This window comes from Triturus cristatus, chromosome 3_1 (genome assembly GCF_964204655.1).
Source record: "Triturus cristatus chromosome 3_1, aTriCri1.1, whole genome shotgun sequence".
Lineage (NCBI taxonomy): Eukaryota > Metazoa > Chordata > Amphibia > Caudata > Salamandridae > Triturus > Triturus cristatus.
Genome location: NC_140583.1, coordinates 505,633,509 through 505,921,866, shown reverse-complemented (window position 1 = coordinate 505,921,866; position 288,358 = coordinate 505,633,509). Strand labels below are relative to the sequence as shown.

General features: G+C 46.3%; 2 protein-coding genes across 2 annotated transcripts; one reads left to right on the top strand and one right to left on the bottom strand.

Annotated features, from left to right (window-relative positions):
- Positions 1-94,478: 94,478 nt before the first annotated feature.
- On the bottom strand, positions 94,479-95,543 carry XRCC4 (X-ray repair cross complementing 4). Its single transcript, XM_085644390.1, has one exon. It carries the CDS (start codon positions 95,541-95,543, stop codon positions 94,530-94,532), a length of 1,014 nt encoding a protein of 337 aa, XP_085500516.1. The 3' UTR covers positions 94,479-94,529.
- Positions 95,544-95,825: 282 nt separating this feature from the next.
- HDDC3 (HD domain containing 3) lies at positions 95,826-215,281 on the top strand. Its single transcript, XM_085644392.1, has 4 exons — positions 95,826-95,964; positions 183,147-183,202; positions 214,261-214,501; positions 215,051-215,281. The coding sequence occupies exons 1-4, from the start codon at positions 95,853-95,855 to the stop codon at positions 215,179-215,181; spliced, it is 540 nt and encodes a 179-aa protein (XP_085500518.1). The 5' UTR covers positions 95,826-95,852; the 3' UTR covers positions 215,182-215,281.
- The last annotated feature ends 73,077 nt before the right edge of the window (positions 215,282-288,358 follow it).

Genomic DNA, 288,358 nt, shown 5'->3' with positions numbered 1-288,358 from the left:
TTTCTTAGGAATTGCAACCTCTAAATACTTTAAGGAAACCACAATTCTTGTTGGGATTCCTTAATATTTTGCAGAACATACATTCCTGATTATGCACAGCGCATTAAACCACTTTGAGTTAATACATCCTGCTTTTTCCAGTTCACATTGGACATCAGAACACAAACACTCAGTTCTTTACAATCGGACTTACTTGTAACACCTCACTTACATACAAGTGTAAATAATACGAACCTAGTCATCTGGGTATTACCGGGTGCACATGAATTTACCTATAACATTTTTAACGAAGGTAAAACAGTGCCGATGGTATATAAATTGCATTTATGTGTGCAGAAGTGTATTTTGCTTACAATGAGAAAATTCTGACTGCTGTGCAGATGGCAATTCTTAACCCCTTCAGTGCCCATGACGAGCTGGACTCGTCATGGGCTGCGGTGGCGCTGTGCCCATGACGAGTCCAGCTCGTCATGAACTCCGCCCGCTAATAAAAAGCGCGGCACTGGGCGGGGAAAGGGGCGGGCATGCAAGGGGTTAAAGAGTGTCCTCTTGCAAATGGGAAACACATCATTGTTGTTACTCTCGTGCCAGCCTTAGGGGCTGTCACAAAAGCAAGCGTTCCTTCCTAACACCAAAGCCCTCCATCCTAGATAGATGCAATGGGCAACATCCTTAACAGCTGTTGATTTAGGCTTCGTCTTTGACCTGTCTTTACAGAAACAAGAATTTCTTCAGTATGAGCATGCATACCCCATACCCACCTCAGTCTTATCACTGGTACAATATAAATATATTGTTTATACTTATGGTTCAGCCCAGCCTGCTATAGATTATAAACAACAATATTCAATGGCATGTGCTACGGTTATGTTGGATGGGAACTTCCTACCACTAAAAACATGCACTCGGTCCTTAGGGGACCGCACTGCGCAGTTGGTTAAGCTTTGCTTCTTGCACTAGAACATACGGATCCTGAATTCCCCACACTTTTCGTGTGTGATTTGTTTTACTGTGTACAGTCTGTTAATGAAAAATTACATTATTGGCGGCAGAATGGAGTCAAAGATTCTAAAGGCAGCACAAGTATAGAAACGGTTTGGTTTACGGTGGCAGACCTCAAAGAAAGGTTGCCATGGGCTCATGTTATTCATGCCTTGAGTTATCAGCGTGTGGAGCACACGTTGTAGGGAATTCTCTGGCTGATGAAGGGGCCAAATCTGCAGTTGCAACTGCTACAGTTGCTGCAATTACTCATTCTAAAAGAAGAATAGATTCTGATATCTTGGCTGCCTTTAATGCTAACAATGACGGGATCCCTTTACCAAAGGGCTTTCCTTCTTAAATACACATGTCACTTAAGTGAACACATCATTCCTTTTGTAACTATTTGAGGAGTTGGAGATCGTTTTATTCCCAACCAAGACCACAGACTAGCTTTAGTGATAGCTGCGCACAAAGATGTTGCTATTGCACATGCCGGTGTGGCGGCCACAATTTCGGTGCTACAGCAAGTTTCTCGATGGCACGGCTTATATCAACAGGCCAAACAATATTTCCAGTACTATGGCATTTGTCAACAAATCAAAGCTTTCACCGTGGCGCGTCCGTTGTAGACCCGCCTGTTAATTTCCAACAAGTTTTTCAGCTGCATTTGTTTGGACCATTGTGGTCCATTGATTTCAGATACTGCATTTTAATTTATCCTAGTCGCAGTTGATTCTTGTTTCAGGTTCCTCTGGGTTCAGCACAAAATTCGGCTGACGCTCGCACTGCAAGTCCTTATCAGGACATGTGCATGCAGTACATTACACTCTGACCAGGGCCCAGCTTTCGCTGCTAAAGTGTACCTGGACACTATGGCATCCCTGGTTGTACAGGGGCTTTATTCTTCTCCATAGCGGCCTGAGGGCAGCTCTATCATGGAGAGGATGAACCGTGACATTAAGCAGTCTTTAATAGCCAGAGTATTAGGCATAGGGTGAAGTTGGATCCACCACCTATATGGGGTGCTGGCAGCACGTAACAATCTCCTTAAAAGATCTGTGGGTGGCTAGACCGCATACCAGATACATTTTGATGCTAAAATGGACTTTCCCGACCTTGATGGTCAAGACATTGTGGCGTAAATGATTGTTGTGCTGTCTTCCAGGATCTATAAAACTTCTGTGGTACCCAATCAAACAAGCAGTTGAAGACGTCTGCCTCTGCAAAAATCAAGGAGAAACCAAAATCTTCCGGCTGGCTTCCAAAAGTTGGGGATCTCATGTGAGAGAAGGTGGCGGTGAAAAATGAGTTGGGCCCATCACACCGACCACCGGTGCCAGTCCTTGGCATTCAAGGAACGAGAACTGTAATCTTGCCACCGCTACCTAGTTCTAAGGACATTCGATTTCTCTCTATTGATCAAATCAAGAAACCTCATGTGACTGATTCTCAACAGACCACGAGGAGTCCTTGGTAGTTCCCCATCTCCTTTCGCTACCAGACAGGCACTGCCTCTACAGCTAGTGAGTACCACGAAAGCTGTTAATTCCTAGTTGCAGGGGGCTAAGAAAGCACCACAGCTAATTCCTGTATACGCTACAAATACCAGCAACACGACTGAAGTGAGTACTGTTCGTATTTTATTTATTTATAAAGTTTTGTATATATCGTGAACGTGACCCTAGAGGGTATCAGAGCGCTTTACCTGAAGAGAATACGATTAGCAATTGGTCTGATCAACAGGCAAACATATGCGTGAGAGCCGAACATATCATAAATTAAAAATAGGATAACAGTGGTTGGACTGGAATAAAGCCAGTACTAGGAAGGACAATCTACATACGAGTTTGGTATCTATGCCTTTTCAATGTCACCGATATATTGACTTAGGGTAAGAACTTAGTCAGTAGATAAGATTTGGCTTCTCTTTTAAAGGCGGAGGTAGAGGAAATTAGGTGAAGGTCTGGTGGTAAAGAGTTCCATATCTTGGGTGCAATAGCCGAGAATGCTCTAGCCCCCATTTTCTTTTTGTGGGTTCGTTGGGGTTTCAGAAGCAAGGTGAGCGCACTTAATGAGGATCTGCTGCCCCCTGCTTTTTCTAGCTTCTGGGCCAGGTAACGGAGGGTGTTGAAGTGTAACTCTTTGTGCATCATGCAAGCAATTCTCAGTATGGTAGCCAGTTTAAGGTTTTTAGGGCTGGTGAGATGTGCGCATTTCTTTTAGCTCCTACGACAAGTCTTGCTGCTGAATTGAGGGAGGCTCTTAGAGGGGGCAGTTTGTATATAGGTAGGCCACATAGTTTGGCACTATCATAATCTAGTCTGGGTAATACTAGTGCTTGGACCGCTTGTTTTAGATCTTCGTGTGGTAGGTTGGGTTAAAGTTTCCCGCAGAATGCTCAGTTGGTAGTTTGCTCTTTGGTGGCTGCACTAATGTGATCCTGCATATTTAGGTGTTTGTCTAATATACCTAAGGATCAGGCAGAGTCTATGATGTGGGGCGAGCTTTTGAGGGCTGTAAAATGATTCAACCACAGATCAATCTTGGGGTTGTTATTCGACGGAGAGATGAGAAGAAATTCAGTTTTATCAGTGCTGAGTTTGAGGTGGTTAACCGTGAGCCGGAGGTGTGTATTTTGTAGGATGGAATTGAGGGATATAATGTCATCTGGAGAGGCGAATTTGAGATATAGCGGAGTGATCCGCGTACATATGGTAGTGGATTTTAGAGGATTTTAGGAAGTTTGCTAGTGGTTCCAGGAATAGGTTAAAGAGAATGGGGGAGAGAGAGGATTCTTGAGGAACACCAAGAGTTATCGCGTGGGACTTAGAGAGAGATTGATTCATTGTGACTCTTTAGGATCTGTTTTGGAGGAATGAAGAGAACCATTGTAATACAACCCCTGATAAGCCTGTTCTTTGCTCCAGTAGGTTGTCGTGTTTGACTGTGTCAAAGGTAGCAGATAAATCAAGCAATATTAGAAGGCATGATTCGTTACGATCCTGCATTTTTAGTATGTCATCTACAATATGAGTAAGGTCAGATTCTGTGCTGTTATCTTGACGGAAGCCTGATTGGTGTTTATCGAGTAGTTGAAAGTTTTCTATGTGTGTACACATTGAGCCGAAAGTTGTCAGGATCAGAGCAGTCTGCCATAGTTTTTTTAAAGATGGGTGTTACTTGACTGATTTTTAGGCAGTCTGGGATAATGCCTTGATGTAGTGAGGCATTTACAATCTTTGACTATAGTGAGAGAATACAGGGTTTGATCTCTTTTAATATGCTGGGAGGTAGAGGGTCTGTTAAGTGGTTAGATGGGTTTAAAGAAGAAAGAATGTTGTACATTTCCTGTTCGCTGATTGTAGAGAAGGTGTTCAAGTGGCATTTTTTTGGGAGGGGGCCAGGGTGGTTCCTTCCCTTCCGTAAATTGGGAGTTGTATGAAAAGCTGACTGGGGCAGCCAGTAGTAGTTCCTTCGTTAGTTGAAGTTCGTTATCTATCTTTGTTGTTTTATCCTTGAAGAAGGTGGTCAGTTCTTCGCAATTTGGCAGGGTGCTGGATCCGGAGTCTAACGGGATTGGTGTTTTGCGTGACTGCTGTTTGACTATTTCAAATAGTTTTTTGGACCTATTTCTGGCTTAGTTGAGTTCAGATAAAATTAGCTTTCACTTGTCTTATTCGTCTATTGTATGTGTTCCTCATTGATCTTAAGTGTTTTAGCGATTCCACAGATGAGGAGTATCTCCATGCTCTTTCTGCTGTTCTTAGATTTTGCCTTTCTGTGTTCAAGTTATCATTGAAACATGGCTTTGAGTTTTTATTGGAAATGTTTTTCTGTTGTACGGGCGCGATGGATTCCATGACTTCCCGTATAGACGTATTGTAGTAGTCTGTGAGGTCATTGAAATCCTCCATGTTGGTCTGTGGGATCAAGGTGTTGCATAGAGTGGTTAGTTCATTGTGGTTTATATTACAAAGAATCCATTTCCAATGTTTGATTTTCTTCGGTTGGCCATTCTTTGGAATCTCCTTTAAGTTGATAAGGAAGGTGATGCGATCATGGTCTGTCCAATCACATGGGGTAAAAGACTCTAAGGAGATAGTGTCCCACTTAGAGCTGATTAGGTCCAAAGTCTCACCCATGTTGTGTGTAGGTCTGTTGCAAATTTGGGACATCTCATGGTTTAATAGGAAGGATTTTTAAGCTATTCACTGAGGGGTCATTCAGGTAATTCCAGTGCAGCTTAAAATCAACCAGGAAGATCTGAGGTCCTTGAAGATTATCATTTATTGTGAAGATTTCCATGATGTGTTCGATAAACAAAGGGTTATCGCCGGGAGGGTGATAGAAGGCATGTAAATTACAAATGGATTTGCTGTTGCAAGAGATATTGATGCTAAGATATTCAATGTTACAGCTATTGTTTCCAATTGGCGTAGTGAAACAGTATTGTGGTAGATGCATGCTATTCCACAACCCGTTTTCTCTGGTCTGTCTAGTCTAATTATTTTGTGGCTAGGTGGGACTAGTAGTTCTATGATGGGATGAGATGAGTTGTTTAACCATGTCTCCTTGAGGATAACTATATCAAACTTATGTGAGAGAATGAGGTCAAAGATATCTGCTGCGTGTTTATTTGCTGATCTATAGTTGAGGAGCATGCCCTTTAGCTGTTTATTATTATGATGAGAGGCCATTTTTGATAAAGTGCCTAGCTTAAAGTTGTTCTTGTTTATTCCTCTGTGATTCGGTTCTCTGAATGGGTTTGCTTGAATGGATTGGATTTGATTTCGATCAGCCTTGCTCGTATTTATTCCGGACTTATAATAAAGGAGGAGTTTGTGGATCTCATTGTTTGATAGATCTTGATTTGATCTCTCTGGTTGAGAAGCATCGTTGGGGGAAGGTGTAGTTTATGATCCAGGGTTGGCTTTGTGAGTGGCCTTGAGTGGGGTGATGGTCTGCATGGGTGGCAGTTTTGGTTATCGTGGAGCTTTTTGACCAGCGAGAGGGCCAAAGATTGGTTGTGATGGATGTAAGTCTCTGCATATCCTCTTTAAGATGTTTTAGGCATCGATCAATTTCATTGAGTCTCATTACCCACTACTCCTGTTTAAGGGTAGCGGTGGGTTACGTAGAGCGGTCCGATAATGGTGTGTTGTAGTAAGGGGTGCCCAGTTGAGAGTGGGAGTCATTGTTAGCTGAGCATTTTTGTTGTGTATATGTGTGAGGCTGATTGGACGAGATGGGAGGAAGCGTAGTTCTGGAGGTAGTGAAAAAGTTAGGTGATCTAGATGATCTAAGGTTGATTTGTTGTGGGGCTGTGGGTTTGTGGACATTATTGTTCCCTGTAAGGGAAGGGTCAATGAGGGCGTGATTGGAGAGCCCTCAGCAGTGCAATCTGGTGAGGTAAGAGGGGGTGAGTGGGGGGGAATGAAGTTCCAAGAAGTCAGGGTCTAAGCTAGTCTTGATATGGGGGGGGTGAGTGGGAGTGTTGGTTCCAATATTCCTAGGAGAGATCTCAATCTTTGATTGGGAGGATGGTTCTGGAGGGAGGGTTGTGACATCGAGGGTGGGTCGGCAGTCCCCTGTGACCGGACTTGAGTTGATTGAGATGGCAATAGCCATGTGCGTTAAGGAGGATGAGGCTGTTCCATCATGCATGATAGGGCGATTTTGGGTGGGAATATTGGGCCTGTTGTACACCTCTTTATTTAGAATGTAGAATATTTTGTCTGTTACGGTTAGATTTTCATTCGAAGACTGAATTAGTATAATCCCTTTATTGTAAATGGATATGGTAGCATTTGCATTGCCAAGGGGAGAGGGAGATACCGCTAATCTAAGTCCGTGAGGTGTTTTTCTGGTGTCTGTGATGCTTAACATGGAGAGTAGAGCATTTCTCCATTGGGCTCTTTTTTGTGTATGGAATATAAGGTCATTAGTTCTTGTTCCCTTGGTGATACTAAAATAAGGGTCTATGATAAGCGTTTCTGGATGCGCTTTGAGTAATTGGTGTTTGAGTTTTTTCGAAGTGCTTTTGGAGAGATTTTTTGAGGGGTATTTGGTAGAATATGCATGATTTGTTCCAGTTTTAAGTCCATTCTTAAAACCCTTCCTGGGGTTTTGAGAGTTCTAGGATGACGCTTCTGACATCCCTTATGATGACGAAGGTTAATGCCGGAATACATGAGCAGTACTGAACATAGTAATTGTGCTAATAACTCTGTTAGTGGTAATTTAGAGTTGTGGGGAATATAGAGTTCTTCTTGTCAAGAGCTTGTTTCCATCGTTCCCAGGTGTTTAGTTCCCAACTGGAAGGTCTGCTAATGATTGATGTGCCATTTCAAGATGTCTGCCCGTATTGCAGGGTATTTTTGAATTGGTATATGAAGCAGTCCTCTTTTAGTTTCTAGTATATTTTTTCAGTTCCCACCTCCGGGGGGGCGCCATCTTGTGTGGGTTGAGTGATTCTTAGAGTTGGCAAACTAAAATGGTGGGAAGATTTATTTGCTAGTTGTAACCCTCGGGCAATTGGCATGAGCAGTCCTGCATCCTTCATTCTCTGTTACCCACTGCCTTCTCCTTCAATCCCTTCTTCATTTTCTCTCTTCCCTTCCCAAACTTCACTTCCATGTGCATCGGAAGCTCCCTCCTCGAGGTAACTAACTCTTCACCGGCTCAAACACTGCCAGACCGGGAAACCTCACTGTTGTCCCGAGGCCCAATGCGTCAGTGCGGCGGAGTAGCGTGTGGCCGTGAGACTCTGGGGCAGGGAGATTGAGAGAGAAAGATTCCGCGGTGTGGTGGGGAAGTTAGAGTAGGTGCTCCCCCCTTTTTTTTTTCACGACCCACCAGCCAGCGGCTTTCGCTGGAGGCAGTCCTCCTACAGTTTTGCCTGTTCCAAGCTCCGCGAAGCAAGGGCGGGAAGACAAAGCACTCACCCGTTTCTTCCCCGGTGATCACTTGGGTGCGGGCTCAAAGCACCAAGTAGGCAAACACTGTCTGCCAACGGGCTCCCCTGTGTAGTTGGGACCCGTGTGCTGTGATCGCTGTAAGAGGCATTCGCCCGACTCTGGCACCTCGCCATGCAGTGGCTCCAAAGATCACGGAGGTGCTCCCTCCTTCCTACCAATCTGTCTGTGACGCTGTTGTGCTGGATCCATTATGGCCTGACACGCTGCGGGTCCCGGCACCAGTTCTCCGGATTGCACCGAGCAGTTGGGTGCGGAGTACAACCGACAGTCGGACCGCTGTGCGACCGGGTTGCAATGGTCTCACCCAGACCTTACGAAGACCATGCAGGCCCTCCGTTCCTCTAGCCTCCAGACAGACAGATGGAGCCTTTGACGAACAAGTAAGTCGGATCTTCCGTTATCATCACAATTTGTTCCTTTCAAGTTAGAAGCTAAAAGCAGCAGGATGGCTGTTAGGGCATGAGTGGGGATATTCACTGAAAAGTGATCCCAGGCCCGGGAGCTTCTTTCTGTAGGACCAGTTCTGCGTCCATCTTGTGTACGTGCTACTGCTTTTTATGCAGCTGATGTCATTTATACAGATCCACCCTTTTTAGATCCACCTCTTCTGGATTTTTCCTGTTCTGTTGCGGTACCTGACGCACCGGTTTTCCAACAAACTGTTGCTGGGTTATGATGTGGGTCGAGATGATTTTTCTTCAGAATATTTTGACAATTCTTCCGTTTTAGACACTCCTGCACAGATCTGGGTTTTCATTTCATGGCTGAAATACAATTATTGGTCCCACCTTGTATATATGATTGGATAACACTATCCTTGGCTTTTTTTATTCCTGTGAATTGGATTTTTTGACAGTTTTCTTTCTTGCTGATTAGTGACTACTATCTTCCAGTATGCTCTGCTACAGAACTACTTGATGGTGTATTGGCCCCCCACTCATCTTCACATAAGGTAAAAAGATACTTGTCGCTCGTGAACATTTCAGATGTTCCAGTAACTGATGGAATTGTTTGGGATAAGTTCCCTTTAATGTATATTCAGTCCTATGGAGATTCTACAGTTGCCATATATATTTAGGGTTTCTTTGGGTGATGTAATTGTGCCTGGGTTACATTCTGATGATGGGAATGTTGAAACGGTAAAATCCATGCTCTCGGAGCTGGAATCCTACACCTTTTTTGAATCTGAGCATCTGTTCTTAAATTCTGTAAATTACTGTGAAATGTTCTGTTATCGTTCTAGACATTATTTCTTACACCTAGCTAGTGTTAAACGCACCATTCTTAATTACACACAGTGGGAATATTGCTCCACTCCTCCACAATGGAGCTCCAAAACATATAGGGGTAAATTCACATATTTTTCTGGATATAATACATCAGACCCGCCATCATATTATTTCAAATTAGTCCCTACACTACCAAAGAAATATATGCTTACACAAACTGAGCTAATATACACAGACTCAATTGTCACCCAATAAGCTGTGAATGATTATAGGAAAGACACAATTGACCTGAAGTCCATTTGTGGTACCAAACCATGGCAAGTTCAGTGGGTGGAAACAGTGTTCTGAGCCTGTTTCATTCCAACACAAATGATTTTTCTGATGACACCGTTGAGCAGATCGTGTGTCTAGGATTCGCGAAAATTAAAGACATGAATGCTCCAAATATTCTCTCTCTAGCTTTTTTTAAATTTTTGTTTTATATAAATGGCAACACTTAATATATTATAGTGAGGAACAGCTCAATAGTATGTTTCAAAATGGTACATTCAATTCCACACTTTCAGGTCCTCGTGGGTGGTTATTGTGGGCGGTAGTCACACATGGTTGCCGTGCTCGTTTTTTTAAAATTCCACACTGGGGTTTAAGGCAAGCGAACCTGACCCCCAAAATTCAAACTCACTACATTCAGGTATTGTTATCACCTATTCGGTAGGAAAATTGTGGCAGCAATGGTTGGAATGTTCCACACTGTCTGCAGTAAAACAACATCTTTCCCTCCTGTTCGAAGACATGGGCTTATCAGACTTCCTGTCAGGTCCTAAGTCTCCACGTTAAATAACGTTTATTAATACTACACATTATGAAATTTGGAAATTGACGCAAATGGAAGCTGACGCACATTTAAGACAAATTGATCAAGATAATTTGGATAAAGTGCTTACGGTAGTTGATAATAGTGTCAATATGCTTTCTTCTCGCATTTACAATTGAATAACATTGTGTCATCTGTAATTGATATCATGCAAAGTGACATGTCTACATTGTACCATGAGCAATGTAAGCTTAGATATATCAAGACGTTTAGCTGGACACTTCAAACTCTTAAGAATGTGTGCGTTCCTTGGCTTTATCTTAATTCCAGCTGCCTATTACTGCCTTTGAACCTGACACCTAAACAACAACTGATGGCTAAGAAAGATGCCACATGCCCGATGTTACATCTCTAGAAGTTAAAACGGCTCCAATTCACAATAAGAGAAACACCTTCTGCTCTGTGGTTAATACATGGCATAATATTTTTGCTAATTTCAACAGTTCAGTTCACAGCTTGCATTAAACATTTCCCTGTCAGTAGATATGAACCCCTAGGAGGTGGCTTAATTCATTCATGAATCGTTGTGAAAGTGCCAACAAGGAGACTTTCCTTACTGGAAAGGAATGTGACTTCTGTCGGACATTCACTAGTTTGTAAACATGTGACCATACATTGAACTTGTAATATGTCGATAGCAAATTTGGCCCGTTATCCAGAAAGAACAGCCCCTGTAATACTTCTACTAATTACATTCCCTTCAAATGGAAGTTATTAAATGTTAAGTGATCAGGGCTGTAGCGGAATGAAGGCTGGGATCCCATATGTTTTATCGGTTTCTCAGATAGTGACTTGCTGTAACAATGTCCTTTACCCTCCCGCGCAAGGGGGTATGGATAGCTAGTTGTAGCGTCCCATTCCTACTTTGAAGGCAGATTTCAACAAGCTAAGCAGACTCAAAGCACTATTGTTTCAAAACGAAGTAGCTCTAACATCGGCTTGAGAATCATTTGAGTTAAAAGTCACAAGGACATCCAGTGAGATACAGTCCTAGTTAAACGCTAACCTCCCATTACATTTCAGCAAATTAGTTCATTGGTTTTTTTGCATCGAATACTATCAACCTTGCACACTTTTTTGAAGTTATCAGTTCTGGCCTAGTCAGGTTTTTCCAGAAAATTGTGGGAGTAATTCCGTGTTTTATTTATTCCCTTTTTTTCAGTGGGTTTGCAGGCTTCCTGCTGCTGTTCTTCCTCATTTGAGTTGTTTTGGTACCATTTTTGCTCCTCCGCAATGGATGTTCTGTTTGCAAGCCCCCTGGAACTACTACCGCTCCAGCTGGGCCGTGAGCACATGCTCTGATTCTTTGGAATCCTCTTGCTCCAGAAACTGGACCTTTGGTCATTGTCATTCCGACCTGCCTGGTTTACCTGCGTGCATCCTGTGTTTCAGTGCCTCTGGTGCCCCTTTGAGATGGCACTACATATTTGCCTGGCTCTGCCGATTCCTGCACCCATGGACATAGACTTGTTGATTAGTCCCTTAGCGACCCATTTTTAAAGTTGTCCCTAGGGTCTACAGTTTTCTTCGGAATGCGAGCTATGAGCCACTTATTTCGATGGAAACAAGTTTTTCAGCGCATGGATCACTAACGTCTGACTCTAAAAACACGAATGCGGGTAACCCAGATACTTTCTCACCCTCCGCTGAGGTTAAGGATCATGTTTGTTCTCTGGAAATAGTAGACTGGGCTGTCGAACAATCATCGTCTGAGAAGAAGGAATCCATTCTGGATTCACTGGCTTTTTAGCTTGCAAGACATATCATGGATACCTCTGACATTCCTTAATTTGAAGACCTTTTCCAAATTGCCATATTAACTTTTTTATTATGATTATAATCCTTCTTTATAACATGCTTATTAACAAAGCCTTTAACTTGCTTAGCTTTTGAATTACATTTTTATTATTTAATTAGTATTTACGATATAGTCCCAAGGCAAGGAGGGGTCGTGAGTTCCTTACGGGTCCCACTGTACTCCCCTCCCCCCCTGGGGTCTGGTAGGCATGTAACCCCTCTTACCCGCTCCAGCAGTGAAGAATCGTGCAGTGTCTCAGTGGGGGCCCTGTCGTGCAGGCACTCCCAATGCTCTGGACCTGTTCAGAGAGCCAGGAAGCACCCTTCATGTGGGCTCTCCTCTGAGCTAACGTGGTCGGATCCAGCAGCGATTGGAGGCGCTTTGGTGCATCTCCTTTACTGTAAGTTCTGTGCTCCCCAATGGGGAGAAGGGGGTTAAATTCCAATACTCTCAGTCGGGGGTCCAGTGATTTGGCGATGCACCCCCAGCATCCTCCTCTGTTCACTGGGGCAATTCTAGTATAATCCTCAATACTTTGTGACCTACAGGTCACGTGACTTATCAGATCTTGGGTGACTGCCCGATCCTCACAACAATCTTGATATTGGCAGCCCCTCCTAACATATAGGGTTTCTGCAACACTACCAGCCAAGGCACTAGCCATCGCTGCACAGTAGTCTGTACCAAGGGGGCTCCTCCTGGCATACGTGTTCAACGCTAGGCTCTGCACTAGCTTTGGCCCTCAGTATTTTGCAATAACTTCCACGGGGGCCCTTAAGGCTAATTGGGTCATCACATCTGGCACGGCACAAGCTTCACTTGCTCTGGACGGCCCTCTGCTCACGACTATCTTCACGACGGCCCTCTCCTGGCATACAGGGGTCACTGGACAGGGGTAATGACCCAATTGACGCAGCAGCAGTCTCCTCACACCGGGAGTCCACTCGGCTGAGCTTCCAACTGGGCCTCATTACCAACGGTTTCCTCTACCTCGAAAGGCATTCTGGTCTCGGCAAGCAGGCAGGCGCAGGTGCTTCAGAGCAGGTGGATATGGTTTCCTTGGATGATATCCCTTCATCCAGCAGGGAGACTAGCAAGTCTTGGTCCCCAGTTCTGGTCACAGGCTGAAGTCATGCAGAGCTTCCCTTCCTCACACTGCCCGTCTGGCTGCTTGGCAGATGAAACCTTTTTGGGGTCTCAAACTCCCCTTCTTATAGTACATTTCCAGGCACCAAATGTGGTTTCGTATCTGTGTCTTTGAAGTTTTATGTTGGGGTTCTGCTTTTTTGGAAGTACACTTCTCCTCCTCTTCTTCTTCCTCTTGAAAGACTGTCTGTCACAGCAGGAGAGACTCTGAAGCTGACTGACCCACAACACAGTCCATGGGAGTGACTAGAGTTCACACCTGGATGTCAGCCACAGTGATATGTGCATAACATTCACCCTGCACACGCTGCACAACACTTCATCCTTCATGTATCGTACTAGTTTCAGGTACATATATACACAATGCATGCATTCACTGCGCACGCACTACATCTCTCACATAAGGTACTCCTGACAGGTATACATTTACTGCACTCCCCAGCTCAAAGATGCCTCAGCATGTGAGCACTTTACTTACTTACTAATACATGCTCTAACCCCCTGCAGAGCATTGCTCTATTCCTGCACTGTGCCATTCCTAGGCACACCTACATCTAGTGCAGTCACCACTCCTGCACTGAGCAGCACTTTACTTCTAACTGATGTAGCCTTAAGGTGAGTTAAGCACACAGCAGTGGAACTTTAAAATGGTGAGTGAGCTGGTAGGCCTCCAGTAACACAGGTTAACAAGCATTTGCAATACAATCTGTCTTTGGGACCATATATGTATTTAGCTACGCAGCACATTAGCCTGGGTGCTGAAACATCTACTGTTCTTTAATATGGAGGGATGCCCGATAAATTCAAAATATTGTCCCAAAGAGGCCAGTATTCATTCAATTATACAAAGCAATGGCCACTGATGAGAAGTCGGGCCAATCAAAAGTCAGCTTTATCACAAAAAAATAAAAATGAAAACCGGCTTCCAGTCAATAAGGAGTGTTTCTCAACAGGCTTTTGCATCTTTGCTGGGCGCTGGCAGAGGCATGACTGTTTCCAACCAAGGTAGGTATTTTGTAGGTTCGCAGCACTGCACACCCAAAGGGTACACCATAGGCTTCAGCAATGAATCTTCAGTTGCCAAAAAATGATGCATATTACTCACATGTACAAACACGAAAGAACATCGGTTGCACCAGTGCACAAATATAAAGCTTCTTTCAAAACAAGCACTGGCGAAGACAATAAGTCTGGCTTTAATGTGCTAATGGACATATAGACAGGCATTCACAAATGCAATTTACATACATTATCATGCACAAATGCTCTTAATCGCGTTAAGGCCTGCGTTGTTGGCTTTGTCACAGCTGGAAAAACGAAGCAAAAATGATATACAGATTTGAATATGACAAACAGCGGGAGGGCTCATTTCTAGGCCTGGGCGAAAATTTCGTTCCGTTCGCGGAAATTGCGATAATTTGAAATTTTCGCGTGCCGCAGAAAGCACGAAAATGTCAATTTCCGCATTCCGCAGCTTGGCGATAATTTGTTTCTTGCTCGTGCTGTAAAATAATACATGCGCGCGCGCGCAATCGCCTTACCTGAATCCCTGCGTTCGTCGACAAGTTTTCTTGATCCGGTCGCGTTCTCCATGAGATGTTGTATTGTTTTTAGCCATTTGCGCTGTGTCGCGACAGTTCGCGCCTGCAGTGATGTCATGCATCGCGCGATCACGTCTTTCTTCTCGCGATCATGCACCGCGAGACAACTGAAAACCAGATGGCCGCGCCCGCGAGCCACCACATGGGTAAGTTGGCGAGCCGCAACCATGCAGAAAATCCCGCGAACATGCGGGAAAAAAACTTCCGCATCTTCGCGATATTTCCGCGTGTTTGCGATCATTTTTAATATTTTCGCGATAATTTGCGAAAGTAGATTTCGCAAATTCTGCCCACCCCTACTCATTTCAGACAGACCAAGTAGTCCCTAGTGCATTCCAGTGGAAGCACTTTCTGGAATTATGTAGCACAACCAACCCCACGAGGTTAGAGACTTAGACTCCTCTGGGTGGAGCCACAGCCCACTTTAAAATCTGCATAAAGAATTTATAACCATAGCTCTGCAGATAGCTGCGCTGTCAAGCTACACTTAAAGAGTGATTTCAGCAGAGCCAACAACAACTTCCTGCACATATAAAAACATGTAGTGAAAGACACAAAAAATAAATTTTAGGACACAGACTTATTCATTTAATCACTTAAATGACAGGATAAAGTGCCACAAAGGTGATTTTCATGTACATATTCTCCCACTGAGGCAAGCACCAAGAACCACTAACGTCACGCTGTATTAACGCTGGAAGGTACCAAGTTCACAGCTAGGGGGAACCTGAACGACGAGATTTAACCCAGTGACGCGATAGTGAAAGGCATTTCAGAGCTCGTGCCGGAGGTGGAGCACTTATCTGTACGGTGCCCACAGACCCTAGGTGACCCGTCTCCGTGTCTGAACCTGCAGCTCTCCTCTGGAGGAGCCGTCGCTCGGGCACCTGCCACACAAGCTAAAATTAACTTGGAAAACTTTCTTTAAACAACGAACAGGAGAGGAGGAGGGAACAACGGTGCGAGGTGTATCTGGGGAATTTACGGCCTCGCTGACGGTTGCCAGGGATGTGCAGTTCCTCCTAGGCTAACTGATATCAACGTGAAAACCCCCAGACATAACCAGTATATGTCTGACACTGGGGGGTGTGCTAATCCCTCTTTTACATCGCCCGCCAATCAGTGTCCCGGCTTCGTCAGCTTCAAGGGAGAGCCAAGATCTCCACAGAGCGGATGAAATCTGCTCAAGTGCGAAACCCTCCGAGGCAAGGCAGACTGCTGAGCCCGGCTGTGCAGGGGTCAGGCTTCATGAGGAGGACGAGGGCATGCCCAGGTTCCATAAGTCATGCCTAGGGGCAAGCTCATTCAGGGCAAACTGCGGTAATGCCTGCCCAGAGATGGCCTTGTGGGGTCATTAGCAAGTTTCCCAGGTGCATTCACAAGTAGCTTGTCGGGCACAGGTTTTCACTCTGTATTCTGGGACTCAAGTTAATTTGGGATGTACAAAAAAAAAATGACGAATCCGAGAATATACGGACTGCATGAACTTCTAATGTATGGGCCTCCAGCGCGTCAGAGCTTTGTGGTTTTTAAACGCCTTCTGAGCATCTGTGGAAATGTACACACAGTGACCTTTCAACCCCACCTACCTTGATAACCCGACAGCAAGCATTATAGTTACTAGTGTGGGGGCATTTACATTTCTACTACAGGATCCAGACTTGTGAAGATACACTGGCAAATAAAAGAGTTGAGTTCCCAGTGGCAAGTGATAGGTGAAAAAGGGGTCCACACGTCCACTTGCAGGTTCGAAAACATCGGCAGGAATAACCAGCGCAACCCAGGTGGCCCGCGCTCGCAATGCGTGATGTTTATGACAGCTTCATCGATGTGCACGCGGGGACTGGATGCTTTACTGGCGACGAGAAAAAAAGTCCCCAGAGTATCACGCCACCAGTAAAGCATCCAGTCCCCGCGTGCACATCTTCTGTCCCACCAGGTGCAGTCTTGGAATCCGTATCGATTCCAAAAGGCACTCGCCATGGTGAGAGCAGCACATGCGCTGCTCACGCCAGGCTGAGACCTAAAAAGGACCTGTTCGCTTCTACGGATCACTACACAATATGCGGCCACCACCGCTCTCATCCTTCTTAACTCTTGGTGAAGGCAGTAACCTTCTACCAGTATAAACGTAGTGCTCTGGGCACTCCTCCCGGTCCAATAAGATTGCAATCTGTGAGATATGCTTGTCATGATGCACGCGAATGTTCAGTATTTAAAAAGATCCAGACAACAGTACAGTTGGGCACTCTGGGTAGAGGTGCACGTTCATTATCATGCAGAGGACTTTTCTGTCCCAACAACGATCTCCCCTCTAATCTGTCTCCTAAGATTTCAAATGATCATTCTATTGCCTTAATTAATGTAAAATAATTGTTTGACAAATGTATGTATAGAAGTTTAGTCTATAGATAAGACTTGATTAAAGAAACCAGATAAACATGGAAGGGATGGATGAAGGCAAAACTATTAATTTGCTATCATTTCAGCTGAAACAGCAGGCTGTGTACTAGCTTCATAATTCATAATTGCTGAACATACTGGAATACCTAAGAATTTAGAAACAGTCAGGAGATGTTCAGGGTAGTCCTGTCAAATTGCTGATGCCAAGAGTTATGTGAAAACATTCGATCTGTGCTCAGATCAAGAGTTCTCACAGTACACCTGTGGGTCTACCAGTCCACAGGTTGAACAGCATCTTAGATATCAAGCCTTGGAACAAGAAAAGGATTTGAGTAATGAAGGAGGGTGCTGTGATAGCTTAGGATTCAGATAGTGACGGTTTGCACTGTTGACTCGCTTGTTCTACTACTGCCTGCAGGATAAGAATTGTGGCATTTGACACCTTTAAGTGTTACTACCCTGCAGGCCTCTTCCCGAGTATGAAGTGGACTGCCTTAGCTAGGCCCCCACGTCTGCCCCAGAGCAATTTTTAATGCTCTCACAGCACCTTCACGGCCAGGGCGCTCTCCGATTGTGGAAGTGGGCACCTGCATCCACACCAGAGAGATTCAACCAGTCCTCCAGTACCCTCCAATATGGACTCATCCTTGCTGATGGGGCTCTTTTGTACTCCACACTTCTCTGGTCTGCCTCCAATGGCCCGGTGAGTGAATATTTTATCTTATTGTGTTGAGCTCATCATGGTGGTGTCCTTTGCAAAGCCAGAATATACCTTCAGGCTTCCATTGAGGCTGCCTCCTTGATTTCTTGAGTAATAGTCTTCCTTTGTTCGCTATTAATTTCTACAAGCTAATCCGAGACTTTGACAAAAACAACAAAGCCCTTTTGGTCAGTCTGCGCTGTTTATCATACCAATGGTTTCATTTAGTCAGCCCACTGATATAATTTTTCCTTTGATTTAGCACACAAACGGGAGCTTGGCCTCCAGCATGATTATGTGACAAATTCAACAGAAGCAGGAACAGTCCGAAGACTCAGGCTGAAACCCTAAAATAGAAGAAAGTGGTGCAGATATGGCCCAAGATTATCGGGGATCAAGTGGTCAAACCTATGTGCCCCCATTCAGATCTTTCAACTCATAGTATGGAATTAACTAGATTGAAGCTGAGGATTAAAAGATGATGGTTGCATCCTCCTCAAAACTGCCTTACAATTCCTTAACAATGACCAATGCAGTAGGATGTAAGCAATTAGCTTTTCCATAGCGGCAAAGCAAAAGTTGCACTTTACGTTGCTATCCGTTAGAAAGCAATCCATTAAATCCCCTACCACTAAGCTATTCAGTAATGTATACATTAATCCTGTTGCCTGCATCGGAGTGGAAAAAAATGGTGAGGCAGCCATATCTGTGACCCTGAAATAGCCATTACCATACTTCACATTATCCACGCCGGGATCATGATATGGAAGCTTGATGTCTCCAGCGATCAAGGTCAATGGTCTAAGCCATTTCAGTGAGCTGGAGGTTGCGGTAAATCTAACCTTCATAGATACTGATTGAGCTTATAAAGAATGCCCAGCGTATTTCCCCTTACAGAATATTATATACATTAAGAAGCTGGCATTTGCTATTCTGGATCCAAAACTCGGCTGCCAGGATGTCACAGGTATCCACTGGGAGAGGAAGAAATTTACTTTTAAGATCTTCGGAAATCAATATCAAGAGACCACCAGCAGAGACCACCCCAGGGATTCTTAACAGCAGGAACACAATAAGTTCAATACCCTTATTTACCAGGATCATTACCCATGTTTCGTGGTGACAGATCACTTTTGTCTTAGTTAAAAATTCCTGGAAATCAGTATCATCCAAATTTGACTCAAGACCAGCAACGTTGTGTTATGGTAAAATTATTTATAGACCGCCCGTACACCGGTCGGTTTTATGGTGCTAACATTCTAGATCATCAATGCAGTAAGCCATAATAAGTTGAGAAAAGATGGTTACAATTTTACCAAGACTGATTGCTAAGTAGAACTATTCTTTATTGGGGGCAGCAACAGCAGTAACATGTAAAGTAGCAATCACACCAGAGTATGATTATTGAGAATAATGTTTCTTGTATTTCCCTGAGGGAAACCGACAGCTTGCAGAAGTCAGTATCCCCATTTGGATTTCATAATCAGTGGTAGGTCTTTTGCTTTCTGCTTGCTAGGGCTATGCTTCGTTGCAGGGATTCTGCTCATGCACAGAACTATGCGCAGGAAACCAGGACCTCAGTGAATTGCGGTGTACCAAAAACTCACCTCAGTACCCCGAACCCCTATCCGACTAGCATCAGTGTCCCATTCGTTCTCCGTATCCTCTCGAAGGTACCAATGTATAGACAACCCAGAACAAGCGACTTAGAGTACTCTCAGGAATGGTGGGAATCAGAAATACCTGTTCGTTATTATTTTCATATCCGTCCACAACAAGAGTAATTAGAGACACGGTAAAGTTTAAAATGTTTATTTTATAAACTACGTGTCCTAAGATGCAGTACTTTGGCCAACATAAGCAGACAAATGATTAAAATTAAAACCATCAGCATTGTTACAATACCATAGAAAATGAAGGGAGAAATCATATTACAAATGATACTGGAATACAACCACCCTCCCTTCGCTAGTGAGCTAGTATTATTATACTAATAGAAGGTCTCTAGGTTTGAATGGGGAACCCCATACCGTAAAGATCAGCTTAGTTGAATCACATCACAGGATCAGCTTTGCTCTGCGCCTGGAAAAGTTATTCTCCAGAATGTGTGTCTAATGCATGCAAACTGCAATATTAAAGACTCTCGACTTTCAGATATTTGCAGCTGTGTGAGTGTTATGGCTAGAGCGTGGGCCGATCAACCTGAACTCAAAAACATACATTGTTTGGTGGCTCAGACTGTTTCTGCACACAATGTTCAGACCAAGGTCGCAGTGCACGTCTAGGGATGTGAACAACAGACAGTTCTCATGTGAAGAAAAGGCAAGCAAGCAGTTTTCAAATAATAACATGTATCTGCAGTGTTGTGTGCAAAAGCAGCAAAAGTGGCAAGATGGCGTTTCAAACATCTAAGGCGCTTATGCTAACATAGCAATGTATGTATCTAAAACGCTGCCTCCACTACACCCTCCCTTGATCGGACCACAAACTATTAGGGATACAATTAAAGGAACGCAGAGTGCAAGTTCGACAGAGAGGAGCCAAGTGCATGTATTGGAAATTCAAATAAAGGGGAGTGAAAGTTCGAAAAGAACAAAAAAAAAAAATCGAAGGGAAAAAAAGAAATGGAAAACCCTGTAACAACTTACATAAGCTCAGCGAGCCCAAATGTCGAATCAAAAAAAAGTGTGGGTCGTGCAAGGAAAGTTGGACGACATCCAAGTTAATCCATCAACGTGTAAGCACAGTAAGTAGCGACAGCTTCCAAGAGGAAGTCATTAGAACGTTCTGTAAAAGTTTCCACCATCCAGTCCAACAAGGTAAACGAACATACATGTTCCTCGACAACTGGGGCCTCTAGCACAATCAGAGGACAACTGGCGTGTTCTTCAAGATAACTTCTAGCCAAGAAGTCATACGCTGCCGTACAGATGTCCCAATTCCATAGGACTCCATGTGCCACTCCACAGACCATAATCCTGATACCAGAACAGTCCAACTCATGAGCCACTAAGGGACTCATCAGTCGATCATAATCCGGGGCAGGAGACACCGAGTTTGACAAGCAAAAATCCAGAGCCCATTCGAAAGGACAATCTAGGCAATGAAAAACAGGTTGTACGCAAGTAAAGTAGGAAAACCGGAAGGACAATCCATAGGCTATGCTCAGGGTTGCCAGTGGTAATGTTCCATAATATTCAAGCATCCGGTTACGAAGATGGAGCAGCCGGGACAGGCTGTCGTGTGACACAAATTGTGCAGCCATACATTTAGGTTTACTGACATGCTGATTCATGACATTTGTAATACACCCCCTTTCCCAAGAGGCCTCTTAGTATACTGGCTTACTCCTCAAAATAGTTGGACACTCGACTGGGACTCCACAGACATTATGTCAAACTCACTCATAAAGGATTTCTCTTGCAAAAGTCACTACTTTAAATTTACTAGCCTCTTCTCCATTTGTGAAACCTTTTTTTTGCATGTGACTAAATAATGTAGCAGGGTTGCAAGCAGTCTCTTCCCTAATGGCATGACTTTACAGTCACAATAATGAAGATGAGAGCTTCTTTGTCGCAAAAAAAGTTTCTACTACCACGTAAATTAGTCATATTGGTTATGGTAAAATTGGAGATTACGGACCGCATTTAATCCATATTGTCACTCACTAAAATATAGTGTACACAACTCAGTTCCTTGGGAGCTGTGAAAATGTATCCCTGTTATTGTCCCTTTTTGGTGTAATGTATAATGCAAATCTTTGATTCCGCCAACGTGCTCATTTGTATTACAAATTAAAGGATAGAGACCCATTCTCGTAAGAAGGGCTTTCAATATGCTGAAAGTAAACAAACCTATTTAGTTAATTCATGATACATTATGAATACATTGACAAGGCACTATTGTTTGGCCAAATCGAGAGAAAGCCAACGAATGATTTATTGATCAGCAATTGGTTTACATCACCAATTACGAGCAAACATATATCACAGAATATGGCCCAAAAAAGGAACAAGATAAGTGCCGGCATTAAACCATTGCATTTAGCGACAAGGAGATATCTGTTCCCTTAAACAGTGTAGGTTGAATGTGTACCTCTACCTGTAGGATACAACTGCCACTTTGTGACATGTCACTGAGGCGTTTCATCAACAACACAAATAGACCTACAGGGATCAATCAATCAATCAATCAGGGTTTGTAAAGTGTAGCTACTCACCCGTGAGGGTCTCAAGGCACTGTGGGGATCGGAAGGGCGTCGAGCGCAGCGATCAGACTAAGTTCTGAGTTCATCCGAAGAGCCAGGTCTTGAGGTCCTTCCTGGATTGCGGCAGTGAGGGTGATTTCCTGAAGTGAATGGGTAGGGTGTTCCATGTCTTGGAGGCGAGGTAGGTGAAGGACATTCCACCGGTTCTGATCTTACGGATTCGTGGGATGGTAGCCAGGGAAAGCTGGGCGGAGCGGAGGTGTCTGTTGGGTACGTGGAATGTGAGGTGGTGATTTAGGTATGCGGGTCTGGTGTTGTGAAGGGCCTTGCATGCGTGTGTTAGGAGTTTGAAGGTTATTCTTCTGTTGACTGGGAGCCAGTGAAGGTCGCAGAGGTGTTGAGTGATTTGGCTGCGATGGGGGATGTTAAGGATTAGTCTTGCTGTGGCGTTCTGGACATTCTGGAGTCTTTGGAGGAGTTTCTGGGCGAGGCTGGCATAGAGTGCGTTGCCATAGTCGAGTCTGCTGCTGATGAGGGCATGGGTGACTGTTTCCTGGATTTGGTGGTGATCCATCTGAAGGTCTTTCGAAGCAAGCGGAGTGTATTGAAGCAGGTAGAGGAGATGGTCTTTATCTGGGGTCCATTGTGAGCGAGGAGTCCAGTACGATGCTGAGGTTTCGTGTGTGGTTTGTGGGGGTAGAAGGACTTCCTAGAGCAGAGGGGCCACCAGGACTCATTCCAAGCGGAGAGGGATGCTCCCAGGATGAGGACTTCTACTTCTGTCTTGTCTGAGTTCAGCTTCAGGCAGCTGTCCTTCATCCAGATGGAGATGGCTTTCATTCCGTCCTAAAGTTGTTCCTGGCCACAGTGGGTTCTTTGGTGAGGGAGAGGATCAGCTGGGTGTCGTCGGAGTAGGAGATGATGTTGAGCCTGTGGTTCCTGACGATGGCTGAGAGGGGATCCATGTAGACATTGAAGAGGGTGGGGCTGAGGGAGGAGCCTTGGGGTACTCTGCAGCTGGCCTCTGTCAGTTTCAAGAGGTATGGTGCGAGTCTAACCCGTTGTGTTCTGCTGATGAGAAAGGAGCGGATAAGGAATCCCTGTCTGAAGCATTTATGACTGATGAGATCGCTCACCAGCAGTAAGCGGGGACCACTGGAGGCGGAAAGATGTATGGAGGAATTAAGCGAGGCCCTTACAGTGCTTCAGTGGTATAACTCCAGGCCCTAATGGTCTTCCGCAGAGTTTTTCAAACAAACTGACAAACACATGATATCAACAATAACAGGAGACATTGTATACTGTCCCTGTCCAGAGGGGCATACAACAGGGTTGGCCCCTTACCCCCGTTGTTTGTGGTGGCTATTAAGCCCCTTGCTGTGTGCTGTGTGGTTCCATATGGATACCCTGGTTAGGGGGTTCGAGTGGACCATTGAAGGTCTCCAACTGGGTCTTGCTTTATGCAGGTTACCTGCTGGGGTACCTCCAAGAACATAAAGAGTCTGGGGCTAGGGTCCTTCAGATACTGCAGATCTTCAATGAGTTTTCTCTCCTCAGGGTGATACCAGCCCAATCTGTGGTTTTCCCGATTAAAGACATGCAGGATATGCAATGGGCCTCTGGAATGCAGACTTCCAGTGAAGGTTTTAAATACCTAGATGTGCATAGCAAGATACATAGACAACACATGGGCATGTACCATTCTTGATCAACTATCTCGTCTGAGCCAAAACCTAACATTTTAGTCCCCCCCCGAACCCACCCCCCACCCACCTTTATCCATTCTGGGTAGAGCAGCTGCAAGTCACCATTTGAAGTTGGTATTGGGACAGCCGTGGCTCAGGCATATTGCTGAACAGCGCATCTTGCAGTGACCAAAAAATGGTGGCCTGCACTCCAATCCGATCCTGCTTTTGCCACTGAAAAAGTGGGCCATGGGAAAAAATCACTTCTTTCATTACCTATACGAGGTAATGTAGTGCTAGAGGCACTCTTGTGGTCTGACACCCTGTGATGACCTTTGACTACCATTATTTGAACTGACTTTAGTGTGTTATTTTATCCTAGCCTGAATGTATGATGTCCTGCATATGCCTGTTTCTCTTAAATGTTTCTTTCTTGTAATCTTGATGTCTTTCAGTGGGAGCTCTCACGGAGTAGGACAGCCTTGCCAAGAGCAGAGCTTGTGGGATGTGCATTTGAAAGCGTGAGAGGGAGAGAGAGGTATGAAATGTACTTTTTGGTCTCGAAGTGCCATGTTGTGGGCAGTGATGCACACGTGCTCAGTGTTGTACATTGAGAGATGAAATATGTGATGTGAGAGGACACTGAGAGATGAAGTATGTGAATCTATAGGCAGTTGTGCACAAATGAGCATTGTGTTGTACATTGAGGAGTATTATGAAGTTCTTACTATTGGCTTTGACATGGCCTAAAACATCCTGAATTCTGACTCTGCCTTGCTTCAGCTTTTTCTGCGTGCACAGCTGCGCTTGCAAGTTGTTTGGGTTAATCACGTTCAAGGATTGTTTTTGTGAGAGATCGTTCAAGGTACCCAGAAGGCTTTGTGAGCTTCGTCAAGATAAAGGCTGGAACATGTGAGATTTGGAGAAGGGAACTTGGGAACTCCTTCCTGCCATGGGAATGTTAGCTTGGAAGCTGGCCAGTTCTGGTAAGATTCCTCTGGTGCGGAGGAGGTCTATTCCAAACCTTCTAGTGTGTTTTGAGATTATGAAACTGAGGGTTGTTGACTTAGAAACCGGGAGTTTGGAATCCGAACGGGGACAGACGCATCTACTTCGGAGCGTGGAACCCTGGTTGCTGAGGCTCTCAACCACGGCTGTTTAACTTCCCGAGTCAGGAGTGGGCTGAGATGCAGTGTTTGCACCAGGTGAAGTATTGAGTTTTGACTAGTGCCATTGTGATGCATGGTTCCAGTGGCTGTGGTCATTTGAAGTGTTGAGTTTTGGTTATTGCCATTGTGATGTTTGGCCAGTGGCTTTCATCATTTGAGGTGTTTTCTTTGTGATGTTTGAGTGAGTTGAGGGGCACATCCAAAGTAATCATTTGATGTATATATAGCTTTCTGATCTCTTGCAGGACGTCCCAGTATATTTGCTTGAGTCATATCTCATATTATTTGCTGCTTACTTATTAATCAGTATTATTCATGCATTTAGGTTATTATTGCTTGCATATAAACATATATATATATATATATATCTGTACATTTTAGAATTTTTTGCATTTGGCATCTGGGAAAGCCTTTCTGTTAGAGAGCATTGTGTAAAATAAAACCCCAAGCCTTATTCTAAAAGAGAGTGGGCCATATGTAGGAAGGCAAATTGCGATCGCAAATGCTGAAATTCGCCGAATTTCTGCGTTTGCGATCGCAATTTGGGCAGTGTGCTATGTAGCACACAAAAACCCACACGTAAAATAAGGAATCGCAAAATTTGCGATTCCTTATTTTGCTAATGCATTTAAGGAATCCCAAATTGCGATTCCTTAAATGCAATGTAGGAAGCACCCAAGTTGTGCAATTTTGGCTTAAGGAATCGCTTATTACCACCAACCTGAGGTTGGTGGTAATTTGCGATTTCCTTGAAAAATGCACTTTTTTGCATTTTTCAAAGTGCCATGTGGCGCTCATACATGCCCTTAGCGCATGTATGTGCGCCACATGTGCACACACGTTTATTTCAGGGGTGCAAAAGGGTGTCCTATTGACACCCTTGCAACCTTGAAATTGCATTCTCAATTTGCGATTCTCTAATTGAGAATCGCAAATTGAGAATGTCTTCCTATTCATTCCTATGGGCCTTCTTGCCCATAGGAATGAATGGCAAGGTATTCCTTATTTGCGAATCTCAATTTGGGATTCGCAAATAAGGAATAGGTGGGAATCGCAAAATATTTTGCTAATCCTACCTACATTCCGTTTTGCAATTCTCTAATTGCGATTCCCTAAAAATTGCCATTAGAGAATAGCAAAACACGTTTTACCTACATATGGCCCAGTGTCCTTGCATTTTGTAAAATAAAACCCTTTTCTAAAGGTGTTGTTTGTTTTGTGTTAAAGTCTTTTGCTTTGCCGAGTGTTGAGCCATTGTGTGGAAGCTGTATTATCTGAGAGGCGAAAGCAAGACAGGTAAGGAGACAAAACACTTTCCTTCAATGACTATGTGGGTACTGGAGTTCAGGTACAAGACCCATGGAAACCTGGGATGGCCGGGCCAGCTGTCATGGGAAGGCCTGCTGCGAATTGAGACTATATTGTGAGACTACAGAGGCCCCTCCCTCTGAGAGCTTGCTATAGCTGCTCTATTTAGAGTAATTAATTTGAGGTTCTTTCACCTGGTTTGAAAAGACTCCATCTCCCAATTGCCTGTGATGTAGGGCACATTCTGGTGATTTTCTCCACACTACAGGGCCATGCCAGGCTCTGCAGTGCTTCTAATGGGCTGTAATTGCCTCACTTCGGAGGGTGCTGGGTGGCGTTTACAACTGGACTCCATGCTAGTTCTACACATAATGATGACATGTAGGCTAACAGATATAAGGCATCCCTAAAGATAGGCCTACTAGTGGCCAAAGCATTGAGAAGAATGGACTAATGAGCACCCTTCAAGTTTTGGAAAATTACCGTAGAAAAGGTGGCCAAAATATATGAGTCTTTGCCTAAAAAAGCTAGAGCTGCCCCATGCTTAAGCTTGTGGTTCAAGTGCCCAGAGGATAGCTCTAAGCTATTGAACTTCAGACCAATTGAGCCTGAGGAGCTGACTGTGCTATATGCTGCTGTGAAACCAGGGTAGCCGTTGGACCTAGCCTTCCCATCCATATTAGAAAGAGGAGTGGAGGTGACTTTACATGAAGTAAGCAAACTAATCAAGAGATCCCTGGCTTCTGGCCAGGTTACTGGGTGATGGAAGCATGCTGTGGTGGTCCCACTATTTAAACAAACTGTTGCTGGATCCCGCTAAGCTGAAGAATTTCAGTTTGTTTACGCTACTAACTTTATTCTCTAAAATCACAGAGAAGTTTGTTAACAGGCAGCTCCTAGGCTTTATTGAGAGTCATAACTTACTAAACGTGGCACGATCAGGTTTTCGTCCATTACACAGTACTGAGTCTGCCTTGTTGCTGGGGACAGAGTCCTGGATGCAGGCAATTCAGCTGCACGGTCAGCTGCGAGGAGTCCAGTACGATGCTGAGGTTTCGTGTGTGGTTTGTGGGGGTAGAAGGACTTCCTAGAGCAGAGGGGCCACCAGGACTCATTCCAAGCGGAGAGGGGTGCTCTCAGGATGAGGACTTCTATTTCTGACTTGTCTGAGTTCAGCTTCAGGCAGCTGTCCTTCATCCAGGTGGAGATGGCTTTCATTCCGTCCTAAAGTTGTTCCTGGCCACAGTGGGTTCTTTGGTGAGGGAGAGGATCAGCTGGGTGTCGTCGGAGTAGGAGATGATGTTGAGCCTGTGGTTCCTGACGATGGCTGAGAGGGGATCCATGTAGACATTGAAGAGGGTGGGGCTGAGGGAGGAGCCTTGGGGTACTCCGCAGCTGGCCTCTGTTAGTTTCAAGAGGTATGGTGCGAGTCTAACCCGTTGTGTTCTGCTAATGAGAAAGGAGCGGATAAGGAATCCCTGTCTGAAGCATTTATGACTGATGAGATCGCTCACCAGCAGTAAGCGAGGACCACTGGAGGCGGAAAGATGTATGGAGGAATTAAGCGAGGCCCTTACACTGCTTCAGTGGTATAACTCCAGGCCCTAATGGTCTTCCGCAGAGTTTTTCAAACAAACTGACAAACACATGATATCAACAATAACAGGAGACATTGTATACTGTCCCTGTCCAGAGGGGCATACAACAGGGTTGGCCCCTTACCCCCGTTGTTTGTGGTGGCTATTAAGCCCCTTGCTGTGTGCTGTGTGGTTCCATATGGATACCCTGGTTAGGGGGTTCGAGTGGACCATTGAAGGTCTCCAACTGGGTCTTGCTTTATGCAGGTTACCTGCTGGGGTACCTCCAAGAACATAAAGAGTCTGGGGCTAGGGTCCTTCAGATACTGCAGATCTTCAATGAGTTTTCCCTCCTCAGGGTGATACCAGCCCAATCTGTGGTTTTCCCGATTAAAGAGATGCAGGATATGCAATGGGCCTCTGGAATGCAGATTTCCAGTGAAGGTTTTAAATACCTAGATGTGCATAGCAAGATACATAGACAACACATGGGCATGTACCATTCTTGATCAACTATCTCGTCTGAGCCAAAACCTAACATTTTAGCCCCCCCCCCCCCACCCACCTTTATCCATTCTGGGTAGAGCAGCTGCAAGTCACCATTTGAAGTTGGTATTGGGACAGCCGTGGCTCAGGCATATTACTGAACAGCGCATCTTGCAGTGACCAAAAAATGGTGGCCTGCACTCCAATCCGATCCTGCTTTTGCCACTGAAAAAGTGGGCCATGGGAAAAAATCACTTCTTTCATTACCTATACGAGGTAAATGTAATGTAGTGCTAGAGGCACTCTTGTGGTCTGACACCCTGTGATGACCTTTGACTACCATTATTTGAACTGACTTTAGTGTGTTATTTTATCCTAGCCTGAATGTATGATGTCCTGCATATGCCTGTTTCTCTTAAATGTTTCTTTCTTGTAATCTTGATGTCTTTCAGTGGGAGCTGTCACGGAGTAGGACAGCCTTGCCAAGAGCAGAGCTTGTGGGATGTGCATTTGAAAGCGTAAGAGGGAGAGAGAGGTATGAAATGTACTTTTTGGTCTCGAAGTGCCATGTTGTGGGCAGTGATGCACACGTGCTCAGTATTGTACATTGAGAGATGAAATATGTGATGTGAGAGGACACTGAGAGATAATAAAGTATGTGAATCTATAGGCAGTTGTGCACAAATGAGCATTGTGTTGTACATTGAGGAGTATTATGAAGTTCTTACTATTGGCTTTGACATGGCCTAAAACATCCTGAATTCTGACTCTGCCTTGCTTCAGCTTTTTCTGCGTGCACAGCTGCGCTTGCAAGTTGTTTGGGTTAATCACGTTCAAGGATTGTTTTTGTGAGAGATCGTTCAATGTACCCAGAAGGCTTTGTGAGCTTCGTCAAGATAAAGGCTGGAACATGCGAGATTTGGAGAAGGGAACTTGGGAACTCCTTCCTGCCATGGGAATGTTAGCTTGGAAGCTGGCCAGTTCTGGTAAGATTCCTCTGGTGCGGGGGAGGTCTCTCCCAAACCTTCTAGTGTGTTTTGAGATTATAAAACTGAGGGTTGTTGACTTAGAAACCGGGAGCTTATTTGCGAATCTCAATTTGGGATTCGCAAATAAGGAATAGGTGGGAATCGCAAAATATTTTGCTAATCCTACCTACATTCCGTTTTGCAATTCTCTAATTGCGATTCCCTAAAAATTGCCATTAGAGAATAGCAAAACACGTTTTACCTACATATGGCCCAGTGTCCTTGCATTTTGTAAAATAAAACCCTTTTCTAAAGGTGTTGTTTGTTTTGTGTTAAAGTCTTTTGCTTTGCCGAGTGTTGAGCCATTGTGTGGAAGCTGTATTATCTGAGAGGCGAAAGCAAGACAGGTAAGGAGACAAAACACTTTCCTTCAATGACTATGTGGGTACTGGAGTTCAGGTACAAGACCCATGGAAACCTGGGATGGCCGGGCCAGCTGTCATGGGAAGGCCTGCTGCGAATTGAGACTATATTGTGAGAATACAGAGGCCCCTCCCTCTGAGAGCTTGCTATAGCTGCTCTATTTAGAGTAATTAATTTGAGGTTCTTTCACCTGGTTTGAAAAGACTCCATCTCCCAATTGCCTGTGATGTAGGGCACATTCTGGTGATTTTCTCCACACTACAGGGCCATGCCAGGCTCTGCAGTGCTTCTAATGGGCTGTAATTGCCTCACTTCGGAGGGTGCTGGGTGGCGTTTACAACTGGACTCCATGCTAGTTCTACACATAATGATGACATGTAGGCTAACAGATATAAGGCATCCCTAAAGATAGGCCTACTAGTGGCCAAAGCATTGAGAAGAATGGACTAATGAGCACCCTTCAAGGTTTGGAAAATTACTGTAGAAAAGGTGGCCAAAATATATGAGTCTTTGCCTAAAAAAGCTAGAGCTGCCCCATGCTTAAGCTTGTGGTTCAAGTGCCCAGAGGATAGCTCTAAGCTATTGAACTTCAGACCAATTGAGCCTGAGGAGCTGACTGTGCTATATGCTGCTGTGAAACCAGGGTAGCCGTTGGACCTAGCCTTCCCATCCATATTAGAAAGAGGAGTGGAGGTGACTTTACATGAAGTAAGCAAACTAATCAAGAGATCCCTGGCTTCTGGCCAGGTTACTGGGTGATGGAAGCATGCTGTGGTGGTCCCACTATTTAAACAAACTGTTGCTGGATCCCGCTAAGCTGAAGAATTTCAGTTTGTTTACGCTACTAACTTTATTCTCTAAAATCACAGAGAAGTTTGTTAACAGGCAGCTCCTAGGCTTTATTGAGAGTCATAACTTACTAAACGTGGCACAATCAGGTTTTCGTCCATTACACAGTACTGAGTCTGCCTTGTTGCTGGGGACAGAGTCCTGGATGCAGGCAATTCAGCTGCACGGTCAGCTGCGAGGAGTCCAGTACGATGCTGAGGTTTCGTGTGTGGTTTGTGGGGGTAGAAGGACTTCCTAGAGCAGAGGGGCCACCAGGACTCATTCCAAGCGGAGAGGGGTGCTCCCAGGATGAGGACTTCTACTTCTGTCTTGTCTGAGTTCAGCTTCAGGCAGCTGTCCTTCATCCAGGTGGAGATGGCTTTCATTCCGTCCTAAAGTTGTTCCTGGCCACAGTGGGTTCTTTGGTGAGGGAGAGGATCAGCTGGGTGTCGTCGGAGTAGGAGATGATGTTGAGCCTGTGGTTCCTGACGATGGCTGAGAGGGGATCCATGTAGACATTGAAGAGGGTGGGGCTGAGAGAGGAGCCTTGGGGTCCTCCGCAGCTGGCCTCTGTCAGTTTCAAGAGGTATGGTGCGAGTCTAACCCGTTGTGTTCTGCTGATGAGAAAGGAGCGGATAAGGAATCCCTGTCTGAAGCATTTATGACTGATGAGATCGCTCACCAGCAGTAAGCGGGGACCACTGGAGGCGGAAAGATGTATGGAGGAATTAAGCGAGGCCCTTACACTGCTTCAGTGGTATAACTCCAGGCCCTAATGGTCTTCCGCAGAGTTTTTCAAACAAACTGACAAACACATGATATCAACAATAACAGGAGACATTGTATACTGTCCCTGTCCAGAGGGGCATACAACAGGGTTGGCCCCTTACCCCCGTTGTTTGTGGTGGCTATTAAGCCCCTTGCTGTGTGCTGTGTGGTTCCATATGGATACCCTGGTTAGGGGGTTCGAGTGGACCATTGAAGGTCTCCAACTGGGTCTTGCTTTATGCAGGTTACCTGCTGGGGTACCTCCAAGAACATAAAGAGTCTGGGGCTAGGGTCCTTCAGATACTGCAGATCTTCAATGAGTTTTCCCTCCTCAGGGTGATACCAGCCCAATCTGTGGTTTTCCCGATGAAAGAGATGCAGGATATGCAATGGGCCTCTGGAATGCAGATTTCCAGTGAAGGTTTTAAATACCTAGATGTGCATAGCAAGATACATAGACAACACATGGGCATGTACCATTCTTGATCAACTATCTTGCCTGAGCCAAAACCTAACATTTTAGTCCCCCCCTCCCCCCACCTTTATCCATTCTGGGTAGAGCAGCTGCAAGTCACCATTTGAAGTTGGTATTGGGGCAGCCGTGGCTCAGGCATATTACTGAACAGCGCATCTTGCAGTGACCAAAAAATGGTGGCCTGCACTCCAATCCGATCCTGCTTTTGCCACTGAAAAAGTGGGCCATGGGAAAAAATCACTTCTTTCATTACCTATACGAGGTAATGTAGTGCTAGAGGCACTCTTGTGGTCTGACACCCTGTGATGACCTTTGACTACCATTATTTGAACTGACTTTAGTGTGTTATTTTATCCTAGCCTGAATATATGATGTCCTGCATATGCCTGTTTCTCTTAAATGTTTCTTTCTTGTAATCTTGATGTCTTTCAGTGGGAGCTGTCACGGAGTAGGACAGCCTTGCCAAGAGCAGAGCTTGTGGGATTTGCATTTGAAAGCGTGAGAGGGAGAGAGAGGTATGAAATGTACTTTTTGGTCTCGAAGTGCCATGTTGTGGGCAGTGATGCACACGTGCTCAGTGTTGTACATTGAGAGATGAAATATGTGATGTGAGAGGACACTGAGAGATGAAGTATGTGAATCTATAGGCAGTTGTGCACAAATGAGCATTGTGTTGTACATTGAGGAGTATTATGTAGTTCTTACTATTGGCGTTGACATGGCCTAAAACATCCTGAATTCTGACTCTGCCTTGCTTCAGCTTTTTCTGCGTGCACAGCTGCGCTTGCAAGTTGTTTGGGTTAATCACGTTCAAGGATTGTTTTTGTGAGAGATCGTTCAATGTACCCAGAAGGCTTTGTGAGCTTCGTCAAGATAAAGGCTGGAACATGCGAGATTTGGAGAAGGGAACTTGGGAACTCCTTCCTGCCATGGGAATGTTAGCTTGGAAGCTGGCCAGTTCTGGTAAGATTCCTCTGGTGCGGGGAAGGTCTCTTCCAAACCTTCTAGTGTGTTTTGAGATTATAAAACTAAGGGTTGTTGACTTAGAAACCGGGAGTTTGGAATCCGAACGGGGACAGACGCATCTACTTCGGAGCGTGGAACCCTGGTTGCTGAGGCTCTCAACCACGGCTGTTTAACTTCCCGAGTCAGGAGTGGGCTGAGATGCAGTGTTTGCACCAGGTGAAGTATTGAGTATTGACTAGTGCCATTGTGATGCATGGTTCCAGTGGCTGTGGTCATTTGAAGTGTTGAGTTTTGGTTATTGCCATTGTGATGTTTGGCCAGTGGCTTTCATCATTTGAGGTGTTTTCTTTGTGATGTTTGAGTGAGTTGAGGGGCACATCCAAAGTAATCATTTGATGTATGTATAGCTTTCTGATCTCTTGCAGGACGTCCCAGTATATTTGCTTGATTGATATCTCATATTATTTGCTGTTTACTTAATAATCAGTATTATTCATGCATTTAGGTTATTATTGCTTGCATATAAACATATATATATATATATATATATATATATATATATCTGTACATTTTAGAATTTTTTGCATTTGGCATCTGGGAAAGCCTTTCTGTTAGAGAGCATTGTGTAAAATAAAACCCCAAGCCTTATTCTAAAAGAGAGTGGGCCATATGTAGGAAGGCAAATTGCGATCGCAAATGCTGAAATTCGCCGAATTTCTGCGTTTGCGATCGCAATTTGGGCAGTGTGCTATGTAGCACACAAAAACCCACACGCAAAATAAGGAATCGCAAAATTTGCGATTCCTTATTTTGCTAATGCATTTAAGGAATCCCAAATTGCGATTCCTGAAATACAATGTAGGAAGCACCCAAGTTGTGCAATTTTGGCTTAAGGAATCGCTTATTACCACCAACCTCAGGTTGGTGGTAATTTGCGATTTCCTTGAAAAATTCACTTTTTTGCATTTTTCAAAGTGCCATGTGGCGCTCATACATGCCCTTAGCGCATGTATGTGCGCCACATGTGCACACACGTTTATTTCAGGGGTGCAAAAGGGTGTCCTATTGACACCCTTGCAACCTTGAAATTGCATTCTCAATTTGCGATTCTCTAATTGAGAATCGCAAATTGAGAATGTCTTCCTATTCATTCTTATGGCCCTTCTAGCCCATAGGAATGAATGGCAAGGTATTCCTTATTTGCGAATCTCAATTTGGGATTCGCAATTAAGGATTAGGTGGGAATCGCAAAATATTTTGCTAATCCTACCTACATTCCGTTTTGCAATTCTCTAATTGCGATTCCCTAAAAATTGCAATTAGAGAATAGCAAAACACGTTTTACCTACATATGGCCCAGTGTCCTTGCATTTTGTAAAATAAAACCCTTTTCTAAAGGTGTTGTTTGTTTTGTGTTAAAGTCTTTTGCTTTGCCGAGTGTTGAGCCATTGTGTGAAAGCTGTATTATCTGAGAGGCGAAAGCAAGACAGGTAAGGAGACAAAACACTTTCCTTCAATGACTATGTGGGTACTGGAGTTCATGTGCAAGACCCATGGAAACCTGGGATGGCCGGGCCAGCTGTCATGGGAAGGCCTGCTGCGAATTGAGACTATATTGTGAGAAACTGCTGCCTTAGAGGGTTTTCAGGTAGGGGACAGAATTGGTATTTCTATATTGGTTGATATAATGTCGGGTACTCAGATGTGCTCTTTTTTCAGTCTTCAAGAACCATGACACGCTCAACCAACATTTCTTCAGCTACCTACAGCTCAACAATGCTCTACACTGTTGCATTAAAGGATTGATTGACCTGCCTGAACTTTTCCTAGTGGAAGGTAAGCTCTTGATGGGGGATAGGAGGCAGAACAAACATTGTTCTTCACTGTTCCTTGGTCACTAGTACGCCGGACACCTCTGGCTTGCTTAAATCGGCTTTGAGTGAGATTATGGTTGAGAATACAGAGGCCCCTCCCTCTGAGAGCTTGCTATAGCTGCTCTATTTAGAGTAATTAATTTGAGGTTCTTTCACCTGGTTTGAAAAGACTCCATCTCCCAATTGCCTGTGATGTAGGGCACACTCTGGTGACTTTCTCCACACTACAGGGCCATGCCAGGCTCTGCAGTGCTTCTAATGGGCTGTAATTGCCTCACTTCGGAGGGTGCTGGGTGGCGTTTACAACTGGACTCCATGATAGTTCTACACATAATGATGACATGTAGGCTAACAGATATAAGGCATCCCTAAAGATAGGCCTACTAGTGGCCAAAGCATTGAGAAGAATGGACTAATGAGCACCCTTCAAGGTTTGGAAAATTACTGTAGAAAAGGTGGCCAAAATATATGAGTCTTTGCCTAAAAAAGCTAGAGCTGCCCCATGCTTAAGCTTGTGGTTCAAGTGCCCAGAGGATAGCTCTAAGCTATTGAACTTCAGACCAATTGAGCCTGAGGAGCTGACTGTGCTATATGCTGCTGTGAAACCAGGGTAGCCGTTGGACCTAGCCTTCCCATCCATATTAGAAAGAGGAGTGGAGGTGACTTTACATGAAGTAAGCAAACTAATCAAGAGATCCCTGGCTTCTGGCCAGGTTACTGGGTGATGGAAGCATGCTGTGGTGGTCCCACTATTTAAACAAACTGTTGCTGGATCCCGCTAAGCTGAAGAATTTCAGTTTGTTTACGCTACTAACTTTATTCTCTAAAATCACAGAGAAGTTTGTTAACAGGCAGCTCCTAGGCTTTATTGAGAGTCATAACTTACTAAACGTGGCACGATCAGGTTTTCGTCCATTACACAGTACTGAGTCTGCCTTGTTGCTGGGGACAGAGTCCTGGATGCAGGCAATTCAGCTGCACGGTTATTAATAGACCTTTATACCGCGTTTGACAATGTCTCCCACAACCTCCTGTTGCAGAGATTGTGGAACCGTGGAGTGGGTGATAGAGCATTTGGCTCGGTCGCTTTGTTCTTGCAGGGGCATACTTTTCAGAAATCAAAAACTGTAACAGTCAAAAGTGCTTCCGGTGAATCAAGGAGTGCCGCAGGGCTCATCTTTGAGTCCAACATTGTTCAATGTGTCCTTGCAACCCCTTGCGGAGGTCATCGATCGTTATGGCTTTACCATCGTCTCATATGCGGATGACACGCAGCTTATAATCACACTGTCACAAAACTCTTCCAAGATGACCTCGTCCTTGTGTTTCTGCCTTGCAGAAGTTGCCAGGTGGATGGACTGGAACTGTCTTAGGCTCAATGCTGGAAAGACCGAGGTGCTGACCTTGGGCACTCAATCATACATCTGGTCCACTGCTTGGTGGCCCTTGAAGCTGGGTCCGCTACCTGAACCAAAGCCCAAGGTTAAGAACCTGGGTCTTTGGCTGGACGGAAAGTTGTCTTTTGACAGCCAAATTACTGCAGTAGCAGGAAAATGTTTTCGGAATTCTCAATATGTTGGGAATTATACCCTGCCTTCTGCCAGAGCCTGCTAGACAGTAGTTCAGGCTCTGATTGTGTTGTGGCTTGATTACTGCAATGTGCTGTATCTGGGGGTTACACAGGACCTGATCAAGAGACTCCAAAGAGTGCAGAACACTGCTGCGCATCTTCTCTTGAACTTTTCAAGGAGCACATTGATGAGGTATGCACATTAGAAGCTGCAATCAGCTGAGGAGAGGTTGGTGTCTGTTCCCAACATGAAAAGAGCATGCTCATGTGGCACTTCTTTAAGTTACCTGGCACCGAAGTTGTGGAACTCTTTGCCACTGACGGTTCACCAGATTCAGACGGAATGTGTTTTTAGGAAAAAACTTGGTACTTTAGTGTGGGAGCTAGGGGAGTTTAATCGCTGCATTTGGTGCGGCGGATTCCTGTACCTAGCACTAGGACACCTCTTTCAAGGTAGCTACGGGCTTTAAAAAATGCGTTATTGTTATCAAAATTGGGTCTGTGGGAGACAACTGAATGGTTCTGGGATGCCAGTTCATGAGGTCCATGGTTGCCCGCACAAGCATACTAAGATATGGGGAAACTGGGAGGTATATAAAGGCATTACTCTGGACCCACAAGAAGATGATGGGAGCAATGGGGCATGTGAGCTACCCAATGCACAACATGAGACAAGACATTAGGCGCACATATATGGATGGGGGCCGTAAACGTACTGTTTTGTATGCTATAACTTATGTACCAAATACTTGTGGTGAAGCGATTTGAGACTGTGAGATGAATGTAAACAAAGATGTTTTCATTACATATTAACAATAGCTAATAAAAACGTGTTTCATAAAAAAAAAATAACAATCAAAAACATAGTGTAAAGATAGTTGTCTGCCAGTACCCTTGGCAAGGGGGGTTGTCAAAATGCAAACCAAAGTCACTGTTTACAGTGAAAAAGACAGTTACTGACATCCTCCAACTGCACAGTTGAAGAAGATGGTCCTACCAGAAACTCCCTAACATTCATGCTAGCCATCCTTGCCTAATATTCTCCTCAAGCAAGGAGTGGGCCTAGCACCAGGGGCGGCTGGTGACATTTGAAAGTGGTGCGGCGTACCATTAGTGTCATACTGCACTGCGGCGAGCGAGCGAGCTTGAACAACCTACGAGGGTTTGGGGGGAGCTCACCCCAAGAAAGTTTTGAAAAAAAAGTGGACAAACGGTGCTTTTTTTTAAGCAAATTTGAGAAAGCAGGAAGGTTAATAAAGCAATTAGTGCTGGGCCTAAACTGCCCTCACAGGCTTATCTACAAGTTCCTCACTCAGGCTATATAGAACTGCATCCGAGAGCCAGTGAATGCAGATTGTCCTTCGGTCTACAATTACTTCTGTATCTGAGAGAGAGTGCTCTGTACCGGATGCTCTGATCTGGCAGAGAAAGAATGACTTTGGATGAACTTGGCATATGTGTACCCCAGAGAAGAAGAGTGAGTGCCCAGAACGCCAATGTGTGCAGACTCTGCCTATTTATTCCCCGCTAAGTAGAAGAGAGAGCAGGGCACCAGGATATCCCAGGAGTTTGAAATGCATTTTTATATGGAATCCTGCTAAACACCAACTGATGTTCTTTATCAAAAGGCAGAGTGAAATCAAAACTATGTGTCTATCTCAGCCTGTGTGCACACCTACAAGTACATTCATGCAGCGATGGACCCTTCGCACTGCAAGATTGATGATTCACCTACAGTATGCAATCTACCTTATTTTAAAAAGAGATTGGTCATCAAATCAGCTTCATAATGAACATACGCAGACTATTCGAACGGCTTCACAGTAAACATTCATCATCATCATGCCATCTTACGTGCTCCCATAATTAACACCGCGACCACCTAAACGGCCCTTGAAATAAGAGCATACGGACGAGCCAACCTCCCATGTAGACCACCAGCTCTCTTTATAAATACGCACGCGCAGAGCAAATCCAAGAACAGCGGGGTGAATCTTTGTCAATCATGTTGTCCAGGGTTTCGTCAAATGAAACGCCCCTTATTCAATCAGTTTGTTTTGCATCATTGAACTAAGGGCTGGATTACTTAAAGTGCACTGCTGGTGATACTTCGTACAAAGGCGCCATTCAGTTCATGTTATATATTGTACAAGTGTTGTATTCGCTCCATTTCTTTTTGTCGTGATCAACACGCCTTTGCAAGTAACTGCAATTATAACTATTACTATTTTATCTCTCAAGATAGAATATAAAATGTTTTTGCTACCTAAAAAATACAAGGGAACGTCGATTTTGTTTTGCTGCTGTGATCGCCACAAAATAAATTAGCAAAAAAAAGCATACGTCCCACAATATGTTAAATGGTGTTAAATGGCATCTCAGGGGAAATTAGCATCTTGATGGGGTCTTTGGTGAGAACGCTTATGCGGTATTAATGAACGGCGAGCAGTGTGGTTGGCAGTGTCAAAAAATGCCTGCGTCATCCAAAATTACCCACTATCCATATCAGTGAAACTAAATTGATGATATTTATGGTAAAGAAAAATAAATACAATAGCAGTGTGGGGAAATTAGAACATTAAAGCGTTTATGGTTCAAGTAAACATTGTGTATTACACAGGGACGCCTCGAGCTATACTTTCAGTGCCCACTTACAGCAAATTTACATTGAAAGTTAGCAGCTAAAAATCAACTCTACCATGTAATGCTACCAGCAAAGCACACATAACAGAAGACATTGTTTAAACCGTCCATTTATAAGCCCTGCCAAATGCTGCTTGCAACAATCACAAGACATCTACAAGCACACCAGTCCCTGGGGCGTTTGCAAACACAGACTGCCCACGACTTGAAGTGGCATTAGTCAGCAGTTTCTAAGGCAGCACTGGAATCCCTCAGGCAGCAGTTAAATAGCCCATTAGCCCAATGGCATTCAAGGCGCCTTAAAACTCGGGATGACATTAAAGCGCCAATCCAGCTACCGGGAGTTTCGGCTCGCAAAACTTGCGGGGGTTGGAGGGCCAGGGAGGGGTTAAAAATAAAGTTTTAAAAAGCTTCAACTTACCTGACCGGGTCAGCCGCCTCTGAGTGTCTGCTTCTGGGCCAGGGTCCGCGTTTGGCACCTTCAACGTGCGCCGTCTTCTGCGTGAGTGGCTGCACTGGCTGGCAAACCCTCTCAGCCAAACCTGGCGCGGCTCCAGCAGCGCCAGGATTGGCTAGGCAGGGGTACTCCTCGCCCGCCTGCCCATTAGGAGACCGAGGTTTGAGCTTGTGCTCAACCCTTGCTCTCCTAATGCGCTGCCGCAGCCTGAGCAGACACTAGTGCACATGACTGGGCTGGTTGCAAAAATTCGCTGACCTTCCCCAGTAATGCGCACTTGTGCATTGTGCTGCTGCCTGCCCTTGAATGTCAGTCAACATGACGCTGGACCGCCCACCCCCTTCAGACTCTGAAGGGGGTGGGCGGTCCGACGTCATGCTGACTGACATAATTGTCAGTTCTTCCGACCCTCGCGTCTCTGAACTTAAGTAAACTGAGAGTTTACTTAAGTTCACAGATGCCAAGGGAGCTGCGGGTGTGGGCGGCTTGTGGGGCAACGTCCCAGCGCCCTAATGGACGCACCGCCCCTGAGCGGAAGCTGACTGACGTGATCATGTGATGGTGACAAAAGCTCAGACTCAAACACTGTCACATCGCAAGTTTATGGTATTTGTAAATGCCTCTGTCACATCAAGAGCCAAGTCACAAACATTGCATCTGGTTTGCGTGTTATGGTTTGAATAGCTGTAGAGTGACCTATGGACAGCGGAGCTAACTATAAGTGGCAAATATTTTGTTTTTATAGAGTTTTCAGTACATGAACAGGTACCGTAAGAACTACTACCTACACACAGTTTTATAAGTTGCAAATATTAGTGTTTTTTCAGTTTTAATTCATAACCATAATTGTACTTTAACTGTTTTTAAGCGATTTTTTGTTTTTAACATATCTTCAGTGTGTGTGTATGTATAGATATCACGAAAAACACAGTTAAAAAAGTAATTTAGTGTTCTGGCTCAAAAGGATAATATAAGTAAAATTTTGTCAACTATGGTTATCAACACACACCATAGTCCACGCTGCCCGCCGAGTTGTTATCTTTATATATTTTGTTATGTTTGGCCTATTTTGAAACTGAAGTTATGATCACGGCGTATGGCGCAAGTTATGGTGTGTGTTGAGTGCTTTGATAATCTTGATTGGCTAGTGTCAGTGGTTTTATACATTTGAGCCAGAACCATAACTCATGTTCTAACAGTTCTTCAGTGGCTGTTGCCATTGCATGTGAGCACCCCCTGCTGCGTATGGCCTTAAGCCATGCACAGTGGGGGTTGGGCATACAACCTGGAATCCAAACTGCTAGGGGCCCTGCTAGTTGTATGCAACCCCTCTGCACAAGGCCTTTGGCTGGGAGCAGGGCTTGGCCTGTGGCTAGGAATGTCATAGAAACCACTGTGGGCACCCAACAGGTGGAGATGAGTGCAACCCCCATTGTGTAAGATATTTGGCCGTGTGCAGTGGGGGTTGGGCGCAGGTGGGTAGTCACTGAAAACTACCCACCATGGGCACATTGCCCTCGCTAAGCACAGCCCTTGACTGTGTGCAACAGGGACTGGCAGCAGGGTCAGGTCACAGGCCAATGTCTGTGCCCAACCTCTGCGCAGCCGGGGCACAAAGTGTTGGTAAAATTCAGCACCTGAAATGGATGCTCACGATTTTTCTGTGACTGGAAAGCCGTTTTCTGCTTTTTTTGTTGGTGTTCCTTTTATTTTCTGGGGGGCAGATCTACAAGGAAGTGCCGCAGCGTGGCACCTCAGGCGCTTTGGCTATGCCACGCTGCCGCACTTCCGAAGCACAGGGATGCGACATATTTACAAGAATATGTAGCATCTCTGTGCTTCCCCCTGCGCTGGCACACAAACTGCGGACATGTGTTGGCGCAGACAACCTTGCACTATGGTGCAAGGATGCCTGCGCCGTGGGGAGATTGTTTTTGTGCAGGAAAGGGTACCTTCCTGCACAAGAACAATCACTACAGGCATTTTCCACTATCAATGCGTGCTGTAGAATGCAGCACGCATTGAAAGAGGAAAAAACAAGGAGAAATGAAAAGATTTCTCCTCGTTGCGCCTCGCTACACCACCTCTAGGGTGGCGTAGCATTCAGACGCATCTCCAGATTTACGATTTCTCGTAAATCTGGAGATGTGTCTTGTTTCATGGGTGTTGATTGGGAACACCCATAGCAACACCCATGGAACGCCCCTTCAACGCAAAGTGCTGCGTGTGAAGGGGCCGTATTTACAAGGAGAGGAAATGTCACGCAGGGTGGCTTTTCCTGTACATGAAAATACGGAGGAGCCCCCTGCGCCACCAGTATGTCACTAAAAGTGAAGTACTGGTGGCGCAGGGGGCTTGCAAATCTGCCCCTAAGTATCTAAGTAACCCCTGACCTGCTGCCCTATGGTCAGGAACTTTTCGGCATTGGTCCCTATGGTTGTGGGATTTTTTTTTACCACTGCATTAAACGCATAAGTTGTAGAATTACTGGATGGTAAAAATAGTTTTAAAAGATTTTCATCCCTAATCCAGCCAATCGCATTTTCTAAACACATTTTAAAAATGATTGCCAGGATTTGTGAGTCAAGACTTGCAAGTTAAAATGGCAGAGATTAAACCCTTTAAATCCTAGATGCTAAATTTTATAAATGCTAATACCTAAAAAAATAACTGAACGGATTTATACTAGCAAAGTTTCTTATGGGGGTTAAAATGGGAAAACCCTTTTTCCCACCCTGCCCCCTTAACTTTTTTTCTCCTGCACAAATCTTCACAATACTTTCCATGCTAAAATGTAGCTGACTGAGTTAATAGATTGTCAAATGTTACTGCAAATCGTACCATGGGCTCAAAAGTATAGGCAAATCCAAGTAATGCCTTTTCAATGTAAACCCTATCGGAGCCACAGGTTTATGGTATAGCAATCAATTGGTTCACTTCAAGTAATTGACATGTTAAAACTACCCTGGTTATTGGGTTGACCCCGTATATTGCTACAGACACAAGTAGATGGTTGCACTGGCAATGTGATATATATTTATATATTTGTAGTGCTGTTGTCTTATAAACATACATATATTTTACATTCATGGCACTGTCCCCTTTACTCCTAGCTTCATGTAGGTCTTCAACTAGATTTTGTGGGATAAAAGCAACAGAACAGATGTAGCACATATGCAGATGCGTAGACTGTAATATTCTATGAATACTCCTTGTTGAGTATGGCGAGGGGCCGGGATTCACCAAAAGCGCAGCCTAGAACAAAAATACCATACTGCACTCAGCAGAGCTCCATGCATAGTTTACGCCATGCTGTTTTTCCATTTGCAGTAGTTGGAAACAAAGGAGTTGAACCATAACCAAAACACGAGGGGCTAAATCCGGGCGGGGAGATCAAATCACTATTTCTAGGTCTTGTGACTTGGGCCACAGTTAGTTTCTTTTGTAACGTGATTCTAGGATGGAATCTGTGAGTCATCAGAGTTCTCTCAAGACACTTAAACTCCAATGTGGTAATATCACGTTTGCACTGCATTGTTGAATGTGTCATTCTGTGTTTATTAGTGCACTTGTCCCAAAGTAGTTCACTAATACTTTCAATGCACATTCACACATTACTATATAACAAAGACCAATTTCCAGCTCGTTACTACAGTACAGTGAAATTCATGAGAAAAATACAATTTACAGCCTCACAGATTGCAATTACTTTACAAAGAGAAACGACTCTCTTAATGGCTCTGATGCCTTTTCAACGTGATTTTACCTCAATGCACAAATGTATCACTTTGCATCCTGGTTTTGGTAAAATACCTCTTTTTTTATATAAATATAAGTCATCACATAAACCACATAGGCAGATATACAGGAGTTATATGCTATTTATTACTTAGTTTAGGGAGAGTAGTGGCATCCTGATCCACAACACTGCCTCGCATGAGTCCTGGGCCCTCCCAATACTCAACAATGGTAATAAATAGCATATTACACTCTGCACATCTCCATATATACTGTAGGAAAGTAGGATCTGCTTCTTATGGTTACCCCCCAATTTTTGCACCCACCGTTTTGACTAGTCTGGCTGGGATCCTGCTATTCAGGACCCAAGCCTATCTGCTTTCTCCCTTTAAATTGATATGTATGTACTTTGGTACAACTCCAGATTGGATACTGGGGTACCCTTATCAGTCTCTAGTATATGGTACACATGTACCCCAGAGGCCTCCCCTTGGCTGAAGCATGTATTATGCCACCCATGAGAGGCCACGCAAAATAGAACCTCAGGTCTGCTACTGTAGCCTGTCTAAGCTGGTGCTTGCACCACTTACGCGTTACATAGGTTCACTATATCTATATATATCACTACACTTAAAACTTTATAAGTCACCCGTATAGCAGCCCTTAACAATCCTGAAGGCAGGGTGCTGAATTTTATGTGAGAGGGTGCTCCTGCATGAGCAGGCCCCCTGTGCAGTCTTCGAAGACCCTTCTCCCGGTCTGTACATGATGCTACCAGACATATAGGTAGAGGTGCATTATAACCTCGCAGTAAATCCTATCTCGAAAACGACTGCAACGAAGTATGTTGTGCTTGGTGTCAACCACCTTGGAATCATACTTCTACACCAGTAACTGGAGTGGGAGGTATGATTCCTCCCCTCCGAACCGAAGATCTGGGGGTACCTAAGTCTACCGGTACCAACTATCTCGAGCCTTACAACAAAAAATAGATGCTGCCAGCCACAGACATGAAGCTGCCCTCCTGCTGATGAGCCAAGCTCGTGCAGAGGAAGGTCAGACAATAGGTATCCTGTCACAGGGAGGTGTGACCACCTCCAAGACAGGATTTAGTGTATTGGGACTGGGTGGGTGCACTGTCTCAGTGCCAGAAAGTCTGCACGAGGGACACATTTGGTGTCCTTGTGCATAGTCCAGCTCAAACCAATTCTGGGAGCCATTTGCTCCTGCCATGGCGCGAAACTCGACAAAGGACATGGGTGTAGCCACCCCTCTGTCCTGTTCCTTCCCTAGGATGGTCCCTAGAATCTATCCAACCCTTTCTTGTGGGTATAAAATGGGTAGTTGGCTACAGGACATTAGATTTTACGTGGACAAGATTCTGCAAGAAGATACCACTACACTTTGACCGTCTGGACACGCTGGACTTCGCTGGACATCTCTTGGGCGCGACTTCGTCTTACCTTGCCGTCTCCAGTCCCGCCACTTTCTGTGATCCATACAGGCTCCGTGCTGGACCCTGTGGACCTCCAAGACTGCAGAAGAATCTCCCTTGGGGTGAAGGAGTCACTCCCCTGCAAACACAGGCACCGTAATGCATCTGACCGGTTTGCTGATCCTGAGCTCCTGCGGACTCCGACGGCTCCAGCAACACAGGAGGTGGGTTTCTGAAGTTCTCCGAGGTTGAGCTTCCCTCTCACTGAGTTTGAGGCAGATATCCCTCGTAGGGACGGTATACCCGTACCCCTATGCACCGCGTTTATTTGCAGCTACACATGCTTGTTGTCGTGCAACAATTCCATGCATTGGGCCATTTGTAGCCCTGACCCCAGCGCATCTTTTCTGAGAAGGACTCCGACATCCTCACACCCTTTGCCCTGTTAGCTGGTATCCTGTGAAACCGCCTGAGCTTCCCTCGCTACTCCTGTCCATTCGGCCTGTGGGTCCACTTGAGGGTCAACTTTGCTTTAATTGGGCTCCCCTGGTTGCTCCAGGCCTACTCTGACTCCCCTTGCTGTGGTGTGTCCCCTGGTCCTAGCTGGGCCAGATCGACACCGAATTTGACCATCTCCGTTGTTTGCCACTGCCAAGACTTGTTGGTGCTCCCGCCAGACACCGACCCCTCAGCAGTTGATATCCTTTGTTGGACAGCTCGACTCCACCTCCTGGTTGTCCTAGATGCCTCCGGGTCCTCGCAGCTGAAGAGTGAAGATCACCGTCAACACACCTGAAGCACCCGACATCGGTGGGCATTCGTCTACCAAGCCCCTGGTCACTCCAAAGTGACCCAGACTCTGTCCCCTCTGCTTTCAGGTTCCTCTCATCTAGAATCCACATTTGGATTCCACCAGATACTTTTCGTGCTTCCAGTAGCAGCATTTCTTTGTTGACATCCATAGAGAACGACTAGGGTTTCCGATGCCACTTCGTGCCTATGCACCTGGCTCCTCTGGGGTAGGTAACTCTGGTATAAATGTATCCACTGTTGGGGTGGCTCTCCAAACTCTTACGTTCCAAGGGTTGTCTTCGTAATCTGCTGGCAAGGGACCTTAATCTCTAATTTTCCAACCGCGACTTTCCCATTGAATTGTATGGAGCACGCGGTCGTGTTCTCACTCTGCACCCTTCCTCCGTGGGGTCCCTACTCACTCACCTTGGGTGGTTCCTTGGGTTCCCAGCAATTCTATACCGCCTAGACTAAGTCTAGTCCCGAGTCGTGGTTCTTATACCACTTATTTAGTATATGGTTTGGTTTCCCACTGGAGCCCACTGTGTATTATGCTACATACATTTGATTCTTTGCAACTGTATTATTTGATTTGCGTGCTATCCTCGTGTACAGGATACTAAAGAGTGTTATAGAGAATAAATACATATTTTTATAACTACTGTGTGGTTTCCATTACATTTAACCAATACTATAAGGTTGCATTCTGGTAAAACAAGGTGCTTAACATTCCTTCAAGACTTAGCCTGAAGGTTGCTCTCCATAGCTACCACTAGGATAGCTTTCAATAAAGGTTATCTGTGTCTTAATCACCAGAAGGGTTGTTTGGACTGGTACAAGGTGCCCACTTTAACTAGTGGACAGCATATACCAGGCCAACTTCTCACATTGGTGTGCAGCGGTTGGGATTCAAGCCTGTATTGTTTAACCAGATAAATCTTTTGTATTGATTAACTGAAAAACCACTAGTAGCTAGGAACATATAATGCAAGCTTAAGATAGTATGTTCTACTGAACTTGGGGCTGGGTAAGTGAAGGGTCTAGCACACCCTTTCTCAAACCTAAGAGAGTTTAGTTCCCTACTAGGTTAGGTAGGTGCCTACACCACACCTCACTTAGTATGTCTTCTACTGGGAATGCAGTCCAAAGAAAGATTCCCCTTTTTGGCACATATAAGAACCTCACTTATATGTGCCAAAAAGGGGAACCTTTCTTTGGACTATAGTCTTTTGGTGCTCTACCCTTTTTGTGGTATAGGGCCCCTCTCCTCCATTTTTGTATTCTACTGGGAATGCCACTAGTGGCATCCTGCCTACTAAATATGATAGCTTTGCATCACTGAAAAAAGCATGTGTGTATCTAGGAAGCTGAAGACAGGGAGAAATGCCAACATTCAACGCCTCATTGATGATAGGTCAGGATGGGACACCTTCATGACCTAGAGTCAAACCCTGGACAAGAGGATCAAAATGATCCACCCCTGAATAACTCCGATCCCCAGGAAGAAAAAGAAGAAGAAGAGGGTCAAGAGAAACATCCCTTTATTCCTCGAGGGAGAATGCGGAGTTTACCAAAATCTAGGTCTCCCTCTGCTAAGTCAGATCATTCTACACATTCTATAGGCACCTCTGTTTGTAGCAAAAGGGACAACTCTTATGACAGGGAGTGCAAATTACTAGAGCTTGAGAAAGCTAAGCTTAGACTCAGGCAACAGCAATTGGCCCTGGATAAAGAGTCCCTAGAAGTCAAGAAGACTAGAAAGAAATTGGGACTAGAGTTCCATGGTGGCAGCTATAGTGTCCCTTGAGTTAGGGAACACACCTTTGATCATAGAAACCTGAGCAAGATTCTCCCTCCCTTCCATGTAGGATATGACATCCAGAAATGGATAACTGCTTTGGAGAGGGCCTGTAAAGTACAGAAGGTCCCTCAAGAGATGTGGGCAGCTATTTTGTGGCTCTCCTTTGCTGACAAAGGTAGGGATAAGCTCCTCACTGTTAGAGAAGAGGATGTTGACAATTATTCAGTCCTGAAGAGAGCTCTTATTGAAGGGTTTGGCTTAACCACTGAACAGTACAGATTACGTTCATAGACACCCAGAAGGCACAGGCTCAGGACTGGGTAGACTGTGTTGATTGTGCCTTTAAGGCTCTGGAAGGATGGTTACTTGGTAGCGAGGTGAATGATTTTAAGGGATTGTACAACTTGATTATGAGGGAGCAGATCCTTAATAATTGCCAAAAACAGTTGTTCAATCAGTACCTGGTTGACTCTGATCTGGCTTCTCCCCAAAAATTGGGAAAGAAGGCAGATAAGTGGGTCAGAACCAGGATGAAGCAGAAAACTCAGACCAGGGGTGGTGACCAAAAGAAACCAGACTCTAAGAACTCATAAGGGTGAGGACAAAAATAAAGATCAAAAGTATTCATCAGGGCCCCAAAAACCTGCATCTGGGGGGGGGGGGGTCTCAATCTAACAAGGGAAAAGGCAAAAGGAAACCTTGGTTCCATATCTGTAAAGAGAAGACCCATTAGACAATAGATGCCAATTGTCCAAGGGCCAATGAATCTACTCCTACCACCACTGCCCTTAAGGCAACTGCTCCCCATAGCACAGTTTCAAGTGGTGGTACACAGAAGAAGGGAATAGTGGGGTTAATCTTCGGCTCTGAGATGGGTTCTGGCCTAGTCAGAACTCCAGCTCAGGCTGTTCTAGTCTGTGATGGAGGCATGGATATTCCCTCCTTATTTGTTAGTCCCAGTAACCTGAGCAAATACAGACAACAGCCTTTAATAAATGGTAAGGTGGCCATTGCATACAGGGACACAGGTGCAAGGGTCACCATGGTGGCAAAAGATCTTGTGGACCCTGACCAGATCATACTTGGTGAGATGTACCAAGTGACCAATGCTAGCAATGTCAGGACAGACCATTCCTTGGCAGTTGTTAATTTCACCTGGGGAGTGGTAACTGGCCCTAAGAAGGTTCAGACCTCCCTGTGGAATGCTTGTTGGGCAATGATTTGGAAACTTCAGCCTGGGCTGAAGTGGAACTCAGGACTCATGCAGCAATGTTGAGCATCACTGCAGATGTGTTTGCTGTGACTAGGTCACAGGCCAAACAGAGAGTCACTGAACAGGCCCTGGATCCTGAAATAACGGACCAGGTGCCTTCCAAGAAGAGGAGCAGGAGGGGTAAGGCTGTGTACTCCCCCCAGGCTCAGAGTGAGGGTCAGTCTTTTGAGGAAGATGACTCCAGTCCTGTAGAAGGAACTGTTTCAGATGAACTTGAACCTGATCAGGTTGAGTGTTTGGGGGAAAGGGGAGAGGGGGACCTTCTAGGGCAGATCTGAGCAGTTCTGAGCCAGGAGCAGCAAACCTGCCCCTCTCTTGAACCCTTCGACAGCAAGCTGCTGCTGAGGCTGCAGGGAATGTCAGTGGATCTCACAAGATCTATTGGGATGAGGGACTCCTAAATTCAGAGGGTAGAGACTCCAGGCCTGGTGCCACCGGGAGGTTGGTAATACCTCTGAAGTTTAGGGGCTTCCTACTCACCCTAGCTCATGACTTTCCCCTAGCAGGACACTTAGACCAAAGCAAGACTTGGGACAGGCTTGTCCCTCACTTTTACTGGCCTCACATGTCAGAGGACACAAAGGAGTTTTGTCGCTCCTGTATCACTTGCCAAGCCAGTGGTAAGGCAGGTGGTACTACAAATGCCCGCCTGATACCACTACCTGTGGTGGAGGTTGGGATTGACCTAATTGGTCCCATGAACCCTCCAACAGCATCTGGACATTCTTACATCCTGGTGGTGGTCAACCATGCTACCAGGTATCCAGAAGCTATTCCCCTTAGGACCACCACAGCACCTGTGGTGGCAAGGGCCCTCCTGGGGATTTTCTCCAGGGTGGGTTTTCCTAAGGAGGTCTTAACAGACAGAGATACAAACCTTATGTCTAGTTACATAACTGCAATGTGGAAAGAGTGTGGAGTAAACAACAAGTTTACCACACCCTATCATCCTCAGTACAATGGGTTAGTTGAAAGGTTCAACAAAACCCTAAAGAGCATGATAATGGCGATCCCGGAAAAGCTCAGGCGAAAATGGGATGTTCTGTTGCCCTGCTTTCTCTTTGCCTACAGAGAGGTGCCCGAGAAGGGGTTTGGCTACAGCCCTTTTGAACTTTGGTTTGGTCACCCAGTTAGGGGGTCCACTGTGTTTGGTGAAGGAGGGATGGAAGTTAACTCTCATACCTCCCAAACAAGATATTGTTGACTATGTACTTGGTCTCCACTCCAGGATGGCTGAGTATATGAAGAAGGCATCCAAAAACATTGAGGCTAGCCAGGAATTGCAAAAGGACTGGCATGACCTAAAGGCTGTCTTGACTGTTTACCAGCAAGAACAGAAGGTGTGGGTGTTGGAGCATGTGGCCCCAGCAGCTCTCCAAGACATATGGAGTGGACCCCACACCATACTTGAGCAAAAGGGAGAGGTTACCTACTTGGTGGACCTTGGAACTCCCAGGAGCCCCCTTGGGGTGTTCCATGTGAACAGGTTCAAGCCTTATGTTGACAGGGCAGACATGGGATTGCTCATAGCTACTGATGAGGGACAGCAGGAAGAGAGTGACCCACTCCCTGACCTCCTCTCACAGAACCCAGATGATGGCTCAGTGGATGGTGTAGCTATGGCAAACAGCCTCACTGAGCAGCAACAGTCTGATTGCAGGAAGGTCCTCAATCAGTTTAGGCACATGTTCTCACTGACTCCAAATCAGACCACCTGGTGTACCCATGAAGTGGACACAGGTGAAAACCTACATATGAAGAATAAAATGTACAGGCAACCTGACCATGTCAGGGACTGCATCAGGACTGAGGTCCAAAAGATGTTGGATTGGAAGTCCTTGAGCCCTCAACTAGTCCTTGGGCTAGTGCAGTGGTCTTGGTACTAAAACCTCACACAAAAGATGGTAAGAGAGAGATGAGGTGTTGTGTTGATTACAGAGGACTCAATGCAGTCACTAGGACTGATGCTCATCCTATTCCAAGGGCAGATGAACTCATAGATACTTTGGCCTCAGCCAAGTTTCTGAGTACTTTTGAGCTTACAGCTGGCTACTGGCAAATCAAAGTAGCTGAGGATGCCAAGCCAAAAACGGCATTTTCAACCCCTAATGGGCATTACCAATTGGTGGTGATGCCTTTTGGCTTGAAGAATGCACCTGCCACCTTTCAAAGGTTGGTGAACAAAGTTCTCACAGGCCTGGAAGACTATAGGGCAGCTTATCTAGATGATATTGCTGTCTTTAGTTCCACCTGGGAGGATCACCTGGTCCACCTGAGAAATGTTTCGGAGGCCTTGCAAAAGGCAGGCCTCACTACCAAGGCTACCAAGTGCCAGATAGGGCAGAGTCAGGTTGTGTACCTGGGCCACCTTGTGAGTGGAGGCCAGGTTCAACCATGTACAGCAAAATCCAGACCATCATGGAAGGGGTTGCTCTAACTACCCAGACTTAGGTCAGAGCTTTCTGGGGCCTGACTGGGTACTACAGAAGATTTGTAAAGGATTATAGATCCATAGTGACTCCCTTGAATGATCTTACATCAAAGAGAATGCCCAATAAAGTTCAGTGGACAGTTAGATGTCAAAAGGCATTTGATGACCTCAAGCAGGTCATGTGCACTGCTCCCATTAGTCAAAGTCCTGACTATTCCAAACAATTCATTGTTCAAACTGATGCATCGGAGTTGGGGTTAGGGGCTGTGTTATCACAATTGAATGCAGATGGTCAGGATTAGCCAGTCGCTTTTATTAGCAGAAGGCTGACCCCCAGAGAGAAACATTGGTCAGCTATTAAGAGGGAAGCCTTTGCTGTGGTTTGGGCTCTGAAGAAGTTGAGGCCATACTTGTTTGGAACTCACTTAATTGTTCAGACTGACCACAAGCCTCTCTTGTGGCTAAAACAGATGAAGGGTGAAAACCCCAAACATTTGAGGTGGTCCGTTTGCCTACAGGGAATGGACTATACAGTGGAACATAGACCTGGGAATAACCATGCCAATGCAGATGCACTCTCCAGATATTTCCACTTAGTACATGAAGAGTCAACTGGGCAAGGTTAGTCTCATCTTCTTTCGTTTGGGGGGGGGGGGAGGTGGGAAAGTAGGATCTGCTTCTTAAGGTTACCCCTCACTTTTTGAACCCACTGTTTTGACTAGTCTGGGTGGGATCCTGCTATACAGGACCCCAGCCTATCTACTTTGGTACAACTCCAGATTGGATGTTATAGTACTCTTATCAGTCCCTAGGATATGGTACACATGTACCCAGGGCATAGGTACCCCAGAGGCCTCCCCTAGGCTGAAGCATGTATTAAGCCACCCATGAAAGGCCATGCAAAATGGAACCTCAGGTCTGCTACTAGAGCCTGTGTAAGCTGGTCCTTGTACCACTTACGAGAGAGATAGGTTCACTATATCTATATATATCACTACACTTAAAACTTTATAACTCACCCCTATAGCAGGCCTTAACAATCCAGAAGGCAGGGTGCTTGGTTTTACGTGAGAGGGTGCTCCTGCATGAGCGGGACGCTCTGCAGTCTTCGGAGACCATTCTCCCGGGCTGTACGTGATACTACCAGACATATAGGTAGAGGTGCATTATAACCTCGCGGTAAATGCTATCTTGAAAACGACTGCAACAAAGTATGTTGTGTTTGGTGTCAAACACCTTGGAATCATACCTCCACACTAGTACCTGGTGTGGGAGGTATGATTCCTCCCCTCAGAACCGAGGTTCTGGGGGTACCCAAGTCACCCGGCAACAACTTTCTCGAGCCTTACAGCACAAAATGGATGCTGCCAGCCACGGACGCAAATCTACCCTCCTGCTTCTGAGCCAAGCTTGAGCAGAGGAAGGTCGGAAAATAGGTATCCTGTCACAGGGAGGTGTGACCACCTCCCAGACAGGATTTAGTGTATTGGGGCTCAGTGGGTGCACTGTCTCAGTGCCAGAAAGTCTGCACGAGGGCCACATTTGGTGATCCTGTGCATAGTCAAGCTCCAACAAGTTCTGGAAGCCATTTGCTCCTGCTCTGGCGAGAAACTGGACAAAGGGCATGGGTGTAGCCACCCCTCTGTCCCTCCCCTAGGAGGGTCCCTAGAATCGTCCAACCCTGTCCCGTGGGTATAAAATGGGTTACCTGGCTACAGGACATTAGATTTTACGTGGACAAGATTCTGCAAGAAGATACCACTACACTTCGACCGTCTGGACACACTGGCCTTCGCTGGACATCCCTTGGACTCAACTTTGTCTTATCTTGCCGTTCCCCATCTCGACACTGTCCGTGATCCATACAGGCTCTGTGCTGTACCCTGTGGACTTCCAAGACTACGGAAAAATCTCCCTTTGGGTGAAGGAGTCACTCCCCTGCAAACGTACACACTGTAACGCATCTGACCAGTTTGCTGATCCTCAGCTCCTCCGGACTCCAAAGGCTCCAGCAAAACAGGAGGTGGGTTTCTGAAGTCTCCGAGGTTGAGCTGCCCTCTCACTGAGTTTGAGGCTGATATCCTTTGTTGGGACCGTATACCTGTACCCCTGTACGCCGCATGTATTTGCAGCTGCACATGCTTCTTGTCGTGCTACAATTCCGTGCATTGGGCCATTTGTAGCCCTGACCCCAGCGCATCTTTTCTGAGAAGGACTCCAGCATCCTCGCACTCTGTGCCCTGCTAGCTGGTATCCTGTGAAACCGCCTGAGGCCCCATCGCGACTCCTGTGCCTTCGGCCTGTGGGTTCACTTGAAGGTCAACTTTGCTTTAATTGGGATTCCTTAGTTGCACCAGGCCTGCCCTAACTCCCCTTGCTGTGGTGAGTCCCCTGGTCCTTGCTGGGCCAGATTGACACCGAATTTGACCATCTCTGTTGTACGCCGCTGCCAAGGCTTGTTGGTGCTCCCGCCAGACACCGTCCCCTCAGCACTCGACATCCTTCGAGGGACAACTCGCCTCCGGCTCCTGGTCGTCCTACACGCCTCCGGGTTCCCACAGCTGAAGAGTCAAGATCACCGTCAACACACCTGAAGCACCTGACATCGGTGTGCATTCGTCCACCGAGCCCCTGGTCACTCCAAAGTGACCCGGACTCTGCCCCCTCTGCTTTCAAATTCTTCTCATGTCCACTAGACACTTTATGTACTTAAAGCTGAAGCATTTCTTTGTCGACATCCATAGAGAACGACTAGGGTTTCCAATGCCACTTCGTGCCTATGCACCTGGCTCCTCTGGGGTAGGTAACTCTGGTACAAATGTATCCACTGGTGGGGTGGCTCTCCAAACTCTTAGGTTCCAAGGGTTGTCTTCATAATCTGCTGGCAAGGGTCCTTAATCTCTAATTTTCCAAACGCGACTTTCCCATTGAATTGTACGGAGCACGCGGTCGTGTTCTCACTCTGCACCCTTCCTCCGTAGGGTCCCTACTCACTCACCTTAGGTGGTTTTTTGGGTTCCCAGCAATTCTACACCTCCTAGACTGAGTCTAGTCCCGAGTCGTGGTTCTTATACCACTTATTTAGCATATGGTTTGGTTCCCCACTGGAGCCCACTGTGTATTGTACTACATACATTTGATACTTTGCAAATGTATTATTTGATTTGTGTTCTATTCTCGATCATAAATACATATTTTTATAACTACTGTGTGGTTTCCCTTTCATTTAACCAATACTATAAGGTTGCATTCTGGTAAACCAAGGTGCTTAACATTCCTCCAAGACTTAGCCTGAAGGCTGCTCTCCATAGCTACCACTAGGATAGCTTTCAATAAAGGTTATTTTTGACCTAATCACCATAAGGGTTGTTTGGACTGGTATAAGGTGCCCACTTTAACTAGTGGACAGCATATACCAGGCCAACTTCTCACATATACTGTATATGAAATATGTGCTTAGTACAGAGCTGTAAAAGTACTAAGCATTGGCAAAGCCAATAGATCTCACCTAAAGGCAAGCTATTGGCTTCAGCATTGGGAGGAGAGTGGTGAACGTAAGGGTGTGTGATTGGTGGAAAGCAGGACATCATATCGCTTTTTATTTCCTTCTGTCTGTGGGTGAAAGAAACAGGGTGGAGAGATGAAACAGATTGGACAGGTGGGATGGATAAAAGCAAATCAGACGGAGGGTGGGAAAAAAGCAAAATGGAGGGAGGGAGGTATAAAAACAAAACACAAGGAGGGAGCGACGGAGGACTAAAAGTAAAACAGACAAAGAGTGGGAGGGGTACAACAAATAGTACCCGAATCAAAGCACAAGCAGTGGATAGACAGAAGAAGGACTGACGCTTGGCAAAGGCTGCCCAATTAGAAGGCAGCAAAGAAAAGTGACAATGATGCCAATGAATGGTAAGCAATGAGCGGGCTCCAAGTCCATCACTCAATACAAAAGACCTGCAAGCGAGAACGCATGCTCAAGCAGGCAGGACCTCAAAATGCACAACAATGGTTTGGTCTGATCCATAGAAGGATTTTTCTATTTAACAATATACCACCTTATCAATTTTAATACACAAATATTAAGGCCAGGTGACTTGTGCTTTTACCTGCTAATTTCAACTTGCATCTGTTTTGTATTTCTGCGTTTATGGTACTTCAGGGAGCTCAGAAGATCCCCTATTCCACATATTGAAGCCATTCATATCAAAACTGATAGAGGTTTTGTTGGGCCCTGGTTAGAATGTGGGCACGTGGGCCACCTTGGCAACCCTGCTGGGTGGAATGTAATTAAAAGATGAGGTCACAGAGGTAGTGTGCAGTGAGGATTGTATAGTGGCCATGCTGGAGGAACCTGGTTTCGTGTGTGTTTCAGAAGAAGAATGGAAGGAGGCCATTTTGAGTGAAGAGGTGATGCAAGTGATTGAGAGTATGCTGGGTAAAGGTTGGACACCCAATGACTCTAATGCGGAGGTAAATTTGTATAAGCATGTGTTCCCTGAATTGAGCTTGGAAGGTGGAGTAATGAGAAGAATGGATTTGTTGGTGGTTCCTGTGAAACTACAAAGTAAGATTTAAACATTAGCTCATGAAGGACATGTGGGAATGAAAGTTATGGAGAGGAGGATCATGGATCTATTCTGGTGGCCGTGAATGGATCGGAATGTAAAACATTTTTTCAGGGACTGTGTAGCATGTGCAGTTGTGGTACTCTGAACATTCGGTACCCTGTTTTAGACATAGCCCAACCATGTCGCTTCCTTTGCCAGTAAACCGCGTACTATAAATGCGGTACGCTTAAGTATTCACAACATGTAGAGGCAATATTTACACTGTAGGCATGACTTTAATGTCAAACCCCCGACTTCCATTTTGTACAATGGCTGTTTTTGTTGCCCTCACATAGGCAATACATGAAGCCCATGCATAGGCCCGAAAAGACACGTACACCTTCAAGTGACTTCTTCGTGACCCGTGCAAACTGACCCGGCTGCCCGAGGTCGGGCTTGTCCGGCCAGTTGCTCATTCCCGCTGCCAAATGCGATTATCATCAGGGTCTGACACATCATAAAGTACTTCATTCCGCACGAGCCCTGCCTAAATCTCTTTCACACCTGTTTGTGCTTCCTACTTTATGGCTTGTTTACGAGGAGGAGGTGCCCGGTTTTATTAGGGTCTGCTGATATCTGATGAGGGATCTGAGCATTGCTGGGTAAATAATGATGGGTTTGACAAACTGAAATGTGGGATTGTAATCATAACTCTGCTTGTCCTTTGAAGTAAGATATGTTAATGACCAACTGCAAGAGAAGAGCGGTGTTGTCTAGAGCGTAATATTTTGTATATAAGAGAAGATGGGTTTCTGGCTAAGGAGCAGTCTCCTGAGAACATACATAGTGACTGTACTTCTCGGATACCTGTGATTGGTCTGCAGCCAATAAAAGCGATCTTTGACTTCACCAAGAAGACTCTGTGTTTCTGTGGGTCTGAAACAGGAAGAACCCGAAGTCTTAGGGTGTGTTCCCCTGCACCGCTGGGTCATATAAAAACCCGGTACTTCAGTTGGCGCCCAACTCGGGGCGATCGTCAGTGGTATCGATCCAAGCCAGAAGTTCGTGAGGACCGTCGTGTGGAAATTCTGGAGGGTGGCCGCCACCTCATCGACCCCTGCATGTCGACGTGGTCCGAAAGTCTTTGCTGCGAGGTTCTCCGCGTCCCAACGGCTACGAAGGACTGCTGCCCTGATGATCGCCCTGTTTTGGACCCTTTCTTAGAATTTGATAGAGCGAAACAATCGAGAGAGTCTTCTGGTGACGCCATCGATCATCAATAACTCAGTTAAGTATATTTGGATGAGTGGAGCGTCTCCCAGTTTGTTTTTTTGGTTTGGTATCTCTTTGACGGGATAGCTTTGATTTGGAACTTGCAAGTACCAAAGCCGAAGGACTCGTGTATTCACGAGACTATCGTAGTTGATAATCCTTCGACGTTTGAAACTAGACTAGTGAGCAAAGATGCCTAGTGCTGGTATATTTGGAAATTTGTTTTGTTTGGGTTGCAACAAAGATTCCCGACTAGAGGACTCGTGTCCGGTCCCTCCAGTCGGGACTCCAACTTACGAGCTCTATGTAAAGCATGGTGTGGGTCCCATTACCTATAATGAAACATGGGTCAGGTACACTAGGAAAGATGGTGTTTTGAAATGGCCCCAAAATGGTAGCTTCGACACGGATATTCTAGATAACCTAGAGGTAAAATTGTTCGCAAAGAAAGCCCGGCCGGCGATGTTTGACTCTTTCCGCTTATGGCGAAAGGAGGCCAAACAGAAGGAAATCAAATTAGCAAAAAAGAATAAGAAGGGTATGTCGATGATGCAAGCAGCTTTGCAATTTAAAGAAAATGAGGAAGAACGCATGAATGAGCAGTTGCATAGGCAACGTAAACTAGCAATGGATAAATGCTACCCAGTCCTATCGCCGCTTCAGCAAGATGCGTCGAAGAAAAACGGAAAAGATTCCCTAATGTCACAATTGTTAAATTCGCCACCACCATATGCGCAGAGCGCTACGGCGCCCCCGCAACATCTAAACATGCAGCCTCCAGTGAATTTGGCACAAGCTCCCCCACAGCCGCCAGCGACTCCTCCGCCGGCTCCTATGCCTGCGACACAGCCCCCTCTAGGGCCGCCGACCTTGCTATCTGCTTCTTCTACAGCTCCTGCAACTCTACCTAACACATCGGCCGCTTCTCTTGGCCTTCCCCCTGGTAGTACCGCAGTGCCTGTATCCGCACCCGTTTTTCTTCCTTCTACTTTTCCCCCTGTTCTCGCATCAACTTCTCCTTCTACCAGACAGCGATTAGCTACTGCTATCACTAGTATTTTGTCACCGCTTTTCGGGTCACCTAATGTGACCCCTGGTTTAGAGCGTAAGCAGCTACGTAGTCAGCTGCCTAATCCTCACGAAAGGGAAGTACTAGACAACATGGCACGTAATTGGATTATTCTCCCCTCACGATATGATGAGGATTCTCTTATAGACGTTTTCCGTCAGTGGGAAGCACCGAAGCAAAGATATGTGTTTGATAAAATGTGCGATTTTCTCTGCGAGGAATTAGAAGATGATGGCTTAGACACAAATCCACAAGAGTTGTGCCATGTGCAATTCGATTTTGGGAAAGGTACGATCGTGGGCCCTGATGTTGATAAAGCTGTTAAAAAGTTGTTGTCATTCAGAAATAGAGAGTTTACTAAGTCATTGTTTGAACAGGATTCCCCTCTAAAGAAAAAGGTAAAAGCGCGCCAATACCCGATGAGGGAAGTCCCCCCGGTATGGAAGGAAGCTGTAGCGGCTGATGCCGCTCGCGGTATTGCTGCTGTACCCGCGCATTTTCAACGCGTTTGGGTACATGTTCCATGGAAGCGATCTGAAGTCATCGCGCTCAAGCAAACACTGCCCGACCCCCGAAAGAATCCCGCAGGGTACTATAAGGAGTTGTCACAAACCACAGAATCATGCGTCATGAATTTGGCAGACATCGATATGTTGTTCGGGAATGTCGTTCCGCAGCCTTTGTGGGGATTGATCCGTAATACGGATCATGCTGGTGAATTGGGTGATACGTGGGCAAATATCAGTGCTGCAGATGGTAGGCAAGTTGGTGGTGCAAAACCCGAGCAAGTAGTAGCAGAACTCCCGGGTAGGATAATAACTTATATGAAAACTTTGATGCCCGCAATGCGCGTAAATTGGGACAAACTATCTGCGTGCAAGCAGAAGAAAGATGAAACAGTGTCCGATTTCTTCACTAGGTTTGAAGAAACGTTTCTCGACCACAGCGGACAAGATATGAGTACAGAAGGTGGTCAACGGTTGTTTGTCGATAAATTCGTACATAATTTGCTTCCTGAGTTATGCAAGAAGCTTAAGGACTCTGAGAGTTCTTGGGCGGTGTCTTCTTCAGCGCAAATACTGGCCACTGCACAGTATTACGAAAATAGAGATAAGGATGAAAAAGAAAGAGCAGACAAGAAAACGAAAGAGTTAAAAATCAAGGTTCTATTGCAACAGGTTTACCAGCCACGTGGAAGTCAGAATAATTATCAGCAAGGCCAGGGTAACTATCCACAGCACCACCAGTTTCAGAATAACTCGCAAAGACTTGGGTATCTACAACGTGTTCCTATAGGCCCGAATCAATGCTCGTATTGCAAACAAGAGGGTCATTATAAATATAGCTGCCCTATTCTGTCGCAGCGTACACATAATGCATATGGCGCTAGAGGTAGAGGTGGTCAACAAGCTCCCAGAGGAAGAGGACGTGGGAATGGCCCCCAGAGTGCGCGTCCCCTTCCACCTCAGAATACGATGAATGCCTTTGATCAGCAAGGCAATGAGACTGGCAAGACAGCACAGTACTATAATAACGACTATTACGCCGAAGATGGCAATACAGAGGAGAATGAATACTAGGGCTGCCACAGACAAAGAGAGGGAGTTGTTCCAGTACCAGTAGACCAAAGTGGACCCTATGTCAAAGTAACTACAGCGGGTGTGTCAGAACCCTTTCTATTGGACACTGGCGCTGCAAAGAGTTCAATTATGCATTCGAAACTCCCTGGCGCACCTTTGTCTGGCGAAATGAACGTTTCCGTAGGTTTTTCTGGCGCCCCGGTTAGGAACCCGATTTCCGATCCTATTGCCCTATCTGTTGGACCTTGTGAGCTGAGAGCACCTCTTATCCTGACGACAGGTTGTAATGAGAATCTGTTAGGATTGGATCTATTGAAGAGATTACATGCGACATTATATTGCTCCCCCTCAGGGGTGCAACTTACACTGGGCAGAGAGGGGATTTCTCCAATGTTTTTAGCAAAGGATAAATTGCCAGCTGAATTGTCGTCTCTTCCTAAAAGCCTCTGGGCCACCGGCCCTAACGATGTGGGTCTCTTGAGAATACCGCCATATGTGGTCACCTTGAAAGCTAATGTTGCAATGCCACGCATTCCCCAGTACAAGATCTCTAATGAGGGCGAGAAAGCGTTATTAGCAATTGTCCATGATTTAATTGAAAAAGATGTCATTGAGGAGACAAGAGGAAACGTGTGTAATAGTCCTATCCTTCCTGTGTTGAAACGTACTGACCCTTCTCAACCACCTGTCTACAGATTTGTGATCGATCTTAGAGAGGTCAATAAGATCGTTGTACCACAGTTTCCAGTTGTCCCTGATATAACTGCCCTGTTAACGATGATTCCAGCTTCCGCTGCTTGGTTCTCGGTGATCGATTTAAAGAATGCCTTCTTTAGCATTCCGATCGCCGAGGAAAGCAGGGATATTTTGGGCTTTTGTTTAGGTGGCCGAAGTTTCAGTTTTAAACGCGCTCCCCAGGGCTACTGTGAGAGTCCGTCAATATACAGTCAGGCTTTGAAAGCACAACTTGACGCAATTGTTTTACCTAATGGCGCAACGCTTGTGTAGTACGTTGATGATTTACTAATAACTGCAGATACTGAGGAGAATTGTAAAGAAGCAACATTGACATTGTTGCGTCATTTGTCTTCCCTTCATCATAAAGTATCTCTCTCCAAACTGCAATATTGTCGACAAGAGGTGACCTACCTAGGTCATCTCTTATCGAAGGAGGGAAGGAAACTGACCCCAGAGAGAATTCAAGCCATTGCAAAATTAAATGTGCCTAGAACGCAAAGAGAAGTGCGTGCTTTCCTGGGTATAACCTCGTACTGTAGGCACTGGATCCCGAATTTCTCCTCGCTAGCAAAACCCTTGATAGCCTTAACGTGTAAGGGCACACCGAATCCTGTCCCATGGTCGGACGAATGTCAGAATAGTTTTTTGGAATTGCGCAGGGCTTTATGTTCAGCCCCTGTGTTGGGTACCCCTGACTACAGTAAGCCTTTTACATTATACGTGCATGAAAGGGACGGTTGCGCATTGTCCGTGTTAACACAGCCTTTCGGTGACAGACCGCGTCCATGCGCATATTTTTCCTCGACTCTGGATCCGGTAGCGAGGGCATTGCCAAGTTGTTTAAGAGCCACAGCGGCAGCAGCTGCCTCTATCCGGCAGTCTGCCGGGTTAGTAATGAATAACACATTGACTGTAATGGTCCCGCACGCAGTAGAAACACTATTAAACAGGACCAAGACACAGCACTTAACTAGTGCTCGATTGTCAGGATATGAACTCACATTGCTAGCCAACCATGTACACGTAAAAAGATGCAACACATTGAATCCAGCTACGTTATTGCCGACTACGACAGAAACGGATGAGACAGAACAGCATGATTGTGTGTTCAGAACGGAAGAGGAAACGAAAGGAAGGGTGGATCTTAAAGACACCCCTCTGATTGAATGTGATGGTACCTTATGGGTGGATGGTTCGTGTTTCAAGCTTCCGAATGGTGACACAACTGCTGCGTATGCTATCACGACTTTGCACACGATTGTTGAAGCTGCACGAATACCGCATGGCTCAGCCCAAGCGGCAGAATTAATTGCACTTACAAGAGCATGCGTGTTGTCAAAGGGAATGAAAGTAAACATATACACTGACAGCCAATACGCCTTTGGCGTGGCCCACAGTTTTGGGCGCTTGTGGAAAGAACGTGGGTTCTTGACTTCTCATGGAACTAAAATTTTGAATGGCCAATTGGTAAATGACCTCCTAGAGTCATTAACATTACCATTGCAAGTTGCGATTATGAAATGCAGCGCACACAAGAAAGTGACGGATGATGTTGGTCGTGGTAATGCGTTTGCCGATGAAACAGCGAAAGAGACAGCGAAAGATGTGAAAAATCGAATGTATGTTGCAGGTCCTGCAAGATGGGCTGGTGATGTAGGTGTGTGCGAAGACACAATAGAAAGTGTGAAATCTATCCAAGCCGAAGCTACAGAGAGTGAGTTGAGTGTGTGGAGAGAAAGCAAGGGTAAGTTGGATGAAAATGGTTGTTGGATTGATCTGACAGAACACCGGCGATGGTTGCTACCTGATGCGTATGTACTTGCAGTGGTGACCATGGCCCATGGAATGGCGCATATAAGTGTAAAAGGAATTTGTAAATTGTTGGCTCCAGTATGGCAAAATGTGGGAATTCCCAAGTGTGCAAGAAACGTAGTCAAGAATTGCATGGTATGTCTAAAACACAATCCTGGTAGAGGAACGCCAACTCCAGCTGGTCATTTCGCGCCTCCAACGTATCCGTTTAAGGTTTTGCAGCTAGATTTCATCCATATGGAAAGGTGCAACAATCTAAAATATGTACTTGTTGTTGTTTGCGCCTTCTCTAGATGGATAGAAGCCTATCCCTTGAAAGACAATACCGCCTTATCCACAGCTAAGGTCCTTGTAAGAGAGTTTTTCCCTAGGTTTGGAATGCCGAGAATGGTCTGGAGTGATAATGGGAGTGAGTTTGTTGGTCGCGTGATGAAGAATGTGTGTGAAGGATTAGGTATTAGGAAAAAGTTCCACGCTGCAAATCACCCCCAATCGGCTGTACTAGTGGAGTGCTACAATGGCACCCTCAAGCTTAAGTTGGCTAAAATACAAGCAAGCTCTGGTCTTAAATGGCCAGACGCTTTGCCCCTAGCACTCCTATCCACAAGAATGCATGTCCATTCAAGAGTGGGACTTAGTCCCTATGAAATCATCTTTGGCCGCCCGGCCAATATTTGGGGCGTGCCAAGAACAACTAAATTTAGCGAAATTGAACACCCAGTACTGCTTGACTATCTGTATGAATTGACGGCTAAATTGCGTGTCTTACACCAACAGGTTCACGGTACTCTGCCTCAGGTCTCTGAGACACCAGGACACCCTATCAATCCTGGCTCCTGGGTGCTGGTGAAAAATTTCCAGCGGAAAAGTAACGATGAGCCCCGCTGGACCGGTCCCCATCTCGTCCTTCTCTCGACAAGATCAGCGGTTCGAGTGAAGGGGAAAAAGAATTGGGTACACGGAGCCCACTGCAAACGGATTCCTTTGCCTTTACCTTATGACCAGTGGGTCCAGGAGGGGATCGCTGACTCAGAAACAGAGACTGTACCTCGTTTTATTCCTTTTAGCGATGCTCGCGTAAAGGGGATGACGTCTGAACAAGACAGCGATGACATTTTGCAAGAGACTGTGCCTCCGTCAATTCGACTAGACACTTCCGAACCTGAACTTTTATTCCAGGACCAGACAGTACCTGGGAAAAATAAATACAACTTGAGGTCAAGATCTATGGACAAATAAAAACCTTCCTTTCTGTGCTAATTTTGATACTGCAGCTCTCCCATCTGAAGAACTTTTTTTGATTTTTGTTTTGCGAACCACCATCCGGGTTCAGCTGTAGGGTCGCGGTGCCAAGACTTTGGGATACAAGCCGGAGACGCTAGGTCAACGGTTCTGGTTGGTCTAGGGCGTTCCTCTGGACCATCAGGCGTATTCCTTAGCAGAAGACACCCAACCGCCGCGAACAGCACGATTAGAGGATGGAGTTTTTTAATGCGGGGAGACTTGCTGAGGAAGTGACTTTTAAGATCAAAATGTGCAGAGTGGTAAAAAGTAAACGTTTTATAGTGTTATGTTTATTTACCTTGTTTAGTTTGATAATATGTTCTGCAGGATCCATATTACTATCTTTCCAAGTATTGCCAACACCCACTATGCAACCCATACCTCCTCCTACTGTTTCTTTACACTCTCTTCACCCCTTGCCCGAACATGAACAAGCTAGACGTTCAGAGTTTGTAAACAACTCGTTCATCCAACTCCTGCATCAACACCAATTAGTTATAAATAAGACGAATTGCTGGGTGTGCGGCTTAATGCCACATAACATTGACAAGGGCATCCCATATTTGGTGCTGCCGTTTAGCTACAATGGGTCATCATGGGCGTTCCAGACTATGTTCCTCTATGCCCTCGAAACTTATTCCCCGAGAGCACCACGTTCCACTAAACCTAGCTCAAACAACAAAGCCTCGATAAGAGGGGTTGCAGATATGAGTAGGGATATTGATGCTTACACATCCATTCCTAAGGACGAATTGCGAGCATATGTGGGCTGGAATGCATCGGGATACAGGATTAGTCTGGGTTGAAAAACAACGTGCAAATCCATCTCCAATTTGGGTAGTACCCCACATGGGTCGGTTTTGCTTACAAGGCAATGGTCTGAATCCAAGAGCGCAACTAGGGAAGAGTGACTGTGCCGAAACATACGCTTTCCCATCACAGTCTTCCCCTGCATTTTTGGCTGCCCAAGGTACATACTTCGTCTGTCACGATCGAGCATACACATGGTTGCCCCCGGATTTCTCGGGCGTATGTTATGTTGCGAACTTGTTGCCACCAACATTTACCACAAAACAAGAGTTGTAAGAGGCGTTGTAAGTCAGGAAGATACTGCTGGTCAGGAAGCAGGAGACTTCTTTTTGGGTTTCTTGCCGTTTTGGGGACCATTGGTCAATAGTAGAAACCTAAGACAACTGGTCCGCGTGGTTGAGTCCACCATTAATGTGACGGCTGGTGCCCTTGGTAATTTGACAGCTGAGCTGCAAGCGGACCGCCTTATGACGCTGCAGAACCGTATGGTTTTAGATGTCATACTTGCCGACCGTGGTGGAGTATGCAGAGTGATCCAATCAAGTTGTTGTATTTTCATACCAGATAATGCTCCGACAGTCTTCCAGGCCATTTCAAAACTACACAGGATCTCCGAGTCCATCCATGTGGATAAAGGAGATTGGTCATTGATGGGATGGCTCTGTGGACTGGTATCCACCTGGGGTTGGAAAATTCTAGTAGTCATTGGAACGGTCTTAGCAGGTCTGTTCTTGCTCTGTCTGTGTATGCAATGCGCACCTGCGCTGTGTAGCCTCTGTGTCACATCGTGTATGAGGAGACATGTATCAAGAGACGAACTGAGCAATAAGATGATGCTACAGCAACATCTCCATGACTTCGTGATAATAGACCTGGATTCGGATTAACAGGAGAATGGTTATTGCCCATGTAAGGGCAAAAGGAGGGTCTGTGGTACTCTGAAAATTCGGTACCCTGTTTTAGACATAGCCCAACCATGTCGCTTCCTTTGCCAGTAAACCGCGTACTATAAATGTGGTACGCTTAAGTATTCACAACATGTAGAGGCAATATTTACACTGTAGGCATGACTTTAATGTCCAACCCCCGACTTCCATTTTGTACAATGGCTGTTTTTGTTGCCCTCACATAGGCAATACATGAAGCCCATGCATAGGCCCGAAAAGACACGTACACCTTCAAGTGACTTCTTCGTGACCCATGCAAACTGACCCGGCTGCCCGAGGTCGGGCTTGTCTGGCCAGTTGCTCATTCCCGCGGCCAAATGCGATTATCATCAGGGTCTGACACATCATAAAGTACTTCATTCCGCACGAGCCCTGCCTAAATCTCTTTCACACCTGTTTCTGCTTCCTACTTTATAGCTTGTTTACGAGGAGGAGGTGCCCGGTTTTATTAGGGTCTGCTGATATCTGATGAGGGATCTGAGCATTGCTGGGTAAATAATGATGGGTTTGACAAACTGAAATGTGGGATTGTAATCATGACTCTGCTTGTCCTTTGAAGTAAGATATGTGAATGACCAACTGCAAGAGAAGAGCGGTGTTGCCCAGAGCGTAATATTTTGTATATAAGAGAAGATGGGTTTCTGGCTAAGGAGCAGTCTCCTGAGAACATACATAGTGACTGTACTTCTCGGATACCTGTGATTGGTCTGCAGCCAATAAAAGCGATCTTTGACTTCACCAAGAAGACTCTGTGTTTCTGTGGGTCTGAAACAGGAAGAACCCGAAGTGTTAGGGTGTGTTCCCCTGCACCGCTGGGTCATATAAAAACCCGGTACTTCACAGTCATAGCAAGTGCGGTCAGTGATAAGACTCAAGTGACTTATCCCAGCCCTGTTGAAGCTATTCCAGTTCCAGACAAACCTTGGTTTACATTAGGTTTGGATGCAAAAAAAAGTCGAAGTAAAAAAAAACAAATGCTTTATTCGATTGTAAGCAAACAATCATAAAAGCACAGTAGCAAATACATTTGGACAAATTGATAAAAACATTATTAAACTACACAGGCTTTCCTGGGATTTATGAGAAAAAACATTTAAAATAGAGACAGTTGTTTTCTTAGACACAGAACTTTTTTCAAAAAAGTTACCATCCTAAAAACAGTATGTACGTTGTCTAATTGTTGTAATGCCAAAAGAGCAGGTCGACATTGGCGAAGCCCAAACCATTTTAACACGGGGACAATACTCGTTCTCCTGGCATTAGAGTAAAATTTACAAAAAAGAATAACATGAATCGAGGTCTGCTTAGAAATTTTATCACAAGGGCACAACTGTAAAGCTTGGGACCAGTCATTCGCTTTGGGCATAGTAACTAATCTATAAAATATTCCCAAGCGGAATCGAGTTAAAAGGAACCTGTCAAAATTACTCAGAACCAAGGTGAGGTAGGGTTGAATATTAAAAGTAATTAAAATCAACTGATTATGCAGGACTGTAGGTTTTGCAATTTCAGTTGATAGCCTGGCGGAGTCTAGTAGAGACAAGCCCTTTGCTTTTAATTCCTTCATAGTTATTTCCCTGATGAGACTGGGGTTGGTAAAATACTCTGGATGGTCAAGATCTTCAAAAAACCTACGAACATAGCTAATCCATGGGATCTTCAGGGCCCCACCCAGTTGCAAAACGTCCAGAATTATATCTCTATTTAGTTTTGTCTCTTCCTCTGTCCAGAGTCTGTGCCATAACAGCACAGGCTCAAGTTTTATTAGATCTGAAACAAAGGAGAGCCCCAACTCCGCGTGACAGATACTTGCGGAAGTGCCGTTCGGGATTGATAAGATGTATTTTAAAAAGAGTTTTCTACTCTTTGAATGGGAAGCAAATCAACTGGTCCCAAGACCCCAGTTCCGTAAATTGCCACTGAGACATTTAGCTCTGTATATTTTGATAAGCGCCTCCGGTGGTCTTTTTCCAAGTTTAATCGCAAAGGCTTTAAGAGCAGATGTAGTGTGCAGTAGTGCCAATTTTTTAGCCGACACCGCCTGTGACCAGGAGTCATTGTGTGCAAAAAGGATGCTCAAGTATGAACATTTTTGGGTGACCCTGATCTTTTGTCCTGATACAAACATATTTTTAGGTTTTTTGATGCCAGAACCACAACGCATAATGAAGGTCTTAGAGGAATTAATTCTTAGGCCTAGCTTGTTCATAAATTTGGAAAAACTATCCAATACCCTCTGTAGCCCTATATTGGTACGGGACATCAGTACCGCATCATCTGCGTATAGGAGGGCTGGGATGGGTCGTCCTGCCACTAGGGGAATGTCATGATTATCTTTTAAAAGGGCCTCTCCCAGACCATTTATGTACAAGTTAAAAAGAAACTGAGCAAGGACACAACCTTGCCTGACTCCACATGTGATTGGAAAGGGAGCCGTACGTTCACCCTGCAGGCCATAATGCACTTGTGCATTAGCATCACTATAAAAGCGTTTAAGAAAATAAATAATCTGTGGATCAACCCCCATCACTTCTAAAATTGACCAAGGTTTTTTATGGATCATGCAATCGAATGCGGCAGTGTGATCAACAAAAGCTAAAAATAAATTCCCCGCCTTAGCCCTGGTGTATTTACCAACTAAAAGAGACAGGTTCAGACCCTGCTCGACAGTTCCTACGCCGGCTCGAAAGCCATATTGCAGGTCTGAGAGGACAGAGTTCTCCTCCGCCCACACCTGGAGGTGTTCCAGAATTATTCTGCCTGCTACTTTTATTATAGCACCTAGTAGTGAGATGGTCCTATAGTATGTCGGATCCTATCTATCCCCCTTTTTAACAAGCATTGGTATAGCCAATAGGTCTCGCCTTTGGGGCCTTATAAGTGTTTAACCATGCAACAGTTAATGTTGTTGCACCAAGGATATTGTGCTGCATAACTAAATACTTATAAGGTCCCAAAAGCGAGACCTATTGGCTATGCCAATGCTCGTTTAACTTGGTAACACTGTATGGGCATTGGTTCAACCTCATTAGTACCAGTTTAATACCCAGATATAGCAATAAGCAACAAAAAGGTGACCAGTCCAGTTTTGCAAAGGGTGTTCCAATGCACGGCAAGAAGTCACTGCATTTTTAGCAACTTTTTACCCAATTGAGTTAGACACAAAATTATTTTTTTGTTAAAATATGGAGATTATGTGGCGGATTATCAATTGTGTGGCAAATGCGGCTCATCTATAAATATGCGTAAATTGCCATGGCTGTACAATCGCATAATTCCAGTGGCCTTGAATATAAGTTTACAAAGTTATTCTTTAGCAGTCAGAACAGTTTGTTTTCTTTGAGCGCACATTTTTCAAGACCTTCCATATTCCATGCGTTCATAGCTTGGCTAGTCCAGGATTTTAGTTTGAATTCTAATGTTTGCCATTCTAAATGAGTGATGGGATATCAGAATTAAGCATGCCAGAATGCAAAGAAATAAACACTGGCCAAGCTATTGGCTTTTTCAATGGCTTTTTAGCCATGTTGTACAGCAGCAGGGATTAAGGGGGAGAAAAAAAGCGCTATCGTGTGGTCAATACTGCCCATGTTATATTGCTTTTTGTTTTTTTGTACTTTCAACAATGTGGCACAGGATCCGCAATGATGTGCAGCATGGCAAAAACATTGACAAATTAAATTGCCCTACTATCTGACTTTGCCAATTTTTTTTAAGCCATGTTTTTTTTGGCGGGAGGGGGCTGGGCAATTGACAGAGTTGGAGGGGGTCATGGTAAGTAAGAATACGAGCGGTGGAGCAAGCAAGAATGTGGGGAGGTGTGGTTATGGTGTAAGTACCAATGCATGAGGTGGTGAGAACGGGGCAAAAATGACGGTCTGACAATAGGGCAAGCAACAGCAACTGGTCAAGAAACAACAGGGCAAAAAAGGACGATGTAACAAGCAAAAATGTGGAACAGGAGGGGAGAGAAGGCCTGCAAACACATGTACTCTTATGAAGTGCCACTTCCAAAGTTTTTTAAAAGTCCCTACAAAAGTGTGTGAACCGTGGAAGTTCACTGAGCACCAAAATGAAGCAGTACTTGGGCCATGCTTCAGGGGAGAGGCAAACATACGAAGAGGAAGTGAAGCCAGCACACAAGAGAAGTAAGAAAATGAGTGACGATCAAGCAGTGGTAAGAAATGGGAAGGCTCTAAGCCACCTGCAAGCTAACAAAATATCTCAGTATCTCAAGTGAGAACTAAAAACCAGACTTGCATATCATGCCAAGTTAACCAGGTCCATGCGAGATGTGCTGCTCCAGTCCAAGTTTTTCCTTTGGATTCAGGGACTTGTAGTTGTGTATTCCATTATAAAACATGACTACAAGTCCCAGAATTGAAAGGAAAAAAACAGGACAGCACATCACGCATAGCTACTCACAAGTAGAATCTGAAAACATGAGTACTCTGCAGGTTGTTTGACTGCTTTCAATTGCCTTCTGCTTACAAGTTGTAATCATTACTACAAGTTGCATGTCCAACTGCCAAAGAACGTTTATCCCCAATCAAAGACGGCTATCATAAATAACTGTGATTATAATAAAAACGTCCATTGCGTGTACAACTGGGTACAAGTTACGAAATCAATCCTGCTTGTTTGCATTTATGGTACCAAGTTTAAATGTATTCTAGAGAACAGAAGTTCAAATGGACCCGAAATGGAAGACAGATTGCGAAAGGGTGTGGTTCAATTACATAGCAGGGTTCGTTCGCTCACCTATAGGGTGATTAATATAAGGCGTCTTCTCCGGATCCTTGTGGCGCTGGCGTTTGTGTTTTCGGGCAGCGAAATCCACTGCTTCTAACAACGATCCAACATCCGAGTTCATACTTCCTTCTTAGACGACCTGTCAGACGTAGCGAGCTTACCACCGAGCAACTTCCATGTAGCACATGCATTGGCATAGCCAATAGGTCTCGCCTTTGGGACCTTATAAGTGTTTAGCTATGCAACAGTTGATGTTGTTGCACCAAGGATATTGTGCTGCATAATTAAATACTTACAAGGTGCCAAAAGCGAGACCTATTGGCTATGCCAATGCTTGTAGACAACAGGGCTGCAAATTTGTATTTCATTCCCAATAGTATCCAACCACCAACTTTCCTCTGAAAACACAGTTGATGAAGTCAGAGCTTCCCTTGAAGTGGGAAAAGGAAATCATTGTTTGCTATTGTGCAACAAGTTATTTCGTAGTTGCTGGAAGTATGCTGATTGTCATGACCAATTCAAAACAAAGATGTGCTTTGAAATGTATTGGAGGCTATTCCTAATGTGCCAGTATACCTGAGGGATTTATTTTGTGCTGCATAACCAGGTCAAATGTACTAAAATATCATCCACGCATAAATATAATACGTTTCTGTACCCTAACATTTACAGACTTGTCGCTCTACAGTAGATTGTAGTACTAAAAAATATGTTTTTTTGTCAAAGAAATTGAATTGACTATTGTTTTAGCTACAGCTTAAAAAATATATAGAATGCATTTGCTGAAGCAAAGTATATTTTAGTGGAGAGTGTCATCTCGTCAGTTCCAAATCCTGCCCATACGTTCCACACTGTCTTACCCAAGAATAAATGTATGGATGAGGCATCTGTATTAAATAACATTAATAATAGTGTTGGCAAATAATTAAGAAAGAAAGCAAAACGAGCATTCCTAGCATACACCTGCTATATGTAGACCCCCCCTCCCAAAGCATTCTGTATGCTCTGCATTAGGTGTTAATTGTCATAATGTAATGCCTTTAGTTTACTACAGAAAGGTGTATCACCAAAGAGATTCCAAAATCAAGCAAAAGAGATACACTAAAGGTGAATGCTCTGTAGACAAAATCTACACCACAGCACTCTTCCTCTGTAAATACATCAAAGATCTCGAATGTTTTATCCACCATGATTTAAGCATAGCCCTACTTTTTTTATCTTCTAGAAGATCATTAAAATATCCGATCCTGTGCCACAGAATCGAGGTATGTACTCCTCTCTGAACACACCTCACTTATCGCCTCTTCGTGTATTTCAGACACTGATTAAGCACTATCATAATATGAGGGACTAGGAGCGGTTAAAGAGAGGAGAAGAGAAAGGTCCTGTACCTGTGCTCCTAAAGCAATATTCTGTAACAAGGTGATAACAGTTCCTAAAAGGGAAGATATGGGTTCTGCGACCAGGTAATGGTCCAGCGTGACTCCTCAATTTTCCAAGAAACAGTTGAGAGTGCGATTATGGTGGGGGTAAACCTCCTGTGGTCTCTTGTGCCCTCACACACTCTTGCGAGTGTTAAGCATCATCATCGGGCGGTACTCCTCGTGGGGGTGGCGCTGCAGTCCCTCTCAGGCCCTACAAGAGGGCTCTTTGATGGAGATCTTTTAATGGAGGTGCCGCATTTGTGCATGTGGGTGTGTGGGCCGAGTGAGTGGGTGTGGATTAAAATTACCTCTTGGTACCCTAACAATTTTAATAATGGGTCCTGGGGGTAAATTAAAAGATTGATAAGGTTTGGAGACTGTCCTGCAAACTAAATCAAGGACGGGACAAGTGTGTTCCACCGCTCTCAAACCATGAACAAGGTGTGTGGTGTACTAAAATTGGTGATGGTCGACATGTTTCACGTACTTTGTCGGTCCCTAGTGGATCAACAACAACGCCATACTAACTGCAACACAAAGAACTGCGTCTATCTGCTGACGTGCCCCTGCTCGCAAAAATACATAGGTATGACAACAAGACCAGTGAAGTTACACATCGGAGAGCATAAGAGCACGATCCGATGCCACAAGACTAACACGAAACTACAGACACATTGCCAAGAGAAGAATCACACACCAGAAAGCCTAAGATGGACCATAATCGACTCTAACCCCCATTGGACCCCCTCAGCACTGTTCCACCAAGAACAGCGATGGGTGTTCAGACTTAAAGAGCAGTGAAATTGGATTGAATGATGATATCCCTTGGATAGAACTAGCCTCCTGACCAGTGTCAATTAAATGTGACCATTTTTAGATAACAGGCAGGGACCTGCCCTGAACCAAAAAACATATGCCATAGATTTAAAGGGACCTTCCTTAGAATATGACATAGTCACTACATCAACCATTCTATAACCATACTATCACCACCTAACAATGTAGGAGGTAACATCATAACCAGCTTTCGTCTCACCTTGAGTACTGCCTACACGTTTTTCCATTTTTAAGTCCTGTCAAATGTGAAGATCAGAACAATACATCCCCAGCACACTATGTGAATTCTATCATCATAGCATGAATACAGAGACACCAATTGGCTAGTTGGGCGCAGTACTATTAGAATTCCCGTCAGACTCCTTATTGGGAAACCTGATTATTTCCCCTATAAAGCTTATTCAACACCACACTTATTGCTAGCAAAGATACCACGTAATCATCGCCGTAGAGCCTTCTGACACTCGGTACGAATACCCCCCAATATGGCGATTAAGTTAACTCTCCACTCTATCCCTACCACGAAACGTCACCGCGTATGCATTTACCACGCGATGCCGCACCCACCTCCTTCCGCAGTATACGGAAGTACTTGTTTAAATCTCACCGCCCGAGTCTCTGCTCACAACCGGCGGCACCTAATCAGGCGATAGGTGTACAGGCACCACCACGAGGACATATCGGTGAGTTCTGACCGCTGCCAAACATGACAGAGCGAGAGTTTGTGCGTTTCATTCCGAATTAGCATGAATTGAACCTTTGATTGAGTTTTACTGATTACCTTGCTCTCTACTCTCTCCCGTTTTGTACACACAGCTTCCTCACTCAGGGGCCTGATTATCCGCCGACGCGGCCCTTCTACAACGTGGGGAGGGTATGAGGTTTTATACTTGTTATCGGTGTGATATTTTTGAGTTGTAATATTTTTTGACTGCATTCAAACCACGTCCTAACTTTATAACAGAACTCATGCGGTGGTCACATTCATCACCGCTAGATAGCCCCGTCCCCTTTAGTGCACGCACAATAACGACGCTACTAAACAACGGAGATAGCGACTCCACCTGGGGATTAGGGCACACCCAGTTTTAGATTAACGTCCCCATGTTATAAAAGAGCTCTTATGGCAGCCATATACATTTGACTTGGGATGTCCAGTTCTGGCTACGTGCACACTGTGACAATGATGGAATGCAGACGGCTAAAAATCACGCGTACAGAGCACATGTTGGCTGTTATTTCATCCCACTAGATACACAACTCTTTTAAGTAAACTCATTCATCTATGAGCTCACGTAGTACTTGCCAAACATCCAAATTCGGGATTCAGGATCCGTTTGAATCACGATCATTCCCACCTGGCCTACGTAGCTTGAGTGTATTCAACCACTAATGAATTAAGGTCGCTAAACCAAGCCACCTAGAATATGTAGAGGACCACGAACACCACTAATCCTTAGATAAGAATCACACCTCTTCACTGGAAGTAGTACCTACCTACCTCGACACAAACAGTGCAGGATGGTCACAAACTCGAAAATAATTCATTGATCCTGGTATTATCACCCTTGTACCTTATCCTTGTTTGACGCCTGAGATTGCTTCATGTGTCCGGTCCGGACACCACACACCTGCGTTTAACATAACGCTCTTTGAATGTTCCACTCTGTGAACATGAGACGCTCTAAACCAAATGAACCCCATCCATTAGTGGTACCTATGTCCACTATCTGTTTTTGTCCACATAGCTGCTTGACTAACCTCCATCCAGCTTGATGTTATTAATTGCCTTATCTTGTTTTCTCTTCTCCCCCTCCTTTTTTCTCCCCCCCCCCTTTTTTCATAACAGGTTTTGGGTTTCGAGAGAACACGGATAATACGTGTCTCGGACGCAGAGACGTCTAACCTAACAATAGGTAACGTGGGACTATAGGGTGTCTTTCCCTTATTCCCACTTTTTACTTTCTTTCACACCCGGTCCTGATGAAGTGCACGGGGATCCACTAGGGACTGACAAAGTGCGTGAAACATGTCGACCATCACCAATTTTAGTACACCACACACCTTGTTCATGGTTTGAGATCGGTGGGAATACATTGGTCCCGTCCTTGATTTAGTTTGCAGGACAGTCTCCAAACCTTATCAATCTTTTAATTTACCCCCAGGACCCATTATTAAAATTGTTAGGGTACCAAGAGGTAATTTTAATCCACACCCACTCATTTGGCCCACACACCCACATGCACAAATGCAGCACCTCCATTAAAAGATCTCCATCAAAGAGCCCTCTTGTAGGGCCCGTGAGGGACTGCAGCGCCACCCCCACGAGGAGCACCGCCCGATGATGATGCTTAACACTCGCAAGGGTGTGTGAGGGCACAAGAGACCACAGGAGGTTTACCCCCACCATAATCGCACTCTCAACTGTTTCTTAGAAAATTGAGGAGTCACGCTGGACCATTACCTGGTCGCAGAACCCATATCTTCCCTTTTAGGAACTGTTACCACCTTGTTACAGAATATTGCTTTAGGAGCACAGGTACAGGACCTTTCTCTTCTCCTCTCTTTAACCGCTCCTAGTCCCTCATCTTATGATAGTGCTTAATTATTGAACGGCAGCCAGCCGTGGGACAACAAAATCTATCCTTTCCTCTTTACCCACCCTCTCAGGCCCACACACAGAATAGGAACATGGATAATCCAGGTCTCAGTTTCGATGACGAAACGATTGCAGAAATTCTTAGGGCACCATCTCTTCTGGCAGGAGATGACAGCATAGCAACAGGAAGCAAACATGACGACTGGAAGTCTTTACAAGCATTAAGAAGACTCCAGATAAGACAGCATTACATGGCACAGTCATGACAGAATATCTAAGGGCCAATATTGTACCAAATGGCCTTCTCGTAACACTGGCTCCCAGGATATTTCTGGACGACTTAACCTTCCGCCATGAGTGGTCAAAAATAGCCTGGAAGTGCACACGAGACTGGCTCGTGCTAATTATCAATACTGCAAAACGCCTTTCCGATGAACTTTTGATTAAAATCACCATAGCAGAGAACGGGTTGAAGGCAGGAATATCCATCACTGCTTTTAAGTCACGTCTTGCAGAAATAAATGAGGAGATGTATGACCATAAAGAGTACCTGACAAAACAGAAGATTAACCAATTGCAAAAGGATGTGAAACGCTTTGACAAAGAGAAAATCTACCCCTACATTAAGGATGACTATATCTTCCAATACAGCGAGACCACGTCAGATGAAAACAGCAGCATACACTCAACAAGGTCGGATTCAATCAGCAGTGATTCGAGCTATGAGAACAACCAAAGAAGACAGAGGGGAGGATACAGACATCCCCAACCACCACTATTTCAAGGATTCCCTCCACTACCATTCCAACCACAGATGTACCAAGCCCCATGGATGGGACCACCCCCGATGTGGAATGGACCCCCGGGACACCATCCCCAGATGCCTCAGTACCAACAGTTCCAGAACCCCCCTTGTTTCAACAGAGGGAGGGGCAGAGGCAGAAGAAGAGGAGGGCCCAAGAAGGTCCAGTGGCAGGACCACGACCAGATGGTACTAAGGAGCAAAACGACCAGACCTTAGTAGTCAATCTTTCTTCAAGGTCTATGGTAGAGGGTGAGTACAGGCTCTTGGAGAAGGGCCTGGGCTTTGTCCCCACACCAAAGGAAGACGATTTCAAACTCCACCAGGAACTACACCAGTTCTTCCGGAAAGTGCGACTAAAAGCATTTTTTCAAGATAAACCTGAACAACCAGTGACAGGAACTGGCCTTCAGAACAAATCACAATTCACCCCCACTGCTGCAATGACACCCAATGAAGTTCTCATGTTTGAACAAGCCATTCTCAAAGACGTAAAGGACATCATAAGGAACCAACCCTTTAACAACCTGACGAAAGAAGAAGGAGGACTTCTCAAGGGCATCACAGAAGACCCCAAGATCATTATAAAACCCGCAGACAAAGGCGGTGCTATCGTGATACAAGACAAGGTGGACTATGATAGGGAATGCCTCCACCAACTATCAAACACGAAGTACTACCAACTGATAAAAGAAGACCCCACGAAACGATTAACCATCCAGGTTCAAAGCCTCGTTATCGAGGCAGAAACCGAAGGTTGGATCTCGAGGGATGAAGCAAGCTTTCTAATTAACGGTGAACCGCGCATCCCCTACTTCTACAACCTCCATAAGGGACTGAATTCTCCGCCGGGGCGCCCGATTGTGTCCGGCATTGATTCACTTTTAAGAACCCCTCAGCAAATTCTGTGATTTCTTCTTACGACCTTTGGTTGTGAAGACCCCTACTTATTTGAGGGACACCACTGAGGTCCTGAATCTCATAGAGAATTTTGAATATCCTAGCTCTATCAACCTCCTAGTCACCTTGGACGTAGAGGCTTTATATACAAACATCCCCCAGGACTCCACCATCGAGGTTCTAGAACGTGCTCTCCTTGACCTAAACCCTTGGCCTTATGAAACACCGATCAATTTCATCTGTAATTGCGCTACCATTGCACTCAAAGAGAACTTTTTCGCCTATGAGAAAAAACTTTACCATCAGATACAGGGTACCAGCATGGGGAGCACCTTCGCACCGTGTCTGGCCTGCCTGTACATGGCTAACTTCGAGTCTGAACAGATTTAAAAAACCACGAACCCATACAACGACAACATTCTACTATGGCGCCGCTACATCGATGACGTCATAGTCTTTTGGAAGGGCTCAGCAGAAGAATGCCGGAACTTCTTTATCTGGGTCAATACCCTCGATCCCTTCCTCAAATTCACGGGCTCTATGTCAGACGATAGCATACCATTCTTGGATCTTCGTATATCTCTTTACATGACGGAAGGTTATTAACTACCAACTATAAAAAGAACACAGATAGGAACAGCCTTCTCATGTACGAGAGTCACCACCCCAAGGCGTTGAGAGATAACCTCCCAGTGGGCCAGTTCCTCCGCCTACGGAGAAATTGCAACACCATATAACCTCACAGCAAGACATTATCCTTGGAGAATTATCAATCAGGCCCATAAAAGAGCAAAAAACAACCATCGGGGAGCTCTCCTAGAAACAAAAGAGAAGTTGAAGACTGAAACAATGACATGTGTGACCACATTCACACCGAATTCGAACAGTATCCAGAAGATTGTTAAAAGACACTGGAAGATATTGGAAACAGGGGCCTTCAACCCAGGCCCAATACCACTATTTGCCTTCAAACGAACACAAAATTTTAAAGACATTCTGGTACACACACGGCCCAGACAGGGTGTACAGACCCAACCCACTTTGTGGGCCCTACCTCCGGTAGTAGGCCATTTCCCCTGTGGGTCATGTTCTGTCTGTCCTCAGACGTCACCATCTAAAGAGATTGACCTAGGGGCGAGGAGACCATGGCAGCAACAACGCCATACTAACTGCAACACAAAGAACTGCGTCTATCTGCTGACGTGCCCCTGCTCGCGAAAATTCATAGGAATGACAACAAGACCAGTGAAGTTACGCATCGGTGAGCATAAGAGCACGATCCGATGCCACAAGACTAACACGAAACTACAGACACATTGCCAAGGGAAGAATCACACATCAGAAAGCCTAAAATGGACCATAATCCACTCTAACCCCCATTGGACCCCCTCAGCAATGTTCCGCCAAGAACAGCGATGGGTGTTCAGACTTAAGAGCAGTGAAATTGGATTGAATGATGATATCCCTTGGATAGAACTAGCCTCCTGACCAGTGTCAATTAACTGGGACAATTTTTAGAGTAACAGGCAGGGACCTGCCCTGAACCAAAAAATATATGCCATAGATGTAAAGGGACCTTCCTTAGAATATGACATAGTCACTACATCAACCATTCTATAACCACACTATCACCACCTAACAATGTAGGAGGTAACATCATAACCTGCTTTCGTCTCATCTTGAGTACTGCCTACACGGACGTTTTTGCCATTTTTAAGTCCCGTCAAACGTGAAGATCAGTAGAATACATCCCCAGCACACTATGTGAATTCCATCACCTTAGCATGAATACAGAGACACCAATTGGCTCGTTGGGCGCAGTACTATTAGAATTCCCGTCAGACTCCTTATTGGGAGACCTGATTATTTCCCCTATACAGCTTATTCAACACCACAATTATTGCTAGCAAAGATACCATGTAATCATCGCCGTAGAGCCTTCTGACACCGGGTACGAATACCCCCCAATATGGCGACTAAGTTAACTCTCCACTCTATCCCTACCACGAAACGTCACCGTGTGCGCATTTACCACGCGATGCCGCACCCACCTCCTTCCGCAGTATACGGAAGTACTTGTTTAAATCTCACCGCCTGAGTCTCTGCTCACAACCGGCGGCACCTAATCAGGCGATAGGTATACAGGCACCACCACGAGGACATATCGGTGAGTTCTGACCGCTGCCAAACATGACAGAGAGTGAGTTTGTACGGTTCATTCCGAATTCGCATGAATTGAACCTTTGATTGAGTTTTACTGATTACCTTGCTCTCTACTCTCTCCCGTTTTGTACACACAGCTTCTTCACTTGGGGGCCTGATTATCCGCCGACGCGGCCCTTCTACAACGTGGGGAGGGTATGAGTTTTTATACTTGTTATCGGTGTGATATTTTTGAGTTGTAATATTTTTTGACTGCATTCAAACCACGTCCTAACTTTATAACAGAACTCATGCGGTAGTCACATTCATCACCGCTAGATAGCCCCGTCCTCTTTAGTGCACGCACAATAACGACGCTACTAAACAACGGAGATAGCGACTCCACCTGGGGATTAGGGCACACCCAGTTTTAGATTAACGTCCCCATGTTATAAAAGAGCTCTTATGGCAGCCATATACATTTGACTTGGGATGTCCAGTTCTGGCTACGTGCACACTGTGACAATGATGGAATGCAGACGGCTAAAAATCACGCGTACAGAGCACATGTTGGCTGTTATTTCATCCCACTAGATACAGAACTTATTTAAGTAAACTCATTCATCTATGAGCTCACGTAGTACTTGGCAAACATCCAAATTCGGGATTCAGGATCCGTTTGAATCACGATCATTCCAACCTGGCCTACGTAGCATGAGTGTATTCAACCACTAATGAATTAAGGTCGCTAAACCAAGCCACCTAGAATACGTAGAGGACCACGAACACCACTAATCCTTAGATCAGAATCACACCTCTTCACTGGAAGTAGTACCTACCTACCTCGATACAAACAGTGCAGGATGGTCAAAACTCGCAAATAGTCACCGATTCTGGTATTATCACCCTTGTACCTTATCCTTGTTTGACGCCTGAGATTGCTTCATGTGTCCGGTCCGGACACCACACACCTACGTTTAACATAACGCTCTTTGAATGTTCCACTCTGTGAACATGAGGGGCTCTAAACCAAGTGAACCCCATCCATTAGTGGTACCTATGTCCACTATCTGTTTTCTCCACATAGCTGCTTGACTAACCTCCATCCAGCTTGATGTTATTAATTGCCTTATCTTGTTTTCTCTTCTACCCCTCCTTTTTTCTCCCCCCCCCCTCTTTTTTCATAACAGGTTTTGGGTTTCGAGAGAACACAGATAATACGTGTCTCGGATGTAGAGAAGTCTAACCTAACAATAGGTAACGTGGGACTATAGGGTGTCTTTCCCTGATTCCCACTTTTTACTTTCTTTCACACCCGGTCCTGATGAAGCGCACGGGGATCCACTAGGGACCGACAAAGTGTGTGAAACATGTCGACCATCACCAATTTTAGTACACCACACACCTTGTTCATGGTTTGAGAGCGGTGGGAACATACTGGTCCCGTCCTTGATTTAGTTTACAGGACAGTCTCCAAACCTTATCAATCTTTTAACCCCTTGCATGCCCGCCCCTTTCCCCGCCCAGTGCCGCGCCTTCCATTAGCGGGCGGAGTTCATGACGAGCTGGACTCGTCATGGGCACAGCGCCACCGCAGCCCATGACGAGTCCAGCTCGTCATGGGCACTGAAGGGGTTAATTTACCCCCAGGACCCATTATTAAAATTGTTAGGGTACCAAGAGGTAATTTTAATCCACACCCACTCCCTCGGCCCACACACCCACATGCACAAATGCGGCACCTCCGTTAAAAGATCTCCATCAAAGAGCCCTCTTGTAGGGCCTGTGAGGGACTGCAGCGCCACCCCCACGAGGAGCACCGCCCGATGATGATGCTTAACACTCGCAAGGGTGTGTGAGGGCACAAGAGACCACAGGAGGTTTACCCCCACCATAATAGCACTCTCAACTGTTTCTTGGAAAATTGAGGAGTCACGCTGGACCATTACCTGGTCACAGAACCCATATCTTCCCTTTTAGGAACTGTTACCACCTTGTTAAAGAATATTTCGGAGGGGGGCGCTAGAGGGCGCACTGCGGGATGGCTGGCTGAGAAAGGCAGCTCCGCCGGGCGGAAGCTAATTAGCGGACTTTCGCCCCCTTAAAACACCCCAACAGCGGCGAAAACAACAAATATGGCAATCGGAAACCTCAGCGCTTAAGTGATTGTAGCTGCGAGGCAGAAACAGCGGCGTAAAAGGACATTGTCGGCCAAAAGTGGACGAGGACCCGAGAGCCACTACAAAATGGCCGCGCTCGCCGCTCAGGACTGCCGCCGCCTCTGAAAGTCTAACAACCGGCCCACTGATACCCGGACCCGCTGTGGTACCAGAAGCGGAGCGCCGACATCGACGCACCGGTGTAGTCTGGAGGTGAGCCCTAGTGCACGAGAAAAGTGCTTGAAAACAACGTGCGTTCCAGCGACCGCAAGATGGCGGAGGAGCTGGATCGCAAACCCGAGGTCCCGAGAGGAAGGGCGGCACGAGCGAGTGAGGCGAGATGACCACCGCAGTCTCAGGATCGGGAGACACACGGCAAGTGGCTGATGGCGGGATATGACATGGGCAGCAAACGAGAGTGCGCCTACTAAAAACGATTGGGTGGAGGCTTCGGCTGCGAGGGAGAAAAAGGCGCGAAAACAGTGTTGCTGAGAGGACAGTCCAGGCAAACGGGTAGTGCACGTCCCGTCCCGGCTGAAGCCTTAACCAATAGCGCAGATTAGCTAGAAGCTAAAACAACGGCCCCGGACTGGAGCGCGACCATCACCTCGTGGCACTGAGGGAGGCACTACTTGCATCACAGGAGAAACGGCACAGCAGCGGACCTAGGAGCCTCCATATTCAGATCGGTAAGCGCAAGGGTGTAAAGGCGCATGGAACCTGGGAAGGCTGCTTAAGCCAGTGCTGACAGGGATAAGTGTAGCGCTACAACTGCCAACAACCGACAGATGGCTGATGAGTAAAGCCACTACCTTGCTGAGACCCCGAACACCTGCCCGCCGTACCACAGCCGTGACGATAGCCCAGAAACACGCTAGCCCGCACACCCAGAGCCCCCGGACACAAGTGGCCGACATGGGTAAACCGGACAAGCAACAGTCCAAGCTACAGTTCGAGACCAGAAAGCAAGGAAAGAATAACGCGACCACCCCAGACACTGAGGGTGACCGAGAGACGACTGAAGGCACGGGAATGGAGACTGTCCTGAAGGCGATCCAGCAGAGCCTACAAGAAATGAACAACAAACTGGATAACGTGATGCTGAGGGTCGACAACATGGCGGCAAAGATTGAGAAGCACGATGGACGGCTGACGGAAGCGGAGCAAAGGATCTCAAAAGCAGAAGACGACTCCAGGGCTGCGTTGAAAACGTGCAGTGGTCAGGATAAAGCGCTAGAGACTCTGCGAGCGAAGGTGGAGGACCAGGAAGCTAGGTCCAGGAGGAATAACGTACGCATTTCTGGCCTGCCAGAGTCCACAAACACTGGTAAGATGGAGACCTATGTGGAAACACTGCTAAAAGAGGTCTTCGGAGCTGACAAACTCTCACCTGTCTTCCTTGTTGAGCGGGCTCATAGATCACTGGCACCGACACCTAAACCGGGAGCAGCCCCACGCATGATAATAGCAAGGTTGTTGAACTACAGAGACAGGGATACAGTACTCAGGTTGGCCAGGGAAATGGGCAAAATCACGCATCAAGGAAATAACCTGGAATTTTACCCAGACCACACTATGGCGGTACAGATGGCACGCAAGGAGTTTGCCCCGATGAAGAAAAAATTACGAGATATGGGGCTAGAGTATGCAATGCTCTACCCAGCAAAACTCAAGGTCATGTCAGCGGGTAAGCCGGTAATACTCCCAACAGTGCAGGCGGCGCAGGAATACGTCAAGAAACTGGGAAAGCGGAGGGAATCACAGGAAAGGGTCGATCGAACCAGCGACGTAGAATAACTCTTAGGCACACTGGACCACAAGCGAAGACAATGGTAAAAACTACTGTACACCCAGCTGTGGATGTATATCGGCTGCCGAATGCCAAAAGGCGGACGGCGATCAGTACGCCATTGAGCGCCCAGTAAGACGACGGGCGGCCCTGTTCTCCCACTGCATGCGGGAATGAGGGCCTATGACAAACCCCGTGCCTGGAGCAGCTGATCGGTTGCACCGGAGGTGTCACCTCTCGCAGTGAGTACAGTGAAATCCAGCTGAGAGAGACAGCAGAAACTGAAGCTTGCAAGTGTAATGCGAGGTGCTGAACACTCAGGACACGGCAAACTTGCGAATCGGCGGCTAGGTCGAAGGGTGCGGTTGCGGACTTGCATGGGGTGAGGGAGGGGACGGAAGGGAACATGCAAGCTATTCAATATTAATGCACTAAGCTTCTGTCCACATCCACCACGTGGATGGAGATGTGTGAACCTGGCGACACCCCCAGGAGGGTGCGCCCCACTTCAAGTCTAACTATACTAAAGTTACTGTTAAAGTTAATTCAGGGATGGCTTTGGCAAAGTTTGGGCGCTAAAGTGGGTGGGGGGAGGGCGGGTAACTTAGACTCTAACCGACTGCAGCCTCTGTGTCTGAGAAGCATGGCGAACTCCTTAGTCATGTACTATCATGTATATAATGTTTGCAATCAACGAATGCCGTTGTCACGTTCCAATACTGTAAGGTATAAAACTGTGCACACACGGTATGGAACGCTGATTAAACGTCTGAAGTGGATAATCCATCACCCAATACATACACATGTCGCGTAGTGACTCGCTGAAATTACTCACTTGGAATGTGAGAGGTCTGGGCAACCCAAAGAAAATTAGGCGACTGTTTGCTTATTTTGATAGATTGCGAATAAACATCGTTTTCTTGCAGGAAACGCATTTAGAACGAGACGGCACTTCCAAACTGGGGGCTGAATCGGTAACTCACTCTAGCTACTCATCTTACTCCAGGGGAGTGAGCATATTGATTAGGAAGGGTACGGGCTTTGAAATTACCGACATTCACAGAGACACAGCTGGGCGGAGCGTGGTAATAGCTGGCAAGATTAGAAGGCAACAGATTCTATTAGTGAACACATATGGCCCTAATGTGGATGACCCGGGGTTTTTTAGCAAGGTATGGCACACCATCACGGACATGCAGGCGCCTCACGTAATATGGGGAGGGGACTTCAATGTCACGATGCAAGACGCTCTTGATAGAACAGCACACACTGCGGAACAACATGGGAATGCCAGGACACTGTTGCGGGACGCCATGGAAGACCTACATATGGTAGATTTGTGGAGGGCACGTAACCCAGGGGTGACGACAGCGACACATATAAACGCGGCGAACAACAGTTGGTCCAGGATAGATTACTGGCTGGGCACACAAGATGTACTCTCATGGGTGTTAGATGTTGTACACTTACCCCGAACAATATCGGACCACAGTCCGGTACTTTTGGAAGTAGATATCCCACACTACGACCCACCACCCTTCACCTGGCGATTTAACGCAGCGGCACTGAGAGACCCAGTATACGTTACTACAATACATGAGGCAATAGGGGATTACTTTGATCTTAACGGCCCAACAACGGAAGACCCGGGTTTGTTATGGGAGGCCTTTAAGGCTACAATCCGGGGAGTCTGTCTCAGTACAACCTCAGGCATCCTCAGAGATATCAGACGGCAACTGCACACACGTGAACAGGCCATTCAAACACTGGAACAGTCATACACCCAGACGGGAGACACCAAAATTTTGGGGGATATCCAGGTGCTATTGACGGAGCATGCTAAATTTGCAACTGACGAGCTACAATATGTAACTAAACGAGCTACTGCGAGACGATATGGGGAAGGAGGTAGACCCGGCAGGGAACTGGCCGCAAAGATATGCTCAGGCAAATCACCACAAAATATCACGTCCATAACTACCAGCACCGGGGAGGTGGTCACGGACACCAAGGGTATACTGCGAGAATTTATGAACACATATGGCACACTATACAAGGCACACCCCTCACCGTCACAGGCTGAATTATTGAAGTACATGGAGGATATAGAGATGGCGTGGCTAGCTGATGGACATAGGAAATACTTAGAACGCCCCATAACTGTAGAAGAAGTCACAGACACCATTAGACGCTTACCTAACAACAAAGCGCCGGGGCCGGATGGCTTTGTAGCGGAATTTTATAAGGCGTACGCTGACTTACTCGCCCCGCACTTAGTACACTTGTACGGGGCGGCACATGAGGCCCAGACACTGCCGGCGTCTCGGAGGGAAGCCTTGCTCATTGCATTGCTGAAACCGGGCAAAGAAGTAGATAAATGTGACTCATACCGTCCACTATCATTGTTAAATGTAGACACCAAAATCATAGCTAGTCTGCTGGCAGACAGGCTAAAGCCGCTTATGCCGATGTTGATCAGGCCTGTCCAGTCGGGATTTATCCCAGACAGGGCCACCACACACAACACCCGCACACTGTTCGCATTAGCGCATTATCTGGCTCCGGAAACGAAAGCTGTGGCAGTGCTACTAGACGCTGCTAAAGCGTTCAACACTATTGGCTGGCCCTTTATCCACGCAGTACTGGTGCGCATGGGATTCCCGTGGATATTTCAGAGATGGATAGCAATGCTCTACACAAACTTGACGGCACGCATCAGAGTAAACAGATACATATCAGAACCCATACAAATATGCAGAGGCACTCGGCAAGGGTGCCCACTCTCGCCGATGCTTTTCGCTTTAGTGCTGGAGCCACTAGCCTGCAAAATCCGGCAACATTACCATCACTCAGCGATTCAAATGCCCTCCCGACCTATAAATATCTCACTATACGCGGATGACATGGTGTTATACGTTAAACACCCTGAACAACACCTAAATCCGCTCCTGAGAGAGTATATAAAATTCGGTCACCAAGCAGGATTACAGATAAACTGGGATAAATCCCTTGTACTGGCGCTAACAGACAGCACACAACCGACCAAATTGGACTATCCATTAGAGTGGCAAGAGGAACCCACAAAATATCTGGGAATATGGTTCCACAGAGACCCTGAATTGGTCATTAGGACGAACTACGGGCGGACGATAGCAGCCCTGGAAGACAAAGTTAAAAAATGGAACAGACTTCCACTTTCATTGGCGGACAGGGCTGCGATAGTAAAAATGGTACTTCTACCGAAATTCCTATATTTATTTAACAATATCCCAATAAAACCTCCCGCTGCTGTCTTCCGCAATATCAAGACGCTAGTCCTTAGTTTACTGTGGGCGGGCAAACAGGCGAGGATGGAACTGCGCACCATGACATTGCCATATGCTAGGGGGGGGTTCAAAGTACCAGACTTCTACTTATATTACTTATGCGCTCAGGCGCAGTACGCACACTTCTGGTACCACGAAGTGCCATTCCTGACACATGTGGCGGTGGAGGCAGGCGACACTGACCCGATCCCTTTGGCCAATATACTCACGCATAAACGCACCAGGCTACATGACCGTGATATTAACACAGTTAACACGACCACAGAGGCATGGAGACTATTGGGCAAGGAAGCAGGCTGCCTACCACTATACGCACCCACACTCCCACTAGCGCATCACCCAGCCCTCTCGGTAACGCACGAGAAGGTTGGCATGGATCTGTTCCGGCGGGCCGGAATAGACACATTGGGGGACCTGTACAAAGATGGCGAATTCCAGACACTTGATAAGCTACAATACATCAGCAACCCATCTCCACTGTTCAGTTTCAACTTCTATAGGCTGCAGAGAGCACTACGGGAACACTACCCGACACATCCGGAAGAGCCGCCTACCCTTGAACCCCTGCGACTACTCTTGACTACACCCAAAGCATCTCACCTGGTTTCCAAACTGTATGCGAGTATACAGGGGGCGGTAGGGAACAACACACACAAGGCCAGGGACAGGTGGAGCGCTGGACTAGCAGTACCCCTGACGGATGTAGAATGGGATTCCTCTTGCATGCTTACGGGTATGCTGACACCTAACGGGAATTTGAAAATTATACATTACAAGTATTTGCATCAGGCTTACCACACACCTCAGAGGCTATACAAACATGGCTTAAGGGAAGATTCAAAATGGGGCAGGTGTAATCAAGAGGATGCGGACTTCATGCATCTAGCATGGCACTGTCGTAAAGTGGCGGGATATTGGGAACAAGTCATACAGGTTTTGAACGAAATGCTAGGGGTTGTCGTGCTGTGTGAAGCGAAGATCTGTCTGTTGGGTATTACTCCACACCTGAGAGCCTTGAAGCGTAAATTCTGTGCTGTTGCGCTACTGCTAGCTAAAAGAAGGGTGTCGATTCACTGGAATAGCAAAAGAGCGCCAGAGGTAAAACGCTGGATTGAAGATATGGTGTATTGTCGAGACACGCTCATCACATACGAAGAGGAACTGCCAGTCGGCTCTAGGCCCAAAGACTATTGGGGGTACTTACGAGCCTATTTACTTGAACATGGCACGTCAGACTCAGAAACGGAAGTTGAGTAAAATGAACGTCTGAAAGTGACAGCACAGGGCGAACAATTGTACAGTACTGACACTTAGGAGGGAGGATGCTGTGATGCAGAGGGAAGGATGCAGGGGGAGAACTACAAGTTGGGGAATGCACTGTTAAGTTAAGTTTCAGTTAAAAAAAAAAAACTGTAAAAACGTAAGATTATTGATGTATCAGGCAGTGAGCATAGCACTGACACACAACTGGATACTATCTGATAACACGCCGCCGGTCCGCTGGATGTCGGCTGATGGGCTGTGTACAACTAGCACTGTTGCAGAAAACTGTGATTGCATGACGCCGGCCCGTTGCGGTTGTAGGCGAGCGCACTATAGGTGATTTTCGGTATGTTTTGTATGTGATAAAAAAAAAAGTGCAATAAAATTCTTACACCAAAAAAAAAAAAAAAAAAAAAAAAGAATATTTCAGATGGTGCATTGCATGAAGTTATCAACTTGCAACTAACCGCTTCAACGCTCTCGTACTTTGTCAGAAACTGTTGTATCATGTATATGTAGCTTAAGTTTTTGTAATATTCTGCTTTCAGACCGGTATGTTTCGTGTACGCGTTAGTTGTGCTGGGCAAAGCACTCAGTCACCCTATATTTTGTGGATCTAATTTGTGCCAAACAAAAACAAATAAATATGGAGGACTCCGAGTCAAAGGAGCATAGACTCAAAATATGCTGAACCAGCTAGGCAGATGCAAGCATAGATGATCTCAAATGCCATCGGCAAGTAAAGCCATCTATAACCAAATATTGCAGTTCATTTGGCTCTCAAACGGTGGTTGTATGTGTACTATCAATTATACCCTGTAACTCTCTACTTGCACTGCATCCATCACCCTCTATTAATATGCAATCAACCGCAGTGCACGCCACGGTGTCTTGAAAGCATTGCACACCACGCAGTCTTGAAAGAGCCTCAGCATTATAGGACACTAGTGGAAGCGGTAAATAAGCCTACAAGTCTGTTATCAGTGAATAATGCCTGGAGGCAATGAGAGAGACACACGCACACCCCACTGTTCTATTTTCCCTTTATTATGGGCAGTTCCCACTAGCGAAAACCATTGGCACTCAGTTCTTAACGGTGCTAGTGTTAAACATGTACAAGTACAATTTGTGCTCATTTCATCTCTGCCTCCCACTATGGACAACTCCGCCTTTCATCATGCTGGCATCGATAAAATGAGTGCCACTAGCTTAGATGACCATAACAATGCTAGAACTATATATTTGCTAAAATTGAGAATGTATGACTCCAGATGATATTGTTTAAAACACGACTTTAAAGCGAGTTGGGTGATATATTTGTCTTCCAAGAAAGCAAGGAGGCCTCCGTGAGGGAGGTATCTGGCTTTTGAAATGGAGACTGGTCTAGAGAAGTCAGAGGTAGAGAGGCCTGCTGAACTCATTAGAGACCTCAGCTGTGAAAAGAAGGGCTTTTCCTGCGGCAGAACATAAGGCCTGGTAGGCTGCAGGAGCCTGGAAAACTTCAAACTCTGCCTCCTTCCCGTACGAGCGGGGTGGGTCTCTGGCCTTCATGCAGAACGACCCCTACCTTCAAAGGGCCGACAGCTGCAAGTCAACTAGCCCCCGGAGCGGCCGGTGGGTAGGGGGGAGGCAGCATCCATTTGGAAGTGCTAATGAATTCAAGTGTTAAAATGGCAGACGACTAAACTGCTGAAACACGCAGTAAAACCCATGGGCAGTGTCTTGAGTAAACTCGACGCTCGGGGAGGTTGTAGCGCAGCTTTAAGGCGTACACAATGAATTTTATGGTCAGTGTTGATACCTTTACTCTTGTATACACTAGTTCTACCTTTAAAAATACACCGGAGTCACAGGAGAAAGACCCCGTTCTTCTGTGCCGAGATTTGAGGCCTCCACTATCCAGCTGAGGTGGACCCACTTTGATGTGGACTAATTAATCTAGCACTGTTTTCACAGCTGGTCTGGTTTGGCTTCTCCATGCAGAAGGACTTGTGACTTCTTCCCTAATCCATATCAAGTGCCCCTCTGGTGTGATCCAATAGTGATTCTGTTCGCCAACGTTGGACAATCAAGGGATTGCATTGAATAAACATGGCTCATCAGACTTCTCAAAGAGTGTTGTGCATAGCGTAATATTTTTATCAAGCAATTAATAGCCAAGACATCAACCCAAAGAGAGAGCTTTATAATGCCAAATTCGAAATATATAAAGTAATATAAAAGTACAGGATTTAAATTGCCTTTTAGGTTAAAACAAAAAATACATACCATTAGGGCCACTGGGATTTTAATATTTCTTTGTCCTGACGGCATAATTTGTGCTTTAACACATTGACTGCATATTCGTCTTTCTGACATATAATCATATAACCTCCTTTTGCCATATTCACCACATAATCTCCTTTCTGACATCTAATCACATAATCTCCGTTTAAGCACAGAAATGTTTGCTAGTCAAAAGAAACTAGGAGCTTGCATGTGGTGTTGGAGGAAGCCTGTGCTTAAAGAAAGCTCTAAACATATTAATCGAGTGAGCATCAGGGATGCCGTACAGAGAAGGCAGCAGCATCAACCCCCACTTCCATTTCAACACACAGGCCTTTGCAATCATGCGCTCCACTCGCTGCTGCATTTCTCCCGGCTTGAATTTTAATTTTCAATGCTTTCATTTCCTTGCCTTCCCCCACCATTGCATCTCGTCTCCAATCTTTATTTAAAATGTTCATTTGTGGCTGTGTGCTGGGACAATTGCAAACCATCTGCTGTATAAATTGCACACAAAGAAAGGTAGAATCATTGGAATACAATGAAAATAAACTACGACGGACCATACAATTTTCTCTGCGGAAAACAACGAGGCAAAGGAAGACAAATTGAACTAATTAAATGAACTAAAACTAATTTACTCTGAAAGGCGGAGAGGACATGCCAAGGACAACATCAACAAGCATTGGCCACGCGGCCGTGAAAGTGACGCGGCCACAAAAGTGAAAGTGATCGTATGGCGGCTGCGTGCGTGCACGCAAGCTTGAGGCCACCAAAAGCCTGTGGTGGCACTTCCAAATGCTGCTTACTAAATATCTCGCAGAGCAGCGCATGCGCTGGCTCAGCGAGACCTAAAAATGGGAACAATAGTTGATTCTACCCGAGTGGGTGGGAAGTCGGCTTCGTAGCTAGCATTTAGAACTTGTGTCAAGAGAGGTCGCCGTAAGGTGGCATTAGGTTTAAACAAGTCTATTGGTATCCCATCGGGACCAGGTGCCTTGCCACCCTTACCAAACAGACAGTGCCCGCTCTACTTCGTCCAAAGTAAACATTAATGCGTTTGCTTGGGAGAGTGGGTTCAAGTTGCAAGCATCCAGGGCGGGACGGTCCGTCAAAACGGGGTTTCCCGTGCCCTGATAAGCCTTGGTAAAATGATTAATCCATTGCTCCTCAGTTATTGCTATTTCAAGTGATCCTCTCTAGTCAGGAAAGGTGCCCTAACAACTTTCCAGACGGCCGCGCTGTCATTAAGCACTGACGCAATAAGTAATTCATCCCACAACTCCTTCTTGATAGTGGCTTTCCTATCCCTGATTGCTAGTTTATATGCATCTCTGGCCGCCTTTACTTCAGTGTTATTTCTTGGGGTTTTATGTAGTACCTTTTTTAAATGGGAATAAGCTTGAGTGCACCTAGAGTCAAACCATCCTTTGTTGGGGCCCTTGGCGTTACTGCGTTTGGTTAAGGACTCTCTAACGGCATTCAAGATAGCCTGAAATGACACTAGAATAACTTCTGGGGTGGCTGTGTCACACAGAGACGTCTCCACCGCTAGTTTAGTTTTGCCCACCACTGATTTAACCAGAGCATCTTGATCCACCATAGCCCAACGCAAGGAATACCCTTTGGTGCTCTTTATAGCTTGGTTACCTGGCAAGTGATTATTCTTTTTCGTTCTTGAAGTTATATTGGTCAGCAAAGAGAATGCTAGGCAAAGAGGGAAATGATCGCTAAGGGAATTTTCAGACACATAAAAAGAATGGACAATGTGTCCATGGCTGTTGGAGACTAAGACATAATCAATAGTAGAGCAAAGGCCCCTACCATTGAGAGTGCGGGGCATGGGAGCGGGGGTTGGGCACATTTCATTAGCGAATCCCAAGTCAAGGGTGAAAATAAGCTGGTTAAGTTGTTCCCCAAAAACTGAATGTCGGAAATGGGATGCACATGCCCCTTCATCGTTTAGCGCTTCACATAGTTTATCCCCAACATTCTCACATAAAGTACAATTAAAATCACCAGCCAAAATCAACATTAAATCTTTACTACTGCCTAAATTTTTTAGCATTTTTAACATGTTAAGAATCACAAATCTCACATTATCAGAAGGAATAATATTGTATAAGTTAATAACTACAATCGAATGCCTAGAGTCTAGGTCCAGTTTAACTAATTGATAATACTTATGTGCATACAGTGTTATCTTTTTAGAGTTAATAATGCTCGAGATATATATGCAAAGGCCGCCCTTGGCTCTACCACTCAGACTGCTAACGGCTGGCGTATAGTAAGTCCTATAACCGTTCAGGTGAACCGCCTCCTTGATCCAGGACTCCTGAAAGCACAGGATCTCAAACTGGCTAATCAATTCTCCCCATAGAGGATTATTTAACTTAGATGATATACCGGCAATGTTCCAAGAGAGAACATTGCAAAGGTCAAGTTTGTTACTCACAGGATATTTAACAGGATCTGTACTGGTTGCACCCTCTGGGATGTTATTAGGGGATAGAGGGATATTTAGGGGATCCAGAGGATCATCAGATGCTAATCTTCCCTGATAGCCTTTTTTGTACTGCTTGGCTTTCACAAAGCTTAGAGCAACTTGGGGACAAGCCAGCTAAGTTCTCGCTGGGAGGGCCAAAAGATCGCCCCACACTAGGCCCTTCCACTACAAAAGTTGCAGGTCCACTACAGAAGTTGCAGGTGCTCGAATTCCCGTGTGCAGTCAATCTATGTCCTCCAGTGAACACAGAGCATCAAAGCGGTTAGACACTGGGATTGGGAATCTGGGCTCCCTAAAGCTCCTCAAGTGGCCTCCCATAGAAGTTTCCGACTTACAAACTGTCTAGAGGATTATTTAGCTCATTAGAGTTAAAGGCAATCGGTTGGCCCTCGCTTTGCACCCAAAGACCTTCTGAGGTTTCCGCGGCCTTTCCATTTAATCTCGGCCCAGGTTTGCTGTGCTTCCGGGTCATCCTAGTCTTCCTTTTTTTAGGCAGTGGCACTACAGTGGGGGCTATCCTGGGCTTGGTTTTTTGCCCTCTAGTGGTAACTGTAGGCCAAGCGGGGCTAAATTCTGACTCGGAGGATGACAAGGGCACAATATCTGCTAAGGGATCTTCTGTAGCGTGTTGAATAGGACCAGACCTGGAACAAGATACATCTGTATTAATCAACACACAAGATCAGTGAGCACAGGCGTCAAAGAAAGTCTAGTGAGGGGAGGAATCGACTCTAGTGACAACCTCCGCTCCGTGAGTTTAATTTCGTTTATAAGCACGGATTCCGCACTCTGTAGGAAAGCATCCAGAGTCCCTGCAGCCCCCTTGCCATTGTTTACTCTTCGCTTGCTCATTTTTGCCATGATTGTTCACAGGTATTGATCTGGTACCAGAACACCCAAACAAGTCACAAGTTAAATAAAACAGACCTCAAAACCAGGAGCTTAGAAGGGTGGCCCGGCGTGGCCTCTTCCGGCCACTGACGGGCGCAGATGGGCCTACCCTTGGCCCGGGCTTTGCCCTGGCACGGCCCAGGCACGCCCACGAGTGTCCCGCGCTGCGGGAGGCCAGCAATGTTCTTATCGCACCTCCGGGCGCAGATCAGCGGCGTCACGTCAAGCGCCGATGCAGGCTACTGGGATTTGTAGTTTGGAGGAGCCGTTCCCCTCACAGCAAGCGTCTAAGGCTGCTGGTCGTTCCCCTCACGGCGGGCAGGAAAAGCAAGGTCGATCGCCGTTCCCCTCACGGCAAGAAGGTCAGCTTCAAGCCGGCGTCCCGCACTGCGGGAGGCCGGCGAGGTTATTATCGCGCCTCCGGGCGCAGATCAGTGGCATCACGTCAAGCGCCGATGCAGGCTGCTGGGATTTGTAGTTTGAAGGAGCCGTTCCCGTCACGATAAGCGTCTAAGGCTGCTACCCGTTCCCCTCATGGCGGGCAGGAAAAGCAAGGTCGATGGCCATTCCCCTCACGGCAAGAAGGTCAGCTTCGTCAGCTTTAAGTCGGTGTTTGGATGTCATTTCTCCTATGTATGTGTTGAATCAGCGCTGTAGGTATAGATTGGTACTGTTTAATAATTATGGCACAAAGTGGCCAGCGGTCTAATTTGTCAAGTCTACCAACACAGAGGAGGTGCTAAATTTTTTGCAATCATTATTCTTTAGGGAGGAAGCACCAGCAGAATTAGTCACAGATAATGGTGTGTAGTTTACATCGAAAGAATTTCAATGTTTTGAATCTCATTGGGGTATTAAACATGTTACCACCTCCCTTTACTACCCCGACAGTAATGGTTTAGTACAACGCAACAACAGAATCATCAAGGATAACATCTAACTTTCAATAGGCAATGGTTTGAACTGGGAGAAAGAACTCTCGGATTTGTTGTAGGCATTGCGTATGACTCCTTCTGCCTCCACTAATGTGTCACCTTTTGTGTTACTGAAGGGAAGGATGGCTGCTACCAAACTGGTTAGACCTTAGATGAATGATTTGGAAGTGTCACATGCCAAACTGGAGTGAGTCAAGGAGAGATGTAAGGAGGCTCAAGGGAAGTATGCTAGAACAGATCCTGTTAATGGGAGACATCAATCTAGGTTTGTCAAGGGAGATTTGGTGGGAGTTAAAGTTCCTGGAATAGTGGCTAAAGGTAATTCCATGTTCTCCCCTCCATTGAGGTTTGAGATGGTCAAGGAGAGAGTGGCGAGATTGAGTGATGGCAAATAGTGGAACAACGAAATATTGTCTAAGCAAACTACAGTGGACATGTTGCATAGAGATGTTGCCAACAGTGCCACTGAAGTCTAGGGTGGCGTTCGTGAGACCTCCGGTTCCACACAGGTACACCTTGATACTAACTCACGGAAGTCTGTGAGAGTTAAGAGAGCACCATCTCATTTAAATGATTATGTCAAGTTTTGAGGTTACTTAACATGCTGTGGGATATTGTATTGTTAGTTCCGGTTGTACGGGTTCAATGTTTTATCGGGTAATCATCTTGACTGTTGTTTCCACCCTGGTCAATACTGCATATTGATTTTGTTTTAGGAAGTTTTATGTTTTTATTCCTGTAACAATTTATCCCTTGTATTGTTATAATGAGAGGAAGATGTGTTGGGTCCTGGTTAAAATGTGGGCAAGTGGGCCACCTTGGCAACCCTGCTGGGTGGAATGTAATTAAGTGCGAACGGCCGAACGCGGCAGTTGCTGCTTTGCCGTTGGCTCTGCCGGTCGCATCGCTGTATCTAGCAATAAACCTCTTCAACCTCACCTGCGGTCTACTCGTATATGTGGATCTTTACAGGTTTCCTCGAAAACTTTCACTGAAGACCATCCGTCTGCTCTTTCTGACTTCATTTCCAGACATTCCTCTATCCCCTCTCTCTGTCCTTCTACTATTCTTCACCCTATACTCATTAATATAAATGCTTACATCTGCTTCTTTCCCACTCCTTCCAAAATGTCGCTATCTTGGTGTACGTTTTTCTCATAATCTCAAAGCATTCAAGTGGCTGAAAGACCGTATTCTTATTCTAGATTTTAAAAAAAACTACATAAATAAATAAGTGACTTGCTTTTTAGTAAATATGCTTCCATTTATTATCAAAATATACGCAATCAACAAATTACATGTCATTGAATAGATCATCTGGATCTTCAGTGCTTTCCATTACCTCCAACGGCCTTTTTCCTGAGGAGGGTTTTTTGACGGCTTTCTCTGGCGGAACTGGATTACTCCTTTGCTTCTGTTGAACCACCGGTTTTTGTGTGGCACATGAAGCTTCTTGTCCAAGATTTTTTTTGACCCGATGTCTCCGTTTTCTAGTTGGAGCAACATCCGGAACATCATCTGTGCTGCTGAGAAGAGAATGGCGTCTTGACAAAGTATTCGTTTCCACAGTTTCTACTGTGGAACGTTGAATCTCGCTCTGGTTTTCCTCATCGGTGCTCATGTCATAATCTTCCTTATTTCCTTTTGTGGTTAGAGTGGCTTCCGAAACATTCCTATCTAGTTTTTCTTGCGCTTCTTTCAATTTATCCTGTAAGCTTCGGATCTTGGCTTTTTTCTCATTAAGAACCAGGGTAAACCGTGTGTAGAGATCCTGCTCCATGTCTTCCTTTAAACGTACCCATGCTTCCAATTGCCCTTGCATGTCGTTCCAGTCACTGAGAAGCCGGCTGTTTTCTCTTTGCAAGTGCTCATTTTGGTCGCGCAGGGCTGCAGAGTCATTGAGGCAGTAGCTGATCAAGTCTGTTACAACTCCAACTGGGTTCGGGACATTTCTTAATTTCAACGATCCAAGTCTGAACACAACGTCTTTCAGGTTTTTATCATATGAAAAAATGTAGCAATCGTCTTGCACATCATCTTTAGAGAAATCAAAAATATACTTGCTAGTCTGTGCTGATCCCATAATCAGTGCTTTCTTCAGTTCGTCAACATACTTTTCCCTTTCCATTTCCATGTCGGCAGCATCTTTCGACACCTCCTCGTTAGACACGTTCCCAGACCATGCTGACAGGCCATCGCTGAGAATCACAGCGAATCCAAAGCCTATGTCTTTTTCCCATGAAATTTGTAAGAAATGCGGTTTGTCTGGTTGAGAAAGCACACGAATCTGTCTCACGTTCTTCGCCATATTGGAGCTTTTCAGTTACACTTGTCAGGCCTTGCAATTGTTGTAGTAGTCCCCAGTCGACTGAAGAAGATGTAGCACAATTTCAGAAAGCCCCTTGTTAGCATCCATGGATTTTTATGAAATTTACTTCCGTGTTAGAGGACGGTGAGATGCAGCGCATGCGCAGACAATCGCCCAAGCACCGTGAGAAGCCAACTTGGATCGAAAGCGAAAGTACACGCAACAGTGGCAGCCTTGACGCTATTTTGCTACTTGGACGTTGCTCGGCGGTAAGCTCGCTACGTCTGCCAAGTCGTCTAAGAAGGAAGTATGACCTCAGATGTTGGATCGTTGTTAGAAGCAGCGGATTTCGCTGCCCTAAAACACAAACGCCAGCGCCGCAAGGATCCGGAGAAGACGCCTTATATTAATCACCCTATAGGTGAGCGAACGAACCCTGCTACGTATTTGTACCACACCCTTTCTTAGTCTGTCTTCCATTTCGTATTCATGTGATCTTCTGTTCTCTAGAGTACATTTAAACTTGGTACTATAAACGCAAACAAGCAGGATTGATTTCGTAACTTGTAACCCAGTTGGACACGCACTGGTGGTTTTATTATCACAGTTATTTACGATAGCCGTCTTTGATTGGGGATAAACGTTCTATGGTAGTTGGACACGCAACTCGTAGTAATGATTACAACTTGTAAGCAGAAGGCAATTGAAAGCAGTCAACCTGCAGAGTACTCATGTTTTCAGATTCTCACCTGAGATATTTTGTTAGCTTGCAGGTGGCTTAGAGCCTTCCAAATTTCTTACCACTGCTTGATCGTCACTCATTTCCTTCTCTTGTGTGATGGCTTTACTTCCTCTTCGTATGTTTGCCTCTCCCCTGAAGCATGGCAGTGACCTTCCATGGTTCACGCACTTTTGTAGGTACTTTTTAAACAAGCATTTGCAATGCAATAGGTCTCGCATTTATAAGAGTTTGAGCTATTGGCATTGTAAAATTACAATGCCTTTTATTTATGTTTTGGTTTTAATACAAATAAAAGGCATTGTCATTTACAATGTCAGTAGCGTAAACTCGTATAAAAGCAGTGTGCGGCGTGCAACAGTGTGCGGCGTGCAGCAGTGTGAGGCGTGCAGCAGTGTGCGACGTGCAGCAGTGTGCGGCGTGCAGCAGTGTGCGGCGTGCAGCAGTGTTTTGTGTAGCAGTGTGAGGCATGCAGCACTGTGTGGCGTGCAGTGGCGTGCAGCAGTGTGCGGCGTGCAGCAGTGTGTGGCGTGCAGCAGTGTCGTGCCGCATGCAGCAGTGAGTAATGCAGCAGTGTGCAGCAGTGTGTGGCGTGCAGCAGTGTGTGGCATGCAGCACTGTGTGCCGTGCAGCACTGTGTGCCGTGTAGCATTGTGCGGCGTGCAGCAGTGTGCGGCGTGCAGCAGTGTGCGGCGTGCAGCAGTGTGCGGAGTGCAGCAGTGTTTCGTGTAGCAGTGTGAGGCATGCAGCACTGTGTGCCGTGCAGCAGTGTGCTGCGTGCAGCAGTGTCGTGCAGCATGCAGCAGTGAGTAATGCAGCAGTGTGCAGCAGTGTGCAGCGTGCAGCAGTGTGCAGCGTGCAGCAGTGTGTGGCGTGCAGCAGTGTGTGGCGTGCAGCAGTGTGTGGCGTGCAGCATTGTGCGGCGTGCAGCAGTGTGTGGCATGCAGTAGTGTGGCATGACGCAGTGTGTGGCGTGCAGTAGTCTGCGCCGTGCAGCAGCGTGCGGCGTGCAGCAGCGTGCGGCGTGCAGCAGTGTGAGGCGTGCAGCAGTGTGAGGCGTGCAGCAGTGTGAGGCGTGCAGCAGTGTGTGGCATGCAGCAGTGTGCGGCGTGCAGCAGTGTGCGGCGTGCAGCAGTGTTTTGTGTAGCAGTGTGAGGCATGCAGCACTGTGTGGCGTGCAGCGGCGTGCAGCAGTGTGCGGCGTGCAGCAGTGTGTGGCGTGCAGCAGTGTCGTGCCGCATGCAGCAGTGAGTAATGCAGCAGTGTGCAGCAGTGTGTGGCGTGCAGCAGTGTGTGGCATGCAGCACTGTGTGCCGTGCAGCACTGTGTGCCGTGCAGCACTGTGTGCCGTGTAGCATTGTGCGGCGTGCAGCAGTGTGCGGCGTGCAGCAGTGTGCGGCGTGCAGCAGTGTTTCGTGTAGCAGTGTGAGGCATGCAGCACTGTGTGCCGTGCAGCAGTGTGCTGCGTGCAGCAGTGTCGTGCAGCATGCAGCAGTGAGTAATGCAGCAGTGTGCAGCAGTGTGTGGCGTGTAGCAGTGTGCAGCGTGCAGCAGTGTGTGGCGTGCAGCAGTGTGTGGCGTGCAGCAGTGTGTGGCGTGCAGCAGTGTGTGGCATGCAGTAGTGTGTGGCATGACGCAGTGTGTGGCGTGCAGTAGTCTGCGCCGTGCAGCAGTGTGCGGCGTGCAGCAGTGTGCGGCGTGCAGCAGTGTGAGGCGTGCAGCAGTGTGAGGCGTGCAGCAGTGTGAGGCGTGCAGCAGTGTGTGGCATGCAGTAGTGTGTGGCATGACGCAGTGTGTGGCGTGCAGTAGTCTGCGGCGTGCAGCAGTGTGCGGCGTGCAGCAGTGTGCGGCGTGCAGCAGTGTGCGGCGTGCAGCAGTGTGAGGCATGCAGCAGTGTGTGGCGTGCAGCAGTGTGTGGCGTGCAGCAGTGTGCTGCGTGCAGCAGTGTCATGCAGCATGCAGCAGTGAGTAATGCAGCAGTGTGCAGCAGTGTGTGGCGTGCAGCAGTGTGTGGCGTGCAGCAGTGTGTGGCGTGCACTACCTGAACTATGGTATTCAGCTACTTGGCATGAGCCATAAACACACTTGCTTAAACATTCCCTGGACTGGAAGTAAACTCGGCGAAATACTATTTATACTATAATATATACTATGCCAATAGCTTAAACTTGTGTAAATGCGAGACCTATTGCATTGCAAATGCTTCTTATTATTGTATCGGTTACTTCGTTATTTTCCACATTTTGAACCTTTAATTTCTCTCCTTCCCAAGGCTGCACTTTGGAATAGAAAAATGGCCCAAAAAGACGACATTTCCTGAGGGAATTTTTTTTTTGGGATCCATTTCACGGAGAAACAAATAAAGGAAAGGAGAGGAAAGAGGAAGTAATAACTGTTTCTTGAAGTCAATAAGTGAGGAGGAGCAAGACAGAAAGAGAGGATGGCAGAGTAAGACAGTGTGGGGGGCAGCTGCTGGGGGCGGTGGGCAGCTGCCAGCAGCAGAGCAGGAGACATGGACACTGTCCTTGTCTTCCCTGGGCAGGAAGGAAGAAACAGAGTCTTTTTCCTTCTCGGCCACGCATGTAAAATCACGATCACTTAAACCCCGTATCGGGGTAGCAAGCTCAGCTCGAGGCGACTTGTAGGCAATGGTTACCCCCTAACCAATAGAATGTTAATTGTGTAAACGGATAGTTCATTATTTAAAGGCAACGCATTTAAAAACTGGCAATGTCACAAAGGAAACTGAGAGATTAGTAAAGGGAACGTGCATCCCTTTGAAGTAATGAGTGCGAAAGGGCAGAAGGGTAAGGCATTGAGAGGAGCTGCTTCTGTGTCTCAGCAATAGAGCGCTTCATGCATGCCTTGTACTCAGTGAGCGAATTCCACGATGGAGCGCTACATGCTCGCTTTGGGTCACTCAATGAATTCTGTGATGATCGGGCGCTTTCTGTATCTGGCACACTGAATGAATTCTGCATGGAGCGCTTTATACGTCCCTTGGGCCCACTGAATGTATTCTGCAATTCAGCGCTACATGCTCACTTTGGGTTCACTTAATTAATTTTGCGTTGGAGTGTCAGGTACGCGTGGAGCTCGCTGAATGAGTTCTGCAATGGAGCGCCTGAAGCGTACATTGGGATCCCGCCATTACTTCTGCGATGGACCAATGCAACTGAGCTCTTCATCACGCATTGGCTCATTGAATGAATTCTGGAATGGAGAGCTTTCTTGCGGCTTTTTGGGCTCACTGAATGAATTCTGTGAGGGACCGCTTCAAGGAAGCATTGGGTTCACTGAATACCATATGAGATTAAGCTCTTTATGCGGGCATAGGGTTTACTGAATGAATTGTTAGATGAAGCGCTTTATGCGTGTGTTGGACGCACTGAATTCATTCTGCGATTGACGGCTTCATACGCACTTTGGGCTCGCTGAATGAATTCTGAGAGATGGCACGGTCATGCTCACTGAATTAATTCTGAGATGTAGCGCTTCGTGCTCGCTTTGGGCTGGCAAAATTAATTCTACCACGGAGCGCTTCGGTGCGCCTTGGGCTCACTAAAAGAATTCTGTGAAGGAGCGCTCCCTGTGCATGTTGGACTCAGTGAATGTATTCTGTGGAGGAGCGCTTTAAGCGCGCCTTGGGCTCAGTAAATGAGTTTTGCGACAGAGCGCTTTATGCGCTTTTTGTTGGGCTCACAGCGCTATCATGAGCGCACTTGGATCGCTGAATGCATTTTGAGATGCAGTGCTTCATGCGTGCCTTGTACCTACAGCGCTTCGATGCGTGTGGGGCTCACTGAATGAATTCCCGCGTTGGGGGACAGGAGCGAGGCCCGGCATCGCCGCAGCAGCATTGTGTGCCCTGCATCCCGGATGCCGCCCTCTCCAGCCGGCCATATTACCGTTCAAGGTTGGAGAAGCCCCTGGGAGGGGCTTCCGTGATCATTAATCAGCACCGAGGCTGCAGGGGGTGATGACCGGATACAGAAGGAAACAAAGGGAGGGGGGTGAAGGGGGAAGGGGGAAGGAAGGAGGGAGAGACGGTGCAGGACAGGGAAGAAGGGGCGAGTAGAGCCGAAGGAGGGAAAGGAGCACAGAGAAGGAATGATGGAGGGGGTAGGGGGGAGCGGGTGCTCAAAGGTAAGAAGAATAGGAGAAGGGAGAGACAGGTCAGTGAAGAAAACCTGGGAAGAGAAGAGAAGAATAGAAGGAGGAATGGCGAAGAGATGAGTTGTGGAGTTGGCTTAAGGATGTGAGACAGAAAAAGTAGGGAACGAAGAGGAGACGAAGTAAGTGGGGGACGAATGGAGACTAGGCAGGAATTGAAAGAAAGTAGCGTCAGAGTGTGAGAGGGGGAATGGGGGGTGGACTAGGGAGAGAAAGAAGGAATAAGGAAGACAAAGAAGGAATCAGGAATATAAAGAAGGAATCAGAGAGGGAAAGGAGGGATCAGGGAGAGGAAGAAGCATTCAGCGAGGGAAAGGTGGGATTAGGGAGGGGAAAGAAGGATCAGGGAGGGGAAAGCGGGATCAGACAGAAATAGAAATCAATGAAATAAAGGTGAGCTCTAGGAGAATGGGCGGGAGAAAGAAGAATCAACGGGAATAGGGCACACATGCTTTTGTTTACATGAAAGGGGCGAGGCCTGTCACGGGCAGCTGATTCTGCTCAAGACAAACAACATTAGCAGAGCGGTCCGTGCCCAGAGGAGGCGGTGTCCACAAGCAGGGGTCACCAGGGGTCACCCAGAGAAGTCCGCAGAGAGGCAGAGTCTGGATGCCTGAGGGGAACCAGAGACAAAGTAAACAAGCAAGAAGGGGGTGGCAAATGGTGTGCACTTTGATGTCCTCAGTGGCCGCGCGGCTCACTGAGGACATCAAAGCAAGTGATCAGGCAGTGCTTTTCAGGCTGCCTAATGGTGCGCGCGCCCGGGGCACATGCACTGTATTTGGTGGCTTGAAAAGCCACTGTTTGCACTTCCAAAACTCGCTTACTATAAGTCTCGCCAGAGCAGCGCTAAAGCGCTGTCTCAGACGAGACCTAAAAACCTTTCAACAACTTTAATTGTGGCACTTCATAAGAGTACATGTGTTTTCAGGCCTTCTCTCCCTCCTGTTCCACGTTTTTGCTTGTCACATCGTCCTTTTTTAGGTCTCGCCTGAGCCAGCGCTTTAGCGCTGCTCTGGCGAGAGCTTTAGAAAGTGGGATTTGGAAGTGCAAACTAGTGCTTTTCAGGCCTCCAAATACAGTGCATGTGCGCCGGGCGCACGCACCATTTGTCAGCCTGCTGATCACTTTCGCGGCCGCTTTGATGTTCTCAGTGAGCCGCGCGGCCACTGAGAACATCAAAGCAGCCGCGAAAGTGCTCACCATATGCCAGCCTTCCCTGTGTTGCTTTAGCAATCACCGCCCCCCACCCCCCCTTCCATGTTACCCTTTCTCTTTCATGGCCTTGCGGCGTTAATTTCACGGCCGCGCGGCCAATGCTTGTTAAGCAATGCTTGTAGTAGTACTGCAAAAGCTCTACTGTACAAGGCATAGTTCCCCTTTCACAATCTTCGTGCCACCGAGGCCCGAGCACTTTGCACCCAACCTCACCTCCGCTCTAATTACAAGACTTCCGTTTCTGGGTCTCCCCGGCTGCTTGGAAACACCTTCTCCTCAGTGAGCGTTGCAGCGTGTCCTTTGCTATGTTTGCACTGCACTCCATGCTCACCGCATCCAAGTCTTTACTTTAGTCCACATCACCAAGCAGTCGATTGAAAGGGGCGCCGCATATTCACAAAAAACGTGTGCTCTTCGCCCAGGAAACTGGCTTAGCATCGACTGTAAAAATAAATTTTTAAAAAACGCCGCAGATATGCCATATAGCTGGAAACCAACAGAGGTTAGTTGAGAGACGCTGGCTGAAGCGCCCGGTGTACACTCACTTCACAGGCAGTGGGAGCGCGATTGAAAAGAAGCCTGTAAATATTGTTTTGGGCAGTTTCCGATGCGGGAAAAGGATACTGCAGATGGATTACTGTGAAAGCACTTAATTCTATGCCAGTTATTGAGTGTTGGCCACACATGATTGAAAGCCCAAGAGAAAGTCCAGTCCATAGTCACCCACACAACGCAAATCAACTTATTTTGAAAGCACTGACTGCCATGGACATCAGTCTGCATTCGAGAATGTCTCTTGAGCATATGATCTGAATGGACACTACGCTTCTTTCTGTTGTAATATTTTCTTTCACATTTCTGCTTCCCAAGAATAATATGATTTTTTTTAACCTACCAATCCGCCTCAAAACTTCGGCCCCAACTGCAGGTTGTGATCTTGTAGCAGGCCTAGCTATCTTATTCCAGTGATTACTTTATCATTTCTTATTCACCGTGAACACCAGTTGTGATTGTTTAAATAAAGCAGCACTTTGTGATTGTTATACTTTCTGCATGCATCCCTTTACAGCTCAAAAAGCAAGGCTGAACAATTGAATCAAGCGTGGTATGCTGCGTTTCTTTCCCAATTTAGAACAGAAATGCCATGTGAGTTTCTCTGAGAGATATGTGCCTGTGGTGTCTTCTGTATAAAATAATTAACCTCCATATCCTGTGTTTGATTGCTTTGAGAAACACTTTGAGAATTCTCTCCGCATTTCTGTGAGAGATTTGGCTTTGTTTACAACCGGAAGTGGAGACGGGGGAGAGGAATGCATGCGAAACTGATTTACACTTCCAGAGCAGAAATTGTTTAGGCAGAAAAAGAGGGGATAATAATTTCCACTGACGGTTTTGTTCGGCTTTTGGCTTCCTGCCACAAGTTTCTCATTTGCAGACGGCAGATGTGGGGCTCTGGAAACCCCGGCTCTATCTCAGAAAGCCATCGAGGCACGCAGGTAATAGATTATAACTAAAAGGTGTCAAATGTAGCATGGAGAGAAATTCATGACATTCAGTGACATTCTGCAGACAATGTTCAAAACTACACAACGGAGTTGGAGGTTGAGAAATAGTGAGGATGGGGCAAGTGGCCGAGCAACAGTTTTTTGTTTCACATGTAAACTTTATATGGTAATACTCAAAACTCTGCAAAAAAAAACATGGTTCCGTCTAGAAATCACTGCCTCTTTGGGGTCTTAACGTTACTTACTTCAGCTCTCTAGCATGTTGGCTACGTTTGTAATAATGAAAGAGGATAAGAAAACATTTGAAGCCTGGCATTGACTTGTGAGCAACTGGTATTCCTCCAGTTTGTGTTAAAAGAGCTGCCTCTGAATTAAAAAATAACGAGCATTGGCATAGCCAATAGGTCTCGCCTTTAGGACCTTATAAGTGTTTAGTTATCCAGCACAATATCCTTGGTGCAACAAAATCAACTGTTGCATGGCTAAACACTTATAAGGTCCCAAAGGCGAGACCTATTGGCTATGCCAATGCTTGTTTGCCCTGTTGTTTATTGGCCAGTTGTTGTTGCTTGCCCTATTGTCAGACCGTAATTTTTGTCCTGGTCTCACCACCTCCTGCATTGGTACATACACCATAACCGCACCTCCCCACCTTCTTGCTTGCTCCACCGCTCGTATTCCTACTTACCCTGACCCCCTCCAACTCTGTCAATTGCCCAGCCCCCTCCCGCCAAAAAAAAACATGGCTTAAAAAAAATTGGCAAAGTCAAATAGTAGGCCTATTTTAATTTGTCAATGTTTTTGCTATGCTGCACATTGCGGATCCTGTGCCACATGGTTGAAAGTAAAAAAACAAAAAAAGAGAGCAATATGACATGGGCAGTACTGACCACATGATAGCGCTTTTTTTCTCCCCCTTTATCCCTGCTTCTGTACAACATGGCTAAAAAGCCATTGAAAAAGCCAATAGCTTGGCCAGTGTTTATTTCTTTGCATTCCGACACGCATAATTCTGATATCCCATCACTCATTTAGAATGGCACACATAAGAATTCAAACTAAAATCCTGGACTAGCCAAGCTATGAACGCATGGAATATGGAAGGTCTTGAAAAATGTACCCTCAAAGAAAACAAACTGTTCTGACTGCTAAAGAATAACTTTGTAAACTTATATTCAAGGCCACTGGAATTATGCGATCGTACAACCGCGGGGATTTACGCATAATTATAGATGTGCCGCATTTGCCACACAATTGATAATCTGCCACATAATCTCCATATTTTAACAAAAAAATAATTTTGTGTCTAATTTAAATGGGTAAAAAGTTGCTAAAAATGCAGTGACGTGTTGCAGTGCATTGGAACACCCTTTGCAAAACTGGACTGGTCACCTTTTTGTTGCTTATTGCTATATCTGGGTATTAAACTGGTACTAATGAGGTTGAACCAATGCCCATACAGTGTTACCAAGTTTAACAAGCATTGGCATAGCCAATAGGTCTCGCTTTTGGGACCTTATAAGTATGTAGTTATGCAGCACAATATCCTTGGTGCAACAACATTAACTGTTGCATGGTTAAACACTTATAAGGCCCCAAAGGCGAGACCTATTGGCTATGCCAATGCGTGTTAAAAAGGGGGATAGACAGGATCCGACATACTATAGGCCCATCTCACTACTAGATGCTATAACATAAGTAGCCGGCAGAATAATTCTGGAACACCTCCAGGTGTGGGCGGAGGAGAACTCTGTCCTCTCAGACCTGCAATATGGCTTTCGAGCCGGCGTAGGAACTGTCGAGCAGGGTCTGAACCTCTCTTTTTTAGTTGGTAAATACACTAGGGCTAAGGCGGGGAATTTATTTCTTTGCATTCCGACACGCATAATTCTGATATCCCATCAGTCATTTAGAATGGCAAACATAAGAATTCAAACTAAAATCCTGGACTAGCCAAGCTATGAATGCATGGAATATTAAAGGTCTTGAAAAATGTGCGCTCAAAGAAAACATACTGTTCTGACTGCTAAAGAATAACTTTGTAAACTTATATTCAAGGCCACTGGAATTATGCGATTGTACAGCCATGGTAATTTACGCATAATTATAGATGAGCCGCATTTGCCACACAATTGATAATCCGCCACATAATCTCCATATTTTAACAAAAAAATAATTTTGTGTCTAACTCAATTGGGTAAAAAGTTGCTAAAAATGCAGTGACTTGTTGCCGTGCATTGGAACACCCTTTGCAAAACTGGACTGGTCACCTTTTTGTTGCTTATTGCTATATCTGGGTATTAAACTGGTACTAATGCGTTTAAACCAATGCCCATACAGTGTTACCTAGTTTAAAAATGACGAAATAATGAAGTAACACTGTTACGAAATGTGCCAATATATGCTGCATACTTTGGTTTTTCTAGCCACATTTTTTACCCAACCCTGCCTCATAATTTGGCCTTCTCATGCCGCATAATACCAGTGGCCCTGCTTATATTGTAATGAAGAATGCTATCAAGTGTGATCAGTTTTTAACTGGCTAAGGGTTGTATAAAATGTAAAAACAAATACTTGGAGGCGGGCAAGAAGACATATAGGTACTCATATAGTGCTCGTACTTTGACAAAAGTGTGACAATAAAACGGCACCACTCTCCAGGACAGCATTCATTTTGAAAACCCAAAGTCGAGGGGAATTCCCAAAAACAGAAGATCGAGACTGGTGAGAGCCTTAGACTTCACTAGTGTGCATGGTGTGCATGCATAGTCAAGCAGGTATACACACAGAAAGCCCTGATGAAGGCTCCAGACCGAAACGGGCTCTAAGCGGAGGCCGAAACATGTTGACAAAAACACAGTAGGTTTAGTTGAACAATTTCTTTCAACAAAAACCATAAAATATTCTTCTAACCTTATCCCAGGTACCCTGTGAATAAAATTAATTGATGGGTATACCTGTAGATATTTTTAGGTCTCGCCTGACCAAGCGCATGTGCTGGTCTGGCGAGACTTATTGAGAGGGCTCCAAAAAGTGCTACCAGGCCAGCCTAGAGCCACAGTGCATGTGCGCTTGCGCCGCGCTTTACCGCGATTACTTTCGTTTTCGCAGCCGCTTTGATGTTTGATCGCGATCACTTTCGTGGCCTCACGGCCGCTTTGCATAGCCAATAGGTCTCACTTTCGGGACCTTAAAAGTGTTTAGTTATGCAACTGTTGCATGGCTAAACAGACCCCCCAGGATATTGCGGCATAGATTTGCAAATTTAGCGGCACAAAAATGGAAATTTAGCGGCACAAAAATGGAAATTTAGCGGCATTATTGCAGCACTTTATTTTACTCAGAATCATTCCTTTTCAGCCTTAAATCAATATAAACTGATTTAGCAGAGCATTCCACTATGAAATAGGCATGTTTAAAGTGTCCAATCTGCACCTCGTGAGAGGGGTCCCTTTTTCTATGTATGCACCTCTGCCGGGGCACCGCTGCCTCCTAAACCCGTCCAGAAATTCCACCTTCTTCCAGGAGTGAGCGGGGGGGTGTTTGATGTGGTATGTTGCATCCTGGTGCGCAGCAGAAAGAAAAAGAGGCCAATCGTGGGTCTCATGATTCATGATACCTTATATGCTGCCATTCTGGGCGCCACCTGATGACATCACGCGCGACCCTCATTTGAGGAGAAACGAACGAGGGACTCCTCCACCTTGGCGCTTGCACAGGAAGCAACTGACGTCCCACTGCTATTGCAGTGGTCACCTGGCCAGCAGGAAGCTAGGTAGTACTAAAGTACCATTAGTTCATAGCTCTCAAATGACCATCGTTCAATGTGTAACCTCCTTTTACCTATGAATTCAAAGTGAGCACTTGCTTTCTATTTGTTCACCCAGGCAACTGCTAACCTATTTGCACCTCGCCTAGCAATGACAACTTTAGCATGATATTAAAATTCTTTACATCAGTCTTGTACCACATATTTACCTGACATTCTTAACTTGTACTTGCAGGAAAAAAAACATATTTAAAACACCGTGTTTTTCTTTTTATTTTTAAGGAGTTAACGTTCACACTTTGGTGGATTGCTACAACATTTTAGCAGTCCTTTTGGGTTTCACATTGAATATCACTAAAGTGTGATCTTCATTTTCTCTTATGTCCTAAATTCAGGAGATAATATATTTTACTCCTTTTCGTGTTTTTTCCTTAATTTTTACGCCCTTGGCTCACATAGGTGGGATTAGTTACCATATATCTTAACGGCTTTGACATATTGACATTATGGAAACAGTTACTCTTGGAGTTAGACTCCAACATATGTCAACATGGACTATGTTCATACATAATTGGTATAATTTATGCTGTCATGTGTATAATTTTCAACAAACTGACTTTACTCATAATGTCATCATTTGTTGGTCTCTCTGTACTAATTTTAAAGCATCCCCTTGGCCCTGTGAAGTCACGTTGGTCTTTCTTGAATTGGCTTGAATTGCTTTCTATCAGGGTGAAGCAAATATTTTTTAATTAATCTGCAAGAGTTTTATTGAGTTATGTTTGTGTTCTTTACCAGCCTGGAAAAGTTGCTGGGTTATATATCCAAAAGAAGAAACGTTTTGGCTTCAAGGGTTTTTTATTTTTATGAAGATGATTAAAGTTTGACAAACTACAGAATCTATTTTGTGTTTGGAATCAACACTGAAGTACATTTATGGTGTGCAAACCTCCATGTAAAACAAAGTCGAAACGATGGACCTTGCCAGCCCTACAGAATTGTTTACACCCTCCATTCCTCTATCCCCTCCCCTGACCCCTCCTGCCACGGGCAAACAGGAACTGGAAAGGGAAGGAGGGGGCTAGAGCGAAGGGACAGCAAGAGAAGTGGGAAGGCGCCTAATAAAGGGGAGAGATGCTGTCACGGTGACGGTTAAAAGAGAGGCATGCGCAGCTGCGAATGCAGCCTCTTAAGGTGTACAACCGTGTCAATGGGCAGGGCCCACTCAAGACTGTACTTTTTATTTCTGTAATCCCTAATGCCGGCCGCAGTAAAATGCAGGCAGGTATTTACTGCTGTACAGCGCCACGTAGTGACGTGTGCGCGTACAGCCAATAAGAGGCAATCATTTTTTTTATGCCTGCCGGAGACCGTTTTCGCGGCCAAAAAGGTCAAAATCGCGGTAATCGCGCTCCTCTGCCGATTTCGCGATTATTTTGCGAATCGCGAAATCGCGAAAAGCTGGAGGGTCTGGCTAAACACTTATAAGGTACCAAAAGCGAGACCTATTGGCTATGCCAATGCTTGTTAATAATATACTTTTCATCTGGAGCCCTGCTTATTCAGTTTTGATTTACCCAAGAACTCCCATTCCATCTGTGATTGAGTCTGCCCTGATGGTACTATCCTACCAGGGTGTATTTATAGGCATTGATGATGAAGCTTGTCACGATCAAGTGAGTGAGGCGTTGAATCCAATATCTTTGGATATCCAAGAGGTTCAATGAAAGGATCGATCTATTCATCTCCGATCAATCTAAGAAAACATTCCAGTTGCTTTTTGTGTGTGACTGAAACAATTACTTAACACCACCACAACTTTCAAGGATCATAAGATTAGGTCATATTCTGTTAGGTGTCTGAAACTGTAAATATACTGGCTTATTCTCAGAGTTTGACCTGGTAATTATTGCTGCATGCCTATTAACTGCTTCTTATGTGTTGCAAAGTGTAGAGAAAATGCTACAGAGTTTTCATCTGTACCGTCCTTTGATAGAGTAGCTATGTTTTTAATAGTGTATGTGGGACATTTGCATGTTGTAGTGTGTTTATATTTGACATTTGTACATTTCGTATGTAGCACTTTATCTACAGACAATCAATGCATTTATGTCGATGTTATACTGCTGAGACAAGAAAGGAGCCTTTTTTCATACTAATCCTAGAAAGTGTCTTGAAACAGCATTGAGTCCTCAAAAGGCATTGGTAGGCATTCTTCAAAGTACTTCTCTTTTTAAATATCTCTCTTAGCAGCTTTAAAAGCAAGCATTGGAATAGCCAATAGGTCTCACTTTTGGGACCTTATAAGTATTTAGTTATGCAGCACAATATCCTTAGTGCAACAACATCAACTGTTGCATGGCTAAACACTTCTATGGTCCCAAAGGCAAGACCAATTGGCTATGCCAATGCTTGTTTTATTTGTGTGTGTTTGAGAATTAAATAGAATGTGTAATTTGTGTGAATGTTTTATTCTGTACTGTTTGTGTATTGTCTTGCGTTCAAAGCATCGATTATACTTAGGCTGTGGCCATCGACTAGCAGCCGTTTCTCAGTGGGGGGGTCCTCGGGTTCCAATAATGATTGGGGGGTGGGAGTCCCTGGGTTCCAGTAATGATTAATTGGGGTCCCCAGAAGTCTAAAGGTTGAGAACCACCGCAGTAGACAAACTGCTGTAGTCAGTGACAGATGTGGCTGCCTCTGTGGCTCACCTAGAGTTAATCTCCTCCGAGGAGTCAGGCTCTATGTTTGGGCTCTTCAACAGTGCTTCAGAAAAGCAGTTTCCCAATCTGCTTTCACGGTAATCAGCAAATGGGTCTGCGCGTCTCCAAGAACCTGTTTTATGGCCAAATTTAAAGGAAGTGATGAATATGCGTTTCTGCTGCAGGCTGCGGAGCTGAAACTTGTCATTAACTAGATCAGGACGCCGAAGGATTGTCGGTAAAAGCAGCTTTAATTTCAAATGTCTTTTGTCTTTTTGTTGATTTGTTATCCATTATTCCTGGCCATCAAAGCTTCTGTGCACACTGTGCGTACCTGGGACGAGCCAGGAACTTTGAATGCAAAAGCCTCAAGGTGAAATCTTGGCTCAATCGCTTGACGGGCTGTGTGATCTTTGGCAGCTATCTCTCTTCCTCTCCTTTGGGGATTTGCTAATAGTCTCTAGATTGCAAAGGGCGCGCAGAGGGTTGCCACAGGGAAAATGTTTTAATTAGACGATCCAGCTCTGGTGTAGATATTGGGGGGGTGGAGGAGGTCTGGTGTGGAGCTGCTTTTGGTAGATTTTGTTCTGCAGAATACCCAAGCACAGCATCGTATCTCTCCAGGAGCAAAGTCAATGGTGAGAAGATAATGCTGTGTAAATATGTATCTTAGAATGGTCTAAGAACCATTTCAAGATGGCCAAGATGACCAATTTTGGAACGGGTGGTGCTTGAAGTGTGAGGGGTCTGTGGAGACAAGAGGGCACTGGGTGGCCTCATATTTAAAAAAAAAAGAGATTGTGGATGGAAAGGGCACGGGGGGACAGGAACATACATAGGGAGACAAAGTAGTCGGCCATGTACCCGGATGCAGGGTCTGACGCAAGCAGTGGTATGATTCAACTCATCCAATCAAAACATGCCGATACTGTAATGCTCTCCTGGATCAGGCCCTCCAGAATTTCACAATTTAGCGATATGCAAAAACAAAAAATGAAAATGTTAAATTTGCAGTTTCGCAAAACGCATGCGGTGTTTACATAAAATGTCCTCGAAATTCATAGATGGCGACTCCCTCCTTTTATTTGCCCAGCACTGACTGCATGGCTGAATAAAATTAGGAATAGCAGACAGGAGCGGCGTTTGTTTATTTACTTCCCGTCTTCCTGCCTGGACCAGTCGCGTATGCTGAGGTACATTGAAGAGAGGAGGCTGCCCCTAGGAAGCAGGGGAATTGCCCCGGCACCGCCTCCCATGCCTAAAGCACCAGCCTATTCCCACTGGCCCAGCTCACCACCATGCCTGGGCATTTGCAAAATATGCAATCTGGGTGGGCGAAGGGAAAAGTAGTAATCAGGGTCCCCACGCAGTTCCCGGCTCGGCTGCTGTAGTGAGTGATGGATCTGGCTGCCTCTGTGCCTCACCTGGAGTTAATCTCCTCTGAGGCGTCAGGCTCCCTGTTTGGGCTCTGAAATGGTGCTTCGGGAAAGCATTACCAATCTGCTTTCACGGTAAGCAGCAAATGGGTCTGCGTGCCTCCGAGAGCCCATTTTATGGCCACAGTATAAGGAAGTGATGTGGGCATGCAGCATGTCGGGGGACAAAAATAATAATCATCATTAAAATAAAGAAATGTGCAGAGGAGCGTGTGGGCGGCCTTTTGAGTTGCCATAGTAACAGAATTCAAATGCATTGTAACATAAACCTTGATTGTTCAGGAGTCGATGCCAAACTGTATGAACCAATCTGTTGGAACACGGAACGGCCACTTTATGCCACGAAAGGAACCCAGCATTTTCTGAAGGTTGATGCAAAATGTGACTCTTTGTAAGCTTGCAAATGTAATCCTGTATGCAGCTAATATTTGGGAATCTTTCATGTGTGAACGATTGTTTTAATAGAAGAGGAGATTTGTGTACACAAGCAGTCGAAAGTGAATGAAAAATGAAGATGACGAGACGGGAGGGGGTAGGGGAGGGGATTGACGCGCATGCTCTAAGGCTTAGTGAGCCATTACAGAAAGCCAGATGGCAGCTGTGCACGTCGCACGCGCTTATGCGCGTAACAGCAAGCTGGTGGCCGGCAAAAGCCTGTGGTTAGCACTTTTAAAACCCAGTTACTAAATTTCTCGCCTGTGCCAGCGCATGCGCTGGTTCTGGCGAGACCTAAAAATTATTTCCTGAAAGTGTCACACATATATGCAAACATAGGAGAGAGAGAAAAAAGGAGAAACATTAACCAAAAAGGAAATAACTTAGTAATGTAAGCATCACGACTTAGACATAGACTATACCCCAGAGTTTGGTAAACTGATCGATACAGAAATCCAGTATAACTTCATATATGACCTGTTGTACACTCCAATGATGGCACATGACATGTATATATGGCATCAATTAATAATAAGCTCCCATGCCCATATATAACAAACTTACGCATCAATCCACGCTCTGAATGAGCAAATATGGTGCAGGCACAAGCCCTAGGCCCATCAAATGGCCCATGAGTCCACACTAGTTTACTTTGCAAGTCATGAAGAAGGGAGTAGTTATGTATGGTACAGTGAATCCTTTTCCAGTTCACAATGTTACCATAAGCATATAGTTATCAGGGCTCGACAAATCCACTCGACCGCTCGCATTTGCGAGGTAAATTTTTTTGAGGTCGAGCTATTTTTAGGTCCTACTCGCCCTTTCTGGCGAGTAGGAAAACATACTAACTTTTGTCCTCCGTCTTTGAAAACGGAGCAAATGTGACAAGATAACAAGATTTAAAGGCCTTTTTATTGCTCACAAAGCAAATGAGCAATAAAAATGCCTTTAAATCTTGTTATCTTGTCACTTTTGCTCCGGAGGTCAAGTAGGTCACTGTTAGGGCGAGGAGATTTTTCAAGGTACTAGTCCTGCAGGACTAGTACCATTTTTCAGATTTTTCGAGCCCTGGTTATGCTTGGTGGTATTAATTCAGAGTAGACGTCTTTGTAACTACAACAAGAAGCTTTGCATTTTGCAGTATAATGCCATGTTCCATCATATGCAGTATCTCAACCCTCGCAAATGACCCCCAGTATCCCCACCCACACCATAATAACTCCTTATCCAGCAGTTGAATTAAGATGTTCCTGGTCTCAAGGCCCATGTCTATCTCTACTTCCTGGGGCATATATCTTACCCTGAAATCTATTCAATTTTTCCCATATTTTATTCCACGTGTTAGACCTGTCAGCCCTAGGGTGGTCTTACCCCACATTTCTTTTCCCTCCCTTTCTGCCTCGATCTAGACCGCCATTTTTGTTGGACATAGAACTCTGGGCGCCTTACCGCTGCTGAACAGTGCTGAGGTGCAGGTGCTCTCTCTTAACAAAATGGTTGCCATAGGCCCCTGCTACTGCGATGTGGCGACTGTCCTATCTGCGCACTAGTAGTTGGGATAAGGCTGGGACATAATGATACTGTAACCTTGACAGTCCCGCCTCTTGTCACCATAGATAGACACCACAGAGTCCCCAGAACCTTCCAACCCCCCAGGTTGGTGCCAGAACTTGCCGCCTTTTTGGTAGGGTCACTTGACCTAGGGGTATAAAAGTAGAGGAGGGAAACCTGACAGTCATTTGGTGTGCTACTGGACCTGGGGACCCTCTGCCGGAGTAACTGCCGGAGTAAAGGCTGCTGAGCTAAGGGGAGGCTACACTACTGAGGCTGACGGATCTTAGGCCCTGGTGCCGCAAGATAGATGAGTGATCCTGCCAGCCTGCTGACCTTGCCGTGTGTGAGGGGAACCAGGGATCCCAACTCCAGTGTACTTGCACGGGACTACCATCTTTCCTCCCACGGCAACTAACTTCTGCAACTAATACCTGCCATCTACTGCCAGCGCTGAGACTGGGAAGCGCTGTGGACCTGACACCTAAACCTCCCCCACTAGCGCTGTGATTCCGGAGTGCTGGGGGAATCTGCGAGCACTGCTGCTGCTGGGGATCCCAAGGTAATGAGCGCTGTCTGCTAAGCGCTATGCCACCAGAATTCTGCTAATGTCCCCAAGCACTGTGCGCCCAAAACCTGCCAGTGAACCCCAGCACTGAATTAGCGAAGCGATGCATGCCCAGAACTCATGATCGTATAGCGCTGGATAGCCTAAACACTGTAAGTGACTTTAAGCGCTCTCTTGATGTCTCTCAATCGGGCTTTCGGGCCAAACATAGCACGGAGACTGCCTTGGTAGAGGTGACTGATAATATCAGGTTGGCACTGGACAATGGTCAAGCAGCACTTTTGGTGCTGCATGACCTTTCAGCAGCATTTGACACTATCTCCCACCAGTTTCTGTTGGAGAGGTTACAGGATTTGGGAGTTCAGGGACTCGCTCTGAAATGTCTGACTGACTTTCTAACTGACAGAACACAGTCACCCTGGGCCCTTTCAAATCTGCCCCTTCCCAGGTTACCAGGGGGTCCCCCAGGGCTCATGTTTGAGCCAGACTCTTTTTAATATCTATGTGACCCCTCTGACGAAACTTATGAGAAGTTTTGGCTTTAATCCCATTTCCTATGCAGAGGATACCCAACTCCTCCTTACCTTCGACAAAAATAGATCTGATATCCAACATATATTCTCCCAGGGCATGATGGCTATTGCCTCGTGGATGCAAAGTAATTTCCTCCAATAAAACTCTGAAAAATCGGAGATTATGCTGTTTGGAGGTGCCGCCATCTGTTGGTCCCCTAATTGGTGGCCTGAGGAGTTGGGTACAGTCCCTACTCCCAAAGAAGTGATCAAAAATCTTGGTTTTAAAATTGATCAAAGGCTCACTTTAGATGCCCATGTCAACTCTACGATTGGCACCTGCTACTACGTCTTGGGTCTACTCAGGAGAATCTTTCCCTTACTTCCCCCTGCGACCAGGAAGACATTGATACAGGCTTTGATCTTGAGTAGAATCGATTACTGTAACGCTCTGCTTCTTTCGACCAATGAAGCCTCCTTAAATAAACTGCAGGTTGTGCTGAATACATCGGCCCGCCTAGTCACGGGAGCCCCGCTCAGGACTCCCTCTGTGCCCCTCTTGACTAAGCTCCATTGGCTTCCAGTCAGGTAAAGAGTGAAATTTAAGATAGGCTGTATTGTCTTCAAGGCCTTAAACGGCCTTGCTCCGTCCTATCTCTCCAGCAAAATAACTAACTACACTCCCTGACGCTCTCCTAGGTCAGGATCTAAACGTTTACTCTCTATCCCTGGAATTAAATCCGGTTTTCTGGAATAAATTACCGCAACATCTCCGGGACTGTATGACCATCTCTCATTTCAGAAAACTCCTTAAAACCCACCTCTTTTAATCAGATCGCCGATGCAGTAGGGCCGTTACAAGCGCAGAGATACCCCTCGGGGTGATTCAGCGCTATACAAGATCATAAATCAATCAATTATAAATCATTGTTTCGTGACTTGTACCAGAAATTGCTGTTGGGCGCTGCGGGATGGGAGCGCTGTGCCTGTGAACTTGAGCGCTATACCAGAACGCGTTCTGGGCCCCCAAGTCACCACCGCTGACAGGGCGTCTGCCTTCCAGCACCTTGCACCCGAGAAGCACTGTGGCCAGTATCACCGTCGCAGCCCCGTTGCAGCTGACGGAAGAGACGTGGCGGCCGAAGATCACCGCCGCCGCCCAGGTGCTGCTAAAGAAGAAGACTGCGGGAATCGGAATGCCGCCACGGTCCCCGAAGCGAAGGCAGGGCCCCCACAGCTACTGCAGAGGCCGCGCCAGGCATGAAGAGCGCGAAAGAGAGTGTTTTCCTGGCAACCAGGGCGCCAGCCACGTCATCAGCCGCGCCCCAGGAAGCCGCGTGCTAATTGGTTCCCGGGCACGGAGGCAAACAGGAAGCCCGGAGCCCGCCCAGGCATCGGTGAGGGGGCTCTGAAGAGAGTGGGAGCCCCTGACCTCCCCAGACTGGGTCCAAAGAAGCGTAGAGGCCTGTGAGAGTGAGGAGGCGGCCGGTGCCTCCCCGAACCAGCACTGGCTTGACAGCGGACTTTTCCCCCCCAGGTAACAGCCCCACAGGGACGGTTGGGAAGTGCTGTGCCCTCCCCCAGGCAGTGACTGAGACCCAAGCGCAGCCGGGATAGCCAGCTACACGTCCCCCTGGCGCTAGACCGTTTCTACTGTCCTGTCTTCCCTGCAAGGGCACCAAGTTCCCAAATGACAACTTTTGCCCATGTTAGAGCTATGCACCCGAATGACTACCTAGGATGATGAGTGCAGTACCTCTGTTAAAGCCCTGCATAAGAATTGTGATCTGTAGTGCAAATCTCCCTAAGAGTTGTGATCTGAAGTGCATATCCGCATAAGCATGATTACCTGTAGTTTATACACTGCATAGGAAATGTTGTCCATGTTAAACGCATACCTGCCTAAGAGTTATTCCTTGGGCTGCATATCTGAATGAGCCATATTACATGCACTGCATAGGAAATGTTACCTGTATTGTCCTGATGTTACCAGAAACCATTTATCCTGACTAATGTGAGAACCCTACATTACTTACCTTAACAAGAAGTAGATATAAATACTTGTTAGGTCTCGCCTGACCCAGCGCATGCGCTGGTCTGGCGAGACTTTTAGTAAGGGCTTCAAAAAATGCTACCATGGCCGGACTACAGCTTGCGTGAATGTGCGGGGGCGCGCGATTACGAGCAGAGGCGCCATATGGCTTTCCTCGTCATGCTCATTAAGCGCATTGCTCGCCGCGCTTGATCGCGAACACTTTCACTTTCTTTTTTGTTAAACGCACACTTCTTTTATTTTCAGCAGTATATTCCACCAACACGGCCCAGGGGCATTGGAGGGCTCTACATGAGCATGAGATTCAATTGCAGCACACCTCACTCCCGTATTCCTGCTGTTTCCTCTGTTTTATGTACACTCATGCCCGTCTCCTGCTCCAAGCCTGGCTCTGTTATCTGCGCCGCCCCTTTCACTCTTCTCTCTCATGAGAGTATCTCTCTTTTTACCCTCGCCCCCACCCTTCCCATTGCTTGCCCGGTATCGGCTGCTCCTATGTCTGCTCCTGCTCACACCCCTCTCCGCCTGGCCCCTTTGCACAGTGTCCGTTTCATGGGCAGCGCCGCCCCTCCCGGTGGATGCCGCCAGCCCATCCCGTGAGTCTATTATTCGAGCAGCAGCTGGTGTCTGCTGCAGTCGGCGTCACCACACCAGAAGGTAAGATTAAATATTTATCACTCTGAAATGAAGCGGCAAGTCACACCAAACAATTGAAGATCTGGAGCTCTGCACCACCGCTTCTTCACAAGCCTGTGACTTCCATACGAGCCCTAGCTTTATCTTAAAGCGCCTTCCTCCCCTTTAGCAAAATACAGCACTTACAGCTACAGTTCCAACTTCACACTGCCAACTCTTCCATGTCGCGGTATTGACGTCAGCCTCTGCCACATTATGCTGCCTTCAAGGTGATGTGATGCAGCCAGACTGGCTGCCCGCCTCATTGATAACCTTGCCAGCCTCACTGATACCCATGACTAACAGCCAGTTGAAATAACATGATTTTTTAATACATACTGCAGTTATGCTGGTTCTTAGTGCACTAAGCATTAGGTGTTACCAGTACCCGATTGCATAGCCAACTCTTACACAGAAAGCTGCCAAGTCGCTTGCTGTAGCAGCGGTCTGTCCAACCTGCCCAGTGCCCAAGGTTTCTGTGTGGAGATGCTTCAGGGCTCCTCGTGTCTCCATCCCCTCCCACGATATGACACAAAGAGAAGTTGCTTATTCTTCATTCTAGTTTCCCTCCTTGTTATTTCATTTAAATGAACACCGACAAATGTACGCCAGGTCCATTGAGTCCACACTTCACAGGACTATGAAATTTGAGGATACAAATTAATCACAATCAAAGCTTGTGACCAAAGCCGAGGCCTCTGGCATTCTGACTGACTTAAATTTTTGTAGGAACCACCACCCCAGTGGAGTCTCTTGGCATTGATCTAAGCATGGCACCGCCAAGCAATAACTTCAGATTTTTCTTGTTTATTTATGGGATGCGCATCCAACGTCTTAACTTACATTAAAGAGGTTAAATACATGTGCAGAACATCTAGACTGCAATATAAAGCTGTTGCTACATAGACCAACAAAATGATGCTGGCTAAATTTCTACATCTCAGAAACATTATTTACACTGGCAAAAAGCAATGACATTTCTGTGTACTATTCAAACAGATTAAAGCACTGAGGAGAACTAGGCACTTATCAAAGATTTTTACCGATCAACTACTGCTGGGAGTGCAATGATTCCTGTGTGGAGAACAATATGTAGAAGAGACATGGTGAATGTAACACTAAAGTAATAGTACTATTGTAAATTACTGCCCGTTCACAAATCACATTTGTTCTTAAGCATACTGTATTTACTCACACAATGTAATTCATTGTTTCTAGGTCATTTATCGAAGTACAATTATCCACAATATGACTAACACTTATTTTGAGCCTTAACCCTTCTTTTTTCCCCTTAAAATAAACATGTTATCATCGAGACGTTTCCTATGCAATGGATTAGAGAAGCTTGTCAAGCACAAGCATTGGCATAGCCAATAGGTCTCGCCTTTGGGACCTTATAAGTGTTTAGCCATGCAACAGTTGATGTTGTTGCACCAAGGATATTGTGCTGCATAACTAAATACTTATAAGGTTCCAAAAGTGAGACCTATTGGCTATGCCAATGCTTGTTTTTATAAAGGACATTGGAGTAGTGTCTCTTTATTGCGTGTGCTTTACTGTGTCAGAGTGGGAGTGTGCTGCACAACTACTTCACACATAGCCTCGGGCGTGCCTAACTGCCTCGCGCCAGGCTACCGTGTCGGAGCCGGCGGACCCTGGGTCTAACATTGGTGTTCAGCGGTGGGATTAGGACTTGTGCTTGTGCAGCACCCTACAGTGACTCAGTATGCGCCGCAATCTGACACCTGTTTGAATGCAAGCTTAAAATTCTTCCTGATTGTAAATGCTCTTGAGTTAAGCCTGTTACCTACGTCCTAGTGGTTTTCCCTGGAATTGTCCGAGGCCCTTCCTAGCAGGATGGAGTTCAAGCTGGCCAACCTAGAAACGTACACGGTGGCGCAACTTAGAGAGTTCTGCCAGGGGAAGGGGGTGTTCTTCAAGCGAGGCGCCAAGAGAGAGGAGCTTCAGAAAACCTTGAGAAGCATGGGCATTGGCCCACCCGAGAGGGAGAGGGGACGAGGGGCAGGGAGAGCAGGATGCTCCAGGAGAGAAGGACCTACTGCACGTAGATGCTAGCGACAATGTGTTGCCAGGAAGACGTTCCAGGGCAGGCAGTAGTGTTTCAGTAAGGATCTTGTCTGTGGAGGAGTTCGAGGACTGGAGGGAGGAGAGACAACTTAAGCTAGAGCTTGCTAGGTTAGAGAAGGAGCGGGAAGAGAAGAGGTTGGCTATGGAGGAAAGAAAGCTTCTCCATGAGCTTAGCCTAAAGGAGCTGGAAATCAAAGCCCTACAGATAGGGGCTAACAGCAACGCAAATGGTGTTAGCGTACCTACTGAAGCTCCCCGGGAGTCTCGGTTCTACATGCCCAAAGATGTGGTGGCCAGTTTCAGTGTGGGGGACGACATCGATAAGTGGCTAGCGGCCTATGAGCTGTCATTAATAGCCCATGGGGTCCCCAAGAGTTATGGGGGGGGGGAGCCTGTACAGGTACATGCCTCCAGTGGGGAGGGACACACTCTTGACATTAGGCAAGGCAGACCAGACCAACTATACTATCATGAAGGGTGCGTTGATTAAGAAATTTGGCCTGACTCCTGAGAAATATCGACAGAAGTTTTAGAAATAGCCACAAGCTTCCCACACAGAACTGGGTGGATTTCCTGGACTATGCCCTCAAAGCATTGGAGGGTTGCGTGCGGGGCAGCGAGGTGACCGACTATGAATGGCTGTACGATTTTGTTTTTAAGAGAGCATCTTCTAGATAAATGTTTTCCAGAGCTGCGCCAACACCTGGTTGACCGCAAATTGACCGACCCAAGGGAACTTGCGGAGGAGGTGGATACCTGGATCAGTACCAGGGTGTCCCACAAGGGATCGGGGGGACCCCAGAAGGGTGGACAGGGTTTTCAAGAGAGATGGGGGAGATAAAAAGAAGGAGTTCTCTAAAGGCCCCCAAAATAGACTGCAAGGGAGAGGGTTAGGATCCCAGCCCCCATCTAGTTCCCAGAAGCCTGCTTATCCTGACAGAAGTCAGCAGCCCAAAACTGTCCGGTGCTACGAGTGTGGGGAGGTGGGGCACTACAAGGGGGATCCCCAGTGTCGAAAAAGGATCCCACGACCTACTGGAGGTAAGAACCCCGGGGTGGCTAGTGTAGCGCTGGGGGCGGAGTTGTCTTTAGATAAGGGGGGTGAGTGGGCAGGCTTGACCCCAGTTTCCCTGGGAGACAGGGAGATGGTCCCACAGACTCTGGTACCCTAGAATACTGCCAAGTACCGGCAGAGGGTCCTTGTTAACGGGCAGAGGGTGAAGGCTCTGAGGGACACAGGTGCCAGCATGTCGATGGTAAGGAGACAGCTGATGTCCCGGAGCAAGTGATTCCGGATGTATTCCATCCGGTTGTGATGGCTGACAACAGTGTGGGTCACTACCCCGTGGCCCAATTTCCCTTTGAGTGGGGAGGGTTTTCAGGCCTGTTGAGAGTCGCGGTGAGCCCTGCCATGCCAGTCGACTGTTGTAAACGACCTTGAGCATACTGCCTGGAAGGAGGTGGAGTTTCAAGCACACGCCGAGATGCTGGGACTACCAGGATAGACCTGTGCGGTCACACGGTCCATGGCTGCCCGGCAAGGGAATCAACCAGGGCTGGAGCCTGGGACAGTGGCCCAGCCCACTGCTGACCAGGAAAACGCCACCCCGTGAGATGGATGGGGCACCTGCTGCGGTGGCACCGGAGTCCACGGAGGATAACGTTGTTCCTGTGGGGGACTTGCCAACCCCTGCAGAGTGGCAGGTGGAAGGAGGGCCTACCCGGGAGGAATTCTGTCGGCCACAGAGGGAGTGCCCCCCCCTTGAGGGTATGCGGCGACAGGACGAAGCCCAAGCAGCCGGAAATGCTGCTGGAAACTATCACATCTACTGGGAGGATGGCCTTCTTTACAGTGAGCCCAAGGCTCCGGTGCATGGGTCCTCAAGGGCCTTAGTGGTCCCCCAATGATATCAAGGCTTTTTTGCTGGAGTTAGCGCATGAGATCCCCCTGGCGGGACACCTGGGCCAAGATAAAACGTTTGCTCGTTTTGTCCCACACTTTTATTGGCCCAGGATGAGGATCACCTCTGATACCTTTTGCAAGACTTGCGTGACTTGCCAGGCGAGTGGGAAGACCGGGACCAAGTTGAAGGTCCCCTTGGAACCGCTCCCGGTCGTCAGTACCCCTTTCGAGCGGGTTAGCATCGACATTGTCGGGCCTATGGATCCGCCGACCTCCTCTGGACACCGGTTCATCCTGGTTCTGGTGGACCATGCCACCCAGTACCCGGAGACCATCCCTCTGAGGACCATCTCCGCACCTGCGGTGGCGCAGGCCCTGATGGGGATTTTTACCCGGGTGGGTTTCCCCAAGGTCGTGGTGTCGGACAGGGGCACCAACTTTATGTCGGCCTATATGCAGGCCATGTGGAAGGAGTGTGGGGTGACTTATAAGTTCTCCACTCCTTAACGCCCCCAGACCAACGGGCTCGTGGAGCGTTTCAACAAGACCCTGAAAGGGATGATCCGGAGTCTGCCTGAGGAAGAAGTGGGACGTCCTCTTGCCCTGTCTGTTGTTTGCCTACAGGGAGGTGCCGCTGAAAGGGGTAGGCTTCAGCCCCTTCGAGCTTCTGTACTGACACCCTGTTAGGGGACCCCTCAGTCTCGTGAAGGAGGGGTGGGAAAAGACTCCTAGGAGGCTTCCCCGGTATGTGGTGAGCTACATGTTAGCGTTCCGCAGCCAGATGGCCAAGTTGTGGAAGGAGGCATCCGACAACCTGGAGGCCAGCCAAGCAGTAATGAAAGAGTGGTACGACCGGAGTGCCCATCCTGTGGAACTGGAAGCTGGACAGAAGGTGTGGGTCATGGAGCCCGGAGAGCTTAGCGCCCTCCAGGACCGGTGGACTGGCCCGTATGAAATACTGGGGAAGAAGGGCCAGACCACTTACATGGTGGATCTGAAGACCCCAAGGCAACCTCACCGAGTGTTGCATGTCAACCCCTTCAAGCCGCACCATGAGAGATCGGAACTTACCCTCCTGATAGTCACTGATGAGAGTGAGGAGGAAAAGAGCGAGCCTCTTCCGGACCTTCTGGCGTCCCAAGAGAAAGGTGGATCGGTGGAGGGAGTGGTCCTCTCCCCGTCCCTGACGCAGGAGCAACAGAGGGCCTGCCGCCAGCTATTGGGGCAGTTCGCCTCCTTGTTTTCCCTCACTCCTGGGATCACCCACCTGTGTACCCATGACGTGGACACAGGAGACCGCCTCCCTGTCAAGACCAAGTCATATCGGCTGTCAGACAAGGTGAAGACCAGCATCCAGCGCAAAGTCACCAAGATGCTGGAGCTGGGAGTGATCAAACCGTCCAGCAGCCCCTTGGCCAGTCCGGTGGTGTTGGTACCGAAAGCAACCTCACCGGGCACCACACCTGAACTTCGGTTCTGTGTGGACTATCGAGTACTTAACTCCGTGACCAAGACGGATGCTCATCCGATCCCTTGGGGGGATGAGCTCATTGACCGTCTGGGGGCAGCTCAATACTTAAGTACTTTTGACCTCACATCAGGGTACTGGCAGACCGCCATGGCGGACGGAGCCAAGGAGAAGACTGTGTTCTCCACCCCAGAGGGCCACTTCCAATTTAGAGTGATGCCCTTTGGATTGAAAAACGCTCCTGCCATCTTTCAGCGGTTGGTAAACCAGGTACTTTCTGGCCTAGAGGCCTTCTCTGCTGCCTACCTGGATGACATAGCTGTCTTCAGCAGCAGCTGGGAGGACCATCTGGAGCATCTCCAGGAGGTGCTGCAGGCCCCGCAGCGGGCCGGCCTAACTATCCAGGCCAGCAAATGCCAGATCGGACAGGGATCTGTCATCTACCTGGGGCACCTGGTGGGCGGGGGTAAGGATACAGGCCCTCCAGGCCAAAATCAAGACCATCCTGGCCTGGGAGCCCCCCAAAACCCAGACGGAGGTCAGGGCTTTCCTGGGCCTCACAGGTCACTAAAGCCGGTTTGTCAAGTGCTATGGCACCATCGTGGCCCCCCTGACTGTACTCACGTCCAAGAAGCAACCAAGAAAAGTGATTTGGATGGATGCTTGCCAGAAAGCTTTCGATACCCTCAAGCAGGCTGTGTGCACTGCTCCGGTGTTTAGGGCTCCAGACTTCAGCAAGGAATTTATTGTTCAAATGGACGCCTCTGAGCACGGCATTGGGGCAGTACTCTCACAACTCAACGAGGAGGGCCTAGACAATCCTGTGGCCTTCATCTCCAGGAGGCTACTCCCCCCGGGAACAGCGGTGGAGTACTATCAAACGGGAAGCTTTTGCTGTGGTTTGGGCCTTGAAGAAGCTGAGGCCATATCTCTTTGGCTCTCACTTCCTGATTCTGACCGACCACCGGCCCCTTCGTTGGCTCATGCAGATGAGGGGCGAAAACTCTAAATTGTTGAGGTGGTCCATTTCCCTCCAGGGTATGGACTTCAGGGTGCAACACTGACCCGGAGTAGACCACGCCAACGCTCTCTCTCGATTCTTCCACCTTAGTGATGAGAACTCCCTAGAGGTTGGGTAGCTCTCCCCACCTTCGGCTGGGGGGGACGCGTGTTAGACCTGTCAGCCCTATGGTGGTTTTACCCCGCATTTTTTTCCCTCCCTTTCCCTTTCTGCCTCGATCTAGACCGCCATTTTTGTTGGACATAGGATTCTGTGCGCCTTACCGCTGCTGAACAGTGCTGAGGTGCAGGTGCTCTCTCCTAACAACATGGTTGCCACAGGCCCCTGCTACTGCAGTGTGGCCACTGTCCTATCTGCGCACTAGTAGTTGGGATAAGGCTGGGACATAATGATACTGTAACCTTGACCGTCCCGCCTCTTGTCACCATAGATAGACACCACAGAGTCCCCAGAACCTTCCAGCCCCCCAGGTTGGTGCCAGAACTTGCCGCCTTTTTGGTAGGGTCACCTGACCTAGGGGTATAAAAGTAGAGGAGGGAAACCTGACAGTCAGTTGGTGCACTACTGGACCTGGGGACCCTCCGCCGGAGTAAAGGCTGCTGACCTAAGGGGAGGCACACTACTGAGGCTGACTGATCTTAGGCCCTGCTGCCCCAAGATAGATGAGTGATCCTGCCAGCCTGCTGACCTTGACCTGTGTGAGGGGAACCAGGGATCCCAACTCCAGTGTGCCTGCCCGGGACTACCATCTTTCCTCCCACGGCAACTAACTTCTGCAACTAATACCTGCCATCTACTGCCAGCTCTGAGACTGGGAAGCGCTGTGGACCTGACACCTGAACCTCCCCCACTAGCGCTGTGATTCCTGAGTGCTGGGGGAACCTGCGAGCGCTGCTGGGGATCCCAAGGTAATGAGCGCTGTGTCTGCTAAGCGCTATGCCACAAGAATCCTGCCAATGTCCCCAAGCGCTCTGCGCCCCAAACCTGCCAGTGAACTCCAGCGCTGAATTAGCAAAGCGGTGCATGCCCAGAACTCGCAACTAATGCTAAGCGCTGTGATCGTATAGCGCTGGATAGCCTAAACCCTGCAAGTGACTCTAAGCGCTGTGGTAGCGCGTTGTTTCGTGACCATTACGTGAAATTGCTGTTTGGCGCTGCGGGATGGGAGCGCTGTGCCCGTGAACTTGAGCGCTATACCAGAACCCGCTCTGGGCCCCCAAGTCACCGCCGCTGACCAGGCATCTGCCTTCCAGCGCCTTGCACCCTAGAAGCGCTGTGGCCAGAATCACCGCCGCAGCCCTGGTGCCGCTGAAGGAAGAAGCGCGGCAGCCGAAGACCACCGCCGCCGCCGCCCAGGCGCTGCTAAAGAAGAAGACTGCGGGAATCTGAACACCGCTGCGGCCCCCAAAGCGAAGGGAAGGCCGCCGTGGCTACTGCGGAGGCCGCCTCAGGCCTGAAGAGCGCGAAAGAGAGCGTTTCCTGGCAACCGGGGCGCCAGCCGCATCATCGGCCACGCCCCCGGGAAGCCGCACTCTGATTGGTTCCTGGGCTCGGAGGCAAACAGGAAGCCCGGAGCCCGCCCAGGCATCAGCGAGGGGGCTCTGAAGAGACTTAGAGCCCCTGACCTCCCCAGGCTGGGTCCGAAGAAGCGTAGATGCCCGTGAGAGTGAGGAGGCGGCCGGTGCCTCCCGAACCAGCACTTGCTTGACAGCGGACTTTTCCCCCCAGGTAATAGCCCCGCAGGGAGGGTTGGGAAGTGCTGTGCTCTCGCCCAGGCAGTGACTGAGACCCAAGCGCAGCAGGGATAGCCAGCTACACGTCCCCCTGGTGCTAGACCGTTTCTGCTGTCCTGTCTTCCCTGCAGGGGCACCAAGTTCCCAAATGACAACTTTTTCCCATGTTAGAGCTATGCACCCGAATGACTACCTAGGATGATGAGTGCAGTACCTCTGTTAAAGCCCTGCATAAGAATTGTGATCTGTAGTGCAAATCTCCCTAAGATTTGTGATCTGAAGTGCATATCCGCATAAGCATGATTACCTGTAGTTTATACACTGCATAGGAAATGTTGTCCATGTTAAACGCATACCTGCCTAAGAGTTATTCCTTGTGCTGCATATCTGAATGAGCCAGATTACATTCACTGTATAGGAATTGTTACCTGTATTGTCCTTAGGTTACCAGAAACCGTTTATCCTGACTAATGTGAGAACCCTACGTTACTTACCTTAACAAGAAGTAGATAAAGATACTTGTGCTGCACAACTACTTCACACACAGCCTCGGGCGTGCCTACCTGCCTCGCGCCAAGCTACCGTGTCGGAGTCGGCGGTCCCTGGGACCCTGGGTCTAACACCACTTATTAGGGCAAGCTCTACTTTCATACACCGCTTTCTCCGCCAGCATGCACCAGTCCATATCATGTTTCCAGTCACTTAGCCAGGGTGCTAGTTCAGCGCTCCACATTCTTTTTTTAAACTCTTTTTATTAATGTGTTCTCAGTTTACAATACAGTTTAAAAGTAGTGAGGCACGGAGATTCTGCCCACAAATTTTTAGTTGGAACAAATCAGCATTGCTCAAGTATATGGTTTTCTCAACTAATCTATACCAGTCTAGATCAGACTTCCATTCTGCTACTCGTGGAGGGGCGGCCACACCCCAACATTTTGGGTTGTTTCGTTTTGGCACCACTGCCGCTAGAGTCAAACAAATTTTCATGTATCGAGACCAAGCCTCCTCTCCTGAAATTTGTAGCAAAAACCATTTGGGTTTAATTGGGACCTCTCGTCCCACCATCCTGGCCATGACCCTCTCAGTCCTTACAGTAGAATGTCCCCTCTTGGCCACATTCCCTCTGGCACTGGTCTGTCTACACTGCCAACCTGGTGCAGGACCATTGTGGTATAATAGGTCTGATGTAAAATTTTCACTTGTATCAATTTGGACCTGATCGTATCGCTACCTCCCTTGGGCTTTATATTGCTCCTACACAGTCATCATCGTTGTAGTTTCCAAGGTTGCTATCCCACGTTGCCCTCGGTGGTCCTAGCAGATCTGGAGAGTTATTCATTTTTTTTTTTTGATAGATTAGTGATATCGCCTGGGTGGTCAAGGGGTCCGGTAACAATCGATCCTCAAAGGGGAAAGCCTCTTCTAAGGCCTCTCCTTTGGTAATATGATTCCGGAGTGTATCGCCTAGTTGTAGATATTTTAACAACTCACCCTTTCCGATTTCATATTCTTGTTGTAGTGTTTCGAATTCAATGTATGCTTGGTCTCTACAATACTCCCTGAGCTTCTCTAATCCCAGTAGTTTCCATTTGTTAAAGTTCTTCTACCTTTTCACATGTTGGAGTCAGCCACAGTCCTAGAGTGGGATCATTTTTGTAAGTTTTCCCTTACAACCCAGGTATATGTTGACTGTGCTCCACACCATCATTATAGTTTGAGTGTGGATTGGAAGTCCCCAAAGGCACCCTTCTTCTCCCATGGCCGCTCTGTCTACTCTCTATGCCGGGTCCACCCGGTCTCCATACATCCAGTCATTGACTGTGACTATCTGCGAGGCCCAATAATAACTTTTAATGTCGGGAATTGCTAAACCTCCTTCATAGACCCCTTTTTGCACTTTACAAAGCACAATGCGCGGAATGCCGCTGCTCCATATCAAGGAGCGTAGCTCCATTTCCACCCTTTAAAAAAAGGTGTGAGGAATCTCTTGGGGTGTGTTTTGTAGAACATATATGAGGCAGGGGAGTTTCATCATTTTGTATAGGGCTGCCTGACCCATTAGTGTGAGAGGAAGCACTCGCCACCGTTTCACGTCTTTTATGAATCTATCTAATTGAGGCACTAGATTTAGATGATAGAAATCTTGTGGGTCTCTGGTCACCTTAATTCCCAAATATTTGAAACCCTGTGTCTCTACCGGGGCCCTGCATCTGGTAGTCAGATCGGTAACACTGCCCATCAAGAAGAACAACAAGGATTTATCCCAAATAATTCAGTAGCCTGATTAGTCCCTGAAGATGTGGAAAATCTGCAGTATCCTCTTCACCAATTGCCGGGGTCTAAGTACATACAGTAAAATGTCATCTGCATAAAGGGAAATGCGTTCTTCCCATACCCCTCCTACTGGAATGCTCCACATCAAGGGCTCTTTCGCGTCCAGGCTGCAAGTGGCTCTAGCGCTAAGGCAAACAACAGTGGTGAGAGGGGACAGCCCTGTCTTGTCCCTTTCTGCATGGGGGACACTCTGGACACCGTGTCGTTGACTGGTACTCTCACTAATGGCTGGTGATAAAGAATACATTTTTGTCCGAACCCCAGATGATTGAACACGGAAAAGAGGTAGTCCCATTCCTCGCTATCAAAGGACTTCCTGGCATCTAGTGACAGAAGAGCTGCAGGGTCTGCTACATCCCCACCCCTTATATGAAGGATCCCAAACAATCGTCTTAGATTCAGTCTGGTGCCCTAAAGGGGCATGAATCTGGATTGAACCAGGTGTATTAGGGAGGTGATCACTTTGCATAAGCGTATGGATAAGTTGATGGTAATAAGCTGTGCTGCCCAGTAATACTTCTGTATATCAGGTGAGGCAGTCTTGCAGTTATACTAGCCCCTCGTCAGTTTTGTCAACGCTATTCTAGCTGGGACACCATCCCAAAGTAGGGTACGGATTTCGCTTTCAATTCTCTGAAATTGGGAGGCGGGACTAGGTATTGTGTTTTCAGGAGCGCAGTCTTTTTAGACAGCTTTGTTATAAAACAAGATGGAAGTCAGCTGTTGGCAAGCCATTGAATGCATTTTGAATGCCACTGACGCCAGGTAGACAGCCTGCAGTGTGGCGCCCCCCCATATCATTCCCAAATATTGCCATCATCCAGGTAACTAAGTGCTCAAGAAGCAACCAAACAAAACTGCAGAATAAAAAGTTCTATTTTCACTACCCATGGATCTGAAGAGTTACTTGTGTGTAGAAATGTACATGGCAGGGTTCTCAAGGTGATGCATGTGAGACACTTCACTGTGAGTGACAGCAATCCACTCTTTCACAAGAGCACACTCGGACTCAAATTAGTTCCCTTTAGACTACAGTAGCAAATTGTGCTTTTTGAGAAAAAATACATATAGTGAAATGTTTTTACAATTAGTGAAGGCCTTCAGTAGTAAAATTATATAAAAACCATGTCAAAAAAAGAAGTGGCAGAGTTAAAAGCGGTTAGCCAATGCAACTTATACAAAAGGAAGACTACCAGTATGAGGATACAAAACAAAGAGACATGTATTTCTTCCATTCTTGAAGTATCATTGTTGTATTATGTTGAAACATACAGTGCGCACGTCCTACGTGCATTTGTGGTAAAACGTTTTTGTGTAGAAGATGTAGGGAGTTCAGATGCACCACATGGATGTCTCTCCTCTATTTTTAGTTCGGGCCTAGCGGCAGCGCTCTTGCTCTGCTCGCTCTGCCAGGCATGCTGCAGTAGAGTATGCTGTGTAAGCTTCGCCCACTCTCCGCCCATACCTTTAATTGGCTGGTGTAATTGTCCTTGGTAAATGCTGGCTTCCAATTCATTATGAGGCTTGTTAGTCCCTCCTTGTTACCGCCTTGTCGCCATTTGTTACCACCCACCAGGACTAGAACTGTGACTGTGTCCTAACTCGGGAGCTCTCATTACCAGTTCCGAGAACTATTTACTTCATTAAGGGACACAGCATGCACGTGGTGCCAGCTTTGGTAATGGCGCCCGCTTCCTAATCTAATTTACATTTCTTTTTAACTTCTAAGTATGCTCGGTTCCCACTGCACCAATGCAAAAGTCCTTTGTTCCCCATCCAAAGCAGCCCCCTCCCACCCCACATATGCCCGTGCACCTTTATTTATTTATTTATTTATTTATTAGCTGTCCTGTGTGCTTGTGCTCGCTCGTCTCCTAGGCTGGCTCATCCTCCTCCTCCTCCCCCCTGGTTCTTTTTTCAAGGAGCGTGATGTTAGCCCACAGGAAGCTGTGAATGTGGGCTCGCTCATAAGAGGGCTTAATGGGGCAGGAGTTCAAGGGTGAGTCAGAAATGTGAGCCCAGCTCATCTGTCCGGCTGCTGCGCGTGAGCCAGGCAAAATGTTTTACTGGTGAGAGAAAACATCTTGCAGCATAGAGGGGAGATACTTCCTTTCATCTGTTCCACTCGGCGACAGGTTTGAGGGCTTCCTCATGTGCACTCAATTAGACGAAGTCGCCATCTCCTCCGTGTCGCATCTCCCCTCCCCCTCGGAGAATGTGCACCATGTTATTGGATTTACATGCATGATTTACAGCCTCAGAGGCTGTTCACTTTTCTTTAAAACTTTTGATGATCCAACTCAAGTACACTAAAGTGCCATTAAGGCGCTATTAGTGAGGAGGGGGAAGGGGAGATGGAACAGTGTTTAGAGCAGGGGTGGCTACATGTCACTATTGTGACCTCATCATTTAACCACTGCGATATTACTGTTTGGTTATGCACAGACTGTTTCATAATTTACTCCTGGTAACATCCAAAACGCACATGGAGCTCAGTTAATGATAACACCTATGTTCATCTATTCATGGTGCTATATGCACAGATTTGCAGACACCTGTGACTTTGACGATGCTCACATAGTGACTAGACCTGGACAGAATTTCAATTACTCTGGAGTAATCGGATTATTTCATTTTACCTCGTAGGCGCATTGGGGGAAGTAATAAGTATCACATTTGAGAGAGTTTAAGCTATTAGTATTCTAAATGACAATGTATTTTATATTTTAAAACACAAAACATAAATAAAAGGCATTGTCATTTACAATGTCAGTAACTCAAACTTGCATAAATGCGAGACCTATAGCATTGCAAATGCTTGTTATTTAATGGTTTTTAGGTGGAGCCTGGGGGCAGCAGGCCTGCACTTCTCTTTAGGCATGCTGTAATTCCGCTGTGGGTTTAGACCACGCCCACCGTTCTCGAATTGTTGCTTCCTGTGCCTTTCTAAATTGCTTTCTTGTTATTGGCAAAACGCTGCTCTTTGTTCCGCCTTTGGATGTGTTTTCCCTTTGGTGGTGACTGCCCCTGTTACACGTGCCCGTACTCTTGGATTTATTGTTTGTTCGGCTCACTCTTTTTTTGCATTGAATGGTCCTGTGCCGTTTCTTGCTTGCCCGCAACCGCTGTCATTCCCTTTATGCATAGCTACGATCTGCTCCTATCTCCAAGCATGAGCGCTACCCCATGTCTGTGTTGCCTTTGCTCTCGCCCACTCCCATTATTCGTGTTGACCACCTGTCTCGCCCCTCCTCCTCTCTCTTTTCTGGTAGAGTGGTGGTTTTCTTTGTTTATTAACTGATTCATTTTTATTTGGGAAACAATAGGAGACGCACCAACATCCACGCCGATCTCCTATCTCCTCAGTGTGCGGACGTCTTGCGTTCTCCTCTCAGCACGCGGTTACAGCCTTATTTCCTCCAGCAGGCTCACTCGGCTCCTGTTTACTCACTGCACGGGCCTCTCATTCTTCTTTCTGGTTTGTTTTATGCTTCCTACTCTACCTTTGTTTCGTTCCTACTCCTCCCTTTCAGTCTATTCAACTCCATTCTCTTTCAATTATGCAATATTCCTCTCTGTCCTGTTTCCCCATTGCCGAGGTCTCCACTACTGTAGTCATCTTACGTTTCACTTTCTGTTTTTTTTCATTCACATTCTCTGCTTGACTCATCTCGGCGTTATGGAATGAACTGGCAAAACTGGGGTTATTTGACCCTCTGGGAAGACAATACATAATATAACAACTAAACTACAGAAAAAGGAACTGAGACCATTCTGCACATTAGCAAAACCTCAGCATGGTGGTCCAATGAGGGAAGAGATGGGTGCGTTTGAAGCTGCTTACATTTCCCAGTAGAACCTATGGAGGGCTGGCAGCAGGCTGTCAGTCAATCCCAGCCTGCACAGTGCCTAGGGGAAAAGAAAAACAACTCCATGGAAATGCGACATTTGTGCTTTGAAATATCCCTACAGGGTGAGTCAGTAATTTAGCCCTGTCGAAAGCACTGCAGTAGGAGTCTTCCTATTGCCAGTTTGTCTGGCATTGTGCTATCTTGCCAGAAGTGTGCATTTTGGGATTGAAGTAGGATATCTTGATTTTACGAATATGCATTTTTTGCAGCAGTGTGTGCGCTCTCCGAGGCTAAATACTTGCTTTGTGAGGCTCATTCCTTGTGTGAAATGTATGTAAAACTTCTTGAGAAAAAATGCCGGTATTAGATTGGCAAGAGACTGTAAGACTATCAATATTTATTGGGTGATAGCTCATCTCTCCAAAACCGCCTTTTGTGCATTTAACATAAGACTTAACGCTGAGCGGGTTAAGTTTTGTTTGGTATTCATGCAAACGTAAACCAGATTCACTGTAAATGGGTGACCCTGCAATGAAAATCCCAAATTTTGTATTCTGATACAGCTAGAACTATGCTTTAAATGGATACCATCTTGTCAGGTCAGTATCATTTACCTCTAAGGTCAGATTGTAAATTCAAAATGAATGAATTTGACAAAAACCTGGGACAGAAAGACTGGTGTGATCATAACACGAGATCAAAATATATCAGGAAATAATGCGAAGTTGGCGGTGCTGGAAGCAGGCAAGGAAAACAAGTGGACTGGATGTGCTTTTATTCACTTATTTAAACTTCAGTAAATAAACAGTTTATGTAGAACACCCAGTGTAATACAGCACACGTAGATCAATGCTTATAGAATGTGCTATACTTTGGACTTTTGTTTTTACTTCGGAATCTGCAATACAGTGTAATTTAACTAAAAGTGTAGTCTGGTTTATAATTGATGTGCCGTGTTGGGCAAATATACCATCTTCCCCTGTACCACTGTCATTGCACGTTTCACATAGAGCTTCTATTTCTGTTGCAAATTCGGCTTCCAGAGGCACATTCTCAAATTAATGTTGTGCATAATATTGATAGCAATACAAAAAGATGATGGACAGAATGCAGAACAATGTCAAGCATTCACCCCCAGTCACAGATGTGGGTTAAATCCATTGTTCTTTTGCTTGCTACGCCACCCCGGTTTGGACCCAGCCATATGCAAATCAGTCTTGAACCTGCTCCCCATTGGAACAGTCTAGCCGAACTGCCAGGCCAGGTCAGGTCCTCCCTGGACCTGAAAACAAGCATCCTGGGACCAGTTTTGGGGTATCAACCCTCATCAGCCAGGCTAGTTTAAATCTGGTATCATAGCGAGCACGGGAACAAAGATTGCAAGTAAGCTGTTTATTTGTGTCATTCATTTTATTATCTGTAAACAACATAAACAAATTACCACCTAATCTAGCGCTTAAATTGTAGGCAGCTACAATGTTGCAATGTTCTTTAAGCACCTTATAACAGCAACTTTAATAAGGATTGGCACAGCCAACAGGCCTTGCCTACGTGAGATCTGTTGGCTTTTTTTAATGTGTTTGTTAGGCATGTTGTAAACTTTTTTTAAACTTGCTTCTTTATGCATTAATACCCGGGGTAAGTGTAAATGAGAAAGGGCCCCCTGCTACTAATAGGGAGTTACTCTAGGCAGGGAAATAATACACAATGCAAATTCCTAGAGCAACTCAAACTTAATATACAACATAACTATAATCGTTCTCTGTCCTAAGGAGGGACAAAAACAAGCTGTGCATATTGCAAAATACATAAATGATTTTTATTAGAAACTTAGCAATACAAATATGTACAAATCAAATCTAAGACAATCCACAAGCACACCACAACCATGTCATCATTCACTTTGATTGCACACTATTCATACCCGACAATCATAATATATACATCAAAGACAAATAAATGTGTAGAACAGATGTCTATAAATATTTCATATTCAGTCATTTCATCTTTTTGATGGTTTGTAATTTAGACAACGATAACAAAAGGGCCGTAGATTCAGGCTGGTGGGTAGGCTTAAAACTAGTGTCTATGTCACTGAGTGGCTGCAACCCGGATGGTATCCTACGCACGTTTCGGCACAGCCGTGCCTTCTTCAGGAAAAGCCACAGCAGATACAGTCAAATATCCTCAATTAGGAGTACGTCCGCCCGGTTAATGGAGAGCTGAGTAATTCACAGCACTCGTAAGAGAATGCAACCTATCTTCTATAAAGTGATTGAGATCCACTGTAGGGGTGATCGGTGTACAGATGTGGTATTAAAGACTCCCACGATACGGGCTGTCTGGGAGGCTCCCAATACGCAGATCTCTGGTAGGTCTGTCAAGGTCCGGGTGTCATCTGATAACACGCGTCGGGCTGTCTGAGCATGGTCTTAGCTTGATGAAGCACACGCAGCCGGACGCCGTCAGTGTTAATACCCGGAGTCGGCATGTGGATTGACTTCCTCCACTGCTCCACCCAAGCCCTCATGAACATCCTACATCCACCAGGATACAACATATTCCAACATGTGCTGTTTTTTTTTCTCCTTTTTTACAAATTTGAATTAAGATGTTCCAATCCAGCCATTTAATTCACTATAATGAAAGCAAATAAAACTCAACAGTTTATACATATGTTTGCTATTTTTATTAAAACATTTCTCCTACTGTCCACAACAACCTGACCTCACTCCAGGACGTTTAAACAACATTGGAGGTCTTTCAGGCCCCATACCTTCTTCCATAGTCCTCTGTGAATCTTCCTCGTGAGGCGTAGTAAGTGCTATATATACGCAATGACAATACTATCTAGTACAATGAATTATTGATGTAGATAACATGAAGGGATTAAGATGTGCACTAGTCAGGAGCATTGCCTGAGGGAGAACTGGAAGGCCTTCAGCTTTGCTAAAAAATGGTTTTAAAAGTCAGGATCTGAGGTTGTCTGGTAACTGTTCATTATTATTTCCGGGCAGTACAACATACCACTTAAGGTATTATGTTATGTTATGTCATACTATTTTGAGTAGTTCATTTTTACCATTAATACGACCTCAAATGTTTTCTGGGTTAACCCATAAGCTTTTACCCTTCTAGGTGGTTGGTAAAGTGTGTGTTTCATATTGTGGCCCTTGTGGGAAGAAATTTGATATCACCTGTGAAGCTAGAAGTTGCGTTCTATTTAACTATTTTGTAGCAGACTTGTGGCTGTGCTTATACATAGCAGGTAGGTATGGGAGAGATGTACTATCATTGTTTCCTATTTTGACGATTGTATTGCAACGTTTATACCTCTATACTGAGCGCTTGCCTGGAAATTACGCGTTTTATTCAGTGTGCTGGTTAACCTGAACCTCGTGAAGTAGCAGTAGATGGCATACTTCCCAGTAAAATGTGCTGCATGGTTAAACACTTACAAGCCCCAAAGGCGAGAGCTGTTGGCTATGCCGATGCTTGTTAGTATAGCAGCGTGCTTAAAGTCATGGACAACAATGTTCACAGGTCAAACTTACTGGTGTGAAGCATACATCTGTGCTGGCAAAAACCGGGGCATGTCTCTCCTGGCTCATAAAGTGCAGTCTTGTCTAACTGACAATATAATTGCCTTATGACGTGTTACTTTATCACTTGGCTGGTTGTGAAGCTGATATGTGCATGTGGATCAATGAACTGGATTTCTGTCTTTGTGTTAGGTCATACCTAAAAGAAAACTCTCACATGTTAATAAATGCTGGTCAATTAATTGCAGGTGTCTTTGTTTGGCCTCTCTGCTTGCCCCAAGTAGTGTCCTTTTAAAGCTCTTAAAATTCTGTAGTCCTGGATTAGTTAAAGGCCAGCTATCTTTGACGTGGTTGTGACCTCTTATATCAGTTGTAATTTTGTATGTCTAGATAGTGGGTCAAATCGGACTGGAAATGGAACTCAAAGTTGTCATTTCTCTATGATTTTAGTAATCCAGGCGTCTACTTCTGTTTAGAAGACAACTTACATTTATTTGCATGTGTTTATGCCTCTCTCTTACCTGTCTCCCAAAGGAGGGTAGGGTCAATCACGGCTGTTTTTCCTGCCGCAAGCTGTACTCTGGGATTTTTAGTTTCACTTTTAACGTTTTAAGTATGGACTCAAAAATCGAAGCATGCAGAGTGCTATTGAATAACAAACCAAGTCACCCATGACATGGGCCTGCTTGGCAGGACTGGACTTTCATGCCAGGGATCTCTCTGAAAGAAGGGCAGAGCTGTAGCAGCATCCTTAAGTGTCCACATTGCCTCTCAATTGAAAGGCTGGCATAGCTGAGAGTCACTTACATGACAAAATCACTTGAGAAAGCCAGTTGGACTGGTAAATGGTCAGTGAACTTTATATATCAAAAGAGCTTGCACACAGTATTGCGATGATTCCGGATAATACTTCCATTTTGCTGAGATATTAAGTGCCCGCACCACAGTCCTCGTGCCATCTAGACCTGTCTACTCACAGGTATGCTGGTATAGCCATTCTGCTGGACTCAGAAATAAACAATGTTAACAAACATTGGTCAGTAATTTTCAGACAGACATATATCTTTACACCACTCTGTTATATATTTTTTCAATATATAGTTGTTTAAAATACGTGATCACTGTATAAGTTGTGCATGAATTTCTTGAAACATGAACTCGTGCAGTGGTTAACTGCATAATAATTTAGAGAACGGGACACAAGTACAAAACTAGAAGACTAACTTCAGAAAGAATGACTGATATATTCTCATAATTTATAATATTCCTGCTCTTCTCATGTATTGCGCAAGAAGCTGAAGACCTGGTTTTTCATTTAGGCAACCTACCATAGGCAGGGCTAAACACACACACCTGCTGTGTGCTTTATAAATAAACATAATATAACAATATACTGTTAGTAACGTTATTTGGTAAGCTTGCCTACCATAGAGGAAGTAGTGGTTTTTATTTCTTTTTCTGAATCATATGTGATGGTGTTCTTAGACTGTTACAAATTGTTATACTGTAATGAAGATGAAGATGAAGACTTAACTGAAGGGATTTGGCACACTGTCCCCCGCCAACCTGGATAAGAAGTTACAGTAGTTAACTGGGAGTAAGGACAAACAAACAAGGCGAAGCTAGGAATGGAGGAAGAGTTCTGTTTCTTGTCCCTCAGGATACAAATCCAGAGGAGGATGAAATGGACTGAGATGAGGGACATCATGTGGAAGATACTAAATTCATTGACGCAAGTGAGGAAGAAGCAACAGATTCCTGGAGAAGAGGATGTGAATGGGAAACCACCACACAGCCCTGTGAGAATGTCACCTGGGAAAGAGAGCCGTGTTCCACCACTGCTGTGAGCAAAGAGGGGAAAGCTTACCCAAACCTCTGAACCTCCTGAATCCTGACAGTGGAAGCCACCGACAATCTAAAGTGGATGGGCGGTGTGGATGGAGGTTGGGGTAAGGGGTTAGGTAGGGCAATAGTAAAAAAATAAACAAATTACCTGCCGCTACCAGCCGCCTGGGTCCTCCTCTCCAGCTCTCCTCCCAGCAGTCCATGGGCCACAGCACATGCTCCCCATCCAATCCAGACGCTTCTTTCATGCTATGCCTAGTGTGAGAGAAGCGCCTGGCTTGGGTTGGGCAGGCTGGTCTGATGCTCATTCAGCCACAGGGAGCCTCTGGCTTTTCTCCAGCTCGGCTGTGCAACACAGCTGGGATGGAGAAATATAAGTGCACATGTCTGTTTGGCTGGCCTAAGACAGCCAGCCAAACTGACATGCGCACTTATAAGTGCTCACCACTCCCCCCTGCCATGGCTCGCTCCATGGCTCAGTCAGGCTGCTCAGGCAGTGTTAAATAAAATAATAATAAAATTGTTTATCATTTTATTTTTCATCTACTGGCAGTGGGGCGATGCTCCTCCGCTATTACGAATGGAATAGAGATGTCGCTGGCCCCTGCCATGCTCCTGGAGGAGCGTGGTATTCCAAGATGGGTGGTTGTTCAAAAACGTCAAAGTGTAGATTGGTTAGGAAAACGAATCACCTACACACTTAAGCAACAGCAAGGAAGAGAGATGGAAATGAAGAGAGTCCTCAAATGCTAGCGAAAATGAAAATGCTGAATCCAAAGAAGTACAAACAAAGCAAGGCTTCTTTTAAGTATACATTACTTTTCCTTTTCTTAAGTGTATCACTTTTCCTTGTCAGTGTTAACAGCTTATTTCTTTTTGTATTATTGAGATAAGCTTTAAAACTATGGAACCCAACCAATAAAAGAAGCTAATTTTGATTTAAAGTTTATGCAAAAGAAGATTTTTGCCCAAATCCCTCTTAGGGGAAGAGAACCTACTATAAGAGACTGGGCTTTTATTTTTTAATGTCCTGGCAGTAAGACAAGTGTCTAGAGCAGAACAGAAAAAAATATTTTTCCCTCTCATACTTAACAATATTACTTGGCTCTTCCGAGGCCTTCCCCACTCCGCCATACCAGGCTGAAGAGAAAAATGAATCAAACTCAATTAACTGTTGTCAAAGAACTGCATATCTACAAAGAAAATAATTATGTTTTGACACTAGGCGACTTTGTTTTCTGCACAACTTCCTCAACCTCAAAACTTCCTTACAACATATACCTTCCCATCAGTTAATAATAATGATTTGACAAGTATGTATCTTTTTAATTTCCAGTGCAGTAATCACAAAGCAAGCCATCATAGCATTTTTTCTAGACAGTGAGATAATCGGTAATATCATTGCTGAAGTCTTAAGGGTTGTCATGGTTGATGTCCCGTACAATGTCATCAGTGGTGTTGTAATGTGAATGGGGTCGTGCAAGTTGTGGTTCAGGCAGTGGTGTAAATGATCATGCCAAATGATGTAGAGAATATTATTGCTTATAATGTTATAATTGATGTCATGGGTGATGTAATTTGCATGGGGAAGGTTTAAGTTATGGTTTGCCCTGCAGCCCATAACTGGCAAATTCAGTAGTTTTATACACTTTAGCATGAGCCATAACCTAGTTTTAATGATGTTTCAGTGAATTTCTATTGTATTTATTAGTTTTGAGTTTAAAATATGTATTTACAAAACCTGTCTGAGTTCTCAAAGTATACATTGTAGAATCATTCATTTTTTACTCCTTTCACAATATTTTCACCTTTCTGAGTGGCGGTGTTAGCGAGCTTGTACCTATGATAGACACCCACTCCCTCACTGCACCTTTGCCACTACAGGAGTATTTATATCCCTGAATGCATATCCGAGTGAGTGGCAGAATGAGTAAAATTGTGCCTGCAGAGGGTGCCAAGTGCTTCACTCTACCTTTACCTCCAACAGCATGTTCATATCCCTGAGTTTTGAAGTGAGTGGTAGTGTGCATAAACGTGTGCCTGTTTAGGATGCCCATTGCCTCACTGTATCTTGGCCTCCAATGGAGTGCTCATTACCCCAAGTGTAGCGCTGAGTGTGTGTCGAAGTGTGTGGTGGTGTGCGTAAACATGCGCCTATGTTGGATGTAGCTTTGCCGCCATAGGCGTCTTCATATCCCTGAGTGTGAGTATGTATCTGAGTTTATGGTGGTGCACAGATTTGAATCTGTGTTGGACTAAGTCTAAAATCACCAGTCATATCTGAATCAAGACTTTTCATACAATTGTGGGGTTTTCTCCTACATAAAATGGTGGCTCCTCCAGCTGATCACATTAAAGGAAATATTCAAATGTGATTGACAGAAGACTAAACAGCCAAGTTATACAAAAGTGTTAACACTTTCAAGCCCACCCTGCAACTTTTAAACAAGCATTTGCAATGCAATAGGTCTCACATTTGCGAGAGTTTGTGCTATTCGCATTGTAAATTGTAAATGTCAATGTCTTTTTTTTATGTCTTTATTTTTAAAACCAATACATAAAAGACATTGTCATTAACAATGCCAATAGCTTGAACTCTCGCAAAAACGAGAGCTATTGCATTGCTAATGCTTGTTGTGTAGTGCTACCAGTAGTGAGCCCTGCCATAACTCTGGGACAGCTGACCCCAGATATCCTAACCTGTTCAGCTGGGCAGACGCTTGCAGTAACTACTCCAGTGTGTCTCGCTCTCAGGGCTAACCAAAACACTGGCACAACAACCTTCACACTTGCCAAATTGGCTAGCTTTTGTACGTATGACACAGTAGTCAGCAAAAAATCAATAAGCCAATGATAGGCCACTGTTCGCGTTTTTCTTGGACATGAAGCACTAGTTTGACATACAACTGACACGTAGGTGGACTGAAAATTTGTAATAAACTACTTTTGTAAGCAGTGATCCATTAGTGATCCAGATTTACGCATCAGAAAGACGATCAATGAATTTGAAGGGTAAAGGGGTAGACGGAAATCAATGTGACAGCAGTAGAAAACAGCAACGGAGAAGCTGTAAAGGACAGATGGTGAACAAACGAAGGCACCTTCGCAGTCAAATGGGCAAACGTTTGGCCAGAAAGTCTAAGAACAGGTGAGGACACATATCACTGGTGCAGACAACGTTTCTTAATTGAGAGAGGATACCAAAGAGTTCCTTGGTGGGGACAGAGTCACAAGAAAGGCAGATGAAACAATAACTCTTCTTGACTTTCAGGGTTGTTGCCCTGTGCATCCTCAAGTGTGGTCGGTAGATGGGCTAAGGTGCCTGTTCCATTACTTCACTTACACAAATGCTTGGTTTATAGCATTGAGAGTTGCAATCTCTTTCATTAAATATTTTCCAGATCCTGTATTGCTAAGAGAGGGAGAAGCTGTTGTACTTACTGTATCTTCAAGTCACAGATCAGAGGTTGAAACAGCAATATTTGATCTGGTGATACTGTATAGCAGGGAAAAGATGGGCGGAGGAGTCTTATCAGGACTCTAATAGGGTATGTTTGGTCAAGGCTGAGGTAGCAATGAAGACCAAAGTAGCAAGGTTGACACTCCAAGAACTAGTGAAGGCTTTAAAATATCTATTATCATGTAATCTGTAAAAAATGTCTTGTTGAATGGTTTGAACCAATGACGCGCAAATAAAACTGCTGCAGTTCAAAAGTATAGATTAAGGATTTAATCGAGTGATAGTAGGCCTGTCAAAGAAGACGCCAACAAGTACAAGCTGGCAGACTGCTAAGCAAAGGTTTGTAGTGGAATCGCAAGTTTCAGCAAAGGAGAGCTGAATGCCAGGAGAGCAGAATGTGAATAGATGGAGTGAGTTGCTGTAGGCAAGGATGGAGTCAATCAGTAGTGGGGAAAGACTTAAAGGAGTTTTTGTGCACCTTGATTTCACTTCCAGCTCTTACTGAGTTGTAAGAAATACCTTCCGGGAAAAGGTCACGGATATCTGCCAATCATGCCTCAGTGAAGAACAACCAATCAGACTGTTTTTCAGTGAGCGGTAAACGGACGAATAATTGGACAGGATTCTTACATGAAAAGGAATGCATTTCAGGGATTGCTGAAAGAAAACAAGGAGATAGGTTACAGGTAGATGCAGGCAGGTTATATTAGGAAGGACTGATCCCAAAAGGAGGAGCAGGAATCGGACCATGTTGGGCAAAAAGGTCTGAGAAAGGGACCCAATGGAAGGCTTGACTTTTAAGGGCACCCCTCTTGGTTTCTGGTAAAGTGATGGAAGGCAACAGGGCTTACCAGGGTGTGGGAAATACAGAGGGACATAGTGTTATGGAGGGTGAAAACGAGGGCGAAATGAGGTTAGTTGGTGGCATGGAAGAGAAGTAAATACATGGGAATAACTAAAGGTGAGCTGAAGGTGCAGAAAGTAGGTTTGGAGAGGATGCTGAAATCGGCCGATAGAACTTCACATTGTCCCACTCATCACGGATATGACAAGTGGAGTGCTCGGTGTAAAAATGCAAATCGAGCAGAGGTGAATCACTTTGTTGATGCGGTCAAAGCTCGAGTACTGTGCAGCAGACTGAAAAGTTTTGAAATAAAGTACGTCTTGTAACGAGATGAAGCAGTTAGTGTAGCTGCCATATTAGAAGGTCTTCAGCAAAATGTATATTTCCTGTAAGTGTACAGCCAAATATGAACCCTGGAAGTTAAAAAAAATAACGTTCTTCCAGAAAAAAAGGAGAAAGTTCAAAATTAAAGTAGAATACAGGTCGAGGACAAAACAGCACCCAATATCAAATTAAGTGCATATTGCATCTTTGAACTGGCAATGAAAGCACTTTGTGTAGCGCTCTGTGCCCTTTATGCCAAACAGTATACATCAGTTACCCAGTAAAAGCAATGCTAAGCCATCCAACACAATATCTGCAAGCTGGTACTGTGTACGCACACACACTGCTGAGTCAAGAGTACATAGAATAACTGGGAAGCGCCACTACCCCTGCTGCATAAGAAACTGAAGTGTATGCTTGCATCTTGATGCCTCAGCAGGTAAGTGACACCAACATTTTAAACTATCAGGCACAGAAAAACCAAACAGTTGCATTAACAACACCACTCCCTCACAAACACACAACAATGGCAGCCCGGCAGTGACAGACTCCCTGCCATAAATCAGGGACAGTGGGAAACCGCGCGCTGACTAGGGGCGAGAGAAGGCATATTCCTAAAGAAAGCAGCAACGAAATGACTGCAAGGGGAAAAACACACACGCAGCCTGATATCACAGCATTCCTCTGCCCTGGGCAGCCCCAGGCGCCCAGCCGCGCTCCCAGGTGGAATATTAACAGGATGCGAGTCAGATCTGAGCCCAGTATTTGGAACGATGAAGGGGGTACACATGGGGGCGCACTACAGAAGTGGTTGCACGGATACAATATTAAGTAAAAGAAAGTGGAAGCACGCGAAAGTGAAAGCGTGCCATGCACGCTCCGTGATAAAACGCAGTGATGAAAAGAGACGCCCGGCAAACAGGAGATGCGTGCCATGTGCGCAAGCATGCTGAAACGCCATGAGCCGTACACGAGTAGATGTGCACATCACCTGTCCGGGCGCATGCACATCTCCTGTTTCCCCTCTGACGAAAAACCGACAACAATAGATCTCGCCAAGGCGAGCAGTGCAAGCGCTGCGTCGCTAGGCAAGACCTAAAAATGCTTATAACTTACAAATGATGGAACTTATTCACACCGAAAGAAGCACTCTTCCTGAGTAAAGTTCTTTATTCATGCCATATTTGGTGTAAATCCTTTTAGCCCTTTATGCTATATTCAAAGGGTCAAAAGTTATTAACACATAGAATTTTTTTTTTCAATAGGGATTAGGGGTTTGTTTACCCACCCAAAAAAAAAAGAAGAATTTATAATAAAAAATTACCATCATCCATCTGTACAGGAAGTGACATCACTGCATTTCCCATCAACCATCTGCACAGGTAGTGACATCATTGGTTTTCCATTAAAACAGCCTTTAAACGAATCTATCATCTATCTGCAGAGGAAGTGACAACGCTTCCTGCCTTCTCTCTACTGCAGTCAACTCTTCAAAGTTTCCTAAGCAAAAGATGGACACAAACGAGCATTGCCAGTACTGTTGTTCCAGTGAAACCTACAAGGTAAAATTATAATCATTTGACTCACTCAGCACCCCATAATGCCAATCCCCATGATCTTCCCCAGATGTAGACAACCCAGGCAATAACATAACATTCACACATCACATAAACTCAACCTTGTACACAACCCTCGAAATAGCACACACCCTCAAACTACAGAACACACATTCCAACTCATGCTCATTAAAGCTCTGCTGTACTCCTTGCACCACCAGGCATTGCATACTTCATGACCTTTCAAAAGCTTGATGCCCAGTATATCTCAGAAACATGACTCATCCCCACATCTTTGAACATCCTAGATTTTCTTCTTCCCACAGGCTATAAAATATATTGTGTGGAGCGTGCACATAAGAAGGGAGGCACCCTCACTGTGATCCGTAAGTCCTCCTGGTTCTGCACACTAGGCAAGCATCGCTCAACTCCATGGTGCTGCTGACACCATTTTCCTCTCTCTGCAACTAAGATCCCCACATTTCATCTCATCCACAGGCTTCCTTGGCAGAACAATGATTCTCAAATCTCCTCACCACCTCGTCCATCCAACATGTCCACATCACCCTCTTGGGTGACTTCAACCTCCCAGACAGTGCAAGTTAAACAAAACAATAGACACGGTCTTCAACCTCATTGATAAACTAAATGTGGTACAACATGTCACACAGACAACACACTATAAAGGCCACACCCTCAATCTTGTCTTCTCAATATCACCAACAATCCGCTACAAACCACCCATACCCTTGGACTTGCTTGACCACTCTACCACCCCTATCTCCCTGAGCGTACTACCAACAAACTAAGGTCAATACAAAATAGAAGATCCTACAAATACTTATGCATAGAGAACCTAATGCTTGAACATATCTCTCACCTCATCAACCCCACGTCCAAAGCAAACACCTTTCTGAACAACTTCAACAATTTTCTGGAAAGCTATGTGAATGTCTTAGCCCCAATTACAGCATGCACGTGCAAGCCAAAGCCTTCTGCACCCTGATATTCTAAGACCTTGCTGACAATAAAAAATCCATTAACATACAAGAAAGAAAATGGAAGAAAAAGAAAAACATAACTCCAGAGGACCTTTTTAGGGCTTGCGCAGCGAGAGCCCTTTTGTGGGGGGTTTCAAAATGTACCTAGAAATCGCACACACTCGTGCGTGTGCTTTTTCTTCGGTGTTACGGGATTGGCTTGTGAATGCTTGTTATTTAGAAACCAAGCACGCAATAGGCCAAAGGCGGTCGCGTTGCTCCGCCCATGGACTATTGGTGTCTCTTACCCGCACGCCAACATCTGTTTTCAATTATCGTGCCCAGACACAGGCGCGATAATTGAAAACAGATCGCTCGCTGTGGCATGCGCGCGCTCTCCCACTCGCGGGTGTGTTTCCATGGCCTTCACCATCACCATCGTACATGAATGGAAACCGAGAAAATACACAGAGTATACCGATGAGGGGCAGTCGTTTTAAAGTTTCTGCAATCATGCTTTATATTAAACAGTAGAAGTTCAGGTCAAGCATGCTACATTTGAAAAACGGCGCCACAGCAGACATATTAGAATACCTCCCGTTGCATAAATGCAGGCGAACAAGTGTAAAGCCTCAAGCAGATAGCTAAAGGGTCAGGCAGGGACACGCAAACTTGGTAAAAGCAAATGTTTCTTTTCTTTTCACAGGCGCGGCTGTCAAGAAGTGGCACTGCCTTCTTGAAGGGCTGACGGGCAGGGCGGTCGGAAGCAGTTTGCACCGGCGCTCATTTTTGGGGCTTAGTCTCAAGGCATTTTAGGTGCCTCGGTGCATGACTGCGCACCACTTTTTCTTTTAACATAAAAGCGTGTGGTGTGCCCCTTCGATTCCCCACATGGAGTGTGTTCGCTTCAGAACATGTTTGGATCAATGCACGGATGAACTGAGGCTTTTGAAACCAACAAGATTTCTCAGGAACTTAAGCATCCACTGCAGACATCCACCTGTGTTTAACCTGCACAGCATAAGCTGGAGTCTTGTTTGGGCCATTTCAGCTTTCCATCCTTCTGAGCTTGATAACATTACCTTGAAATTGAATATTAGTAGGACCTGTTTCCACACATTAATAGCAACAAAACTGCTGTAGCAAGTAGCTTCAAAAGTATTGTTTTATACTGTGTCACAATCTATGTCTGGTGTTTTTTTGGTGGGGCAGGGGGCTCGTAAGGAAGGATATCTTTTTTTTAGAACAAATATTGCCAAAAACGGGTCTTTCCAAGTACTTTAGCACAATAAATTTGACAGAAACTTGGTAGAAGTGTGTTATATCTTGTTAAAGTTCAACATATTTCTTTCTATTGTATTTAGGTTTCCTAGGTTGATCACGTTGGGTTTTCTAGGTAGTGTGTGTCACTCCCCTTAATCAAATTGAAGATGACTTTACAGAAAGGTTAGGGACCCGGTCTCAAACAATCTGAGAATGGGGAAATTAGTGTCAAACTGTGCATTGTTATGCACATTAGGCTACGAAACGTTGCAGGATTTATAGCATACTTTACAAGGGGCTTTCGGGATAACCCTCCGAGGATACTGGGGAACTCTAGAGTTAAATTTAAGTCCCTTACACAAGGAAGGTTTTAAGACCAATTTTACAAGGGTTGCAGATGGGCTAAACTTTACATTAAAGCTAAAGAGTTGATCAATGAAGCAAATAATTGCCATCACAAAACTCTGAAGTGATCCTTATTCTTCTGGCCACAAAATGCCTGGGTTCCAGTTGCACTTTGTTGTAGGCACTCAACCTACCAAGTTATCTTTACTGGGATTGAAATCTTGCACCTGGATAACACCGACACACCTTTGGGACAGATGACCAAACTTTTCGTTCAGTACAGTGCACTTTAACAAAAAAGTTCAAGTTGGAAGAAGCCTTTTAAGGCTTCCGGAGCCTGCCAGCCCAGTGCCATGCACGCCTTCTAGATTCATGCCATGCTTCCGTTCCATTTTATTTTTACCTACTGTGAACGTGAATCTCTGACACCTTCAGTCTGTGCTCTTGTTTTAGCCATTAATACTTGTGTGCTAGGGTGTGTAGCTTTAATTTTAACGTACATTTATGGCTGTGAACATCGCAGCATTCATAATGCTGCTGGGTAAAACGTCAGGACATGTATATATTTATATCAAATAGACATGGTAAAAGTAAACAAGCCACAAGCAAACCAAAGGCAGTGCATGTTAATTCATCAAATACAGAAAAATAGTAAACATTCAAATATAGTAGGCAATATAACTTGTTTGCCAAGCTAAATAGGTAACCAGAGCAGCTTTCAGCTGCCGCTGCAAGTGGGAATTGTGTATTAATTAGATGCGACAAAGTAAAGATTTAATGCACACTTAAAACTGGAAGAAAGTTAGCAGAGCAGGAGTCACTGGGGCCACCGGAGGCAAATTGTGGGGTCAGATCCACCTACCTCCACAGGTGATGGCCTATGTTTTGTATACCAAGAGTCTGCCCTTTTGATGGTGCAGAATCAACAATGGGCAAAACGACAGCGAAGGACGGTAAACAAAGCTGGGATTGTGGCGCAGAAACAAGGTGGGCAACAGCTGACTTGGGGCAAAGCAAACTGACAGGTGTGCAAATTGACCTACATCTCCCCTACACTCCTTCAGGACACTCATTGGGCAACTCTACTCCATGCTCCAGATTCCCGCTTCCTTCCTTGCAGTTATCATCGATGCATGGATTAATTGGCATTGCCACAGCGACTTACCCTTCAAAAACAACCTTCAGCCTTTCTGTAAACAATGTGGGGAGCAGGCAGCCATGTCTTGGCCGGTTCTGTAAGTTTTTACGTTTTCTTTTGAAAACTTCAGGTAGGAGTTTGACTGTACGTGACCAGAGCTGCCACCTCATCATCTTCACAACCTCGATATAATGAAAGCCGTAGGCACACCACACTGAAAGCTTATCAGATCAGCCAAAGCGAAGTACTCTACCATCATAAGACTTCGAGAAATCTACTCCCCTACTTGCTATGGCAAGTCAGATTTTATCTGTGCAAACTATTTTCATGCCCTACTGGCCCGTTGTGTCGAGATAGCTCAGATGGTAAAGAACAGGTGTTCTGTTCATTCAGAAAGTGACTGACCGATAAAGATGTCTTTAAATCTTATTTTTATTTTCTTACATTTTCTGTGCGTCGAGAGACTGAGGTCCAATGTCGGCTTATGTTTTACAAATTGCTGCTTATTTTATCTTGGTGATTGGAGTTAACCTTTCACTCCTTGCCTGCAAAGTCCGAGGATTTTTTAAAGTGAACTTTCTGATAATCGTGCTGGGCACACAACATTGAAATAGAATGTAATTAAATTGTACAAATATTTCAATATATATTTAATTAGCACTTTTTTGTAATTCTGAAATGAGATGGAAATAAAGATTTTAATAGGATCAAAACCAATCAGAATGCTTTATTTCTTGATGTGCACATGATAACTAGTTGCTGAAACACGATTTCCACACATTATCGTTTGTATGCTGAATAGTTTTATAAGTGAAACAGCATGTCAATGGGAAAGTTTGTGGCCATTTGAATGGGAAATTAGGGTCTATAAGTGACTGTGTGCTACCACATCATGCTTTAGTAATATATTCATTAAAAGTGAGAATTTTGAAATATTAACTGAGAAACATGCTTTCCCCCGCCCTGATGACAGTGTTATTAGTGAACTAAGAAGCTAGTCATGTGTACCCTACACAGGGTGTGGGATTTAATAAAATATCTATATGTCCATGGGACAAGTTGCCTCAATCTATTTGTCCTGTAAAAAAATCCATTTGTCCCTTTGGCACAGTGTAGTGCAGCAATAAATTATGGCAGCAAACTCATTATATAAGAGCTCTGATAATAACCTCTCTGCTTATGCCAGGTCTCATACTACAGTAGGGTTTAAGTTCTAGCAATCTCTGCATTTTGCCACTTTTTCATACATCTACATACTGAGACTGGAGGTAGCGTTGAGCAATATAAGCAATAGGTCCAGTGCTGGAGTGTGCTGTGAAGTCTGAGCAAACATACTAGCTTGCATGTTTTAGGGGGTTTCACCAGCTCTTCTCCAATCTTTAGCCATACTGAGAAAGGTTGTAAATGTACTCCTGACAAGGGCAGTAATAAAACGTCTTCCACGGTTGGGGGGGAAAAAGTGTTTGGACGGAAAGTTAACTTATAAATGCTCAACCGATTTTCGCATGAGCAAATCTGCACATGTATATTTGATTGTGGTAAACTGCTTTTCACAAATATTTTCTATGAATACTATTTCTTGGCCTACTTCTGTAAAATATTGTGAATTCATGAAAGCCGTAAATCTGTACTGATGCAAGGGCATATATCACGGGTGCACTTTTGTGACTGTATTTAAGAATTGGGCTTCTAATTAGGTCTTGAGTAAACCAAGGTGCATATGTATCAAAGGTTTTTGAGATCGCAAATGGTGTGATTCGCAAAATTCGCCCGTTTGCACCCGCAAAAAGACCTTTTGCGATGCATGAAGGGTCATGGCACTCGCAATTTGAGAATTCGCAAATATTTGCGAATTTTCAAATTGCGATTGCATTTAAGGAATCGAAAATTGAGATTCCTTAAATGCAATGGATGAAGGTAAAAAAAATTGCGATTTCGCTAATACGGGGTGCAAATTACCATGAAGTTGAACTTCATGGTAATTTGCAAAAACCTTGAAAAATGCAGTTCCATTTTACACACACACATCCCCTTGGGGCATGTGTGTGTGCAAGATGAACTCATATGCAGATTTCAGGGGTGCAACAGGGTGTCCTTTTGACACCCTGGCACCCTTGAAATTGCATTCTCAATTTGAGATTCTCTTAATTGAGAATCGCAAATTGAGAATGTCTTCCCATTCATTCCTATGGGCCTGTAGGCCCATAGGAATGAATGGGGAGGTATTCCTTAATTGCGAGTCGCAATTTGCGAGTCGCAATTAAGGAATGTTTAGAAATCGCAATTTTTTTAAACGATTTCTACATGCATGGGCTTTTGCGATTCCTTATTAGCGAATCCTTATTTTTCGCTAATAAAGAATCGCAAAAGGCATTTTTGATGCATGTGCCAGCAAGACATATATTATATATACACAAACCTGCCAAATTTAGATTCATCCTTAAATTCAATCAACAGGAGGGTGCCATAAGAAAAATAATCAAGAAAAATTGGTACTTTATTAGACAGGACCCTATAATTGGCACCATAGTCCCCAAACAACCTGCAATAACATACTGTAGGGGTAAATCAATGAAAGATGTTTTAGTCAAGAATGACTCATGTGGCCCTCCAACTAAAAGTACATGGTTATCTCAACGACTGGGATTTCATAGGTGCAAAACTTGTAAAGCTTGCCAACATGGTATATCTATGACTAAATACAAGACCCCATTTGGAGAAAAAGAAATAATGATAGACAAGGCGCTAAATTATAAAACTGATCATGTGGTCTATGTGCTGGAGTACCCCTGCAAATTGAAATATGTAGGCAGTACCATCTTACAGGGCCACAAAAGGGTGCTCCAACACATAAGAGCCGTTAAGAACAATGATCCTGCATATCCAGTGGGCCGCTATTTCAATGAAAGACATGCTAGCAACCCTAAGGAATTACAATACTATCTAATAGATTCCATTCCAATTAACAAAAGGGGAGGTGATCGGAAAAAAGGCACTCCGCAAGTTGGAGATGCAATACATTTTAAATCTCGATACCAAGCACCACAAAGGGTTAAATGCCACGGAAGAATTACATGCCAGTCTATACATTTAAAACATCTGCGGTCTTACATCATAAATTGAATCTTTTATTTTGCACCATGAATGTAACTAGATTTTTATAGATTATTTGATCAGATATATATCTATATATCTACATATTTATATATTTATTTAGATAATCTCCTCTCATCTATAACAGTCTGTGAAAACAACACCAGAGTAGAATTAAGCCGCCCAATCCGTCTTGTATATATAAATTATTTTAATCTTTTCTTTTATCTAATTGGTTTTGCACAGTTGGCACATATTGGGTTGTGCAACACATGTCACTTTTTTCACGTATTTTAGATATAGGAACAATAGGAAACAGGCAATATAAGTTATAATAGCATAAGTTGCTGCAGCTAGATAAAATGAAGCAGTTGTATATACAAATATTATTTAATGCAGAATATAGACATGTATCTATGAGGGCGTCAGGTATTTAAACCAGGACCGCATCCAGCAAAGATAACAGGATTCATTTTAATATTTATTGTAATATAGTAGATATATATTTATATATTTATTTATTTATATATTTATTCATATGATTAGCTGCTCCAGTAAATGCATTTATGCAGATATTCATGTTATTTATGTACTGTATTTGAAACCACCAATATTGGGTTGACAAATGTCGATAATTGCTGCTCATACGATTTTTAACATGCAGTAGTAACTACTGTTATATCTCTTGCCTGTTCAAATTGCACATGTCACTTTAAGGTATTAGTCACATGGTTGAAAAAAGGAAAAAAAGTGAAACTTATTTAAAAAACGGTCATGTCCAAATAGCGCGTCATGTGATCAAGTCCCCCGTGAGGGACAAAACGCGTCATGGCTGCTGCATCCTTTTGGGAGTTTGAATAAAGATTGCAGCTTACGAAGTACAGTGGTCCGCGCTCCTGGGAAGACTGGCCAAGTGAGAAGGAGTTTACTTGGATATATATGGAGATATATATATATATATATATATATATATATATATATATTTCCAACAATCTTCACACGGCGAGAATTTCAGCCCACCATAAAGAGTGCACTCAACAGATAATTTTCTTTAAGAAAAAGTGTTTATTCAGCACACCATAGTGCAAAAACAAAAAGTATGGAAGGTCTACGCGTTTCGGCTCTCCGCCTTCTACTTGACCATAGAGTCCCATAGTCTAGAGCGTCATTTAAGGGCTAAAGTGCTTTTGATCTCTTGTTAATTTCTACCATTTAACAAATACTAGACTGCTGACCCTCAAATAAAAACTATGGCAATTTTGATCAGCTATTTTGAACAATATCTGTGAAGTACATTTAGTTTCCTTTATGTGGCAGAAAGTGCAAGTGCATTATTTCATTTTTAAGGGGGATACATTTACAATTTATACAAATAAAAATTATAAAAAGATTTTGATTACTGTAACGGCGCCGCAGGGACAGGCAGAGAACCAGTTCTTGTTAAACGGGGTTTTATTGAGGTATAGCGTTTCTTTTGTCTGCTCATTAGTCTTTCACGGGCAAATGCGGCTTTATCCGTGGTGAGGGCTCTAGGGACTTCGTCCGCCTTGTGGGTCGTCTGCTTCGGTGGGTCTTGCTCCACGGGTCTTCTGGCTCGCAGGACTCCCGAGGTACGTGGACGGGCCCCAAAATGAAGGAAAGACAAGGTATTGTCAGTGGGACGCTTTCAGCCCAACACTTCCTGACCCTGGGACCGGGAGTGAGGATTCCCCTAGTTGTGCAGTCGTGACCCAGCCCTCCCCTCCTTTTCCCTCAGCGTGCTGTCAGTGAGTTCAAAACCGTGTGAGGGATTGATAATAAACAAATGAGGATCGGGAGAAACCCAAAACAAAAACAGGGGCGTAAGGCACGATGTCGGGCGCAACACAAGTTAAGGAGGTGCACTCTCCCTCCTTCCCATCCAGCCCGCTACGCGGTCCCGTACCTGTCCTAGCCACGCTCCTCCCCTGGGAACGTGGCGGGGCGCTTTGCGGGGTCCCGGGCCTCCTCGTCGTCCGTACTCCCTCTCTCCGGCTCGTCCTTGTTCTTCCTCGTCCGATGTCCAGGGTCTTCGGTCCAGTCCGCTGCTCAGTTCCTCTCGTCCGCTCTGCTCTCCTGCTCCGCTTCTCCGGGAATCGCCGTCCGTCGACTTCCTGGTCTCGTGGGCTTTTGTCGATCCCTGCTCCGTGACGTCACTGGTGGGCGTTTCTCCCGTCGTATAGTCGGCCCAGTTAAAGGGCTCCGCACCTTCAATGTGTGTCGGGGTCGATGTTTCCGCCTATGGTACCCAGTCTTCCTGTGATAAGGGAACAAGAGGGGGTGAGAAGGGCACGCAGGACCACCAGTCCTTCTTTTCCCCCAGCACGGTCTGTCCAGCTCCGTTACACACCTCCCCCCCTGGCTTCTCCCGTTCGGGGAGATGAACGGACCGGGACAGAAAGTCAGCATTGCCATTGTCTTTCCCCTTTCTGTGCCGCACTTCGAACGAGAAGGGTTGCAAAGACAGGAACCACCGTAACACTCGCGGATTCTGGCTCTTTTGTTTATACATCCACTTGAGGGGTGCATGGTCCGTGTATAGAATGAATGGCTTGCCCTCCAGGTAGTACCTTAACGATCGTTGGATACTTGACCTCTCTGGGGAATAATTTGCGGCTTACATACAGGATGGGATGTTCCTGCCCGTCCGCCCCTATTTGTGATAATACTGCGCCTATCCCTGTCTCGGAGGTGTCGGTGGCGACCAAAAAGGGTTTGTCAAAGTCGGGGAAAATCAACACCGGTTGTGTCGTAATCGCGGTTTTTAGTTTGTGGAAGGATTGGACTGCTTCAGTGGTGGGGGACTGGAAGGACCGAGGGGAACTCTCACGTTTCAGTAGGTCTGTTAAGGGGGTTGCGGTCTCTGCAAAGTTAGGAATGACCCGTGTGTAATACCCGATTAGTCCTAAAAAACCCCGCAGCTCTTTTTTGGTGGTTGGAAAAGAGGTCGCGACTATCGCCTTGATTTTTACGGTCTGGGGAGCAATGACCCCGTCTCCCAACACATATCCTAGGTATTTGACCCGCTGACAGGCGGCCTTTGATTTCTTCGCATTTATATGCAGTCCGGCCTGTTTTAGGGCGTTGAGGATGGTGGTTAGATTGTGGTAAATAAAATATTACGCTCTCAGACTTTTAAGTATATAAATAAGATCATGCATAAAGCAAGAGGCTGAGTCTGTGGTATCAGGTTCATAAAGGGATTTATTCCAATAACTCGAGTCAAAGGGAGTATATTTCCATCACCAAAATTGGATCTGGAAAGGGGCTCAAAAGTATTCTCAATATTCTCAAAACATTATTCACAGAGTACAGTATATATACATTTCTCAATTGTACGTAAGCAAGAGAGCAAGAGAGAATGAGATAAGAGCATGTGGGCTTGTAAGTAGGCGTGAAGGTGGGCGTCCATGTGGGCGTCCACTTGATGATAATGGGTAATTTGTCATGTGTGGGTGGATACCTGGAGAATCCTGCAATGTCAGCAGAAATATTTGGCAGAGATGCGTGCGCAGTCGCATGACGTGTGATAGACGTGCAACTAGAGGGAGAAAGGGACTTGACATTTAGCTCTACATGTGGAGACAAAAGTCTGGGGTTATGTCAACCTAATCCCAAATCATATCTAATATCCTATGTTTAAAGAACTGTGTTATCCAAAAAGAAAGGTCTCTCGAACAAAATCTATTCTATACTGACTGTGAGTGCGTGTACAAGCGTCTAAGTGTCTACACTAAATGCGAGGGGGTAGGAATATTCCATGGTAACAGGGCTATGAATTACTTGCATGAAGACAGAGAAGCCGGGCCCTTTGCTCGGTAGCTGGAAGAATGTTTACTTAAACTACTAGACAGGAATGCATTGGGCAGGGAACGGAGCAGATAATTTCGAAGGTGAAATACAGTTTTTGGCAGAGAATAGGCTGATGTCAGGCTTCGTGAGCCGCGCAGAGAATGAGACAAAGTTCATGGTCACAGATGCAGGCTCAGACTGGAGCTTTCAGAGGCAGAAGGCAAGAAGAGTTTGATGACAGAATCAGGGCCTACTTGCCTGGACTGTAAAATGGCATAAGTGAACCATATAAAGCCGGTAGCCTTTCATACTTAGGAATGGAATATCCGGCCTATTCATGGCGGATCTGACAGAGGACATGTTGACGGTGGACGCACATGTGTTTGCGTCTTCATAACTGGAACTGGAGGGAACATACATGTACTTGTGATTCATACATGAAACCGTTGGGGTCCAAGATAGGGGACATAACTGATCAGAAAAATCCATATTTCCACATTCCCTCCTTGTCCCCTACTTGCCCGTCAAGAGATATCAATCTTCATTAATCCATTGATCTGTTCATATAGCATCATTTGTTCTTCTTTCTTCTTCCGGGATCTTGAATGAAAATCCTGATGTGGAATGCACGATGTGGCACACAGACCACAAATCGCTGGTCCACATTGCAGGCATAAGCAGCAACTGAATAGTATGAGAAGGCCAATACCTAGGAAGGATAGGACCCTCCATCCAAAGGTAGATAATACACTCCAAAACCAACCGGACCAAGTCCAGGTGCCTGGATTCTGGTGTATCTGGCTTACAATCTTATGAAGGCGAGTTATGGCTTTATATACAGATGGCGAATTTTCTGGTATGAAAAATGCAATAGCTTGATCCGATGACCCTACAAGCTCCGCCCCTATCGGCCAGGATAACGTCAAGGACAAGACTATTTTGAAGCACAACAATCCGCATAGCAGACTGCTCTTCTGTTAAATTGCCTAAGGCGGAAATAGTTTCGTTCACTACTGCTTCAAGGGTTCTGGTTAATCTACGTATCAGCTTACTATTGGTAACTGTACCTATATAGGGAAAGAAACCTTTATTGAAATCTGTGTATTTTTCCCATGCTGTTTCAGTGTAATCGACAATTGGGAGATCTCTCTGCTGTCTATTGTGTACTAAATGAGTATTTCTATGATAATCAGGAGGAGCTAGGAAAACAGGTGGTAGGAGGAATGCTATGTAACAGGTACCATCCCAATCTAGAGGTAGGCGTATATATGCGGTCTGGCCACATATAAAGTAGGAATGACGAGAAGCTCTAAATGTAGACTTGCCTTGATCACTGAATTTTATTACAGTGGTGCATTTACTATGGCCCATGTGTATGGAGCCATTCTTTCTTATACATAATTCCCCTTTTACTGGGAATACGGACATGGCGGGCAAGATTGGTGTAGCTTCAGATTCAACGTTCAGGATCATGAGGTTAAGTGTAAAATTACCTAATCCATATACTTCATGTTCTAGATCAGGTCCTGTTCTTTTGGGAAGTCCCTCCTTGTTAGGGTAGCAGACTTTAAGCAAAACTAAGTTCAGGTTTCCCCATACCCAGTTGTCTTGATAAACTGCGGAATTCGAATCTAGGGAATTAATCAAACTAAACCATGCTCCACAGGAGCCATTGTGTGTGAACGGATAGAGAAAGAGGGGCAAAACTCCCTTATAGTTCTGATAGGGGGGGAGTCGGCCACAGACCCAGCAGTCTGTAGCATTGCTAGTCTGATGTGAATGGTGCAGCATCTGAATAAAGGTATTGTTGCGTAAGGCAAGTCGATATGATAGCTCATAGGATGGCAGATCACTAAATGTGTGCTTTATGGTATCATTAGTGGAGGAGTATAAGAGTGAGGCAATAGGAGGAAAAATAGCATGTAGTATTAGGCTGATACATATTATCGTGATGCACATCTTGCTCTTTTTTTATCAATATTATTGTCCAAGATCTTATGCAAGCCAGAATACATGTTCAACCGCTTCACCACCTAGTGGACTTAATTGATCAAACGGGTTCTGACTTCTTAGATCAAAGTTTAGCTTTGTGGAAACTTCTGGGGAGTCTCCTCTAGAAAATGGTGTTCAAAATCCAAAATCCAAGTTTAAAGTCTTTTTCCTTTGTAAAAGAGTGGTGAAGGTGCACTTTGACTTTAACGGCCGTCCCCGTGGTCCAGAGCACTGACTTTGGCGCCTTCCATCCAGGAGCGATGGAGTATTCTTTGACCTGGGTGTTGTCAGGGAAGGCGGCAGCAACCTACGAACAACAAGAGAGTAGTGCAGACATCAAGGAAGCCAGGTAATCTGTCAGCATCAGTAATCTTTTAGGCATTGGAGTGCCCACATATTTGGTGGTCTACCAAAGACCACTTCATAGGGAGATAAGCCTGTTCTAGAATGAGCTACCATTCGCATGTAAAAGAGGGCAACCGGCAGGGCTACCATCCAATCTATACCTTTGTCTGCGCAAATTTTTAATGTCTGATTATGTCTTTCTACAAGGCCTGCTGCTTCAGGATGTCGCACACAATGGAATTTCCAGGTATACCCTAACAGAAGGGACACCTGCTTCATTAGTACCAGAACATATTTGTAACCTCTACATCTGTTTATTTGGATATAATCCATTTGGAGCACTTCAAAAGGGTGGTCAGGTGGATGGAATCCACCTTGTTCCATCGGAATGCCTTTACCTGGATTGAATTGGCAACAGATCATACATGTTCTGACCTTTTGTTTCGCTGCTGCACGCAGGTGCTTGTTGAACCATATATTCTGTAAGCTATCTATCATTGCTTTCTCTCCTAAGTGTGCAGGACTATGTGCGGTATTTATGATTATTTGTACCATTGAATCAGAAAGAAAACCATATGGATTTGCCCTTATTCATCCAACCCTGATCAGTCAGTACCCCTCCTTGTTCCGATCATTTCTTTAATTCGTCTACAGTAGCATGTGTCTGTATGTCTTGTACATCCTTGGAAGGATCCCTAACTGTCATGGCTTTGGACACTTATTGAACCTGTAACTTTGTCATGTCTAGTGGGGTCTGAGCTGTCTGTTTAGCAGTTCGGTCTGCCAGATCATTGCCTTGGGAAATGGTATCTGTGGCTCTAGTATGTGCTTTACATTTTAGGATAGCTATGGCTGTTGGTAAATGTATTGCTTCCAGTAGGGCTTGAATATGGGGGCCATGCTGTATCTTGGCCCCATGAGAGGTCAAGAAACCTCTTTCTCGCCACAGAATCGGTGTAAATGTTTACTCTTAGGTGCTTAGCTCTTATGCACGCTTGTGTCAGGGCGATGAGCTCTGCTGCTTGTGCTGACAATATGTCTATTCTTTTAGTCTCTATTATTACAGTATCAGTAGTCACTGCATATGCTGCCACTAATTCTCCCGCCCCTGTCCTCATGCATGAGCCGTCAACATATAGTGTTAGGTCGGGGTCTGGGAGTGCAACGTCTGTCAAGTCTTGTCTTGGTTTAGTCACGGTATGTATTACTTCAACACAGTCGTGTGGTGAAACGCTTTCTGTACTGGAGGGCAAAAGGGTAGCAGGATTCAGTATGTTGCATCGTCTGATCTCTATGTGTGGTTGAAATAACGTTGGCTCATAGCCTGTCAGTCTAGCTACAGTCAGGTGTTGTGTTTGTGTCCGGTTCAAGAGAACCTCTACTGCGCGTGGTACTTGTACTGTCAGAGGGTGGCCCAGCACTATCAAGTCACTTTGTCTTATGGCTAAGGCCGTTGCTGCAACTGATTTTAGGCACGCAGGCAAAGCCTGTGCTACTGGGTCTAATGTACTAGAAAAATAAGCACAGGGCTCGTGTTTTCCTGCATGATCTTGTGTTAGGACAGATAGTGCTGTTCCATCCCGCTCTGTCACAAAAAACATAAACGATTTGTTGTAATCAGGGTTTGCTAAAACTGGTGCTTGACATAAAGCTCTCTTTAATTCTTCAAATGCCACAGTGTGTTCTTGTGTCCAAGGGAGGACTTTAGTAGAAGCTGTATTAGGGGCTTGGACTAATTCCCCTGAAAGATCACAATAAAACATGAGAAAAAGGGGAAAACACCATACCTATTTCCTTGGCTTAATTTCTAAGGGGGCTAATTTCTAAGGGGCTTAATTTCTTAAGGGGCTAGCGGGAAGCGAACCTCCTCAGGGGCCAGCAGAAAGCCAATAGTCTCCTCCTTCCCCCCCTTTTTGACAGGAGGAAATCTGAAACAGATTTCACTGCTGTCAAACACTATCAAACCCTGTGTCTTGTCAACACTATTAATCCCTGTGTGTAGCTACTGGGCGTAAGCAAAATTATAGGAGATACACAGCGTATTTGAAACGGCGAGAAATCCTTCAAATTAATGTACAAACCTCATTGTGTTAGCTCATAAGCTAGCCAAATGACATCTCATATGCAAATGTCCCTATTACATGAACCTACACCAACCTAAAGTCAATATTAATGCTAGTAGGCCCTAATAGGAATGCTAAATTACCTAAATATTCGGAAAACCAAGTTTAAGAACAGTTGTTAATGTTGATAATTAATAATTTATCTGCTAAAGAAATCAGTCATTTTGCAATAATTTCCACCTATACAATAAATAGCCTAATTTAAAAACAAGTCAACTTTTGGGGCCACCACTTACAAGAATGAGCTTACTAAAGCAAACTTTAAAAAGGAAATCCTGTCAGATATTTTCTCATTACCCTAAATACCGAGCCTTATTTGTCACTCTGTGGTGGCAGTCCTTATTTAAAACAGGCCTTTCAAGAGTTAAGATGCGAGTGCACAGATCATAATTGTTCCTTAATGTCCAATCTGGAAACATATGACCGAGGCTGCCTGTCTATAAGAGAAAGGCAGTCATGTGAAAAATATTTTAGTCTTGCATAATTTTTCCTTTTATTTCATTCATCTCCAACACCAATTAGACATACACTGATAACGTGTTGTCTGCTATTTTGACAGCATGATAAAGGTAATATCACATCTGTGAAATTTAGTAATTGTGAACAAGTTCCAGCCAAGCGCTGTGCAAAGATCGCCGTCGTCACGACTATCTCTGTACTTGCACAGGAGAACTTGGTATTAAACGCTAAACAGACTGGTCAATACAACACAAAAACAAAACATATATAAAATACATATGCCAAGCCATCAGTATACCAAGCACAGAAAGCATAGACAATTGCACTAACATATATAAATGAGCAGCGATGCGCAATTACAGTACCTACAGCTCAGAGGCGAACATTCTGGCCTGCTTAATTTGTCAGGCTTTTAATCAATAATTGAGTTACCTGCCCTATACACCCCCATCTGAAATCACCGTGTCAAGTCTGACACACAGAATCAGCAAGAATAATCAAAAATGAAGAACACACGAACCTGTTTGGTTTCTTTTATAAAAACAGAATCAGCAATAATAATCAAAAACGAAGAACACACGAACCTGTTTGTTTTCTTTTATAAAAATGAGCTATGCATCTTCGTCAACACAATGTACCCTAATGTCCCAGACGAAGACGCACCTCTCATCTCTCCTCACAGACTTTTAACCACTGGATCATTTATCCAATGCAACTGGTGGCAGCTTGTGGCCACAATTCAAAAATGTCTGAATTTGAAAATCGTTTTTATATAGGCACATAGCCCTTAAAATTCCAAGCAAGAGCAACATTTTACTTTCTGGCCAGAAGCAATATAGCATTTTCTAAAAAATAAAACAAATCTTCTCCATAGACATTTCCCCGGGGCACTTGTTTAGCACAGAATAGACCAAGGGAATCTTTCTCGACTTACATTTCTCAGCTGCCCTGTCTTATCAGAGAAGTTAAAAATAGCCCCTCAGCGCGGCCTGAGCCTGGGCTGCCAGCCAACTTTTTTTTCGTTGCTCCGGCTGCAGGCATTACACAGATGCGATGTCAGAGAAGCTTTCTAAGCAGTGCCTCTGTTCTGCTCCTCTCACCGGCCCCCACCTACACTGGCTACAAGGTCAGAATCTGTCTCCGATTTCTGTATCACATACTGCTCTACACAGCCCCCACCTTCTCCTCACTCTGAAGCTGTCAAAGACAAAAAGACTACTCAATTCCATAAAAACTGCAATAATTCGCCCAATTGAAAAATTATTTTTACATACAATTTGCACTCAGGGGGTCATAATCTTACCGACTTGACCCAGCACATTGGCTCACTGGACCATCAAGAACACAAACCTGTATTCTTGAACAATTTGCAAATTCGAAATACCCACAATTCTTTTTTTTTTTTTTTTTTTTCAAGCTAAACTTTTCAAAAATTACTTTTTCGTTAGCACTTTGTACATTAGGGGTGTCATCAAATCACAGGTGTTGCTCCTTCTCTAGCTACACCCCTCTCAATTTCCTATTGACAACGTAGTCAAATGTTGGACCATGTAAACACCAGCTATGCGCTGTTCATTTGGTGGGTGGCTCAAGAACCTTCGGGCTACTATATCATTATTGTATGTATCGCGGTACTTGCGGTGGCACTCTAACTGGTCTTTCTACTGGGGCCACTCTTGCTAGGTCCCCTGAAAGGACGGGATAAATACCAGCAACGTCAGTATTTCTTTCTCTGTCAGCCTGCGCTCATTTTACCTACTCCAATTACTCCTGTAACATCTGTTCCTTGGCTTTTCCAGACTCCAGTCTACTCCTCTCTGCTTCGTGAAACACTTACTCTGACCTACTATGTGACTCCTTGCGCCAAAAACTCAATGGCATCCTTCCAAGCTGGTCTACATTTTCTCTTTCATAAGAGCGTTACGTTGTCCATCTACTTGTTCTGCTTTTACTCGGATACCTTCCTCAACTAACACGTTTTCTCGGGCTTTGTCTGAATCCTCCCTACTTTTCTCTTCTTTTCTGAGCGCTTACTCTGTGCGTCTATGCTATTCTTTACGCCATAATTCAATGGCATCTTTCTGTTACTGTCTGGCTATCTTTTTCCATAATTCTTCTTCTACTCTCATGATGCAATCTGCATCCCATGTCCCAACTGCGGGCCACCTCTGACTTTCTGGTAAATCCTTGGTGTAGTTCACCCATAAATCAAGAAATAATACGGCATCTAGGCCATGCTTATGATACATAAAGTACCCTGGAGTGTCCCTAGGTTGAATGGGAACAGCTTCTTCGAGTACCCCTTTTTGAGAATTGATTTGATACCTGATTATTGAACACACTTAATACAATAAAACACGATAATGAACAGTCATTCATACCACAATATGTAGGACGTATTAACACATTTAACATTTAACATTTAATGAGCAACAATGATGATGATGATCTAAGAAACTAGTCACTAAACATAATACTCGGCATTAACTGGATTATTCTGAATTTATATACTTGATATACTAGATATACTGCTAAACAGTACAGATACACTGCTAAAACAGTGCAGACCGGATTTGTGTACCCAAACCCGTCTTGACCGGCACAACCTATGTGCACGTCAGAACGCCTCCCCGGCAATGGTACTCACCGGGTAGCTCGGAACGGAAGGCCTCGGAACTGAACTGGACTAGACCAAACTGGACTGGACTGGACTCGACTCGTGACTTGGATACTTCGGAACTTCGGAATCTGGTGGGCCTCTGTATACCTCGGACACAGCTCTCTCGCAGGTGGGCTCTGGGTAGGACAATCTGCGTTCCTCACCGCCTCGTATGGATGCCTGGTCGCAGTCTGTCCCCTTCGTTGGCCTGAGGGAGTTGGCGGGAAGACCCGCGACGTGCGCGCTTGAAGTCCATCACGGCTGTGGAAGGGGGCAAAACTGGACCTTCATCTCCGGCGTGTGGGGAAAGAGATTAAACTATTCGGGCGCCATTATGTGGTAAATAAAATATTACGCTCTCAGACTTTTAAGTATATAAATAAGATCATGCATAAAGCAAGAGGCTGAGTCTGTGGTATCAGGTTCATAAAGGGATTTATTCCAATAACTCGAGTCAAAGGGAGAATATTTCCATCACCAAAATTGGATCTGGAAAGGGGCTCAAAAGTATTCTCAATATTCTCAAAACATTATTCACAGAGTACAGTATATATACATTTCTCAATTGTACGTAAGCAAGAGAGCAAGAGAGAATGAGATAAGAGCATGTGGGCGTGTAAGTAGGCGTGAAGGTGGGCGTCCATGTGGGCGTCCACTTGATGATAATGGGTAATTTGTCATGTGTGGGTGGATACCTGGAGAATCCTGCAATGTCAGCAGAAATATTTGGCAGAGATGCGTGCGCAGTCGCATGACGTGTGATAGACGTGCAACTAGAGGGAGAAAGGGACTTGACATTTAGCTCTACATGTGGAGACAAAAGTCTGGGGTTATGTCAACCTAATCCCAAATCATATCTAATATCCTATGTTTAAAGAACTGTGTTATCCAAAAAGAAAGGTCTCTCGAACAAAATCTATTCTATACTGACTGTGAGTGCGTGTACAAGCGTCTAAGTGTCTACACTAAATGCGAGGGGGTAGGAATATTCCATGGTAACAGGGCTATGAATTACTTGCATGAAGACAGAGAAGCCGGGCCCTTTGCTCGGTAGCTGGAAGAATGTTTACTTAAACTACTAGACAGGAATGCATTGGGCAGGGAACGGAGCAGATAATTTCGAAGGTGAAATACAGTTTTTGGCAGAGAATAGGCTGATGTCAGGCTTCGTGAGCCGCGCAGAGAATGAGACAAAGTTCATGGTCACAGATGCAGGCTCAGACTGGAGCTTTCAGAGGCAGAAGGCAAGAAGAGTTTGATGACAGAATCAGGGCCTACTTGCCTGGACTGTAAAATGGCATAAGTGAACCATATAAAGCCGGTAGCCTTTCATACTTAGGAATGGAATATCCGGCCTATTCATGGCGGATCTGACAGAGGACATGTTGACGGTGGACGCACATGTGTTTGCGTCTTCATAACTGGAACTGGAGGGAACATACATGTACTTGTGATTCATACATGAAACCGTTGGGGTCCAAGATAGGGGACATAACTGATCAGAAAAATCCATATTTCCACAAGATGGCGGAGGTGGTCAGCCCAGGTTTGACTATAGACCACGATGTCGTCTAGATAAGCCGAGCTAAAGGTGGGAAAGGCCTGTAGGATGGAGTTCATTAGTCGTTGAAACGTAGCCGGGGCCCCGTGGAGTCCGAAGGGCAAAACTGTAAATTCAAATAAGCCCTGTTCGGTAGCAAAAGCTGTCTTTTTGCGGTCCGCTTCTCTCAGGGGCACCTGCCAATAGCCTTTCGTTAAATCGAACGTAGTAATGTAGGCTGTATCCCCTATTTTTTCGATTAACTCGTCGACCCTTGGTATGGAATACGCGTCAAAGGTAGAAATCTCATTAAGGGCCCTAAAACCCATACAGAAGCGGGTCGACCCATCCGGCTTTGGTATCATAACGATGGGGGACCTCCATTCGCTTGTGGAGGGGCGTATCACTCCCAATTTCAACATCTCCTCGACTTCTCTTTTGATCGCCTCCCTCCTGGCGGCGGGTATCCGGTAGGCTTTTTGCTGGACCAATTTGCCCGGCACTGTCTCTATTCCATGCTCGACGAGATGAGTTCTTCCTGGTATGTCTGAGAAAATCTCCGCGAAGGGCGTCAGGGTATCCGTTAATTCTGTTCTTTGGGCCTCCGGGAGCTCTGTATTGATGCACAATTCTCCTATCGTGGAGAGTGGTTGATTACCGGTGGGTACCAAAAAGTGGGCCCCTTTTGGCGGTGGTCCAAACCATTTCTTTAGTATGTTAATGTGATAGCTCTGTAGTTTGGATGGGGAGAGCTGGATCCTATAGGTGGTCTCGCCTAGGGTCTCCCTCACCTGATACGGGCCTTGCCACTCACTTCTAAACTTACTGGAAGAGGAAGGCAGAAGAACGAGGGCCCAGTCGCCGACCTGTAACCTTCGGAGTTTCTTCCCTTTATCGTAGTATTTCTTCTGTTTGTCTTGGCTTCTTTCCAAATTGGTATGGGCTAAGTCTCGTAGCTTGCCTATCTTCGACTTCAGCCGTTGGGTATACTCCAGCAGGGAGCAGTGGTCCTGTCTTTCTTCTGTTTCCCACGCGTCCTTGGTCATTTCCAACAATGACCATGGTTGTCTCCCATACAGTAACTCAAAGGCTGAACAGCCCAGGCTGCTCTGGACTTGAGCCCGTAGAACGTACAACGCCAGTGGCAGTAACCGGTCCCACTCTCGTCCTTCTACGGTAAGCATTTTCTTTAATGTGTTCTTCAATGTGCGGTTGTATCGTTCCACGAGACCGTCCGTCTGTGGGTGGCACACTGATGTACGTAGTTGGTGGACGTCTAGAGTGCGACACACTTCTCTCATTAACCGTGAAGTGAAGGGAGTTCCCTGATCGGTTACCACCTCCTTGGGTAACCCGACTCGTGAGAATAGTTCAATCATTTTCTCTGCCAGATTCTTGGTGGTGGGTGTTTTGAGAGGGTAGGCTTCCACGAATCGGGTGGCGTAGTCCACAACCACGAGGGCATGTACGTGTCCCTTTTGGGTTCGAGGCAAGGGCCCGATAAGGTCCATGCCCACTCTCTCGAAGGGGACTCCAATTATCGGCATCAGGTTGAGGGGGGCCGTTGGGGGTTTATAGGCACTCTTCTTTTGGCAAGTCTCAAAGGGTTGGCAATACTTTTCAATATCCTTATATATTCCTGGCCAATAAAAATACCGTAGAATGCCCTCACCGGTTTTCTCTTTGCCTGCATGCCCCGCGGTTAAGTGAGTGTGTGCGAAAAATAGGACTTGGTCCCTGAAGGGCTGGGGTACTACTAGCTGTGACGCCATCCCCTTTTTTCCCTCTCTGTATAGTAGGTCGTCTTTTATCAGAAACCGGGGGTACCTATCACCTACAGGCGTCGGGTTCTGGTGAGCGTCTTCCCAGGCATTAAATAAAGTGCGGTCATTGGCCTGGGCAAATCTGAAGCTCCGATCAGTAATCCATGGGTCGTGACTGACTAGGGCCGGGGTAGGGCGGAGAGAATGCTGATCACCCACCTTTAACTCCTTCCTGAACAGGGATAGAAAATCTGGATTGTCAACCCCTAGAATCACTTCCTCGGGTAGGGTGTCTACCACCCCCACTCTTACTATGTGAGTCTCCTGGTTGGGAGGGGTTATCTGTACACGGGCCAGAGGGTATGGTTTCACGTCCCCGTGGATACACCGGATGTGAACTACTTGTCTGGGGAGGTACTGTTGGGGATAGACTAGGGATTTCTTAACTACAGATTGCCTGCAACCTGAATCTAACAGGGCTTTTACCATTTTGCCATTCATCTGTACACGTACATAGTAAGAGGTGCCCAGGTCCGCCGAGTACATGACAGCCGAAGGGAGATATCCTACGTCCATTGGCTCCTCAGTTCTTTTCCGTGGACAGAGGCGGGCGATGTGTCCCCTTTCCCCACAGTCATAACATTGCGGCCCCCTCAGGGAAGGGAGGTCCGCTCGTCCAGGCTTGGGACGCAAGACCTCGGGTGGCCCTTTCACTTTCTTCTCCGGTTGGACCACGGTGATCCCCTTTGAGGGGGTTTTCTCAGGCTCCCCTATTCCGTAGCGAGGTTGGGCTCTAGCAAAGTTGGTGGCCATCTCTATAGTCTGTGCTACTGAGAGGTTCGAATGTTGCTTTAACCAACACTGTGACCCATAGGGCAGAGCCTCCATAAACTGTTCCATATAAATTCGTGACATTATCTCTTCCTTGGTGCTACTGTCAGGTTTTAGACACTTATCGGCGGCCGTTTTTAAACGGAAGTATAAAGTATTTGGATTTTCCCCGGTGACTCCTCTCTCCTTCCGGAATCTTACTCGGTATGCCTCGGCATCGAGTCCGAGATGTTCCAATATGATTTCTTTAATGAGCGGATAGGGGGTGGTCCCCACGGGATTGGCCACTTGGTACGCAGACTGGGCTTGTCCGGTTAACAACGGGGCCAAGAAAAAAGGCCACATGCTCTTGCCGCCCGTTCAAAATTGGTTAGAAACGCGTCAGGATCTTCTCCTATTATGTATTTCTGCAGCGCTATACCCGTGGGATGTGGAACGTGCGCTCATCTTTCGGAGGGTATAGGAACGACGGCCTCCGTCGGGCCTTTTTGAAGGGACTCGATGTGGGCAGTTAGTGACTTTTGAAACTGTTCGCGGTCGGCTTGGGTGGAGGTCATTTGTCTTTCGACTGCCCATCCTAGTTTTTCCTGTCCCTGAATCAGATGTTGGATGAGGGCCTCCATCTTTTTGCAGACGGAGTAGGATGATAATCCCACTTCTGACACCAGTTGTAATGGTGGCGCAGGGCTAGGCAGAGAACCAGTTCTTGTTAAACGGGGTTTTATTGAGGTATAGCGTTTCTTTTGTCTGCTCGTTAGTCTTTCACGGGCAAATGCGGCTTCATCCATGGTGAGGGCTCTAGGGACTTCGTCCGCCTTGTGGGTCGTCTGCTTCGGTGGGTCTTGCTCCCCGGGTCTTCTGGCTCGCAGGACTCCCGAGGTACGTGGACGGGCCCCAAAATGAAGGAAAGACAAGGTATTGTCAGTGGGACGCTTTCAGCCCAACACTTCCTGACCCTGGGACCGGGAGTGAGGATTCCCCTAGTTGTGCAGTCGTGACCCAGCCCTCCCCTCCTTTTCCCTCAGCGTGCTGTCAGTGAGTTCAAAACCGTGTGAGGGATTGATAATAAACCAATGAGGATCGGGAGAAACCCAAAACAAAAACAGGGGCGTAAGGCACGATGTCGGGCGCAACACAAGTTAAGGAGGTGCACTCTCCCTCCTTCCCATCCAGCCCGCTACACGGTCCCGTACCTGTCCTAGCCACGCTCCTCCCCTGGGAACGTGGCGGGGCGCTTCGCGGGGTCCCGGGCCTCCTCGTCGTCCGTACTCACTCTCTCCGGCTCGTCCTTGTTCTTCCTCGTCCGATGTCCAGGGTCTTCGGTCCAGTCCGCTGCTCAGTTCCTCTCGTCCGCTCTGCTCTCCTGCTCCGCTCCTCCGGGAATCGCCGTCCGTCGACTTCCTGGTCTCGTGGGCGTTTGTCGATCCCTGCTCCGTGACATCACTGGTGGGCATTTCTCCCGTCGTATAGTCGGCCCAGTTAAAGGGCTCCGCACCTTCAATGTGTGTCGGGGTCGATGTTTCCGCATATGGCACCCAGTCTTCCTGTGATAAGGGAACAAGAGGGGGTGAGAAGGGCACGTAGGCCCACCAGTCCTTCTTTTCCCCCAGCACGGTCTGTCCAGCTCCGTTACAATTACTCAATTACAATTCATAAAAACAAACGACCATTGGCATCATAAATATGTTTCTGCATCATTAACATAGGATAGCCCATGTATTTGAAGACACTCGCTGAAAGCACAAAAAATCAATTTCAGTGAAGTACTTATATAGATATAGACTGGCTTCACTGTAAGTGACAGCGTTCTGCTCTTTCACAAGGAGCATATCAGCACACAAAGTAGTTTTGTTCAGTGCCAGAGAATACTGTGGCAATGTGCTTTTTGAGACCATAAAATTATTATTGCTTTTTGCCAATGTTTGTTAAAATGGTGAGGGCCCAGCAGCTTCCACAACAATCATGTCAAAACAAGACGTGCATTGACAAAACCAAAAGCTGACTACCAATGTCTGATTGGTTGGCTTGGCAAATTATTGTTTCTTTTCATGTTTCCCACAATGTTGTTTAAACTGGTTGCACCTTATTTTTCATTATGAATATTGTTGGGAATATTAGCATGCAACAACACATTTTAGTAGATGATGCTTCAAAGATATAATTTCAAGGTAATTTAGCAAAACGTTTTTTTCCTAGGTGCATTCTTTTATGAACATTTCATTTGAAAGCAAAGTCTCATCCATCTTGCTTTAAGCTTCTGCAAATATTTGCAATTAATCAGAGAACATTCTTTGAGCTTTATACGTGGCCTCATATAGTAAACTTTGCTAACATGTGTACATATTCCTATACTGAGTTTTCTGTCAGCAGTGCAGTCCGAGCTTGCATTTCTTTAGAGCGCTCAACCTAATAATAAAGGCTTTGCATTAATGAACCATAAATACAAGTTCTTACAGCATTAACATATGGACACAAACATTACCTCAACTGCAGACAATGCCCTTCCCTGATCAATAATGTAGTACTGTAAATTGGCAGCCAAAAGATTTGTGCTGCAGGGGGTTGGGACTCCCTGTCCCAAGGCCAAAATCAAAACTTGTTGTCCTTGACCCCAAACAATATGTCCTGGGAGTCGGGCTATAGCAATTCCACTTCCCTAATCCTATATGTGGGCTAGGTTTTATCTTACATGGAGCAAAGCTTTAGTTCATTAAACCAAAAGATCCAACATGATTTCCAGGATACCAAGCCTGCTTCATCTCTCGCACACACCCTTTCCTCTAGAATACTCCAATGGTCAGCCTTCAAAGCCCTATCTCCCTTAGTTATGGCTGACATATTTAAGTTCCTCAAAGCCACATATGAAGATGATGTCCTATGGTCTTCCTTCATCAATGCTCTCTCTGGGGGTGCTCCTTTACCCCTACTTACCTTTGTCAATGCCTCCTTCACTCAGGCATCTTCCTGGAAGTTCTTGAGAATGGATAGATGATCCCACTCCTAAAGAAACCGACACTAGACCCTTATGACGTTGCCAGCTATCGACCCTTCACTCACCTACCATTCATCAGCAAGATCATTGAACAAGCATTTGCAATGCAATAGGTCTCGCATTATAAAAGTGTGAGCAGTTGGCATTGCTAATAATAATGCAACACAAGCTATTGGCATTGTAAATGATAATGGCATTTATTTATGTGTTTGTTTTATAAAATAGATAAAAAAGGCATTGTCATGAACAATGCCAATAACTTAAACTTTTGCAAATGCGAGACCTATTGCATTGCAAATGCTTGTTTCAATACTGCAGGCTTTTTTAAAGTTTTAGTCACTACTCAAAATGAAATCCATTTTATCAGTGTTGCCAGTGCGCCTTTATGTTTAATGCCATAAATGAAACACAATGTTCTGTGCAGATTGCTAAATAGCATCTCCAGCCCCGATCACAATGTCTCACTTCATGCTGGACAGTGGGCACCCTGTTTTCATGCAGCGCCAAGATGGGGTGAACTAATGCACAGACTGAGGTCTGTCAGCCTCCGAGGCTCAAAGCATTCTTCGCAACAGTCCGCTGTGTCAAGGTATTGCCATGTGTACAGCACACACTCTGCAACAGCAAGTGGTTTCAAAGTTGGGGGTGACTTCCCAAACTTTCCCGAGGTGTTCATCATGTTTGGTGACGGCGTATTTATGCTGAAAGCCCCAAAAACTTTTGTGGTTGTGTGTGTGTGTGTGTGTTGTGTGTGTGTGTGTGTGTGTGTGTGTGCGTGTGTGGTTGTTTGTGTGGTTGTGTGTGGGATTGTGGTTGTGTGTGTGGTTGTGTGTGTGGTTGTGGTTGTTTATGAGGCTGTGTGTGGTTGTGGTTGTTTGTGTGGTTGTGGTTGTTTGTGTGGTTGTGGTTGGTTGTGCTTGTGTGTGTGGTTGTGTGTGTGGTTGTGTGTGGTTTTGTGTGTGGGGGGGTTTGTGGTTGGGTGTGTTGTGGTTGGGTGTGTGTGGTTGTGTGTGTGTGGTCGGGTGTGGTTGTGTGTGTGTGATTGGGTGGTTGTGTGTGGTTGTGTGTGTGGTCGTATGTGGGATTGTGGTGTTTTGTGTGGTTGGGTGTGGTTGTGCGTGTGGTTGTGGTTGTGTGTGGTTGTGTGGGTGGGGGTGTGTGTGTGGTTGTGTGTTTGTGGTTGTGTGTGTTTGGTTGTGTGGGGTTGTGTGTTGTGTGTATGGTTGTGGTTGTGTGTGTGGTTGTTGTGTGTGGTGTGTGTGGTTATTGTGTGTGTGGTTGTGGTTGTGTGTGTGTGTGTGTTGTGGTTGTGTGTGTGTGTGTGGTTGTGTGTGTGGGTGTGTGTGTTGTGTGTGTGTTGTGGTTGTGTGTGCATGTGTGTGTGTGTTGTGTGTGTGGTTGTGTGTGTGTGTTGTTGATAATAGCTCTTATCATCTTTGCGCACGATAAACATCAGGTCTGGGGCTGCGCTAGTGCCGGGTCCGCGCTACCTCTCTTGTGTTTGGTGTTTGAAGATCTGTAATGTAATAACAAGTGCCGACTCCGAAGGGGCCAAGGAGAGACGACATGACCCCTCTTAACATCACCCAGAGAGGCGGACATTTTAAAACAAACAAGTGTGTGTGGTTGTGGTTGTGTTTGTGGTTGTGTGTGTGTGTGGTTGTGTGTGTGGTTGTGTGTGTGGTGGTGTGTGTGGTTGTTTGTGTGGTTGTGTGTGGGATTGTGGTTGTGTGTGTGGTTGTGGTTGTGGTTGTGTGTGTGGTTGTGTGTGTGGTTGTGGTTGTTTGTGTGGTTGTGTGTGTGTGTGGTTGTTTGTGTGGTTGTGGTTGTGTGTGTTGTGGTTGGGTGTGTGTGTGGTTGGGTGTGGTGTGTGATTGGGTGGTTGTGTGTGGTTGTATATGGGATTGTAGTGTGTTGTGTGTGTGGTTGTGTGTGTGGTTGTGGTTGTGTGTGGTTGTGTGGGTGGGGTTGTGTGTGGTTGTGTGTTTGTGGTTGTGTGTGTGGTTGTGTGTGTTTGGTTGTGTGTGTTGTGTGTGTGGTTGTGGTGTTTGTGGTTGTGTGTGTGTGTGGTTGTGCGTGTGTGTGTTGTGTGTGTGGGTGTGTGTGTGGTTGTGTGTTGTGTGGGTGTGTTGTGGTTGTGTGTGTGGTTGTGTGTGCATGTGGTGTGTGTGTTGTGTTTGTGGTTGTGTGTGTGTGTTGTTGATAATAGCCCTTATCATCTTTGTGCACGATAAACATCAGGTCTGGGGCTACGCCCGTGCCGGGTCTGCGCTACCTCTCTTGTGTTTGGTGTTTGAAGATCTGTAATGTCATAACAATTGCCGACTCCAAAGGGGCCGAGGAGAGACGGCCTGACCCCTCTTAACATCACCCAGAGAGGCGGACATTTTAAAACATACAAGTGTGTGTGTGGTTGTGTGTGCGTGTGTGGTTGTGTGTATGTGTGGTTGTGGTTGTTTATGTGGTTGTGTGTGTGGTTGTGTGTGGTTGTGGTTGTTTGTGTGGTTGTGTGTGTGGTTGGGTGGTTGGGTGTGGTTATGTGTGTGTGGTTGTGCGTGGTTGTTTATGTGGTTGTGTGTGTGGTTCAGTGTGCTTGTGGTTGTTTGTGTGGTTGTGGTTGTTTGTGTGGTTGTGGTTCTGTGTGTGTGGCTGGGTGTGGTTGTGTGTGAGTGTGTGTTGTGTATATGGTTGGGTGGTTGGGTGTGGTTGTGTGTGTGGTTGTGAGTGAGTGGTTGTGGTTGGGTGGGGGGTGTGTGTGGTTGTGTGTGGCTGTTTGTGTTTGGGTTGTTTTGTGTGTGGTTGTTTGTGTGGTTGTGTTTTGTGTGTGGGGTTGTGGTTGTGTGTGGTTGTGTGTGTGGTTGTTTTGTGTATGGTTGTGGTGGTTTGTGTGGTTGTGTGTGTTGTGTATGTGGTTGGGTGTGGTTGTTTGTGGTTGTGTATGTGGTTGGGTGGTTGTGTGTGGTTGTGTGTGTGGGGTTGTGGTTGTGTGTGTGTGGTTGTTTGTGTGGTTGTGGTTGGGTGTGGTTGTGTGTGTGGTTGTGGTTGTGTGTGGTTTTGTGTGTGGTTGTGTGTGTGTGGTTGTGTGTGTGGTTGTGTGTGTGGTGTGTGTATGTGGTTGTGTGTGTGTGGTGAGTGTGAGGTGTGTGTGTGGTTGGGTGTGTGTGTGGTTGTGTGTGTGTGGTAGTGTGTGTGTGTGTTGTGTGTGTGTTGTGTGTGTGTGTGTGTGTGTGGTGTTGATAATAGCCCTTATCTTTTCGCACGATAATCGTCAGGTCTGGGGCTGCGCCCGTGCCGGGTCAGCACTCCCTCTCTTGTGTTTGTTGTTTAAAGATCTGTCACGTCATAACAAGTCTGGGAGGGAGTGCCAGCTCCGAAGGGGCCGAGGCGAGACGGCCTGACCCCTCTTAACATCACCCAGAGAGGCGGACATTTTAAAACAAACAAGTGTCGGGGATTAGGGCCAGCAGCGGGCCGCAGATGCGGTCCATGCCCACTCGGGGCAAGGGGAGGGCGGCACACACTTCAGGAGCTAGTTCGAGGGAAGGGCCGGCTTTGCAGTGATCTGTATGTTGGAGAAGACAAGGGGATTACCTAGAGTAGTGAGTGCAAAAGAGGATACAAAACTGGAAACGGAAAAGGGACAGAAAGAAATACAATACAGAAAAAAAACGGAGGTAAGAGTAGGAGAAGTAAATTAAAGTAAGTAAACATATAAGACAAGAGAATGAAAACGGATAATGCTAAAAAGCCATAGCAAGGCAAAAGGAGAAAGAATATGTGGCAAATTAAAAAGAAACATAGAAAGAACCATAATGGATGCTATAGAAAGGGAAATCAATAAATGTTAGGTCATTCGGACAAGAGAAAAGGAATAAAAGTTAAAAATAAAATGGATAAAAACAAGAGTGCTTGATAGAAAGCGATCAGAAGGGGGATATATAAAAGATATACCATCCCTCTTTAAAGGCAAAACCCAGCAAGAACAATATCCGAGACAGAGGCTCAGATAGAGATTGAGCGGGCGGTGGGAGGAAAGTAAGGGCTGGAAGAGCAGGCAGAGATAGGCGAAGACTGCGCTACATGAAGTATGCTCAGCCAAGGGCGGAGGAGGGCAGAAGAGGTAACGAGCGATGACATGAAAGGGTGCCCGGAGAGAGGCGCTTAATTACCCATGACAACAAAGGAAAGGCAGATGGCCGCGCGTGCACTCAAGCTTGTATCCAGCCAGCAAATGCCTGGGTAGCACTTTCGAGATCCCCTTTACTAAAAGTCGAGCAACAGCGCACGCGCTGTTTTAGGCTTGACCTAAAAAGCAGTCTGTGTTCAACTCCAACATCACATCAGTGCTAACCATCCCATGCACGACTACCAGCTTGACTTGAGATCACGCTGCAGCACGGAGACCACAACTGTACACATTATAGAAGATTCCCTCTTGACCACAGTTAAGTTGACCCCTGCCTCCTCATATTTCTAGCCCTCTGAGCTGCCTTTGACACAGTCTACCATCCCACTCTCACATACACCCTTCAGTCGTAAATGGCATTCACTGACAATGTCCTACACTGATTCTTCAGCTACTTTTCAACAGACACCAGTTTGTTCACATGGTCATCTTCGGGTCACAAAAGATCCCATCACGTGGAGTCCTTCAGGGTTCCATAATGTCTCCTGTTATCCTCAACCTTTACATGGACCACTTGGTGCTCAATTCACAGATAACAGTATCAAAATTCACCAATATGCTGACGATATACAACTGTACTTAAAATTATCCTCTGCTTCAGTCAACCAACACTTCACTCGCTGACTGTACATCATCCAGACCTGGATAACCAGCGCCTGTCTGAAACTTGAAAGTCAAGTATGTAAAGAACAACAAACCTGGTGCAATTACATGAACCTGGACGGTTTTAATACACAACGCTCACTGAATGCTAGTTCACTTGGATTCACCCTAAGCACCAACCTCCCCCTCGAGGAACACATTGCTTGAAAAAACAAAGACAGCCTGGTACCATCTCTCTCTTTTTAAGGAAGTTGAACCATTTCTTCTAGAAAGTGACTTCAGAGCTGCTGTTATAACTCTTTTACTCTTTCATCTGGATTATGGTAATACCCTACTCCATGGCCTCACAGATTCCACACTCGTACCCCTTTTGGGGCACAGCAGCACGTCGCATTTAGGGCATGAGAAATATGCTCACATCTCCCATCCCTAGTGGAACATCATTGGTTCTCTTTGCCAGAACACAATTTTCAAACCTAGCTGCATCATTAAACAAAGCCATTACAACTAGCACCTCTCTTGCAAACAAGCTCACATCTCTGTTGGTTATTGGCACATCCACAGCCTAGACACCATCAGACTGCAGACTAATAAGTGTAAAAAAGAAAAAAGACTACAGGCCTTTTCCATCTATATACTCATGATCTGGAACAGCATCCCTGTATCCATCAGGATTGCCCCACCGCAGCTCCAATTTAGGAAAGAGTTAAAGACTCGCCTCTTTAAAGAACATCTCATCACAATGCATTACTTGTCCACAACTCTGCTTCTTCTAATATTATTTGCTGACTTTAAGCTGGCCTTTGACTAGATTTATGGTCTGGAAATATCATACATCTATATACATATATATCGGAGGTGTTCAAACGTCTTTGCTCTGAGCTCCCTAAGCAAAATATTTTGAAGTTGGGCCGACCTCCAAAACTATATGGCAAGGATTTGAGGAGCAGAATCGAGGAAGAATGATCACAGGGGGCTTGGATCGTGAGATAATTTTAGGGTTTCTTTTCTGTGGTTTATATTCCACACTAAACTCAGTACTTATGATAAAGTAATGGCCTCAAACAAAACCAGAATTGACCAAAAACACTACTCCCCATAATTTGAGTTCTGTGGGCCCAGTGTGACTCCACCTGCTGCACTCAGAGGCAGGTATCTCCTCTTCTTTCACTCCTTCCCCACCATGTCTGACCATCACTTCAATCTCAAAGCAACTTCGATGTCTGAGAAAAGTGAGCTACTGCATGTTGCCCTCATTTTGTTTGAACAATCTTCCCTAATCCTAGCAAGTAAAATGAGCCCCATGCCCACTTTCTATAGTAAAAATTCATAACTGTGATGCAGCGGGCCCCTGCGCAAAAGTGTTACTGCACCTATTCCACTAATGATAGCTGCTGCCTTGCTGTCGCCTCTGTTAACAACATGAACTCTCCCTCTCCCTCCCTTCTCTCATCACTCTCCCTCCCGTCTCACATCACTCTCCCTCCCATCTCACATCCCTCTCCCTCAAATCTCACACCATCCCTCTCCCTCCCATCTCACATCATCCCTCTCCCTCTCATCTCTCTTATGCCCAATTCAAGTTGTCTCCTCTGCTTCATTTTTCCCCTCCCTTGGGCTTTGCTCCAAGACTGAAAGAAACACTGTCACAGCAAGTATGCCCTGGGCCTCTAATGCAGCTGTAGCACCAATGATCCCTACAGACCTTTGAAGCAGGGTGTCTACTCTGCCCACTCAACAAGGCCATCACTTCTAGACCAGATTCCCAATGCAGGCTTTGAGTAAAAACAAACAATAAAAATACACATTTAGCCCTTCCCCCTTTTGCTTGGGCCCTGTTCCGTGTGCAGCAATAGTTAACTGGGACCCTGTGCTATCAAGGAAAATGACCCCCCCCCCCCCCCGATACCTGAAAGAAATGTAAATTTATGTAATCGCTAATCACCAAATATAAAGGCTGCTTTGGAGCCAGTGTAGGCTTTAATTAGTGAAGTCACTCAAAGCTTCATGGTGAGAAATACGTATTCTTTTTGGAGGTAATTTATGTGCCCATTAAAAGGGTACACCCTTTAATGGTTTAATGGATACATCTACACAGATTTACACTAGATATAGTCTGAATGCGTATCTCTCAAAATGTATATTTTTAAAGCACTTGTTCTATCTTAAACAACATTTTACAGTAGCCTGTTTTATACTGTGTAATATAATTTTAAAATAATGACATTCACAGTGCTTTTTTGTCACAGAGTGGGAACTCAAGACACGATAAATAAACAAGTCACTATTCCTCACTGCACCATCAGGATTTAATTGCGTGAATCTCTAGTCACACACGAAGACATCTACAGTGATCACATAAGCCAACTTAGGTTTAATAAGTTAAAAGAGTATATTTCCTTTTGATTAAGTTAACTTTAATTTAGTTTTAGGTCTCACTGAGCCAGCGCATGCGTTGCTCTGCTAGACATTTAGTAGGTGGGTTTTCAAAGTGCTACCCCACGCTTTGGCTGGCCTAGCGCTTGCGTTCACGCGAGCGTGCACGCGTGCAGCCGCCATCTGTCTTTCACAGGTCATTAAGTGCATCGCGATCACTTACACTTTCGCTCACGCGTGTTCGTATTTACTTCAAGGTTTTTGCATGTGTGCAGCTGCCTGCTAGCCCACCTGGTGCGCTTGTTGATTTGCTCTGCTCTCGTCCGATTCCCTCTCTGCTACACTGTGGCGGGGCGACGCTTTGTTGCTAAGGATTCCTTCTTACTCTCTCCTCACCTCTCCGCTGTCCTCCTCTTTCCCATCTGCCCAGTTTTTCCTTCCCTCCTCTTTCTCTTTCCTTTGACCCACAGAGTTCGGTGGTTTCCGGGTTAGGTGAAAGGTGGGGGAGGGGAGGGGTGTCCTTTAAGTGATGCATCTGTTCCCCGGAAGCTGCTGTCATCAGAGGTTGCTGCGAGGGGTCTAAGGGCAGGAGATGTGTAGCCTGGCCTGCCTGTCTGAGCTCTTTTCAGCCCATCTATGGCGCGGTGCTTAATTTGTCAAAACTATGGCAACTCGCAAGCCCAAAGTGCTCCTTGGAAGTCGTGCAACTGAAGGCCATAGGTGCTTAGTGCGGATTCCGCCTCGTGCCTCGTTTTCCGCCACTTCACACTTCCTGCCTGCTTTGCTCATTGTTCTAAAGTTTTTTTTTCACCCAAGCTCCCTTTCTTTGGCATTGTTTTCCAACTTTTACTCTCCCTTCTTTCTGCCTTTCCTTCTCTCTTGCCCTGCGCCTGTTTACGAAAAGTAAGTTCTGTTACCCAAAAACGAGCGCCGGAACCCACCGGCTGCACCCACCCATTAAGCACTGCCGCTCTCGTATATTTTATTCTGAATTCGTTTTTCCACCGCTGTTCTTCTCTCCCTCCCAATCCCCCCACCCCGCCCCCTGCTCTCCAGTGCCTCTTTTCCTCTGCCCCTCTCCCCCCCCACCCTGCCTTTCACAGGGGTTGTTATGGTGACTAACTCAATTCCGCCACTGCCCCATCTCCCATGTGCCACACTCTGGCTCTATCCCCATTTCCCCATGCCCCTCATCTTTCTTCTGATCTTCAGTATCTCTCCGACATCTCTTCTGATCCCCATCTCCCTCCTTCTGAAACCTCTCCCCCTACCCTTGCTCTCTTCCCTCACTCTGACTCTAGCTTCCGTTTCTACCGCCCATCCAACTAGAGGACCGGCGGAGTATAATCCCCACCCCATGGTTGCTATGGTAACAAATGGAAGCCTGTCGCCGACATTTGGTCCCCATTTCTCCGACTGTCCCTCATCCCAGCTCTATCGCCGTGTCCACCTCTGTTCCTGCATCCTCACTGGTTGCTATGGTAACAGGCGGATGGATGCCTGATGTAACCAGCCTTTAATGCGCGGCTGCTACTGCGCATACCATTACTTCGCAAGCGTTACTACACTTGCTATGTTACAACGCGTACCATTAGAACGCAAGTTGTTACATTGCAAGCATTGTTACTACGCATGTGTTGTAATGGTATGCTTGAAAAGAAATCGATCCATGTCGTTGTAAGGAAACTGAGGCTGTTTCCTCACAACGACGTGCACCGCCCCTCGGAGACGACGTGAGGAAGGTCCCAGGTGGAGAGAGGAACCATGAGGAGAGTGAGGTAAGGGGGATGTAGTGTGTTTTTGTAGAGTAGGGGGTCGTGCTGGGGGTACAGTTTAAGGGTTGAGGGTAGTGTTAAGGGGTATGTGTAGTTTTTAAAGGTTTGAGTGTAGGGTTTAGGGTAGTGTTGTGGTGTATGTGTAGAGTAGGGGGTCGTGCTGGGGTAGTGGTTTAGGGTAGTGTTGTGGTGTATGTGTAGTTTAGGTTAGTGTTTTAGGGTTAAGGGTAGTGTAGGTGGGTCGTATGGTATGGTTTAGGGTAGTGTTTTGGTGTATATGTAGTGTAGGGGGTCGTGCTGGGAGTGGCGTTTTAGGGTTCAGGGTTGTGTTGTGTTTTTGTAGTGTAGGAAGTTGTGCTGGGGGTAGTGATTTAGGGTTTAGGGAAGAGTAGTGGTGTGTAGTGTTAAAGGTTTCTGTGTAGTGTCATCATGTATGTGTAGTGTAGGGGCATGTACACATAGTAGTGGAATGTGAAGTATTATTCATGCTTTTACGAAGTTAAGGTAAGCGTAGTAATATAATGCATACTAATGCCGTTTGCGATGTACAAAAATCGCACCAAATGCATGTGTAGTAATGGCATGCTAAGTATCGTCATACATTCGCCTGATGCAGGCGGGTTGATCCCTACCTCTCTCACCCCTTGGCCCCTCTTTACTGACCTCACCCCTGCTCCATCTTGAGCCGTTTCGTCCTCTGCCCCTCTCCTCCTGCCCAGTTCAGAGTCAGACCTCAGGGGTGAGCGAGGAGACAGACCGTGGACTGCTGAACGTCAAAATAAAACCTTTATATTGCTGTTATCAGTCATCTACAAAAAGACGCTCATAATATCATCAATTATTTAAAAAAAAGACATCAACAAACGTGATTCAGCTGTAGACAATTTGTGCAATATGATAAAGTGTTTGCAAGACTGGAACCAAACTCATGCGAAACCAGGAGCTGCTAAAACAAGCATTGGCATAGCCAATAGGTCTCGCAATGGGGACCTTATAACTGTTTAGCCATGCAACGATTAATGTTGTTGCACAAAGGATATTGTGCTGCATAACTAAATACTTATAAGGTCCAGAAAGCGAGACCTATTGGCTATGCCAATGCTTGTTAATTTGAGGTATGTGCATGTGTTTTTATATGCAGTTACCTGAAGGTGAAAAGAATAAAATTCAGAATATTCTCTTCTTTTTAGCCTTGTCTTTGACCCGGTCTCCACACTCACTAACCCTGTCCCATGCCACTCAGTAATACAGTTCTCACATTTGTTTATGGACTTTAAGTGCTGCATGTAAATGAAGACAGCCTGGAAATGTGCCTTTTGCACTTCCAGGCTATCTTCGTTTATATGTAATTGCAGACTCATTTGCGCCCCCCTGGGAACATATACACCGATCCCCAGGGGGGCGCGCCCCACAGTTTGAAGACCTCTGATGTGTAGCTGTATATTTGCATTGATAGCTATATATTGATACAGAGGGAAGAGAGATAGTTTAACACTGTTGGAGTTTTAAAAAGCATCATGAGTGAAGATTCAGTTTGGAATGTGGAATAAATGCAGTCCTGAGATCTCTTGAGTTATGCAGTAATTAAGTGGGATTTTGTCTAAACTCAGCACCATCTACAGCTAAACACTCAGAATAAGACAAGAACAGCTACTGGAGCTGGCAAAATTACTTCAAATGTGATCCTGTGTATATCATACAGCATCAAATTGATAAGTTGTTGCAGTTACCCAGGGAATCTCTTATGTAGGATACCAACAGCAGAAACAAAAGTGACAGAATCCCATTTGTAGTTGACTATCATCCATCAGCTCCTAACTACAAAAACATAATTCAAAAAATATTTCCTTTATTATCCACCTGTTAATAATTACCAAAATGTTTTTCCAAAACTGCAGTTATTGCTTATCGCAGAGCTCCCAATTTAAGAACTCTTATTGTGAAAGCTGAACCCAAGGACGCTGTAACTAATACAGGGGGGCATTGTTGTGATTCTAAAAGGTGCTTCACATGTGAATACCTTTTACAAACATCATCAGTAACACGTTCTGTTATAGGAAAAACCTATGGCATAAGGCAGGATCTTACATTTTGACCAACATGCATTATTTATGTTATTCAGTGCCACTACCAAAGCTGTAAAAACAACTTGTTGGTCAAACAGTGAATGACCTCAGTACACACTTTAGGAATCACAAATCATTAATAAGAAACCTGACCAGCCTGTAGCCAGGTATTTTAACTTTGTAAACCAGTTACTATCAGACTTAAAGATTTTCCTTGTGGAACATGTCTTAAAGGACGAGCTACTGAACTCCAGAGAAAACCTCTGAATATACCATTTAAAATCACTGCATCCAGATGGACTAAACATCACTGGCGACATGATGATTACTGCATATCTCAAGAGATCTCAGGACCACATACCGAACTTTTAAATCCTGTTGCTTCGTGAAAATCCAGCTGTGTGCAGCCACTGAGCATTCAATCTTGTTCTACCTGAGGAAGTTGGAAGCTGAAACGTTGTAATGAAAATATATTTTGGTTCTTTGGTGAGTTCATTTATTTCAGTCACTTAGAGTGTGTGTGTGTGTGCGTGTGTGCGTGTGTGCATGTGTGTGTGCGTGTGTGTGTCAGTGTGTGTGTGTCAGTGTGTGTGTCAGTGTGTGTGTGTGTCAGTGTGTCATTTTTGCAAAAGATGTTTTCTTGAGTATCTTTCTTAAGTTACTCAACCTATTGGTTTAGTAGCAAGTTGTTGAAAATTACAGAGATGTAGTGTTTTTTTTTGGGTCATAGGCTTTAAAGATATGAATGCAGTTTCCTGCTCTGTGAGGTAAGGTTGGGTAGTGTGCAAGTCCTGTCAATCATATTGGATAGTGGTCTGGTTGGTGTCTGGGTGGGAAAGCGTTTTGTGTGATGAGGTTGAGGTCCAACCTGTGAGAGTGGTGGATGGCATATGTGTCGTATTATAGTATTATGACCATTTTCTGTGGAGTTGTCTTTCTAGTGTTTTACACTGACTGTTGTGTTGTAATATAGCTGGAGGTGAAATGTAATTCATATCTAGGGGTCAGGGTGTGTATCTATGTGTGTGAGAAAGTTATTACACTGAGTATCCTTAGGTCAGTGTGCAGATAGTGGCTGTTAAGCAGTGATGACCAGGAGGCTAAGCACAACAGATGCAACCCCTCTTGGTGTACCATTCGTCCCACTGATATGTAATGTATAGCCCAATTTTGTGTGCTAAACTGTTGATGCTTCCTCTGCTCCTTTGCTCTGTAATAAGCTACCTCTCAAATAAGCGGTTATTAGGTACCCCCACTACTATTGTATGCAAGTTAATTGGTTCTCCATACCCCTTCAAACATTTACTAAACCTGTTATAAAGTGCCAAAAAAGGTTCTTTTTAGGTCTCGCCTATGCAGCGCGCATGTGCTGTATAGGAAAAAGACCTTTGGCAATCGGCACAGCTTTGCAGGCAAAAACGTGCATGCGTTGCATTGATTCCAGTGGCAACGCGTGCACGTCTGGTGATTTCCTTGCGGGAGCGAGCAACGGTGCCATATGTTAGCAATTATCAGGCCTTGCTGCTCGCTCCCGCAAGGGAATCCGGAGCAGGCCACCTCCTCTCTCCCTGCTGCCGGGTTCACACTTGTTGAGCAAATTAAGTCAGTCTTATTTCAAGTCCCAAAAAATAGCACGTTCACAACTGTTGACACGCATGGTCACTACCTCTTGAAAAACATTTAATCTCTTCCTGCACGGTCAGCAGCAACACACACATCTACACTGCCCCACTAACTTCACCCTTTTCAAACCCGTACCATCCTAGCTGTTGCTCCATTGTTCACAACTGTTGACACGCATGGTCACTACCTCTTGGAAAAACATTTAATCTCTTCCTGCACGGTCAGCAGTGACACACAGATCTACACTGCCCCACTAACTTCACCCTATTCAAACGCGTACCATCCTAGCTGTTGCTCCCTATGGTCGAGATACATACTCTGCGCAGGCACAGGGTACAACTGACGCCACCGCGTGTTGTGCGTCTCTCTCTTCACAACAAGTAGACACCCGACCCGTAACCTCCACGTGCACCCGTCTAGCGCATGCGCATTGCTCTTACTCTCCTTCCTCTTCACTGTGAGTAAACAAAGCTGTGCACATGCGCGGACGGTATTTTGAGTGGTGCCGCCCCCTACTACAGCCAGGTGAGCTTGGGACATGTCACTGCACCCATGACAGTAGAAGCGCTGACCGGTCGCCTGACAGACTTGCATGGGCTTTTCGGAATTAGAGGTAAGGACTCTTTCGGTGATAAGTAAGACTCAGTAGTAGCAGGACTAAGATCTGCAAGCGCTACCCTTTCCAGAGGCATATTGTAAGTTCCTTACCAAAAGCGATTAACTCGCTCATTGTCATCAGGGCAATTTTCAACCAGTTTGGATTTCTACCTCCAACACTAGGCACGCTGGGAAATGTAGTTCCACATATCCCAGCAGTCGTGTGGCCCTGCAAGTGTAAGTCTAATTAGTTCTGTTGGCTTTAAAACCTATTGAAGGTCAATACATCGTCCAGTAAAAAGGTTCTGCTTTTCTCCAGCGGCGCTGCCTGAGGGAAGGCGTACCGAGATAGCTGAGGACTGGAGCCACGACCCTCCTCCTCTGGGTGCCTCCTCTGGGTGCTCAGCGCTGCGGTGGAGCAGCGACGAAGCTAACTTGACTGTCCCTTCCTGGGCTACTTCAGTTTGCCCCACTGCAGCCTGGTTCCTAGCAGTTAGTTAACTGTCCGGGGCCTGTGGTCAGGAAGTGACCTTTCAACTTTGGGGGACATTGTCAGAAATAGAGCATTCAAGCACATTTGACTAGTAGTAATGATGAAAACTGCAGGGTTTTAAAAGCCTGGTGGTCTCACGGAGCATTTTTTCAAACTAGCTCAAAGAATTGCATATTAAAATGTATTGAGTCATGGAATGCTGTGACTTTCTCTGCGTGGGTCATTTGTTGGAAATAAGTGCAAAATTGTGTATTTTCTAGCTGCTTCAGTCAGTAATGTTGATAAATACTTGCTCTTTTTTCGCTACTCATTGTTAAGTCTGTATCTCTTTCACAGATCAGTGCCTTCACACATTCTTTACTGTCCATTCTTGTCATTCCTCTTTGTCACTCCCACTTTTACATTCTAATCCCACTTTGTTTTGCTCCTTCTCTTCTGACGCTTTTCTTTTTTTCTCTTTCTACCACCTTGCAATTGTATCCCTTTCCGTTCTTCATCTCACCCTTTTCCTTATCTAGCTTCTCCCCTGTCCACGTGTTATCTCTTCTCTTTCCTTTCATTTTCTTTTTTATTCTTTCTCTTTTCTGTTCTATCTTTTCTGCTTTTCCATTGTCATTTCTTCTCTTTCATGTCTTTCTTTCTCGCTTCCCCTTGTTTTTCTTTCCTTCTCTCTTTCGAGTCACTCGTTCCATGTTCAACTCCACCAGGACCTTAAGTGGATTAGAAAAAGTTGGGGTATGTGTCGTTAAAACGGATGTGCCCTATGCCAATAAGGGTGTGGCTTTAACATGTAAATGACATTTCTGTGATTTCAATAGCGTGCCACTAGAGCTTTGTGTTACGCGTCCAGGTATATGACGCAGCTTTAAACACCTAAAAACAACCAGGTGTATGGGATTTTTCAAAGATTGTCAGCTGATGGTAAAGCATCTATGCAAGAGTAATATACAACACTGAAAAAAATAAAAACAAGCATTCACATAGCCAAAAGGTCTCGCACTTGGGACCTTATAAGTGTTTAGCCATGCAACAGTTGATGTTGTTGCACGTAGGATATTGTGCTGCATATCTAAATACTTATAAGGCCCCAAAGGCGAGACCTATTGGCTATGCCAATGCTTGTTTATATTTGTTGGTGAATTTGACTTGATTAAAGAAATATGGATATGTTGTGTTTTGTGCTAATAGGAATCTGATGTATAAATATTTAAATACTTTCTAAGTTGTTTTATATGCTGTCTTTTAGGTGTTGCTAGGATTTTAACTCATGAAGCTGGAATAACAGACATAGCAATTCTACAGGTAAAATTTTATATTTTAGTTGTCCTTGGATGATACATAACAACATGTATTTATTCGAGCAATTAAGTTCAATATGACTGGTCTCAGATCTCTAACCACACATGTACTGTAGTGATTGGATTATGTTTTTTCATTGTCCATTACCAACATAGATCTGTGACTGAAAGATGTTTGTTTAACATGTCTGTTTCAGGGATTCTGATTATGCACAGAACTATGCACAGGAAACCAGGACCTCAGAGAATTGTGGTGTACCAGAAACTCCCCTCAGTACCAAGAACCCCTATCCGACTAGCTTAGTGTCACATTCGTTATCCGAGATTTAGCTCGGCGGTCCCAATGTATAGACAACCCAGAACAAGCGACTTAGATACTCTCAGGAGTGGTGGGAATCCGAAATACCCGTTGGTAGCTATATATCAGTCCACAACAGAATAACAAAGACACGGTAAAGTTGAAAGAGTTTATTTTATAAACCTCGCGTCCTAAGATGCAGTACTTTGGCTAACACAAGCAGACAAATGGTTAGGATCAGCACCATCTGCATTGTTACAATACCATAGAAAATAAAAGGAGCAATCATAATAATAATGACCGTGGAACACAACCACCCTCCTTTCTCTAGCAACTAATAAGGTATTATTAGACTAATAGAAGGTCTCTTAGGCTTGCATGGGGGACCCCATACCTTATAGATCAGCTTAGTGGAATCACATCACAGGATCAGCTAGGCTCTCTCCTGCAACAGCTCTTCGTTTCGAATGTAATAGAAAACATGCTGCTCTGTAATATTAAAGGGCTCGTCTTTCAGGTATTGGCAGCTGTATGTATGTTATGGCTAAGAAGTAGTACGATCAACCTGAACACAACAACCTGCCCCGTCTAGTGACCCAGACTCGTTCCTTACACGGTGTACAGACCAAGGTCACTGCTCGCTGTTAAGGATGTTAAACAACAGACGGTTCTCATGTGAAGCAAAGTCGAGTCAGCAGTTCTCGAATAAATAACATGTAACAACAGTGTCGCGTGCAAAAGCAGCAGAAGCAGAAAGCTGGCTTTCTAACAGCCATCGAGGTTATGCTAACTTAGCGTTGTACATAGGGCGTGGTTAACCCACACTACATCCCCCTTTGATCGGACTACTAACCACTAGGGGCGCACTTATCAAGAACGCAGAGTTCAAGTTAGAAAGAACGGAACCAAGGGCATGAACTATAAGTCCATATAAGGTAAGTGTAAGTTCGAAAAGAAAAAATAGAAAAATGCTGTCATCAGGTGGAAAAAAACCATGAAACAAAATGGGAAAAAACGACACCGATCGATACATCGAGGGTCGATCAAGATAAAAAGTCAATCCATAAAAGTATAGGCACAATAAGTTGCAACAGCCTCCAAGAGGAAATCATTGGAGCGTTCCGCAAAAGTATCTGCCATCCAGTTTAACAAGGGAAAGGAACACGCGTGTTCACTCACAATCGGAGCCTCCAGCACCACACGGGGACAACAGGAAGGTTCCTCGATATAACTTCGTTCCAGAAAGTCAATCGCAGCCTCTTCGATGGCCCAATTACCAAGGACTCCATGTGCCGCACCCAAGGCCATAAACCCAACACCAGAACATTCATACTCATGAGCCGTTAAGGGGCCCATCAGTTGACCAAAATCCGGTACAGGTGACGCAGAGGTTGAAAGGCACAAATCTAAAGCCCACTGGAATGGACAATCCAGGCAGTGAAAGACGGGTTGCACACAAGTAAAGAATGGAAACCGGAAGGACAATCCATACGCGACACTTAAAGTCGCCAGGGGCAACGTGCCATAGTATTCAAGCATCCGGTTGCGCAGATGAAACAGCTGGGGCATGTTGTCTCTGTACGCAAGTTGCGCAGCCATTGCGTAGGACGCAAACCAGCAAAAGTATTCCAGCAATAAGGGCAAGAAGCAAAGGAAGACCTCCGAAGACGCTGGAAAAAATAGAATGAAAAAATGCGGGAATAACACCAAAAACAGTCTGAAAGGAGGTGACGAGGCCGGAGCACACTAGTTTAAAAAAATGGACTATGCCGGTCGTAGACGAGGCATTAAAGATAGTCTGTATCAACGTTCCAAAATGGAAGGGGAGGTCAGTGTTCAAAAGCGCCTGCACCTCCGTGCGGGTGTTTGCCACGTGAAGAAGAAAGGTTTCACGGGATGAAGTTAAAGCGACCTCGGTTTGAGACAAAAGAGCCCTTATTCTGCTCATCTGGTTGAACTCTGCGCTCAAGGTTGGAATCGAAGGCCAGATAGAAACATCGAGCCGGCCATGCGGGGGCGGGAAAAGGACATTATTACAGCAAACTACACGCTGGGAAACAGTGACTATGTACGGAATGCCCTTTAGCATCCCACAGCAATTCTCATTATTTAAAAGCAAATAACTACCGTTAGCAAGCAGGGTGAATGAAGGGGTTATAACTGGTACAGGTACACCTTTCAAAACGCAAGCTAAATTAGGAGCGTGAACATTGCAAGCACCATGTAATTGTATATGTCTACACACTACATAATGATCAGGAGCAGAAGTGCATTCCTCACCCTTCAGATAAACCTCTGTGCCCTCCCGCATGCATCTATATGTAAATGGGAGCGACCAAACTTCGTGCAGGAAAGCACTACCAAGTTGTTCATACCTGCCAAGAGCATAATGTTTCATGCAGGAACTAAACTTAAAAAGCGAAAAAGGTAAAGTGATTACGCCGTGGATAAGCCACGTGGCCGAATTTAACTCGGCAATAGAGAAAGGCAAAGGTTCTAATTTCTCAATGTGCAGTAATGAATAAGTGGCATCCTTCATAGACATAAACTGTTGCTTTGCAGTTAAAATAAAAGGGAGGAACAAAGAGGAAACATTCATGTAATCCCATGGGACTTTCCCTGCCTTTAACGTTTGCAAAGTCCATGCAAATTGCATAACAGAATGCAACTGATTCTGGCCATGGTACAACACAGACAAATCATCCTGCACAATATCTACGACAGATGAAACAATATTATCTAAAGTGTAAATTCTAGAAGACAAGGTATTTATACTATTATCAATCACAGCCAACACTTTTTCCATATTGGCCTGGTCAATAGCACGTAATCTGGAGGCAGCCTCAATTTGCGACAATTTCCAAACTTCGTTGTAAATAGCATATACCCATCTTTTGGACCTACCTACTGCAGGACCTTTAATAAAATCATTCAAATCAATTTTGTCGTCTAAACGTGACAAATGCAATTTAACTGACGCTAATGTGGAATGTTGCAGCCACGACTGGCATAACTTACCTACAGAGTAGGTAGTCAGTGTGTGATGATTCAAAACGAGGATCCACCCTGACTTTAGTGTACCCAGGTGTCAGTGCTAAAAATCGACGTTGGCAAGAATCTGAACCAGTTTGCCAAACCAACCAACCCTCAGGATTAAATGCCGACACATTAAAGGTGGCGTTGGAAATAAGGGACTGCAACTTAGTAAGGGAAAGATCTGTGTAATTACCCCAGCCGGGATAAGCACCCAGTTCCGGGATCGTGGGGTAATTCATTCTTTTAGACGTAGACAAGCCAAAACAAGACGTCTGAAAAATAGATGAATTCAAAAATAAAATATGGTTAGGGATAAGGCAGGCACGATGCAAAGCTTCTGTTCCCTGAACCTGCCACGGTTTAGTACCCCAAACTGATTTAAGATCGATAGTAGCCTTCAATAGCTCATAGCCTCCGACCGCCAATTCGTCCATAAAGGACTTGGAATATAATAATTTGGTATGTGTCAACCTTACCTTTGAGGCGGTTTCAGGTGCCATCTTAAAATAAAAGGAGGCTGGTTTTGACACACTAAAATCCGAAAAGTATGTGAACTTGTTCACTAACGTTGCAGAACTGCCCTGATGAGGGGCCGGACAATGTTCCCACTGTGTGTAATTAACAAAATTTCGAAAGGTATTTGCTCTGTGTAGGAAATGAGTGCCATAATGTTGATAACAAAATTGTTCACCATAATTAGCAGAATTTATATATAAATCCTCAGCATCAAATGCAGCATAATATTTTAGATCAGAAAATAGTGCTTCTATTGCGTGTACATCCCAATCATCAGATCTAATATTCTGTTTAACTACATCACCCATAGAAACACGAAATACATTAGGCACATTAATCACTTCCGTAGGTCCATGAATTTGAAATTTAACAGCATCCCAGGCGATCCCATCACGCACAGGCCAGGCAGTAATGTTCACAAAAGTCTGGTCCCTTTTCATAATGTGTGATGAGGAATGGGGGGCCAAAGTTCCAGCAATGGATTCAATCGAAGATCACTCATTCAGGTAGTGTCCATTTATAATTTTAAAAAACACTACCACAAAGCCAATTGTCATGAACCAAAAAATACAGATTAGCACCAGCCAGATGCAAGTCCATGGTGCCACCAAAAAATGTCTCTTGAACCAGACAAAAAATATAGCAATTTTGGAAGGGCGGGACTGGTTAATCGCTGTTGAATGTAATAGAGGCAACGGGACATTTGCAGGATAAGCATACTCAGGATAATCAGACAAACCACCATCAACAGACGGTATAAGAGGGGAAGCAACAGCATGCATCTCAACGGCAACCTCAGGCATGATGGTAGAGGGCGGCATCACAACAGAATTTCGCAGAATGGAAGGGCAAGAAACTGAAGGTGTCATACTATGAAGTATCGGCCATTCGCTGTAGCTTGACATTGTCAATCGAGATGTACCTGTTTTCCTTGCGACCAGGAAGTGGTTGTAAAATGACTGTACGTGTACCCTGGACTCCAAGCACCGGGACTGGTGCACGATAAGAGGGGCCAAACTCTTTTTTGTTCTCCACCTTCTCACAGACCAGATCACCAACTCGAGGTAGCCAGCCGACTACCGGAATCTGGAGCTCAGCTTCGCATGTAGAGGGTACGTGTTCCTTCGCCAGAGTGTCTCTTGCTTCTTGTAGATTCTGCAATACAGCACAGTGATCATCTAGGTGAAAAGGCGCGGCAGCCGCCGCCATGTCTAGACCCTCAAGGTCCGGAACAAACATTCTTACTCCAAAGAGCATCATGTATGGGGTCCGCCCACCCAGAGACCTTCTAGGGAGATTATTAAGTGCACGTTGCACGTCATACAAGTGGGTCAGCCAGCTTCGGCCTGTACCTAATACCCTTGCTGTCAAAGATTGCTTTAGGTCACGGTTCATTCGCTCCACAACACTATTGCCCTCAGGCCGGTATGGAGATGAAAATTTGACTTGGACCCCCAAACTTCTCATGGCTTCTTTGTAAGCCCTAGAGGCAAATGCAGGGCCCTGGTCAGAATGAAGGGTACCACATGCAAAACTCCCAATAAAGACACGCAAATCCTTGATGACCGTCCGGGCATCAGTACTCCTTTGCAGCCACACCCACAGAAAACGTGTGCACGAATCCACTGCAACCAAGATGTACTTGTACGCAGTATCAGAGGAAAAAGGACCGCAGTGATCTAAATAAACACACGCAAGTGGTTGATTAGATATAAACAGCTGCGTTTGTGGTGGACGCGCGGCAGTAGAAGGTTTAATCTGCTGGCAAATGTCACATAAAAGGACATAAGCTCGCGTTTGTTTGTACAAACCGTACCACCAGTAACGTTGCTGTAAAAGAGATACAGTTGCCGAAACGCCGGCGTGCGCAGACGCAACTCCTTCGTGGGCAGCTGTAATCAGAGATGGTCTGCAGTCCGCGTTGGGAATCAATCTGTCACCAACGTTGTTAATCCTCACTAACGGGACGTTATCAGGACTTAAACGATAATGGTAGCGGGAAGGGAATCCTTTCGGAAAGCCCGTCCCTGTCTTGGACGCAGCAATAGCTGCCAAGATGTCATCATCAATCCTAGTTTTGGATCTTGTAACTGCTGCTACTAAATATGTCGCCACTGCGGTTTTTGCTGCCTCGTCAGCCAAACTGTTACCGACAGCATGGACACCAACACGCTGGTGACCAAGAGTGTGAATTACATTCACGAGGGGCAGGCCTTCTTTAAGTTCTGCCACTCGAACCCAAAGCGTTTTATGCTTTACTGTGCTACCTTTCGAATCACGAAAATCATTCTGACTCCAAAAGTGTAAATTCTCGTTGTATGATTGAACACAATAAAACGAGTCACTCACTATAAGAGTGGTGACCCGAGGATCAGCAAACTCCAGTGCAAGCACCAGAGCTTTCAGCTCTGCCAACTGCGCGGTACAATCACCCAATGCCTGCGTATGCACGACATCAGACTGGAACTCACCGTTCACGAAAGTACCTACTACAATTGCGCAGGCCGCTGAATAGGCGTGCTTTGATCCAGTTGCGGGTTGCGCAGACCCATCAGTGTATATGACACAATGGTACTCCTCGAGCGGGCGCAAAGTCAGAGGAGCCGGATGAATAAATTCATACTCCAAGAACTCCTGTGTCTGTAATGCCGCGTCAAAGATATATGTGACGTCCGGCGAAGTCAAGGAGGTTGCCCATTGTATCCACATTGGATGCAAAGCCTTTGAATTGGGTACACTGGCTTTAGTAACCGCCTCAAGGGCAGGGTACGGTGTTACCACCAGCATGTGCTTTCCCTGTGATAGCGCTCGCTCTTTCAAGATCGCCATCTGAACTGCTGTCAGTACTTTCTCGACAGCGGAGAAGCGCAGCTCAGCCGAAGTGTACAGATGAGATTTATATGCAATGGGGACTGTGTCGCCCTCATTGAACGTCAAGTAGATGAAACCCACTGCACCCGGTACGATTCTAATGACCAGGTTAGTGTGGTTATCACGAGTTTGTAAAAACTCCGAAGCTAGAAGATCAGACTGCAATGATTGCAATGCAGCCGAATGCTCAGGCAGCCAGCAAGATTTGGTAAAAGTAGGTTGTACCAAGGCATAAAGCGACTTGATACGCTGGGCATAATCAGGAATGTAGGTACGACCGAAATTCAGAAAACCCAGCAAGGATTGTAATTTCTTCAGTGTCGAAGGAGTACTGAGGCGTGCGCATTTCTCAAGGAATTGCGGAGCCAAGCCTCGACCCTCGTTATTGAGTTCGTACCCCAAAAACAACACTGTGAACTCGGCAATGTGGGACTTGGCAAAGTTGAACTTGTAACCATAGTCTGCAAACATAGTTATTATGTTATCCACACGAGCAAGGTGTGGAAGCAACTCGTCGTCCGTTAGGTAGATGTCATCTACATATGAATATGCTTCCGGGTCAATCATCTCCAAAAGTGAGACCACATGAGCAGCAAAGACCCCGGGGCTGTTTTTATAGCCCATTGGGAGCCTTTTGAACCATTTTTGTTTGCCACCCGAGGTAAACGCCGTCCACTCATAGCTATGAGGAGACAGGTTATGGCTATAAAAGCCATTGGAGATGTCAAGAGTAGTTTTAAAACGTTTTCTCACAAGACTATCGACGAGAGCCGAACTGTGTGTATTCTGTACCGCACATGTCCGGCAGTGTGAATTTAAGTGCCGGTAATCCAAAACTAGGCGGTACGATCCGTCAGGCTTCGGCACAGTGAATAAAGGATTATTCATGGGTGACACACATGTTTCAATTACTCCCTGATATTCCAATTGCTCAAGGATGGACGCAACGTGAGATAGGGCTTCGCGACGCATGGGGTATTGGGGTTGTGGCTGGGGTTCTGACCGCAACGGAATCTTATGATTGGGAGAAAATTTGTCCCAGCCAACCTGAGTATGGTACAACGCAGGCGCAAGCACCTGCGCCCACTCCCCGGCTAACCTGTTAGAATGTTCCAATGGCACTGTGTGCCCAAAGGAAGGGAGGATTACCACCTCCCCTCTAGGAGCCTCCAACACGAAAGCCGGGGGCCAATCAGCCTCCGCCAAAAGTATATTTTAGGTGGAGGTTAGATGATCCCAAAATACCACTTTAATTTTACGTTGTATGTCACCCTCAATTAAAAGGGTAATTTTAAACATTCTTTCAGGGGGAGCTACGCGAGTATCAGCAGTTTCAACACTTACAAATGTATCAGTTGCTGTCGCCGCCAGAAACGGACGCAGCGCTTGTCGCACTACTGTAACTTCCGCCGCGCTGTCTAGCAGCGTTAGCACCCATGTCTGGTTCAGAAGCTGTGTCCGTACCATCTGAGGCATATCTCGCAGTTAGAGCAGCAACTTTCTTCTTTTGAAACGGGGGTCTCTGACGTGCAGACTCGTCCTGTTTGCCTTTACCGTCAGTCTGACAGGGCTGCTCACGACCTTGAGCACCCTTTCCCTTCCCACGATCTCCGCCACCGGATTGATAAGCCGATGTTTCCTGTGAAGAACGAGGAGAGCGTTGTTCAGGAACCTGAAATCTATCCGGTGACTTTATATTAGAACGATCGCGCAAATCATAAGTGCGTTCACTTTGTGTCTGCACCGGTGATGCAGAACGAGACCTCCGTTTTTCTTGCTGCTTCCCCTGTTTCTTAGCTCGCCAACTTTGTTTCGGAAAGTTGGGCTTTTCGTCTTTGGTAGACTAACTCACTTTAGGCTGCTGTACTGCAGTCGGAATGATCACGGTGGGTTTCACACCCATGGCGCTACGACCCACCATTCTGTAGGCTTTCGCTATAATTTTAGCGAATTCCTTTGGCCTGTCGCCCGGATCCACAAATGCCAACATATTGCACACCTGGAATTGCATGGCATCTCCTTTGAGGTTGCCCATAACCATGGAACAAACCACATCAAAGCTATCGACAAGCCTCAATCCCAACTTAATTGCTGCCTCGGCACCATGATTGTCTTGGACCTTCTTGATGACCGAGGGCAGTACAGACATAGACGGAGTGCCGTAGCACTTCACATAGGTCGCAGCAAAGACCTTGCCCCAATTGTCACAGTCGACAATATCTGGGACTAGGTCCTTAGGTTATGTTATAGTGAGGATCCTGTGTTTATCCACAGGAGAAGTATTGGGAAACACGGCTTCAAATTGATCAAATTTTTCAGCAAGCCAGTAAGGGAATTCATCCCTATTTTGGGGGCGCTTGCCGACAACCGAATTAACCATAACTGGACTGATGACCGTCGCATGATGGTCAGTCGTGTGTCCCGCAACCGCAGGTGCCCCCACCTGCACATTGCGAGACACGTACTGCACTAACGCCCTATGGACCGTAATCAGGGCAGTTTGTAGCACACATAACTCCGCCACCGCCACAGTCATGTAGCGGGGATGGGGTGTATAACCGGCTAGCACCGGCCATGGGGCTCCTGCAATTGACAACGGGCCCATACTCGCCGGCGCTACCACATGGGGAAGGGCGCCATTAAACCAAATAGTATGCTGCCAGGCACTAAGGGGAATTTCAATTGTCCGATAAGGGGCATAGGGAGCAGGCATCGCGGTGTGAGTATATTCGTGGAACAAATTGTTGTTTGCATCCACTTTTTCAAACGTCACCCAAGAGTAAAACAACTCATACGGGAATGCCGCATCAGCGCCTACTACTAAAATAACAGCCAAGCCATCATCCGGGACACCATAGACCCTCAAATGTGCGGTCAGGGGAACCCTACTATGCGCGGCAACATTGACCGCCATCGGGACACTTTCAAGAACAACGAAAAGCTATACTGTAGCACTGGGGTTCAGAAAAAGAAAACCTTTTTAATTATCAAGCTTGAAAGAACCTTTAGTCGAAACCTAGGTAGGTTAAGCCGTCACTCACGTTATCCAGAAACTAGAGTGAGGGCGTTGTGGACTAATAAAAGCACTACTAAGGCGTTTCAGATCAAAAGACCAAACGTTAGGTGCGCCATGTTGCAGGGATTCTGCTTATGCACAGAGCTATGCGCAGGAAACCAGGACCTCAGAGAATTGTGGTGTACCAGAAACTCCCCTCAGAACTAAGAACCCCTATCCGACTAGCTTAGTGTCACATTCGTTATCCGAGATTTAGCTCGGCGGTCCCAATGTATAGACAACCCAGAACAAGCGACTTAGATACTCTCAGGAGTGGTGGGAATCCGAAATACCGTTGGTAGCTATATATCAGTCCACAACAGAATAACAAAGACACGGTAAAGTTGAAAGAGTTTATTTTATAAACCTCGCGTCCTAAGATGCAGTATTTTGGCTAACACAAGCAGACAAATGGTTAGGATCAGCACCATCAGCATTGTTACAATACCATAGAAAATAAAAGGAGCAATCATAATAATAATGACCGTGGAACACAACCACCCTCCTTTCTCTAGCAACTAATAAGGTATTATTAGACTAATAGAAGGTCTCTTAGGCTTGCATGGGGGACTCCATACCTTAGATCAGCTTAGTGGAATCACATCACAGGATCAGCTAGGCTCTCTCCTGCAACAGCTCTTCGTTTCAAATGTAATAGAAAACATGCTGCTCTGTAATATTAAAGGGCTCGTCTTTCAGGTATTGGCAGCTGTATGTATGTTATGGCTAAGAAGTAGTACGATCAACCTGAACACAACAACCTGCCCCGTCTAGTGACCCAGACTCGTTCCTTACACGGTGTACAGACCAAGGTCACTGCTCGCTGTTAAGGATGTTAAACAACAGACGGTTCTCATGTGAAGCAAAGTCGAGTCAGCAGTTCTCGAATGAATAACATGTAACAACAGTGTCGCGTGCAAAAGCAGCAGAAGCAGCAAGCTGGCTTTCTAACAGCCATCAAGGTTATGCTAACTTAGCGTTGTACATAGGGCGTGTTTAACCCACACTACATGTCAAACTGCTTCTGATTATTTAAGCCCTCATCAGCTTAATGACATTAAAAACCCAAATTGTAATGTCATTAAATGTCTGCATCCATATTAGGAGCTTCTAAGTATAACATAGCATTATTGCCCACATTTAATTTGCTGTGATTCAGGCAGTTATCTATTATGTAACCCACATCTGCCTTCAAGGAAAAGTCCAAATGTTTTGGGTTTTGATTTAATTGAATGAAACTCACCCTAAAGGTTTGGTAGCGACCACAGTGATATTCACAGCAGAAGTAGTTAATGTATGCTACATCAAGCCTTACTAGCCAGTTGATGTTCTGCATTGTTGATTCATTCAATACCCAATTGAGTTGTGCGATTTCAGCTTATTACTGAGGACTTGAGTAAAACAATTGTTTCATGTGAAGAATGCAGAAAGTGGGGTGATTGTTATTTCCAAAACCACAGAAATGAAATGTTCTCATATGTTAAGTGACACCCTTGACTGCTCACCTCTGGCAGTGTAAAGGCTATTCAGTTTAAATAACTATTTCGGCCACAGGGCAAAAAAAATGGGAATGCATAAAAAGAAGTAAAACGGTGCAATTCAGCATAAGAAAAGTTAATAAATCATGTAAAGTGAACACCAGAATTGATTCAATTAAACAATAAAATATCAACCAGCATGTTCAAAATACAAATAAAATACAGAGCAGGCAATTAGTTATGCTGACATACAAAATATGAGAACCAGGGTGTGACACAAAAGCCAGAAAAGTGCTAAGAAAGGGGTAGTACCTTTCTTCGAAGAATCCACATGACACCCAAGCGCTTGGCTACTGGAATGGCATAATTTAGGCAACTGTCTGTTCTCAAAACGCGAAGGACGGCCGAGTGAGTGCACACGCCTAAAAGCCTACAGGTAGATGTTAGCCATGTTCTATGGGGACAGGCATAAGCTAGGCAAGCAAAGAGAACATGCAAGACACTCTCAGCTGTGAAATTACAGGCAGGACAAACATCAGTGCCCTCAGTAGTCCAATTTGAGGTGAAGGCTCCCAGTGGGAGAGCACACACTCTGAACTAGAAGTATAGCTTACAGTCAATGGAGACAGTCATCTGATCCCAGTATGACTCATACTCACAAAGAGACTTAAAATCAAAAAACTCGCTAGACAGTTTAGATAAAGCAGCCTTCCTGGAGTTATTGGCCACTGTGACTACCCTAGTGTTGCTTCAGGGTTTCTTAGACTGGAAGCTGGTTGCTGCTGGATGCACCCGCAGTTCAGACAGACCAAGGGAATGAAGCACCTCTTTGATGTTCGTGAGACAGGGGGCTTTAGAGAATTGGTCAGCTTCCATTGCATCCTGTAGGGTTGTAACGTAATGGGCAAGTTAATGGGTGTTCCACAGCCGCGCCTCCAATGCAAAAGTGAGTGTAGCCTAGCTTTACCTGCTAACCCTCGGACTCCCATGTCCAGAAATAGCAAATACAGGGGGGTATGGGAGGGAGAAATGCAAGGTTTCGCAGGAATTTATTTTCCTTTCTGGTTAACACCTCAATGTTGGAAAATCCCCACACCTCCGTCCCATAAAGGGCCGATCCCAGAGCCTTAGCATCATAGATACAAGTGCAGGTAGAATGGGCTTAGTGTGGGAGGCACAGTATTCTTTGAGTATTGCCCCTGAAATTTGTTTGAGCTTTAGGGGTGCTTTGTTAACATGAGGCTTCCAAGTTATGTCCAAATAAGTAAAATAATCCACTATCTCAAGAGGTACCCCCACACCCAGGACTATTCTCTTTTTAAGGGATTTATGAGGGTTAAACAACATCAGTTTTGTTTCGTAGTTTTGATCTACTGGAAATTAGCAATGTATCATTGGCAAATAAGCGAATTGGGGTTTTGACTCTGGCCAGCATGGGAGCATTCTTTTCTGCCTGAGATAAAATAGGAACAATTGTTGTTGTTGTATGACGTAAAGAGTATGGGAGCCAGTTTGCAGCCCTAGCGAACACCTCTGAGAATTGAAATGCTATTGGTCAACTGACCCTGTCCCCACACCCACCTAATGTGTGCAAAGCTGCCCTCATGGGGACGTATCGCCAATGACGAGATCTTCAGGGGCATTTTTCATGTCAATAAGAGCCTGCCAGAGGGTAGGACGTGGGACCAAATCTAAAGCGGATCTGAGATCATCAAAGGTAACATAAAGGTTGCCCTTGCTGATAATGACAGTTCTCCAGTCGATCATTTAAAAGCTGAAGGCCTGAGCGATGGAAACTTTTGACCGGAAGCCCGCTTGGAAGGGGCTAAAGATGTCTCTCTCTAGAATGCAATCCTGGAATTTGGGATGCACACAGCGACAAAAGACTTTTTGAAGACAGTCAATTATACTAATAGGTCTATAACTGTATGGTTAAGATCTGTCTTTTGTTTTAGGATGGGTAGTATAGTAGCACCTTTTCAAGACTCAGGAATGAGAGCCTCACCACCAATAGCTTAGCAATGGTTAAAATGTAGCAGCCCAAACCTCTAAATCGGCTAAAAACAAAACGTCATCCAGGACGACATTGGGCCCTGCTGCCCATCCCCTAGTAACAGCTGATAGAGCGTGAACAACATCATAGATGTCAAACAAAGGCATAGGAGGGATAGAGCAAGGTAGTGCCAGAGTGGTGACATTGGAGGCACTTAGCGGGCCATCAGAGTATAAATTAATAAAATAATCAACCCAGACAGAAGGAGCAATGTTATTTGTAGGTTCTGTTGTCAACAAGGTGCCACCACGGGAAACAAGTCTTCTGCATTGGGTGATGGGTTTGTGTAAGGTGGTGTACCCACTCCAAGTCCCTTGATGGACAGAAGCAGAAGGCGGCAGTCATAATGTGGTATAGTCCTTGAACTGACCAATAGTAAGTATTCTCGACCTCTGGGTCTAGATGAAAGGCCAATACAGGGCCAAGCGATCTTTGACGATGATCTGACTGGGCCTTGCAACAGTTGGCAGATACAGTTGTAGTGTGGTAGTTGCTGCCATGCAGAAGCCGAAAAACAACTTAGGAAGATACAGCTGCACACAGGCCTACTCAATCTTGGGCATTTGTGGCAACAAACAGGCGATCACAACACTCAATCGCAGCCCTGATCGGGCCTTGGCAATTGCTGTCGTAGTATGCTCTTTGATGCTTGGGTCAACATAGTGCTCTCCAGCAGTTCTCTCTTCTGACTACTTAACAGAAACAGGGGGCGCATCCACTTTACTTCGCACCAGACATTTTCTCCTCCTGCTGGGTGAGAAGGCTTCTACATGCTTCAAGATAGGTGTACAGCTTTTTTTAACAAGAGATCAGGAATGTGATACTACATTTTCACTGTCTGGGAAGACAAAACTCACCTCCACCTTGTACAGAGCCAGGCTAGTAGTATTGAAAAGGAATTCCGCTAGCTTCCATTACTCTGCCTCGCTCAGAAAACCATTCATGTACCTATCAGTACGCCTAACGTATTTGGGATGTTAGTGCAGGTGACTGGGTAAACGCATAGACACAAACATGTATATGAGTTGACCACAAGGCCTCTATTCTGGTGTCACATATAAAGAGGTTTGGTCACAGTAGGGATTCTCAAGAACACACTGCTGCCACTACCGCTCAATAGGCTGAATCCATGTTAAGACAGTGGTCCACTGTCAGTTAATGATGATGCACCAGTCCAGGTCACAGGACAAGTCTAGGAACTATTCATGTTTTGGGCAAGCCTAGGACTCTGCACAGACACTAGATTAGCATTATGCCCAGGCCAAAAGTCGGAAGTGTTCATTGAATTAGCTTTAAAGTCATTATGTCTTTAACAGGTTCAGACAGAAGCCAGTGTTGTTGGTGTCTTTTATTTGATTTGATACGTTTTTGAAGGTTATTATAACCAGTAGTATAGCAACCACAAGTGTGTTTTAGATGTTGCAGAGAGTTCCTTCACTCTTCTCAGGTTACTTGGGTCCGCTCCGTCTCCGGGCTGCCACTCTCCCAGTATCTTTGTCATAGCTACGAAGAGCCTCAGAAAAATAAAAGAGATCCTCAGCTACTGTTTCTATATCTCCTTTTTGTACCCTTCACTAGTCACCACTTCAGTGCTCAAGTTTTAGTAGCATGTATTTCTTTTATGGCTCCTCTGACATACCTTGTATGTTGCCTGTGCTTCCCATCCCAATTAGAAGGAAAAAAGGGTTTTCTTCTCTAGTGTAGCCAACCTGCAGAGAAACACTCCCTCTAGATTACTCGCATTCATTCAACATGTAAACCAGCACTTACATGGTGCCATGGCGCAGACCCTGGGCTGTAACCGTAGGGACTTTTGTACCTCCTTCCTTTGGGCAGCTGAGACTGTGCGGGGTTTCTCCGTCTTCTTTGGTGGAGACAACCTCTGTCCTCTCCTGACAGGCTTTCCTGGTTCCGTACTTCATTCTGTCAGGCCAACACCCAGCTCGCATTTTCCTCTCCTGCACCACTCGTTGCCTCAACTATCCTCCTCAGCTGCTCAGGGCTTTCTTCCTTGCGCTGTCCGTGTCTAGGTGCACGCATCCTCTGCAGTCGTCCGGTGTCTTCCTCCTTGTCTTCGTGCTCTTCATCCTTCCCTATTTTAAAAAAAATTATTTTTTTATTAAACAATTGCTCAGTTTACAATAACATACTTGATCAGCTGATATCAGGATAGGCATTACAGATAAAAGGGCACTGTATATCTAGAACATCTGTTGGTAGCAGGTAGAAGCCTATGCCATCCATGTGTATGATGATCATAATATGATACAGGTTAATGTATACCATAAATCCAATCTTTAGAGTGTCACTCACCCCTCTGTCATACGGGTTTTTGACTTTTCTCAACACGGGGGTTGACGTCTTGATCGATGCAACTGCAGTGATACTTTCACAGCGGCGCTCTCTGGTATACAAGGCCGTCAACTTTTCTCAGCACAAGAGAGAACTGTCTGATAGATGCATTAGCAGTTTTTTACACCTCACTCCAGGGATCCACTTGCCATGATCCCCCACTAGACCTCACTCCCTCTGGGCACTTTCCTCCTCCACACAGGGTCCTCTCTGCAGGCAGGTAGGCACTGGGGGTCCTGGGCAGGTGGTCTTGATTACACTGGGTGATATTCCATCACCCAGCTGGGAGACAGGCAGATCTTAAGGCGCAGTCCTGGTCACACAAGGCAGAAGTCTTGCTGAACTTTGTGACATGGAGACGCAGCCATGGCTGACTGTTTTCTGGTTGGCAGTGTGGGAGTCTTAAGCCCCTCTTTTTACAAACCATTTCCAGACCCAGATGTGTTCTAGTGTTTCATGCTTTTAAGTTTGTGTTGTGTGTGGTGCCTCCTTTGAAGTGCTCACTCCTCTGTCTTGCCATTTACCCAGGAAGCAGTTTGTCACAGCAGGAGCGACTCCAGTTCTCCTAGCCCCACAGCATAAGTCATGGAAGTTTTTTGTGGGACACATCTGAATGTCAGCTTTGCTGATATATGCCTAAGGAAAGATTACAAAGGCCCCAGCCGTACCCTTTATGATTACCTTATCACCCCATCTCCTTCCTGAGATGTGCACAGGCCTTAGTGACCAATGACCTTTCCAGAGTCAAAGAGCCCTTTTGAAGTGCACTGGAAAGCTTTGCTCTCCCTTTCTCCAGTATGTTTCCCACCCTCAGGAATGTAGCAATCCTCAAATCTGTCTGAGGAGCTCCCCCATCTCCAAGGCACTGGGTTTCCAATAGGAAACCCAGTGCCTCCATGTATTGTACCACTCACAAGAATACATATAACTGCTCACGTGCAAATATGTGCGCTGCACAGAGCTACATACTAACATGATGTAGGCCAAAGGTGAGCTAAGCCCAAGCAGGGGAACTTCACATGAACAGGCCAGTAGGCCCCACTCCAGTGACACAGGTAAAAAAGGCCTGTTCGGGGTGTGTGGCCTGGTTGGCCAAGAGGGTGGATATCCCTCCGTGAGATCTCTGCTCTCCAGATGAGACTCCACCCCCATCCTGCTGCTGGCGCTGACTAGCTGTCTCCCCCAGGGGCTGACTCACTTTTACACCACCCCGGTGACCTGCCGATTCCTTCCTGCGTTTTTTCCTGGCTATGTCGGAGCGACGGCTAACTCGAGACTGGGAGCACAGCCAGGGGTGATTTAGCCGTGGCCACACACTGCCTCCGTGCCTAGCCCTCGGTCCCTGCCTTCTTAGCTTCAGAGTGCGGTGGAGGTAGGGGTGGGAGGCCAACAGAGGTGGGGTGCCGAGTCGCGGGCCACCGGCATACAGCTTCCGATGACTTGAGGATTGGATGGAAGCATGGGCCGGGACCGACTTGTGGTAGTAACCTGCCAGGTAGCCGATACCTGCTTGGCAGGAGGCGGCCCTCTGGACCGCAATGCACCGCGAGCCACTAGTTGAGCACTACAAAATGCGGCTTGAACCCGTAGAGGGCAGAACCTCCATTCTACGAGCTTGGAGTTCTCCAATTCATGATGCACTGAGCGAGAGGCTGCAGCAGGCAACTCCCGCCCCCCCCCCCCCTTCATCAACCAGGTAAGGGGGCCGAACTGGCCGCGGAGGGCTCTTCCTGGCTTTTCCATCCCCCACACCGCACATTCCAGACACCACTCTCAATGGGGCCAGACCTTACCGTTGCAGGCTCTGCAGAGTAAGCTGTGACCGCTCTTCTCTCTCTGGGGGGCTGGGGACAATGGACCACCCTCCGGCTGGCCCAGCTGGACTGTACTCAGAAGGAAACTCCTTGTCGTTGGTTGAAGGGGTCTGACTGGTCATGCTGCCAGCGATGGGGCCTGCCACGATGCAAGCGGGTATGGACTCTTCCCCCCCCCCCCCCCTTCCTTATCCTTGGCCCTCACCCCTCCTGGAAGTCCCACATCTGTGCTTTGCTTGTCTCCCCTACTTGTGTGCGGTATCTCTTCCAGGAGACGGTTCTGTGCATTACAGTTTGGCTCCTTGTGACTGTGCCTCGCTCCAGATCCATCATGGGGTGGGGCCCCCCATCCAGCTCAGGCGCAATCGAAAATCAACGAATTCACAGCCCGCCAGGCCCCCGCGGCCAAACATGACTCTTCTGAAGGGTAAACAACGTTTACCACAAATCTTTTTCCCCGCAGGGAATCACAACGCGGTTGTTACAATCGGCCGTATTGTGATTCTGCATACCATTACTCCGCAAGTCGGAACAACGATTTGCGGAGGGGGGGAGGTGTTGGATTTAAAATCCAACACCTTCCCTATTGTCCGCACAGACTGGAGTTGGAATAGCAAATTATATATATATATATATATATATATATATATATATATATATATATATATATATATATATATATATGTTGGAATTATAACTATTCCAAAATCCAGCGCCCCCCCTCCGCAAGTCGTTATTCCAACTTGCGGAGTTATGGTATGCGGAATCACAACGCGATCGTTGTAACGACCGCATTGTGATTCCCTGCGGGGAAAAAGACTGCGGGATAACAACATACATTCTTCTGAAGCCCCCCTCCTTGCAGGTGGGACAGCCCATGACTTCAGACATTCTTTTTGCCATCCAGGCCTCCCGTTCAGTTTTGGATTCCATGATTGGTGAGGTTGGTATGGATGTCGCGCAACATCTCAGAGCACATGTCCGGAACAGAGGGCCATACATCAGACCTGGAGGACTCTGTGTCAACCTTAAAGTCGGAGGTGGCCCACTTGACCATGGCGTCCCTTGAGCCTGGAGATCCGTGCTGAGAACGGTGCAAATTGGACCAGGCAGAGCAACCTCCGTATGTAGGCTTCCCTGAAGGAGTCGAGGGAGCGGCTCCTGAGAGTTTCCTTGAGAATTGGATCTTGTGGTGGGTCCCAGAGGGGCACCTGTCCTTGTGCTTCGTGGTGGAGCGCAGGCCCATAGGTCTTTGGCAAAGTCCTCCCCACCCCCACAGGGGCTCGCACGTCCAGTCATTGCAAAGATTTTGAACTTCAAAGATAGAGATGTAGTTCTCCACTCTGCCCCCGACCTGGCCCCCACACACTTTTCAGGCAACATAGATCCTGTTGTTTCTGGATTATACACGCCTGGTTCAGCATCAACTAAAATCTTTTGAGGCTGTCTAGCAGATACTGCAAGCATTGAACTTGCGATATATGCTCCTTTTCCTGGCCTGCCTCTGTGTTATTCACACTGACAAATCCTTCTTTTTCGACACTCCCATGGCAGCCTGGGAATGGGATGCGAAAAACCACCCGCTGTGCATTAACTCGTCTCCTCCATGGAGGTGACAACCCCTCGAAGGGATCACGGATGTGCTGTCTGCCACATCAGCTGCGGCAAGCACAGGGGCCCCCGCAAGCTCCGTATCAGAGTTGGGAGGGCTCCTGCCTCTTCTACTGAAGATGCGCCCAGCCCCACAAGGAAGGTGCTGGGTAGGGCAACTGATATGGATGGGCCTGCCCCCGGTGGACTTGGTGATCTTACCTTCTGCGTTGCAGGGGGGAGCCAACAGGGCTTGGCCTGAAGTGTTTTTTCATGACAGCCCTGGACTTTACTGTATTCATGAAACTTGCAGCGCTGTATCCTTATTAATGAGTATGGTGAAGAGATATAAAGTTCATGCCTACTTGGTACGGAGAGGGGTCCAGGTAGCCTTCCTTCAAGAAACCCACTTAGATCGGGAGGAGGGGAAGGCATTACATCGGCGCTGGCGGGGTCAATTGTTCTATACTACCTTTTCGAAATTTGCCTGGGGTGCCTTGATCTGGGTGAGGGCGGGAGTCCCTTTCCAGCCTTTAACGACGTTAGTGGACCCGGAGGGCAGGTTTGTAGCAGTACAGGGGCGGTTGGACGGGAGGGATATGGCCTTATGCAGTGTGTATGCCCCTAATGTAGACCAGGCCGCTTTCTTCTCCAGACTGTCGGGTCAGCTGGCAGCGTATTTGATGGGGACGGTGGTGTTGGGAGGGGACTTTAATTATGTGACTGATGTTGAGCTGGTTAGGTCCCACCCGCCCCTTGCGCAGTCGGTGGTCCGTCGGGTGGCCAATAGTAGACGGGCTTGGCAGGAAACTTGGGGGCTGGTGGACACTTGGCGGACACATCATCCGATAGATAGGGATTACTCCTTCTACTCAGCCCCCCACGAGTTGCATGTCCGATTGGATAGTATACTGTGTTCACCGGATGCTCAGACTTTGATGCGGCATAGTGAATATCTAGCTAAAACCATCTCGGACCATAACCCCTGTGTGGGGGTGCTGCAATGGTCCAGGCAGCGGCAAGCGATTCCTACTTGGCGTCTTAACCCCTTGCTGCTGGAGGACTCGGTTTTCCGGGCTGAGGTTGGCGGCTGCATAGAGCAGTATTTTGGGCAAAGCTCGGGTACGGCGGCGAGCCGGGCAACGGAATGGGATGCGTTTAAGGCGGTTGTTCGGGGGGTTTGTATATCGTCCACGGCCGGAGTGCGGAAGACTTTGCTGAGGGAGGTTGAGGAGGCGGAGGCCCAGCTGCGGACGGCTGAACGTGCGCATCAGGCGGGGGAGGGCGCGATGGCTGCAGTTGTTGAGGCGCGGGAGGGCGTGGCGGTGCGAGTGGAGAAGCTTCGCTGTTTTGATCATAAAAACTACCTTACGCGAGCGCACGCGGAAAGAGATAAGGTGGGATCCCTCCTGGCATGGTTGGCGAACCCGGCGGCCCGAGGTGACCCGATACTTTCCCTGGTTGAAGCAGGGGGAGTCCCGGTCTATTCCCAGATGGGGGTAAATAAGCGGTTTGCCAGTTATTATGCAGGGTTGTATGATAGCACTATGGAGGGGGAGCCTGAAGGCCTTGATGACTATTTATTGGAGGCCCGACTGCCCCGGCTGGACCCGGAGAATGGGAAAGACCTAGGGGGTGCCATATCACTGGGCGAGATCCGGGCGGCGATTAAGCACATGGCCCGGCGAAAGACCCCAGGGGCGGATGGTTTGCCCGTCGAGTTCTATGCGGCTTACCCGGATTTGCTGGCACCGCAGCTGCAGGTCCTTTACAGTGAGGCCTGGCGACTTGGGTGCTTGCCCACCTCCGCTCGGGAGGCGATTATGGTACCCTTACTGAAACCCGGAGGAGAGGCCGGCGCGCGCACGGCGTACCGTCTGCTCTCTATGCTGACGGTGGATTCCAAAATCTTGAGTAAAATACTGGTGTCGCGCCTATTGACCCATATGACCGCCTTAATTCACCCGGATCAGGCGGGCTTTATCCCTCGGCGTAGCACGGCCACTTCGGTTCGACGGTTGCTACGGGTGATGGAGATGGACCGAGACGTATACCCGGAGGCCTGCACACTGTCGGTCGACATAGAAAAGACCTTTGATAGTGTGGAGTGGTCCTATTTATATCGAGTGCTGCGGGCGTTTGGTCTGGGGGATGGCTTCGTACGCTGGACCGCCTTGCTCTATAGCGATGCCACGGCCCGAGTGAAGACGGGGGCTACCATATCGGCCCCCTATCGCGTGCGGAGGGGGACGAGGCAGGGCTGCTCCCTATCCCCATTGTTGTTCGCCCTGGCCGTTGAACCGCTGGCGGCTCATGCCCGACGGGGGGCGCCTATGCTGGAGTTTACTTGAGGGGGGACGCCCACTATATATCCCTATATGCAGATGATCTGCTGATGTTCTTGGCGGATGCGGAGGGCGCGCTGGGAGGAGCGATCGCCCTTTTGGAGGATTTTGGTCGCCTGTCCGGGCTTAAGGTCAACTGGGGCAAGACATGCTTGTTCCCGCTGTCGCAGGGTGGTCGGGCCCCACAGGCGCTGGGACCGATCCGGTGGGAAGGTAGCTGCTTACGATATTTGGGGGTTAGCATTTACCATACCCAGGCTGATTTGCTGGAGGGGAATGTTGGCAGGGCCCTTCGCGGCTTGCGTGGTAGCATGGGGTTTTGGAGCACGCTCCCACTCTCGTGTGCCGGGAGGGTGGCGCTGTTGAAGATGGTGGCGTTGCCATGCCTCCTTTACTTTTTTCGCACCCTTCCCATATGGATCCCTGCGTCGTTTTTCACGCGGCTGCGAGCACTGTCTACGGGCTTCATTTGGGGCTCGGGAAGGCGGCGGGTGGCGCTGACCACGTTGCGGCGGCCGAGAGCGAAGGGGGGCCTGGCAGCCCCGGATTTTGAGTGGTACTACTTGGCAGCCCAGCTCCAATGGCTTACGCAGGCGGTGGCCAGGGAGTATAGAGGCCCGGAGGGCCCACAGGGCATGCTGATTCCACGGCATGTGCTCGCCTTCATAGTCCTCCAGCAGCGGTTGGACCTAGCCCAGCTTACCCTGGAGGAACGTACCCTCCGGCTGTGCTGGAACAGGTGCCAGAGGAGGGCCGCCATAATTCACCCCTATGCCCCGGAGATCCCCCTGGGGATGTGTACGGCGCTCCCGCATGGGGGCGATTGGTCTGGGCTAGCTGTTTGGGAGGAGCTGGGCGTGCAGGTGGTGGGGGACTTATTCAGAGAGGGGGTGCTGTTGCCCTTCCAGGAATTACAGGACTCTTATGGGCTTCCGCGGGGGGACTTTTTACTCCATGCGGCCCTTGTAGTGAGCCTCCAGAAACATTGGAATGTGGGGCTCTCGGAGCCGCCGATCGCCGCGGGTTGCCAATATGTAGTGATGGAGGCGGGGACGACTAAGGCCATTACTTGCCTCTACCGCAGACTGTCGATGGAGGGCCTGCAACCTCTGGCCGCCCTGAGGGATAAGTGGGAAACGGACCTTGAGAAAGCGATCCCCGAGACCACATGGTCCACGCTGGTGCGGAGGGCCTGGAAGGGAACGAGGAATGCCCGGTTTCAGTTAGTTCAGTTTTTTACGTTGCACAGGGCGTATCTGACGCCGGCCAAGATATTGCAATATTTTGGGGGGGTTCACTCTCAGTGCCCGCGGTGTGGGGGAGATGGGGCGGATTTTCGTCATATGTTTTGGTCCTGCGCGCAGTTGGGTGACTATTGGGCAGACGTTGTGGATTGTTTGAATCAGGTGACGGACCGCTCTATTGCCCCGGAAATGGGGGCTTGCTTGTTGCTTTGGTTTCCCCACACCCGCCGGACGAAGGTCACCAGTAAGTTTTACGATTTAGGACTGATAATAGCCAAGAGGGAACTGACTCTGCATTGGAAATCCCGGGCGGGTGCGGAGGCCCGGGCATGGGAGGCGTTGGTGGTGGAACTTCAGGGGTTGATGTCTGATGCAGGGGAAGTGGAGAGCACATCTGATAGGTGGGAGGTAGCGGGGAGCGGGGAGTAGGAGGGGAATAGTGGTAAGCCCTGGACGCATAAACTTTAGCTCGGTGCGAGGGAAGGCCTTGTTTCCTTAAGGAGAGGTTGAGCACCCGTACATACTTCATTGTGGAGGAGGGGTACATCAGAAGAGGGGTAGGTAACGGGGGCACACTGACATGGGGTGGGGGAGGGGGGGGGAAGGGGACTGTGTGGGAAGGATGTTTCTTCTCCTGGATAATTGGTAGCGACGATAAATGTACAGTACTCCTTTGAAGGGTGGGGGTAGTGGAACGTGTGTTGAGTTGTTGCTTTGAAAACAATAAAAAAATGTTTCAACAAATCCTTATTAATGAGTCATTTTGAGGGTGGGGGAATGTGGGTTGTGTTGCTCCAAAAGTTGTTTTTCTCTTGTATTTGATTTCTAGGGTGTCAGAGGCTTTTGGGGTGAAAGTGTGGGGTGGGGGGAAGAGCGGGTTGGCCCGTTAGACAGTGTGCTTGGTTTTGTTTCAGGCAGACTGTGACCCTTGTTCCCTGTTCTCCGCGGGATGCTCTCCGAGGTAATACCCGGACCCGTATACACCTTATGAAGCCCGATAGCTCTTTAATCAATGACATGAAATGTCAACGGCCTTTGAGGCTGTATTAAGCGGAGTGCTGTGTTGAGATTTGCTAAGTGTCATGCCCCTGATGTGCTCCTAAGTACCCAATGGCCATTCATGGACCTATAAGGATATGAAAGGTTAACAATGCGGGCCAAACAAGGGGCTCTCGTGGCATGGCCATCCTGATTCATAAACGTCTTCCTATGGTTGTTACCCATAGTTTATCAGACCCACATGGCAAGTATATTGCCATTGAGAGGGTGATTAACAGGCTGTCTCGTAATTTCCTGAGTGTTTACATTCCTTCCCAGTTGCCCAACCCTTTGTTGGTAGTGGTGCAACTGGTCCTGGCGGGCCTTCCCAGGGATTAACATAGTGGGTGGGGATTTCAACATACCAGTGTCAGCCACTGCAGCTATTTCAAAGACTTGGACTAGGAACCCACCCCGGCCTCGTACCTTGAGAACTGGACTGCCGGCTTCGGTCATTCTGTTGTCTGGCACACCTGGCACCGCTGTACTCAAGCCTTCACTTACACCTCCGCAGCCCATGAGACTAGCTCCTGTATTGATTATGTCTTCATGCCCGCAACTGATTTGCTTCTCACTAAGGGCGGGGAGATCCTTCCTCTGGGTATTTCAGACCATGCCTCTTCAATCAATCAGTCAATCAAGGATTTTATAAAGTGCTGCAATTGACCCATGAGGGTCTCAAGGCGCTGGGGTTGCAAGCTGCTTTGTGGTGATCTGTTCATTCGAACAGCCATGGCTTAAGTCCTTTCCTGAGTTGCTGGTGAGATGGCGTGGTCCTGAGGTGTAGGGGAAGGTTGAGCTTCTTGGAGCAAAATGTGAGCTCAGTGGCTTTGCCAGGGATACGTTGGGCCACTGATAAGGCAGTTATGAGGGGGATTGCCGGCACGCACCTCCGCAACCAAGATTGGAAGAAGGTATCACAGATTGAGACTCTGGTGGCGAGCATAGCACCATAGCACGGACGAAGGTTCAGTCCGCTGCAGGGACTAGTGAACTGCATAGCTCGCACTGGATATGCTCTTGCTGTGGCAACTCTGCCTAGACGAGGCCAAACAGTGTTGAGTTGCCTCCCAGAGGAGGGTGAACTGTTGGAGAGACAAGTCTGGCAAGCTCCTGTACTGGCTCACTTCTCAAGGTCTGGTGGATAAGGTGGTGCCTAGTATTTGGGTCCCTGAGTGGGGAATAGTAACTGAGACCCAGGATATTGCGACTGTGTTTGGGATTATTACTGTGCATCGTCTTCACACCGCCTACGGCCACTGTGTGGGTACTCCTCACCTTTTATTGCGGATTTGCCACTGTGCACTTTCGCAGCGGCTGCCTCCCCAGACATGGATGAACCTTTGACCCTCGAAGAGGTTGCTTCGGCCCTCTCTGCCATGAATTTGGGCAAGACTACCGGGCCTGATGGCTTCCTGGTAGAGTACTGAATATTGTACAGCCCTAAGGCCTCACCTGTTGGCACTCTGTAATATTGCAATAACCAAAGGCTGTTCCTCGGCAGGGCTCAAAGAGGCAACTGTTGTGGTCCTTAACAAGGCTGGTAAGTCCCCTGTTGACTTTGTGTCCTACCGTCCAATCTATGTCATCAACTCCAAGCTCAAAATGTACGCAAAGTGCTGGCCAATTGTCTACTTCGGATTCTCCCCACTTTGGTCCATTGGGTTTATGCCTCGCCCTGGTACATGCCACTGTTTCCACAGAGTGCAGGCGGCGGTGCCCAACGTCATCTACTGCCTGACTCCAATGCGCTTCCCCTCAGGACTTTGAAAAAACGTTTGAGTCTCTTGACTGGACTTTCTTTGGGATGTCTTGGCTCAAATGGGTATTGGGCCTCGCTTTATATCCTATGTTCAGACTTTATATGCTGGCCCCACGGCTAGGATTTGTGTGAATGGCTCCCTCTGACGGATGTTCCTGATTTAGAGGAGGACCAGGCAGGGCTGGTTTCCCTCCTCTTTGCCCTCGCGATCGAGCCATTGGCGACTTGGGTCTGTTGTGATGCAGAGTTTCGGGGGTTCCAGTGGAGGCCGGGTGTCGAGATTACAGCCTTGTGCTTTATGCCAACAATGTATTGCTCTTCCTGAACAATTCAGAGGCAACAGGCCCTAGGATACTATGCATGTTTGACCTTTATGGCTAGGTTTCTGGCTTACTCTTTAACCACTCAAAGTTTCTGTTATTTCCGTTTATAGGCCCCTTGCAAGATCATGACTGGTGGTTCCTATATCTCCCCAGCGGTTAAGCTTTCTTTACCTTGGCATTTACATTTTGCCTCACTCCAATCTGGCATGGTCTCTGAATCTGATACCCCTGGTGGCCCACATGCATAAAGGTCTGAAGCAGTGTTCCTCTCTCCCCCTCAATATCCTGTGCGGGATTACCTTGTTTAAAATGATGGTGCTGCCACACTTCCTCTATGTTCTGCAGAATTTCCCCCATACTAACCCTAGATCTTGGTTTCGCTCCATACAGGCCTCGGTGGGGCCCTTCCTATGGGCCTTGATAAATGGGTTTGATAAATGTCTACAGTCCACTTTTTACCGTGGTCTGGCAGCGGCCAACCTCCACCTCTACTACTCGGCCTCGCAGCTTGTGGTCCTGAATGGCAGGCTGTTCGGAGATCGAGAGTACCCAGCATACCCTGTGAAAACGTCAGTTATGTCATGGGATATGATTGTAGACTGTATGGGTTGTCAATCCCTTGCTCTCGCTCAGATTTGACCAACTTGACTTTTGCGACCTGGTGTGGGGCCATGAAGGAGACTAGCTGAATGGGTAGGGTTAGGCTCCAGACCCTCCTCTTGGAAGGTGTCAATTGGCTGGCTTAGAAGGGTTTGGAAGGTTGTACCTGATCAGAATGTCACATCTGGGTGATGTGCAGCAGGGTTCACACATGCGGTCCTTCCCAGACTTGCAGGTCGACTTCCAAACACACCATTCTAGCTTCTCGCAGCTCCGCCATACCCTGTCAGTCCATATTGGCCCTCCTTGGATTGGGTCCCTGAATTTACTCCCATGGAAGGTAAGATTTTCATAACTTCTCTGGGGCTGGGAGTCTCTCAAATATACTGCTTCCTGGTAACTAACACTCCGGACTTACTCATTGGCCTCCGCACCTGGTGGGAAGCCTGTGTTGGTGCTCTGGAAGACTGGGATCGGAGGGAAGCCCTTTCCTCCCAGCTCTAGATGATTCAGGTAAATGTCCTGCACACTACATATCTGACGCCACTGAGGTTGTAGAGGATGGGCAGCTTCCATTGTCTTCATATTATAGATGTGGAGCAGAGGAGGTGGTTTTCTATCACATGGTCTGGTCTTGCCCTATAATACACAAATATTGGTCCCAAATTTTGGGAGTCTTGTTGGGAGATTTTACACTCAGATATAGGGTAGGGCATACGTACAACTAGCAGTGCAGTGGTTCTGCTTTCTCTTGAACACATCTTGTTGAGTATCGGTATCTTCTGATGCACACATTTTTCCACAAAGGTCCCCAATTAATAGGTAATAAGAAATATTCCCTCAGTATCCTGCACCGCCGATGCGTGTCTGCCCGGTGGAACTGTGCATAAAGTTTTCTGTCACTCAATACCTCCAAGCAAGGAGGTTAGCGTCCCAGCCTTTATCCCTATGGCGTAGAACGTCCTATGTGGCACGCCCCGATCACATGATTGGTTTCCCTTCCGGTATCTCAACCTAGCAAACGGATACCGAGTTAACATTCGGGTCCACGGATCGGAACTGACCAGTGTAATGCAGGCGCGCACGCTTTTAAAGTAAGTAGGTTGGGGGCCATTCTCATTCTTAACCTGAGGTCGGTTTCTCTGCTGTTTTCTATGCCCCCAATAGAGTTTGACTAGCGGCAATAGCCCCCACCTGGACCCATGACGTGAAGTCATTCTTTGCTTCACGTAAGCCCTTCCTTTTCCATGCTTTTAAAGTTTTACTTTTAATTTCACTGCCAATCTTCTGATAAGCGCATGTTCCACCGTCACTCCCTTTTAACGGGTTAGACATGTTTAACGAAACCCAATCCCATTATTGCCAATGCATATATTTAGTGCGCACGACAAGTAGCGCGTCACTGGTAGAGGGTTGCCACACAATAAACCCCTCCGTATGGGAGTGTGTAACACGGAGTGTTAGTGTTAAATTTACCATCACTGACACGGGTACCTAAATTGAGGCTTTTACCTGAATATATCATAAAGCGCAAAATAGATTCCTACAGCATGAGGTAACAATATTCAGGATCCTGAATAAATACCAGAGCTAAGGTATTTCAGATCTCAATGATTTGTTGTGTTTGTTTATATATGTGTTTATTCTTACAGATTTTACTGGCTTTCGGAAATCCTGAAGGCCCCAACGGATAAACCGAGAGTTTGTTCGTTATACCCCCCACAGGAAATGGGTGCGCCTTAGAGTGCGCATACCGCCATGGAGGGACAGTTCTGATGAATGCTTCGCCAAATTGCACTTCTGAAGCAGAAACATGTTGACCAATCTTTTCCCTTAGTTTAAACAGGATGTGTCTGGTCAATTTAGCCAGATAACAAACATCCGAATCACTTGCTTTTAATGGTACCTGTTTTTCCACCATTAAAATGCTTCTTGGAATAAACCAAGTTATCTTTTAATCTGCACATCTTCACTATTGCATTTACACAACACCAAAAAACCTGCTCCGCATGCCAGGGAGGCATTCGGCCTCTCTGGTGGGGACCCAATGAGGAAGCAAGTCACCAACTAGGTTGGTGAGTGAAGGTTGTTTTAAACAAGATTGATTCCTCATGCTGGCTCTTTCCCTTTATTCTTCATTTGGCCTCACTCTTTCGTTGTTTTTGACAATAAATGCTTTAGCCATAATCTTATAGTGATAAAATTACATATAGTAAAATGTTGGGGTAGACCATTGCCACCAACAATTACAGAATGGAACTGGAAGCTGAATTAGAGTTTGCAGAAGAAAGAATAGTATATCTAGACAGGGGCTACTGCAACAAGATATGGCACAGCCATAGGTTCGCCTATGCAAGAGCTTTTGGCTTTATGTGTTTTAGCCATGTTGTACACCAGCATGGCTGCTGTTCAGCATTGTTAAAGGTTAGTGCTATAGAAGAGAGTGGGTTGGAGTGTCGTAGAGTGAAATGGCGGAAAGTGGAGCAGAGTGTCGTAGAGTGAAGTGGCATACAGTATCCTATATTGGAGTGGTATGGGGTGGTGTCACGTAAAGTGGCGTACAGTGAAGTGTGTAGAATAGAGGGACTGGTGTAGAGTGCATTGGCATAGAGTGTTGCAGAGTATAGCGGCGTAGAGTGCAGCAGCATAGTATTGGAGGCATACAATGCGGTGTCATAGAATGCATAGCATAGATTAGAGTGTTGCATAGTAGAATGTTGTGGTGCAGAGTAGAGTGCCGTAGAGTGCAGTGGCATGGATTGCAGCAATGCAGAGTAGAGGATGGTAGCATAGAGTGAAGTGGCGTAGGTGCAGACTAGAGTGGCGTTGAGTGGTGCAGAGTTGAGTATAGTGCTGTAGAGTGCAGTGCCATAGAGTGGCGTGCTGCAGAGTGCAGTGGCGTGGTGTGATGCAGAGCCAAGTGGTGTAGAGTGCAGTAGTGCAGAGTAGAGTGGGGGTAGAGTTAATTGGCGTAGAGTGCAGTGTTGAAGAGTAGAGTGGCATAGAGTGCAGTGGTATAGAGTTGAGTACAGTGCTTTTGTGTAGAGTGCAGTGGTTTTGTATAGATTGGTGTAGAGTAGAGTGGTGTAGCATACAGTGGAGGAGAGTAGAGTGAAGTGGCATTGAGTAGAGTGCAGTGGTTTTGTATAGATTGGTGTAGAGTAGAGTGGTGTAGCATACAGTGGAGTAGAGTAGAGTGAAGTGGCATGGAGTAGAGTGGCGTAGAGTGCAGTGGCACAGAGTAGAGTGCAGTGCCATACAGTGAAGTGGTGTGGCATAGAGTTGAGTGGACTGGTGCAGAGAACATTTCCGTAGAGTGTTGCAGAGTGTAGTGGCGTACAATGCAGCTTTGTAGACTACAGTGGCATAGATTAGAGTGGTGCACAGTAGAGTGCAGTGGTGTACAATGCAGTGGTGCAGAGTAGAGCGGCATAGAGTGCAGTGGTATAGAGTACAATGGCGTAGAGTGCAATGTTGTAGAGTGGTGCAGAGTAGAGTGGCATAGTGCGAGTGGTTTAGAGTGGTGCAGAGTAGAGTATAGTGGCGTAGTGTGGAGTGGCGTAAAGTGGAGTGGCTTAGTATGGAGTGCTGCAGAGTACAGTGGCGTAGAGTGCAGTAGTGCAGTGCAGAGTTCAGTGACAGAGAGTGCATTGTTGCAGACCAGAGTGCTGTAGAGTCCAGTTATGTAGAGTGGCATGAATTGGAGTTGCGTAGAGAGCAGTGGCTTAGACTACAGTGGTGCAGAGTAGAGTGCAGTGGCATAGAGTGCATTGGTGTAGAGTGCAGTGGTTAGGGTAAAGTGACGTAGAGTGCAGTGGCATAGAGTCGATTGTTTCAGAGTTGAGTGAAGTGGCGTAAAGTGAATTAGTACAGGGTAGAGTGAAGAGGTATAGAGTGGAGTGGTGCAGGGTAGAGTAGAGTGGCGTAGAGTAATGGCATATAGTGACGTAGAGTGCATAAGCATAAAGTGCAGTGGTGCAGAGTAGAGTGGCGTACAGTGGATTGGCAGATTGCAGGGGCGTAGAGTGGAGTGGTACAGAGTAGAGTGCATTGGTTAGAGTGTATTGGCATAGAGGGCAGTGGTGTAGAGTGTAGAGTGCAGTGTTGCAGAGTGGCATAGAGTGGAGTAGAGTAGTGTGGAGTGGAGTGCAGTGGCCTAGACTAGAGTGGTTTAGAGTGCATTGGCATAGAGTGACAGCCTCACTGTCTGATAGGCTTTGGACTAAAAAGGGGAAGTATCACAGATTAAACTAACTCAAGGGGTAATGCAGGAAATAGGTCAAAGACAAATATTGGGGTCCACAGTTAGGACAAAGTGCAAACCGTGTGGATAACTATAGAGTTCTAATCAATATACGTATTATGTTAGTAATTGAAAAGAACGAAATCTGTTTATAATAAAGAGACAATTGATTTTCAAGTAGTTAAATTGGTTGTGTGTCACAGCGGCCACATTGATAGTCACTACTGCTTGATGAGTTTTTGATAAACTCTATGGTGATCTATATGAATTATTGAAACACAATAAAATATAGTTGAAAACGAACTTTTGCAAACTGTTATAGGTAAATGTTCTTTCCTTGGTATTGGGATATTGCTGAATGTTTGTCTTCGCTAGCATTCTATGACATTTCAAAATGTTACTTTCTCCGGTCAATCCGTGTTCTTGTTCAATCTTGACACTCAGGTAGCTCTCCTCCATGACACCGTGGAAGACACAGACACAGAGTTTTCAGAAATTGAAGAAGTCTTTGGACCGGAAGTTAGAGAAATGGTTGAAGAGGTGACGGACAACAAATTATTACCTAAGGAAGAGAGAAAACAGCTACAGATTGAGCACGCAGCCCACAGCAGCCATGGTGCCAAGCTTGTAAAACTGGCTGACAAGCTCTACAACCTACGAGATCTCAACTGCAGCACGCCAGAAGGTGCTTAAGTAATGTAGGATGGCGCTTCTTTGAGCAATGGGGCTGCGAGGAGGCAGGCGGGGTATGATTAAACTTGACAGTGAGAGAGGGCAGGCATGGAAATATGCGGGGATGCTTTGAGGGAGGTGGGAGTGGGTGATCATAGTGCTAATAACGAACTGGGAAATTCAGACAACAAAGCTACCCTCGTGGTCTGCTGGAATTAATGAATTTAAAAATAGTGTTCTAGGCGGGCGGCCCTCAACAACATACCCATTAAAATATAATGCCTATGTGGCTGGATTTGTGTGGGCTGTTGAATACTTATAGAGCACAACACGTTAGATTGTTAAAGCATATGCTTTAATGTATGTTTAGTACATTAAAACTGTGTTTGTCCTATGAATGCAAGCATATAGCGCATCGGCATCTCGGAATGTCTATAGTGCCTAGATAACATTGTATTGGGTGGGCCAGGATCTGCGAACACTCATTTGTTTTTTTAAATTGTAGAGATGCGTTTCTGTGCAGATCATGATGTTATCACTGTTAATGTGCCTTCTTCCGTAGGATGGACAGAGCAGCGCGTGCAGGAATATTTCATTTGGGCCTCAAGAGTAGTGAATGAAATGAGAGGCACGAACTCGACGTTGGAAGCAAGTCTTGATCAGTTGTTCTGTGAACGTGGAATAGAAATTTAAGTTTTAAAAAATTTTATTTGATCGGTTTCCTGTTTTGAAAGAACATTAAAGGGGGCCGGGTTGACCTGTAGAATTAATTAAACGAATACTCCCCAGTGTCTGTGTGTGTGGGTCTCTCTGCTAAGTCTAATAATCCTCTACAGCTGCTCAAAGTTCCCTTATGGCAAGGAATAATAATTTCATTGAGAGTTAAGTAGAACAAGGAATAAGAGCTGTTATCTCTACAGAGGACTGTGGACATCTTTGCAAGTTGTGAAAAAACTTAAAATATGCGAGGGACAGAAGTGAAATTCCACCTATATCTATGAACAAGTATTAGTCGCAAACAGCTTTCACATGTATTCCAGTCTGTGCTACAGTGCAACACTTACCTCCTATGTTGCTGCATTGAATGTGTATTTTAGAGCACTCTTGCGCATTGGTTTGTTATTAGCTTAAAACGAGTTGTTTCATGGGTGTCTGAATTAATTTGAGTGTAATTTATAAAAGAAAAAGAATATTCTGTGCATTTTTATTTTAAACTTTGAGTACCCAAGTTACCAACACAACAACATGTGTAATCACAATATATTTTCATCCATATAACATTCAACAGAAGGTTAAAACAAAATTGTATGTAAGAAAAGTAAATGCAAGGATAAGTAAACGTGATATTCAGACACACATTAGATTGATGGACTTACTCTTGAATTCCCAATATCACAACTGCTAAATTATAGCATTTGACAGAAAAATGTTGCAATTAATATACTGGTTAGATTTTTACACACACAGCGTAATACTGCATCAGTATGAACAGAGAGCCAGATACAACATGGAATTTAGAAAAATTAATATCTGAACATGTGAAGACTCGAAGAATTAGGAGGAGCTCAGTTTTTACTTTGTTCAGGTTTCAGTGGAGAGCTTTGGTCCAGAACTGCATCTCATTTATGATCACAGAGTCTTCAAATCCTTGGCAGGAAATGTTAACGTAAAGTTGCATGCCATCTATGTATAAATGATAGTTCATGTTTGATTGACCAATGGTATGGGCTTAGACCTCCATGTAGGAATAGAGTAAGCGATAAAATAGAGCCTTGTGGGACACCTTGATGCAGGTCTGATGGGTCAGTAAACATGAGAGGCCGTGGGGACACCTTGATGCAGGTCTGATGGGTCAGCAAACATGAGAGCCAGGGAGACACCTTGATGCAGGTCTGATGGGTCAGCAAACATGAGAGCCAGGGGGACACCTTGATGCAGGTCTGATGGGTCAGCAAACATGAGAGGCAGTGGGGACACCTTGATGCAGGTCTGATGGGTCAGCAAACATGAGAGGAGGTGGGGACACCTTTATGCAGGTCTGATGGGTCAGCAAACATGAGAGGTGGTGGGGACACCTTGATGCAGGTCTGATGGGTCAGCAAACATGAGAGCCAGGGGGACACCTTGATGCAGGTCTGATGGCTCAGCAAACATGAGAGTCATTGGGACACGTGATGCAGGTCTGATGGCTCAGCAAAAATGAGAGCCAGGGGGACACCATGATGCAGGTCTGATGGGTCAGCAAACATGAGAGGTGGTGGGGACACCTTGATGCAGGTCTGATGGGTCAGCAAACATGGGAGGCGGTGGGGACACCTTGATGCAGGTCTGATGGGTCAGCAAACATGAGAGGCGGTGGGGACACCTTGATGCAGGTCTTATGGGTCAGCCAAAATTAGAGGCGATGGGGACACCTTGATGCAGGTCCGATGGGTAGGCCAACATTAGAGGCGGTGGGGACACCTTGATGCAGGTCTGATGGGTCAGCAAACATGAGAGGCGGTGGGGACACCTTGATGCAGGTCTGATGGCTCAGAAAACATGAGAGCCAGGGGGACACCTTGATGCAGGTCTGATGGCTCAGCAAAAAGGAGAGCCAGGGGCACACCATGATGCAGGTCTGATGGGTCAGCAAACATGAGAGGCGGTGGGGACACCTTGATGCAGGTCTGATGGGTCAGCAAACATGGGCGGCGGTGGGGACACCTTGATGCAGGTCTGATGGGTCAGCAAACATGAGAGGCGGTGGGGACACCTTGATGCAGGTCTTATGGGTCAGCCAACATTAGAGGCGGTGGGGACACCTTGATGCAGGTCTGATGGGTCAGCAAACATGAGAGGCGGTGGGGACACCTTGATGCAGGTCTGATGGGTCAGCAGAAATGTTGTTCAGCTTGAATAGTTGGTTTTGGTTTTCCAGTATGATGTGACTCAGCTTAGAGCACTTCTACCGATGTCCAATGTTTCTTCTAGGATCTCCATGAGTAATTCATGACTCACTATGTAGAAGTCTAAAAGCACAAGCAGACAGGAATCCCCTTAGTCCAGGAGTAACAATTAAGGGATAGGTGAAAAGCCTGGGAACCAGAGAGAAAAAGCCTGGCTTCTGAGGCAGTGAAGGTGCACCAAGTTGTCCATAGATCTGCATTGCCAACAGACTGTGGGTACCTGGAGGCTCGGTTTTGTGTTAGCTTGAGTGCCACCAAAGAGTTTGACTGCAGCAGTCCCCAACAGTGGAAGTACCGTTGAAGTATTTGGTAATTTATCTTTATTTGTTTGAAATGTCTTGCTGAGCAGGCAGACAAAGTCATGGTCGACTCCTGATAGATGCTCCAATTGGAGACAACTTGATGACATACCCTATTGTTGAGCTACGTTGGATAGGTGGGTAAATACAAGCTTCCCTGTTTTTGAATGTAATACATAGAGGCTGTGCTGTCTGTGTTGTTTCTCCAAATGAGCATTATTTTCTTGTGAGTCTGTGTAAAATGCTCTTTGTGACAATTGTACTGCCATGAGTTACAGGAGACTGATGTGCAGTCTTTGTTGCCAACAAAATCACTGGCCCTGGATTTGAATTCGGAGATGACCCAAATATGGTCCCTACCCTGTAAGATAAGCATCTGTGGTAATAATCACTTGTGGCTGACGTTTAAGGAATGATCTGCCCAGTACCAAGTTTTTATACCACCATTTCAATTTGTGCTTACCTCTGAGCTTCACCAACAACAGCCTCTTCAGATGTGTAGTTGCTTGTGACACCTGCCTGATCACACACTCCTGTAATAGTTGCATGTGCAAGGAAGCATTCAGGGCTGTTGAATGCAAGATGCTGTAATTCCCAGCAGTTTACTGATTATTCTCGCTTTTGGAGGATGTAACATCTGTTAACGGAAGGGGAGAGCAGCCTCCGAAATGCTATTATACTCATCGCGGGCAGCATGTGCCTATTTCTGTGTGTTTACTATGGCTACGAAGAAAGGTTTTTTTGTTTGTGAAGTTTAATTTGTGGATGAGAGACAACTTGTGAGCAAGGCATTGCTGTTAGCTACTTCTCTTTACTAGTCAGTCATCTAAATATGGAAAGACTTATTGCTTTGCAGCGAAGGTGTACTGTATCCAACATCCGACATTTTGTAAATGCTAGAGGGGCTGATGTGACCCAAAGCTGGCTTCTCCAATGAGTATCTTGGGAGCTACTGATGTTGCTTGTGAAACCCCTGCTTTATTGAGTGGATTTTCAGGGCTACCATGGTCTTGGCTGTTTCTGTGTTTTCCTTCCTGCCGAACCTCTGTCCCCAATTTGCTATAATCTTGAGGAAGATGCTTGACCAGCTGTTTCAGTTCCTCCACATGACATCTGTCGTACCTTGACAGTAGCCCCACTGAGATTGATATACGTCTCTGAGTGGTGGCACCTACAGCTACTCTTTCCCCATGGCATAAATGATTTTACTTTCCATGTCAGGCGGGCCAGTTGCTCCTGTCCTTTGTGCAAAAGCCCTCTTCCTCACTCTATGAACCACCAGGAAATTCAGAGGAACATGCCGCTCAGTAAATATAGATTCTTCATGTTCCATCTTGTATTTCTTTTCAACTGTGGGCATTACTGCCTTGTTTTTTAAATGGGGTCCTTTAAGTTTTCAGTTGAACACTTCAACATGCTTTTTTACATTTGTAGAAAATTAACCTTTCTTACTAATTTTTAGAGGGTTTCTAATAGAAACTCCTCCATTCCTCCACAACATGAAGCTTTACCTAATGGTGGTCACAGGCTCTTTGAATGCGAAATGGTACACAGTAGTATTATCCCAGAGTGATGGGTTAACCAAATAGTGCTGTAAAGACAGATCATCTTTTAGGTCCACCTGATAATCGTGTCATGGGAAGTTTCTCTTCATAATGGAGCAGCAAATCTATAGAGGCCTGATCTGGTGAATCTGCTGGTGGTAGAGATTATACATGGTGTTATTGTGGAGGCAGTGTTAGCTCGCTAGGTTTACTTCTTTTAGGGTTTGGATATGTCTTGAGCTCTTTGGAGATGGCTTCTTCGAACATGAGCTGCCTTTTCTCTGGGGTGAGCTGGTCAGTGGGTGTTGACTGTGCCAAAGGTGGTCTAGCCAGAATAAGGCCTACAATAGAGTTCTCTATGTAACGCGCTCTGCCTTAAATCAGGCTTCTGTTTCTGATATTCTGGTGTTGTGTCATTCGACACAATACTGATGTGGAAGGTTACTATAAAGTTGAACTCTGATCTGAGGATGGTTATGTTGTTTCCCGAGACTGAACCGGGGTGTCTCAGCGTTGGGGTCAACTCCAACTTCCATAGCCTTTCTCAGTGCTGAGCCTGGTTTTTCGTAGTCAAATAGTCTCAGGTGCTTTGGTCAGTGCAGAATGCTGAGGACTTTTAGTGGGCAACATGGCTGCCTCAAGGCTGTTCCATGGCCTGGAGCCGAGTTCGAGCCCTAGATGGAAGATCTTCTTTGTGCATCTTGTGTACATCACAAGGTGCTGTCTATGTCTTTGGTGTGCGTTTCTTTAGGGGTCCTGGAGACAAATGTTCTCAATAGTTTAAGCCCTTTGAGGATAAATAATCTGGACTCTGCTCTTTATAGGTCTGCGGAGTACGAGAGAGACCCCCATTTTGGCATCTGAATGCATTTCCTCGATCTGTACACCGGGTGCAGAAGTAGATGACTCAGAGGAACCTTGGTACTGCATTCTATAATATGCCGACCACTTATATTTTCAGTGCCAAATAGTTTTCAAACAACGGAAGGTGTGGCAGGCCAGACAGTTCAATTTCACTTGGTCCCTGGGTAAAAAGTGGTTACAGACCTTATGTTGGTCTGATTATGGGAATTTATTATTGCATTTTGGACAAAACTTTAAAAAAGTGAGTGTTTCCATACACCCCCCCTCCGCCCAACCCCTATGAGTCAATTTCATTCGGTTTTTCAGTCTTGCTATCATACATTGGTCACTGGACAAGTGGAGATTAGTATTCGTTTCTTCAATCCCAAAATGTACCCTTAGTTGAACAACTGTCTTGAGCTCTGCAAAGTACTTCTGTACTCAATGGGGAAAACACATTTTAAGGTGGAGTTTTTTTTTTACCTGGTGCTTTATAGGTTTTAGGGAGGGATCATGAGTCACCTTGAAACTGAAACCTTTACTTCAAACAAAAACAACTTGCAATGACCACACTAAAACCTTTTTGGCAGGAGTGTGAAAAGCATGTGATGTACAACAGCGTGTGCTGCAAACATTAACATTTGAAGAAGTGATTTCAGAAGAACATCAACAGAAGCCGAACTCTAGAATAGTTGCTATAGAAATAGCAACCACTGCATATTAACACTGATTCAGAGTAACAAGAAGAGCCAGGTGAACACCATGAAGGTGAGGAACTAGAGGATGCATAAAGCAAGTACCAGGCTGAGTCAGAGGAAGAGACTTTGGATACATATCATGTTAAAGCATCTCCTCCAGCTAAAACATCCTAATAATACCATGCACTATTTCAAAGGAAATCATTCTTTGGAAAAGGAAAGGGAGTATTTTTTTACTGAAACCCTGTCATGTACAGAGAATAAACAAACAGTACCTTCAAGGTCTGGTCTCAAATAAATAACATAAATCTTCAGAGGCCCTGTAAAGATGAGGGTTGTGGCACAGTTTGGAGAAAATTGAAAGTGGCACAGACCCTCTTTACAATCAGGGTGTTGTACAACCCGAGGTTCAGTGGTTGTGCACATGGAGAGGAAAGAGACTCTTTGAGGAGCTAGTGAAGGTTGCCGCCTCACAAGAAAGGTAAATCTGATGCAGCTGGTAAAAGAACAGCTGAAGGAGTAGCTAGGAAATGACATATTGCTCTGCTCTGCTCTTAGCAGGAATAAAAGACACCAATGAGAGGAGATGGAAGGTATTCTCTGGAATATTTCTGCACCACATAGGAAAAAGGCATAGGAAATCATACAAAAGCGGGAAAATATTCAATAAAGGCAGTCATTGCTCTTTGTATAATACAGATACCGCCTGCAGACAAACCAGTACAACAATATTGTTGAAATGTAATGCATGGCAATGGATTATGGAATTTAGATCACGGGTCCATTATTCTGAGAGGCTTACTATTCAATGGGGAGCAGCTTTTTGTTTCAAATTTGACAAAATGCTTGAAAAGATAAAGGACACTGAGACAGCAAAAATGATGCGAGTTTCTCAGCAACCATATACATACAACAAAGAACCACCTATATGTTGGCAAACAAATGCATAAAGACAAACATGTCGGTCACAACAGAATTACGAACAAAAGGAACACACTCCGTTTAGTCTCAGACTCTGTACTTCCTGGGCAGTTTTCATGGAAACTCAGAGATCGAGAAGTAATGATCTTCAAGAAAGCCGAAACACTGCAAAATAACAGTGAATCCATGTGGTTCTTATCAATCAAATAACTCCAGTCCTGGGATGATTTCGGGTAATCACAGAGAGGGTGGGAAATAATTTCTGATCAAGTCCTACTCATTATGCAGCATGTCTACTGAATAGAAGTGGACTCACCTGCCTAAAAGGACAGAACAAATATAATTAATGAAAAATTAAGCACCCTAATAACCAATGTGGCATTAATAGAAGTACCAATTTTTCACCAGAAGCAAGTGGTGTAATCCATATACTTCCTCATCTCAAACAATGATAGCATATTCTGGCCGATCACAGATTCAAGACTGCTGAATAAGTGTTATGTTTCATACAGGTACCCGATATAGGCTCAAGTAGTAACCAAACCTTTCACCTATATTTCTGGAATCAGTTTGGACACCAATCCTGCAGTGTATGTTGTATAAACGTGCAGATCCTATATAGGTTTATAGGAACCACACAACAGAAGTACTTCCTCTGCTGAAGCGCGGCCACTTCGGGAAGAGGCTTCTTGACTGCAGATTCCTTACCTTAGACTATCTCCTAGGCATCGTACTGGATCCAGAAAATCTTGAGCAATATCTTTATAGGGGACAGGATGTAGCCTTAGGGCTAGAGCGGTCGACTGCAAAGCTGGGGAACTGGGTTCGAGTCTCGGCAACGACGCTCAACGTCCTGTGATTCTGGGCAAATCACTTCATCTCCAAGTGCCTATCAAAAAAAATTAATGTGTCCATCTGTAACGAAACTGGTGCTCATGTAAAGCGGTCTGATACCTGATATCTTCGGGTCTAGTTCGCACTATATAAAATTATAAAAAATAAAAATATAGTGGTGCTCATATGGGATACAATGGTCCTAAGGAGCGGTCGTGAACAGTTTATAAATTGTGAGGTCAACATAGCCCATAGAAAGTCTGTTGACAATTTGTCAGGACCAGAAGAAAGCAACCTACACTACTGTGTAAATGATTTGTTCAAGTTTTTTGGGGGAAATCTCATAATTAGTCACAATGTGTAAACGAAAACATGATTCTACCTTGTTAATCGGACTGACCTGAAAGACACCAATTGACAAACAATACATGTCATTTAAAAAAAAAAAAAAACTTATCATGATTCTGGCAGAAAATAGGTCTACATTCAGTAATGCAAATTGACTCAATTTCTTTTTGTGCCCCTTTCAGCAGTCCACTGTAACAATTTATCAAAGTGAAGGGAAGTGAAACAAGCATTGGCATAGCCAATAGGTCTCGCCTTTGGGACCTTATAAGTATTTAGGTATGCAGCACAATATCCTTGGTGCAACATCACATTTTGCATGGGTACACACTTAAAAGTCCCAAAGGTGAGACCTATTGGCTATGCCAATGCTTGTTAATAGTTGTAAATTAAATATTTCTATTCACCGAATGAATACCTCAGCAAGCGGATTTTCTTAAGTGTTAGACACAAGGTGTAGAATTTTTTCTGTTTTGCTCTATAACACTTTTTTTCTCTCTCAAGTGCTTTACTGGGCGCTAGGCATGAAGGAAGAGGCACAGGCAAGGCGGGAGCCATGCAAAGCTAGAGTGAGAGAAAGAATGGCAGGCAGGGGAGGTAGGAACAGACAGGGAGGTGGGTCATGACAGCCGCAGAAAGGCCAGGAGGAGAGGTGTGAGATACGCCCTCAAGCGGATGTGGGGATGGGAGTCAGAGTGATGGCTGAGGGGGTGAGCCAGCAGAGAAGAGAAAGGGAAGGGCATGCTTGTGGGAGGCAGAGGGTGAACACTGTCAGGTACAGAAGCGATGGACAGAGACAGAGAAGTGCGCACAGAGAGTGAGATAGAAAATGTTGAGAAAGGCATGTAGTCATACAAGAGCAAAGAGAGACAGGCTTAAAGTTGAAGAGTGGCACACGCTGCTAGCGAGGGATTTGTAGACAGGCAGAGTGTGAACAGGCAAAGAACAGAGGGAATGCGATACAGGTGAATAGAATGGCAGTGAATGGAGAGGGGAAGTCTTAAAAATGTTTACCCAGTGCAGAACACACCATGTTCAGTCACCCACTGTAGGGAGGGGATGGGACACACGCAACTCGTTTTCTGTGTGTGGGGGGGGCAACACGGAGAAATGCTGATCAAATTAATATGTGATGGTATTGCACAACCATCACATTAATAAATAACCGAAAAGGGTGTCACTTATTGAATATTACCTAGGCCCACACAGTCTGTCACCACACTCCTCTAGTAAAGCTGTACTGCAGAGTTTGGACTAGTGTCCGCTCACCAGAGGCAGCCCCACGGCTCAGGGGAGTCATTACGTCCTGTCCGAGGGGCTACGAGAATCACAGCCTGTGTGCACAGGGTCACACAGTGAACAGCAGGCAGAGCACTGTGACCGCACCCCTCTAGTCTTCACTGAAGGGACCAGACTGGTGTCTGCTCATCTGGGTCACAGGAACAGCAGGAAGAGCACTGTGACTGTACCCTTCTAGTAAGGTTGTACTGCAGAGATCAGACTGGTGTCTGCTCGTAGCACCACGGCTCGGGAGAGTCATTACTTCCTGTCCGAGGATGCAAGAGTCACAGTCTGTGAGCCAAGTGTCACACAGTAAGCAGCAAAGTAAAGTACAAAAACAATGGTCCTCAAACATTATAAATGACAGTCAGATAAATATAGATTAGAATCAATGCTATATTCAGAATGTCCGACCGGACGAACGATTTAATATTATAATAAACTAATGAACACATATAGAAACAAAATTCACGTGGGACACAGTCCTGTATCCCGTTAGGAACAAAAACATTACAAAACACACAAGGGCATTTCAGGCAAGACAGTTTGAGCCTGTAAGATATCTGTTGTGTCAAGCTTGGAAAAACAGTCAGTACACTTTTTAACACAATGGATTGATGTGCACGCTGTTTTGTTTGGGTCGACGACGTTTCGATCCTTTCACGGGGATAGTAGGATCATCTTCAGGACATTGATAGGTGCATGCCTGATTTTAACAGAAATTGCCTTGGCAAGGTATTAAGGATTTACGGGAAGACACAGTAAGGGTTCCGTGTCGTCGGTCTACGGGTAGACCGGAGGAGAATCAGGACCACTACAAAAGTTTCGGTCCGTGCTATAGAAGTTTCGACAAGGTAAGGTCCAAGGGAATAATCCAATGTAACGCAATTCTTCGGCGGCGTGATAATACACGATTTCCTGCCGAGTCCTCTGGGGTAATGAGCCAAGTGACGATTGACAAGTCATTACTTTCTGTCTGAGGATGCAAGAGTCACAGTCTGTGAGCCAAGTGTCACACAATAAGCAGCAGGCAGAGCGTTGTGACCGTGTCCTCTAGTAAGGCTCGGCTGAACAGACCGGAGCCCCTCAGCTTGTACAATTCAGATCCTGCACTTTAGCGGGAGGTGTGTGGTGGAGGTACGGAGGGGGGGGGAAACGGCACCGCGTCGTGTAGATAAAAGATAGGTGCACGGCTAAAACATGATGCGCGGCAGCTGTAAAGTGGGCACCATGCTGAAACAAGAAGCGCGAGAGAAGCGCAAGCAAAAAAAGGAGACTGAGAGGGCGGAACGAGTGTGTGGCCGGGACGTGTGGGCAAGAAGAGAGATGCGGGTGCGCATAGGAGAGCAGTCTTCCCTTTTCAAGCACTGCACTTGTGCTTGTGGCGCGCCGCTGCTCGCTCCCGCAAGGTGGATGCCGCCACAAGCACGAGTGCAGTGCTTGGAAAGTGAAGATCAATGGCTCTTTGTGAGAGGGCTCCTATGGCGGCTCCCCTCACGGGCCAAAATCCGCAACTGATCGGCATATGAGAATGCCGCTATCGCTGCCAAAGGAGATCGATGCTTTCCTGAGCCTGTGTCCGTGTGCGCGACCCGACGCGGAGCCGGTGGATGTGGCGGTGGCGCCCGATAGTTTCTGATCGGCGACCCGGGGGAGGTGGAACGGCTTGGAGCTGCTGGGACAACCCGAGGCTGCGGACTGCACCGTAGGCCCTCCGGGCCCGCCTACGCACCGGACGACCACGGACAGCGGGGCTGGGTGGTGGCGGCGTCCGGCGGAGGACAGTGAACTCCAGCGAGACGCACTGCAGCTGCGAGGGTGAGTGCAGCAGTGGGTGTTCGCCGGCGGCGGCGGAGACGCCTTACGCGAGCCTGGGGTTGTGGGGCCTCAACTGGGCCGCGCGCCATATCTTGCCCCTGATTTGCCCCGCCGGGCCAACGGACTGGATTGCCCCTGGCCGGTGACATTGCCACCCTAACAATCGCCGCTGTGACCCTGAGAGAGGCTGCGCCGAGCGGCAATGCAGCGCTGCCCGCGGACATCCGACGTGGGACTTTGCCACCACTTTTGCGACCCCTCACGTTGTGCTGGTCTTGTCGGTCTTGTCGGCCCCCCCTAATGCTGGTTCTGCCGACGATACGATACATCCTTGCATGCCGTTTGGGACACAGACCACGCTGTGCCTTGCTTTGACATAGACCAGGTTGTGCTAAAAATTTAGATAATCAGATATGTCTTAGAATATTTTGCATAGACTCCTGTGTTTGAAATCACCCGCAATCTGTTAAAATGTACATCAATACAATACTTTAATTATTGAATTACATGTTTAAAATGCTTGAGGTCTTTGGCACACTAATAGATAAGGTTCCAATTTTTAATTTATCTATTTTACAAATACGTGAACAACACAGGTTAGATATGTCAGAAACTACCCGCTATTTGTTGACCTTTTAAATGTACATAATCACAACATTCCTTAATGTACACATGATACGAAAATGCTTGCAGAAAAGCCATTGTTGTATTAATATATAAGGTTTTTTAATCCTTGATTATATCTGTTTCACTAATGCCTCTAACACCCGATGTATGTAAACAATCTGAATACGTGTAGAAAAGTCCTCACTGTGCCATCTCGCCTGTTTCATTTCTAACGTAGATTCCATTCATGCATGATTTGTTGACACATGACACATGCGATGGCAATATTATGCGTATAATCCAATTGATGAACCACGGATTGACACTCTATTCATCACTCCTTGATTATAACCATGCGAGTCATCATGTGACCGCCCTCAATTATCACCTGGTCGCGCCTAAATGGTCAGCGCTGTGTTAATAATTTCCAGTAACGAAGGCTTGACGTCTTCGACGTCGCCCCAGCCTGAGTGCACACACCGGGGCCCCTAGCAACGAACGCTTGACGTTGTTACTTTAGCAACGTACATTCCATCCAATCCGGATCCCCCGCCACAACGAATCAGCACTCAGAGGTCGGAGTTACGAGCGTCTCCTAGCAACGTGCACATGACGCGGCCGCACGCGCCACTCTCAACGCGCCCCTTTTCTCCATTTAACTGACAGCGCCTGTCACACTCGCTGACAGACTTCGCGAAAGACAGGACGCTTGCCTGCGCGCTGCTGATTAAGAAGTAATTGCTGTAAACCAGACTAACTCGGATGGTGAGTGCGCGTTAACCCTTCTCTCCCCCCCAGAGTCAGCCGCCTCGCCTGGTTAAACTTAGAATCTTGACTGAGTTTATTTATTTATTTTATCTTGACAGTGATTCGTCCCTCTGAAGGACAAAACTTTGTCTATGCTCACGCATTTCCCGCCCGGGACTAATCCCCAACGTGGGTTCGTTCAAACGATTGGAAAAGAATTCACCCTCCCACCAAGTGAGTTTATCAATGTCTCCTCAATAATGCGATCATTTTATTAGCCACGACAGGGCCAATACTAAATCCTATTTTCTTGAATTGATTCCTAGCCAGGGCATACAGGATACAACTGCTCCTGTTTGCCTCTCTTTACATATCGCCCCACAAGCTACATTGGGCCTCCTCCTTTTGGTGAGTCTTCACCCTGCATGCACAATTTTAGACGGCATTCAGTCTTTTGAACGCACCTGACCATATTCCTTACTATTTCATAGGCTGTCACTCCCTGTCCTGATGAAGACCCGTATTGACTAGCGAATAACGCTACCTTGGGTTGAAACGTCGACATTTGTTCAAGGATCAGTTGGAAATACTCTGCACAAAAGACTGATTCAATCGATCTGCAGATTGTTTCGAATATTCGCTTAAACTGGCCTTTGTAAATTATCAATACCCGCAAAAATCACACTGTATATATTACGCACTTTTCACCACAGCACTGAGCACTTTATGTCACTTTATGCCACTTTGTCACAACTGTGTTTTACATTTGACAGCCATTGTCATTAGTTATTTATGAATGATGCAATTCATAAAGCCTTTTTGAAAACTACTTATGGTCTCTATGTGTGTTCGTATATGCAAACAAATGAAGGTTTTTGTTTTTTCTAGAAGTAATATTGTTTACCCGACAGAACCGTTTGTACTATTTTGATAATCCGCCCAGGTTCTGAGGGATACTGGGTTACCCCATTTTGATATTATTAAGTTGAGTGCAGGTACATACCTGCGAGGGTTTCTAACTCTCATTCATTGTCTTGAAACTTGTTTACTGTACTGTGTTTTTATTTTTTATTTTTACTTTTGTAGTATGTCTGAAAAAGAAACTCTATCATATACGGAAGATTATATAGCTAAACTTATACAAGATCAAGGTGCTTCTAGTTTTCTTCTAGGCTCAGACAGAGTATCAGTTGACTCGGGTCTTAACGAGAAATTAGCTAAAATTGAAAGACTAGAAAAGAAACTGATTAGAGCCCGCCTTCACGAGCACGTTCTAACCAAGTACTTGTCATCGAATATAATTCCCAAGGGATTGCAAGTACGCAACGAACCAGCAATTTTCATAGATATCCCCAAGTTCAGGGAAGGATTCAGCTACGTGGCCAATAACTGCTCCAGACACTGGATGGTTCTCGGTGTTGAGACTGCTATTGAGTACGTTAAAAAACTCACGCAAGAAATCTCTGACCTTAAGAAGGAGATTCTTGAGGACAGAGCTCTTTCTAATGCGAGAGAAGCTCTAGAGCGGGCAGAAAAAACATTGGCAGAATTTAATACAGTCACACTGAATAGGAAGTTGGATAAACTAGCTAAGGACATAAGAAGTTACGATAAGAACAACACATATCCTTACCTATCTGACGATTATTACCAGCAAGACAGTCAAGGTTTCTTCTCAAATAAAAGCAGACAGGGACCTAGGAGATTCAAAACTTTCTCAGATTCTTCTTTTGGTAGTGGCTCTGATACGGATCTAGACAGACCCTCCACTAGTTATCAAGGTAACCAAGCTAACCAAGGCCCCAATTTTTTAGGGGAAGGCTACCGGCAAACCAACAGGGGCGGGGGCAGAGCACAGAATTGGGAAAGACCAAGGGGTTGGAACAGAGGCAGGAATACACAACAAGGAACATCGCGTGTCCGCTTCTACCAACCGGAAACACACGGGGAAATCTCCACCCGGAGACAAACCTACAGGTGGTAGATAACCGTAGCCCCAGTGCAAACATCCTAACACAGAGTACTCTGACTAACATCCAAACACATAGTACTTTGACCAGCATTGAAAACCAGAGAAACAGTGCTAACACTCAGATACAGAGTGTCTTGACCAACACCGATAACATGAACAACGAAGCTTTGTTACCGAACTCTAATAATATCAATCTGAGAACACAGAATGAAAGGACACATCAGAATACGATGAGTATTGCCACTGAACAGAGCATTGACAGCGGAGTACAACAGACAGTTGTGGTTGGCAATACAGACACGGAAGATACCGCAGCACTACTGAGAGCTTTATCTGACACTACTGGCGTAACAGATCAGATCGAAGGTCTAATTAAGCTCATTACAACTGATCACAAAGAACCAATAATTAACTTGTCAACACATAACTTGACTGATGCTGAGAGAAATGTTCTCATCAAAGGACTGTCCTTTGTGCCTACTGTTTTACCTGACTCATTTCAAGTAAAACTGGAGCTCCAACAATTCTTTCGCAAAATCAGGCTGAAATATTACTTTAGCAAAAATTCTTTCAACCCAGTACCATCGGCGACGAACTTTAGGCCGGCTTCAACTTTCACCCCAAATGCTTACCAAATGAGTGAGAAGATACTAGCATTTGAAAAGATTGTTCTCCATGAAACCATGCAACTTTTGGATGAGAGAAAATACATCCAATTTAACATCGACAAGGAAGAAAAGCAGGCACTACGTTCCCTGAGCGGTAACGACTCAATCATTATCAAAGCAGCAGACAAGGGTGGAGCTGTGGTACTACAGAACACCAAGGATTATGTGGATGAAATTGAACTCCAACTGGGAGATCCAGAAAGTTACCAATTAATCAGAAAAGATCCAACACCGACTATACAATCATTGATTCAACAGGTGACTAAACACGGACTGGACTGCGGTTTCCTGAGCAAACACGAACATGATTTCTTAAACAACAGAGAACCTCGTATCCCTACAATCTATACGTTACCTAAGGTGCACAAGCGACTAGTGAAACCACCAGGCAGACCAATTGTCTCAGGTTGCGGCTCAATCTTGGAACCACTGAACAAATTTATTGACCATTTCTTGCAACCATTGGTACCCAAGACAAAATCATTTGTAAGAGACACTATGCATATTATCCAACTTTTGGAGGGGCAGGAATTCGATCTACAAACACAACTGCTCGTCACATTGGATGTCTCTTCACTATATACCTCAATCCCTCAAGACAAAGCTTTGGCAGTTATCAGAACCACCTTGGATGAGCGAGAGAGACCCCACTGGATCCCGACCGATTTCTTGATTACACTCTTAGAGATCGCAATGAAAAAGAATTACTTTATTTTTCAGAAACATTTCTACTACCAGTGTAAAGGAGTGGCGATGGGAGCCACATATGCGCCGAGCCTGGCGAATATTTTTATGGACAACTACGAAGAGGAACATCTATACAGTCACCAAAATCCATTTCTCAACCAGATTACAATTTGGAAACGTTATATTGACGATTTCATCATGGTATGGTCTGGGGACAGAATGGAGCTTAATAACTTCTATGAGTGGCTCAATGCCAGGTCCAACGATATACAATTTACTATGACTAGCAACAACGAGTCAATAGATTTCTTGGATCTTACTTTTCGAGTGGAGGAAGGGCTCTTGTATTGTGATCTCTATCGCAAACCCTTGGAGAGAAATACACTATTAAGATACAACTCACACCACCCCCGTAATCTGAGAGACAATTTGCCCTACGGACAATACCTAAGACTAAGAAGAAACTGTACTCTTAGAGTGGACTACTTTAAAGAATCTGATGTCCTCACGAACCGCCTGAGGGAGAGAGGCTACCCCATGGGTCTGCTGAAAAGAGCGAAAAAACGTGCTTGGTACTGTCCAAGAGAACAGCTGTTGGAAGTCAAAACTAAAGACACCAAAAACAACAACATCGTTTGCGTCACAACATTCAATACGAGGAGCAATGACATCAAAAAAATCGTGAAGAAGTACTGGAACCTGGTAGCGAGTGAACTGATGACCCAGCAAGACCCCATCTTTGCATTCAAGCGGGGCAAAAATATTAAAGACTCGTTAGTACGAGCTTTTCTTGAACCACCAAAACAACCTGATCTGAGGAACTATTTTGGACTGCCACCTGTGTCAGGACACCATAAATGTGAGCAATGCAAAGCATGCGACCTCTGCCAAGAGGGGAACAGCTTCACTTATGAAAACAAAACATACAAATTGCCCCAGTTTACTAATTGTAACAGTTCACAGGTTATCTATGCCATTATTTGTCCCTGTGGCCTTATCTATGTAGGCCAAACCATCCAAAAAGCAAAGGCCAGAATTCTCCAGCATACAAGCAGGATTAGGTGCAAAGTACAAGGTGCGCCCATGGTCGAGCATTTTGTGACACACAATCACCCTCCTGACAGCATCAAATGGTGGATCCTAGAGAAAGTTAGCCCCAATGTTAGAGGTGGTGCAATTTCTGGGACCTTAAACTACAAAGAATGTAGATGGATCCATTTGCTCAACTCGGTACAGACCGGGTTGAACGAAATCGAGGAGACTGCAAGACAGATGGGGCAACTTTAGCCTTTAAAATATCTCCATTGCTATCGGCAATACTGCTACATGATTTCCTCGTGCATGCCCTTGCATGCCGTTTGGGACACAGACCACGCTGTGCCTTGCTTTGACATAGACCAGGTTGTGCTAAAAATTGAGATAATCAGATATGGCTTAGAATATTTTGCATAGACTCCTGTGTTTGAAATCACCCGCAATCTGTTAAAATGTACATCAATACAATACTTTAATTATTGAATTACATGTTTAAAATGCTTGAGGTCTTTGGCACACTAATAGATAAGGTTCCAATTTTTAATTTATCTATTTTACAAATACGTGAACAACACAGGTTAGATATGTCAGAAACTACCCGCTATTTGTTGACCTTTTAAATGTACATAATCACAACATTCCTTAATGTACACATGATACGAAAATGCTTGCAGAAAAGCCATTGTTGTATTAATATATAAGGTTTTTTAATCCTTGATTATATCTGTTTCACTAATGCCTCTAACACCCGATGTATGTAAACAATCTGAATACGTGTAGAAAAGTCCTCACTGTGCCATCTCGCCTGTTTCATTTCTAACGTAGATTCCATTCATGCATGATTTGTTGACACATGACACATGCGATGGCAATATTATGCGTATAATCCAATTGATGAACCACGGATTGACACTCTATTCATCACTCCTTGATTATAACCATGCGAGTCATCATGTGACCGCCCTCAATTATCACCTGGTCGCGCCTAAATGGTCAGCGCTGTGTTAATAATTTCCAGTAACGAGGGTTGACGTCTTCGACGTCGCCCCAGCCTGAGTGCACACACCGGGGCCCCTAGCAACGAACGCTTGACGTTGTTACTTTAGCAACGTACATTCCATCCAATCCGGATCCCCCGCCACAACGAATCAGCACTCAGAGGTCGGAGTTACGAGCGTCTCCTAGCAACGTGCACATGACGCGGCCGCACGCGCCACTCTCAACGCGCCCCTTTTCTCCATTTAACTGACAGCGCCTGTCACACTCGCTGACAGACTTCGCGAAAGACAGGACGCTTGCCTGCGCGCTGCTGATTAAGAAGTAATTGCTGTAAACCAGACTAACTCGGATGGTGAGTGCGCGTTAACCCTTCTCTCCCCCCCAGAGTCAGCCGCCTCGCCTGGTTAAACTTAGAATCTTGACTGAGTTTATTTATTTATTTTATCTTGACAGTGATTCGTCCCTCTGAAGGACAAAACTTTGTGTATGCTCACGCATTTCCCGCCCGGGACTAATCCCCAACGTGGGTTCGTTCAAACGATTGGAAAAGAATTCACCCTCCCACCAAGTGAGTTTATCAATGTCTCCTCAATAATGCGATCATTTTATTAGCCACGACAGGGCCAATACTAAATCCTATTTTCTTGAATTGATTCCTAGCCAGGGCATACAGGATACAACTGCTCCTGTTTGCCTCTCTTTACATATCGCCCCACAAGCTACATTGGGCCTCCTCCTTTTGGTGAGTCTTCACCCTGCATGCACAATTTTAGACGGCATTCAGTCTTTTGAACGCACCTGACCATATTCCTTACTATTTCATAGGCTGTCACTCCCTGTCCTGATGAAGACCCGTATTGACTAGCGAATAACGCTACCTTGGGTTGAAACGTCGACATTTGTTCAAGGATCAGTTGGAAATACTCTGCACAAAAGACTGATTCAATCGATCTGCAGATTGTTTCGAATATTCGCTTAAACTGGCCTTTGTAAATTATCAATACCCGCAAAAATCACACTGTATATATTACGCACTTTTCACCACAGCACTGAGCACTTTATGTCACTTTATGCCACTTTGTCACAACTGTGTTTTACATTTGACAGCCATTGTCATTAGTTATTTATGAATGATGCAATTCATAAAGCCTTTTTGAAAACTACTTATGGTCTCTATGTGTGTTCGTATATGCAAACAAATGAAGGTTTTTGTTTTTTCTAGAAGTAATATTGTTTACCCGACAGAACCGTTTGTACTATTTTGATAATCCGCCCAGGTTCTGAGGGATACTGGGTTACCCCATTTTGATATTATTAAGTTGAGTGCAGGTACATACCTGCGAGGGTTTCTAACTCTCATTCATTGTCTTGAAACTTGTTTACTGTACTGTGTTTTTATTTTTTATTTTTACTTTTGTAGTATGTCTGAAAAAGAAACTCTATCATATACGGAAGATTATATAGCTAAACTTATACAAGATCAAGGTGCTTCTAGTTTTCTTCTAGGCTCAGACAGAGTATCAGTTGACTCGGGTCTTAACGAGAAATTAGCTAAAATTGAAAGACTAGAAAAGAAACTGATTAGAGCCCGCCTTCACGGGCACGTTCTAACCAAGTACTTGTCATCGAATATAATTCCCAAGGGATTGCAAGTACGCAACGAACCAGCAATTTTCATAGATATCCCCAAGTTCAGGGAAGGATTCAGCTACGTGGCCAATAACTGCTCCAGACACTGGATGGTTCTCGGTGTTGAGACTGCTATTGAGTACGTTAAAAAACTCACGCAAGAAATCTCTGACCTTAAGAAGGAGATTCTTGAGGACAGAGCTCTTTCTAATGCGAGAGAAGCTCTAGAGCGGGCAGAAAAAACATTGGCAGAATTTAATACAGTCACACTGAATAGGAAGTTGGATAAACTAGCTAAGGACATAAGAAGTTACGATAAGAACAACACATATCCTTACCTATCTGACGATTATTACCAGCAAGACAGTCAAGGTTTCTTCTCAAATAAAAGCAGACAGGGACCTAGGAGATTCAAAACTTTCTCAGATTCTTCTTTTGGTAGTGGCTCTGATACGGATCTAGACAGACCCTCCACTAGTTATCAAGGTAACCAAGCTAACCAAGGCCCCAATTTTTTAGGGGAAGGCTACCGCCAAACCAACAGGGGCGGGGGCAGAGCACAGAATTGGGAAAGACCAAGGGGTTGGAACAGAGGCAGGAATACACAACAAGGAACATCGCGTGTCCGCTTCTACCAACCGGAAACACACGGGGAAATCTCCACCCGGAGACAAACCTACAGGTGGTAGATAACCGTAGCCCCAGTGCAAACATCCTAACACAGAGTACTCTGACTAACATCCAAACACATAGTACTTTGACCAGCATTGAAAACCAGAGAAACAGTGCTAACACTCAGATACAGAGTGTCTTGACCAACACCGATAACATGAACAACGAAGCTTTGTTACCGAACTCTAATAATATCAATCTGAGAACACAGAATGAAAGGACACATCAGAATACGATGAGTATTGCCACTGAACAGAGCATTGACAGCGGAGTACAACAGACAGTTGTGGTTGGCAATACAGACACGGAAGATACCGCAGCACTACTGAGAGCTTTATCTGACACTACTGGCGTAACAGATCAGATCGAAGGTCTAATTAAGCTCATTACAACTGATCACAAAGAACCAATAATTAACTTGTCAACACATAACTTGACTGATGCTGAGAGAAATGTTCTCATCAAAGGACTGTCCTTTGTGCCTACTGTTTTACCTGACTCATTTCAAGTAAAACTGGAGCTCCAACAATTCTTTCGCAAAATCAGGCTGAAATATTACTTTAGCAAAAATTCTTTCAACCCAGTACCATCGGCGACGAACTTTAGGCCGGCTTCAACTTTCACCCCAAATGCTTACCAAATGAGTGAGAAGATACTAGCATTTGAAAAGATTGTTCTCCATGAAACCATGCAACTTTTGGATGAGAGAAAATACATCCAATTTAACATCGACAAGGAAGAAAAGCAGGCACTACGTTCCCTGAGCGGTAACGACTCAATCATTATCAAAGCAGCAGACAAGGGTGGAGCTGTGGTACTACAGAACACCAAGGATTATGTGGATGAAATTGAACTCCAACTGGGAGATCCAGAAAGTTACCAATTAATCAGAAAAGATCCAACACCGACTATACAATCATTGATTCAACAGGTGACTAAACACGGACTGGACTGCGGTTTCCTGAGCAAACACGAACATGATTTCTTAAACAACAGAGAACCTCGTATCCCTACAATCTATACGTTACCTAAGGTGCACAAGCGACTAGTGAAACCACCAGGCAGACCAATTGTCTCAGGTTGCGGCTCAATCTTGGAACCACTGAACAAATTTATTGACCATTTCTTGCAACCATTGGTACCCAAGACAAAATCATTTGTAAGAGACACTATGCATATTATCCAACTTTTGGAGGGGCAGGAATTCGATCTACAAACACAACTGCTCGTCACATTGGATGTCTCTTCACTATATACCTCAATCCCTCAAGACAAAGCTTTGGCAGTTATCAGAACCACCTTGGATGAGCGAGAGAGACCCCACTGGATCCCGACCGATTTCTTGATTACACTCTTAGAGATCGCAATGAAAAAGAATTACTTTATTTTTCAGAAACATTTCTACTACCAGTGTAAAGGAGTGGCGATGGGAGCCACATATGCGCCGAGCCTGGCGAATATTTTTATGGACAACTACGAAGAGGAACATCTATACAGTCACCAAAATCCATTTCTCAACCAGATTACAATTTGGAAACGTTATATTGACGATGTCATCATGGTATGGTCTGGGGACAGAATGGAGCTTAATAACTTCTATGAGTGGCTCAATGCCAGGTCCAACGATATACAATTTACTATGACTAGCAACAACGAGTCAATAGATTTCTTGGATCTTACTTTTCGAGTGGAGGAAGGGCTCTTGTATTGTGATCTCTATCGCAAACCCTTGGAGAGAAATACACTATTAAGATACAACTCACACCACCCCCGTAATCTGAGAGACAATTTGCCCTACGGACAATACCTAAGACTAAGAAGAAACTGTACTCGTAGAGTGGACTACTTTAAAGAATCTGATGTCCTCACGAACCGCCTGAGGGAGAGAGGCTACCCCATGGGTCTGCTGAAAAGAGCGAAAAAACGTGCTTGGTACTGTCCAAGAGAACAGCTGTTGGAAGTCAAAACTAAAGACACCTAAAACAACAACATCGTTTGCGTCACAACATTCAATACGAGGAGCAATGACATCAAAAAAATCGTGAAGAAGTACTGGAACCTGGTAGCGAGTGAACTGATGACCCAGCAAGACCCCATCTTTGCATTCAAGCGGGGCAAAAATATTAAAGACTCGTTAGTACGAGCTTTTCTTGAACCACCAAAACAACCTGATCTGAGGAACTATTTTGGACTGCCACCTGTGTCAGGACACCATAAATGTGGGCAATGCAAAGCATGCGACCTCTGCCAAGAGGGGAACAGCTTCACTTATGAAAACAAAACATACAAATTGCCCCAGTTTACTAATTGTAACAGTTCACAGATTATCTATGCCATTATTTGTCCCTGTGGCCTTATCTATGTAGGCCAAACCATCCAAAAAGCAAAGGCCAGAATTCTCCAGCATACAAGCAGGATTAGGTGCAAAGTACAAGGTGCGCCCATGGTCGAGCATTTTGTGACACACAATCAACCTCCTGACAGCATCAAATGGTGGATCCTAGAGAAAGTTAGCCCCAATGTTAGAGGTGGTGCAATTTCTGGGACCTTAAACTACAAAGAATGTAGATGGATCCATTTGCTCAACTCGGTACAGACCGGGTTGAACGAAATCGAGGAGACTGCAAGACAGATGGGGCAACTTTAGCCTTTAAAATATCTCCATTGCTATCGGCAATACTGCTACATGATTTCCTCGTGCATGCCCTTGCATGCCGTTTGGGACACAGACCACGCTGTGCCTTGCTTTGACATAGACCAGGTTGTGCTAAAAATTGAGATAATCAGATATGTCTTAGAATATTTTGCATAGACTCCTGTGTTTGAAATCACCCGCAATCTGTTAAAATGTACATCAATACAATACTTTAATTATTGAATTACATGTTTAAAATGCTTGAGGTCTTTGGCACACTAATAGATAAGGTTCCAATTTTTAATTTATCTATTTTACAAATACGTGAACAACACAGGTTAGATATGTCAGAAACTACCCGCTATTTGTTGACCTTTTAAATGTACATAATCACAACATTCCTTAATGTACACATGATACGAAAATGCTTGCAGAAAAGCCATTGTTGTATTAATATATAAGGTTTTTTAATCCTTGATTATATCTGTTTCACTAATGCCTCTAACACCCGATGTATGTAAACAATCTGAATACGTGTAGAAAAGTCCTCACTGTGCCATCTCGCCTGTTTCATTTCTAACGTAGATTCCATTCATGCATGATTTGTTGACACATGACACATGCGATGGCAATATTATGCGTATAATCCAATTGATGAACCACGGATTGACACTCTATTCATCACTCCTTGATTATAACCATGCGAGTCATCATGTGACCGCCCTCAATTATCACCTGGTCGCGCCTAAATGGTCAGCGCTGTGTTAATAATTTCCAGTAACGAAGGCTTGACGTCTTTGACGTCGCCCCAGCCTGAGTGCACACACCGGGGCCCCTAGCAACGAACGCTTGACGTTGTTACTTTAGCAACGTACATTCCATCCAATCCGGATCCCCCGCCACAACGAATCAGCACTCAGAGGTCGGAGTTACGAGCGTCTCCTAGCAACGTGCACATGACGCGGCCGCACGCGCCACTCTCAACGCGCCCCTTTTCTCCATTTAACTGACAGCGCCTGTCACACTCGCTGACAGACTTCGCGAAAGACAGGACGCTTGCCTGCGCGCTGCTGATTAAGAAGTAATTGCTGTAAACCAGACTAACTCGGATGGTGAGTGCGCGTTAACCCTTCTCTCCCCCCCAGAGTCAGCCGCCTCGCCTGGTTAAACTTAGAATCTTGACTGAGTTTATTTATTTATTTTATCTTGACAGTGATTCGTCCCTCTGAAGGACAAAACTTTGTCTATGCTCACGCATTTCCCGCCCGGGACTAATCCCCAACGTGGGTTCGTTCAAACGATTGGAAAAGAATTCACCCTCCCACCAAGTGAGTTTATCAATGTCTCCTCAATAATGCGATCATTTTATTAGCCACGACAGGGCCAATACTAAATCCTATTTTCTTGAATTGATTCCTAGCCAGGGCATACAGGATACAACTGCTCCTGTTTGCCTCTCTTTACATATCGCCCCACAAGCTACATTGGGCCTCCTCCTTTTGGTGAGTCTTCACCCTGCATGCACAATTTTAGACGGCATTCAGTCTTTTGAACGCACCTGACCATATTCCTTACTATTTCATAGGCTGTCACTCCCTGTCCTGATGAAGACCCTTATTGACTAGCGAATAACGCTACCTTGGGTAGAAACGTCGACATTTGTTCAAGGATCAGTTGGAAATACTCTGCACAAAAGACTGATTCAATCGATCTGCAGATTGTTTCGAATATTCGCTTAAACTGGCCTTTGTAAATTATCAATACCCGCAAAAATCACACTGTATATATTACGCACTTTTCACCACAGCACTGAGCACTTTATGTCACTTTATGCCACTTTGTCACAACTGTGTTTTACATTTGACAGCCATTGTCATTAGTTATTTATGAATGATGCAATTCATAAAGCCTTTTTGAAAACTACTTATGGTCTCTATGTGTGTTCGTATATGCAAACAAATGAAGGTTTTTGTTTTTTCTAGAAGTAATATTGTTTACCCGACAGAACCGTTTGTACTATTTTGACGATACGATACAGGCGCGGGAACTATTAAGTGCTAGGGGGCAGCTGGGGAGTGGACAGATCCTTGGTCCTATTGGGCCCCCCCCCCCCTCCCCCTGGACTGCGCCACTGGCTCGCGCCTTGTCTCCGTGTGCCCGTGACGAGGGACCCAGCCCGGGTGGTGCACTTGAGGAGTCGAGCCGTGGGGCGGACGACCCCTCTGGCTGTATTAGTCAGCTGGAGTTGAGTCACGGAGCTGCTCTCTGACACGGAACCCTGTTTGTGGAGTACTTGGAAGGTGTCGTTCTCTGTCGGGGGCTCTATTGCGTAGGCCGCGCCTGCCTGGGTGTGCCTCTTTGAGGGCCTCGACCATCAACCAGCCCGACGTCTACATGCCACGCGGGAGCCGACAGCGGACCGGGGCCGGAGCCGCAGCTGTGCCATCAGTGGATAAAGCAATGGAGATGCAATCATCGGACGTTATGTCCGGCAAGCTTGATGCAGTACTGGCGGCTGTGGAAAGGCTGGGTGAGACCATGAATCAGATCCGCACGTCCCTTGAAGACAAAATAGACAAGGTTGCCATTGATCTCCGGTTGTTGCATGCCGATCATGGCAAGCTGAGGGATCGGACTGCGGCTCTTGAGGTGACCACAGTGAAGGCAGTGCCTCGTCTGGAGGCGGCGGAAAAGCAGGTTCAACTACTATCGGACCGAGTGGACTTCCTGGAAGCGCGCGCCGAGGATGCGGAAGGGCGCGCTCGGCGTAACAACGTCCGTGTGGTGGGTTTGCCAGAAGGCTCAGAAGGGAAGGACCCGGTTGGGTATGTTGAGACCTGGCTACAGCAGTTGCTGCCGTCTGGGGTACTCTCTCAGCAATTTGTGGTGGAACGTGCGCACAGAGTTCCGACGCGCCCCCCGCCCCCGGGATCCAACCCACGGCCACTACTGTTCCGAGTATTGAACTACAGAGACCGCGATGTCATCCTGCGCGAAACAAGTAAGCTACAAACTGTACAGGTGGCCAACAGCAAAGTAATGCTTTTCCCTGATTACACCTTGCAGGTGCAGAGGTATCGATATTCTTTCATGGCAGTTAAACGACGGCTCCGGCACCATGGCCTTAAATACTCGCTTCTGTTCCCGGCTAAACTTAGGGTGGTCTCCGGGGGGAAAACGCACTTTTTCAACACCTCCGAGGGGGCGGAGGAATGGCTGGATAGGTATGAGTCGGTGGCAGGCGCTTCTGGTCCGGTGGAACGCGGTGGCGGACCTCCTCGGCCACAGAGGCGTCGGCAGCGGAAACGGAAGGAGAGGGCCGGCTCCTCAACAGCGCTCTCCTCTAGCCCGGATCTGGAGCAGATTGCACGGGACCAGCGTAGTGCGTTACAGGCCGTACAGGAAATGAGCTGCACTGATGGGCGGATATCGGGATCTGGATCTGAGGAGGACGCTTTGGTCAGTGATGACGACTACCCGGCCACTCTTCAGCTGACACAAGACTCCTGTGTACTGCCGGAGATCACCCCGCAGACATCTCATGATCTTGCCTAACAACACTGGGACTTCCACTATCATGAAAACCGTAGTGCTGCTGCTGTAATCGCAAGTATAACTGCTATCCACCGTTACACTCTAGAGATGTGAACTTTAGACGACGCTGTTGATCATATTTAACCAATGTTGTGTTGGGTGGTAACTGGGTGGAGGCGGTAGGCAGCCATGACTTCTTATGCCCCAGCGCGGTATCGAGTAGGGCCTACCTCACCTGGCAGTGACTAGACGGGCAGTACATTAGGCAACATAGTTCGCATTTCTTAAGCATCTCCACTTGTCTTCAGAACTGGCCCCTGGCTGGGAGGGCCCGCCGGAGCCGTGAACCACGGTACGGACCGCTGCCTTCATTGTTTAGGTGCAGCTGACCCCGACTTTGGTGTAATTAGAAGGTCATCTCTGGTGGCGGTTTGGGGGACTGCCTGTTGCGGTCTCGCCCTTTTGGTATTGTAGTTATTTATGTTTTCTTTAGGGATTTTTCTTTTGTTCACTTTAGCTGAGCCACTCACCTCGCATGGGACACCAGGGGATGGTAACACGCCCTTCCGCCCATTATGGGACCCAGGCCCTCATGTCTGCGGCCCTCCGGTACTGCAGTGCCAGATCTGTGGAATAGCCACTAGACCACTATTACTCGATATATGGCGACATTTAGGATAGGCACATGGAATGTGCGTGGCATACACAACCCGTCACGGAGGTACCTCATCTACTCGTATCTCAAGCGCCATCGCATCAACATTGCATTGCTGCAGGAGACGTATATAATCGCGGACGAGAAACCCCGCTTAAAAAAACGCTGGAGGGGACAAATATTTGCTACTGGGTACTCGGCAATGGCGCGTAGGGCACTAATCTGGGTTAGGCATGGCACTCCCTTCACAGTAGAAGACACCATGATCGACAAACAGGGCAGGTACGTCGCAGTGAGAGGAAAACTTGATGGCAGGCATATAGTCATAGTGTCTTTATATGCTCCCAACGTGGACCAGTCGGTCTTTCTAGACACCCTCACGCAGGCCCTGGCTCCATGGCATGGTACCCCAATGATCCTGGGTGGAGACTACAACTGCGTTTTGGATATTAACTTAGATCGCTCATATCCCCCCGCTGACAGGTACAACATCTTATAAAGCTATGAGGGCGCTATGTGGTTGGGCTCAGCAGTGGCGCTTGACGGATATCTGGCGGCATAGATACCCGGCAGTTAGGCAGTATTCCTACTATTCAGGTGCACATCGCTTGCATGTCCGGTTGGACCGCTTCATGTTAACCGCTGATTTGCTGCCCCAAGTGAAGACGGTGGAGTATCTGGGACGCACACACTCGGACCACAACCCTCACGTCCTAGAAATAGGCTGGGCCGTGGAGGCACCGCCGATCCCACGTTGGCGTCTGCAGCCCGACGTATTGCTGGACGCGGCGTTTCGCGACGGGTTGGCCGCTTCGGTGGCACATTATTTTGACGAGAACGAGGGATCGGCTTCCTCCCCTTTGATCGAATGGGACGCCCTGAAGGTGGTGGTCAGGGGGCACTGCCTGGGTTCCCAGGCAGGGATGAAGGTACAAGTAGAACGTGATCTTATCGCTATTGAGGTTGAGCTAGCGCAGGAGGAGGGAGTCGGAGACACGGGCCTTGCTGGCCGCCTGGGACAGTTACAGGCAGAGCATGCGCGCCTATAGGAGCGTCTTAAATGCCTCAATTATGCAGCACACTCTGCACGCACTCACCGTCAGGGGAACAAGGCGGGTAAACTATTGATTTGGTTAATACGCAATGATGAGACTTCCCCCATCATAGCCCACATACGAACACCACAAGACACAATAGTCTACACGCAACAAGAAATTCATCAACAATTTGTTGCACATTATGGGATGCTTTATCGGTCCCAGGCGCAGGCTACGGAATTGGCCCTGCAGTGTTTTGCTGCTGGCTTCAATCCACCTCACCCTACCCCGGCTCAAAGCACTGATCTCAATGATCCCCTCTCAACAGATGAAATCCGGGCGAGCATCTTCTCGTTATCGAACGGGAAGGCACCGGGACCGGACGGTCTGCCGGCCGAATTTTATAAGGCGTATGCACATATCCTCAAACCCCATCTACTGAAACTTTATAAGCGCGCGGTAGAGGAATCTAAACTCACCTACTCGCAGAACGAGGCGCTGCTGGTGTCCTTATTAAAACCGGGTAAACAACCCGAGTTGCTGGGCTCCTATCGTCCCCTCGCCATTCTGAATACTGATTATAAAATCTTTGCATCCCTATTCGCGCGTCGACTAGCGCCGGCGGTACAAGTTATGGTTCACCCGGATCAGAATGGCTTTGTCCTAACGAGAAATACAGCACTCAGCATCCGGCGTTTCTTCCGGGTCCAGCGACACTCACTTCCTTCCTGGCCGAGGTCGGGCTGTATTGTATTAGATTTGGAAAAAGCCTTCGATTCCTTAGAGTGGCCCTACCTCTCGGCTGTCTTAGGTAGATTTGAACTGGGTGATGCATACATGTCCATGGTGCAGTTGCTGTATCAGCGCCCTACGGTTAGGGTACGCACGGGGCGGCTCATCTCTGAAGTTATCAACGTTCGTAGGGGCACTAGACAGGGCTGTCCTCTCTCCCCGCTCCTTTTTTCCCTGGCAATGGAGCCACTTGCTCATTTGCTTCGAGAGGATGGTAGGGAATGGGGTATACCTTTGGGGGACGGTCTTCACGCCATCTCGCTGTACGCAGACGACCTCCTGCTCTATGTCCGGGATTTGCACAACATCCCCATAACCATCTTCAATATATTGGCCGACTTTGGGCAGTTGTCGGGTCTACGTGTAAACTGGGCGAAATCCGGTATTTACCCCTTTTCGGATACAGTGGTGGAGACGCCAGTATACTATCGCGATACCCCTCTGGCTTGGTACCAGGGCACGTTTCGATACCTGGGAGTGCTAGTATATCGGCAACCAGCAGACATGCTGGAGGGCAATCTGACCAGGGCTGTAACCGCCATCCAGGCACAAGTGAGATTCTGGAAAACACTACCTCTCACTGTGACGGGGCGGGTAACATTAATAAAAATGTTAATCCTGCCAAAGCTTTTATATTACTTTACCAGCATTGAGGTCCAAATTCCCTCCAAATTTTTCCGTGATTTGGAAAAAATGTTTCGCGACCTGATTTGGAATGCGGGGAGACCCAGAGTGGCGTTGTCGAAACTGTACGCCCCGATCGCGCAGGGAGGGCTGGAGGTCCCCAACCTCGAATATTTGGCGGCTCAACTCCAGTGGGTAACTAGATGGTTAGCGGGTAAGAACCTGGAGGATACGGCTACGGCTTTGCCACCATGGACACGCTCGCAAGTACTGCACTTGTTTCACCCACTTGCTCGCGGCCGTCGAGCCACACCATGGTCACTGTCTCTTGCTCTTCACTGCTACAAGAGATGCCTTTATTTAACAAGGTCCACTACACCATACGCCCCGGCGCTGCCGCTGCTAGGTACGCCTAGAGGCAGCAGGGACACTATGGAACAGGTGCTGCGTGCATGGCATGAGGTAGATATTGACACGCTGGGCGATCTATATGCCGATGGTGAGCTCATCCAGTTTGAGGTGCTCTCCGCAGACACTGGCCTGGCACCCGGACAGTTTCTATTATATGGTTCATTTCTACACACATTCACGTCCTCGTGGGGGACATCACCACAGAACTCCCAATGCACCACCTTATTCAATACCTGCATGTTATGGGGGCGGGCTCCCATATTGTTCATTGGCTGGTATCCGCTCTTTTAATACACACTACGCTGCCGCTGACGAGGCTCCGCGCAAAGTGGGAGGTTGATAGGGGGCGCCCATGGACGGATAGAGAATGGGACGTGGTATTAGCGGGACCTGTCAACATACCGCGAAACTCTCGATTCAAATTGATTCAGACGTTTGTTCTGCACCGCGCCTACCTCTCCCCAGACAACATAGCTAAATACTTTGGAGATACTACAGCTGTCCGTCCGCGATGTACGCTCCGAGGCGCGGATCTGTTACATATGCTTTGGTCCTGCACTGCACTGGCGCTGTATTGGCGGAGGGTCACGGCTATACTAGAGCAGTGCACCGGGGTGCTGTGTCAGCATACTTGGGAGGTATGCATATTAGGCTTATATAAGCGAAATAGGCAGAATAAGATATCCTCCCGCTTTCGAGACCTAGGCTATATTACTGCGAAGCGCCTGATTACTAAGAACTGGAAACGAGGAGAAGTCCCTGTTGCAATTAGCTGGGAGAAGTCATTTCTTAATTGGGCACGAGCGGAGAGTGTGGCATTACACAGAGAGGAGACTGCAGGTCTCCGCAAATTCCCAGCAGCCCAGCCTTGGGATACGTTGCTGAATAGCTTCACGCAACTCTGTAGCGCTGACGGTCAGCCCCCGCACACGCCCTCCACCAATGTGAACCCCTGAGCTCTGTGCCCTAGCGGCTTGACACATAGATAATAATTGTGCGTAATGCAAGGCTACTGCCCTTGGCGCTCATTACCGGCTCTTCGTTTGTTGGCCTGTAGAGCAAGCCGTGTGACTGAGGATACTTTTTGGTGCATCTTGGGTCCATCTCCCACTATGGTTCTTGCTGGGGAAGGGAAGAGGCAATTTCTTGGAAGTCAGCGATATCTTACTGGGACACCCGGGGGTTGAGGGTATAAAGGCTAATTTTGAGTTGCAGTTGTTTTATTTATTGTTTCTTTTTCTTTCTGCTGTGGTTGCTGTTTCTATTTTATTTTTTCTCGTTTGTGTTTTGGATTCTTTATTGGCACCCTATCAGGGTGGTGCATGAAGTTTCACGACGAGTTTGTACAACTCAGTACCTGCATACACCGCTGTTACCCACTACTGAGGGTCAGTCCACTATGCTAATCATCGATGTTTAACTCCCCTCATGTACAAGGTGGTAGGTTGTACGTCGTCACTGGCATCCCATGTGGCCATGCTGAACATGGTGGACTATGACACAAGAGGTGATCTGTCATCACTTCCTTTTACATAACTACTACATGGTAATTCACAGGCGTGTTTTGATCTGGACGCATGGTCGATCGCTGGGTATACCTGTTAAACTTTCTTCTGGCAATGATTGGCGTACGTCCTGTACGGTCTGACATGCTAGCCAAAAATGCTGTTGTATCGTATCATGTATTTCCTTATTTGCTTGTTAATGAGTATGTTGTTTATTGGAACAATTGAAAAATGTCAATAAAGATATTTAAAAAAAAAAAATGAAGGGAAATTAGTAGACCATCAATGAGGGGGCATAGGTAGAGGAAATGTAACATTTTAGTTAATCGATAAAGAGAAACAGCTGCACACAATCTGAACACAAGAATGTTCTTAACTAGCCTGAAAGAAAGAAAAAATGCCCTAATCATCAGAATGCTCAAAAAATGTACGACAGCAATACTACTTTGGAAGTATTTTTCCCTTTAAAGTCCACAGCTGTTGCCAACTTTTAACTGAAGATCTTTGCAAGGCATTTCCTACTTTGTGTTGCATTTGAAGGGTTGTAGTAAAATTGTAAATACTCTACATGTACCAGTTTACAAGTGTCATGTGGTTATATACCATTTAAGGACGATGACAATTTTAATCAGGATGATAAGAAACCTGGAGGTAATTTTGTTGAGATCAGAGAAGGTTCAACTGTGAGGAATGACCCAAGAAGGAAAAAATGTTGCCTGGAAGTCAAGAAGGAAAACTGTAAATTCCAATAATATAGAAAAGAGTGCGTCGCCCTGGGTATCTTGAGCAAGGAATGTATATTGGGGCACGGTGCAGAATGTACAGATGCAAACGGGTTTTCTGGCCAAGGTGGCATTGAAATGGTCTGAGTACTATCTTAGAAATATTAGCAACAATAGAGCAGCAGTCATAGTCCACAAGAGTATTTCTGCAGTCTTTGACAGAGAGCACTGTGGGCTCTGGTAGTGAGAATTTACTAATGAAGGATTAAGCTAATCTGGAACCCCTGTAGCGGTTGTGGGATTAGCCACACAGTCATCCCTTTAACTAGAACATAAAGCAGTTATTTTAGCAGTGCTGGGTCTAAAGTAGGTTTGTGGGAAGACCAGGGCAAACTTCTCATTTGGTGGGAATGGATCAATGTTCATGGAGACACTGACAGAGGGGTTCAATGATAAAAGCATAATTGTTACATTGCATCACCTTCCCCATCTCTTACAGATCAGCCCCGCTACGGTTTGACCAGGTGCCATGACTCATTCTAATGCTTAGATAGAGTAGGAAGGGCGGACCAGACCTGTTCGTGATGAGGGAATAATGGCATGTTTTTTCAGTATGATTCAGAAAATAATTCAATTCCCAGTCTAGTGTCAAATGGAAGAGACCAAGTAAGGTGCACTGTAGGACAGTTTTTTTTTCTTTTTTAATGTGATAGGATGTGGAAGAGTGGGTAGGAAAAAGTCCACAGCTTTGCGAGTTCCACTCTCTCTACACGTCCACTCAGTCATGCATACATTATAGCTCCGAGAACAGCAGGACAGCACACTGACTGGTAGGCTGTCAAATCACAACAGGCTGAAACTCTCTCTGGCTGCAGTACACCTCAGAGCCTATATGCTAGATGGAGAGGTGCAGCAGGGTGAGACCGAAATAATTTCTTAACTAAAGACAGCCACAGCTCAAGTGTAACAAACAAGCAAGTAAGTCAGTGTCTCATTTCCTGGTTGGTGACTGGATGTGCTGGAATTGCCAGTGAATGGAAATCAGTAAACTGAGCTGGTGCAATTGGGTAGGAGGGTGCAAGAGTATTGAGATAGTGACGGCGGCAGTGGTGAAGTGGACTACAATGTAGGAAGCCTGGGCCCGAGGGGCTGGAGTAGACAAGTCAAAACTATTCCCTGATGAGCAGAACAGGTTTTGCCAATATTAAATGCATTGCTCGAACAAGGCAGAGTTGCAGACTTATTCAAACAAGCAATTATCATCCGTCTGAGGAAGTAACTACTCGTTAATGCAGCAGAATTCGAAAATTACAGACCGGTCTCAAACGTGGCTCCTAACAAAAATCATTGCAAGTGAAGCGACGTACCAACTCCAAGACTTAATTATATAAAATAAAAACTGGTTAAATAAATTCAATGCTGTAACAGGGAGGGGAATGGAAACTAACTACAGATAATAAACAGTTTGCCTCCCCGGGTTCCAGGAAAACGTGTTAATCATACTTATGTTAATCATACCTACCCCATCAGTAGCCCATGACACAATAGACCAAATAATCGCCATATAACACTTTGGGGAGGGGGGGATAGTGTAATGGGTTCAGTGCTTCTACAGATCAGTCAATAGATCACAATGGGACCTTCATACTCTGAATTCGATCACCTACAAGGTCCATCAAAGTTCTAACTCCACCGCCTTTTAATATCTGTATGAAAACACTGGCTCAAATCATCTTTTAACTACTAGCATGGTATTCAAGTACATTTTACCTATGCCGATCACACAGATAAGAAAACCAATATTAGCACCACTTGTGTGAACCTCTTTCACCCTGGGAAAAGGGAGCACAAGCTTTACTGGAATGGTACAAAACTGTATTTTTCAACTGGTCACACCCCACAATATAGGATAACTTTAAATGGTCTTGTTTTACTAAGAGCCACCCCTTTACCAGCAGAAAGGGAGCAAAACCTCAGTAAATGGTTGTGCGAGTGCCCTTTTGCACATCAAATGTCATCACAAATAACCATTAACTTATAATGCTAAGGCTTCTTCACCTTTTCCAGTTAAGGGAATGCATCAAACTTCCAATGGCATGGGTTTAAAGACACAGAGTGAGGACTATTCAATTTCTGGGCACACAATTTGGTACCTAGTTAAGCACAGACTTAAGCAACCTACCGAGGGAGCATCCGACAGGCACCTGAAGAAAATGCCATCAAAGAGGTATTATCTTAACCAGAAATCAAAAAGAACACCCCCACAAAAAACACACACACACACACCCACTTAAGGGCCCCATCAATGTACAGCCCACTGACTTAAAGCCCAGCAATAAAGATCATCCACTGGGCTCCCTTTCCTTGTCGACAGACACCACACCAGCTTGACAGAAGTGTGGCACGATACTGCGTCATGCAACCAATGCTAGAACTACAAAATGTATCCATGCCACATAACAGAAGAAACTCAGTGAGGTCTGGAATTACTCACAGCACTGCACGCAAAAACTGAAAATGACTAATGTCTGCCCATCAGCCCAGTAGATTGCCATAATGTGAGCCACTTGTTCACATTTACCACAAAAAGCGTTTTATTGTATAAGGAAGAGCATGCTGGGGAAAAAAGTGTTAATATTGTTGGACATTTTATAATACATGCAACATATCTTTAAATAATTCAACTACATGAATAGAAATATTGGTTTACAGATGTCATAAGAGGAAAGAATTGGTAACTGTTATGTCAAAGAAACCAAAGTTGAGTGTGTATACTGATACTGACATGCTAGTAAAAACATAAAAGAAATCAAAAAGGCAAACAGAATAGAGAGAGAAACATGATAAATGTAGTCCAGTTTTAAACAACCAAACTAGGTCAATTGACACGAAAGACCCACAAGGAAGAAAATGATTCTAACAGTTCTAAAAAGCTGTGGGGAATAAAAATCTCTTTCCAATGCACAAATAAAAGAAGAATGAGGATTAAAATGTCTGTCTGGCGACACACTGTACTGCCCACTTCTCACTTGTGCAGCTGCCCTTTTTAAATTTTAAGACTGGATTAATTTCCATGCTCAGGTCACGTTTCGAACAGTTGTTACTTTTCAGACGAATTGAAGATTCCAGATTAAATGTCTACGACAATCAATACAACTAAAAAAAGAAAAGGCAATTGGGAAAGTACATTCTATTTAGGAGTTGTGTTTTATAGAATGTTTAATGAAAAGTCACGATTACTACAAGAAACAGTTATTTCTCACTATCCACCCCTTGCTTGGACATTCTTTATTGCATACATTTGTAAGAAAAGCCGAACCAATAGCATTCGAAAGATGCAGCTGAACTGACATATTAAAACAGATCAAGAAAAATTTCAGAGTTCAACCTTCACGTTATGAAATGCATCCACAGAGGGAAGGAAAAGAAATGAAAATGGTTAAAAAAATAAATTTTAAAAAACGGGAAAAGGCCAGTAAGGTTGCCTACAGGGGAAAACGCACGTCTTCCAGACACTGTGGTCTTTAAGTTCTTTGGAGTGTGGCCTATATTTTTCAATAAAGCCTCCGGTTCACTATGAATTAATGTGTTTCATGCTCTAGCAATTGAAAAAAAACCAACACCATACACGATAAAAAAAAGTAACAGAAAGGAGAACAGCTTTTCACCATATTAGTGCATCCGGCCATAATTAAGTTGTGAAGCATGCAGGGGACAAATAGTATCCAGGCTGCCTGCCAAACTTAAAAGTGATAAAACATTAAAATTGTGCCAAGAAGTTGATCTACCAAAGGAACAGGAAAGTGAACCGCAAAAGTGATCGTGATCAAACAGCAAAGCGGCCATGCTGCCGCGAAAGTGAAAGCAATCGCGGTCAAGCGCGGCCGCGCACCCGCGCATATGCACTGTAGGTCTAGGCTGGCCTGGTAGCACTTTTTGTAGCCCTCTCAAAAAGTCTCGCCAGACCAGCGCATGCGCTGGGTTAGGCGAGACCTAAAAAGGAGAACTGGCACAACAATAGTGTACACTGCCCACAGATACAACAGAGAACTGCGTGTGTTCCAACAAAATGCCACAGATGACAGTAATCATATGGTGTTGGTGCTCTTTATCATAAATTTGCAGCCTAAATTGGTCTATAATCGTGAGTAGTGCCCCTGTCGTCAGATTACATGTGTCCCCCACCGGGTTCAACACTAGTTCACTTTGCATACAAAATTAGACAGAGGCTGTGTGCCCTAGTACAACATCGCCTCACAAGAGTCCGCAGTGCCAAGCTGGTTCCAGCCATATACCACAGATGCCAGTGATCATATGGTCTTGGTGCTCATTATCGTTGCATCACAACCAAAATTATTCTATATGCATGAATGATGTCACTGCTGTGAGATTACGTGTATCACCCACCGGGTGCAAGACCAATTAACCTTGTGTATACAAAAGAGTGTACATCGGCAGAGGCTGTGTGTCGTAATATACCATATCCTCAAATGTGTCCACAATGCCACGCTGATTTAAGGTTCACTTACCTGTTTTGGGTCAATACGGATCTAACAGAACTTAAACAGAGCGAACTGCTCATTTGCGACCTAATGTTAGAGAGTTCAAAGTGCAAGTTAGCGAGTGCCTTGCCCTCAAACTTGTCTGCAGTCTCTCTGTAGGTTAATATTCACTCGTAGGCGGTGTTGTGTGCACCTCTGCACCTACCCCCGCTCTGTGTTCCATGACGGTGCTGTTGGTCACGGGCGGTAAAAGTAAAGTTTCTTCAACTTCCTCTTGAGAAGTTGTGAAAGCTAGTATGTGTCCCTTGGTAGCCATCTTAGGGAGGGCGAGCAGTTTTACTGACGCTATCTATGAGAGTCTTACTTACTGTGGCTGTCTTTTAACAAATTCTGAGGGTCTTGAGTGTATTGAGATCAGGTTTGTAAAATGCGGTAACATTAAAAAGTGCGATTGAATCGTAAACCATCAGGACTTATCTCCGGTATCGTCCTATTTTGAGTGCTTCTGGAGATATTGAGTGATTGACATAAATACTCAAAAGACTTGGATGCATTTGCAGATGCAGTTAGGATTGTAGCAAGATCAGGTATCCCGGAAGGGTGCATAAGGTACGCACAGGACAAAGAAATCACTAAATTTGGTTCATGTGTGATTGGTAGTTTGGTCAACAGCAGGATAACCTCAGCTAATTTTTTAGTCAAGGGTGGCTTTCCAAGAAAGAGGCTGAGTTCCTGACTAACAAGAACCCCAAAGTATTTTGCTTTTACACTTTGCCGAAAATTCATAAGGGCATCCTCCCTCAACCAGGAAGACCCATAGTCTCAGGGATAGGCTCCTTATTGGAAGCTCTATCGACATTTTGCGATCATTTCCTAAAACAATTGTTAAAAAGATGCCATCTTTTGTTCAAGACACGAAAGACATACTGAACGTGATCACACTGACCAATGCTGAGAGACCACAAATTGATATCCAAGTCACTTCCAACGTAGAGGCCCCATTCACAAACATCCTCCAGAGGGCTACACTCGAGGCAGTCGAGGATATCCTGAGATCAGCAGATTGGACATACCAACTCCAGTAAGCTTCATAATGGAGTGTGCAACATTAGCCCTAACGGAAACCATTTTGCAGTTTGAAGACCGCCTGTTCCACCAAACCCAGGGGACCTCAATGGGCAGCACCTTTGCCCCACGTCGGGCATGCTTGTACATGTCAGACTTTGAAGAGAAACACAGCATGTCCCCTATCAACCAGTACACTATGAATATTGTAACATGGTGTCGTTATATCGACAATATACAGTTTTTTTGGAAAGGAAACCGGGACACAGTCAACATTTTTATAGGATGGATCAATAATCTGAATCCATACTTAAAATTCACTGCTAATGTTCCTGAGGAGGAACTCCCTTTCCTAGACTTACTGATCAATCTGTCTGATGGAGAACTAAACACAAAAACTTTCAAAAAATCTACAGACAGCCATAGTCTACTACTGTTTAGCAGTCATGACTCGAGGGCCCTATGGGAGAAACTGCCGTATGGTGAATTTCTGCACTTACGCCGCAATTGCAGTAATATTAGTGACTATAAAGAACAAGCGAGTGACCTGGCGACACATTTGGCTAGACGCGAGTACCCACCCAGACATATCAGAACAGCATAAAAGAGGGTTCGCAACAACAATAGAGAATCCCTCCTAGAACCACGAGAGAGACACCAGTCTGATGAATTGACATGTTACCACATTCATTCCAGAGTCCAACTTTATCAAGAAAGTCATTAAGAAACACTGGAAAATTCGACAAACAGGAAAACTGACATTCAATCCTCCTAGATTTGCATTCAAAAGGACAGAAAACCTAAAAGACATGCTCATTAATACAAGGCCAAAAACACACATGCCCCCTGGGCAAAGACTGCCTTGGAATCTGCCCCCTGTTGTGGGACACTATCCGTGCGGCCAATGTAACATCTGTCCTTTAACACAGTCAACAAAGAAGATCCAACTGACTTACACCCTGACATGGACACAACAAAAACTTACCAACTGCAATACTTGGAATTGCATTTACCTGATCACTCCAATCAACTCCGATATATAGGGATGACTACTCGAGCTGTTAAGGTCAAGAGGAGTTGACCTAACGGCTAGGGCGGTTTACCTCCAACCTGGGGAACCAGGTTCAAGTCTCGGCTATGAGGGAGGAGCCTAGCGCGCAACCAAGATGGCCGCGTAGGTGCGAGGCTCCCGAGGACCTCCGTGACCTCCTACATAAATCCTGAAAATATCCTGTCCTAGATGAGGGGACTGTGTTGGTGAGCCCGAGCTGAGGTGTCACCCGTTTTCCGTTTCCAAATTGGACCTCGGACACCGGCGGGAGCACCGATTGAGGTTTGCGGCCTTCTCCACGCCGGCCCCCCGGGTTGGAGTTGCGGGGCGATCCGGAGACAAAGTGATCAACAGCGGCGGGCAGGGCTGGGCGACTCGCGTACCCCGCACTTTCACTTTCGCTTTTGCACCCTCCTTGCTGCTCGGGCGAGGTTGGGTTGCGGGGCGGTGTGCGGTGGTGTGGCCTTGTTGGGGTGCCCTGCTGGCCCGCCGGCTGTGATCCGTCCTGCGGACCTGTGGTGGCCCCCCCCCGGAGCCCGTGAACTGGTTTGTTGGCCTTTTCCGAGGTGATTGGCACGATTTGGGGACTGAAACCATGTCCACAAAGCAAGATGGCGACCGGGCAAAGGTGGAATCGACCCGCCGTGGCGCGGCCCATCAGTCCAACAACATGGACCGCTACACCCTCCAGAAGGGATCTCCCGAGGTGCCGCATAGGTCCCCTGAGGGCCCGACTGATGCTCCTACGCTGCCCGCGGATCTGACCCTGCGAGATGTTATGGGCGCTATCGCCGAGATGAAGGCCTCGGTGGACCAGCGCTTTGACACACTGGCGCAAAAGATTGACTCGGTCCACGTGGATGTTGGCCTGGTGAGGGCCGACTTATCCAAGACCAATGACCGGGTCGATTCTTTGGCCCACACCACTTCGGGCCTTACGGCGGACGTGGCGGCCCTCCAAAAGGAGGTGCGCCGGCTCGGCCAGGCGAGCGCCCTGATGGATCGTCGACTGGAGGATTCCGAGGGTCGGGCCCGGAGGAACAATGTCCGCATTGTCGGGGTGCCGGAGGGACGTGAGGAGGCGGCGGCAGACCTGTTTGTGGAGGACCTGATTCTCACCCATCTCCAGCCCCGGGGGCTGAGTAAATTCTTTGCGGTGGAACGTGCCCACAGGGTTCCCGGAGGAAGACCTAAGGCCGGAGCCCCTCCGAGGCCTCTCATTGCCCGGATTTTCAACTTTCGGGACAGAGACGCTATCCTTCAGACTTCTAGGCAACAAGGACCGGTCAGACTTGACAATATGGATGTGAACTTCTATCCTGATTTCACCCCAGCGGTCCAGAAGCAGAGACTGAGCTTTCTCGGAGTCAAACGTCGTCTACGGGACCTGAACCTCAAGTATGCGATGCTTTTTCCAGCTAAGTTGCGGGTGGAGGTGGATGGCCGCACGCACTTTTTTGATCGTCCCGAGGCAGCCGGGGACTGGTTGGACTCCTTGCCCGGGGATCGGGGCCGGGGGGGTGGGGGGGGCGCGGTTGGAGGGGAGGGCTCGCCGGATCAGGACTGAGGGACTAATAGTAGGCCTTGCTCTGGACAACATTGTCGTCATTTTTGACTGTTCGTTAAGTCTCCCTCCTGTGGAGGTGGTACGGGGTCTCTTGGGGGCTCTCCCTCCTCCTCTGGGGGACTAGTTAGTTTAATCATTCATGGGGCGACAGGCACACTGCACTTTGGGGGGGCTGTTTGGGCTCATGCAGGGGTGCAGGGAGGGGGGGAGTTCTGTTGGGATGGGTGGGTTGGGGTGGGGTGTTGTTTGTTTTTACCGCAAGGCAAACCCTTTATTGTATTTGTGTTTTTAAGGTGCTCTCCGGGGGACGAATGATGGCTTCTGTATGTGATGGGGGGTAGGGACCTGACTTTATTGTCCTGGAACGTTAACGGACTGGGGGATAGGATTAAGCGAGGTGTGGTCCTGCAGTATTTGAAACGACTTTCGCCAGATGTGGTCTTTCTGCAGGAGACACACCTTATTGGTAATTCCTTTTGTGCCATGAATCGGCGTGGCTATCGTTTGGTGGCCCACTCGGGCTTCACGTCGGGCTCACGGGGGGTGGGCATCATGGTGAAGAACTCACTCCCGTTGGAAATAGACGAGGTGCGCCATGATGAGAGGGGACGCTACACTGTCTTAGTGGGGAGAATGGAGGGTAAAGTAGTTGTCTTTGTATCAGTGTACGTCCCACCGGGGTTACAGTCCACGACTTTAGCAGACCTAGGGCGCCTCCTCCTTGACCTTCCGGGGGGGCTTCTGGTGGTTGGGGGGGACTTCAATGCGGTGGTTTCTGGGACCGTGGATCGTCACCCCCCTAGGGACCTCCCCCGGGCGCAGGCGTGGCTGTCCGGCCTCTTATATACATTGGGATTGGTGGACTGCTGGCGCTTAAAACATCCCACGCAGCTGCAATACACCTTCCATTCGGGTGCCCATGGTAGCCTCTCGCGGCTTGATCATATCCTTGTCCCTGCGGCCTATGCTGGGAGAGTGGGAGAGGTGCGCCATCTGGCGCGGGGTATTTCAGATCACTCCCCGCTCCTGTTGCACTTTGGTGTCTTCCCGAGGGGGGAGGGCAGAGTAGCTCCAATCAATGCCTGGTACCTGCGCGACCCCACCATTCGCGCTGATTTGATTAAATCCTTGCAGCGGTATTTCGATGAGAATGTGGGGTCCGTCCCTTCGGCTATCTCCCTGTGGGAAGCTTTCAAAACAGTTCTTAGAGGGGAGGCCCTCTCCTTTATTTCCCATGCCCGGAGGCGCGAGCAGGAGGAGGTGACCCGGGTGGAGGCCGAAATCGCTGAACTGGAGGGTGATCTAGAGGGTGGGGTGACGGATGCTGCACTACACGTCCTACAACTTAAGCGGGCGGCCTACAGGGCCCTCGTCACGGAGGCGGCCAGGGGCCTCTATAGAGAGCAACAGGGGCAACTGTATGATGTGGGTGATAAGGCTGGTAAACTGCTTGCATGGTTGGATAAAAAGGAGAGAGCGAGTCGTGTGGTCCCGCTGATTGAGAGGATGGATGGTGTGCGTGTCACCGAGCCAGAAGACATTGTCTCTTGTTTCGCGGATTATTTTCGCGAGGTGTATTCCCCGGTTTCTCCCTGCTCGGAGGAGGATTCCCATGCCCCGCTTCGGGATATCGCGCTGCCTTCCCTTTCGGTGGCGGACAGGGTGTCGCTAGATGCCGCTCCTGCCTCCGACGAAATTGCCCTCGCCATACGCTCGGTCGCATCCGGCAAGGCCATGGGCCCGAACGGCATCCCTATCGAGTTGTATAAGCTGCGACCGGATGTACTGGCACCCCACCTCCGTGCGATGTTCCTGGCGGCCCACTCGCTGGGCTCCCTCCCGCCGGACCAACGTCTGGCTACAATCGTGGTGATCCACAAGGAGGGGAGACCTCGAGACCGGGTTACATCCTACCGGCCTATCTCGCTCTTGAATGCGGAGCCCAAAATCCTCGCCAAGGTGCTAGCCAACCGGCTGGTCGGCGTGGTGGGCGACCTGGTCCACCAAGACCAGTCCGGCTTTATTCCCCATCGCAACACGGCCCTTAATCTGCGGCGCTTGCACGGGGTGCTCGCGCGTGTCCCGTTTGTGCGGGAGCCGGCCATATTGGCGTCCTTAGACGCCACCATGGCGTTTGACACGCTCGAGTGGCCATACATCTGGGCCATGCTGGCGAAGTTTGGATTTGGCCCGGGGTTCATCAGCTGGGTCAAATTGTTGTATTCGGGCCCATTGGCGCAGGTGGTGGTGAATGGAAGAGTATCGGTCCCATTCGAGCTGGGACGGGGCACGCGACAGGGCTGTCCCTTGTCGCCGCTCCTGTTCGCGCTGGCCTTGGAACCCCTAGCGGAGTGGCTGCGGTGGCACCCTTCCATCCGTGGTCTCCGTTGGACCCCCGAATATGAGGACCGCGTGTCCCTATACGCTGACGATATCCTTTTGTACCTAGCCTCCCCGCGTAAATCACTGATTGTCCTGGTTGATGTTTTGTGCTCATTCGGCCGCAACTCAGGCCTTGTCATCAACTGGGCTAAATCATGTGTGTATGTGCTTTCCGGGGAGGCTCCCGTCCTCCCGCGGGGCTGTCCGATCCAGATTGCCTCACAGGGGTTTCGGTACCTGGGGGTCTACATTACTCTGGACCCGGAGGCCCGCTACGAGCGGAATTTGCTTCCCCCCCTCCAGTGCTTGAAGGAGGACGTCGCGCGCTGGCGGCGCCTGCCGCTTTCGCCGCTCGGCCGGGCGGCATTGTTTAAGATGATGTCGTTGCCACGCTTCCTGTACGCTCTCCAGAATATTATGGATTTAGTTCTGGGACGGGAGGCCGCGTATTGCCCTGGCGAAGTTGACGCTCCCATGGTACGACGGGGGGATTGCCCTCCCGGATATTAAACGGTATTACTGGGCCTCCCAGCTAGCTGCAATTAATCAAGGCCTTTACGGGCCCGCCTTGAAAACGGCATTTGAAATGGACAAGATGCACCTGCCTGGTGGCGACTATAATCGAGCGCTCTACTCTGGCGCGCCAGGCCCCCGCCTGACGGGACCTACGCGTGTCATGGTACGAGTATGGCACGCGGCTAACGCAGCTATGGGGTGGAAGGACCGTTTGACCCGGGCATCACCGTTGTACGCGTCTGAGAGATTGGGCTCCCTGTGGACCTCGAAGGGCTTCGAGAAGTGGGACACGATCGGCATCAGTAAAGTGGGGGACCTCTGGACGAGGGGGGGATTTAAAACATTCGAGACGCTGCAGACGGAGTTTCAGCTGCAGGGCAGTGAATACTTTCGGTACTTGCAGGTCCGTCACGCGCTGGGCTCCGTCTTCCCAGACGTCGCCTCCATCCCGGAGTCTTCCCCCCTGGAGGATAGAGTGCTGGATGGCCACGTTCCGGACAGCACGATCTCCCTTATTTACAAAAAATTGATTAATGACCGCTCGGGCCTGCTGACTGGCCTCCGCGAGGCTTGGGTTGCCGACGGGCTGGAGTTGGACGACGAAGACTGGATTTCCGTGGTGGCCTCTCCGAAGGAGGTGGCCATACCGGCTCGCGTTCGCTTCGTCCAGCTTAAGATACTCCACCGGGTTTACATGACGGGGCCAAGGCTTCTGCGTATGGGCTATGCTGAGGATGGGTTGTGTAAGCGTGGGTGTGGTGCTTTGGCGACTTTTTTGCATATTTTGTGGGAATGCCCGAAGGTGGAGCGATTCTGGCGTGGTGTGCATGAGGTCCTGCGAGTGGTTACGCATGTCGCGCTGCTGCCTGAAGCGAGGAGATGCCTGCTGAATGTGTGGGAACCAACTGACTACTCGGTTCCGCAGACGCGATGGGTGACTCTGGGATATATGATAGCTAAGCGTGACATTGCCCAACTGTGGGGATCCCAGAGGCCCCCGGCGGTGTCGGCCTGGAAAGAACACATGGATTGGTGCATGTTCCAAGAAAAGGTGGTGTATGTGGCGAGGGGTAAGCCTGGGGCATGGGTGAAAGTATGGGGCCCCTGGAACGCCTACCGCGGGGGTATCTGCGCGCCACCACTGCTGCCTGCGGTCTCACCAGCCCCGTCCCCTTAGCTGACTCCTTTCCTAGCCCCGAGCACGGAATTCCCCCAGTCCTCGATCTGTTCCCCTTCCCCTCTTTAGACTCCTGTGGATGGCTGGGGTCCCCCATTTGGGGAGCACGTGCTGTTACTGTCGATTGCAGGTTGCCTTGCGGGTGTGGTTTTTGTGTTGTTTGTGTAAAATGAAACCGTATTGTGGGGTCGGAGTGCTGTGGCCCACGACGCTGATACCTCCTGATTTTGCTCCTCTGCAACGCCAAGTGTTTTTGTATGTATGTCATATGCTCCTGTCATTCTAGCGGCCGGCCGGAAGGTTGTAGGCCCATACCTGTATATTCTTGAGATTGCAATAAACGGTTTCAAAAAAAAAAACAAAAAAAAAAGTCTCGGCTATGACGCTGAACATCCTGTGATTCTGGGCAAATAACTTAATCTCCCCGTGCCTAACAAAAAAAATGAATGTGTCCTCATGTAATGCAACTGGTGCTATGTAAAGCGCTCTGATAACCGATGCTGGGTCAAGTTCGCGCTATATAAAACGCTGTAAAAAAAAAATCATAATAAGGTACGAAATACCGAACACTGTAGTAACATCAGGTGCAAAAGTGTCAACACTAAAATGTGTATCCATTACACTACAGTGGGGCATAGACCAGATGACCTGAGGTGGACCATACTCAAGGCTTACACACAGATAAGACAGGAAACACTCTTTAGAAAGGAGCAAAAGTGGATTTTCAGATTGTCGACACGTAGAGTTGGGATGAACGATGCTATACCATGGGGGGAACTTAACAAATAAGCAATCCCTACCAGTGTCCTGCACTACAAAATACAGGGTGGATATTCCCACACTACATTCCACTAACGGAAAACATTGCATACATATAGGACTGGGTTTTCCTGCTGTTGACCCAACTACCAATCAAACATGAACCAAATTTAGTGATGTGTTTGTCCTGTGTGTACCTTATGCACCCTTCCGGGATACCCGATCTCGCTACAATCCTAACTGCATCTGCAAATGCATCCAAGTCTTTTGAGCATTTATGTCAACCACTCAATATCTCCAGACTCATTCAAAATAGGACAATACCTGAGATAAGTCCTAATGGTTTACAATTCAATTGCACACTTTTTAATGTCACCGCATTTTTACAAACCTGATCTCAATACACTCAAGACCCTCAGAATTTGTTAAAAGACAGCCACAGTAAGTAAGGTCCTCGTACATAGCGTCAGTAGAACTGCTCGCCCTCCCTAAGATGGCCACCAAGGGACGCGTACTAGCTTTCGCAACTTCTCAAGAGGAAGTTGAGGAAACTTTACTTTTACCACCCGTGACAAACTGCACCATCACGGAACACAGAACGGGGATAGGTGCAGAGGTGCACACAACACCCCCAACGAGTGAGTATTAACCTACTGAGAGACTGCAGACAAGTTTAAAGGTTAAGGCACTCGCTAACCTGCACTGAGAACTCTAACATTAGTTCGCAAATGAGCGGTTTGCTCTGTTTAAGTTCTGTTAGGTCCGTATTGACCCAAAACGGGTAAGTGAACTTTAAATCAGCATGGCATTATGGACACATGAGGATATGGTATATTACGGCACACAACCTCTGCCGACGAGCCCTCATTTGTATACTCAAGGCTAATTGGTCTTGCACCCAGAGGGTGACACAGGTAATCTCTGGGCAGTGACATCATTCATACATATAGAATAATTCCGGCTGTGATTCGACCATAGGACCACTGGCATCTGTGTTATACGGCTGAAACCAGCTTGATGCTGCAGACTCGTGTGAGGCGATGTTGTACTACGGCACACAGCCTCTGTCTAATTGTGTACGCAAGGTGAACTAGTGTTGAACCCAGTGGGGGACACGTAATCTCACAACAGGGGCACCACTTATGATTATAGACAAATTTAGGCTGCGAATGTATGATTAAGAGCACCGAGACCATATGATTACTGTCACCTGTGGCATTTTGCTGGAACACCCACAGTTCTCTCTTGTATCTGTGGGCAGTGTGCACTATTGTTGTGCCAGTTCTCCTTTTTTCCCTTCCCTTCGATAAATTGTTACTGTTAACTGCAGAATGGGGCACAAAAAGAAATGGAGTCAATTTGCATTACTGAATGTAGCCCTATTTTCTGCCAGAATCATGATAAGTTTAAAAAAAATTACAAGTATTGTTTGTCAATTTGTGTCTTTCACGTCAGTCCGATTAACAAGGTAGAATCATGTTTTGTTTTATGAGAATTCCCAAAAAAACTTGAACGAATCAGTTAGTAGTGTAGGTTGCTTTCCTCTGGTCCTGATGAATTGCCAACAGACCCTTTATGGGCTATGATAGGCAAGAAACATGTTGACCTCACAATTTATAAACTGATCCTGACTGCTCCTTAGGAACATTGTACCCATACGAGCACCACTGTTTGTTTTAATTGGGGTAGTGAGCTCCACTAATCAGGTTTATTCACATCTAGCATCAATACACCTATTTTAAGTCATTTTTACTACATCACACTACACAGACTTCACACCCCACATACCCACACTTTATCCTAATGCAAAATATAAAAGATCTCCGGCAAAGAGCCCCTTTACATGTGCCCATCGGGCATTGCAGCGCCAGCCCGATGTGGAGCATACCTAGATGATGAAGCATGACACCTTTCGGGGTGTGTGAGGGCACTTGCTCCTATTGGAGCATATTCTTCTGACCTGACATTCAACTAGTGACTTTCTGCTTTATTCTTTTCTAAGGAACTGCACACTTCTGTATTTCAGTTACTGTTGAAGGGAGCGTGTGTGCTGGACATTTCCAAAAGCTCCTGGTTCCTCTTATTTCAACTACAAATCCTGCAGTGCCAGCTCCCACTCCTGCCCAGCGAGGAGGTGGGGAGCACACACGTAGGCGCAACAGTGGAGGATGTATCACAGAACAAGTTTGACCAAAGGGGTCTTCTGCCCTCACCCTCCTATGGGGCAATTTGATCCCATGCATAGGACTTGAATTCTTTAGCCATACATTAGTGGAGAGTGATCTAGATCACCCCACATAGTGCAATCCTTTCACCACAGTCAGGTAAGAGTGGAGCCCTTCGCTTTTATTGTCTAGGTCCTCATGAATGCCATGGACCCTTCTGGGCCACAGGGCAGAAACATGTCGACCACATTCACCACAGTGGGGGGGGACAATAGAATCCCCAACACACTGATCACTCATTTTAATAACCATATAGATGCCAGTTATATTAAAATGTATTTGACATCTATAATGGCCTTTTAAAACTCACCTCTTTTTGTAAGGGCCCCCACTTAGTTTAGAAGTGCATCCCTGTCGTCAGGTGTATGCCCGCCCTCTATCAAACCAAGTTTTTAGAGGACGAGGATTGGTCAATGATGAAGCATGACACCAGGTGGTGTGTGAGACCAGTCCTTCACTTTTCGTGAGATGCCGGCACTCACAAACTAACACTTAAGCACCTAGGTCACCTGACTGGGAGCAGCTCTTTTTGTGATAAACATTATATGTTGGAGGCTGCCTGCTCCTAGTACCCCATGTCTCTAGTTCCCTCGCCTAGATCTTTTCTGGGGTCTGAGTGGTTACACATCACCTACACCTTCCCACCAGAATAGTACCCACACCTAGCCCAGCCACTGAAGTGTTATTCGCAGTGGTGAAGAGGAGGGCTGCTGAGGTCCTTGATCTCCAGCTTCCATCAGTGGAGATTAAGGCTAATGGCTTAACAGAGTTACTTCCGCTGGGGCAGTCCAGTGCAGAGCCTCTGCTTCCTTTTAACAAAGCCGTCACGGACCTCCTCCTGCGGGCTTACTCAAAGCCCTGTTCCAGTGTCCAAGCCGACCCTCTGATTGTACATCGGCACTGCCCTGTGACAAGGAACACTACATTCCTTATGCAGCACCCCACCCTGAGAGTTTGGTGGTGCAAGCTTTGATGGCCAGAATCAACCATTACCGATTACCTGGTATCTCTCAGGATAGGGAATCCAAGCAGTTAGAGACCTTTGGGAAGATCTTCTCTTCCACCAGCCTGACTTTGTGGTCTTTCAAAATCGCTGCCTTTTGAGCAGATATTCCCATGCTCTGTGGGACTCGGTGGTACAGGTGCTGCCCATGGTCCTGAAGGAGATCAGAGTGATCCTGACACAGGCCAATCTTGACAGCAGAGATGTAGTGAGATTAACCATCTGATATGAGTTAGACACCACATACTCCCAGGGCAGGGCGATGGGTTCAATGGTGGCTCTTAGATACCACGCTTGGTTATGGTCTGCAGGCTTTTCAGGGGATGTCTAGGTGAGCCTCAAGGACATTTCCTTCAATGGCTCTTGCCTGTCCGGTGAAAAACAGATGCAGTGCTGGAGCACTTTAAGGATAGCAGGGTCACGGTTCTCTTCTTGGGGTTGACCGCTGCCCCTTGCCATCCACATTCCTCCTTTCCTCCCTCCCTCCCATGGTTAAGATAGGGAAACTTCAGATGCGCCAGTACCAAGCAGATGCGCCAGTACCAATCATACCCACAAGTCCAGCAGGATTCACAGACTTATTGTGGCCACGACAGAGGCTCCCTCAGACTTCGTGGGCAGTAGGGGCACTCTACTGTTCGGCCCTCTAACTTTACTGCTGTTGCCCCTCACAAACCTCTTTAGTGCACCTTCCTTGATGCACAGCCATCCAGTGGGTAGCAGAATACGGCACTTTCTTCCGGAATGAGAGTCTGTTACCTCAGACAAGTGGGTGCTACTAATAGTTCAGCAGAGTTGCGCCCTTCATTTTCCTGAAACGCCGCCAGCCATGTCATGGTCTGTACAACGGCTGTCAGAGGACCACCTGTCCTTGTTACATCAGGGAGTGCTGGCTCTTTTGGCCAAGGAAGCCATTGAGAGGGTTCCAACACCAGAAGTAGGCTGCTACTTCCGCTACTTTCTTGTGCCTAAAAAGGTTAGCTGTATCCACCCTATACTAGATCTGCACCCTCTCAATACCTTCCAGAGAAAAAAAAGGTTCAAGAGGCTCTCCCTTGCCCAAGTCATGTCTGCTCTGGACCCTGGATGGAGTTCTACCTGCAGGACAAATATTTTTCATATTCCTGTTTATTGGTGGGTTAGGAGTATTTCCAGTTTGCTGTGCTCCATTTTGACCGCATCAGTGCCCCTGGGTGCTCACAAAAGTGATGGCAGTGGTGGCTGTTCATCTCCAGAGGTCAAGGGTTCCAGTCCTCCCCTAACTTGACAACTGGCTGTTGGAGGCGGGTTTTCCCTAGGTTGTTGTCGACCACCTCCAGACTTCGGCAAACCTTCTACAGTCATTGGGGTTTGCTGTCATTGTGCCAAAGTCATACCCGACTCCTTCTCAGATGCTCCCATTAAGAGGAGCTATTCTGTAAATGGTGCAGTTTCACATCTTTCCTCCGGCCTAGAGAGTCCAGGACATTTGGGCTATGATCCTGATGTTTCAGTTTCCGTCCTGGATTGCAGTGAGACAAAATATGAAGCTGCTAAATCTGATGACCTCTTGCATCCTGCTGGTGAAGCACGCCAGATGGCACATGCGGGCTCTGCAGTGCGATCTAAAGACCCAGGGGGTCCAGCACTAGGGCAATCTCTTTGACTGTGTCTGGATTTCAGAGGAGACTGCAAATAGTCTGGTGTGGCTACTGCATCCCGATCTTGTTTTAGCAGCAGACCCATCTCTCTTCTTCCCCAAAACAAACAGTGGTGACAGATGCATTGCTTCTGGGATGGGGTGGCTACCTGGAAGGGGGGGTGGAGATCAGAGGGCTCTGGTCTGCGGCGAAGAGCCAGCTCCACATTAACCTACTGGAGTTGCGTGCCATCCGTTTGGCATTGTAAGCCTTCCAGCCGTCTGTCAAAGGGAGGCTGGTGCAGGTGTTCACGGATAACATCACCGCCTTGTGGTACTAATACAAGCAGGGTGGGAAGAGGTTTTGGCCTCAGTGCCAAGAGGCCCTGCACCTCTTGAGATGGCTGGACTTCATCCTGGCCGTACAACACCTGGTGGGATCTCTCAAAGCCAGGCTAGACAAACTCAACCGTCGATGTCTTGCCGACCATGTATGAAGTCTACCAAAAGTGGTGCAAGGTCTCTTCCACAACTGGTTGGCTCTATCTATTCGCCACCTTTCCAAATGTGCAATGCCAGCACTTTTGAGTGTTGCAGTTTCCAAAGTTGCTCTTTCTCTGAGATGCGTTCCATTTGAAGTGGAACTCAGGATTCCTGACGCCTTTCCACTGATACCATTCCTGCCCCAAGTACTCAAAAATATCAGGACCAACTGAGCCCAAATCATTCTAATGGCTCTATACAGGGCACAGAGAGTATGGCATCCCAAACTCCTGGGCATGAGCATCGGTCCTACGATCAAGCTGTCCCTTTGGGAGGATCTCGTCAGAGTAGCAGGGCTGGATCCTGCATCCCAACCTGCGCACTCTCCATCTTCATGCTTGGAGACTAATCAAGCATTTTCAGTCTTCCTCCCGAGATTGTTATGTTATCCTTGCAGCCAGGCGTCTCTCAACGACGTCTATAAATGTCCGCCATTAGGATACGATCGAGGACTGGTGTTCACAAAAGCATGTTGACCCACTTCATATGGGAAACTGTCTGACATATTACTGTTGGTGTTATCATTGGTCTAGCTGGGTCTTGCCTTGGGCACTGTTAAGTGTATTTGTCAGTTATATTGGCTTTTCTGCATTTGCTGGATCAGCCTTTTTTATTAAGGTCACCTGTTGTGACTCGTTTCTTGAAAGGTTTGCAACACATGTTCCTGCCTTCTCCTTTCATTGCCCCAGTGGGACTTGAATTTGGTTTGGACATACCTGATATGTTCTCCCTTTAAATCAATACATAAATGCCCTCTCGATAGTTGAGTCTCAAAACTATTTTTTGGTGGCCTTTACATCGGCCCGGAGAGGGAGCGAGCTTCATGCCCTTTTGGTTCAACTCCCGTGCACTACCTTCTATCAGGACAAGCTGCGTGCTTCATTTCTTCCTACGGTGGCAACCCCTTTTCAAGTCGGTCAGACGATCACTCTTCCGATGTTATTTGCTCCTTCTCACCCCTCTAAAGAAGAGGAGAGACTCCATTGTTTGGAGCCAAAGAGGGCCTTATTTTTTAGAAGTGAAAGGCTGCTCAGAAGAGGACCATTTCTCGATGGAGTGTACTCTGCATTAAAATTTGCTACGCTCTGGCGAAGAAACAGACTCCAGAAAGATTGAGATTTCACTCCACGAGAGCTAAGGCTGCAAGACTGAGACCCGCTCCCTTAAACATCATCTTACTCTGTACTCCCACAACCACAGGCAATCTGTGGCAAACAAACCACCTAACCTCTCCTCCCCGCTAAGTGAGTTTTCAGTGATCACAGACTCGCTGTTGTAGGGTGACTCATTTGTTTCCTTGGTATTTCATGCCCCTACTATGCTGGGACAGGGCAGGGTAGCCAACAAAGCTCTACACCTCCCTGGGCTAAAACCGAACCTGAGAAAGCTGTACTGCTGCTTGCTGGGCTCATTTGAAATACCACATTCCAACCTTTCTGAACCTACTCTCATCCTTCGGTGCATACCAGCCTTTCTGAGGTAGTTACCCAGGAGAAGGTGGTGGGCCTACCAACCTATTGAAACAGCCTGCAATCAGCTTAGCCTTACAATGATGTACCCACTGGAACGGAGACTTCAGGAGACGTCCTTTGACTCATGTTTTTTAGTCACCAGACAAATTCCCTCTTTGGATTCAAGAGAGGATTTTGTAGTTATGACTGCAGATCGTTTGTGTTGTTTAGATCATTATCTTTTAGTTGTTTTACTTTTTTGTTTTCTTCCTCCATCCCACTGGTGACTGGTCTCATACAGGATCAATTCAACTCTGGACCATGCTTCAGTGGGAGAACTTTAAGACTGACACTGCCACTTACCAGCTCAGTGTATGCACTGTCAATTTTCCTTAAAACCCATGACGCAAATTGGCTGGATGGGAGTGGTTTGTTCACCACTCTTTTTTCCTCTTCAATCCCGTTTTGGGTTTTCCTGCGTCATGGCATGACCCCACCACAAGATCCCCTGTCAAGTTACAAAGGTCTGTAATCTTCTCCTATGGGGTAGGAGTCCTTTGCGGCCTTACATTGCCGAACATCTTGTCACAGCTGAGGTCCTTACAGATTGCAAGACCCTGAAATGGCATCTGAAGTTTGTAGTGACAAATGACTTCATGACATGCAAAATGTTTTTAACTTTGCAATTCATGGAGGCACAATTAGCTTCTATAATCTCTTCAGCTAGAATGCCTGCTTGGTGTTCCTGGGACCTTCTGCTACGTTGTTTTGGCAGTTTGACACCTACACACTGGGTGGGGACTAATCTGTCTACCCCACTAGTGCTGCATGATGGATCCCCTGGTATTCTTACCTCACTCCAGTTGCATATTGCTAGGGCCAATTCATAAATTCCAAGGTCACTTTAAGCCTTGTGAACATGTAGCACCTTGACGTTGGCATCCCACATTTTACAATGACAAGACCCTATGCCTGATAATTGAGGTCATTATTATTTTTTTTTTAAATCCACAATATTGGGTTAGAAACCACAGAGCAATAATTCATTACACATTGGCATGTAGTATTTTCGCCGTCTTTTCACGGTTTTGCTGCCCCATCGCTTTACAGTTGGTGTAAACGTATTCTGAGCACCAAAGATCACAGTTGCCCTCCTTTGGCCCCAGTAGTCCATGAAGCCCAACCACTAGCCCCACACAAGGTCGTATTTGGCTGGACACCCTCTCGCCTCATACACTGGTTTTTCCTGCATGGTGCACCAGTCCAGTCCCCTGGGCCAGGGGGAGATAGCAGGGGGGACAGGGTCTTTCCAGGTGGCTCCTTTATCTCATTTGGCGAACATGGTGGCCGTCCCCAGGAACGCTCTGGAAGCCCGGGAGCCCCCCAAACTCTCCATGTCTCCCAGGATAAGGGGCAAAGGGCTAAGCAGGAACTCCCATCCCAGTATGGTACTCAGTGCACTCATTACTGCTCTCCAATATCAAGTGAGAGCTGCGCAGGACCAGGCAATATGATAAAAGTCAGCAGGTTCCTTTGCACAGGGTGGGCATCGTGAAGCCTAGAGAAAGCCAGTGTGGTGCAATCTGACTGGGGTGAGGTAAGCGCAGTGAAGATAGTAAATATGGATTAGATGGAGCCTGGCTGAGATGGTGATCACCCCGGGGGCCATAAGGGCACTCCGCCAGTCCTCCTCTTCCAGGGGTCCCATCCATTGCTCCCAACAGTTTCTCAGATAGTCTAAGGTGGTTGGGGAGTTGTTGATGAGAGAGTGTTAGATCTGGGATACCCCTCCCGCCCCCCTCCCTAGGTTCTCCATGAGGAGCTTAGCTTCCAGTGGGCTAAATTCAGGGAGTGCTGTGTCCGCGGGGACGTGTAGGGTGATAGCGTTCCGGAGCTGTAGGTATTTATAGAACTGAGAGGAATGAAGGGAGTGTATGTTTTGCAAGTCTTGAAAGGTACACAGGTATCTCCCCGATCATACATCTCCAAGGTGTGCGATGCCAATTAGATCCCATCTCTGGAATCCCTCTAGTGCCGCTACCTCCCCCAGCCAGGTTCTGTGCCACAGGGGTGTCTGTAGTGTGAGCTTACCATCCCATTGTGTTTACCCCAGGGCAGAGCACCATGCAAGCAGGACCGCTATAGTCACTGCCGGGACAGCGTGAGGAATCGGAGTGCCATAGAGCATTGCCTGGATCTGGGAAAACCCCAGGTATCCCAGCTCCAGTTGGTATGTCAGGTCAGACCATCCCCCGAGAACCAATCGTGTAGCCCTAGGTGGCACGTAGCCACCTAATACAGAAAAATGTTTGTCATCCTCATCCCACCATTGTATGGGGCCCGCTGGCAGTGGGCGAGGGCCGTGCGCGGTCTAGAGTTTCCCCAGAGAAATGTAGTAGCCGTTTAGTCTAGGGCATGGAACCACCAGTATGGGAGGTGGAGCGGGATATTTTGGAATATATATAGCAATCGAGGAAGCACCATCATTTTGAATAGTGCGATCTTTCTCAGGGGATTGAGAGGAAGGGATTGCCACCTATGAAGGTCCTCTTAAGTTTTTTTAACTAAGGGGGTGAGGTTGAGGGACCAGGTAAGTTCCGGCAGGAGCGCCACCCAAATCCCCAGGTATCTAAAACTGAGGCGTCTCCTGGGGATGTCAGATTGCCAATCTATGCACTCCAGTGAAACATGGAGGGGTACTAGAGTTGATTTGGCTGGGGTCAAGCGTAGGCCAGATGCTTCTCCAAATAATCGCAGGATGTGGAGGCACCGGGGGCCGGAGGGCACCAGGTATGCGAGGAAGAGTGTCATCTGCATATAGTGCAATATGATCTTCGTGTGAGCCCTGCCATTGCCACCCTTGTATTTTTGAATCACACCGGATAAGTCGGGCAAGTGGTTCTATCGCTAGGGTGAAGATCAGGGGAGACAGGGGGCAGCCCTGCCTTGTTCCCCGATGGATACGGATGATGTCAGAAAGCACAGCATTTATCAGGACCCGAGCTGACGGGTTGAGGTAAAGTAAGTGTATCAGCCTCTGGTAGTGTGGTCCGAATCCTGCTTTCATTAGTGTGTCCTCTAAGTATCGCCAGTCTACCGTATCGAAGGCTTGTTCGAAATCTATTAATAGCAAAGCCAGGTATGGTGAGAGGAGATGACGGTGGGCCAGTGCTACGTGCAGGCGCCGCAGGCAGTACCTCATGCTGCGATGGGGCATAAAGCCACATTGATCGGGTTGTATTATGATGGCAAGTACAGATTGAAGGTGTGTGGCGAGGATAGCGCAATAGATTTTGACTTCGGTGTTGATGAGAGAGCATGAGGGTGATGGAGGATGCGTTTAAGGAATGACCACGACAGTAGGCACATTTTGGCACATTCTAGTTACCATCCAAATAGCCAAAAAGACTCTATCCCTTTTGGTGAGTTTTTGCGTATTAGACGCAATTGTTCCAACATCAAAGATTATGACAAACATGGGGAGGACTTGAAACAGAGATTGATTGCACGAGGTTACCCGAGACGTCTGATCAGATCCGCTTACAAAAGGGCACGATATTACAACCGAGATGCCCTTTTAGCAGGCAATACTCGTTCTAACAACGACAAATTAGTTTGTGTTGTGAATCATTCAACTCTTAACTTTAAAATAAAAAAGGTCTTGAACAAAAACTGGCATATTCTCAATACAGATGAGGACCAAGAGAACATCCAAAAGCCCATCCTTGCATATCGCAGAAATCGCAATATCAAGGATAGTCTGGTCAACACAAGGCCTAAACAGAGAAAAGTCAATTCACAAACTACGTTAGTAGGACCCCCGATCCTAGGCAACCACAAATGTGGCTCATGCTTTGCCTGTGAAAGCGCGTTAGTCACTGAATCATGGAACTATCAAGGAAAAACAGGCAGATTGCGTGATTTCACTAATTGTAGAAGTCACAACCTTGTGTATCTCATTTTGTGTCCCTGTGCTCTCGGATACGTAGGGGAGACAGGACGCGAGTTCAGAACTCGCTACAGTGAGCACAGATCTGCTATTAAAACTAAAAAACTACTTAGTCCTATGGTTCAACACTGCATTGACCTTCGTCATAATGAAAATGAACTAAGATGGCTGATCCTTGAAAAGATAAAAAATATTCCAGGCAAAGAAACACAAAAAGTGAGAAAAACACGTGAGAACTATTGGATTTACACTCTGGACACAGTTAAGAACGGTCTGAACGAGGAAATAGTGTGGCATACTAGCTAAAAGGATTTTTTATATCTTATGCTGAAGACGATTATGCCATGGACTACTTGCTGTTATTGTACATAATAAGCTGTCATATAACTATAAATACTGTCCCACCTTCCAATTTTAGGCAGATGGAGTAGGAATAGCTGTATTAGGGGAAAGTGCGATGTTGGCATAGTAACCAGACGCCATCACACACTATGTGTTAACATGTGTCCCTTAAGACTATCTATAACTAGAGCTGAAAGCCTGAGTCCATATTCAGGATGTATCAGGCGTCATATACCACTTACCACTTATGCCTACTTTTATTCTTTCTACCTCAATATGGGAGCATTGAGATTAGTCCCCTATTAAATAATGGCGGTTACGTTTCGTACAGGATTTTGCCTTAATAACTCTAGAAGCTATTCTATACATACCTACTGTATTTCACATGATGTTCATGCTCTGTGATTTGTACACAGTATCGCAACCAATTCGGGTTTACGTATAAACCATAGTCTGGGTAAAGCACATGAGTGAATCGTATTCTATGTACCGTCTATCTAATTCCAGCACAGATATACAACGCTTATTCGTATGTATAATACAAGCAGTATTCTGTACGGATATCTGCGTCCATTATAATCAATTGTCATACGACTCGTTACATATTACTGGCATCTACCCTATCGACTATGTCGTCGTAGATTCGCGGTACGAATAGAGCCATACTACCTGACATACGTACACCAGGATTGACCCATTCCAATATGGCGCCTATATTTGACGATAAAAATACAGCGATACAATCACTTTGGGCTTACTAAAATAACAGATAATGGCTTTATGCCTAGCAAAAATAATGGATACAATATCTTATTTCGAGCTGTATAATATAATGTGGTAAATAATAGCACGCACATTTCGTATAACTATGAGATCTTTTAGAGTCGCAATAGGACACCATTTGCTTAAAACCATTCCAAGATGGAGGCAATGTTATTGTAAATACTCCACGAAGAGGCTATGTACGGAGAAATGACATGCATCCCGCCGATAGCGCGTCGCAGGTGTTCCGCATTAATCAATCACTCAATATTAGCCTAAGGTAGAAAACATATAAAAGGCAACAGTATCGAGTTTGATCCACATGGAGCCGGACCACGTTAAGATCCTTCGCGGAAAACTAGTCATCACGTACCAACAGGTGAGACACCCTTAAACGAGACCGTGCGAATCTACGTAAGCGTGGTGAATGGGGACTTGGTTTATCCTGAAATAAACCCCGTAAACAGTAAGCCCTTGGACCGAAATAGACGCAGTAGGTATAAGGGAAACTGTGCCTCATGTCTGGGAGGGAACTACCTAACGCTGGGGAGAGCAAGTAAGGTATCAAACCCTAGTTCACGTGTATTGAGACGCCGGAGAGGGAAAGTATCACTAGCATGATATATACCCTCAACTTTTAAGTGTCATAAACACCATAATGGCAAAGGATAGCAAATCAGAGCCATAGAATACATGCGCATAAACTGGCTCCGCGGTTATCAAAACTAGCTAATTTTCTCTTAATCCCATTCTCTTCATCACCGTTGGTCAGGGCATTAAGAGACAGATCCCAAACCTTGATGCAGACAGCCACAGCAGTCAAGAACCCAAGAAAAAGAACCAAGAACAATCTGGAAAGACAAGACTGGGAAAAGTCCTGAAAAAGTAGGTTACATTTTATAAACAGAGTGACTCCCCTACAAGTGGTATAACCCACCTTACCTCGTACGATGAGCAACCTGAGAGGTAATAATCTTTAGTTCTTATTACTAAATATAGACAAACAACGGATCATATGTACTTTGAATGTAACCAGTCTCTTCAAACAAAAAGACCCCGAAAACGGATTACGTGGTGAATCTACGGCCCCACCCTACAGCTTTAGTGTGACTCAGGCATATATGAGGTATGTTGGTTAGTGACATATTGGGCAAATATGCAGATAGCAATGATATACCTACTATTAATAGACTAGCTAACCATCATTATTATTTTTTACAGAAATAGCCAGAGTCAAGTAGATCTCTCTTAAAATCCAGGAAACTACATGTCCAAATATTACTACTAGTGAGCCGTGTTGTCTTATACCAGGTAGATTCAGTCATTTCTTCCTCTTTCCTATCCGATTATGTATAAATAGGGAAATAGCCAGCATCAAACTTCTTACAGCATATCTATCAACTGTAGTATGTGAAAATGTTCCCTAGAATTACAGGTGGCTAGATGCAGAACTAGATGTCAAGATTTTATACTCTCCCTTTCCTCCATTATTTTTTCCTGGCTTTCTCACTTTCTTTTCCTTTCATTCACTTAAAATATCAGTAATAATATTTAGAGGGCAATGAATTCAGTAGCGCTATTGCTAGCCTGACAGTTAAAAAGGGTTTTTAAATAAATATCGCTTTGGAGATACACTGCATACTCTCCTGTGGGATTGATACATGGTAATATGATATTACAGAAAATTATGTTTAGTAATATTATTTTATTGATTTTCAGACATTCAGGCCCCCACCTTTGCCCGTGACTAATACACGTAGCAACAGGTCCTGAGGAAGGTGGCATCTGAAGATTGTTAGGCCACCGAAACGTGCGTCGACCAGCTTGTATGAGACACCCCAACGTTTAGCAATCTATCAGAGAACCCAGCGGCTCGCCCTTTTTTGGACGTAGCCCTGCATTCGTTGTCCTTCTCTTTGGGGTGTAGTATGAAAGGTGTTGTATGAAAGTGATATGTATGTAGTCATTTTAGAGGTGTGATTGGTGTGGGGTTATTTCTTGAAACATTGTTGAAACTCACATGGTTTTGACAATCAAAAAAATTTCTATTCTGATTTTGTATTTTACAAAAAAGACAAAACCATTTATTTAAAAGAGATGAATTTTATTGTATGAGAAAACAATGTAAAGAAGTAATTAACTAAGAAGAAAAAATGAAAAAACAACTATAAATAAAAAAGTTATAAAAATGTATACACTGTTGTGATATCTATTTCCATTTGTACCCACATAAATCAAAGTAAGTTAGGTCTAGAGGGATACTGCTTGACATACACGACAGTAGCGATGTCAATGTCTGGTAGGAAGGCACCTTTCTCCGCCACTTCTTCATGGAGGGCGTGAAGGCGTAGTACCAAGATATCCTTAAACTCAGTATAATATTCCGTCTTGGCTCGGCAAATTCCCAGACACTACTAATGAGACAGCTTCCTCGATCTCTTCCAGCAAGATGAGCTGGTCCAGCCAGCACGCTTCAGGATCTGACAGTCGTGGCAGGGGGACATCTCGCAGAAACTGGGGGTCAGAATCTGGTCCCAGGGATCGGGTTGCTGAGTAAAGTGGCATGTAATAGCCTGAGAAAGGTCTGTGCGATAGCTGGTGGGCCGCGGTGCGTGTGTCCTTCCATATCCAGAATCTCTGGAACTATCCAGTTGGCTAGAGGGCAAGACACCATTCAGTAAAGAAGCTTACAGTTTTTATCTCCCCACCCATAGACTCAGGCCATAGAGGACCTCCACATCTGCTTAGCCGATTCTAGGGAGACATAACGTATTTCTTCCTGCAGAAGTTAGAGTTGCCGGTTTATCTTCATTTGCTTATCAATTAGCCTGTGAGCCATCGATCAGGTTTATTCTCTACAAGACTTCAGATCCTAATTATTACAACGGGTTAGATTTAAGGTAGTCATGAGCATAACCTGGATCTGGCATGAGATCTGTAAGGAATACTCTTTGCCCTCGCTGCATTACTTTACTGTTTTATGGGGTAATCCAACCCTCCCCAAAATATTTCAGGACTGTGTTGGGAAAGCCTGGCCATGTATGGGTGTCAATAGCCTAGGCTAATTGTCCGACAGTCAGGGGTTTTGCTCATTTTCCACATTAAAAGAGGAGTTTCGGCTCCCGCAGAATTCTTTCTTTAAATATTTGCAAGTAGGGATTACTTTCTATATAGACAGAAACTGCTAGATATACCATATTCTTCTGAAATATTGTCTGGTATATATGGGAATCCTGGTAAAATTTCTATTAGTACATTCTATCAGAAACTTACTTCATTAGCTCATGATGACAGCATGCAGATATCTGCAAAATTAGGCTGGCTTCTTATAACTGACATAACAGCAGAAGAAATACAGGAGGCCTTGGATACTCTAGATCGAGCGGTAGCCTCTGTCAGTTTGAAATTGCAGTAGCATACGACAATCTTTATGTTGTATTATACGCCTAAACTTATTTCTAAGTGGGCAACATCTCGCTTTTTTGCTAAGGCATACTGCCCAAAATGTAAGCTCTTTGTGGCAGACTTAAAGCATATGTTTGTTTATTAACTATCCAATGTTAAAGCTATTCTGGAATGATCTATTCTCAACGTTTACAGGGCACTTGGGCTGCGAGTTTCAGCTTACAGATAAGGAAATTCTCCTTGGATTTAGTTACAAGGCTACCTGCTATGAGAGGTCATTAGCCTCTGTTATCATTGTATGTGCCCGATTATGTATCGCTAGAACTTGGATAAACACTACAAGTCCGAACGTTAACGAGTTTTGGGCACAGCTAAGACAGGTGTTCGAGTCTGAATCAGCCTTAGCTAAGGTTAGAGGCCCTCGTCCCTGCTTAAGATTCAAAAGGATCTGGTCTAGTTTAGGATGGGAATAGTCCTGTTTCATTATTTTCTTTTGTATATCACGATGCTTTACAATTTTGTTGTCTTTATTCTGTCACGGCCGGCATAACTTGTGGGTGGGGGGGGGGGTTTGGGGGATTCGCGCGGGGGTTCGCATGTGGGAGGTGGTTTAAATAATATAAAAAAAGAAACTTACCTTCCCGGGTTCAACGACGTCGCGGCTCCTGGTCCAGTCCCGTTTTCCTGCGCTCCTGCTGAACAGGAAGCAGGCAGCCTCCTTCCCCTCTCCTAAGCCAATCACAACACTGCAAATGCAGTGTTGTGATTGGTGGGGATGGTGCCCAGTCGGGAGCCTATGGGGAGACCATTTTCTTAAAGGGAGAGTGCACATGATTGGTTTGGTCAGCCCCAGAGGGCCGACCAAACAGTCAGGGCCCACAACATTGGGCAAGCCACTCCTCCCCGACCCGCCCGCCCCAACCAGGCATACCCTTCTGCTTTCTTGCAGTGGGAGAATCAGAAACATTAAATGGTAGTTTTACCATTTTATGTTGCTGCTTCTCGCACTGCGAGAAAGCAGTGGGGCGACGCTCCTCCTCCCTAACGGATGAGTCGCCCCTGTCTTTATTCCTTTTTTCTTCCCTAATTTTTTGATCATTTTTCTTCGCTATCGGCTCTATTTAACCTATGTACCAACTATGTGTATTATTCTATGCATGTGTTAAAGTGTCTTTTTGGTCTCTATTTCATGTTCTGTTTTGTATTGTTCTAATAGCTAAATATTTTTTTTTAAGTATTGCTTAATTTCTTCCCCAATGGCTTGTTTATAGTACGTGTCTTGGAGAAACCAGGTGTTAAATCGCCAGATGGGGCGAAGGGCGCCTGTAGGGCATTCCAGATGAAGGAGGCGAGGCGAGTGGTCCGATATTCCTTGAGCGAGGATTTGGATATTGACTATCGTACGACATTCAGGGGAACGCATAAATGCTAAGTCAATGTAGGAGTGGGTGTTATGTGCCACAGAGGTATGGGTGTACTGGTGCGATGTGTGCTTCCATGTTCACCACACATTACACAAGCCAAGTCTGGATACCCATTCTGTGAGGCGTTTAGCGCTCAACCACCTCTGGGGAGAGGGAGTCCCTGTAGCAGCACAAGTGGGGTCTAGGACTGGGTTAAATTTGTCTCCAACCACTGTCAGGCCTTGGTGAAGAGAGGATAATAAGTATGCTATGTCTCGGAAGGCCGGTTCAAGGGCAGCTGGAGGCACATAGATCGAGATGAGGTTGAGGGTAGTATTTCCCAGACTCCCGGTAAGAGCCACAAAGCGGCCCTGGGGATCCCTGACCTCCCGGGCGACTGTTAAAGAGAGGGAGCAGTGCAGGAGAATCGTCACGCCACAAGAGCCCCATGAGAAACCCCTGTGGCACATCCTGTCGTATCCCTGGCGCGCATGGAAAGGATAGTGATTTCCCATGGGATGCCTTTCTTGCAGTAGCAGGAAGTCAGGGGTTTATCTCTGTGAGTATTTTAGGACTGATGTGCGCTTCACCTTATCAAGAAGCCCGTTGACATTCCATGAAAGGATCTGAAAGGGCACTCCATCATAGTGGGGTGCAGCCATGCATACTAGTTATAAGTGAGTGAGGGCGTCTGTGTGAGGCAAGCACCAGGTCCCGGGTACCCCAGTGGAGGCATCACCCTGTCGTGAGATCCCCGAATGTGTGGACCAAAAGAGTCATGCCAAATGCTGCAACTGAAAAGAAAAAGTACAAAAACAACAGGGGAACCAATTCCCAACCAACACCCACCTCATACTTCTTTCGAGGGAGCATCTGTTGCCCAGTAATGAGAACTCAAAAACTAACTAGACTGACTTGGGAGCAGAGTGGTGGACCCCTCTATATTACAGGATTTGGCATGCTTCAGGAGGCAGGGACAGTCACGACACTGGATTCCTTGTCAAATCTTTGATCTCCGAGAGAGGTCAGTATCCTCTAAGCTAGTTGCTGGAGGTGTGAGGGAGCGTCCGAGGGGACAAACTAGGCTCCATGTCTGGGCGCTGCAGGAGACTTGGTGGCACAGTGGGCTCAGGAGATTAGTTCAATCCCCTCGCGGTCCCAACAGGCGATGCGGAGACTACTCTGGGGGCGTTGCGAACTCTGCGCGAGTGGGTGTGTCGTCTTTGAGGCCTAATGTCTTTGTGCACTGCAGGTCGTACTTGGGAGGCAGAGGAGGAAGCAGATACCTGCGGATGGAGTGGGCGCTCCTTGGTCGCCTAGGTCCATGCCGCCTCTGGGGTGTCGAAGAAGTGAGTTTTGTTGTTGAAGACCACTCTGAGGCAGGCCTGGAACAGGAGTCTATATTGGAGATTGAGGGCCCGCAGCTTTTGTTTGACAGCGGTGTAGGAACGACGCTGTGCCTGTACCTCCCTAGTGTAGTCTGGGAAGATCATAACTTTACTGCCCTGATAGGACAAGGTAGAATGGAAGCAGACCTCTTGCAGAATGGCATCCCTGTCCTTGAAGTTAAGGATCTTGGCAATAATTGTCCTGAGTGGGGCTCCGGTGGTGGCTTAGGTGCAAGAGCATGATTGTCTAGCTCCACGATGACCCATGCCGAGAGAAGGTCTAATGGCATCCAGGACTTGATACAGGCCTCCACGAAGGCTGCAGCTTGTGCGGGTTTCACTCCCTCAGGGATGCCCACCAGGTGGAGGTTATTTCGACGGGAGTCATTTTCGGCATCCTCGACGCGCCTGTGAAGTTCATCTGTGTGGGACAGCAGCCTGGTGACTTGCTCCTTCAGATGCACCACATCATCCTCCATCCTGGGCAGGTGGGATTCAGATTCTGATATATGAACGGTGGCGTTACGAAGGTCCTGCCGTATAAGGGCCATGTCCACACGAACTTCAACTATTTTGGATTCCACTGAGTCTTGCGAGGAGTGCATGGCTTGAAGGATCATGGCAAGATCTCCTTCCAGGAAGGGGGCCTTGCCCACTGCGGCCTCCCCGGTGTTGGCCCCGCTTGTGGTATACTGATCCATGAAGGTCTGAGATGGAATTGGTTTTGTCACTCTGTCCTTCTTCATGGCGAGATCGTGGCAGAGGGGATGTTGATCCTAGAATACAGTTATTAGTCCCTTTTGGGGGTTTTCTTCACCAGGATCCACACAGAGGCAGGCACTCGGGCTTTAAAGCAATCCTCCTTCTCCTCTCCCACCCCCAGCCATGCCGCTGTTCGTTTCCCCAAGGTCATGCGGGGGGAAGGAGGAACCTCCCAGGTGTCAATGCACCTACAACTTGCAGGGGTGGGGGACGCCTCTACGTTCTGGGCCAGTATGATTGTATGCTCTGTTGATGTATTGCCCCAGACATGGGGGACTTTAGTGTTGGCACCCTTGTAGTGGTTACCAGCTGTCCCGGTGGCTACCACTGACACCTATCTGTCCTTCACCCCTCTTTCCGCTCGGATCAGTGATCTGGGGGCCCGACGCCTGTCTCTGGTTTCCTGCCAAGGAGCGAGCCCTGGAAAACACATCGGGCCGCAGCCAGTCCAGGCACAACCCCCGGGTGGGCTGGTCCACAGCACGTCTTGTCTTTTGCCGGTGTCGGGTCTTGCCCTCTATATCTTGTGTTAAGGGCTTCCCACCTGGACTGGCCCTGCCGCGCTCAGGGGCAGGAGTCCAATGGGGGCTTGGTTGTTAGGGGATCTCCCCCTGAGTGTCACCAATCCGGCAAGCGGAGATCACTGTCTGCGGGGGTGCGATGTAGCTTTTGCGGGACCCCCTCTTCGGGTGAGGGGCCCTCTCGGTGTGCTGTCTGTTGAGCGGCGTTGCCTCTGCCACAAGGGTATGCTGGGCGTGAATATTCAATTAGGGCATAGTTAGTAGCAGTCAGGATCTGCCTGAAAGGCCGGAGAAGTGCTGCAGGTTTCTGCAGGGGTCGTCGGACCGCTGGTCATTTACCCACGTCCCCACCTGATCATATACCCTTCATCAGACGGGGACCACTGCCATGCCAGTGAGGGTTTAGGTCGTTTGCTAGGTGGCCCTGTTCAACTGGGGCACGGTCTCAGCTGGCTATCCCCCTCAGCCACAGGGCCTCCCTGGTCCAGCAACCACCACACCAGGTCCTCTTACCTGTGCTAGTATGTCCAATGAAAAGCAGCGGGGGTCCGCTGGCGCCGCCGATTGCCCGGCCCTCCGTGTACGCAGTTTGACTTTTAATTGTCCCAAACCGGCACAGCACTAATCCCTTCACCCGGGTCAAGTGAGGTAAGGCCGGGAGAGGCCCTTAACACCTGTAGTGAGAGTCAGGAGCCTCCTGAGAGGCCGCAGAGGAGGCTTCTGGGAGCTGCAGGTGTCTCTGGTTTGCTGATCAGGTGCCTGGGTCTCGGCCCGATCGTCCTCTTTAAGGATTGTATCAATTTTTATTGTTTTCAGGAAAATGGGAAAGTAAAGCTACAGGTCATTCGCCAACAACCAGAGGCCGGCGAAGAAGGAGGAAATGAGGATAATAACAAAAGAATTGCATTTATAAAACAATAATTAACGTTGGAACAGTACATGCTATGCCCACGTGTTTCGCTTTAATATCCGTGTTCTACCCCAGAGTGACCCATGTGTCAGATTGCATGTCCGCTGTGAGACGCAATACTCTTAGATATATCTGGCAAGTGAGTTCTCGGAAGGTGTTTGATGGGTATTTTAGGCAAGGGCCCCATGTTTTCAAAAATTTAGGGAGCGTTTGGTTTACAACTGCTGTCAGGTTCTCCTTGCTTAGTAAATCCCAAAGTTTGTGCAGCAAGTTTAGGTGTGTTGGTATGGAGTCTGTACCCCATCTAGTTTGTAAAACTTGTTTTGCTGTGCACAATGCCAAATTAAGGGCCATTCCCCTATGGGAGCGAAGTGGGTACGTCAAGGCGTTGGGGAGTCCTTGGAGGATGTAGCTAGGGAAGCGTGGTAATTCAGTTCCAAACATTTGATCAATAGCGGTCAAGATTTCTTTCCAGTAACGATGTAATTTGGGGCATTGCCATAGAAAGTGTGTTAATGTACCTGAGTTGCTGCAGTGTCGCCAACATTTATCGCTGCACCCCTGTTTGCACTTGGATAGGCGGGCGGGCATGTAATACCAATAGTGTGCTAGTTTGAGAAATGTTCCCTCCCTGCTGCGGTACATGCCGATGTACATGCTCGATGCAAAATGTCTGTCCATTCTTTGTCTATGAACCTGCGTTCACACTCTGTTTTCCATCATGACTTGGCTGGTGACACTAAGGGATTGGTAGAGGTGTTCAAGAAAGAGTAAAGGTCATATAGTAAACGCAAGTCATCACTCCGTGTCAGGAGCCAGCGTTCATGGGGCATGCCGGCATAGGCTTGGACGTCCGGCTGAATCACCCAATCGCAGACTACCGCATATCGCCAATGCTCTGAGTCTGGGAGGCCCAAGTCCTGCTGAAGCCATGAGATATCTTGTATTCCCTGTTCATCAAAAAGATCCCCTATACGCTTGCAATTAGCCTCCTGTCATCGAGAAAATGTTGTGCCTTGCATAACCGGGGGAAATCCGAATTCCCAATAATCGGAGTGAGCGGTGAGGTCGGGGTAGTCAGGCCTTTAGTAACTCTCACCTTTTCCCAGACGCCTATGGTGGAGATATACACTCCCAATGGACGGTTCTTCCGCTGCAGCCAAGGTATCTTCCAGATGTGAATTCCAGGCACTGCCTGGTCTAAAAAACACCAGTGTTTTTCCGTTGGTTGTCGTTGCCACTTCACCAGAAACCTCAACTGTGCTGCTTGGCGGTAACATATCCCCAGTCCCCCCTTGGCCACTGGGAGATATGCACATTCTCTGGCCATCCTAGCTTTTTTACCACCCCAGATGAAGGTCTCCAATGTTGATTGCAGCTTCTTTAGCACAATGGGGGGTGGCTGCAATGGCAGCGCCTGCATTATATATAAAATCTTAGGTAGAAGAGTCATTTTTACAGCAGATATTGGTCCTGACCAGGAGATAGGGCCTCTGCGCCAGGATTGGATGAGCGAGCTCACCAAGGCCAACAGTGCGTCATAGTTACGTGAGATGGGAAATAGTGAAAGGGAATGTGGTAGCCAGGTCCGACCACTCTATTCGCGGTATGGTAAGGCTGAGAGCCTGGGATTTGGTGGCGTTCATCTTAAACCTGGATGCTTCCCCAAAAGCCGCCAGTTCCACCAGCAGTGGAGGAAACGACTAACGCTGTTTAGTGATTGTGAGCAGGACGTCATTGACGTATAATGCTATTTTGGGTGCCTAGCCATCCATCCTCACTCCTTCAATGAGGGGTGCCCTCGGATTCGCTCTGCCAAAGGCTCCATGTAGAGCGCGAATAGTAGGGGGGAAAGGGCACTCCCCTGTCAAGTTCCCCTGGATATTGGGAATATTAGAAATAGTATATTCTTGACACGAACCATGGCCCTGAGGTCTGTATAGCTGGCTCAGATCCACTGGCGAAAACGGGGGCCTAGACCTATGGCCTCCAACAATTGATAAAAGCAATGTGGGTGTCTGTGAGCGATTGGTTTTATCAATGAGGTGGAATATCCGCTTTGTGTTGTCCCCGCACCTGTGCCCTGGACTAAAGCCTGCAGGATCTGGATCAATCAGTCCGGGCATGAACTTACCCACTCTATTAGCTAGGATACCCATAAATACCTTGGCATCTACATTTCGGAGGGCTATGGGGCGGTAGGAGGCACACTGCTGCATATCTTTTCGGGGTTTTGGGATGACTGTTATTATGGCTAATTTCATGGTTTCTATGAGGGTGCCAGTGGAGCTAAATCAGTTATACTGCCGAGCCAGCACGGGGGACAGATGTTCTGCAAATATCTTGTAAAAAGCAGCTATAAAGCCATCTTGTCCTGGAGCTTTATCTACTTGAAGTCTCCCTATTGCTTCGAGGACCTCTTGTGTGGTTATGTCCTCTTCTAATTGCGTGGCTACAGGTTCCATCAGTTTTGTTAGGGGGGCCTGCTCAACATAGGAGATGCCATGCGCAGGCTGCAAGTTCTCCTTTGTACAAAAATGGGCATAAAACTGGCCAAATTCCGCTGGGATTTCAGTGTCCCTTGTCAAGGAGCATTGACATTGATCTACTACAAAAACAACAGTTGATGGACAGAATGCAGAACAATGTCATACATTCACCCCAGTACAGAATGATGATGGATTCAACCCAGATCTGTGACTGGGGGTGAGTGTCTGAAAAGTTTCAGCGCTCCGTCCATTATCTCCTTGTGTTTGCTTTGTTCGCCCTAAGTTGGCAAGGTGAGCCCAGACGTGGGTGCCTTGCTCACTTTGCCACTGGATTCAAGCTAGCCTGGCTGATGAAGGGTGTTACCCAGAAACCGGTCCCAGGATGCTTGTTTCCGGTTCAGGGAAGACCTGGCTTGGCAGTTCGGGCTGGACTGTTCCCATGAGGCACAGGGTCAAGACTGATTTGCATATAGCTGGGTCTGAACTGAGGTGGCGAAGTGAGCTAAAGAATGATGATGGATTCAACCCAGATCTGTGACTGGGGGTGAGTGTGAAAAGTTTCAGCGCTCCGTCCATTATCTCTTTGTGTTTGCATTGATCTACTACAACCTGCACACGGCGGGCCTGTGTATGGGTGCGTAATCTGTGTGCGAGCAGTCTGCCCGCTTTGTTCCCCCCAACATAGTATCTCTGTTGTGTGCGGAGCAAGGCATGCTCCACCATATCCATGTCTAGCACATTTAGTTCCTTTCTGTCAGTAGTCAGTTGCTGCCGTGCTTTGTGGGTCCCCGTCTGTCTATGTGCTTCCTCTAGGTCTTTTGCCTTCCCCTCTAGCTCTGCGCGCTTAGCTCTGCGCTCCCTGTTGTGCCTTTTCGGTATGGCTATGAAAGTTCCCCACATGACCTCTTTAACTGCATCCCACAGCGTGGAGATTGGTATGTGTGGTGTATCATTAGCAGGGAGGTAGTCTTGGATCGCAACCCGGATCTCATTGATGTTTGGTATGTATTAAAGTAATTTAGGACTAAGGCGCCATGTCGTGGCGTTCTGTCTGGTATGTTAAATGGTGCTCCGGCGATGTGGCCCCCCAGCGCCTACCCCGCAGGCTTGGAGGAAGGTTTTGTGAAGAGGTCCTTAATGGAGGGATCTTTTGTAGTCCTAGTATGGCGCCATTGCTCTGCCCTCTGTTGGCGCCGAGAGCGCCCCCGCTCTGAGTGCAAAGGTTGAGTTTCTCTATGCTCGAGCTGCTTCTCTAGGCGTTATTGTTATGTGTGTCGTGGCTGCACGCCACTCAGTGCGGTCGTGGTGTAGCACACGGAGGCAGGCCAGGTGCTGAGCTCGTTATCCCCAACCTCTAGTGCCACTGGCACCTCCTCCCCATCCATCAGGCGGGACCAAAGAATTTGGCGCCTGCTGCGCAGTGCGGACCACCCTTGCCTCGGCTCATGGTCCCGGCCAGGTCAGTGCCACTCCTGAATATATTCAGGCCTTCTGCCACAACGAGGGTGGGTGGTTAGGCAAAATGTGGGACCTCACCTTGGGGCCTGGTGCCCCGACCTATCCTGATGTGGTAGCCCTCTGTCTGCTGGGCCTTCTCAGGTGTGGTTGCTGCGGCGTGTACTCCCAATGCTCGCAGACTGCCTGGGCCTTTCCCCATTGTGAGCGTAACTTGGCTCCTCCAGACTGCGGCCCCCGGTGGTTCCTTCATGCGCCCCCTGCCAGCTACACAGTGAGGTGTGGCTACTCCCGTGCAGAGCGAGGTTGGGGTCTTCAGACAGCTAATCCCTCACCCGGTTAAGAGCGGCGGGTCTGCGTGCAGTCACTCGTCCTGACGGGTGGGCTTTGAACCCCGCAGGGCCTGGATTGGTGTCTGCAGTTGGGCCGTTCGTGTGGTGTGAGCATCCCACTCCCTCGGGTCACGGGTCGCCTCAGTATGACAGCATGCAGTGTCTGCGCAGGACTCCAGGTCATGCCAATGTCGTCTGCAAATTCCTCTGTGGCGAGTAGGGAACGGGTTTACGAGTGCTCAAGCCATACCTCAGTAATGTGAAAGTTCTGCAACACAGGGGGGCCTGCTCATCCGGCCCATCTGCTCACCGGCTGCCACTGGCGTAGCGGGAACTCACAGTGACAAGGCAAGCTCCGTGTCATAGCTGTCGTCCGTGGGGCCGCCGCAGCTACCTAAGCAGTGCTTTGGTGCAGATTGGGCCTCAGTCCGGTTTCAGTGTCCTGCTGTTGGGTGTAGCACATGGCGGCAAGCACGATAGCCCTGACGGGCGCCTTCCGTGTCTCTCATCCTGCGTTTCGCCCCAGCTCACTTAGCTCGATCCCTCAGGTGTCCCAGTCTGGGCTGCTCCCACACCTCGAGTGGCAGTCTCAGGCTTCTGGCTTCTAGAGCGCCGGATTGCCGCTCTGGGCGGAGGCGGGTATCGCTGTGCCCGGCTCCTCCAAGCCCGCACTCCACCCAGCTAGGGCGCCTCTGCCTCCGTCTCAGTTTCTGCACAGGACCAGAGGCACCACAGCCAGGCACAAATCTCTGCTGTGGCTCCAGCAGTGATGGATCGTTGTGGGCTCCATCGGCCGCCATTTTGATGCATCAGCCTCTCACCAACCATGCTCTGGTACTCCACTCTCACACCTCTCACCGCCAATTGCGGGTGACTACGGACTGGCGACTGGGTTCGGGTCCAGTCAGGACCACAGGAATCTACTGTTTCGTTATGTGGCATGTCAGAGCCCCGAAAAGATGCTCCTACATGGGCGCCATCTTGGACACGCTCCCGATCGTCCTCTTTTCATCAGCCAGTGGGGGCTTAGTTCTTCTGGCAGATGGTGCGGCTTCAGCAGGCACCTCCCCCAGCCATGGGCCCGCCCGATCTTGCACCCTCCACTCCAGGCCTCCTCACCTGCAAGGACGCATCTGAGGAATATGCCCAGGCAGGGCACCACCAGCGCTGCACAGGAGTCACCTCAGAGGCCACGCAGAGAGCCATGGGGGGTCCGCTGGTGCCATCGATCACAAGGCCGAATGCCCGGCCCCCCTCGCCTATACGGCTGGTGGTCCGAAGCGGCACAGCGCAGCCCTTAGTACCCTGGTCAGGTGGGGGCTGGCCACCAGAGGCCCCGTCCGTCTCCCAATTCGTCTGGGGGTCTCAGCACTCCACTGCACGCAAGTCCCACAGGTCCCGTTCAGGACGCCGCCATTTATCTTCCTTGCGATCACTGTTCATTGCAGCAGCTGCCTCTGCAGTACACGGGAGTCCTCCACAATGACGGCATCAGCACAGATGGGTTAGTCTCCCAGTAGTGAACCATCAGAAGTGTCACTCATACCTGGAGGTCTGTACAAATACGAGCGGATGAGGTAGGGGTCCGGAGCACTTCTAGAGTGCGACCGACATCATGACGCTTGTCTATTTGTTGGTTCTTAAGGCTATGTCATTGATATATAACAACGTCTTGCTATTTAACCACATAGGTTTCCCAGTTTAATAAGTTGGTGGTTGAAACTAAGGAGGAAGATGTGTAAATACCAGCCTTATCAGGAACTGAAAGAAGAACTAACAACTGGTTGGTTTTAGATCTTCCATCTGTCAACACTATTGCTGGTGGAGTCGCTTGGACCCTTTTAGACAGTTCATGAAGTCACCTTCTGTCAAACAGCTCGTAGACACAAGAAAATCTATGACCTGCTAGTCCAAAAAGGAGAAGAGGAGTGAGTAACCTTTCCGATGCCTTCAAGGCATGGCTGTTGGACTTGGCCTGTTTTGCAAGGTTATCCATAAACTTTTTGCTTCTTCCTCCTATTTTTGTCTGACCTGTTGTTGTTGGTTTTAGGACTCTGGGCACTTAAGCACCGCCAATCAGTGCTAAAGTGCATATGCTCTTTGTTTAAATTGTGAACATGTTTGGTTATCCATGATTCGCATATTTGATTTACTGGTAAGCCTCTAGTAAAGTTCACTGAGTGTGCCAGGGCCTGTAAATCATATGTTATTAGTTGGCCTGCAGCACTGATTGTGCCACCCACTTGAGTAGCACGGAAAAGCTATCTCAGACCTGCCTCTGCAGTGCCTGTGCGCAGTTGTTAACTGCCATGTCGACTTGGCAAGTGCACCCACTTGCCAGGCCCTAACTGTCCCTTTTTCTACATGTAAGGTACCCCCCTGGACATGGTGCAGTGTTTCTGAAAGGTAGGACATGTATTGGTGTGTGTGTGTGACATGCCCTGATTGTGAAATACTGCCAATGTTGTTTTTCACTCTTGAAAGGCTATCTTTCCCCATAGGATAGAATGGGAGTTTATTTATAACATCTTATAAATATAACTTGACATTGGGACAAGATAGATAAATAAAGTTTAGGCTCTCTGAACTCGGAATTTAATAACACATCTTTTCGTTAAGAGGGTTTTTAAATTGTGTGTTTGAAAATGCCACTTTTAGAAAGTGAGGAGGAACAAACAGCTGATTTGCACTCAAATTTAAACAAAAGGAACAACACATTCTTCTTATATCACAATAATCAATGTGGTGTGCATCCAGGGAGGAGGATCAACCCACCCCTTTACTGAAAGTAGTGCAAAAACTAGGACCAAGGTTTTAGACTCTGTATGCACTACCTAAAAGAACTCAAATGAGTATTCAACAATATGGTATATAAGTAATCATTTGCCATCAATCGCATAGAGCAAGATCAACTCGAAGGTACAGTAGATTCATTGAAGAAAGTTCTCTGTAGAAATATCAGTTGTAGATCACTAAAAGTCATTAATTCAGAAACAGGTTGATGAAGATCCCGAAGGGGTATTTCTTTCAAATGTGTTAAACAGCACACACATGGATCCCACAGGTAATATTTAAATCCCAATGCATTTCGGGCATGAATGCTGCCCTTCGTCAGGGTAATTTACAGATAAAGTAACTGGATGAGTGTATTCTTAATAACTCAATATACAGATCAAAAATACTTATCAAGTATATATCCCCGAGGTGCAGAGCACAAAATAAAATGCTTAAAACAGCATAATGAGAATGTGAAACACACAATAATTCTAGCTCAAGCAGAATGTACCATAAGGGCACACCAAAAGAGTAAGGGGAGGAGAAGGACACGAGGGAGATAAAAAGGTAAAAGATGAAAGATGTCCAAATCGATAGGAGACCAATGGGTGACAAACATATGTGTGCCCAATGTTGAAAAGATAACACGACTCGATAACTAGTACTAATAAGAAAACATGCTTGCATGCCTGAGTGAACAACATTCGTGCGTGTGGGCTCTAAAAGCCAAAGTGCAACGTGATCCAAAAAAGCATGCAAAGTAAGAAGTTACTCACTCGTGCCACCACAACCAACTACGTGAAACTAACTGCATGTCATACCTGAAACAGGCGACGAGCCACAACGAAGTGTCATGAAAGCTGAACACTACATCATAAAGTGGTGCTGAGAAATGAAACGCATGAGCGTTAAGCGTGCGAGAGACCCAAAAGAATAAAAACGTCACCAATTATAACTAAAGAGTGTAACTCACCAGCAAAAAAACATATTAATGGACACCACACCAAAATAGAACAAGCTTAGTTCACTGGGGAATCTTCCAGAAATATCAGACAAT

Bases quoted from the DNA above. Each gene is read 5' to 3' on its own strand.
- XRCC4 (XM_085644390.1), bottom strand. From the start codon at position 95,543: ATGGCGAAGAACGTGAGACAGATTCGTGTGCTTTCTCAACCAGACAAA.
- HDDC3 (XM_085644392.1), top strand. From the start codon at position 95,853: ATGACCTCAGATGTTGGATCGTTGTTAGAAGCAGCGGATTTCGCTGCC. The intron at 95,965-183,146 runs GTGAGCGAACGA...GCTGTCTTTTAG, and splicing joins TTATATTAATCACCCTATAG to GTGTTGCTAGGATTTTAACT. The intron at 183,203-214,260 runs GTAAAATTTTAT...CTTGACACTCAG, and splicing joins CAGACATAGCAATTCTACAG to GTAGCTCTCCTCCATGACAC.